The sequence below is a fragment of the Hypoxylon trugodes genome, assembly GCF_022578975.1.
Source record: "Hypoxylon trugodes strain CBS 135444 unplaced genomic scaffold F4822scaffold_2, whole genome shotgun sequence".
Lineage (NCBI taxonomy): Eukaryota > Fungi > Ascomycota > Sordariomycetes > Xylariales > Hypoxylaceae > Hypoxylon > Hypoxylon trugodes.
Window position 1 is genome coordinate 1,987,425 of NW_026250017.1, and position 264,365 is coordinate 2,251,789.

The 264,365-nt window shown below is 47.1% G+C and overlaps 72 protein-coding genes and 2 non-coding genes across 74 annotated transcripts in view; 40 read left to right on the forward strand and 34 right to left on the reverse strand.

Moving 5' to 3' along the window:
* Positions 1–2,541: 2,541 nt before the first annotated feature.
* F4822DRAFT_390586 (uncharacterized protein) lies at positions 2,542–2,849 on the forward strand. Its single transcript, XM_051457062.1, has one exon. It carries the CDS (start codon positions 2,567–2,569, stop codon positions 2,837–2,839), a length of 273 nt encoding a protein of 90 aa, XP_051318092.1. The 5' UTR covers positions 2,542–2,566; the 3' UTR covers positions 2,840–2,849.
* Positions 2,850–5,128: 2,279 nt separating this feature from the next.
* On the forward strand, positions 5,129–8,455 carry F4822DRAFT_125108 (uncharacterized protein). Its single transcript, XM_051452627.1, has 4 exons — positions 5,129–5,777; positions 5,841–6,929; positions 7,414–8,124; positions 8,189–8,455. The coding sequence occupies exons 1-4, from the start codon at positions 5,492–5,494 to the stop codon at positions 8,335–8,337; spliced, it is 2,235 nt and encodes a 744-aa protein (XP_051318093.1). The 5' UTR covers positions 5,129–5,491; the 3' UTR covers positions 8,338–8,455.
* A 2,327-nt stretch (positions 8,456–10,782) lies between these two features.
* Positions 10,783–14,298, reverse strand: F4822DRAFT_125220 (uncharacterized protein). The gene is made up of 2 exons (XM_051452628.1): positions 11,329–14,298; positions 10,783–11,272 (listed from the first exon to the last, which is right to left on the reverse strand). Exons 1-2 carry the CDS (start codon positions 13,916–13,918, stop codon positions 10,908–10,910), a joined length of 2,955 nt encoding a protein of 984 aa, XP_051318094.1. The 5' UTR covers positions 13,919–14,298; the 3' UTR covers positions 10,783–10,907.
* A 6,760-nt stretch (positions 14,299–21,058) lies between these two features.
* F4822DRAFT_425531 (peptidase C1B, bleomycin hydrolase) lies at positions 21,059–22,696 on the reverse strand (the record flags this gene model as incomplete). The annotated part of the gene is made up of 2 exons (XM_051460345.1): positions 21,059–22,358; positions 22,446–22,696. 2 exons carry the CDS (start codon positions 22,694–22,696, stop codon positions 21,059–21,061), a joined length of 1,551 nt encoding a protein of 516 aa, XP_051318095.1.
* Positions 22,697–23,409: 713 nt separating this feature from the next.
* F4822DRAFT_436208 (translation protein SH3-like protein) lies at positions 23,410–24,067 on the reverse strand (the record flags this gene model as incomplete). Its single annotated transcript, XM_051462288.1, has 2 exons — positions 23,410–23,984; positions 24,046–24,067. 2 exons carry the CDS (start codon positions 24,065–24,067, stop codon positions 23,410–23,412), a joined length of 597 nt encoding a protein of 198 aa, XP_051318096.1.
* Positions 24,068–29,404: 5,337 nt separating this feature from the next.
* Positions 29,405–31,871, forward strand: F4822DRAFT_125345 (carbohydrate-binding module family 35 protein). The gene is made up of 10 exons (XM_051452629.1): positions 29,405–30,133; positions 30,195–30,316; positions 30,384–30,525; positions 30,584–30,679; positions 30,738–31,044; positions 31,118–31,242; positions 31,293–31,340; positions 31,402–31,494; positions 31,556–31,708; positions 31,769–31,871. The coding sequence occupies exons 1-10, from the start codon at positions 29,962–29,964 to the stop codon at positions 31,816–31,818; spliced, it is 1,308 nt and encodes a 435-aa protein (XP_051318097.1). The 5' UTR covers positions 29,405–29,961; the 3' UTR covers positions 31,819–31,871.
* A 361-nt stretch (positions 31,872–32,232) lies between these two features.
* F4822DRAFT_390607 (fibronectin-binding protein A N-terminus-domain-containing protein) lies at positions 32,233–35,844 on the forward strand. The gene is made up of 2 exons (XM_051457063.1): positions 32,233–32,326; positions 32,382–35,844. Exons 1-2 carry the CDS (start codon positions 32,294–32,296, stop codon positions 35,568–35,570), a joined length of 3,222 nt encoding a protein of 1,073 aa, XP_051318098.1. The 5' UTR covers positions 32,233–32,293; the 3' UTR covers positions 35,571–35,844.
* A 4,566-nt stretch (positions 35,845–40,410) lies between these two features.
* On the forward strand, positions 40,411–43,325 carry F4822DRAFT_125540 (actin-like ATPase domain-containing protein). Its single transcript, XM_051452631.1, has 4 exons — positions 40,411–41,340; positions 41,415–41,519; positions 41,578–42,949; positions 43,014–43,325. The coding sequence occupies exons 1-4, from the start codon at positions 40,744–40,746 to the stop codon at positions 43,211–43,213; spliced, it is 2,274 nt and encodes a 757-aa protein (XP_051318099.1). The 5' UTR covers positions 40,411–40,743; the 3' UTR covers positions 43,214–43,325.
* A 764-nt stretch (positions 43,326–44,089) lies between these two features.
* Positions 44,090–46,081, forward strand: F4822DRAFT_125536 (thaumatin family protein). The gene is made up of 2 exons (XM_051452630.1): positions 44,090–44,976; positions 45,030–46,081. Exons 1-2 carry the CDS (start codon positions 44,530–44,532, stop codon positions 45,813–45,815), a joined length of 1,233 nt encoding a protein of 410 aa, XP_051318100.1. The 5' UTR covers positions 44,090–44,529; the 3' UTR covers positions 45,816–46,081.
* A 434-nt stretch (positions 46,082–46,515) lies between these two features.
* On the forward strand, positions 46,516–48,410 carry F4822DRAFT_125620 (zf-DHHC-domain-containing protein). Its single transcript, XM_051452632.1, has 3 exons — positions 46,516–46,731; positions 46,794–47,237; positions 47,289–48,410. Exons 1-3 carry the CDS (start codon positions 46,617–46,619, stop codon positions 47,999–48,001), a joined length of 1,272 nt encoding a protein of 423 aa, XP_051318101.1. The 5' UTR covers positions 46,516–46,616; the 3' UTR covers positions 48,002–48,410.
* Positions 48,411–52,819: 4,409 nt separating this feature from the next.
* On the forward strand, positions 52,820–55,875 carry F4822DRAFT_125871 (sister chromatid cohesion protein Eso1). The gene is made up of 2 exons (XM_051452633.1): positions 52,820–53,498; positions 53,555–55,875. Exons 1-2 carry the CDS (start codon positions 53,284–53,286, stop codon positions 55,317–55,319), a joined length of 1,980 nt encoding a protein of 659 aa, XP_051318102.1. The 5' UTR covers positions 52,820–53,283; the 3' UTR covers positions 55,320–55,875.
* A 3,075-nt stretch (positions 55,876–58,950) lies between these two features.
* On the forward strand, positions 58,951–60,915 carry F4822DRAFT_441351 (uncharacterized protein; the record flags this gene model as incomplete). The annotated part of the gene is made up of 4 exons (XM_051462853.1): positions 58,951–59,112; positions 59,193–59,255; positions 59,333–60,053; positions 60,129–60,915. 4 exons carry the CDS (start codon positions 58,951–58,953, stop codon positions 60,308–60,310), a joined length of 1,128 nt encoding a protein of 375 aa, XP_051318103.1. The 3' UTR covers positions 60,311–60,915.
* A 6,910-nt stretch (positions 60,916–67,825) lies between these two features.
* Positions 67,826–71,526, forward strand: F4822DRAFT_425540 (ARM repeat-containing protein; the record flags this gene model as incomplete). The annotated part of the gene is made up of 7 exons (XM_051460346.1): positions 67,826–67,915; positions 68,129–68,207; positions 68,273–68,739; positions 68,803–68,987; positions 69,047–70,236; positions 70,292–71,287; positions 71,339–71,526. The coding sequence occupies 7 exons, from the start codon at positions 67,826–67,828 to the stop codon at positions 71,524–71,526; spliced, it is 3,195 nt and encodes a 1,064-aa protein (XP_051318104.1).
* A 1,292-nt stretch (positions 71,527–72,818) lies between these two features.
* F4822DRAFT_425541 (uncharacterized protein) lies at positions 72,819–73,336 on the forward strand (the record flags this gene model as incomplete). Its single annotated transcript, XM_051460347.1, has 2 exons — positions 72,819–72,899; positions 72,965–73,336. 2 exons carry the CDS (start codon positions 72,819–72,821, stop codon positions 73,334–73,336), a joined length of 453 nt encoding a protein of 150 aa, XP_051318105.1.
* Positions 73,337–73,958: 622 nt separating this feature from the next.
* F4822DRAFT_425542 (SOH1-domain-containing protein) lies at positions 73,959–74,619 on the forward strand (the record flags this gene model as incomplete). Its single annotated transcript, XM_051460348.1, has 3 exons — positions 73,959–74,051; positions 74,113–74,361; positions 74,422–74,619. The coding sequence occupies 3 exons, from the start codon at positions 73,959–73,961 to the stop codon at positions 74,617–74,619; spliced, it is 540 nt and encodes a 179-aa protein (XP_051318106.1).
* Positions 74,620–74,888: 269 nt separating this feature from the next.
* Positions 74,889–75,346, reverse strand: F4822DRAFT_425543 (transcription factor S-II-domain-containing protein; the record flags this gene model as incomplete). The annotated part of the gene is made up of 3 exons (XM_051460349.1): positions 74,889–74,924; positions 74,988–75,268; positions 75,337–75,346. 3 exons carry the CDS (start codon positions 75,344–75,346, stop codon positions 74,889–74,891), a joined length of 327 nt encoding a protein of 108 aa, XP_051318107.1.
* A 355-nt stretch (positions 75,347–75,701) lies between these two features.
* On the forward strand, positions 75,702–76,982 carry F4822DRAFT_390642 (uncharacterized protein). The gene is made up of 3 exons (XM_051457064.1): positions 75,702–76,026; positions 76,078–76,249; positions 76,340–76,982. Exons 1-3 carry the CDS (start codon positions 76,009–76,011, stop codon positions 76,795–76,797), a joined length of 648 nt encoding a protein of 215 aa, XP_051318108.1. The 5' UTR covers positions 75,702–76,008; the 3' UTR covers positions 76,798–76,982.
* A 196-nt stretch (positions 76,983–77,178) lies between these two features.
* On the reverse strand, positions 77,179–80,457 carry F4822DRAFT_441355 (uncharacterized protein; the record flags this gene model as incomplete). Its single annotated transcript, XM_051462854.1, has 7 exons — positions 77,179–77,977; positions 78,038–78,250; positions 78,305–78,541; positions 78,597–78,640; positions 78,689–79,564; positions 79,615–79,745; positions 79,796–80,457. The coding sequence occupies 7 exons, from the start codon at positions 80,455–80,457 to the stop codon at positions 77,438–77,440; spliced, it is 2,703 nt and encodes a 900-aa protein (XP_051318109.1). The 3' UTR covers positions 77,179–77,437.
* Positions 80,458–82,723: 2,266 nt separating this feature from the next.
* On the forward strand, positions 82,724–83,896 carry F4822DRAFT_126056 (uncharacterized protein). Its single transcript, XM_051452635.1, has one exon. The coding sequence runs from the start codon at positions 82,848–82,850 to the stop codon at positions 83,535–83,537; it is 690 nt and encodes a 229-aa protein (XP_051318110.1). The 5' UTR covers positions 82,724–82,847; the 3' UTR covers positions 83,538–83,896.
* A 475-nt stretch (positions 83,897–84,371) lies between these two features.
* On the forward strand, positions 84,372–86,727 carry F4822DRAFT_126011 (acetyl-CoA synthetase-like protein). The gene is made up of 6 exons (XM_051452634.1): positions 84,372–84,560; positions 84,628–84,863; positions 84,927–85,292; positions 85,349–85,606; positions 85,663–86,160; positions 86,231–86,727. The coding sequence occupies exons 1-6, from the start codon at positions 84,518–84,520 to the stop codon at positions 86,561–86,563; spliced, it is 1,734 nt and encodes a 577-aa protein (XP_051318111.1). The 5' UTR covers positions 84,372–84,517; the 3' UTR covers positions 86,564–86,727.
* A 23-nt stretch (positions 86,728–86,750) lies between these two features.
* On the reverse strand, positions 86,751–87,213 carry F4822DRAFT_425548 (uncharacterized protein; the record flags this gene model as incomplete). Its single annotated transcript, XM_051460350.1, has 3 exons — positions 86,751–86,849; positions 86,907–87,016; positions 87,078–87,213. The coding sequence occupies 3 exons, from the start codon at positions 87,211–87,213 to the stop codon at positions 86,751–86,753; spliced, it is 345 nt and encodes a 114-aa protein (XP_051318112.1).
* A 501-nt stretch (positions 87,214–87,714) lies between these two features.
* F4822DRAFT_126120 (uncharacterized protein) lies at positions 87,715–88,566 on the forward strand. The gene is made up of 3 exons (XM_051452637.1): positions 87,715–87,894; positions 87,962–88,133; positions 88,194–88,566. The coding sequence occupies exons 1-3, from the start codon at positions 87,788–87,790 to the stop codon at positions 88,254–88,256; spliced, it is 342 nt and encodes a 113-aa protein (XP_051318113.1). The 5' UTR covers positions 87,715–87,787; the 3' UTR covers positions 88,257–88,566.
* Positions 88,522–90,606, forward strand: F4822DRAFT_126129 (Arb2 domain-containing protein). The gene is made up of 4 exons (XM_051452638.1): positions 88,522–88,943; positions 89,017–89,132; positions 89,189–89,871; positions 89,961–90,606. Exons 1-4 carry the CDS (start codon positions 88,876–88,878, stop codon positions 90,426–90,428), a joined length of 1,335 nt encoding a protein of 444 aa, XP_051318114.1. The 5' UTR covers positions 88,522–88,875; the 3' UTR covers positions 90,429–90,606.
* On the reverse strand, positions 90,607–92,743 carry F4822DRAFT_126099 (uncharacterized protein). The gene has a single exon (XM_051452636.1). The coding sequence runs from the start codon at positions 92,516–92,518 to the stop codon at positions 90,785–90,787; it is 1,734 nt and encodes a 577-aa protein (XP_051318115.1). The 5' UTR covers positions 92,519–92,743; the 3' UTR covers positions 90,607–90,784.
* A 559-nt stretch (positions 92,744–93,302) lies between these two features.
* F4822DRAFT_441357 (uncharacterized protein) lies at positions 93,303–95,666 on the forward strand (the record flags this gene model as incomplete). Its single annotated transcript, XM_051462855.1, has 7 exons — positions 93,303–93,950; positions 94,013–94,349; positions 94,406–94,467; positions 94,525–94,615; positions 94,704–95,037; positions 95,104–95,303; positions 95,413–95,666. The coding sequence occupies exons 1-7, from the start codon at positions 93,819–93,821 to the stop codon at positions 95,664–95,666; spliced, it is 1,410 nt and encodes a 469-aa protein (XP_051318116.1). The 5' UTR covers positions 93,303–93,818.
* Positions 95,667–96,754: 1,088 nt separating this feature from the next.
* F4822DRAFT_425553 (uncharacterized protein) lies at positions 96,755–97,197 on the forward strand (the record flags this gene model as incomplete). Its single annotated transcript, XM_051460351.1, has 3 exons — positions 96,755–96,955; positions 97,015–97,119; positions 97,177–97,197. The coding sequence occupies 3 exons, from the start codon at positions 96,755–96,757 to the stop codon at positions 97,195–97,197; spliced, it is 327 nt and encodes a 108-aa protein (XP_051318117.1).
* Positions 97,198–97,702: 505 nt separating this feature from the next.
* On the reverse strand, positions 97,703–102,303 carry F4822DRAFT_425554 (uncharacterized protein; the record flags this gene model as incomplete). The annotated part of the gene is made up of 5 exons (XM_051460352.1): positions 97,703–97,917; positions 97,970–99,826; positions 99,890–100,998; positions 101,066–102,116; positions 102,165–102,303. 5 exons carry the CDS (start codon positions 102,301–102,303, stop codon positions 97,703–97,705), a joined length of 4,371 nt encoding a protein of 1,456 aa, XP_051318118.1.
* Positions 102,304–102,993: 690 nt separating this feature from the next.
* F4822DRAFT_126303 (NAD(P)-binding protein) lies at positions 102,994–104,700 on the forward strand. The gene is made up of 4 exons (XM_051452639.1): positions 102,994–103,389; positions 103,442–103,693; positions 103,765–104,047; positions 104,107–104,700. Exons 1-4 carry the CDS (start codon positions 103,348–103,350, stop codon positions 104,361–104,363), a joined length of 834 nt encoding a protein of 277 aa, XP_051318119.1. The 5' UTR covers positions 102,994–103,347; the 3' UTR covers positions 104,364–104,700.
* F4822DRAFT_425556 (FMN-dependent dehydrogenase) lies at positions 104,619–106,134 on the reverse strand (the record flags this gene model as incomplete). The annotated part of the gene is made up of 4 exons (XM_051460353.1): positions 104,619–104,735; positions 104,804–105,177; positions 105,231–105,658; positions 105,713–106,134. 4 exons carry the CDS (start codon positions 106,132–106,134, stop codon positions 104,619–104,621), a joined length of 1,341 nt encoding a protein of 446 aa, XP_051318120.1.
* Positions 106,135–106,761: 627 nt separating this feature from the next.
* On the reverse strand, positions 106,762–108,940 carry F4822DRAFT_441363 (major facilitator superfamily protein). Its single transcript, XM_051462856.1, has 5 exons — positions 108,513–108,940; positions 108,022–108,435; positions 107,841–107,970; positions 107,498–107,773; positions 106,762–107,445 (listed from the first exon to the last, which is right to left on the reverse strand). Exons 1-5 carry the CDS (start codon positions 108,582–108,584, stop codon positions 106,925–106,927), a joined length of 1,413 nt encoding a protein of 470 aa, XP_051318121.1. The 5' UTR covers positions 108,585–108,940; the 3' UTR covers positions 106,762–106,924.
* A 173-nt stretch (positions 108,941–109,113) lies between these two features.
* On the reverse strand, positions 109,114–110,059 carry F4822DRAFT_425558 (S-adenosyl-L-methionine-dependent methyltransferase; the record flags this gene model as incomplete). The annotated part of the gene is made up of 3 exons (XM_051460354.1): positions 109,114–109,285; positions 109,346–109,883; positions 109,936–110,059. 3 exons carry the CDS (start codon positions 110,057–110,059, stop codon positions 109,114–109,116), a joined length of 834 nt encoding a protein of 277 aa, XP_051318122.1.
* Positions 110,060–110,522: 463 nt separating this feature from the next.
* On the forward strand, positions 110,523–111,944 carry F4822DRAFT_126330 (uncharacterized protein). Its single transcript, XM_051452640.1, has 4 exons — positions 110,523–110,809; positions 110,863–111,170; positions 111,254–111,469; positions 111,523–111,944. The coding sequence occupies exons 1-4, from the start codon at positions 110,560–110,562 to the stop codon at positions 111,856–111,858; spliced, it is 1,110 nt and encodes a 369-aa protein (XP_051318123.1). The 5' UTR covers positions 110,523–110,559; the 3' UTR covers positions 111,859–111,944.
* A 232-nt stretch (positions 111,945–112,176) lies between these two features.
* On the reverse strand, positions 112,177–115,177 carry F4822DRAFT_390713 (uncharacterized protein). Its single transcript, XM_051457065.1, has 6 exons — positions 114,814–115,177; positions 114,654–114,725; positions 113,960–114,541; positions 113,676–113,864; positions 113,332–113,615; positions 112,177–113,269 (listed from the first exon to the last, which is right to left on the reverse strand). Exons 1-6 carry the CDS (start codon positions 114,939–114,941, stop codon positions 112,455–112,457), a joined length of 2,070 nt encoding a protein of 689 aa, XP_051318124.1. The 5' UTR covers positions 114,942–115,177; the 3' UTR covers positions 112,177–112,454.
* Positions 115,178–115,447: 270 nt separating this feature from the next.
* Positions 115,448–117,264, reverse strand: F4822DRAFT_390717 (uncharacterized protein). The gene is made up of 2 exons (XM_051457066.1): positions 116,925–117,264; positions 115,448–116,858 (listed from the first exon to the last, which is right to left on the reverse strand). The coding sequence occupies exon 2, from the start codon at positions 116,800–116,802 to the stop codon at positions 115,816–115,818; it is 987 nt and encodes a 328-aa protein (XP_051318125.1). The 5' UTR covers positions 116,803–116,858; positions 116,925–117,264; the 3' UTR covers positions 115,448–115,815.
* A 2,098-nt stretch (positions 117,265–119,362) lies between these two features.
* On the reverse strand, positions 119,363–122,807 carry F4822DRAFT_126374 (uncharacterized protein). The gene is made up of 2 exons (XM_051452641.1): positions 120,886–122,807; positions 119,363–120,836 (listed from the first exon to the last, which is right to left on the reverse strand). The coding sequence occupies exons 1-2, from the start codon at positions 122,159–122,161 to the stop codon at positions 119,560–119,562; spliced, it is 2,553 nt and encodes an 850-aa protein (XP_051318126.1). The 5' UTR covers positions 122,162–122,807; the 3' UTR covers positions 119,363–119,559.
* Positions 122,808–126,063: 3,256 nt separating this feature from the next.
* Positions 126,064–129,216, reverse strand: F4822DRAFT_436211 (uncharacterized protein; the record flags this gene model as incomplete). The annotated part of the gene is made up of 5 exons (XM_051462289.1): positions 126,064–126,592; positions 126,623–127,311; positions 127,390–128,120; positions 128,390–128,564; positions 128,623–129,216. The coding sequence occupies 5 exons, from the start codon at positions 129,214–129,216 to the stop codon at positions 126,064–126,066; spliced, it is 2,718 nt and encodes a 905-aa protein (XP_051318127.1).
* Positions 129,217–129,592: 376 nt separating this feature from the next.
* On the reverse strand, positions 129,593–130,861 carry F4822DRAFT_126395 (alpha/beta-hydrolase). Its single transcript, XM_051452643.1, has one exon. The coding sequence runs from the start codon at positions 130,536–130,538 to the stop codon at positions 129,765–129,767; it is 774 nt and encodes a 257-aa protein (XP_051318128.1). The 5' UTR covers positions 130,539–130,861; the 3' UTR covers positions 129,593–129,764.
* F4822DRAFT_126394 (uncharacterized protein) lies at positions 130,862–132,513 on the reverse strand. Its single transcript, XM_051452642.1, has one exon. It carries the CDS (start codon positions 132,326–132,328, stop codon positions 131,186–131,188), a length of 1,143 nt encoding a protein of 380 aa, XP_051318129.1. The 5' UTR covers positions 132,329–132,513; the 3' UTR covers positions 130,862–131,185.
* Positions 132,514–133,189: 676 nt separating this feature from the next.
* F4822DRAFT_390725 (uncharacterized protein) lies at positions 133,190–134,467 on the forward strand. The gene has a single exon (XM_051457067.1). It carries the CDS (start codon positions 133,404–133,406, stop codon positions 134,388–134,390), a length of 987 nt encoding a protein of 328 aa, XP_051318130.1. The 5' UTR covers positions 133,190–133,403; the 3' UTR covers positions 134,391–134,467.
* Positions 134,468–135,433: 966 nt separating this feature from the next.
* Positions 135,434–137,106, reverse strand: F4822DRAFT_126467 (HET-domain-containing protein). Its single transcript, XM_051452644.1, has one exon. The coding sequence runs from the start codon at positions 136,676–136,678 to the stop codon at positions 135,479–135,481; it is 1,200 nt and encodes a 399-aa protein (XP_051318131.1). The 5' UTR covers positions 136,679–137,106; the 3' UTR covers positions 135,434–135,478.
* An 891-nt stretch (positions 137,107–137,997) lies between these two features.
* On the forward strand, positions 137,998–140,763 carry F4822DRAFT_441369 (uncharacterized protein; the record flags this gene model as incomplete). Its single annotated transcript, XM_051462857.1, has 3 exons — positions 137,998–139,056; positions 139,111–139,818; positions 139,878–140,763. Exons 1-3 carry the CDS (start codon positions 138,383–138,385, stop codon positions 140,761–140,763), a joined length of 2,268 nt encoding a protein of 755 aa, XP_051318132.1. The 5' UTR covers positions 137,998–138,382.
* Positions 140,764–140,804: 41 nt separating this feature from the next.
* F4822DRAFT_126577 (alpha/beta-hydrolase) lies at positions 140,805–142,582 on the reverse strand. The gene is made up of 7 exons (XM_051452645.1): positions 142,556–142,582; positions 142,460–142,495; positions 142,359–142,392; positions 142,031–142,298; positions 141,386–141,867; positions 140,958–141,327; positions 140,805–140,830 (listed from the first exon to the last, which is right to left on the reverse strand). Exons 4-6 carry the CDS (start codon positions 142,047–142,049, stop codon positions 140,974–140,976), a joined length of 855 nt encoding a protein of 284 aa, XP_051318133.1. The 5' UTR covers positions 142,050–142,298; positions 142,359–142,392; positions 142,460–142,495; positions 142,556–142,582; the 3' UTR covers positions 140,805–140,830; positions 140,958–140,973.
* Positions 142,583–144,066: 1,484 nt separating this feature from the next.
* On the reverse strand, positions 144,067–145,738 carry F4822DRAFT_126619 (uncharacterized protein). Its single transcript, XM_051452646.1, has 3 exons — positions 144,918–145,738; positions 144,708–144,850; positions 144,067–144,640 (listed from the first exon to the last, which is right to left on the reverse strand). The coding sequence occupies exons 1-3, from the start codon at positions 145,580–145,582 to the stop codon at positions 144,159–144,161; spliced, it is 1,290 nt and encodes a 429-aa protein (XP_051318134.1). The 5' UTR covers positions 145,583–145,738; the 3' UTR covers positions 144,067–144,158.
* A 461-nt stretch (positions 145,739–146,199) lies between these two features.
* F4822DRAFT_126633 (uncharacterized protein) lies at positions 146,200–147,420 on the reverse strand. Its single transcript, XM_051452647.1, has 3 exons — positions 147,216–147,420; positions 146,798–147,096; positions 146,200–146,701 (listed from the first exon to the last, which is right to left on the reverse strand). The coding sequence occupies exons 1-3, from the start codon at positions 147,243–147,245 to the stop codon at positions 146,251–146,253; spliced, it is 780 nt and encodes a 259-aa protein (XP_051318135.1). The 5' UTR covers positions 147,246–147,420; the 3' UTR covers positions 146,200–146,250.
* A 635-nt stretch (positions 147,421–148,055) lies between these two features.
* F4822DRAFT_126656 (uncharacterized protein) lies at positions 148,056–148,727 on the reverse strand. Its single transcript, XM_051452648.1, has one exon. It carries the CDS (start codon positions 148,482–148,484, stop codon positions 148,107–148,109), a length of 378 nt encoding a protein of 125 aa, XP_051318136.1. The 5' UTR covers positions 148,485–148,727; the 3' UTR covers positions 148,056–148,106.
* Positions 148,728–157,181: 8,454 nt separating this feature from the next.
* On the forward strand, positions 157,182–159,259 carry F4822DRAFT_126769 (uncharacterized protein). The gene is made up of 2 exons (XM_051452649.1): positions 157,182–157,360; positions 157,472–159,259. The coding sequence occupies exon 2, from the start codon at positions 157,500–157,502 to the stop codon at positions 159,231–159,233; it is 1,734 nt and encodes a 577-aa protein (XP_051318137.1). The 5' UTR covers positions 157,182–157,360; positions 157,472–157,499; the 3' UTR covers positions 159,234–159,259.
* An 8,498-nt stretch (positions 159,260–167,757) lies between these two features.
* On the forward strand, positions 167,758–169,786 carry F4822DRAFT_126842 (ras-domain-containing protein). Its single transcript, XM_051452650.1, has 8 exons — positions 167,758–168,347; positions 168,421–168,482; positions 168,628–168,654; positions 168,794–168,873; positions 168,948–168,970; positions 169,053–169,081; positions 169,140–169,397; positions 169,492–169,786. Exons 1-8 carry the CDS (start codon positions 168,316–168,318, stop codon positions 169,677–169,679), a joined length of 699 nt encoding a protein of 232 aa, XP_051318138.1. The 5' UTR covers positions 167,758–168,315; the 3' UTR covers positions 169,680–169,786.
* Positions 169,787–170,541: 755 nt separating this feature from the next.
* Positions 170,542–172,563, reverse strand: F4822DRAFT_126975 (WD40 repeat-like protein). Its single transcript, XM_051452651.1, has 2 exons — positions 172,060–172,563; positions 170,542–171,994 (listed from the first exon to the last, which is right to left on the reverse strand). The coding sequence occupies exons 1-2, from the start codon at positions 172,393–172,395 to the stop codon at positions 171,014–171,016; spliced, it is 1,317 nt and encodes a 438-aa protein (XP_051318139.1). The 5' UTR covers positions 172,396–172,563; the 3' UTR covers positions 170,542–171,013.
* A 2,600-nt stretch (positions 172,564–175,163) lies between these two features.
* Positions 175,164–177,658, forward strand: F4822DRAFT_127028 (uncharacterized protein). Its single transcript, XM_051452652.1, has one exon. The coding sequence runs from the start codon at positions 175,332–175,334 to the stop codon at positions 177,402–177,404; it is 2,073 nt and encodes a 690-aa protein (XP_051318140.1). The 5' UTR covers positions 175,164–175,331; the 3' UTR covers positions 177,405–177,658.
* A 1,735-nt stretch (positions 177,659–179,393) lies between these two features.
* On the reverse strand, positions 179,394–180,614 carry F4822DRAFT_425576 (uncharacterized protein; the record flags this gene model as incomplete). The annotated part of the gene is made up of 2 exons (XM_051460355.1): positions 179,394–180,533; positions 180,609–180,614. 2 exons carry the CDS (start codon positions 180,612–180,614, stop codon positions 179,394–179,396), a joined length of 1,146 nt encoding a protein of 381 aa, XP_051318141.1.
* A 1,169-nt stretch (positions 180,615–181,783) lies between these two features.
* Positions 181,784–183,312, forward strand: F4822DRAFT_425577 (uncharacterized protein; the record flags this gene model as incomplete). Its single annotated transcript, XM_051460356.1, has 5 exons — positions 181,784–181,867; positions 181,943–182,015; positions 182,087–182,096; positions 182,162–183,117; positions 183,173–183,312. The coding sequence occupies 5 exons, from the start codon at positions 181,784–181,786 to the stop codon at positions 183,310–183,312; spliced, it is 1,263 nt and encodes a 420-aa protein (XP_051318142.1).
* A 2,486-nt stretch (positions 183,313–185,798) lies between these two features.
* On the reverse strand, positions 185,799–186,519 carry F4822DRAFT_441371 (uncharacterized protein; the record flags this gene model as incomplete). Its single annotated transcript, XM_051462858.1, has 2 exons — positions 185,799–185,992; positions 186,069–186,519. The coding sequence occupies 2 exons, from the start codon at positions 186,517–186,519 to the stop codon at positions 185,961–185,963; spliced, it is 483 nt and encodes a 160-aa protein (XP_051318143.1). The 3' UTR covers positions 185,799–185,960.
* A 2,299-nt stretch (positions 186,520–188,818) lies between these two features.
* On the reverse strand, positions 188,819–191,233 carry F4822DRAFT_127118 (glycoside hydrolase family 76 protein). The gene is made up of 3 exons (XM_051452653.1): positions 190,957–191,233; positions 190,793–190,897; positions 188,819–190,736 (listed from the first exon to the last, which is right to left on the reverse strand). The coding sequence occupies exons 1-3, from the start codon at positions 191,057–191,059 to the stop codon at positions 189,154–189,156; spliced, it is 1,791 nt and encodes a 596-aa protein (XP_051318144.1). The 5' UTR covers positions 191,060–191,233; the 3' UTR covers positions 188,819–189,153.
* Positions 191,234–194,824: 3,591 nt separating this feature from the next.
* Positions 194,825–195,584, forward strand: F4822DRAFT_127185 (uncharacterized protein). The gene is made up of 2 exons (XM_051452654.1): positions 194,825–195,165; positions 195,271–195,584. Exons 1-2 carry the CDS (start codon positions 195,116–195,118, stop codon positions 195,554–195,556), a joined length of 336 nt encoding a protein of 111 aa, XP_051318145.1. The 5' UTR covers positions 194,825–195,115; the 3' UTR covers positions 195,557–195,584.
* Positions 195,585–196,083: 499 nt separating this feature from the next.
* F4822DRAFT_127235 (alcohol dehydrogenase GroES domain protein) lies at positions 196,084–198,187 on the forward strand. The gene has a single exon (XM_051452656.1). The coding sequence runs from the start codon at positions 196,784–196,786 to the stop codon at positions 197,846–197,848; it is 1,065 nt and encodes a 354-aa protein (XP_051318146.1). The 5' UTR covers positions 196,084–196,783; the 3' UTR covers positions 197,849–198,187.
* Positions 196,111–196,215, forward strand: F4822DRAFT_t25. The gene has a single exon. It is a non-coding gene; the product is annotated as a tRNA-Ser (tRNA).
* On the reverse strand, positions 198,065–199,931 carry F4822DRAFT_425582 (fungal trichothecene efflux pump; the record flags this gene model as incomplete). The annotated part of the gene is made up of 4 exons (XM_051460357.1): positions 198,065–198,469; positions 198,526–198,551; positions 198,608–199,108; positions 199,373–199,931. 4 exons carry the CDS (start codon positions 199,929–199,931, stop codon positions 198,065–198,067), a joined length of 1,491 nt encoding a protein of 496 aa, XP_051318147.1.
* Positions 199,932–201,797: 1,866 nt separating this feature from the next.
* Positions 201,798–203,331, forward strand: F4822DRAFT_127201 (synaptobrevin). The gene is made up of 3 exons (XM_051452655.1): positions 201,798–201,985; positions 202,432–202,663; positions 202,719–203,331. The coding sequence occupies exons 1-3, from the start codon at positions 201,890–201,892 to the stop codon at positions 202,748–202,750; spliced, it is 360 nt and encodes a 119-aa protein (XP_051318148.1). The 5' UTR covers positions 201,798–201,889; the 3' UTR covers positions 202,751–203,331.
* A 2,467-nt stretch (positions 203,332–205,798) lies between these two features.
* F4822DRAFT_390830 (Aspartate/glutamate/uridylate kinase) lies at positions 205,799–209,157 on the forward strand. Its single transcript, XM_051457068.1, has 3 exons — positions 205,799–205,922; positions 206,043–208,831; positions 208,885–209,157. Exons 2-3 carry the CDS (start codon positions 206,203–206,205, stop codon positions 208,941–208,943), a joined length of 2,688 nt encoding a protein of 895 aa, XP_051318149.1. The 5' UTR covers positions 205,799–205,922; positions 206,043–206,202; the 3' UTR covers positions 208,944–209,157.
* A 388-nt stretch (positions 209,158–209,545) lies between these two features.
* Positions 209,546–211,558, forward strand: F4822DRAFT_390832 (aspartate-semialdehyde dehydrogenase). The gene is made up of 4 exons (XM_051457069.1): positions 209,546–209,702; positions 209,767–210,021; positions 210,084–210,818; positions 210,877–211,558. The coding sequence occupies exons 1-4, from the start codon at positions 209,672–209,674 to the stop codon at positions 210,942–210,944; spliced, it is 1,089 nt and encodes a 362-aa protein (XP_051318150.1). The 5' UTR covers positions 209,546–209,671; the 3' UTR covers positions 210,945–211,558.
* Positions 211,559–211,575: 17 nt separating this feature from the next.
* F4822DRAFT_t26 lies at positions 211,576–211,669 on the forward strand. The gene has a single exon. It is a non-coding gene; the product is annotated as a tRNA-Pro (tRNA).
* Positions 211,670–212,380: 711 nt separating this feature from the next.
* On the reverse strand, positions 212,381–213,675 carry F4822DRAFT_425586 (Pkinase-domain-containing protein; the record flags this gene model as incomplete). Its single annotated transcript, XM_051460358.1, has 3 exons — positions 212,381–212,708; positions 212,763–213,396; positions 213,480–213,675. 3 exons carry the CDS (start codon positions 213,673–213,675, stop codon positions 212,381–212,383), a joined length of 1,158 nt encoding a protein of 385 aa, XP_051318151.1.
* Positions 213,676–215,166: 1,491 nt separating this feature from the next.
* On the forward strand, positions 215,167–219,072 carry F4822DRAFT_390836 (TBC-domain-containing protein). The gene is made up of 2 exons (XM_051457070.1): positions 215,167–215,865; positions 215,930–219,072. Exons 1-2 carry the CDS (start codon positions 215,431–215,433, stop codon positions 218,909–218,911), a joined length of 3,417 nt encoding a protein of 1,138 aa, XP_051318152.1. The 5' UTR covers positions 215,167–215,430; the 3' UTR covers positions 218,912–219,072.
* An 89-nt stretch (positions 219,073–219,161) lies between these two features.
* Positions 219,162–222,362, forward strand: F4822DRAFT_390838 (uncharacterized protein). The gene is made up of 3 exons (XM_051457071.1): positions 219,162–220,479; positions 220,532–221,271; positions 221,330–222,362. Exons 1-3 carry the CDS (start codon positions 219,776–219,778, stop codon positions 222,082–222,084), a joined length of 2,199 nt encoding a protein of 732 aa, XP_051318153.1. The 5' UTR covers positions 219,162–219,775; the 3' UTR covers positions 222,085–222,362.
* Positions 222,363–222,722: 360 nt separating this feature from the next.
* Positions 222,723–223,665, reverse strand: F4822DRAFT_390839 (uncharacterized protein). Its single transcript, XM_051457072.1, has one exon. It carries the CDS (start codon positions 223,317–223,319, stop codon positions 222,771–222,773), a length of 549 nt encoding a protein of 182 aa, XP_051318154.1. The 5' UTR covers positions 223,320–223,665; the 3' UTR covers positions 222,723–222,770.
* A 1,084-nt stretch (positions 223,666–224,749) lies between these two features.
* On the reverse strand, positions 224,750–225,418 carry F4822DRAFT_425590 (uncharacterized protein; the record flags this gene model as incomplete). The annotated part of the gene is made up of 1 exon (XM_051460359.1): positions 224,750–225,418. One exon carries the CDS (start codon positions 225,416–225,418, stop codon positions 224,750–224,752), a length of 669 nt encoding a protein of 222 aa, XP_051318155.1.
* Positions 225,419–225,475: 57 nt separating this feature from the next.
* On the reverse strand, positions 225,476–226,012 carry F4822DRAFT_425591 (uncharacterized protein; the record flags this gene model as incomplete). The annotated part of the gene is made up of 1 exon (XM_051460360.1): positions 225,476–226,012. The coding sequence occupies one exon, from the start codon at positions 226,010–226,012 to the stop codon at positions 225,476–225,478; it is 537 nt and encodes a 178-aa protein (XP_051318156.1).
* A 2,430-nt stretch (positions 226,013–228,442) lies between these two features.
* F4822DRAFT_425592 (uncharacterized protein) lies at positions 228,443–228,709 on the reverse strand (the record flags this gene model as incomplete). Its single annotated transcript, XM_051460361.1, has 2 exons — positions 228,443–228,541; positions 228,602–228,709. The coding sequence occupies 2 exons, from the start codon at positions 228,707–228,709 to the stop codon at positions 228,443–228,445; spliced, it is 207 nt and encodes a 68-aa protein (XP_051318157.1).
* Positions 228,710–238,501: 9,792 nt separating this feature from the next.
* Positions 238,502–241,724, reverse strand: F4822DRAFT_127506 (PLC-like phosphodiesterase). The gene is made up of 3 exons (XM_051452658.1): positions 241,356–241,724; positions 239,311–241,259; positions 238,502–238,864 (listed from the first exon to the last, which is right to left on the reverse strand). Exons 1-3 carry the CDS (start codon positions 241,365–241,367, stop codon positions 238,687–238,689), a joined length of 2,139 nt encoding a protein of 712 aa, XP_051318158.1. The 5' UTR covers positions 241,368–241,724; the 3' UTR covers positions 238,502–238,686.
* Positions 241,725–243,235: 1,511 nt separating this feature from the next.
* Positions 243,236–243,598, forward strand: F4822DRAFT_425594 (uncharacterized protein; the record flags this gene model as incomplete). The annotated part of the gene is made up of 2 exons (XM_051460362.1): positions 243,236–243,318; positions 243,397–243,598. The coding sequence occupies 2 exons, from the start codon at positions 243,236–243,238 to the stop codon at positions 243,596–243,598; spliced, it is 285 nt and encodes a 94-aa protein (XP_051318159.1).
* Positions 243,599–248,285: 4,687 nt separating this feature from the next.
* F4822DRAFT_425595 (uncharacterized protein) lies at positions 248,286–251,742 on the forward strand (the record flags this gene model as incomplete). Its single annotated transcript, XM_051460363.1, has 2 exons — positions 248,286–248,728; positions 248,787–251,742. 2 exons carry the CDS (start codon positions 248,286–248,288, stop codon positions 251,740–251,742), a joined length of 3,399 nt encoding a protein of 1,132 aa, XP_051318160.1.
* A 1,588-nt stretch (positions 251,743–253,330) lies between these two features.
* F4822DRAFT_127642 (RhoGAP-domain-containing protein) lies at positions 253,331–256,589 on the forward strand. Its single transcript, XM_051452659.1, has 6 exons — positions 253,331–254,102; positions 254,162–254,215; positions 254,282–254,894; positions 254,953–255,155; positions 255,205–255,928; positions 255,989–256,589. The coding sequence occupies exons 1-6, from the start codon at positions 253,881–253,883 to the stop codon at positions 256,414–256,416; spliced, it is 2,244 nt and encodes a 747-aa protein (XP_051318161.1). The 5' UTR covers positions 253,331–253,880; the 3' UTR covers positions 256,417–256,589.
* A 314-nt stretch (positions 256,590–256,903) lies between these two features.
* F4822DRAFT_390876 (uncharacterized protein) lies at positions 256,904–257,837 on the reverse strand. The gene is made up of 3 exons (XM_051457074.1): positions 257,808–257,837; positions 257,516–257,731; positions 256,904–257,460 (listed from the first exon to the last, which is right to left on the reverse strand). The coding sequence occupies exons 1-3, from the start codon at positions 257,824–257,826 to the stop codon at positions 257,357–257,359; spliced, it is 339 nt and encodes a 112-aa protein (XP_051318162.1). The 5' UTR covers positions 257,827–257,837; the 3' UTR covers positions 256,904–257,356.
* Positions 257,838–262,249: 4,412 nt separating this feature from the next.
* Positions 262,250–264,365, forward strand: part of F4822DRAFT_127718 (uncharacterized protein) — a 4,992-nt gene continuing 2,876 nt past the window's right edge. Inside the window, exons 1-3 of the mRNA XM_051452661.1 lie at positions 262,250–263,713; positions 263,767–263,971; positions 264,027–264,365. The exon at positions 264,027–264,365 is cut by the window's right edge and continues 2,876 nt beyond it. Coding sequence (XP_051318163.1) covers positions 262,476–263,713; positions 263,767–263,971; positions 264,027–264,365 — 1,782 coding nt within the window. The 5' untranslated portion in view covers positions 262,250–262,475. The remainder of the gene's footprint in view (positions 263,714–263,766; positions 263,972–264,026) is intronic.

Consider the following 264,365-nt stretch of genomic DNA (forward strand, 5'->3'; position numbering starts at 1 on the left):
ACTTCTTCCATGAGCTGCTGCTTCTATCAACTATCGAATCCTCCTGCGATCCAGACAATTGGGAAATGTGCTTCCTAGTGGATGCTGGCGGGTGTGCCGCCTACACGCGTGCAACGCCGCTTTCACGCCCCTGACCCTGCACCCTGTCCACTGTCAGCCACGAGATACCCTGCGAATGCGCGTGTCCTGCACGAGGTGGCATACATACCTAGACTGCTTTAAGCTTTCTAAAGTATCATACTACGTTTCTTCAAATCCACCTATTCTACTGGTACTTTTCAGATTAACGCGACTACTCATACGGCTTATTAACGATCTCTTGTTTTCTTATTTGTTACTATTCTTACTCCCTAGATTACTGACATAAAATTTCCATTTCTCTTTATGATACATTATTCCTTTTTTTTTCTTATATAATAATTCCTATTCTAGTGGGCGAATCCAATCATTGATCTGAATCAGGGTTCCCATAGCTGCGGTATCCCTGTTTGCTTCCCGTTCTTGAGGACCCCTGAGGGTTCGCTCACGATCCTGGGAACAAGACGCTACCGTTGAGAACGCTATATTGCAAAAACTGATCTAACATTTTGCTACCCAGCAGTAAAAGCATCTCGGTCTGCATTCTGCAGGCTTTTGTCAGTAATAATTTCCCACATACCTACGTTTCTACCAACGCCACCGAATTAAAAGTCGCCTGTTATTAGCAGTGCGGCACGACTACGCGCTTCTTTGAGAAAGAGGCCACATTAGTACAACGAACGCCGGGTCCAATCAAGTTTAGTGTCCATCCTGATATCTGTCGAAGCTCGTACCTCTTCACGATCTGTCAGCTTTCCACTTGATAGTAGAGCGGTGACCATTAGCTGAGTCAGAAATTGTTCTTTCAGTACTACCGGGTAATCCCAGATTAGCAAGCATCGTCAAAGAGGCTGAAGATTCACCCTGTCTGACGCATGTTTTGATCCCTGATCCTGGTCCATACACCTCAGAAGTCCCAGGCGACGGTCCGCTTGTTGACTACCGACTATCCATTTACTAGTCTATCCGATCTGGTCTATCTTTGGTAAGAATAACTCGGTTTTCATTTAGTTTATTCAACCAGTCGATGCAGCAATCCTTACAGCAAAGTTGCTGCCGACTACTCTTACGAGTTGCATTGTTATCCTAAGCTTGTGAAAAGCCCCCCTGTCTTTCAAGTTGATTACCCGCCAGTTTATCCCCAAACCAGATTTCGATAATTGCCTTATAAAAAAACCCTGGCTCGAAAGGCCTTATCGGCGCTACTTACCCATCAACTGCACTCTATGCGGAAACTCTTTGCGTACCGCTGGTCACTTGCTAGTCCTCGACCAATTATCTGTATATACTTGATTATATCCTAAATACGGCCACGTTCATTCCCTGCTTTCGTCATTTTCCTGTTCCATCACATACTGGCGTTAGAAGCGTTGCGACGCGTAGTTGGTCACCCCTCCTCCCCCCATAAAACTCCCGCGTGGAAAAATACCATTTTTCTCGAACCCCAGCAACGGTTGCTGGTCTCTACACCCCTCCACCATTCCCTTGTCCATCCCCCCATCCGACTTGGGGAACCATGCATTTGTTCCCTCGATTTCTTTTGACAGCATCTGACTAGACAAGGCTGGCATGCATGAACTAACATGGCAGCACAGATCGAATCCTGGGGTCCGGCCACGACAGATACCTTGCAGAAAAATTACGTCGGTTGACTGATTGATACGTACAGTTATCTGCAAGATTCTACAGGCATAGCAGAAGCCCGTACCTGAGACAATCGATTTCTGACCTCGCTGATACCAGTGGAAAGGTTCAACCTTGCAAACTACCACGAGGTAAACGCGGGACACTGATAAGAGCCGCAAACTAAGTAACGCGGCATTATTACGACAATTGCTTATCTGGATATTCGGCCAGATTCGTCGGTTTATATCGCAGCCCTAAGGTGTGTGCAATTAACTATTTAATTTCTTATTTTTGAACGAGAACCATCAAATATGTTGTTATGCCTACTACCTGACCTGCCTTTACCATTACGTTCACGTTCACGATCATGATTTTTTTTTTAATTACTATTTTTTCTTCTCTCGTATATACCAACCCCCCTTTTTTTTCTTGCTCTTATTTTCTTTTATTATGTATCGCCCCTAAGTGGTAGACCTCCGCGTCTCTACCCACATCTCATTTCCTCAACTGGGAACTTCAGCTGAAGGATTTGCATGAATTTGTCATTCGTTACCCTCTTTCCATAATTTTTCTCTCTTATCGATATGTGTTGCTATTTTTAATCAGGCGCTGTTGTTTGTTGATGGTCATCAATGTTGTATCCACTTCATTATAGGCCATAATATTATCGCTAACCCTATGATAGAAAAGAAGTCAGCCACCCATTGTCTCACAACCAAGTACCACAGGTTGTTATTGTTTCCTTCTCTCTTTCTGTTAGATATCCCGACGCTTGTCTGTAACCATTTAACAGACGTGGATAGCTATATTGTGTGAGTATTCCTGGTTTCATTATACGTTATTTATTCCTTAATTATAGTACATGTCCTTCCATGCGTGCGCGCGCTTGCTTAACAATGCGACGTGCATCCCTGGCTTGTCATGCGGGGAATTTTTTCCAGTGTATGGCATGGGTTTCTTCTACATACGATTGATCCACCAAACTCCCCATGTCTATTTCCAACGGCTGCACCAAGCTGGACTTTGTGGAGAAAGGCTAGCTTTGATGTCTGTAGGCTATTGTTTGTTGCTTTTACTAACTCGGGATATACATGGCAGGACCGACAAGACAACCACTACTCGCAGATTCTTTTAGGGATCATCCTCGTTCTACAATGATTATGAAGATGGGACAACATCGACAAGCTTCTAATACATACCTCAAAGAGGACCAGCATCCGGACCCGGTGAGTTTAGGTTTATCGATTTCCACCATAGTTTTACCTTAAAGCTCTGGAGCAAGTGCTACAATCGCCTGCGTAGATCTACGCGTTCGCATCCAAGGATATTCGATCAGTCCACCCGAGTCAGCGCAACTTGTGTGACGTCTTCGGATGCACCAGCGCAACATCTCATAATCGTCCCGCGCGCCGAACAAGCTGAAGCAGCAACCCGTGATTATCGAAATGCGCAAAGATCGAGCCCCTAAGTTAGGGTAGTCTGCTCTATGTCGAATTCATTCCATCTCCAGAAGATCGCGGGGCTTGTCGCAAGCCTTAGGTACCTCTTTTACTTGGCCAGGCTACCTTGAGATCAGTCCTAGGAATCAAGGGAATATTGCAGGGGAGCATCTTGTTTCACAAATGACCGGGGCTGTCTTCTGGAACAGGGCTTGTGCGGGTTACCTTAGCGTCCCCGGCTCGCGCTTCAAGGCCATGATTCCTTGCCCTATCAAGAACCCTTCAGAACTGACGTGCCCGTGATGCCCCAACTCAAGTGGATGCGGGGAGACAAAGGTGTATTTTCCCCCCTTCCTTAATTCGCGATTTACCATTTCATATACCGTGCCTCATTATGTTTCCCGCACTGTCATCATCCTGATCAGATTTTTTTGGCCCTTAATTTTTTTTCACCTTCCCTACACAATGCGCCCCCCGGATGTTTGATGGCGCAAGTGCCAAACAAGAATAGGAAAAAAACGGTCGCTGAGGGGCTAGAGTTGGGAGAGTATCCTTTCCATTTCAAGTTACGGCCCTAAGAGAAAAAAAGTTCAAGCGGCTTTAACGGGTTCGACGGAGTCGAGTCCCTTCGAGATGTGTTTTTTTCTTCTACCACATACGCTATTTCTTAGCGTTGTAGGGTTGAATTTTTTTCTGCTCCGGCTCAATTCCTACTTCCAACATAGGCCACAAGTTTGGTTAGTATGGTGGACATTTATCATTACCTTCGGGGCAGAAACAGGAAAAGGGAAAAATAATATTCGACCGAAGTCGTACACGGTACTTCTCCGTAAGCATGAGGGCTGTGGGCCTAAGAGAAAATGGGCGTTGGAACATCAAGTGGGCCCCAACAACAATTCTCCAATAGTGGATGGACTTCAGCAATCGGCTTGCTGTCACCACACCATCCCGATTCTGGTTCAGAATCCAGCAGTAATAATAGTGGAGGAGGGAGGAAGACGGAAAACTCTGGCGGCCTTAGTTGGGTTTCTTAGTCAAGCGATGGAAGACTTTAGCTGCTAAGAGAGTTTCAATGTGAGGATCTTCCAGTACATCGTTGTGCTGCTAGTCCGAACGCGTTTTCATGGGCCAGGGGTGACTCCCAATGCCTGAACGAAGAAGTTTCGTCTTGGGCGGTACTCTGGGTACTCTGGGTACTCTGGACTTGCTGTGGAACTATACTCAATGCTCGAGTACCTCGATCACGCCCCCCCGTACACACCGCCTTGCTCCCTGGGAAGCTCGCGAAAGGCACTCACCCCTGTCCTGTTGGCTAGCCCCGGGCATAGAATACCTCATCGGGTTAGGATGGAACTCTTGGCGCTCCCGCCATTGGCCACTTCATCTAAAAGCTGCAGCTGCCCCCTGCCCCCTGTCACGTTTCTTCCATGCGATGTTCCACATTTTCATCCATCCACCCCCTAACCATCCCCTAACACGAAATCTCCAACTTCCATTTCTCTTCTTCTACATTTCATGCTTTGCCGCAGGCATTGCACGTCCTTCCTCTACCAAACTAAGCAGTCATATCGTTCCTGTTAATTATCCCGGAGTGGGAGACCTTCTGGGACGTACATATTGATACACAATAAGCCCCATCCATACATATTCATAGATACATATTCATAAGTACCGCCGGTCCCCAGTTTTACACCTACTAGAGGGACAGGGACACGTCCCAGGAAGTACCTTTTACCTACCCTACCTACCTCGATATTTTCATACGGCTCGCGATCTCACCTTACCATAGCTCAAATATCGTTGGCCCTGCCAATTTTTCTTCGCCGTCGCATTTTTTGAGAATCCTCGCTCCGATCTCAAATCTGCTGTCGCTCTTTGTTTTTTTCCTTTTTATGCTCTAAAGTATAGTACACCCCCTTGTCGGCCGTGTATACCTCTCTCATAACTCTACCCGAACGTGTTCGAGGCATTGCTGCTACTGTCGCGTCCCAAATAGGCTTGAAGGAGAACCTAGTTGGTGAACTTTGAGACTTTCGGGTTCCGCTTCCGATTCCTATCCACTCCTCCCTTTTAGGAGCAAGCACCTGGTGGTGTCATTTCCTGGTACTGCAATTCTTTATCTCTTACGGTAGTATGCTTAGGCCCCCCTGGTCTTATAACCTATACCCTCCCCCCGTCGCTTAAGCAAGCCTCACCCGTTAAACCTCGTCATTAGGAGATGCTTAAGTTCCTTGGACCTTGACAGTATCAAGTAAAATAAAAATTGCCGACGCGTCCTGCTTTCACAACTTTTTCTTTTTCATGGTTGTCGTTACTATTTGGCTTTGACACACCAGAGTTCAGGACTAATGGTTGTCTCCTCTATGCAGCATCATCCCCACCACTCGCAGGGTCCGGCGCCTCCCCAGCACCTTCAGCATCCTCGACCCCCGAGTATCGTTCACCAGCAACACCACCAGGCACCGCAGCAGCAATCGCAACACCCTTCGGCCTACTCGTCGACCCATTCCATACAGCCCGCCTACCAACAAGCAACACACGCGCCCGCTGCCCAGCACGCGCAAGATTTGCCCTATTACGCTCACCAGAGCCCCTACAGCACTCCAGGGACGACAAGCGGATATACATCCGCAGGTGAGTACTCGTCGCGTCGCGCGCGTTGTTTGGGGTCGACCCATAAGCTTATACCTTCGCTAGACACCTCCGAAATGATGGCCGCAGCTCAAATGCCTCGACCGTATCCCCCGATATCATATCATGCATCAAATTCCAACTCTCCAGCGTCTGTCGCGTCGCCATCGGGGCACGACCAGCACCGAAGTCTTTACGGGCAGCCAGGACCGCAGCTTCAACCCCAATCCATGTATTATGGCACGCAACAACCGCAATACTCATCTCTGCCCCCGCAGGCGCCCTCGCCGTATCAGCAGCATGCTCAGCAACCGCATCAGTCTATGGCGTCGCAACCCAACATGATGATGTCTCACGCAGCACCACAACATCAAATGGCCCAACACACGAGTCAACACGCGCAGGGGGGAATGACGGGCAGCCCCCGACATACCAAGATGGAATCACAGATGCCCCCACAACTGCAGCGTCCTACTCCTGGGCCGCTGGGTACTTCGCAGCAACCTCAAAACGGCGGACAATTACCAACTCCTACTGGATCGACGACACCAGGGGTTAACAACAACGCGGCGCCGGGGCCGATCCCCGCAACTACCCCTCTAGTTGTGAGACAGGATAATAATGGTGTACAGTGGATCGCATTTGAATATTCTCGCGATCGGGTGAAGATGGAATACACAATTCGCTGTGACGTCGAATCCGTAAATACGGACGAACTTGGCAGTGATTTTAAGACAGAGAACTGCGTATACCCTAGGGCATGCTGTCCTAAAGACCAATATCGTGGTAATCGATTACAGTATGAGACCGAATGTAATACGGTGGGATGGGCATTGGCCCAGCTTAACGTATGCCTTCGTGGGAAGAGAGGACTTATTCAGAGAGCTGTCGACAGCTGGAGAAACAGTAACCAAGATCCTAGATTGCGAAGCCGACGTGTGCGACGAATGGCGAAGATGAACAATCGCAAGGCAGTTCAGACTCCACACTCAGCACATATGTCCGGTCCCAGTGGTCCGGCAGGGATGTCAACCCCTGGGGCCATTGGTCCCGGCGGCGGTACGCCCATGGGGAAACCTGGGATGAGCAACATGGGTCCTCAGATGCATCACCACCACGCCCACGAAGGAGGTCCTCAAGGCGGAGACGAAGTCGGTATGTTTCACCAGATGTGATTCATGCGTTGCTGTTGTTGTTGTCGTTGCTGTTGTCGTTGTCATTGTGCCATTACGTGATACCTCTTATCATTTATACCTCGTGTGCCTGTTCGGTTATTTTTTGGAATTCGGATGCCTCTTCATGTTTATATATCGGCGCAAAGCCGCGGGCGCTTATCTTTTCTTTTTTGGAACTTCAGGGGACTGGCACTATTCTGTACATTATCTAGTTGCCATGCACTTGGTAGTCCTTGCTGCTTCGGGGCGGTCTAGTCGTCTGTCTGGTAGCAAAAGTTGCATGGCCTTGCTTTGCATCCCACTGCACAAAAACACACCAAGCGCACATATCACAACCTCCTTGTATTGGAACCCTTCACAAAAATTGCAAATATTTTGCGTCGCTTCGAATTTTTTTGCTGCCTTTAGTTTGCTACATAGCATTTCGACCCTAGTCAAGTCCGCTAATTTAACTCTCTGAACAGGGGATGGAGAGTACGTGGATGGATCTCATCATCACCATCATCAAGTACCTACCGGGCCAGGATCTAGAAACGCGGACGACGCTCGTCCAGCTCAAGTCTTCACTGGTTATCCACAACAGTATCCTAGTCATGCTACATCAGGATCGTCCATGCCACCGATCCATGATGGCCTTGGCGCGTCCCATCACAACACTATCGTAGCTCGACGTATGAGCCGGGACGATGATGACAAGAATCCCGAAGGCCTATTTCCCGATATCCCGGATGCTAAGAAACGAAAATTCATATTGGTTGAAGATAACAAACGTAACTCACGCTTGCGCGTGCGCGTGACGCTGGAAGATGTTAACCCCAAGGAAATTCCTGATTCATTCCGTAAGAGCTCTGCTGTATTCCAGCGCAGTTACTTTCCGCGCGAAATGCAAAGTCCGCCTCCAAGCGCCACGGGTAGCCAATTCTTTCAGGATGACCTAAGTGACGATAATGTCGAAGTCGAGGGTGGTCGAACAGGGCGCGCTCGAAGGAGCAACATAAGGGGACGCACTATGGTCAAGGCTCCTATGTCAGATGGGAACGAAGCCGAGGTTGCTATCCCAAGGACCCGACGGGGCGCTCGCATAAAGGAAGTGCGACTTAATGACTTAGCGTACCGCATGGCATGGATGCATAGTCGTGTATTCGCTGGCAGGACCGTTTTCCTACAGCGAGCTCGTAAGTCAACCTAACGTTTTTAAGATACTGTCATGTTCTAGAATTTTGCTAACTTAATTGTCAGTCGACTGCTACCGTAATAAGACTTGCACCGCGATCGAAGGCGTCACACAAGACGTGAGAACCATGGTACCTCACTACGAAACCAGAGTAGGCAAACGAAGATGGAGTGAGCGAATGCGCCGCGGCGAAAAACGGGACGACGAGGCTTGAACCCGAAGCCCTGTTGCGTTTCTACCACATCATCTTAATGATACCCGACTGGCGACGTGCTACCGACGAACGCTGATTTCCTGGAGCTACTTTTTTTTCTTTCTATTCGTGCTGATAAGTTGCACCCTATTGTGGGATCTTTCCATTTCGTCACGGTGTGCGTAACACGATTGTTTTACATACGCTGCGCGCCGTGTCTGTATAATACTCGGGCTTGATAGATTCGCCAAAGGTCAATGACGATATACGACTGGTTTTTTTCTAGTAAAAAACGAAAAGCAAGCAAACAAACAAAAATCACCAAAATTGACTCACTTTCAAAAACAGTAGTTGAGTTCGTCGACTCCTTTTCTCTTTTAGTAGTCATTGTCACCCACCACTTTGGCTCGACCCCCGAACGTCTTCAGATCCATTCTCCGGATGAAACAGAAGACCCAATATCTCACTGTGGCGATTGCGTGTCACGGTTCGTCCGATATAGCTACATTTTTCCTTGTCAAATCCTCAATTCATGTAGAGTAATTTGTGTTTCGCATTCTTTTCAAGTACTCGCCGGGGGGGTAAAAAGGGGAGAGGGCGGGGAACGGAATTTCACCCTCAAAGTTTTCCGCAGTCAAAATGTTTATAGGGGAGATACCAGGAAGTGCTTATATTCTTTATCATAAAAGTGGTAAAAGGGGTTGAGTGGGGGGGATTTGCTGAGATGTCGCGGATGATGATAACATTTGAGCAAATGGTAGTAGATCTCATGATGAGGGAAGGAGATACGATTATGGAGTACTACGATAATACCAATAATGAATCACTTGTCTATTCTTTCTATCGTCTTAAAAATATAATAATAAGTTATAAGGCTATTACCAGTGTATTCCTACCTAAGTACCCGAGCAGGCAGTTGCCGCGTTAAAAGGGGTAAATACGCCTTTCACAAACATATCATGCTCCATTGTCGTTATCATAAGCATATAAGGTTAAACCGACGGTTGGAGGTGTCTATGACCCACGAGACCAAAGCGCCGTTGAGGTTATTAAGTTCTTTAACGGTCTTTATAGTTCAACCACATCGTGAGTCTTCCTCAACCACACTTATTTACTACTACCATGTCTTTCCATATACAAAAATATAGTATGTTTTATTAAGTAATATCACATTTAAATTTTGAAGTACGTACCTGCTTATAAATAGACCCTCGGGAGACTCAGGATAGACAGACCATCATCGGATACCCGGTCACGCGCATTTGGGTCCGGAAATAGTCATTTGACGGGATCGTCATTCCAAAATAAATTGCTCGCTCCCCTCCATTTTCTAACACCTCACCGGTAATATCAAGATTTGGGCGAAAAGCATCTGAAGACCAACTTTATTTTAATTATCTAGACGGAAAACGGGTGTACGCCTTTTTCTCTTCATCTCTATTTATTAGGTGCACATGTAAAAAAATATTGGCCCACGACTTCGGGTCTTGGTGACATGAGCACAATACGGTAGACACGAGGCGATCGGGAACGGCTACTTGCATGAAGGTACCCCTGAGTAGGCGGGCCGATGCGAGACGGGCGAACGGCTAACGGGCGGGTCGGGTACTCGCGTGTCGTATCGTGTTGTGTTATGTGACGGGCTGCCGGTGTAGGTGTGTGTATAGGTACTTGGGCATTTATGAAGACACGGGAGTGGCGTGACTTGGAAATACTCTCGAAAGTTCAGCTCATGTTCGTGATAGGGGTATTTGGTGGTATGTGCTATGGAAGCGTACTTGCTAGCAGGTGTATTTTCTCAAGCCACTAATTTCCTATTTCCTTCACAGGATTATTTATGAGCACGATCACGATGGCGGGCAGGTATTGGCAGTTGCATAACTCATCATATCCATAAAAAAGAGAAATCTACTGGGTATATCTAAGTGCGTACGTAAGTATCCATCTCTTTTTCATCTCTCTTCGTAAGTTATGGGTATCTGGCTTTTGAGTATGATGTTGAATGATCGTGACAAAAGAAATGAGCGAAAATCCAAAATAGAAAAGGCAAGAAAAGAAAAGAAAAACATGAATAGCGATGGACTGTACATAACATCTAAATATCCCAAATCCAACCGGTAATAATGATCAATTCCTTCCTTTCCAGCGAGAAAAACCCAAGTCCCGAAAACGTATTTTCCACGCGTGTCCAGCAGCGACTTGACTGTACGCCGAATGATGATGAATGGTATATACGCAGCAAGGAAACATTCTTCCCAACAACATACATCTCCACAAATGGTATTGCGTCGCCGCCTTTTCTCTTCTCTTTCTTCGCCATATACATATCATCGTAATCCATATACACGCACCCATCCTACACGCCTTAGTATACCAGGTCTTTTTTTTCCCAAATTAATAAACACCTTGTAAAGATCCGATCCCGGCAACTATATGTAGGGGTATGTTCAGAGCCGAGGGTGTATACACGGATATATAGAATAGATAGATAAATCAATGACGATACGCCAGGTCATATACATCGTATATAAGTAGATGGTGATGGCAGTGGATAGTGGCAGTAAAATGTTAGTTAGATTTGCCGAATGAGCTTATCGCCTGTCCTCCGAGGGAACGACAGCAGAGTCGTAGTCGCGGTCGCGGTAGGAACGGTGGTGGCGCGGGTCGTGGCGGGCACTGGTGCTGTTGCTGCCAGTATCATATTCGATAGCACGTCGGTCACGTCCATCCTCATCCTCATCTCTGTGTCGGCGGTGACGCTCACGGGCTCGATCTCCATCCCGATCGTCATCGCGGGGTCGACGGTAATCATACTCATCATCATAATCGCGGCGGTGGCGACGACTAGCGGTGTTGCTGGAATTGCCGTTGGTACCCCGTCTATCTTCGTCGGAGCGGTCGCGTTCGCGGTCACGACCACTTCCGTTTTCGTCCTCAAGTTCTTTTCTCTTGGCAGCTATTATCCGGTTAATAAACCATGCATCATCAATAATAAATGCATTTATAACATACCTCTGATCTGTGCAGTGCGAGTAGCAAACTCCTGAATCTCCTCCTTGCTCAAGACCCTGAGCACAATCACAAACTCATCGCGTACTTCGAAACGCTCCTTACCCTCCAGCGCCGCAGGGCTGATCAGCTTGCGGTTGACCTTAGTCCAGCGTGCTCCAGGTGGTACATTCTTCTTAGTCTTGTCATCCTTGTGCGGAGCTACGCCTTCCCGAATCGGGTTCTGGTCCTCCGGGAACTTGACACTTGGAGTCTTCAAGATACCCTTGATAGGCTTAGACTCGGACTTCTCACGCGGTGGCGAGACGACGCGGACTTGTTTCTCGCTGGTGGTAGTAACTTCGCGACCGCGGGACTCCTCGCGCGATTCGGCGGGTGTGTATTCTACAGAGGCAGAAACATCCTTCTCGGGGCTGCGCTCCTTGGAAGCTGGCTTGTCCTTGGACTTCTCTTGGTTGTCTTTGGCGGCTAGCTCGGCCTTGACATCCAACAGATCCTCAGGGTCTGTGGGGTCGAAAGTTGGAGGGTTGTTGCGCCGTCTTCGAGATGGGCCGGCGGATCCGTCGGAGCTAGGCGAGTTGTCTCTGTCATCGGCTGCAGATGAGCCGTTGATAACAGCTTCGGTGTCTCGCCTAGTGCGCTCACTAACACGGTCGCGTTCACGATCCTTGTCCCGCTCGCGAGAGTCTACATCACGGTCCCTATCACGCTCTCTTTCTCTGTCTTGGTTACGTTCCTTCTCAAGTTCTCGCTCTCTCTCACGTTCGCGCTCATAAGCACGCTCACGAATGCGTTCTCTCTCAGTTTCGCGGTCCTTAGAAGCCGGTGGTGACTCCGCACGTTCTCTACGGGCCTCACGGCGGGGCTCGACAGGAGCTTCATCTCTAGGGGAAGGCCTGCGCTCCGGGATATCCCGCTCTCTGGGCCTATATTTATCAGCAGCGCGGGAGCTGCCTACGTCCTTCTCATCATCGGTATCCCGTCGACGAGGGGATACCTTGCGGTCATCGTCCTTAGGCGTGTCCTTAGGAGGAGCAAGGCCGAAAGCAGCAGCGGCAGCACCAACACCTGCGACGATCTTATCACGGGTTCGGCCGCCGACACTGCTCTTTCGGGTAAGACTGTCGCTATCGTCACGGCGGCTACTGACGACATCATTAGGGATAGCGGCAGGCTTGCGGATATCATGGCTGCTGCCTGCATAGTCAATCGACTCATCTGAGCGACGACGCGGCTCACGCTCCACCGCAATATCGCGGCGCTGTCTACGCTGTTCATCAAGGTCCCGACGATCTACAGATCTCGCCGGACGGTCAACCGGTGGTGCCTCCAACGCCTCCGTACGAATACCGAAACCACGAGACGGCACATCTTCATCACGGTAAGAAGGCGCAGTAGGTCCATCACGCTCACGACGGCGATGCAGACGCTCATCATCGTGCGAACGGAATATTTCCTCAGGATGCGACATACGAGCGGGCGCATCCTGGTACAGTGAGACAGGGCGGGGTCTCGCAGCAGGTACAGCTCTGCGCTCAGGTGACGGGTCACGCGGGGCCTCAATCTGACGGAGACCACCACCACCACCACCAACAGGAGGCGGGGCTGGTGCCGGTGGAAGAGCAGGGAGGACGACCGAGGGACGATCGTATGTACCCTGGGCAGCAGCTCTGTTGTACCGATCAATTCCAGCGGATGTAGGTGGTGGGCCACGACTGCGTGCGTCGTAACGTCCCGCTTCGACGTTTACGGTCGGTCGTTTATATGCGCGATCAAGACTTTCGCGACGGCCACCGGTCCCAGCTGCGCGGGCTCGACGGTCGTGGTCGAGGTCGTATCTCGCGAGTTCGCCGGGCTTAGTATATTCATACCCTTCGTTTTCGTAGCCATCGTTCTTGTAGTCAATCACCGCAGTATTGCTTAAATCGTGCGCGGGTGCAGCGGTATAACCAGCGTGGGGTACGGCATAGCGGTAGAAATCCGTAGCGGTGTGTGTCGGAGCGCGAAGTCGATCGTCGCCGACTCGCTCCCTTAGGCGGTAGAGTTCGTCGTTGCTTAGCGTCGCGCTTTGACTTTGGCTGTAGCCGTGGCCATAGCGGTGTTGGCTGCGCCCTCGCATGGAATTAGCGGGTTGTGTGTAGTATGTCTCATCGCTCGAGCGGTAGGGGTCGCGTGACGGGCTCGGTGCGCGGGCGGCAGACGACGAGGTATGCGAAGTTGACCCGTGAGGACGGCTGGCGTGGTTGGTCGTGACTATGATCGGTTTTACAGCGCCTGAGTCGACTGTGGACGAGCGACGGCGTGCAGTATTGGAGGTGCGAGGCGCAGACTCCTTGGTGACTCCGCGCGCGGGGTCTGTGGTAACGTTGTAAGTGGTAATTGTAGTATGCGGGTTCGACGATGTCGTCGTTTTGTGGTCAGTAGCCGGTCGACGTGGGATGGCATCGTAACGAGCCGTCTGGACGGTATGGACGTCGCCATTATAGTGAGGATTGTAGCCAAGGTTGACGGGCATAGAGAGTCGCGCGGGGTTCGAGGTAGGCGACCTACGACCAGTGGTCGTACCCGAGTATCGGTATCGAGGCTCAGTCATGGCTGCTGACTGGCTCGTTGGCAGTAAGAAATGACGCAGTGTAGTGCCCCTCCGCTTGTCGGCAACAGTCACCCACGATTCAGGTAATAGTCTCTTAGTGTATGTAGTAGGATCAAATGAGAGAATATGTGTGTCTCGGTGAAAGTGAGTGAGGATGTGAGTCAGTAAGAGAAAGAGGGAAAATTGGTAAAAACGGTGTGAACTGGGTTGTCGGCAAGAATCAAAGTGGGACGGTGAGTAATTTTGTCCGGCTTATTATTAGATTTTTGTGGTGATGGGATTTTTTTAATATAATATGACCAGGTTTAAAAGGATTCCCCAAGTTGGGGGCGAAATATTGGGAAAAAAAGTCTTGTGGTCTCTTTCTTCTCTTCGTATGTTTTTTCTTCTAATCGAGTCATAAAAGATGGGTCTTTCTGCGACATATATGTAAGCCATTGGAATTCAATACGCCTTCGGAGCACATAACGAATTTTATATATTACATGGCGACAATAATGACGGAGAATGGGGAACCCGACGGGTGCCGCTTAAGAATACCAAGGCACGGAAAATGGAAGAACTTAGTAAAGTTGCGAATACGTACCAAGAAAACGATACTAAGACTTAACCCCGGCTTGGAAAAGAGCACAAAAAAACACGATAAGGGTCCTATCGTGGGGTAGAAGCCATAGAAGGGTAGTATCAAAACGGATTTGTGTCGTCGGGTTGGGCTGCAGCCAAGCAGGGAACCGGCGGTGAAATTGGGCCACTAAAGACGAAGGACCCTTGACGCCAGCCACGAGCCACGAGGCAATTCAGGTCCCCCTTTCCCCTTATTGACAGTTCTTGCCGGACGTCGCACTGCTGGTGAGTCCTTAAGCCGGTATGAGGCAAATTGTATGAGTTGTTCAGGACAAGATGGTCAAGTGACTCGGCGACAAATGCAAAAATGAATCCGGAGGAATCAGTCAGGGAGGGAAAGAGGAAAGGAGCAAACAGACCAGCAGCAGAGAGCGGTGATGATAATAGTCGGAGGGGGTTGCGTTCTCTACCGGTTTTTATTTGCCTGAAGAGGAGCTATGTTTTTTTCCCTACCCTCCAAGTCGCGTTAATAATACAGCCAATAATGAGCTGTTTCCTCGCTATGTGATCTGATATATCCAGTTGTGGTAGTAGTAACAGCGGGGTGGTGTCGCCGTTGTGTGCCTCGCAATCAGAGAGTGCACTAAACTCGACTCTCGCTCGACAACACTAATGGGACTGTGCTTTCTTCTGTACGCCCACTCTTGTTTCGGGACTCGACAGAGAAATACAGTATTCTATAGATAGCTCTTATTTTTGGCGTAGAATACTAAAACGGCCCTGAGGCTCTGTATGCGTATAAGCGACTGCTGACGAGAGCTTGTAACTATTCCTAGCGGGGTTGATTATTATTTTTTTCGCTCGTTTTTTTCTTCTTCCCCTCTCATGCAGCTGGGTGATCTTTAGGTAGGTTAAAAATTAAGGCAGGTCATGTAGGTGTGCTTTGCTATGCATTGCATGAGAGAAGTGGGGTTGGACTGGAGATGGTTGGCTGATGGAAGGGAGTAGAAGACAGGGCAGGATAGAGGAACCCGTTTTAGACACCTTCCCATACTATTGGAGAGTCTATGCCTGGAGGATTCCTTCGTTAAAGCAACGTAAACTGACTGACCTGATGATGAGAATAGCACACAGCCTCGGTTAGGCAGTGAATGAGGATTTGTTGTCAAAGAAACGCTAAGATGCAAGATATTGAGATGCGAAGAATCCAGGAAACTGGGGCAAACAGAGGAAAACCGCGGAGCAAACAACAGCAACAACCAGCAGTAACGTCGCGTTGGGTGAGGTATGATAAAAGATGACAATGACGGTAGTGGTGGAGGGGTGCCCACCCAGCGAATAGGATCGGGAATGGTCTGTGATGACGTCCCGTCTCGCAAAATAGAATTGCGTTGCGTCAATCGTAGAACCTGGGCTGGGCCGAGCTAGCGTAAAGTCGAGCAACGAGCGACGACAGGCACCCACCCAGCTGGAGGGGAGGGTTGTGTGCGCTGATCCGGAGACTAGGAGACCCCCCGTTCAAAGTACCAAGGAGAGACCAAGGTGTTCCCCAAAGAAGCTTAGGACTGGACCAAATACCTAACTAACACTAGGCAATCCCTCCGTATTGTTGTGTGTGTTAGGGCGCACGCTCTCGTCTCCTTCCGAGATTCGTATCCTCTAGGAACCTAGGAACACGAACCAAATGCCACCTGAATCAAGATCAGCAACCTGAGAAATTATGCCGTCCTTGTATCCGTCGTGCGTAGGATCGACTATGTAGTCGTAATGTTGTAGAGATGGATTAGAAATGCAACCGAATTCCAGCGTCGAGATATGTAATCCAGAAAGATTAAGTATGAAAAAATTGGAATAATAAGAATAATACCTAGGTATCTATAGGTACTAAGCCGGCGCGTGTAAGTGTTAGTGGTTAGTGGATATTACTGCTAATATTGGAAACTGATGTTAACTTATGTCGCTATTTGCCAACTTGAGGGGGGCTCAAGACAATCAGTCACTCAATCAACCTGCCTTTGCGCTTTTCTTCTCTCTTCTTTGTACTTTTCTCGGTTTCAAATAGGTCTGTTTCTGTTACGCCGATAGGTAAATAACTAATGTCCTTGGTCTGTCTCGTTTTCCTAATTACCAACCACATTTCCAAATTGGGTAACCAGCCCACGAGCCGAGCCTTGTTGATAGTTACATGTAACGAATAGGTTCATTCCCTTTAATTGTCAGCTTTCCGTAACACGTAAGTAGACCAGCGCATATTTCTTCCGTATAATCCCCAGTGGTCCAAAAGGTGAGAAAAAAGGATATCGTTCATTCGGCTGTGTCGCCCATCATCATCAATCACACTCTTTCGCTACGGCAACAGTTGCGACACCAATCATTAGAGGCATTGCGTCTCGTTTTTCTATATTCTCACCTTATTTCCCATCCATATTAATGCTCTTGTTGGGACGATGAAGTCTTGGTTGGCGTCTCTTATTGGTGCAGATTTTTGGTGATTCGGGCTTCAACGCTAACTGGATTGGAACCCAATGGATCCTCATTCCCCTCTCCAGCGATAGTATCTTCTTTGACTCACCATTATCGGTTTGAATTGGCTGAGAATATCTTGTAAATTTCTAATCCTCGTGGCCTCGTGGCCCGGCCCGCTCCTTTGGATCCGGCGTCTCGCCTGGTCTCACGTACGCAGGTACTTACTGTCGTAACGTGTAATTATCCTAAGAGGACCAGAAGGATTGTCCATAGGTTTCTTCTATCAGCCCAGGCGGGCTGGATTGTTGGCCCAGTCGAACGTCGCGTTTGTGTCGCCCGAAATAGCAAGTGGAATCAAAAGAATTACCTATTCATCCATGGTAGATAACTACATCAGATATTCAGGAACAATTTGCGGTCTATGTCTACCGTGGTGAGAATAACGAGGAAGGTCGCCCAAGTGGCGAATAATTCGACCGCCCCTGTATGATTGGGCTGCTATAGCATCAAGGGATGAATGGGTTTGCGACTCTTCGGAACTCCTCGCGGCACTTGACAAATTCTACCCTCGAATCACATGCTATTCTCGAGCCAAGGCTCTTGTCTGTAGTATGTTTCAAATTACCTTCCTTACATTCCTCTTTTGATGAATTCGGGACCGTCACGTCAAAGTTACCTTGGCTGCCTGGGTAACAACCGGGACGGTGGATTGTCTAAGCATCTACGACAGACCTCCTTCACAAGTGAGGGTTAGTAAGGATGAGTAAAGGCTATAAACAACGACGAAATACCTACGGGAGTTAGAGAGGAAGGTTAGGTAGATTTTTCACTTTCCCGTTCTCCTCAGTTAGACGCACCATACGTTGATACATGTGTAATTTGAAATATGAAAATCTCCGAAAGAATAGCGTAGCAACAGCTCCATCGGCGGTCGACTCCGGGGCTACGATTCGACATTGGGTACATCCATAGAACCTTCTCTGTCAACCTAGGCCTTTCTCTGTGTTGGGCGCGAATATGATGTCCCACGGACGTATGGCGCCTGGGATATTAGCAGTTTCAAGGTGAATCCTGGGTAATCACACAAAGAGAGTGTGGTCTCGCCTTCGGCCTTCCATCGTATTAAGTAATGCCCAATGCCGGAGTCGATGTTCTCAAGGCGCTGTTCTTCGAACCCTGCCCTGCTAGCTGAATACACGTGGTAGATGTTCTCTACAAGCGCATGATAAGTTTAAGCGCTGTGAAACTATGCTAACTTGTGCTGCTCTCAAGCCACCAGCCAGCCTAGAATGCTCCGTTAGGCCTTGTTTTTGATAGGAGTGTAGTCGACCAACCGAAGCACTCCCCTAAAAGCTGAGCCTTGCCTACCGGGCGACAGACGCCAGTAACAGGACCAACGAAATGAGGAATAAATATCGTCATAAATCTCATTGGACTTGAAATTTGCGGGATATAGCCGTGCTTAGTAGGTCATAGTCATTCCACTACATCCCATATCCCGAAGAGAAGATCTGCCTTGGACCTCACCGCTTGCCTCCCTTCAACATGGCTACAAATGCACATATAGGTACCCAGATTAACAACAAACAAATATATTTAGACATGGGATGATTAAGCCCCCTTTTAGCCGCAGACGCGTCATATATGAACAGATCAGCGGTTGACTGACGCTGCAGAAATGCTAATTTTCCGATTAGGCCTCGAGTTTCTACAGCGATCCTGAAGGGGTCAAGATGCTACAGGTGCTACAGTGCCAACTTAACATCTTGGAAACTTACAAATCCTGTGACCTTCTAACGATGGGGTAGCACAACGCCAGATCACCACTCGTAGCTACATGCTATTGATTATTACCGTATCATGACGAGACGAAAAGGGAAACAAGCATGATATCTGAGTAGCCTAAGGCGTACTATTTTGAAGACTACCTAGGTACCTAGGTAGCGAATAGCTAGCGAATAGGGTTTCTACAAGGGCTTCTACTAAGCATGACGACGAGCAGCACATTCGGGAAAAACATGAGCGAAAGTGCAATATGAAGCAGGCTCTGTCAAGAGCTTCTTACCAATTTCAGTAACTACCTCTACAATAGAAACACGTTACGAAAATGTTTCGTCATCTTCCCTAAGCAGTGTTCCCCTTTCCGACATCATGCCACACACACAGCGACGCTTCGGCTGCCCTATTTCCCACTATCTTAAGTCGTGAAACCCCATCCTTCGCCCCAAAGCATAACGCCGCTGACATATAGCATCCAATATAGCTCTAATAGCCGAAACGCTTAATCAAGCCATCAGGTTATCAAGTCTACTATCCGATGCCCTCGCCCTACTACTACCGACACACCCCTAACGCGACACAAATCCCAACATGTGAAGAAAAAGGAAATGTAAATTGAGAAAAAAAGCAAATGAATGCAGGAAATATTGGATGGCCGAGTCCGGCCTAGTTCAGCCACTCCCATCTCTTGTTTCTCCTAGGCCATACCATACCATGCCATGCGATGGCATGCTTATTATGCTTATGTCTATGCGGTATCACAGTGTCACTACCTTCCGCCTCGAAAGAAGCAAGAAGCACTCGTGGCGGGGCACCCGCGAACGCCGGTATCTTTCTGGATATAGCATTCGTACCACTAAAAGCTGCCTGGACATCCAGATCGGAAGACCCTTCGTGCATGCGTCTACATCGGGAGGTCCAACCCACAATTAACGACGCCGTGCTCTGACAAACGTGGACCCTTAGCATCGTAAAGATCTCGTTTTGCGAAACAGCAGGACATCGTTGGGGGTCCATTCGTATCACCTAGGATACGTACGTGGTCAGATTACCTACATATTAAGTAACCCAACTGCCTCTGACCGGATGCACAGAGAAAGTTTCCCTTTGCTGTTTCCCTTGTGGATGACGAGCCTTAGATTTCGTGATCGGTGATCTAAGGATGGAGAAGTGGATATAGAAAGATCCATTATGCCGTGACAGAGTAAACAGTGGTGTTGTCGCGTTGCGTTCATCTGTCCGCCTTAGCATGAGTAACTGGATCTACCTCGCTTCCCGGAGCCACTCCACCATCTCCGTTTGCCTCGATCAGCCGAGATGTCCCAGCCATTCCGTCGGATCGGCTTTCCGCATTTATCCCTATTTCGAGCCTCAGCGAGGAGCGCCGGTATACCAAATTTGGTCTTCCCTTGATCGCCTCGAAGCCCCCACAGAGCCTGGGTCTCAGGTGGTATACAGAAAAGAATGAACAGAATTTAATAGAGCAGGGAACAGAAAAATAAGGGTAGATTCTAGAGGGCCTCCTTGGCGATTTCGCAGCTGAGGCTTAGCTATGGCTGACGCTTCCTTGTCCTCTTATTTCCTCACTAGGCAAACAGTAAAGAGCACTCTGTATCCAATCAGCCTCCAAGGGGGGATGAACCCCATTAGCGAAAGAGTGCTACTAAGTTGGTGAGAAAATATTTACAGTAATCTAGACATACTTGGTAGCTAAGACAATAGAACCATAATCGGGATTAGGTACTCCAAAGTCCGAGCACATTAGGGGCAAGAGCGTCAACTAATTCCCTTAGAATTGTAGTTGTCTAAAGCTCAGATAGAAAATAATACCAATCAATAACATACTTACTCCAACCCCAGCATTGTGATTTCCCGGTTATTTTCTCGCGAGCCTGCCATCGATACCACCGTGGACACGTGAGATAATACCTAGGTTACCAGCTGGCCAAGCCTTCTCGTAGCAAACCGGGTCTCTGATAGAGTAAACACTCAGATTTTATTAGGCATGGTGGTAGCTTAAAGAAAGGGGAATACTTTTAACCGGAGATGGTCGCCTAAACTGAAAGAACTACGCCATTAATGGGACGCATAGTGTCATATCTGGTATTGGAATAACCGCGTGGAAGTACTGTAAATAAGCCATCGCAAGAACATATCAATAAACAATAAACCGAGTTGCCCTTATCCATCCATCGCACAAAACATGGAGCCGGCATGAGGACAATCAACATCGCCATGCCTACTAGATAGAAGGAAAACACTTAACATAAATCATTACAACCAAGGCCATCATAGCCATCATAAACGTCCTTGCGCTTCGGCCCAGATAGCTTAAGCCAAGCTACCCATAGGGTCCCAAAGAGGCAGAACAATAGGTTCCTGACCCAGAACGTCCCTAGCCTTACGTGGTAGGAACCTCGGGTCAACCACAGCCTGGTAGACAAACTCATCCATCCAGCGGTCCGTCATAACAAACCAACCCTTAGACCCAACATCCGTACCCCAGCTATTCTGCACACGCCAGCGCTCTGGGCGGCCCTCAGCATCGACGTGGACCGCTGTGAGCACCATAGCATGCGTCATAGCCGACTCGCCGACACGTAGACGTGCCGCCTTGTCTAGGCTCCTATACAAATCGACGTTGAAGCCGAGCGAGAAGTCGAACAAGTCTGTATCCATGATACCACCAGCTCTGTCGCTGTACTTGCCGACGTCAGAGCCGAAGAAGATCGGTAAGCCACTTCGAAGCATAGATATGCATGCTTGCTTCAACGTATCCATATCCACGTTGATATACGTGATGCCCCGACCGCCGACGATGTTGCCGAGTCGATCAACGGTCATGAGGCTTAGGGGTGGATGACGCGGGTCGTGTACTAAAGACACCATACTCGCGATGGTGGAGCTGCTAATGCGGAAATCTTGCGACGAGATATCTTTAGAGAAGCGGTGCGGGGTCGAAACCACCGTCCGCGCTCTGCCGTCTTTGTCCAAGAAGTTCCATTCAAACTCATCAGTTGTGCTAGGTGGTGGTCCCAAGGTTAAAGTCAGGATAAGATGGATCTCACGCAGCATCTTGTCCTTGGTAGCCGATAAGCTCGAAGCGGTTGTCGCTGAGCTATTAGCTAACTTGCGAAGTATCACTGCATATTCGCGCAGCTTGGCAATAATGATATAATTGATGGTACTGCTTGTCATAGCATTCCAGCTATCGGGATACAGCGTCTGCGGCAGAAGACCGTACTTCTCGACGAGGTTGTAGACCATGTCCCACTGCCCGCCATCGCTTATAGGATCCGCGAGTATTCTTTGAACCAATCTTTCGTCTAACGATTGATCGGCGGTCTCAATGATGTTCTCTAGGAAGAAATTGGATTTTTCCAGTTTATCATAGAAGAACAAGTAGGCTTGAGATAGTTCGAACTCTGCAAGATTGTACTTCTTCATAAGAGCGACGCGGAATACATTCGTGCTAGCAAAGAGCCAGCATCGCCCCGAGGATCGTTGGTTCGTTATAGGAGCACCTTCGAACGGGATGCGAATATTGAATACCTGCTGGTCCGCAATCTTAGCGGAGCGAGAAGCTAGTACATCTCGCGGATTCGCGGAACTGAGGGCCGAGAGAGCTAATCTAAGTGGTAGATATAATAAGCCATGTGTTAGGGATATTATTAGGAGAGGCAACGATTATAGTCCTTAGCAGTACGGGCCTACGAACCTGTTCTTGGGATCGGCAAGTAGCTTAGACTGCCAGTCCTCGGTACGTTCAACAGCCAGCTGTTCGGGCTGTCTAGTAATCTGACCGTTGGATAGTGTTCCCTTCTCGCTTTCAACATAGACAAATTCATTATCTGCATCTGACTTGAGAAACTCGTTACTTAGTTCCGATTTTAGGCTCTGCAGAACATCGAGGACAGCCTTCTTGTGAGCTGCTTCTTCAGGTGAAGTCTTGGACTGTTGCGCGCCCATGATGTTTCGATTTGGGGTTTACGAGGGATGCGACAACAGCAGGATAATGTACTTATAGGCAACTTAAAAGAAATTGGAGATCGCAAATAAGTGTAAAGGTTAAAGATTTAAGTTTCGTTTAACTTACTATGATTTTAATACTATAGTGACTTATCTAAAACATGATGCTGCAGGTTCCCGAACAAGAGGAGTAAAGAGGTATCAGCTTGACCAGGTTGAGAAGGTGGGTTGAATGATGTGATTGCACCTTATCTCGAGATTGGGGGGCATAGCTTCCCAATTGGTAAGCAGACCTGTCCAGGTGACGGATTTCGGAGCCTACAAAGGTGTAGAACAAGACACCTTGATGGCCAGGCACTAATAGAACATACTTTAGGTAGGTACTAACCTTAATGCATAGTTAATGCGATGAAGGGACAACACAATTCACATTATACACAAGATTCAGGGGACATCATAAAGTTGTACGCTAAGACTTGACATTGAATTACCAGCCATATACAGAACTATATATCAATTGATATATGCCAAAATCCGTAACGTCCATTTTTCCAATCCATAATAATTACGCGCGATAGATCTTTGAAACAATCTTGAGATCAACCGCGACTCCATCATAATCCATGTGCAAAAGAAATCTTCCCAGTTATGATGACACTAATTGACAACAGTTGATCCCATGAACCCCATGGCGACATTAAGGACACCCCACTCTACAAGTTAGAGGCGTGGATAACCTTCATGTCGACAACGAGCTCACGGCCGCCGTCGTTAATAACAAGTACACGAACACTGCCGTGTCCAGAGTTGAAGGCCTGGTTAAGGCGAGACCAGAGGTTGGATTGGTCAATGACGGGGACACCGGTCTTGACGTCACCAGTCTCAGTCATAGCGACGATGCTACCGTCCTGGATATCTAGGACACGGTACTGCTTGAAAACAGGACCAAGCATGGTCTGGACAACAACGCTGGGGGCAGGGTTGGAAACGAAAGAGGACTCCTCGTGGAGCTGCTTGGTGAAGAGATCAACACCAAGGTAGCGGTGCTGGCCAGTGGCAGAGGAGGTGGAGATGCGAATGACCTGGCAGGGACGGCCCTGGAGCATCAGGATATCACCCATGCGAACATGGTGACAGGGGATGGTAACGGTGTTAGGAACAGAAGGAGCTCCGCTAGAGCTAGGAGCAGAAGAGCGAGATTCGCGAACGATCTCTAGGCGTTCGCCCTCAGGGTGGAAGACGCGGTCGGCCATTTTGTGAAGTCCGTGACGAAAGGAGTGGTAGTGTCCTGCATCGACGGTTAGTGAGATTGACCAAGGTGAGTTAGGTTGACAGGTTGATTAACTTACCTGATTCGTCGTAATATCCCATTCTAGACTTCTGGTGAGCCGGGGAGTGTCGGTGTCGAGGGTACTCTACGGTCTCCTCGGCAACTTTGCTGTCCTTATGGTAGGAAGGACTAGCTCGGGGTGCGTCGACTGTAGATTCAGTGACGCGGACCTCTTCGTGGAATACGGGATGGGACCTGGGAGGGTCGATAGTAGATTCAGTTACGTGAACCTGTTCGTTGAATTGGGACCGGGGAGGTCGGGGAGGGTCGACAGTAGTGCCGACTGCGCTGCTTTCCTTGTGGTAAGACGGCTGGGCACGAGCGCGGTATTCGCGTTCGATACGATCAATAGAGCTAACGTGAGGTTTGTGGTGGCGGTCAACTTCAATAGAAGTCTCTGCGTAGGAGTAAGAAGATTGAGGGCGAGCAGGCTTGAAGTGAGATTCCTGGTAGGAAGAATGAGGTCTAGATGGAAGAAGATTTCATGTCAGTCGAAGATATTTTTGAAGAACTTGTTACTTGGTCAACAGAAATTGGTGATGGTCCGGGCACTGGACAGGGGCTGAGTAAAATAACAAGAGACCCGTCGCCCCATATTGGCCAATTTAATTCCAATTGGCGAAGCCAGTGCGAAAGCGACGTAATACTGGGGAGCCGAAATTGACCGACACTTCAATGCTCCAGAGCATAATATTCCACCCATCACGGGCCAATTGCCCATAGCTCTCTTAGGCTTTATTTTTCTCGCGTTTTTCTCTCGCAGAATAATTGTAGATTGTAGAATATTAAATAATAGAAATCGGGGAATTGTTAAAAACTCACCTGTGCTTGTGCTGCTCCTCGTAGTACTCGCGATGGGCACCGGGACGGCGGTAACGTTCTTCTTCACGTGTGATGCGGACCTCTTCTTCGCTAAAGCGTTGCTCTTGACGCGGAGGTAACTGAGCAGAAGCAGAGATAGAAGAGTATTGACCTTCCCGTCCGGCTTTTTCTGGTTTTCCGGGGAGATCGATCTGAACCTCTTCGTGGGTTTGGGTGGTCTCTACCTCAGCTTCCTTATAGGTCCTGGGGAAGATGCTGAAGGGGACGGGTACTCGGGCTTCAAAGTCCAGGTTGGCGACCTTATCGGCGCGAGAGTCCTCTCCTCGACAACCTTTCGACTCGTTGCGAAAGGAAGATCAAGAAGATTCCTCTTGCTCTTCTTTCTACAATCTGAAAGAAAAGAAGGGAGGAGAAGCAGGCGGGTTATGCTCGCTTCTTTACTCGATTCTCTCGTTCAGGTTCAGGCTGGAAGAGCGGGGAAATATTGACTTGTGTTGGGTGTGAAGAAAGTTGTTGGGTTTCTGATCAGGTCAAATGGGAGAAAAGGAGGTGAAGTGTCAGAAGAGTTCATTGGAAGAAAGAAATAGGAGAGCTGCAGGGAGAAGGGATGGGCGGTGCAGAAGTATTGTACTGTACTGGGGGGGACGCCGAGGAAGCGACGGAGTAATGGCGTGGCAGGGCGTTGGCCGCTGGTTGCCCTTGGTTGCTCCTGGCTTTCCTGCTGAAGGTGGTGCTGAAGCGCGCAGGAGCGACAACAATTACAGGGATTGAGTGGTCAGTACTTGTTTACTTGGGTGGAGCTACAGGGGTAATTATGGGTCTGGTGTGTTTATCCTACCCCCAATCGGGTTAGGCTTATGGAAACTGGGGACCTCTGGAAATTGAGACTGTTTTTCTCGCACGGGGGCCGCGAGTTACAATTCTGACACTGTCCTTAATACCAGGAAAGTACTAGGAACACTAAAAATTGCCTAGGTAAGGTAGTGCCGTCTCCATTTTCCGTAACCTTTCGAACCCACATGGGCCTAGCCTTTACAACCTTTGGTCAGTGACGAGTGATGGAACCCGGAGCAAAAAGAGAAAGAAAAAAAAAATTGTTCATCTCCTTCTTGATCTTTCCTCTCCCTTGCAACTTTTCTCGTTTCGGTTTTTAGGATCGTTGGTTCGCCTGGCTCGTTGGCCGGGGAAGTGGTTCCAGTGGTCTAGCCGACATTGGGTTGTTGTGATGATCAGATCGAATTCGATCCACTTCACTGGTCCAACCTCCTTTTTTGGATGGATGATCCAAACGAGACGAGAGAGGTCCGTTCGGTTCGGTCACCTACCAAGCTTACCAAGTCACCAGTCACTCAATTTGGTTGTCACGTCTCGTGTCCATTATTATTATTTGCTCGGCCAGAGTCGATAACCTAGGTGTATGTGCAGACACCTCCAGCAGACATACAGACCATACATACAGTTACTATATTTTTCGACCATTAGGAGACTTATTTTTCCTTTTGGTGGCGGCTGCATTGCTTCGTCCCGTTTCTAAGTAGCCATGGAACAGACATATGTATCAATCTCAAACAGTATTGCTTTTGCATAATAATACGATTCACCGCCGCTCTCAATTGCAGAACGTATTACACATATTACATCTACCGAAAATAAGAGCTTAATCAATTTGGATCCGGGTTATGCAGTCATCAGCCAGACGGAACAGATAGACAGCCTGCTGATTTTCCGTAGGAATCGGAGAGGTTGGTGTGTTCCCGAAGAAGACCTAAGCTCATCTACGATGGCTGGCAGGCTGGATGTACGAATGGCTGGGCGGCACAACCCAACCACCGATTTAATCAATTCATATCGTTCATCTTCAATGCAAGACGAATCAAAGCTTGGAAATGATATGATCTCCCGCCACCCTTTGCTGACCACTTGCAGCTGGGAGCAAGGCATCTCCCATTACGCGTAAAATCGTGGATGCTCTTCATTGGGTTATGCGGGTTATTGCTGTGGGTTGTGATGCACAACCAAGCTTAACTTATGCACGACCCAATGCAGCAGTGAGCTGAGCAAGCAAGTGAGCTTTGCTTTTGCGTAGTACAGCTACAAGATTATCCTGTGGGGCCCCCTACAGATTTCACCCCCTGTCCTTACTAGGTGGACCACTTTCACAAAATCTTATACAACTAGGATAAGAAGCCTAATGGACGTCTGGGTGTCTCAATAAAATGTGATTTTCGCCTACTGTTCAAAATAGATCGATTTCTTTTTCTCCTACTAGGAAATTAACCTCGGCATTCAACGACAACAACAACGTTTCGACTTCTCGAAAATATCTCTCGATTACCTTGTCTAGCTGACTCCAATTTACCCCTGATCGTCATAACTCCAACTCGTTGCTATGACAACCGGCAACCAAGACGCGCTACAGATCCTTACTTGGTTGTATTAAAGCGGGGAAGCGTGGAGACCAGGGCTTTTTACGAGATTCGCGCCTCGTAATTTGGTTGTTTGGAAGCTACTGTTTATCAACAAACCCATCGAATCGATTGTTCGTCACATGTCCGAGTTTCGAATATCCATTTTGCCTCGATTCCGATTAACTAAGCGGGTCAACATCACGCTAGGTCTTGACTAATTCGAATCGTCATATACACTATCGAGATCCAAAGAGCATTGGTAAGAAACCAAATAGACTCGACACTCGGTAGTTTTATGGCATCGACCCTTTTTGCAGTATCAAGGAATATCCACAATAGCTTCTCTCGGCTTGAATACCATCGACGGCAGTCATCAGTTATTGTATCATTATACGGTCACATTGGGGACACTCAATGGCCGATAAGTCAGTCTGGCCGCTAACACGTTGATCTACTGGTTAATAGGAATGACTATCAACAACGATAGTCACTTAGACTCGATTAATCTTCAAGTGCTATACAAAGTTGACATTGTTCTGTTATCAAGTAGAAAGAAGTAGTATCTCAATTGCTTTAAGATGATTCAATCCGTATGTCCATAGATTCGTGACGAGTAGTAGCTTGCGACCAGGAAGCCACAATCGATACTTCGTCGTAATTGGGACCAGCAGTAGTCATCGCCACCAGATCTAAAGGCTTACGGTGAATTATGTGAGAACTCCCAATGCATTACCTACCTGTAGGACTGCTTATCGAACCATTCCTTTTTCGCAATATGCTTCCTATACCAGGCAATTCACGAGTTATGCCTTCAATAGCGACCAGACATTACAGTCTTGTCGCTTGACATACTCGAAATGATAGACCATAAGCGAATAGGGGGTGTCGCGCTACTAAAGCAGGTATCGTATTGTCAACGCCAGAGCGATACGCCCGCGTAAGCTCTCACAGTTTCAGAAGCCTCTTTAGCAACTATATTACGAGCCTTGTCTTCCCAGAACTCAATGCGGCCAATTCAGGCTCCAATGCTCTCGCTCCACCATCTCCAATTAGTCGGGCATATTATCATATTCGTGGCTTGACCTCATGAGCCTATTCGGCAGCCAAGAACGCCTCAAGAGCCCATTTTACCACGCAGTTGTGTTTGTATGAGGCCACGCTGCGACACTGGCAGGGAAGGACTCCACGCTCAATGGGTCGAAACAAGATCTTGGCTGACACATAGTTGAACCTAAAGCAAGCAAACGAGCTAGAATTGACCTCATCGTCGCCACTTGTTGGATCCCTATGCCAATATGAGCTGTTCGGTCTGGTTTCGATATTGCTAGCCACGCAAGGAGATGCCGTATCAACCCGTTCTCCACGTGCTGTTTGCGTGGCGTCCGATAATCCCATTAAAACCAAAAATTCTCTCCCCGCCGTCCAGGAGGTGCCGCGAAATACCATCTCATTTTCCAGAACAGTTTCGATGCATATTTTTTTCCTCGGCTCCAACTCCACAATTGCAAATTGAACAAATAACCCAAGCAAAAGACAAATTGGAACTTTCCGTTCGTGGTAAAACGACACGAGTTCAGGCACGTCAAGCATATGCCACTTCAAGAGGCTCCATGACGCAAGGTGGGCGAAATATCTTGGATAGATATATATAGGTAGCGGAGCCGATATTCTCGTGGAAACTTGACGTTTTTTGCCCCGCAACGGGTCCGGCGGGCGGGTTCAAAATTCCCACGGTAAACCTCGTATTCCATAGCGTTGGAGTGGATGATGCTGCAGCTTCTCCACATACCTTGCATTTAGTTGGAGATGTGGATTTGAACAGTATCTTGAACTGTTCATGATAGAAATCATTAAGACTATTATCACGAGCAAATGCTGAAAGATGCTTGTTAATTGGCTTTAAAACTGTTGTAGGTTGGTTTTTGCCTCAAGAGCTCAGCTGTAACTAAGACACGTTGGCGAGAGTCGTCTGAGTGGTGGAAATTTGTCTCTATTATTAGAGATTGGTTCTGATATAGCTCCTAAAGAGGCTCCAATATCAATGCCCAATCGATCATCACGAGAGGGGTAGTCCAAGTGATTGTGTCATCGGTCATGACGAACTTGAATACTTTGCCCTACTCTCCCCACACAACTCTCATTGGCGCTTTTAACAATCACCTAAACCCAACTCATCACCTTAGGTTAACTGAGTTCCTGTATTGAATATAGTATAGCGTTTCATCAAATACCAGCTGGAAGCGTAGGCCGTCAAATCAGGCTGCTCTAGATCGCTGCTTGACCAACTTTAACCGCTCTTGGCAGCTCCCAACCCTAATACCCAACCCGAGAAGCAAGTCGTATACGCCTATAGACTATAATAATAGCATCCCACTGGTATAATATATCGAATTCCGGGAACAGATTGCCTCGCGATCTCTGTTACATCGTGTCTTCCCGCGTTTTTTGTGACACCCAGCTTCCTAGAATGGGTATACGGATGCATCCCCAAAGGACCGTCCCTCCGTTCCGGTAACATCGACCAAGGGAAAAATTGTACGAGCGACCAATTATCCGGCCAGGCTCGCCATGACATTATCCCGAGGATAGAATCACAGGGGCTGCTGTATATAATGCAAGAAAAGGGGAGGAAGATCGGCGTAGCTAGATACTGATAGTAGGCCTTAGCTGAACTGCTGCTCGAATAGATTAGTTACCACGCAAATATGAGGCTATCTTCGCTATTGTGGACATGTGCAGCGCCTGGCGTCCTAGGCGCGTCGTGGATTGCGCCAGGAGCTGTGTGGACTGATACCGATGGAAACAAGATTGATGCCCACGGCGGCGGCGTCGTCAAGCGCGGCGATACCTTCTATTGGATTGGTCATGCGGCTAGCAGTAAATCTTCTCCATTTCCTCTAGTCGCGTAAGCGAGCTGAATACTAACGATACCTTTGAGACCAAACACCGATGTTGTACTCGTCTACCGACCTCATCAACTGGAAGAATCTTGGAAAGCAGGCAAGCTCCATTACCGGGATGTGGAGGCCAAAGATAGCGAAGCCGAACGGATCGTTCTGGGTATGGTTTCCTCGATACGGAATTATCCCTTTTCTATGGGGTTTGCTGATTAGTTGTCTGGTAACAGCTGTTTGGACAGCAAGACCGTTATGTCCTTTCTCTCAAGTCTTCGGATTTCGTTGGTGGCTATGGCCAGTCAGCTAAGGTCCACATACCACCGAGCGACTACTCCTATTCGGATACTGGGATGTTCTATGATGATAGCTCTGGTGAGACTAGCATATCAAATATGGCTGGACTTTGTTTGCTAATAGAGCCAATGACCAGACACTTGGTATCTCCTGACTAGTGCGGACCACAATACCGTCCAAGTCAACCGTATCAACAAGGATGGTACATTGGGGGATAAGGTATCGTCTCTAAGTATGTTCTCCATTATAATTGAATGAATTTGTGGCAGCTGGTTAATGAAAACAAATAGCTGGTGGAGCGTATGAAGCCCCGGGAATAGTCAAGGCGGACGGCGTTTATTTCTTGATCGTGTCGGGGAAGACTGGGTGGCGTGCCAACCCCAATAAGGTCTTCTGGTCGACTTCGATCAACGGTCCATGGAGTGGCGGATCCGATATCGCACCGCAAGACCAAAAGACCTATGGCTCGCAGAACACCTTTGAGCTAACGGTACAGGGCTCGCAAAAGACGACGTACATCTACATGGGCGATGCTTGGGACTCAAAGGGAGGCGCCAGCTCGAACTATGTGTGGGCTCCCCTGAATATCAACGCTGGGTAAGTGGTCCGCGCATGTCGAATCCTGATAGAAGAAGCTCGGAGTTATTAATTCCAGCATTATGCCATATAGGTCGCACTCTGTTCAGATCGATTACCATTCGATGTGGAAGGTTGATGTCGGCACTGGTGTTGTCTCTTACCCAAGTACGCAGAAGCGTTACGAAGCTGAGCACGCGGCTCTGTCGGGGAGGGCAGGTAAGTTATCTCTGAGCTGCATTAACATTTAGACAACTAATATCTAGAAGTGGTGAAGGATTGCAACGAATGCCTGAGCAAACGTTCCGTATATAGAGGTAGGTGAAGGTCTTTTCTTCTAACGGAGTTCTGTCGCAGTTAATCTGATACCTCTTATAGTTGATCACAGCAGTGAAGTAACCTTCCACAACGTTACTGGTACTGGAGCTCGCCAATGGCTCTCCTTCCACTACCGAGTCAATAACCCCGAAGGTAAGTAATACCACACCAGTATATCTAAAATTGGATTGAAACTGACGACCTATTGCTATAGCTGGTGAGGCTCACATTTTCGTGAATAATGAACCAGCTGTCAATATCTCGAGCCTGAACTCTCGTGCTGGCTACCATGCTTCGACTCCTGTTCAGCTTACTTTGAAGCGTGGTGATGTGAATACTATCACTTTCGGAACCACAGGTAGCGATGGTATGTTACTGTTCACTAAACCTATGTTCTAGCCGTGCTTGCTAACGATAGTGATACTAGGATTCGAAGTCGCGGTGGATGGAATTGAGCTTTTTGAAGAGGATGAATAGTGTAGCTCTTCACTTCTGATGCGATGGTATATGTTCCAATTGAAAGAACAGGTCGAAGCTATTGAATTTACCTTTGTGTTCGTTTAATGATGTTGTAGGTGGTAAGTTAGCTCCGGATAAAGCACCTAGAATTGATGAGAGAATATACAAAAATAACCGATAAAGAAAATAATGACGTAATTAGACCTAAAACCCCAAATTTGAACGAAATTAACAGTATAATACGGCAATCATGTCTTTTCTTTTCACTTTCCAAGTTACTAGTTATGCACAGACTCTAACCTAAATCTAACGTTTATTGTAAATAGACGGAACCTTCAATCTTAAAACTGTATAGCATCACATACCGTTTTCGGTGTCAACCTTGCCCCGCGTGTCTTTTGAGTCACTCGCTTTCTTCCTTCTCACTTGCGAAATCAATACAAAACTCACTTAACCAGGCATACCGGCCGGTTGGAAGGGGGGAAAAGGAAAAATGAAGCAGCGTTTCTCTTCTCTCGATGTTAAAGTAAGGTCTCCCATAACTTCTTTGCTAGGCGCTGCTAATTCGCATCCTGTCTAAGGTTATCGCTCACGAGCTATCCACAAGCCTCGTGTCTCTTCGGGTTTCCAACATCTATGACTTATCCTCTAAGATCCTTCTTCTCAAGTTCGCAAAGCCTGAAGTCAAGAAACAGCTGCTTATAGATTCCGGTTTTCGATGCCACCTTACCGACTTTGAGCGAACCACAGCTCCCGCACCGTCCGTATTCGTACAAAAGCTGCGCAAGACCCTAAAAACCCGACGAGTCACGGCAGTGTCGCAGATCGGCACCGATCGTATCCTCGAGTTCCAATTCAGCGATGGCCAATACAGACTATACTTGGAATTCTTTGCGGGCGGCAACGTTATTTTAACCGACGGCGAGCTCAAGATCTTGACACTGTTGCGAAATGTTCCAGAGGGAGAAGGTCAGGAGCCACAACGCCAAGGTCTTGCATACTCCTTGGACAACAGACAGAATTATGGAGGTGTCCCACCGTTAACAAAAGAGCGTGTGCGAGATGCACTTCAGACCACTATTCAGAAAGCCGCCACCTCAGCTGCAGCGGGCAAAAAGATCAAGAAGAAGCCGGGCGACGAGCTACGGAGGGGGCTTGCTACAACTATCCTCGAATTTCCTCCGATATTAGTCGATCATGCGATGAAAGTAACTGGATTCGACTCGAGCGTGAGCCCGTCTACGGTACTCGAACACGAGGAACTCCTTGATAACCTATTGAAGTCGCTCGCGGAAGCGCAAAGGATTATCCAAGAAGTGACTAGCACCGATAAAAGTAAAGGATATATTCTAGCTAAGACCAGACCTGGCGCAGACTTTGTGCCCGCGGAGGGAGATCAACCAGAAAAGCGCAACCTCTTATACGAAGACTTCCATCCGTTTCTGCCTCGACAGTTCGAAGAAGATCCGGCTTACACTGTGCTTTCTTTCGATAGTTTCAATAAGATGGTAGATGAGTTCTTCTCTTCTGTAGAAGGTCAGAAATTAGTGTCAAAATTGAACGAAAAGGAAGCTGCCGCTAAGCGAAAGCTGGACGCTACCAAAGCCGACCATGCCAAACGGATCGAGGGTCTTCAAGCGGTCCAAACACTCAACATCCGCAAGGCTAATGCAATTGAAGCAAATGTTGAGAGGGTTCAAGAAGCGATCGATGCCGTGAACGGGCTGATACAACAAGGAATGGACTGGGAGGATATTGGTAAGCTCGTCGACAGAGAACGCCGACGGAACAATCCCGTAGCTTCCATCATAGTTCCCCCATTAAAGCTTGAAGAGAACACTATTACTGTGCTACTCGGCGAAGCTGAAGAAGAAGAGGACGATGACGACGACGCATCCGACACTGATTCAGTATCCTCGGATGATAGCGGCTACGCTGGGACGGAGGCATCTGCACGGAAAGCTCGAGAGAATCGACTCAAGGTTGACATTAACCTTGATCTTTCTCCATACGCCAACGCAAGAGAATATTACGGCGAGAGGAAAATTGCTGCTGTAAAGGAGCAGAAAACGGTTTTGCAGTCAGAAAACGCACTAAAGAATGCAGAACAGAAAATTGCAGCAGAATTGAAGAAAGGATTGAAGCAGGAGAAGCCAGTGCTACACCCGATCCGAAAACAGTCATGGTTTGAGAAATTTATATGGTTCATCTCCTCTGATGGATATCTGGTTCTTGGTGGCAAAGATGCCCAGCAAAACGAGATGCTCTATAGACGATATCTGAAGAAAGGGGATGTTTATGTGCATGCGGACCTTCATGGCGCCCCAAGTGTGGTGATCAAGAATACCCCGAGCACACCCGATGCTCCAATACCACCCTCAACCTTATCGCAAGCCGGATCTTTGGCGGTCTGCGCTTCATCCGCTTGGGACTCAAAAGCTGGTATGGGCGCATGGTGGGTGAATGCAGATCAAGTATCAAAATCAGCTCCGACCGGAGAATTCCTCGGTACGGGCAGTTTCATGGTACGAGGGAAAAAGAACTTCTTACCTCCTGCGCAATTATTGTTAGGTTTAGGTCTGATGTTCAAAATCAGCGAGGAAAGCAAGGCGAAGCATGTTAAACATCGTCTTTATGATCTTCCTGAATCTTTATCGGGTGGACAAGCTTCGACGGCTAATACTGGTAAAGCCCCAGATAACGCAGGGGAAGGGACCAGTGCGGACCACGACGAGAGTGACTCTGAGGATAGTGCTATAGACGTTGAAGAAGACGCCGATCCGAAAGAAAATCCACTTCAGTCTACAGACCAGTACGAAGATGAAGATGAATCTCCAGACCCAATTCAAGAGAACCCGCTGATCCAAGGAACTGAAGATTTCGCAAGATCTGGGGAACCCTCAACTTCGGCAGTTCCGGGGTCTGCATCTCACATTCAAGATAACGAATCTGATGACGAACAAAATGATAATACGGAGGTGGCAACGGAAGCTGATTATACAGCTGTGACCAAAGCGAATAGTCCGGTTCCCGGTTCTTCTGGCAAATCCACCCCTCAACCTCAAAAGAAGGGCCAACAACCTAAGCGAGGACAACGTGGCAAAGCCAAAAAGATCGCATCCAAGTATAAGGACCAAGACGACGAAGACCGTGCTGCTATCGAAGCATTAATAGGTGCGACAGCAGGGAAGCAAAAGGCCGAAGCCGAGGCGAAGGTGAAGGCAGAACGTGAGGCGCAAAAGGCGGCTACTCTCGAGCGTCGTCGGGCGCAACATCAACGGCAGCAACGTGAGACAGCTGAACACGAGGAAGTTCGCAAGATGATGCTCGAAGAGGGAATCGAGACTCTTGATATTGAGGAGGCGGCCAGTTTGACGCCCCTGGACGCCCTTGTCGGCACCCCGCTTCCTGGTGATGAGACCCTTGAGGTCATTGCTTTGTGCGCTCCCTACAGCGCGCTTGGGAAGTGCAAGTACAAAGTAAAGATGCAGCCCGGTGCGCAGAAAAAGGGTAAGGCGGTCAAGGAGATACTGGAAGCATGGAAGATGGCCTCCACGAAAAAGGGTGTTGTTGATGAGAAGAGCTTGGATAAAGAGAAGATGTGGCCCCGAGAGGTGGAACTTTTCAAGGCTCTCAAGCCTGAGGAGGTTATCAATGTCGTGCCTGTTGGCAAGCTGAGGGTGATGCTGAGTGGAGCGGGTGGAGGTGGAGGGGATGCAAAAGGGAAGGGGGGCAATAAAGGAAGTGCAAATCGTGGCAAGAAGAAATAGTTAACCATGTGGTATAAGTCTAATAGATGTGTAATGCCTATTAGCTCCTTGGATGACAGTGAGCTTTGATACCTCGTAAAAGTATTGATGAAGAAGGGCTTGGTAAATGCGTCTCGATAGCATACGACGTTTTTGTTACTTTCTGCAAAATTTGAACTAGCGAATTGCTATAAGTTATCACACATTACTAGTTGACGAGTTGTATACATGTATAGAAAGATTAGTTTATTTATATACTTTCATAAACAGCTACCATATGCCATGCAATGGCGGCCAATGGAAACAATAGCAACAGTAACTGAGTGGTAGTAGTTTCGTAGAGCCACATTGGCTATCTAGATGAATGTAGATAAAAGAAGTTGCACCCAACTCCCAAGAGAGTTGATTGGTGCCTAGCTCATCTTTGTCTTTCCAGATATTTTCAAGTCTTCGTAATTATCCATTCCTTTTGTAAGTACTGCTAAAGTTAAGGGCGGAGATAATGTGCCTAAACCGGTTCGTAATTAATACAGAGGACTTTACTATTGCAATGCGCAGTTAGAGTCGCTGTAGGCAATGACAACATGAGGGGACAGAGATGTTGTATCCATTCAATTGCTTTTTGTCTATGACAAGAATCACGCTCTTCGTCGCGATGAAAAGCTTAATATGCCATGTTAATTTGCTATTGTGACCAATTCTAGGGATAGTGGCCAGCAATCGAGAGTAGCCAGCCAATGAAATGGGCACCGTTCGGATTTCAACCATGGGCTAACGCCTCACATACACGCGAGGCTTAAGAACCACGAGGATTCTATTTCTTTCACCACGGAGGCCATGCATATAGTATATGACCGTACCGTATAGTATTTTCTTGGTCCTAGGTAGTGTCTTGCTCGAATAATTTCGACCTCAATCCTTGAAAGTACCTTGGAAAAGTGGCAATTGATGCCATAGCTACTAGATATGGGAGTCTTGTTGGAGCTGGCCGCCTAGCTTGCTATGGAGAGGGTAGCGACGAATACCTATCCTATTACGTAGCTATACTGTATATACCGGTTGCGGATGCTAGGCGACAGACTCAATAGCGTTAGCACTTCCGGTCCCGAAGCGGACGTCAGCCCTAGCCGAGCGGGCCACGGGTCGGATTAAATGCTATTTAGGGGTGTGCCGTCTGTGCCGTGCTTAGGGATGTTCTCAAGACTCTAGACGGTTGGCAGTGAGTACGTGCGTATGCGAGCCACCCATTCCATCACCGAACTAGATGATCTAGGCATGGAAACGTCAAGCACACGACAATTGTCGACGTGGTCCTTAAGAATGGAACCAACCTTGCTTCAATCATCGCCGTTCTTAGGCGTTTGCGCCGAATCCCGCCGGTCTTGATTTCCGGCATCCATACCGATTATTTCTAGACGCCGAAACCTATCAGCTTTTAGCTACGGGCATCTGTCTCCAGTTCGGATATGTCCGAACTGGATGATCCGTCGCATTTGTCGTCCAGTCAGGTTTGTTAATAAAGGTCCACAGAAGGCCGGGATAGTCTCGCAACGGACCTAAAATGGATCTAAACCCGAGAAAGCGTTGTTCATCGCTCCCGTCGCGGCTTCAATGGGCCAACCAATGGTCAATGCATAGATCTGGGGCGAGAGCGGTCAGTATCATGCTTGTAAACATGGGGTTAGATGATCTGTCGACATCTCCACTCGACAAAATAAGATAATCGGTGGAATTCTTGGTAGAATAAAGGTGGTAAAGACCGAGGAATCCTTGTTGAGCCGCCTAGGAATTACGAATTGGATACCTGTTCATTAGATCCATTTAATGGTCATTACTAGTATTGGTAATTAACTGGAAGCCATTATTTAGCGGAATGTTGATTTTTGGCTCCCAACGTCGGTGGGTTGTAAGGAAATGTGATTGCTGATTTTCAAGAGTCATCGGAGCATAGACTCGCCATCTTATTATTTTATTATCCGCCCACCTTCATCTTTTCCTCTTTCCTTTCTAGTCGTTGATGGGCTGGATCTTCTAGGAGTCTTAAGTTGCAAGTTTGAATCCTGATATCCATACAATGCGCGTGATGGATGCAAGGTACCCGGGGAGGAGCTGTACCCCTGGGAGAGTGCCAACTACCTAATAGACTGACGTGAGCGAGGGAAATTTGAATAAATACTACCTACCTACCATGGGAGCAAATGCGAATAGTCCGCCCCCGAGGACCGTTATGTAGTATTTAGTGAGATCATGAAACCGTAATTGTATGCAACTAGGGAATCCTTCGTAATGTCGACATGCTAAGGTCCGGTCGTGAGCACGTGTCTTCCATTTAGTAAGGATAAAAGGACTTGGGCAGATTACGACCATAACCAAAGGAGGTTAGGTACCGTGCGGCTGAGCCGATTGGATTTTCTTTTATTCGTGATTGGCAAACATAAGAAATTTCATAAAAAATTATTTAGTTGTAAATTGATTCTAGAGTTAGATTCTAATAACAAACTTGATTTTTGAAGTTGTTATTCTCTAGTGTTGTAATGATGAAAGAGAGGGAGAACAAGCTTGGGGGTTATTTGTTCCCGAAATGCTGGATCCCGCTTCATGTGTATCGAATGAGGCTGAGCTGGCTGAGTTTGGCTAAGCCCCATCTCGCATCAAACTCAATGTACCTTTGTTAAGAGCTTATGTAGATAAGAGCGGGGAGAGGACGATGGGAACGGCGGGGCTTGGAGGGGGATATTCTGTAGATAGGCTAAGCAAGTACATGCCAAGTACCATAGGTACCTGCTGTATTCATTGATGACCATGACATTAAAGCAACATTATAACCACCAACCAACTTTCAACTTTCAACCCTACATGCGTACCAATTGTTGTAATATGATGAAAGGGCCGAATTACCAAATCACGCATTTCTTATTAATTCCCCTTTCATCAAGATATGGTATCCTCATAAAGAACTTGAGGTAACTACCGCAATGGGGCGAATGAATGGAGGGAGATGATCTTTCTGTGTCTGGTATGGCTTTGAGAGCATGAATTACTCTCTTCATAGACCTTTCAGTGATATCTAAACTCTGATAGTCGCTATCGCCATTGTCTTTAAAGATACTATTCCTTTAATTTTATAACAGTCTGTTTATATAATGCAATTATTGTCAATTACATCCGAAGCGTCGCTTGTCTTGGACGTTCGTTCCGGCGCATATATATCGTAATTATCTACCTATCTAAGGAAACGCCAAACCGTTTCCATCATCTCGTATTATCTCTTTGCCTTACGAGTGTTCCTTTCGTCATTGGTAACTTCGTAAAATAAACGTTCGCTATCCATTCTTATTAGTTATCCCCTCCTGTTCATACGAATGCTTCACGTGGACTAGGGATTGCCACGACTGGGATCGCATCCTGGATACCTACTCCACGGTTATCTCTCTCCTCTCCTAGTACTTCCTAGATATCGACCAACTTAGCAAAGCGCTTACCGGTCTAAAACCATCTGGTAAGATACAGCTCTTATTGGGTATTCCATTGCGACCCTTCGTAACAAATGCCCTATCAACACACATAAAAATTTATGTTTGAACATGAGTCCTTGAAACAGTGACGACAAACCTGTGAGAAGAAGAAAAGAGAAAAAAAGTTGGAAATCATCGAATTAGAATATCTGGAGATTCTAATAGGATTATAGGCTACCTAGGTACTTAGTCCTACCAAGTACCAGGGTACTTAATGCGGTACATACATGTGCTGTGCCGGGTTGCCACAATCAAATCCTCGAAGAGTTTAAAGAGTTTATTGCCCCACACGTCGCATTGTCGCGCCGTCTCATCGTCTCATCTCTCATCTCTCTGGAGGACTGGCTCCTGCCTTACCCACTTAACCTGCATAACACTACTACTACGTACTGTACGTTTCCCCTCCTTTTTCGAGTCTAGGACTTTCCCGTCCTTTTTTATTTTGTTTTATTAGTTTTTTTTTTCTTCTTCGAGGGCGTTAACAAACTTCCCCTTCAGCCTTATTATTAACCCTGGAATTCCTATCAATGGGTACCTTACCGCATATTTCACTTACATTACATACATCATACACACAATCTCAAACTTGACCCATACATGTTTTGACTAACACTGCCCAGCTTGCATCTAGCGCGGTCAGCTCCCCATCAGCCACAGTGGAATCGAAGAGAACAAACTGCAAACTGGGAACTGGGTGTTTCACGGAACGAGCTGTGATTGATCGAATCCTAGCTCACTGTACCAAAAGTACGTACATTTTGTAATGTCCACAGCCTACTATTTTCTTACCTCCAGGGTTACTGGACTACTGGACCCCATTCACAAGCACGAGCCATTCAAGCCCGTCCCGCCCTCTCTTTATTAATCCAAGTCCTACATTGTATCTAAGTAGTCCGAAGGAACCTTTCTCGCGCAACGCTGCAGCAAAAGACACACAGACGATTGAACATCCAGGACTTAAGTTTTCTTTTCTGACAGGATTGTTACTTTGTACAGGTACATCCCATTTTTGAATCTAGAATACGACCTTACCCAGCTTGCTTCCCGATTACACTGCTTAGGATCGCATTGTATGTACACTACAATACATGCTACGGCATAGCGCGCGGTCAAACCCACGTTTTCTTCGGTTAGGCATTGCCTTAGCTCAGGCCAAGGGAATAGACCTAGACAAGGGACCACGCTATTCTGTTATCCTACGCCTCTACCTGGAAGACCTACGTGGGTAGCGGCGGTAGCGGTAGCAGCAGCAACAAGCAACAAGAACACACCGGTGGCCCCTCTTCTTGTTTCGCTTTTCTGACTTCGTGGGCAAACAAACCCGACCTGGCGCCTTCTATTTTTTTCCCGCTCTTGATTGCCTTCGTCGTTCCGTTTCTTTCTTTAGGGATTGTCAGAGCGGCAACCGTACCTTACCTAGTTCCCCTTGCCCAGCCCAGCTTGACCCAGCCCACCACACAGCCTGCCTTACCACTCACTACCTACCTGCCTAGTAACATAACCTAGTACCTGGGCATCAGCAGCCGTAGTAGGAGCAGCAAGTGCAGTGTGTGTGAATCCCACATCAATCAAATCCGCTGCAGCTGGAACAACAAAGTCCCTTCCCACCCTTCTTTGACCTTCCTTCTCTTTTCTCCTTTTCTTCTTCTTTTCTCCCCTCCCAATTCCTCGACTTCCTTATGAATTCATTGAATTCTCGGTTCAAGGGCCTAGGACTAGGTAAACGGAAATCTACCGCCAGCATTCCCTCTAGCTCGCCCGATCTTCAGCGGCCTTCTACCTCGACCCCGACTTCGACCCCTCCTACCCAGGTAGCGCAGCAGTTCCCACAGGCCCAGCCCCATCCTTATCCCGGCCATCCTTCCTCTATAACAGCCTCCTCGTCCCAGACGAGTCTCCCAATAATGAACCATCCCGGCGCTGGACCTCGTCCGCCTAGTTACACATCCAACTTTCAACCCGGACCACAACCACCCGTCGGCAGGACGAGTCCTTTAACTACAGGCCAAGCACGAACCCCGCCATCGCAAATGGTTGGCGGCCCTCCTCCCATCAACACCGGTGCTCCCGTCTCAGGATATCCTCCTCAAATGCACGTTCAGCCTGGTGCGCAACCTCCTCCGGGTGTTCCTGGTGGCCCGCCTGGATACGCTGGTTACCCACCGCCTGCTCCGGCTCCTCAACCAACCAACGCGATGCAGCCTTACGGCCGACCGGCTGCCGAAGTCGAAGGCAATAGCCGCAGTAAGGCGCAGCTTATTGTCGGAATCGATTTTGTATGTTACTATTTTCTTGACAATGAATTGACTTTTCTCCGCATTGGCGCACTCGACTAATTTACAAAATATAGGGTACCACCTTCTCCGGTGTCGCTTTCGCCTTTGCGACCAACAACGAAGCCAAGGAGGACATAATTACGGAATGGCCTGGTGCTGGATCGTACACGAAGCAAAAGGTAAGAAATAAGAAGGTTGCGATTTGATTGCAATATTACAGTTATTGATATTGAACAGATTCCTACTGTTCTGTACTATGATCAGTACCAAAAGGTTGTTGGATGGGGTCCCGATATTGCAGATGCGCTTGCGCCGACGGGATACCCGAAGCCAGGTGTACAAAAGGTTGAATGGTTTAAGCTCCAGCTTATGCTGTCCGGGAACACTTATATCGATCCCATCAACCTACCGCCCCTACCACCTGGAAAGTCGGAGATTGATGTAGCTGCAGACTACTTGTTCAAGCTGAGACAGGCCATGCGCACAGCTCTGCAAAAGACATTGGGCGAGGTATTCAACCGAGAGGAACGGAACATTCGGTATTACCTGACAGTACCGGCCATTTGGAACGATGCGGGCAAGGCTGCCACGAGAGCCGCTGCTATACAGGCTGGTTTCTTAAGAGATGAGAACGACAACAGATTGACTCTCGTCAGTGAGCCTGAGGCCGCGTCGCTTTTCTGTGCCAAGACTGGCCTACTTAACTTGAAGGTCCACGACGCCATCCTCATTGTTGACTGCGGTGGTGGTACCGTCGATTTGATCGCTTATGAGGTCGAAGACGAAAACCCATTCACCGTTGCGGAATGCACGGCCGGCTCTGGTGACTCTTGCGGTTCCACAGCTCTAAACAGGAATTTTAGTAATATCCTTCGAACAAAGATCCGCAAGATGAAGCTTCCCGATGGATCCAAGACCGCCGGCCGTGTATATGCCAAATGTATCATGGACTTTGAGAACCGAATCAAGGCCGATTTTAGGAATAACGGCCAGAAGTGGGCTGTCGACGTTGGTATTGAGGCTGAATTCCCCGAGGCTGGTATTGAGGAAGGTTACATGACTTTCACTAATGAGGAAATCTTGCAATGCTTCGAGCCCGTCGTGAACCGAATTCTGGAACTTGTGCGAAACCAGATTATCGCCATCCAAGCACAAAACCGAACGCTACAAAACATTTTGGTCGTCGGTGGTTTCGGTGCTTCAGAATACCTGTTCCAACAAATCAAGCTGCACGTCCCTCCTCAATTCCAGTCCAAGGTTGTCCGACCTATGGATTCCGTCGCCGCTATCGTGAAAGGTGCAGTCACCGCTGGTATTACCGAGAGAGTTATCACGCATCGTGTTGCCCGTCGCCACTACCTCATGGCAACTTTACAACCCTTTAAGGAAGGTTATCACCCTGAGGCATATCGCGTACCGTCGCTTGATGGCAAGGACCGATGCAAATTCACTCGGCAAATATTCGTGCAAAAGGGCCAGAAAGTCAAGATCGGCGAGCCTGTCAAGGTCTCATTTTTCAGACAGGTGGCTCCCGGTGCTACGCTCATGTACGAGGATATTCTCTACGCCTGCGATGACGATGTCTGTCCCGAGTATACCAAGGATCCACGTAAGTTGCCTAACCAAGAGATGAATTTATATCTAGGTCAACCCATAGCTAACAAATTTCACAGGTATAAAGGAGGTCGTCACCTTAACATCGGATCTCTCACGCAAGAACCTCGAGAAGGACTTCGAACGCATGGATACACCTCAAGGCACATTCTACAGGGTGTACTTCGATATCTACCTTACCCTCGACGGATCAGAATTTAGTGCTGAGCTGGTCTGCCAGGGTGAGGTTATGGGCCGTTGCCGATCGAGATTCAGATAAAGATTGGCAATGAAGGGAGCGAGATGGTTTATTTGCGGGTGGCGTCCTCTTTACTAACGTCTTTATCCGTTGTGTTGCTTTGCTTGACGTTTCGATGATACCTCTACTAAAAAAAAGAGCAACGACTTTTCGGACTAATAGACGATCTCACGATACCAGGAGGAAAGAAAGATACATATTTCTGCTAATTGGCTTTTTGGGCACTTGCAGAATTTGAAGAGATTTAATCAAAGCGATATGAATGGCATTTTTGAGTGGTTGATGGTGGATAGCCGGTTGCATGGATAGGGATTTTTTTTATATATCTTGCTATCCGCATACAGACAACTTGCAAATTCAGTAAAATATAGTTCTCGACTATGATGGTATCGTTCATTATGTTTGTGATGATGATTATATAGTAACAGCACTTGTGCATGTACCCAATCGACATCATAAACGCATCACGTGAAAAGAGGTTGTCAATCAGGAACAAGGTTGGAAGCTAAAATATACCAGTAGGAAGGGATGGACAAGGGGGGGGTTGATACCCCTGGTAGCCAGTCGCAACTGCGTCATCGCTCTTCCCCCCTCCAAACGATCAATTCAAGGTGCCCAGCGTCGATCCAGAGCAACCCTAATTGAGCGAAGGCTCTACCTTTTATCCTTTATATCACTTCTTACTCGCAGCAAGTAATAATTAAGTAGATAACAGACTTGCCCATCATGGCTTCAATCATCATCGGTAGACCTCCTTGAAGGCATCTATACCATTCCTATTACCACTCCACATCAAAATTCCAGGATACATTGACCTTTATTTCACATTAACATTATTAAATATTTATATACCTGACCTTGATCCCTCTTTGTGAATTTTGTTCCTGCTTGAACCCCGGATTCCTGTCCATTGAGAGCCTATATCAACACAGGGATCCTCGTGGGGTGTCCATTTCTTGTTTGGTGCTATACGTCACCAGCTACAAAACCTAGGTTCTACGCTGAATAAAGATACAAGTTGGTATTAAAGTCCTTCAGAAAAGGTGACTCCCTATTCATCTAAAGAGATTCACACCAACTGTTTATCAACCCGGATTTCAGAGAAGTAAATCAGAGTACAACCGCAATCATCCAACAGCGCCTAGCAATTATTTGAGACTATCAGATAACTTTTGACGGATGATGAGCTACTTGGGTACCCGTTAGAACTCACTCTCAGGATTCAACTTCTGTGGCGTGCCATTCCGTCTTTCTATTCCAGCATACCTAGGTACGAATCCACCGTATACACCCGAATTAGACGGAACCGTCGTACACAAGCGCGATATCGAGACACGATGCGTCGACGACTACGGCAATGCGACTATCGACCCATTCTTATGAGTAAGAAGACGTCATTTATATCAGCTCTTGCCGTAACATCGCAAATTCTACAGGCCAATGCCATCGTGTACCCTAGTAACCATGAGCTATACGCTTTTGACTACCTAGGTACCAACAAACAATATCAGGGGACGGGTCGTCCTCTAACAAAACGCGAAAATGCAATCCCGCTCATTATCACAAATAACTGCGGCGATACACTCTGGCCTGGAATCGGGACTCAACATGGAGATCCTCCTGATTCGCATGGATTTGAACTCGGGCCCGGCGAGACCAAATCCCAAACCGTCGGTCCAACTTGGCAGGGCAGAATCTGGGGTCGCACAAATTGCACTACCGACGGAGACACGGCGACGTGCTTGACTGGAGACTGCTTCGGAAAATTGGATTGCGAGTATGGTGTAAGTTCGACGCTCTGTAAAAGGCTATTATATCATCCCTAATAACAAAATAGGGTGCTGTGCCTGTTACTCTGGCTGAGTTTAATCTTGCTGGCGGCACAACGGGCAGGCAGACATTCTACGACATTTCGCTCGTTGATGGCTACAACCTACCTATAGGGGTAGTCTATCACCCAGCGGACAACACAACCTATATTCCACCGAACCTAGTCAATCCCTCATGTATCGGAACTACCGGGTATCTCGCTGCCTTCAGTAAGACTGGGCTGACTTACACCAACTCAACTTACCCCATGCCGTATGAGGATATTCAGTCCAACGGCGATCTAACCAACTGGTGTCCCTGGGATCTCCAGGCCTTCCCGCCGGAGAAGCCCGGAGACGGAGTATACCCGTATCCGGACGACACAATACAGCGACCAGTATTTGATCCGTGCAAGAGCGCGTGCGCGGCGAACAATGCACCGGAAGATTGCTGCACGGGCCAGTACGACGACCCATGGGTCTGCGAGCCGAGCCAGTACTCGTATAACGCTAAGGCTATGTGCCCCGACGCGTACAGCTACGCGTTTGACGACCAGACCTCCACGTTTATCATACCCAGCGGAGGTGGATGGGAAGTCGTGTTTTGCCCCGACGGTCGCAGTACTAATATCCTCGCTACGTTTACCGATCAGCTGCATCAGATTGCGAGTGGTGGGGTTACTCGGGATGTGCTGAGGGTTGCTATGAACAAGACTTATATTGAGTCGGTGCCCAGTGGAAGTCCGCGAGTTACTCCGGCGGGGTTGGGGATGGTGGTGGCGTTGGCATCGGTGGTTGGTGTTGCGCTATTTTGAGTGTGATGGAAAGTACTGAAAGCACTGTGTACGAATGTATATGAAAGACGATGAAGGGGGCACCTATGACCTGGCGTTTTGTGGAATGGTAAAGATGGTTTTCACTCGCGTATACCCAACAAGAAGGACGGATGGAAAGATAGGAATAGAGAATAGGGAAAATTGTTATTAGAATGGCTATGCTGTTTATCCGTTGATAGACTTCGGCCACTTACACAGGATCTAGATACCTTTAACATACATATACTCGTTTATGCCTACGTTCCTAGATTATCGATACCATTTTTTCCTGTTGGTTTTGAGGTGAATATTTTGGATCATGAAGAGGCTATCGTATGTACATGTTTATGTGACTAATTCTCTATACAAATGGATGTACCTCAGATTAACAAATAGAGATTCGTATATCGTAGCACAGACCACGTCATTGATTACTTAATATAGTAATAGTTGAGGGCTATTAATAGCAAGCATCACGCAAGTTAAGATTCCGATCTCCACAATTCAAATCCCCTTGTCCCTTGTTCCTTGACGCTTGACGTCGGTAATTATTATGTTCATTCCGTTCATTTTCAATTCTCCATTCTCCATTCCCCATTCAGATCCGCGACGCCAATCTTGATGCAACCCCGAACCAACTAACTACGAACACCTCCCCCCTTTATCCCGCGTCGACTCGGCCGCCCCGGCCCATGAACGCCTCTCTCTCTCTATTTAGCCCGGAACTACCGGTCACTGCCGCTTACACCATAGGGAGAGAAAGCAAGAGAGGGGGGGTTCTGTCAACAGGATGCGTAGGAGATGCCCGTCATTGAAAGCACTAGACCTGCGACGCGCTGGACTACACGCATCATACCCTTGATTCTCATCGCCTCTGTGAGCTATGCTACTTACGCTCTCGTCGGGCGAGCGTGCTGTAAGTTTTAGTCTTACATTCCAACCCAACTTACACAAACAATTAATAATCCGGTACTGTAGCGAGGTTTCTCATCAATCAGCGAGGCGAAGTTGGCACGGCCATAGCCATCCTAGTTCTATACTTCCTGTTTCTCCTGTTGATGGTATCGACCTATCTTAGAGCCGTCACGACCGTCCTACTCGATCCCGGTATTTCTCCTCTCGGACCACAAGCAATACAACGGAGGGAAAGGGCAAAAGAAAGGCGAAAGCAAGGGAATAGGGGTAGCGATATCGAGAGTCAACGTTACTATGGCAGTCCCGACCCCGATCCAGACAGTCCTGGTTTAGAGCAATTCTATACCAAGGATGTCTTCGTTTGTGAGAACGACGGTCGGCCGAAATGGTGTTCCGAATGTTCGAATTGGAAAGCGGACCGCGCCCATCACAGTAGCGAGATCGATCGCTGTGTGTATCGCATGGACCACTACTGTCCGTGGGTTGGCGGCATGATAGGGGAGAACTGTAAGACTTTGCCCTGTTCAGGAGTAGCTAGGATTTGCTAACAAATAACAGCTTTCAAGTTCTTCGTGCAGTTTACCACGTATACTGCTTGCTATTGCGCTCTTGTTCTGGGCGCCGTAGCTTCGAGTCTTCGCAAACAAGTTAATGAGGGATCATCCATTGACCCCCACTTTATACCTGCCATTGTCTTGGCTGCATTTTTCGGGCTCTTCACCTTTCTAATGACTGTAACGTCAATGCGATACATATCCCTCAACATGACTAATGTCGATATGCTGGGATCTCGGTCCAAGGTCTATCAATTAGCCGTTCGCGTACCTCGCGGTACCCAATCCACGGATAAGTTCAATGTGGTCACTTATCCTCTCTCCAAGCCAAATCCACTCCCAAATGGATGGTATAATGGAATGACGAGGACTATATCGATTAGGAGTAATGGCTCGGAACCACAACCGAACCCTCTTCCATTTGCTCGAGACGACTTGGCTACTCGTACTTTTGCTATCCTTAAGACGGCGCCTGGGGAGAATCCATGGGATCTCGGGATGTGGCGAAACTGGAAAACTGTGATGGGAACTAACGTTTTCGATTGGATCCTTCCGATTCGAAGGTCACCTTGTGTGAACCACGAGAGTTACGATGGTTTCTATCCCATGGGTTATGTGCTAGATAATATCCTAGCTCGTTACAACCTTACTGATATCGCGATGAAAGACAGCTCAGGAGTTGAGATGAAGGAGCTTGGGAGAGAAAATAGGTCTTAGACTCACGTGCGCAATACAATTGATACCCCTTTGCCCCCTTTTAGACATTAGAGTTCCGGGGGAAGCTCTTGCGATGGATTTCGGGATCCTGAGTTATGGTATTTTGTTATTCATAGTTTTAATAGTGATAGCATGCGTTATGAATTCTTCCTGTAATCGATAATACATGGTCCGAATAAGGAGACGGATACATAATGAATAAGCCTAATGTAATCGGTGTGCCAACTACTAAATAGATACGAGCACGGACCCTACAAACAAGTATGGATGACGAGGTGGCACTGCAATATATTCCCGATTAGATAACTCATGAAGGCATTGAGGACGCGGAGCTACCCCTTTTCGGCTTCGCGGCGGTGAGCTAAATGAGGTGTCAAATCTGGGGTTCAGATTTGATCATTTTTTCCCTCTTACATCTCCCATTGCCACGTCAACTCCAATATGCCTTACGCGGATAAAATATGAATTTTCTCCACATCTTGTTAGCCAACACATCTAATTGTAACAATATTTCAACCAATGATATTTCAAAGTTGGTGGTGATACAAAGTATAAGACATATGGAATACAACTTCCTTAGTCTTAGGTGTGGACGGCGAAATACAAATCCCCATGGGCAAATGTCTTAAATGGTAAGTAAGACATGGCCACCTACTATTTAGATATATCCTTTCTTTTTCCCTTTCGAACTTGACAAAAGTAATTTAAGAAAATAGTCGAACAGTGTTATAAATTGAAATTTCGATCCTCGAGGTCTACTATGAAAAGATTGTGTTCTCCATTACTTGGTCTCTGGGACGCAGTAATAGGAAGAGATGAATACAAAAATGGAAAGATAAAACAACATGAAGATAGGGCCCATATCAATAACAGTACAAACGAACGGTATCCTTTTATCCAACCCTACCCACCAACTCGTGTTTGCTGAGGCCATCCACTGCAGATACATGGAATGCCGTTATACAAGTTCTATTTTCATCAAGGCTTCTTGCACTCGCCGCACTTTATATGGCCGCAGTTCAAACAATTCGCGTCTGATTCGACGTTGACCCATATGAACTGATGCTCTCCTCCGCACTCACAGCAGATGAAAGGGCCTTCGTAGTGTACATCATTATCAGTACCCGCACCACAGCTACTGCCAGAAGATGGGGTGTTTTCTCCGTTACCCCTATATTGTCCATTAGGTAAGCTCCTCGATGTATGTAATGATTTAACTTACATTGTTATAAGGTATATAGTTAAACTTGTTGGAATTTGACCTAGTGGAAATACTCAAGAAAGACGACTTGAAGCTTGTTGAGAAGTCAAATAAAAGATTGGAAATCAATAGCAAGGTAAGTAGACTGATTGTGTCTGATTTTCCAGCCGAATTCAACTAAAATCTCCAGGAATCGACGTGCTCCTTATAGGAAAAGATGCCATGGCTGTGATACCATAAATTCTGTGGTATTGAGGCCCCAAAGTCGGATCGTGCCGAGTATTCACAAGCAATAATCGTTCGAAGCTGATTTCCGGAGTCCTAGCGAAGCAGCAGAGCCTCAGAAGTCGCATATAATTTCCTTCAATATTCGACATCTTCTGGAGAAATGCGTCCATTCGGTGACAACCGAGGTGATGATAGGATCGTTGTAGCACCTGACGTATGAAGAAGAGCTGCTGAAGAGATGATGAGGGCTGTGTTACGACTATAGACCCACAAAGGAGAAGAATATCATCGTTATACTATGGCCCTCTTTGGTCATCAGGAGCCAGCCGAAGAATGGACGAGGCCGGTCTGCGGCGCTGGATATTGCTAAGCACCAAGCTAAACAGGAAGCCAAGGATTTTGAGGCAAATCGTTCGCCAATGGGACTATAGACTAGGTCAGAATCAAGCACGTTCCCTGACGAAGGAATCCGAGGAAGAGGTACTGGGAGTGTAGGCGAAGCCGAAAGGCACTTTTGTCGGATAACTACCGTCCAGCAGGGTTGGCAGCACGCGAGAAACACGATCGATGAATGGATTACCGACAGCTTGGTTCATGATATCACTGCATGAGATAGGCACAGGCCGGTACCGCGTGAAAAGGGCAAGTACAAGGAGAGAGAACGTCGTTTTCATGCAGGCTGATCCTGGAATTATGGCGAGGCAACATAAGGCAATTGTCACATAACTCTCTCTCTCCTTCCTAGAGGAGCGTGGGATTCAAAGATACTTCGAAACCTCACCGCCATCGGACCCCCATTTACGGTTTATCAAAGCACGAAGTCGTGATAGCGTGGGTCAAGCCGCATGGGCGCGAGATCTCGTGAGCAGAAAGAAGTCGACCTAATCCGGATTTCCTTTCCTAGTATGGTCATCTTGTCAGAAATTTTGGGATATTTCCCGCTAATCGAGTACTAAATAGTGCACCTCCGGGCGAAAGGTGCTGGTATAATCGACCCTGCGCCTCCTGTACTGCCTGGATAGCTTCGGTCGTGGCAGAAGATCTTCTCAAGCTCTGTGATTAACAGCCGCTGGAAACCTACGATGGAAGGCAAGAATGCTACCGAAATCAGAGCTAAAATTTTCTTCTTCCAAAGTGCGCAATTTGGCAGAAATAACGGTTGCCCGAGCCTCGCAACAGGCAGGTATATCGACTCGTGGCCTGATATAAGATTACATTCGAGTAACATGAGCAGTACCAATGGGATGGGTTCGACTCGTTAAAGAAACTCACCATGTCGACCTGGTTCGACTTTCGACGTTGAGTAGCAATAGTGGGCTGCGCCATCGGAGACTCGGAGTCTCGATTTTGGCATGACTCCTTAAGTATGAACTTGGCCCCCAAAATTTCTATAGGCACGGCTGTATGTGCTTGTTATGTAACGCAGCTCGAGCCCTACGCGGTAGGATTGCAGCCCGTGGTTCCACATGGGAGGCTCTCTAACTAAAGTTGCCTATTGGGAAGAGATGATCTGCAAGGGACGGCTGCCAGTCATTGCGCGTTACCGGCTACCACGTTCGGGACATTCATTACTCACGAAAACCAGGGGGAAGGTAACGAATCGGTAGTACCATAAGTAAATGTGTCACATGGTGATCTTACGGGTAGCTTAGTAGGTAGCCACATGTTGTAGGGAAATCTCAGCGGCTATCGGCTAGAAATCTCAAGATGCGAGATTAGGACTCTCTCAAACCTCCATATCTCCTGACTTTCCCATGTAACCTTTTTGAATTCTTACGATCTGCCGTCGAACTCACTCGAGTTTCACTTCGTGATGAATGAATGCATCCCATTGTATGTCTACACCTACCTATTAAGGACTCACGGTGAACTAGGCTGGGATAATCGCTTCGGACGATGGTGAGCATGTTGACTTACTACAACTGTCAGTCTCCCAGGCAGCAACGGGTATCTCAAACGGGAGACGGCAGAGATCCTATCTGGGGGATCGTCAGCGAGATCTACTCCCGTAGCGAGAACGATTCTAGTGATTTGCAATCATCGCTCATTTACTGACGCCTAACTTCAATTACTAATTCCTAAGTCCGGAGAAACCATTTCGAAGTCAAGGTGGTATTACCGAACGCAATCTTATATCACCATGGCTCCGACCATTCACAATGCTGAAGTCCACCCTCCCTCAATATCACATACTCCTTTCTCATCAGCCATCGTGCAGATAGAGGGTTCATCGCATACCGCCTCATTACGTACGACCCTCCGAGAAGGATGTTGTTCGACTGTGTCGAGAAGTATCGAGAATTTCTTCTTTCAGTATCGGTGGACGTGAGTTAGCCACTCAGCTCGTTCGGCCCTAATATGTCTAGGATTCGGGCAAAACCGAGACCGCTTGCAGTGTTGCAACCCTACGCTATCTTGTTTTTTTGACGGAACACTGGCGCCTATTTCATCCAGCCATGTCTTGGAGAGTAAAACGGTTCGCGAACCACCTCCTCCCGCGTCAAAGGTTCGCGGTTAAGTATGACTGCAAGCTTAGTCATGTAATCTAGAACGCATCAATGTCAGACTTTCCGTCTTAGGAGGGGGAAAGTAAGCCCTTGATGATTAGTATTCCGTGATCTTCCGCATGAATCCTACATCGAGGGGACTGTTGGCATGGGGCAGGGGCCTTCTCCTCCAACAAGATGATGAGTGAAGTCGAACAGGACTTAGGGATGCGCACACTGTTATAAAGGATACCAGAGATATTTGAGACGTTACTGAGATTCAATGCGGGTTCCTGCACGAAGTATATAGCTGGCATGGTAACTGGATGGACAGCGCAGGGTGCGCAAGGTTAGCCCCCGGAAGAGGAGATGGGTAATCATATTATTCACTTTTGTCGACGAATGGACAGCGGGCATACACCATGACACAACAACGATGGCACGAGAAGTTCCGACAACAGATCGTATGAAGTTACATCGTGTTAGACATTCCGGGATCGGCTTTTCGGAAAGAGATGCTTGAACCGGGAATATTTATGGCATTTCTTCAACAGAAGAATGGGTGTTTTTTTGTGTATATATATCTAGGTACATACACGCACTCACATTTCATGAATTCAAAAAGTGATAGATCTGAAGGAGGGAATTGAGAATGGGTGTGCGATCTTACCGAATGGACCAATCAAGAGTTTCAATTCGCTCAAGAGTGTCTGAAAAATAAGGGACATTTGAGTCCTTATTCGCCCAATTGAATGTGATGATGAAAGGGATTGGGACATCAGCATCCAAGGAAGTGGAAAGGGGGGAACGGGAAGCCAAGGAAAGGGGAAAGAGCTGAAGATAGAGGAGGGGGAAGGCTTTAGGTACCTATAGGAAAGCGAGGGTAAGGGAAGGTAACGAGGGGGAATAAGAAAGTGCCATTTGTGTCACTCGACTGACGTAAGTTATATGCTTAGTGATGGGGTCACCGAACTCTAATATCCCCACTCTTATTATGCAGCTATGTCCTTTTCTATTATTTCTATTGGTGGAAACGCGCTCTTGGACCCACCACGATTCTCTATACGCGTCTTCTCTTCGGAGCAAATCCTTCCCATTTCATCAACTTCCAAGGTTACCATATCCGGTCTTTGAACCTCTTCCACACTCGTCCCCGGTTCCGGATATCCTTCTTATGAGACCGGGCCGGTTGAACTCCTTCTCGGTTGGGTATCATGATATCCCTGTCTTCCGATCATGAATTTGGATAGGACCCCGTCAATTCCCTGGTCGTACAGCTCCGCTGCTCCTCGGCACCATCCCCCGTCCCCGTTTCAATCCCCGATTTAATAAATACCGGGGTGGTCTGGCTATTCATACTGCCGAGAATGTCTTCGCCCCGTTTTCAGGCATCTTCGCCGGTTCACGGTACCGGTCGCCGGAAGTCTCAGTTCACATACAGGCAACTAGGCCTATTATCATCTTACTCTATCTCGTCTCCTCTACGTGTCATCGCACACATCGATTTAGACGCATTCTACGCACAATGTGAGATGGTACGCCTAGGTATCGCCGACGATCAACCTCTAGCTGTCCAACAATGGTATTTACTGCGACCCTTAGTGTACATCCTACCACTCTCGACTTACCATCTAATAGGCAAGGACTTATCGCTGTCAACTATCCCGCACGCAGTTTCGGCATAGGTCGACACTGCACTATTACTGACGCAAAGAAGCTCTGCCCAAAGCTCATCTCTCAGCATGTCGCTACCTGGAAGGAGGGTGACGAGAAATGGGCATACCATGACGACGCAGCATCTCATATTGGAACTCACAAGGTTTCTTTAGATCCCTACAGGCTTCAGTCACGAAAAATTCTCGCAATCATCAAGGAAAGTTTACCACCCAACATGCAGAAGGTCGAGAAAGCGAGTGTAGACGAGGTCTTTGTTGACCTATCCGAGCATGTGCACTCGATCCTCTTAGAAAGGTTTCCTGAACTCGCCAACCCTCCTCCTTATGACGACCCCACGGAGAAGCTGCCTCTTCCTCCGGTCACTGCCCTTGACTGGCAAGCCGATGCTCTCGTTGACCTGGAAGATGCAGAAGCCGAGGTAGATGACCCGGACTGGGACGACGTAGCTATCCTTATTGGGTCAGAGATCGTTCGAGATGTCCGCGCCCAGATTCGTCAAAAGTTGGGATACACATGTTCGGCGGGCATAGCTGGCAATAAAATGCTCAGTAAGTTGGGCTCCGGTCATAAGAAGCCCAACCAACAGACAGTCATACGGAATCGAGCCGTGCAGCGGTTCCTATCTGACATGAAATTTACTAAAATTCGTAATTTAGGGGGCAAGCTTGGCGACGAGGTCGTGTCCACCTTCCATACGGAAGCAATTAAAGATCTGCTGCTTGTTCCGGTGGAGCAGATGAAGCTCAAGTTAGGAGATGATACTGGAGTTTGGCTCTACAACACCATCCGTGGCATTGACTCGAGTGAGGTCAACTCCCGTACGCAGATCAAGTCTATGTTATCCGCCAAATCCTTCAGACCCAGCATCAATAATCAGGAGCAGGCCGTTAAATGGTTACGGATATTTGCCGCAGACATATTCTCGCGATTGGTCGAAGAAGGTGTTCTCGAGAACAAGAGGCGGCCAAAGACGATCAACCTACATCACCGTCAAGGGGGTCAGACCCGCTCACGACAGAGTAGCATTCCCCAAGGGCGGATCCTCGACGAGGCGACGTTGTTCGAACTCGCCAAGAACCTACTGAACCAGATTATCCAGGAAGGTAGGGTCTGGCCATGCGCCAATCTAAGCCTGAGCGTCGGTGGGTTTGAGGACGGGATCACCGGCAACAAAGGTATAGGCGCATTCCTGTTAAAGGGAGACGAAGCACGCGAATCAAGAGGGACCTATCGGGATAGTTCGGTAGGTGTATCTACGCATGAACGACCGGAGAAAAAACGACGGGTTGATAATCCTGGTATACAGCGATTCTTTCCTAAGAAGGAGAGTTCGTCGGGTGGAGACGCTGAGGCGGGTTTCGAGGAGTCGTCCAACGATGACAACGACGTAGCAGATACGGATAAAACCAAGATTCGGACAGTAGAGGCGTCGCCGAATCGAATTGAAAACCAGCCGAAGCCAATCACAGACTACATGGAGCTATGTACGCGCTGCGATGCAAGGCTTGAAGGTGCCGAGGCACTCCAGAGCCACCTTGATTGGCATCTCGCCAAAGACCTTCAGGATGAGGAACGTGGCAGGCACACATTTGCTCGCCACCACTCCACGGGGACACGCGGTCAAAAAACTGCAGCTGCATCGTCCTCCTCGTCTAAGAAGCCTGCAAGAGGGAATTCTTCTAGCAGTAAGCTCGAACATGGGCAAAGCAAATTGAAGTTTGGATGAATCAATAACCTAGCATGCCACTCGACTCGAAGCGAACGCTACATGTGCCCCTGGTCAACTCCATCTTATCCATTCGCCCAGATGAATTACTTATTTTCCCTTTTCATCTATGGTGTCCAACGGAGAAGTTATCCCCCCCAACCCCTAGCATTGAGTGCGCCTCGAAAGAGCAGGTCCACACCATTTCATGCACATCTCCCTATTTCGTAAGTTGGGTGATAATGGTCTGAAGCTGCCCATGGGGGTACCATCCTGCCATCCTAAGCATTGAGGGCTTATGCCGGCGATGTAGGTTGAGCCCAGGCTCCAGAAATGTTCGGGCACTGACTCGGCACGGAACCGAAAACAATCTGGTCCAACAGAAATGTCGGTCTGCATGACCCACCACCTAAGGCACAAACAAGCTATAGCGCGAAGGTGGTGCGAATAAACCTAGTGGATTGCTCGCGGTCCTGCACCGATAGCTTGTTCGAATATTCTTTCTTTTTTCGTTCTTCTTAAACCCGCCCAATCATTCGGATGCACAATTCCGTATAAGTTGTGTATAGATATTTGTGAACCGGCCTCGGCGGAACAGCCCGTCGGTCTTACGAGCATTACGGCGCACATATCTACCGGTAGTCCCTAAAAAAAGAATCACATGCAGCATAAGGGAACTACTTGGTACCTATATCATCTACGTAAGTAGGATCTCAAGATACTCTATAAGCAGATATGTACAACAGCGCGGGATGAGCAAAGCCGATGCTTGGGTACGAGAAAAAAGAGAAAGGGAATTTTTATGCTGCTACCCGCATTGCAGTTTGACAGGTACGTAGGTATTATGAAAAGGTGTCCGACTTTGAAGCAAGTAGTGTCGCAAGGCGGCCTAACAGTAAACAGCCTACCGGCCTATTTGTCTTGCTCATCTCACTAAACATGTATTTGCCATTGTCATCATGTCACAGGAATGGATCGAAGGTGGCGGAAAATAACAGTGATTGGCTGACTAGGCCTTAGGCTTAGGCACCTACGACGCAGCAACGACTACTCTTTAGGCTCGCGTGCATTGATACCCAACCGGCGAGAACCAGGCTTTTTTTTTTCTTCTTCCCCTTTCTTCTTCCTTACGCCAGCCTGCTTAGGTTGCCTTTTTTATTTTTATTTTTATTTTTTTTTTCACAGTGCCACGTCTTCATTTATTGCCCGTCATGGTTCAAGTGCCTAATCGCTTAATCGCCTGAAGCGGAATGGGACCATTCCTGAAGTGGCGGGACCCATCCTAATGTATTTGACCAGTAAGATCAAAGCCGCTCTTGATTATGTCCCGGCCTCAACAACGGTGCCGGCCCAGTCAACGAGATGATGCCAAATTCCGCCCAAAGCAAAAAACTCATCTCCTACATAATACGGTACCCTCTTTTCATTTGGGAAAGACCTTGATAGGTAGGGTGCCAACCCGAAGCCACAAAGGGATGCGAACGAAACAAGGCAGATGGAAACAAATTGCCCCTCGTATGGATAGGATTGTTTTATCTATCCCAATCCCAATCCCAATCCCGATCTCAATCTAGGAAGAGAGGGAGGGGGACGTGTGCGTGTATAATAGGGAGTGAAGAGACCTCATTCCCTGCCTGAGGAATATTTTCAAGAAGTCTCTTGGTTTTCTTTTGGGCGGATTTTCATAAGAGCTTTAACGAACCGGTGTGAGAGAAATAATAAGAGAGGAAGTCCTCGTTTTTTTATGAGCAACGCAGCCCAACCCAGAACGGGCCACCGACGAACAAATCAGATTTGCTCCACCGACGGCCTTAAGTAGTCAGGTCCGCAACAGAAAAAACGCCTCCTAGTTTTTCTTTTCCCCCCTTCAAGGACAATCTTCATTTCCCAAAGAGAAGAAAAATCCTCTGTCGGTCAGCATTAGCCTGGCCGCCACGACAGAAATCTACGATTATATGTACGGATTGACCGATCACAGCGAAGAGTTGCATCGAAGAAGAAGCGGTGCGTGTGTTTGTTGCCTCTTGATGCGCGACATACGGGCACAAGCCATCCACCCCTCTCACTTCCGGAAATCTTAGCGGGACTCCATAAGGAAATCTAGCTTGCCAATCTCTTCTTCATCAGCCACAAGTGGCCGGGCTACCCTTGGCTACCCTGGCACCTTATTAGTCTAGAATCCGATCAGGGAATTTGGATACGTTGATAGCGGACGGCCTTCTTCGATATCCCCATCCCCATCTCCCGCCCCAAAACCCCTCTTCTGCTGCAACGGGACAGATCATTCCCAGCTTTTTGGACCCATTGCTGCGCGTCACTTCGTCGCCGGGGGTTCGTTGTTGTCTCTTCCGCTCCCACCAAGAGTTCGTCGCTGTCGTCCAAGTCCGGGTGAGTTCCTATTGTCAAACTCACTCACTTGCTTGCATCTCGAACAAATCGCAGTAGGCTGGGGACCCGTAAGCTCTACTGCAACTACGTACATACATATACACATACTACATACATACGTTGCAACCTAAGGCAGGCCGCCTTCTTATTCTAGGTACTTATTCTACCTAGCTTTCTTATTATCTGTTATTATTATCGTCACTACTACTACCTTTACCATCATCATCGTTATTATTACCGGCAACTATTATTACTGCCTACTTATTATTATTACCATTATTGCCCTCACATAAGGCTCCGGTCTACTTGACGTTGGACCAACCATACGTCCCCACGCGCCGTCTACTGCTTAGCACAGTGACACCGCTCCACTGTGTGTGTCCGCGCACAAGACCAACTCATTGGTTTTGGTGCCTGTCTGGGAGAGACATTCACCTCTAGAGTCCCCAGCTGACAGATTGCCCATTCGCATCCCGTCATCCAGTCATCTAGTGGTTCCTAATTACAAAATTGGCTTATCTTCTCTCCATCCGTCCATCCACCCATCCTATCCATACAGCCATTCAGACCATAGATCCATACCATCTTTGAACGTTTTGTGTGCTTGTTATCCCAACAAGTCACAAGTCTTCGCCTCCCTCGAGTGCTACAGTACGGTTCCATCGCCAAGCACACGGTATTATTTTATTCATTTATTTAGTTATTATTCGTTTTATTCTTTAACCTACGCACACCCACAGCGGCAACCCATAGCGTACTGTACATCTTGGATCAGGTTCAGCTGTTTGTGACCACCCCTGCAAGCCCTGTAGGTCACTATCGCCACCTCGTTGAGGGATTGGACTGCACGCCACGCCACCATCCCTGCCTCCCTGTTCCCTCCCTGTCCGGGGACCAAGTTGGTGTCGCCATTGTGCCTTGTCACTTTCCCCTAATAGGTCCCCTTGGCCCCTTTGGCCCCTCCTTTCGCGCTGCAGCAGGACTTTTTTTGTGCCGCGGGTCCATCTCCATTCTATTCTGATTTTGACCCACTAAGCAAAACTGCCTGGCCGCCCTTTTCTCCCCCCCACCGCCCACCAACCCTCCGCTTCTTCTCACGCTCTCCTCTCTTCTCGACCGCTCGTCCTTCTTGTTGTTCAACAACATTCTGTCCTCTTCTTCCTCCCACCACCGTCGACCTTCCTCCTCTTCTTTCCTCCTTCCTTTCTTCCCACCTCAGCATTATCGACGTCGACGTGTACTATCCTCCTCATTCCGAAACAAAATGTCTAGAAGACCCGCACCTTCGAGTAGCAGCGCGCTGCCCCCTCAAAACCGCCAGAACGAGTACTTCGTCCCGAGAGATGGTATTGACCGTGAGGTAATCACGGCCGACATATGCCGTTATCTTGGAAACGATGCACTCGTTCGCCCCGGCACATATGAGGTACGAAATCCGGATTTCTCTTCGCAGTATCTGTCCTTTCTCTCGGAATCCTAACGCTGACAATGCTGTGTGCATTGTAGAACCCTGGAACCGGCCAGATCATACAAGGCTACTACATAAATGCCTATCGTAATTTGACTACAGTGAGTCCCTCTCGCCCAAGCGACGCCCGACGCCCACAGAAATGCCACAGTTGCTGACCAGGTTTCGCACCTCGTAGGCTATGATCGAAGATTTGAAAGCAGATTCCGCGCGATGGGATCAAGAAAGGCGGCAGCAATCGGCGAGCCGTAATAACGCTGCCGGAGGTACTATTGCCTCGAGAGACTCGAACGGCGTATATGTCAGACTCTCTAACTCCCCTATAGTCCAATACCGCAATTCGGACACGCATCAATCCCGACAGTACTACGGGCCAACCGAGGGTGGATTCGCGTCCTCAGACCCAAGCCGGGATCCGTACGGTGACGCTACTCCCAGATATCCAGGAACAGGTTCCGCAGGTTATACGGGAGCCGCTGGCTCTTACGCTTCCCAACAGTATCCTCAGGGTGGGTATAGCACTCAACAAGGGTACACTACCCAGGCGTCGCAATTCCAGAACCCAGGTGCAAGTGTGACTTATCCCATGTCCGCATCAGGATTTGGCCAGGCCGGCCAGGAACCCCCTTTCCAGCTGGTTGGAGCAGACTCGAGAGTGGCATCCAACCCTCAGTCCATGTATAATGACCCGTACTCAGGGTCAAGAGACCCCAGGGATCAGAGGACACCGTTCACCACAATGCCGCCCAGTAGGAGTACTTACGCAACCTCAGGGACACCCGCTCCGCAAGGCTACCCATCCTCGGGTCCTGGCGGCAGCTATTATCCTTCGAACCCATCGCCCTCCAACGCTGCCTACCCCGCAACTGCCCACCCTGGAGATCCGTTCCTTGGACGCGGTGCGTACACCACAGGTTTCTAATATTACCTTCTATTTTTTTAACCTCCTATTCCTTATTCTGATTATTTAGCAGCTCCTGCGGGCACATCGTACGGTTCAGCACAAGATCCACAGTATGAAAACACCCCTGCCCCCTCTCGCAGTTCAGCAGCAGCCAGCAGTACTCAACTACCAACTAGTGGACCATCGTCGCGACATGCCAGGGATAGCGTCGACCGCCATACCGGATCTAACCGTCGCTCAAATCGATCATAAAAAATTATTTTATACCACCGCTGGAGTGTGTGCGGCGGACTTCCGTCCTGCCTGTTGATACTTCATGAATTAATTGTTTCATTGCCGAGATTCCCAGGATTTGGAGTCCCAAACGCCGCATCATGGTCTTTTCCGGAATTTTGCCATGCAAAAAAACAAAAGGGATAGACCGGGATTTGAATTTTGCAGACCCTTTGTGTGTCATGCGCAGTTGCAAGTTTGCGACTTGCTGAATAATGTGTTACCCCCCGAACCTCACCGTGAGAGAGACCTCTGGACCAACCATCATTCTATTACCTTAAGGACGGCTTTTTTCCTTACGATTACTTCCGCACATGAATCATCTCTTTCTTGGGCCCAGAATGGATACGGCGTACTATGATCGGGGAACTTCGTTACGACTTTTGCATATGGGTGGGCCTCTATTGACTGACTGACGACGACCATTGTTTCTGCTATGCCTCTGTACGGAGTTGGCTTATGCCACACATTTTATACCAGGCTTTAGGCCGGCGGGGAAAAGAAGTTCTCTTTTTTTATTATCTACTTTGGTTAGTATTTTTATCTGCGGATCATCTCCTGCCAACTTGCTGTCCGGGTCCAGCCAATGGAGAGGCTATACTTTTTATTTTCCCTGGTTTTTACGAATTCCATGGCCGGTTTCGTGGATGTGCATTATGGTGAGACGCTGGAATGATTTTTACTAATAGATAGGGCTCGAGATCCGGACAGCAAGGTGAGCACTGGACGGATTGTATATATATGCCAACCACTCCTGCGAAGGATATCTCCCAAGATTTCAATAATCTCTCTTGCCTGGTATTTCTTATGGACTTTACCCCCTTTCACCGTGCATATGTTACTAACAAGCAGGTTTCCCGGAGAGGCTTCCAACAAATCCCATCTAGGTGCATTACAGGACAACCACTCCCGGGGAAATTCCATTGGAACACCTGGATTGACTATGGATTCATCGTCAACAAAACCTTGGACAACCTGTGGATTCCACTTGGACTACTTGGACTGGACACAACATCAAACCTGGATGGACTCTTACTAGTCTGAAAAGACTATTGGCACGCCAGCCAAGGATCAAAAGCCTGGTTAAGGCTACAAGCAATTCAAACCAAATGTCACTGAAATATCAGCTTGACATGTACAGGTGAGAGATCTCCCTCAGGACCTCCCAACTCCAACTATGTTTGCAGTGTGATATGATCTTACCTCAACTCCATTGAGAGAAGTGATTCTGATGTCCAACCTTCCCGGTACTTTACAACGGGTGAAGACGATGGCTCGATTCCACTGATCACAAATGGATGCCTCAGTTGATTCTACCAGGACTACTATGGATTATGGAATACGCCGGATTTCTCAATAGCCTGGTCATGACAGTACAGGCCCCAGTCGACTATGTTCACTGCTGCAATGACCTTATTTGGATATATGTCAACATCGATATAGGACATGCTTTCTCTTGCGTACCTTCCTCTGACCACAGAGGAAAGGCAATATTCCAAGGATCAATGAACTATGGGAGTGTGACTACCTGGACAATTGAGTGATGCTATCATCTCAGACTGGATTATACAACTCTGATACAATGTGCAACGACATGTCGACATCTTGATGAAAATCAACTTTGCAATCATGGATACCCGGACATCGAGGCTTTACTCATGGATCTTCTGGAGCTTGTGATGATACTACCGTCACCCAGGCCTTGTTCATCAGTCAACATTGCCAGGTTGTAGCCAGCCAACCAACCAACCTTGTGTTATCATTACCCTATCCTACCCTTTCCCTACACGTTTACTGTTCTTAGATCCCAATCTTGTGCTCTCGTGTTTCTTCTGCTTGCCCACTATCTGCTTTTCTTCTATGGCCGCTTCTGGATACCGGGACTTGCCTTTACCTTATGTTTCTGGATGATGGACTCCGGTTGAACCAGGATCTTATACGGGGATGAGGTTGTGCTTTAGGTGCCGTTGGGTGTGATGTGGTTATGGTGTGCGTGTGTGCTTATGAGTTGAGCGTGTTCATGTCCGAGCTGGCTGGTGTAGTTGTCATGGTCGCGTTTGTCTTCGGGAGCCCCGGGGTCTATATTCTCTTCAACCATGTATGATCACCTGTATCGGTTGGTGGGGATTAAGTCCGTTCGGAATTGTGTTTGGCAGTTGGGTGGGCAGGTGTGGACAGGCTTGTAGCTCAATGATGGGTTGGTGGATGGCAACCGGATGTGGTATATGGGGTGACAGTGACGATATACTAGGACGATATAAGGGTGGTGGTGGTATGAATATACGTGTTGAATTGGACCATCTATTTGTCCATCCACATGTTTATGTGTTCTAATGGTGCTATATCCCTCACTAGGTACCTAGGAGTATCTATAATGAGCCTTGAATATACTATCCTACATTCAATACTCTACATTAAACCCCATCTCCCTCCACAGACGCTATAAGACCCATGCTAGGTGTATACAACGAAAAACTAATGACATATAGTATCATGATTGCACATCGCTATCCTTACCATATGGGTATGTCAGATAGGTGTACAGTATCTTAAGTGATACTATTTCGTAAGCCTTCAATGAGCAAGACACACCCAAAGTGCAGCCGTGTCAAACCTGTAATCAAGCCACGTAAAGAGCTTCGTTAGCGAAGGACATGTCTTACTATCCATCCAGTGATAGTGATCCCCACTTTGAGTCCTCATCGTAACACAGGCATATAGAGCCTCTACGAATCGGCAAAAGCTAAGATAGGACGGGCTTTATCTAAGTAGGTACTTCGTTAAGCCATAGTGCGGATATTCTTAGTATCGGCTCTCAGAGTGTTGGTAGTACACACGAGCCGACTTGGGGGCCACGGACTCGAGGGTACGGACCGGAGTAAGTCATGCGCGTGAAGACTTTGAGTTGGCTGGCTGGTTGACGCAGGCGCAGAAAGGTGCCGGAGGCTCAGAGCCTCAGCGCCTTCCCTACTTTTGATATGTGCTGTCTTGCTTAACTATTATATTCGTCTATTACGTTACACATCTAATGCAGAAGATGCATTTACGCTCGTAGATATACGTGGGGGTTCATATGTACATCCAAGAGTTAAGTTAAGGAACAGTGATCTTTTCGCCTTGGATGATCTTGGACATATTGAAAAGGGGAATTGTTTCAGCCTGTTGATTGCCAAGGCCTGCCTCTAACTACCTCCCTATTTCGTACTTTGACGCCTGGATTTGCCTTCCAAGGCGTCGATTTGGCTTGTCTTTAGGTACATCTGTTTCGAAATCTTCCCTTTCCTGGCTCGGATCTCGCATCAGCGTCGGACATTAATCTAAATAGGCGATGAAGGGAAGATCGTAGGGGAGAAGATCGTTGAAGGCAACGAGATAAGTATATGATTCAACAACCCCAGTATCCTTGTAGTTGCCTGGTTCTACGAGGCTACCATTCATCCATGAGCCTCATCAGAGGAGTATGTAAGCATACCAACAGGCAACCAGGCAGTTAAAGCCTGACTCACCAACCCTGGCACAAGGAAACACATTGTCTTGGCTGCACTACTTGACTATATAATGTATATTATCTCACCGACTCTTAAATTGATGACGTGCAATCGACCAATAGGTGATGTTCTGCAAAAGAGCATTGCAGTTGTAAGAACCTTCTAGCTTACGATTCCGTAAGACGGCGGTGAGGCTAGCGGATCCTGACGACCTGGATATGTAATGTCGGCTGTGAGATCTTGAAATAGGAAATAAGGCTGAAACTTGGCTTGTTTTTCGTGCTCCCAGTTCTCGGGTGCTCGCAGCATAGCTACCTTGTTACTCAAAAGAGATGCCATATGACGACACATACTCTGCGACGATATGGTTTAGAGATACGCTTCGGATAAAATGCGACATCCGTGGGTGGTGTTCATGGGTCTTTGCCGAGACCCAATTGCCGAATTGCGTGTCTTGGTAGGTAGGCTCTCGCCAGGAACGCCTCGTGTATTTCCTCGGTATTGAAGTTTCGAAGAAACTTGACTTACCGTGTGGGCGCACTGGAAGGGAATATTGCCAACAGCTTGCTTACCTCAGCCGCAAGGTTGTGCTAGTAACTTAACTCCGCCTCGCGTATTTGCTCTCACATTATTCAGTTTCCTCTTGGCGAGGAATTGGCGTTTTCTATATTGTAGGTAAGCCTGTAGACTACTACTAACTGTCGCCTCTATAAAATAGGAGCTCAGTGCAGAGGAACACGTCTTTGAGTGTTCCGACTTGGAACATCTTGCTGATTAAGGATCGAATGGATGTGACCCCCAACTATGATAACCTACACAATATGTAGGCCCCTAGCCGCAATGCTATTTTGCGAGGAGGTAGGGTCTGTGCTACGTCAAAGGGTAGTTCTAGAGCCTCATCATTTCGTCCTGAGAGACTAACTCTAACAAATTGAACGAGTCGCACTTATCAGAGATTTCTCCTGCAGCCGTGGCTCCCTAGGTAGTCGCTGAGGCTGGTGTTGGCATAGGGCGTTTATTTCTCCTCCGAGGACTTCTTCAATCCGCTATGACGTGGATACGATTGCCAACTTGCATTTATCTTCACCTATCAGGGTGCTGATAGGCCATGGTCCGATCTAATAAGTAACCAGGCACGTGGACTTGTTGGTAACATTGTCCGATCCACTAACAATGCTTTCAGTTCTGGCCAAAGTGTAGTTAGAACTGTTGGTACGTAACCTGATATTGGGTTTTCGCGTCTATCGTGCCAGTCCGGACGAAGTCGGGTTGAGTGTATCAATAAAATCGCTTTTGTGATGTGACTGAGACGGACGGAGAATAGGAACCGAATAAAGGAGCGGACTTCATTCGCTTACTCGTTCTCTAAGATATCACATGGCAAAACTGGGATTGCCATATTGGTCATTGCGTTTTATTCCCGAATCAATGGTTTCATAAAAATTGATTAGTGCTCGGGTCCGAGTGGCATCCCATAAATCCGGCATGCCTTTCATATTAGTTTGCCAATGATGATGAATGCTGTTACCACGATTCGATCTGTGGCGATAAGTACTCGAATACGTCGATTTGACTCAAGATGTTTGTTGAAATTCCTTCCTGCTACCCCTGTGGAGAGGATTTGCTTGGATGTGATAATTTTATCGAAGAGGATGATCTCGTCAAACTACCATTGCCGTCGTTACAGCAAGCAGGAGGCAAAACGTGGTATGTTAGGATATTCAGAGGGGGAAGACGGGCGGTCTGTCATCCCATTGGTGAGATTCAAGATAAGAACCATGGTTTAGAATCCGGCAAAAAGTAGCTCATGATATCAACCCGCATGTGGATGGCAATTATGTTATATACGACGCGTGTAGAAGGAACGTGACGAGAAACGTGAGATTCATACATAGAAGAGATCTTCAGGGACGGGACTGGGGGACAGGGCGTCAATACTATATAATAATGGAATTACGACTCTTGCTTGACAGGGAAATGTCAGTGTTATATAGAAAAGGATCAGGCGATAATGATGAATGAACAGTGTATAGTTTGGATTTGATATAGATATATAGATGTAAGTTGATGTAACTATTCCTAGGTTGGCAGATTTGGGTGGATGTTCTTGTTCCGTTTGGAAAATTGTTGTAGGAGGAAGAGAAAATAATAATCTGTGCGGAGGTGGGGGTGTACCCACCAATCCTAGGCCAAGTGCCTTGTGTGTTCATAACCCTGGAATAATTCAATGGAGGGGATATGATAGGTACATATGTAGCACAAGGAGGGGAGGGGCGGCAAGTCGCGGTACTTTGTACATCATGTACCTAACCTTGGAAACTCTAATGTTCTCTCCAGGGCTAGTGGGCTAACTCAGGCCGCATAATAAATGTTGTTCAGTGGCTGATTAGGCTACGTAACTTGGAAAGTTTGCGCATGAAAATATAACCAAAGGCGGTGACGCCCTTCTCATCACCGCCCTCGGCTTTCCGCCTTCAGTGTATTTTTGGCTTTCCACTTGGACGGGTACAACTACGTCTATTTTCAATATCACACGAGCATGCCCTGGAGTATTTTAAATTTACACATGGCTCATTTTTATTTCTAAACCCAAATTTGTTTAATTGTCTAGTAGTATTTTTATTTATCTATTTTTAACAATTTTAAATATTTGTAAGTCAATGAATCCATCCAGTTGCTTGCCTGTCTCATCTGCTGCACATTCCAATTCCTTCGACTTCTACTATCCTTGCTGTCTGCCTGTAGGAGGCTTGCGGATCCACTATGGTTAATATATGGGTACATGGATGGGATGCAGTCATACATTTTCTATGTCAATGCCTTCGTCAAGTGGTATATACACATTAATTAGACGGGAGCACCATGCTCGCACAAGTGGTAAAAAGGGACGTAAAGTTGATGGAATATATATGTCATACCAAGCAGTTTGCTTCTTCCTTTACCTCGGAGGATATAAATTCATTTGCCATTCGATGTACCGTATGTCGGGTTGCCTTATCGAGAGAGGAAAAGCATTCCAAACACGTTTTCAGTTGACATTGAATGTTACCATAAACGGATGAGCGTGTATAGATGATTAATGCTAAAGGTACTAGCGTCGATAAATCTTCCACTTTTCAGCTTCCTTCTGTTTAAATATTAAACATTATTATATCCAAAAAAGGTACTCGGGTTCATGGCACGTTGGTAAGGTGTTTCAGGTACCTGGCGTCGGAAACTTTGATCGTGCATAGGTAGATACTGTAAGTATCCTGCTGATATAAACAAACTTTGAAGTCAATTCAATGTTCATTGCTTCGAAGCGCGTGCTGCTTGCACTGATCCTAGCACCTGGCACCTGGCGACACTGGTTGCAGTTACATAACGTGCTACGGTAGGTACCCAAAGTAGGTACCTATAATTATAACCCAGTAGGCCTGTGACACGCCCAACTACAGGACTCCATAACGTGGTTTTGCGTTACAGGGATAGGGCTAATTGTTAGCGTTAGATTTTCAATGTACTAATTCGTAGTGTTATTTGTAAGTAGGTACATATAAGTACCTAGACTAATTATCTACATAGGGCACCTAGGGGACTTTTGGGGGGTAGTTTTTAGACCCTTTCTATTTTTTTTTTCTTCTCTCCCACTTTCCACTTAGCACCTTGCACCCTTCTTTCAAAAAAGTGCCCCGCCATTTTCGGACGGCGCAAAAAATACAACGAGTAACCAAGCGGCAGTCCAACCTGACATAATTTTTTTCCACACCACAATTGGGTGCAGCGGCCGCAGCTGAACAATCATCATCACAAACTGCATTTCGGCGGACGACTGCCTTCCAAACAACCCTTTCCCTTGCCTTTTGCCCTCGTCGATTCCGACCCGGTCCAACGGGCACCAACCCGAATCCCTCGGCGAACTTTGCCTGAACGTCATTATATTTACTATTGCTCTGTTTATCAACAATAACCCCCCCCTCCTTTAACCCCGGTTTGATCGGTGAAATACGTCCAAAACGAATCCATCATGAATGCCGAAGCCGTTCGGGCTCGCGTCGTCGCCACCCTTTCTGCCGACGCCAATGTGCGAAGAGCCGCCGAGCTCGAGCTCAAACAGGTACCTCTACCTTGTTCATTGTTTGCATTTCACAATTTCGTGTCATTTTGTGCTTTGCCCTACCCTACCGTGCCCTGCCGCGTTGTCGCCTTATCATGCTACGCAATGCGATGCGATGCGCCATCCTTCACATCCCCATCCCTTTTGCTTGACGCGTCTACTCTTAGTAATTATTATTATTACATACCTACTAACAAACAACCATAACAATAGGCCGAGGTACACGCCGGCTTCACAGATGTTCTCTTAGATGTGTTGACTGCCGAACCTGACGATGCTGTCCGACTTTCATGTATGATCACGCTTTTCTCCTTATCTAAACCCCGAGTTGGTGTTGTTAACAATGTCGATCTGTAGCGGTCATCTATCTCAAGAACCGGACGAATAGAGCTTGGTCGAAAAGTGATCACTATCCCGAAGAGCCGCTCATAGCAGAAGATGAAAAACAACGCTTCCGCGATCGAATTCTTCCCATCCTTGCTGCCTCACATGGTCCCGTCCGTCAACAGTTGTTGCAGTTAATCCAGCGCATATTGCACTTTGACTTCCCTGGAAAATGGCCCAGTTTCATGGACGCCACCCTGCAATTATTGCACGCAAATGATGCTCCTTCAGTTCTTGCTGGCCTTCAGTGTCTCCTTGTCATATGTCGCGCTTACAGGTTTAAGGGTTCTCAGGATAGCAGCCGGGTCGAGTTCGACAAGATCGTCGAGGCTAGCTTCCCCAGACTCCAACAAGTTTGTAACGAATTGGTTAACCAAGAAAGCGATGAGGCTGGTGAGATGCTTCATATCGCCCTTAAGGCCTACAAACACGCAACATGGGTAAGTTGATCATTTGGATGATTAATGCCTCTTTTAAGATATCTTTCTGACTTTGAACTCCAGCTCGAACTTTCTAGCTTTCTCCGACGACACGACATCAACATTGGTTGGTGTACTATTTTCCTTCACACCGTGTCGAAGAAGATACCCGATTCTGCGATGCTCGAAGATATCGACGAGCGAGAACGTCATCACTGGTGGAAAGCTAAGAAATGGGCTTACTTCAATTTGAATAGGCTTTGGATTAGGTTGGTACTCCCTTTGGATCTTCGGTGACAATGCCATGTTGTTAACGAGCAACTCCTAGACACGGTAATTACGCGTCTATCACTACCAAGAGCGAAGAGTCAACAAGATATGCAAAAGAATTTGAAAGCACTATTGCCCCCGAGATTCTTAAGCATTACCTCCAGGAGATCGAGAAATGGGTTTCCAAGACGGCCTGGCTCAGCAAACCCTGCTTATCCTACACACTCGTTTTCCTGGATGAATGTTGCCGCCCTAAGTCCATGTGGAATTTGATGCAACCCCATCTCACTAACCTTGTTACACATTTGGTCTTCCCTGTTATGTGCCTAAGCGACGAGGACGTGGAAAAATTCGAGGACGAACCTGAAGAATACCTCCACCGTAAATTGAATTTCTATGAAGAGGTCTCGGCTCCTGACGTCGCCGCGACAAATTTCCTCGTCACCTTGACCAAGGCCCGCAGAAAGCAAACGTTCGAGATATTACAGTTTGTCAATGGAGTTGTCAACGATTATGAACAGGCACCTGAAGACAAGAAAAACCACATAGCGAAGGAGGGTGCGCTAAGGATGATCGGTACATTGGCACCAGTGCTCTTGGGTAAGAAGAGCCCTGTTGCTGATCAGATCGAATATTTCCTGGTCCGTTACGTCTTCCCAGACTTTAAGAGCCCCTTGGGTTACCTTCGCGCCCGAGCTTGTGACACGATCGAGAAATTCGAACAGCTCAATTTCAAGGACCAGAACAACCTGCTTATCATCTATCGACACATCTTGGACTGTATGGCCGATTCCGACTTACCTGTTAGAGTCACGGCAGCGCTGGCCCTACAACCCTTGATTCGTCATGATGCCATTCGTATCAGCATGCAGCAAAGCATTCCAACTATCATGCAACAGTTGCTCAAACTAGCTAACGAATGCGATATCGACGCATTGGCTAATGTTATGGAAGACTTTGTCGAAGTATTCGCCGCTGAACTTACTCCGTTTGCTGTAGCCCTGAGTGAGCAACTGAGAGACACATATTTGAGGATTATCCGCGAGCTTCTTGATAAGAACGATGCCCGCAACGGCAGTGATGACGATTATGGCGATTATTTAGATGATAAGAGTATCACTGCTCTGGGTGTCCTGCAGACCATTGGTACCCTAATCTTGACCTTGGAAAGCACCCCAGACGTGCTCCTGCATATCGAAGCTGTCCTTATGCCTGTCATTTCAGTCACTCTAGAGAACAAGTTGTACGGTAAGTAATTTTGGGCTTGCACCTATCGGTTTCCTAAACTAACATTTGCGCATAGATCTCTATAACGAAGTGTTCGAGATTATCGACAGTTGCACATTTGCTGCTAAGAGCATTTCGCCTACTATGTGGCAAGCTTTCGAACTCATCCACGCAACATTTAAGTCCGGTGCTGAGCTTTACCTTGAGGACATGCTTCCGGCCCTTGACAATTTTGTACAGTACGGCGCCGGCCATTTAACGCAGAAGCCCGAGTACGTCCAGGCCTTATACGGCATGGTTGAAGATATGTTCCAAGACCAGAAGGTCGGTGGTGTTGATCGTATCTGCGCGTGCAAACTTGCGGAGGCTATGATGTTAAGCCTGCGTGGTCACATCGACCAATCCGTTACCGGGTTCGTCACAATGGCTATGGTGGTACTTACCGGTCAAGAAATCAAAGTCAAGTCGTACAAGATCCACCTGATGGAGATGGTTATTAATGCCATCTACTACAACCCAGTCTTGACAATCGCTGTTCTTGAAAACAAAGGATGGACTAATAAGTTTTTCAGCCTTTGGTTCATGAATATGGAGGCTTTCAGCCGGGTTCACGACAAGAAGCTATGCATTGTGGCCATAGTTTCTCTGCTAAGTCTGAGTGCCGACCAGATCCCTGCCAGCGTTAGTACCGGGTGGCCGAGGCTCTTGCAAGGTATCACTGGTTTATTCAAGACCCTACCCAATGCCTTGAAGAACCGTGAAGAGGCATTGAAGGAGGACTTCACATACGACTCTAATAATTACGAGTACGAGGATGATGATGAATGGGCCGAGGAAGATACCAACTGGAACGCTGAGGAGGGTGTAGAAGGGGAGCCAACGGATGCTCGAGACGAGAGCACGGCCTATCTCGAATTCCTTAATGAAGAAGCGGCTAAGTTCAGCCAGATCGAGAACCAATACAAAGACCAAAGCGACGACTTCGAAGAAGAACTTGGCGAAGATAGCGTACTCCTCGAGTCCCCTCTCGATAAGATCGAGCCTTATCAACTATTCCGAACCGTATTAATGAGTGAGTCTCATCAACGATTCGTTCTGGTGTCACTAGCTAACTATAATACAGAAATGCAACAAGAAAACCCCCAGCTGTACACTAACCTTACATCGACTCTTTCAGCTGATGAGCAAGCTGTCATTCAAAATGCAGTGCACCAGGCCGAGGCTAATGCTCAAGCCGCTTTGCAAATGGCGGCTCAAGCAGCCCAGAACCCACAAGGGGTACCCGGAGCATCGAATGGCGGTGCCAGATAGGAACTGATCAGCCTTATCCGAAACGCGCGCCAGCGTTGATTTCGTGGCCTTGCGAAGCCCCCGGCACTACTGGCCCTTCAATTGTGGTGCCAAAGGCATAGTACTGGCTCTTTCACACTGTCAAGCTGGATATGCAAGGCGAAAGTCGCAATGGAAAGTTTGTCATAGGCTGGGATGTGATTAACCCTAAGCCATTACTATGAAGGGGGGTTGACCTCGTGGGTATACCCCGAGCAAAATAGCAATGGATGATATGCCTTCGTCGGAGGCAGATGGGTAGATAGGTAGGTAAAGACTTTTCGTCGGCAGTTAGTTATTAACAAACACCCCGGAGCATATGATGATGTTAAATGAGGAAAATGAAGCTAGGGAGGATATATCCGGAGGCATGCGACGACTATTTATTTATTTAACGACGGGCCTAGGATGGATGATATGATACGGCAGCGGGTGATAGTCTAAGGACAAGAAAAAAGATTTTAGATCGTGCAAACATAATATCCCCCCCATCATCACTGTCATCCCCTTTATCCACCCTTTCAACCCCCCCTATCTGGCCGCAGAGACAGACACCCAAATTTGATAGTGATTTTTTGGTCACCTCTTATGTGTTATGCGTTTGCGTGTGATCTATGGTGCGTGTTTTTTTTTAGCGAGCGGGTTTGTAGCAAATAAGATGCGTTGTTCGCCTGCTAAATTCATCGGATGTGTACCTTAGTCCACCATATCCTTGAGGAATTGATATTCGTGTCGATTAAACCTAGAGGACCCTGGATTATCTCTGTTGTGTAATGATAATCATCCAGCAGGGGTAGTAGTGATTCATCTAGTGTAACACAGTGTTTTTATAGTACCTACGTCATATCCTGCGACCCTATCTCAGTTTGGGGGATACCTAGGATATTGAAGGAAGCTGGTGTTTTAGCAAGTACCACTTTAACCCCCGCAATGAATGTAGATCAATACACCCAAAGATCGATACTGTGCAATAGCTGCAACGAAGCGTTCCTGAATGACAGCAACACCGCTGCAGCTAACCAGGAGAGCTTTCCCTTTTTCAAATTGGCCTTGCTGTCTACCTCGGTAACTAACCTATGAGTTTAGGGGATCACAGCAGGTTGTCATTTGTAGCACGGGACCTTGTCCCTTGCCCTTGAGCTTGTATTTTACCTGTCGTATCTCCGCTATTCTCGTGTTGGAATGTCTGCCTACTTTCCCCATCCTCTTACCTAGGTATTCATCTAGAATATAACAAATTCGATCACTATCACCGGTGCAGATTCATCGACATCATGAAGTCGATCTTACTACTAATGATGGCGGCAGCCGTTGCCGTCGCACAGACCGTACAAACCGTACCGACCGAAGGCACTGTAAGTTATCCACCCAAACCAGAATACGCAACTTACCTGGCTCTCATACGCTAACCTAAGCCTAGAGCGCAAGCATCAACACCCGCCCGATATCACTTACATCAGACGACACACCCACTCTAAGCTCGATCTCGTCAACCGTGTCAGATACCACAGCATCAACATCCTCGGAATCATCTACTAGCGCTACTAGCAGTGCGAGCGTCACAAGCACCACCAGCGACACTAGCGCGTCCACGGGATCAAGTTCGTCTCCGAGTATTACATCCGCTGGGACTGCGACGCAGACACTGGGCGGAGTTACGCCTTCGACGATAATCAGTGGTTCTTTGACGGAATCTCTTAGTGCGTCGTCGACGCCTAATGCTGCTGCGATGCCTACTGGGATTGGAGCTGGGGTGGTGGTTGGTATGCTTGGTGTTGTCGCTGCGTTATGAGGTGATAATATCATAGAGGGGGTAGTTTAGGTGTGGAGGTTATGCTAAAAAAAAATAATGGTCTGTCATTATTGCTGTTGGGGATGATTGTAATCGGAGTTTGCGCTCGTTCCTCGTTGGGGGTGTTTATTGTGTAGGTGATTTGGAGTGAGAGATCAGATGTTGATACCATAGCTAAATTGATAGGCGCGATTCCGTTAAAATGGGAATTTATATTTAATAAATGTGCGGAAAGTTCTCCGTCTAAGGATACCTGTATTATGGATTGAGAAGTTGATTCCAATCATACAATACCCAGGTAATTTAGACTGTTGTGAAGAAGCTAATATTGGGGTGGTCTGTTGTTGTAGCTGTGGAAGTGAAAATATAAGGGAACGCTTGGGGGACGAAATAGCTTGCGTTCAGCAAAAGTTTGGTTTAGTCATCCCCAATTGGAGTGCCTTGTTATCGCCTATACAAAATCCCCACACAGGCTTCCGGACCTAGCAACTTACCCTTTTCGACCACAGAACACAGTCGAGGACCGACTTCTACCAAGTTCATCATTGCCAATTCGTGTTCCATTCTAGTAATTACTAGTTTACCATCTTAATTTCATAACAACATCGACCTACGATCAACAATGGATGTCGAAATGCAACAATCCCCACCTGCCCCTCCAGCGGATGGTGAACCGAAGTATGGCGGTTTTAGCCGTTTTGAGATCGAGCTCGAGGTCTGTTATTCTTTCGCATCCGACAGACACGCTATATAATAGCTAATATTCATATTTGTAGTTCGTCCAATCCCTCGCGAACCCCTTCTACCTCAACCACCTCGCCTCCCAAAAGCTCCTGAACGAACCAGCCTTTATCGCCTACCTCTCCTACCTGCGCTACTGGACCCGACCGCCCTACATCAAGTACCTAAACTACCCCGGTCCAACCCTCAAGCACCTCGAGCTTCTCCAAGAAGAGCGTTTCCGCCAGGAAATCATCAGCCCCGAACTGGTACAAGCTCTAGCTGCGGAGGGAACCAAGGCTTCGGTGGATTGGCATAAGGTGGATTAGGAGAATGCTAAGTGGCCAGATTCACAAATATTGCAGACATTTTGTTCGTCGCGGTCTGCCCGCCAGGGTTCCGATGATTCTTTGGAGGCGAGGCAGGGTTCCCCGAGTGAAGCTACAACTGTGACACTTACTGCAGCTATGAGAGAAGCTTCTAAGACACCTTTGCCGGAGACGCCTCAGCAGAGTCCTACGAAAACTGATACGCGTGGGGAGGACGTTGCGACAGCGAAGTAGCTAGGGCTAGATTGATTTGGAGTGTTACAGCGTCGTAGAGGAACGATGCAAGAATTGCACGTCAGGGAGCATGGTTACTTTAATAGAGCGAAAACGTGTGATCAGAACTGGGTATCATGATTATTAGGTGGGAAGTCTTGCGAGGAACCAAGTATTTTAACGCCTAAGATGATAACTCCATAAACTTTTCCGGCGCCACCAAGTATTCCCAAACGCCGAGCGCAATGATTATTACCAATATGAATATACCACCGATCGCATCGTGATGTCTAGTTTTCTCTCCACTTATGACCACATGTCAAGCACTGTAAATCCAAATCAGCAACTCTTCTCCCCATAAATATGATTATTATAGTAGAAGGACATACCTTGTAGAATGTAGTCATAGGCTCATCAGCGCTACGAATTTGCACCTGGTAATACGCCGCTTCCTTGCCAGAGCAACTCGAGTTGTTGCACTGCGTGGCAGTGACATCGGAGAAGTTCTCACTGCCAAAGACATCCTCGCGTTCCTTCTTCTTGAAGCGCCATCGCGAGTAGATAGGTTTATCGATCGGGTGTTGGTACGGACAGGTGCGACACTCGAGTCGGTTGCGACCGGTCTCTGCGGCGGCAGAGATGGTAAGGATGTTGGCGCATTCGGGACAGACTAGTTTGTGGTGCTTGTTAGCATTTGTTTCCCTTATAATGTCGCCGTATGGGTAGTAATATACTTACAGAGCAACATCTTGGCAGGGTTGATGAACTCTACTGCCTAGAAATTGTGATCGTAGAGATGGAAAGTGTAGATGGATGGTACTGCAGGTAACCGTAAATGTTTGGCGATAAGAAGAATGACTATGAATTTTAGTGGATACTAGGCGGGACACTGCGCTAAATGGCTAGGTACGAATTCACTAAAGCTAAAACAGAACCATCCCGCCGGAATGCGCTGAAACAGTTGCTCCGCATAGGGTATCCTACCCGCCTACACACCCCGCAGCCCAATGGATTGTTGACGCATGGGTTTTGGTTGGTGGGGTTTAGCGCTTTGCTAGGCGTTAATTTAGGGGACTTGAGGGGACTTGGGTAGCACGTCACAGCAATACCACAGCCTCCTTTAGGCCCTGTCCTATTATTCCATAGCCCTGTTCCTTACTTCCTCAGTTCCATACATAGAAACAAAGCTGACTCTTCCTACGACGAGTACGTAACTTCGTGTGCTTATTAAATCCCGAACTACGAGTACTCTTTTTCTTGTTTTTGTTTACAAGAAATCTGAATAGTCAATTCAGCAGCATATCACCATATTTACTGCTCTCGCCCGACAACCCCACCCTACGTCAAAATACGGCGACCCAGTTGTGTTACTCGTGAAGTCAGGCCAAACAAAACAACAGAGAAGTGAATATGGCGGACGAACACGAAGTAAACCACCCCTATTCCACATACAGGCCCATATGCTAACAGTATGAATAGGGTGCTTCCGTCAAGGAGCAATTAGTCGAAGCCTGCCGGCGCAACAACGTCGACCTCCTTAACGAGATCATTTCCAACTGCAAGAATGACGACGAGATATCCGACCTGTTAAACAACACAACCACCATCATGGGGAACCATTTATACCACGAAGCGGCGCTTCAGGGGAACTGTACATATCCCTTCCTGTCCCCTTTTATATTCCCTATTTCCCTTCACGCCGTTCCACCTCCAGTCCACTAACTAACACGCCATCCCACAGACGAAATAATCGACACCCTCCTCGACCAACCAAACTTCGAATGCGACCCCCTAAACCGCATCGAAGGCGACACACCCCTCCACAGCGCCATCCGCTGGATTAACAGCGAACCGCCCGCCCAACGAGACTTCGGCTCAGCCCTCGTCCGCATGATGCTGGAAGCCGGCTCCGGCACGCGAGTACGCAACAAGGCAAAACTAACCCCGTACCAACTCGTCGACCCCTCGAACCAAGGTCTCCGCGACTTAATCCGCGAACACGAGTACGCCGAGTTAAACGCCGGTGATTTCGTAAACCAGGACGAGGCTCCCGCCGTTAAGAACAATAAACCCGTGAATAAGAATACATTTGTAGATGTACAACAAGATGACGACGATGATGATGATGCGGAATTCTCTGGGAGTGATGAGGAAGAGCGCGCCGAGTGGGAACGAAGACGTAAGACTAAGGGTCGGTGAACATAACGGCGATATTGTGAATATGTGAAAAGGGGGAGGGTGTTACGGCGAAAGACAAGTAGAGCGTTGATATAGACTTGCTTTGAAATAGAAGCTCAGCTCTACTTTTAAAGAAGCTATCAGGGGCCATGTAGGCGCCGTTTAACTAATACATAGAAGCAGATAACACATTACGTTATTCCATATTCTACGCCGAGGAACCATCCTCGTTCTATGTGAACTTGCACACAACATTACTAAGAGTTTGGGACGCCGAAACAGAGTGCAATTCATCGATAATGAACAAGCATTGGAGCTATTGATGAACTCCGGGTCTAAATCTAGATGAGAACCCCCTTGATCAATAGCAAATATGTACTAACCCACGCCAATAATAGTTTAGCATAAATGTTGACACCGGAGTAACCTTTATAACCACTCCCGAGCCCCTCCAAATCTAATCCTCGAAATCTAGCCACCGCCGTTTCCCGAAAATAACCTCTATGAAGAGGCCATTAAGTAGATTGCGGATATAAAAAGTAGCAACCGTAAATCGCCGATAAAAAACAGTTGCAATTTTGCGATCGCCGAGTTTAATGCTGAAGAAGAAAAAAAAAGATACGCCGATAACCACCGAGTGACCTAAAGCTCGTATTGTGGCTCAAGGCCCCTGGGCAGCAAAAGTCATTTTGCATAGATTCATGCCGAATTCATGTGCTTCTCGCATCTCGTTGGGCTGCAGTTGGGATATCAAAGTTGGATCCGAATTGATCTCGTTTTGGGTCCGCTGCATGAAAGCGAGGAACCTTTCTGTGGAGGGTTGAGGAGAGGTTGCGCCCAATCCGTCTTCCTCATTACTCAAGCCATCCTCCGCCGTTTGACCTTGGTCGGCCGAATCAGGGACAGCATTGTCGTTGGAAATCCCTTCATCCGGAACTGATTCGTTATAGTTACGTGCAGTACTGTCAGGCTCGCCTGAACGCCGACTCAGCTTCGGGGTGCCAGGTCGCTCAACGACCTCCCCAGTAGTACGTGACTGCAATTGGTCAATCTGACCGTTATATCGAATACCGTTCCAGTCATCCGGCATTTTTCCATTGACAGTGGCAAGCTCGCGCTGCTTCGCATCCGGGATTGTCTCCTCCTTTATCTTGCGACAAGTCAGGGCAAATCGACGTCCGCCGTAAGGATTCACCTCATGCTTTTACACGGCGTCAGTTACATGCTATGAAAAGACAAATGATGAAATAAAAGCACTCACCAGATATAGTTTTTGAATTATTTCCCCATGCATAACAAGCATGTCGCCGTGCTCAAGCAATAAAGAAAGAACCGGCTTTCTGTTCTTGTTCTCTATGTCCTTAGCGCTACCAATGTTCACACCTTTCTTCGGCGCAAACTTCATCACCGAAGGCGAACCAAGTGACAGTGATGCTACATTCGGCCCCAGTTCCTTCTCGCCGTCGTCGTGAGGCTATATGATATGTTAGCCCTTTCGAACTGAACCAGGGTGGACAGAGGACCGTACGCTTATCTTAGACTTCTCGAAATATCCCAAAGCCAGTAACTCATTATATGGTTCAAATTCTTTGGGGATTGCTCCTTCAACCACAGGGATATTTTCTTTCTCGATCAAATCTGTACCGACCTCTACTGCCGTCTTTCCCGCCCAAGTGATGCGAGAGACTATCTCGAGAATTGTGCTAGGGGCATCTATGAAGGCAATCGTGCCATCAACAACTACACCGAACTTGTACGGTGCGCCCTGGGATGTTGTTAGCTATGACCTTTTAATATTGCAATGAGCCTCGGAGACTCACAAAATTGGCCGAGAAATGCGATGTCATTTCTTCGACTCGAGCCCCTGCAGCGTGTTAGCATCCACCAACCCAGATAGCATTCCGTCACTAACCAGGATTCTTGGCGGGTCGCCTCTTGAGTCCCATGTCTAATTCTTGAAGGGCAAGAAATATGTCGTTCAGTCCGCCCTGTCTCTCTATAACATCCTGGTCGGGCCTAATCCGAGAAACAATACCTATGTTCTCGCCGTTCTCGTCCGGCATGAGATATATCGTTATCATGGCCTTTTCTAGTCTAAACTCTGCAACCCTAATGATCGGGTCGGCGAAATCCAGTTTCTCTGGGCGTTTCTGGCGTCTGAGGTTTTCATCCTCTAGCTTTATCTGCTCCGGGGTAATTATATTCAGGTCCACCCTGTACCTGAAGTCGCACTCTTTGTTTTCACAGTCCCAATAACTCCAGTGGATGCGTCTTGAACAGCACCTGCACTGAGGGCATACGATTCCTTGTTTGAATCTCTCCTCGCTACCGGACTCACTATCGTCACTGATGGGTAGCTCTGGTACCAGCGGGCCGTTTTCCTGCGTACCAGTATAGGCGGTTCGCTCCCGGAGAAAGGCATCGGCGTATGTCAGTTTATCTATATCGATGGAGTGATCAAACTCAAAGAACCGAGCACAGTCCTTGTTCATGCAGGCCCAGCCTTGCGTGAACATTTCCTTGCTTGATACTTGGCAGTCCTGGCATATTCTAGATGAGCAAGAATACTCGCCGATTTCGTATTCGTCCGCGTCGTGGCCATCACAACCATTAGGCGTCCACCAAGACTTGGAAGCCAAGTCGACCTTTTCTAACCGGATCATATAGGTTTTTACGGATTTCTTTTGACCTCCATCAGCCAGTTCACACCATATATCCGTGACGTGGAAGTAATCAAGCACGGTATAGTAATGCGGCGGTTTGACCGGCCAAAGTCTATTCCCTGCACCTAGAAGTTTGTCAGATTCTGTTCTACTAAACAAAGCATCAATTGCTTACCAGCAACGATAGGAAAACAAAGGTTCCCAGCTTTCGCATTCTCAAAGCACTGGAGGTATCTGCTTGCGCTGTTGTGGTCCTCTACCCTGACCATCTTCTTGGTTTCATTATCGCGGACACGGCCGCCGCCACTAGGTTCGCCGTTAGAGGAACGATTGTACAAATGAAATTATAAACTTACATCGACGTAATGATCACCTGGCTAGAAAAGGAATCACGAACGCCGACTTCACTGTCAATAAGTATTCCCTTAGCGACCTTCTTAGTGGAATACATTCCACCCTGGTGGGCTTTAAAGTATGGGAGGGCGTCATTCAGGGCAGCGCGCTTCTCGGACCAAACCGGCGGCGGGCCAGAAGGAGTCGGCTTATTGTCATGTAAGCCGACCGAGAAAGATGAAGGAGTAATGCTAGAGACATAGGCGGAAGGCACAGCGGGCACGACAGACGCCGCTTGGCTGCGGGTGTATGGCCTGGAACCCGATTGACGACGCTTAGCGGCGCTCGAAATTTTTGGACTGTAGTCGTCCGCATCTTCAAGCTTATGTTTGCTGGAGTGGCTAGCCATGGTGTGGTCATCTGGCGACTTGTGAGTTTTGGTGATAAGGTGGTGGCCGGCGATGTCTAAAGTGTCGGGGTTTGTGACGTGCGGCTGGGGTGCGACGACTAAAGTCGCCTCGGCGATTATCTGGTGCTCGACTTCCCAGTTGTTAGCGGTACCTTCCCTGTCGGCGCCCACCAAGGAGTCGCCGATTTCCTGGCAGCTTCCAATCTTACCGTTATCAACAATGTGAGAAGCAACGGCGACCGACATATCAGCAAACACCTGCCCGACCGCAGCCATGGTATCTACGATATCTATTATGTAAGTTTATGCACATATGATTTTTCACGCCCCAGAGTAGCCTATATATTGTGCGACACGGTTATGGGAGTATTTTTAAAGGATAGATGGGTAAATATCAATAGGTCAATAGGAAGTATTATGAAGTTTCAAATGCATAAGAAGTCACAGACTAGGAGTCTGCTTGAGATATCTGCGGTAAGTTTATGTGTAGGCCCCGGATGATCAAGCGTCAATGTAGTCAGGGGAGTAAGTAGTAGATTAACCCAGTCATAAATTACTTAGTACCTGGGTGGATGTGTTGTATATATGAAGCAGTGAATCACACGTCCTAGACGTAGTTGCTCTTGCAGGAGGGTCATTCGTAGTTGGAAGAATAGGAAAATAAAAGGAAAATAACACGACATATGAGTAAATGAAAAGAATATGACTTACTGTGCTGTACGTGACGAAAAGATAGGTGAAGAGGGTAAAGGACAGAGACAGTAGAGGGTAGAAGGTTTGGTAGGATAAATACTAGAAGTTTTATCTAACGAGACGAGTAAGGCAATGAGGTTCCTCGAACAAGACCGACATATGATGCGTTATTGGATAATCATTGATGGAAAGTTTATAAATCAAGGCTTCTACAGGCTGACGATAGATGAATACCTAGGTATGGTTGCTGAACAGTCGGATGAAAAAAGGTTGGAAGATGTGGGAGAAAAGAATTTAGGTTTGAGGGGTAAGATATATAGGATGAATATTACATCGTCAGTGAATAGCACGTTGGGGTATCTCCTTCCAAAATCAATTGATATCATATGGGGCCTTCCCTCAATAGATAGGTAAGATATTTAAGTTTGGCTATCCCTTTACGGGATGAGAATGCGGGTGACCCTCGATAGAATTAAGAGGAAGGGAAAGAACACCCAGCTACACTAAATTCATGGAGACTACTAGGGCGATGATATGCGGCGTGCGTAATGAAAGTGCGGTATCGTCACGTTGAGTGTTGGTAGCTATCGCTACAAAATCGGGCAGATGCGCTAAGGATTAATCTACATATATATATAATTGATACGCTCATTACAGGCGAAAGTCATTCAAAACCCGTGAGATATTATTCAAATGTAACATTTGGGGCTTATTGACTAGTATGGCTGAGGTTTATAGAAGCAGAGGCGTGTGTCATATATATTACCACGTACCCGGGTCGGCGGCTAGGTTCGATTTGGGTTGACAAAATTATCGTACAATGGTTCGAGTTTTAAGTGGTATATATAGGCCTATATACGCCGGGAGCTTGCAATTGTAGTCATGGTAATTGAAATCAATTGATTGTAGATGAATGTTGGATATATGTTTAGACATTTAACTATGCAGGCAGACAATCACCTGTCTGAGTATTTCTCGTGGACTATATAATGGCAACATTGGTGATGGGCGACACAATTTGGCTACAAGTAAGGACTCATACTTAGGTACATGTGCAGAGTTAGATTAGCGAGGGGGAGAAAGTGTCCAACAACAAAATGATGACCAATTATTAATTGATAAATAATAAAAATAAAAAGATGAAAAAAAAAAAAAATAGGTGGTGGGAGTTGAACCCACCGCTGCCGCATCTTCACAGTTGTGATTGCAACGGGCTCCGTTATTTGAACGGATAGTCATTATTATGACAGGTTACAGTATAGCTCGGAACAGTGTCAGGGTCCAACGTCGTCCCCCGCCGAAGCGCAGGGCGTAAACACCGTTCCGAGCCAGGACGAGCTATACTGTGATAGTATTATTCCCCGGGGCCCTCAGCTTAAAATCCTGTTAGTATTCGCCAACACCCGGAATCGAACCCAAGCGTGATACACGCTGGGAGGACTTCCCTACCAACTGAGCTAAGCAGTGGTTATTGAGTAAAGGTGACTGCCTTAGTTTTATCTACGTATATATGGCAACCAATGTGGAACGCTCAAATTGCCATGGTACCTGCCTCGTACCTGCCAGTTACTACCGCGCCTGCCCATTACCTTCATCGTACCTTCAAATTCGATCAATTCTCTCGCCCCTGCCAATTTCATCCGTACTCTGGTACATGTGGTTCGCACCTTCCCATGCAACATTTGCCTAGGGTTTTTCGCACAATTCAAATTCATTTCTGCTGAATTGAAATTTCCAATCTTTTCCACTTCTAATATAAGCTCGCACTCAATTGAATCCCACCAGAACTTGTGCATCTTCCCACTTCTTTTGCAGCCCGCATTCAATTCTCCCACGCCAGAGTTACTGTACCTATACATTCCTTCTATTACGCAATTCGCATTCAATTCTACAGCCTCCCACTTCTCACTTCTCCCTCCTCATTTCCTTCTTACGCATTTAGGTCCTCGTCAATTCAAAACCAACCACCCAATATGCCTCGAAGACGCCAGGACGGAAAGAAACCCCAGCGACACCAGGCCAAAGCAAAGCGCCTGCGAGAGCTCATCCCGAGGGTCGGCTTCGACCTGGCGGACAAGAAGTGCCGAGCGAAGCTCTCCGGCGTCGACTCGGCGAAAGTGAAAGAGCACATCCGTGCATTCACCAGGGACCTAAACAAGAGCCTAGTCGATCAGGCTCTAACCTCGATCTTCGAGCCGGCCATCGCGGCCATGAAGCAAGACCCGGAGAAGATCGCCGACACAACCCCCGGCGAGTACTGGGGACTGGTGCGAAGGGAAATCCCCTGGATCAGGGACAGTGACCTCACCAGTCACGCCATTTACGAGCTCGTGGTCGCCCTAATCATCGCCCACGAGAAGTACGACGAGGCCTACCCGTACGACAGGTACAAGCACCAGTACGGGGCCTTGGCCCGGGCCGTACACGAGTTCGCCCAGCTGCTCAAGCAGCACCACGAGTCCAACTTCCTCATCATGGGGACTTACTTCAACAGCGCGATGTCGCTGCCCTCGGACGATGAGGAAGAGGACGAAGAGGAGGAGGAGGAGGGAGGGGGAGAAGGGGGGGAAGAGGAGGAAGGAGACGAGGAGAGGTTAATGCGGAGAGTCCGGGGAATGGACATATCCGAGGCGTGCGGGTCCGGAGCAATGGACTTAGATTAGATCTCCTGTAACTTGCATGATGGATTGAGTTATGAATGCGAATGAATTACAAGCATACTCATGTTTTATGTTCTACTTAGAAGTGAGGCTCTGATCGGATGTAGTCGAATTCCAGATTAGGAATGTAGAGGCGGGTGGATATCGTGGCGGTGGTGGTGGCTCATAGATAGTGGCTGGTATCGCCAAGAACATCGTCCCTCCAATCCTAGCGGTTTGCGGGTTTTTCTGGGGCCATGGCCTTTTCGGTAAAGTGTGGGTACTTCTACCTAGGTATTCCCCCAACCGAATGAGCCCGAGGTCCTACATCGGGCCATTGTACAACGTATTGTGAAAGACGTGATCGTTATCTGCTCATAATGGATTACCTAGGTACGTACGTATTTGTAAGAGGGTCTCTTTAAATAGTCGATAGATCTGCAATGCGCGATGAGAAATCTAACAGAACCAGGCAAGCTGAAAGGATCTGATCGTATCTCCAATAGCCTACGAATCTGCTAACTGTATACTTAGATGTACATGATCGTATACCCACGGCATGGAGTCAGGGAACCTATTCTATCCCCGGCGAAACGAATCGATTATTTCCCCACTAGGAGATGCTTGAGTGGCATTGCAAGGGAGTTAGGAAGCAGGGGTTCTGCGGAGAGGTGGGGTCTAGGGCGGCCTAGCTCGATTACGACGAGGTGAGCTATACCTTAAAGGTCAATTGTTCGGCATCTAAGGTCGCACTCCTAGCCCGTTGTAACCGCCGCCGACATTGGCCGGGTTAGATAGAGACCGAGTTTCTTTTCTTTTTCGACGTCAGCTTCCTTTGTAAATACTCTTAACTGGAACCCTTTGTTCGTGACAGCTCGTGTTATAGTTGTGTCGTTTTTCCCTTCTTTCTCTCAGTTTGTTATTTGTAGACTTACCCAACCTGTCGGATACCATAGAAGCACTTGTACATTCCAGCTACCGACTAGGAGTAAATAATTGCGAAAATGGTGTTTACCCCGCCTGCTTGGGTGCCTGAGTTGCCTTTCGGTAAGTTTTACCATATCCTCTCTCCCATTGTAAGAAAGAGCAACAGTGCTTACGAGGGCATTCACAGACCCACCTGATTCTATCCCCATTCATGAATTTTGGAGCAATGAGAAATATGGCAGACAACCGCTCTCAAGGTCGCGGAATCCCTTCACATGCGGCGTTACGGGGAAGACGTACACGAGTACCGAGATGGCTGAGCGATTCCAGCTACTAGCTAGAGCATTAGCAAAGCGCATGGGTTGGAGGCCAAATGAGGAGACGCACTGGGATAAAGTGGTCGGAGTTTATTCCTTCAATTCAGTAAGACTTCCATGAGCTCTAGCGAAAATACTTGTGAAATTCTAATTCTTACTGACTTTTTAGATTGACTACTCTATGTCGACCTTCGCAGTACACCGATTGTCAGGCATTGTGACACCCGCCAACGCCATGTACTCAGCACAAGAGCTAGAACACCAACTTAGATCATCCGGTGCCAAGGCGTTATTCACGTGTATCCCGCTATTAGAGACAGCTCTGAAAGCAGCGAAAGCATGCAACATACCAGAGAACAAAATTTTCATACTGCGATTGCCCGGTCAATTTAACGCCGTTCCATTCAAGACACTCGACGATCTTATCGAGGAGGGCCGATCGCTACCGGAGTTAGAACCATTGGTTTGGTCGAAGGGACAAGGTGCGCGGCAGGTTGCATACTTGTGCTATTCCAGCGGCACTTCAGGTCTTCCGGTTAGTTCGCTCCGCTACGTTAATAAGGTGGAATAGATGCTAACTCAATTGATTAGAAAGCTGTTATGATCGCTCACCGAAATGTGATTGCGAACATGATGCAAATCCGATGGCACGAGGATCCAGGACGAAGAGCTAAAGGTGTCGAGACGCAGGTCCAACTTGGCCTGTTACCATTCAGTCATATCTATGGGCTGGTGGTAGTCGTACAAGCTGGTACATACCGAGGAGACGAAGTGATCGTTTTGCCTAAATTCGAGCTGAAGACTTTACTGGAAACCATCCAAAGGTTTAAGATCCAGGTTATGCATATTGTTCGTCTCCCATGGTTCCGATTAGTTCGCTATGTACTAATTGCATCCTTTTCTAGGTCCCTCCTATCGTCATACAGTTGTTGCGAAATCCGGATCTATGCGCAAAATACAACCTGAAAAGCCTCCGATACGTCTACACAGGAGCTGCACCACTCGGCGCCGAGACGCACGAGGATATGGTGAAAGCATTTCCATTCTTACAGGTCGGTCAGGGTTACGGCATGACGGAGACTAGCACAGTAGTCCTCAGCACAGGCGAGAACGATGTCCTAGTGGGCTCTTCAGGGTCTCTTGCACCTGGGTGCCGGGCCAAGCTGATAAACGAGGACGGGAAGGAAATCACTGGGTACGAAGAGCGTGGTGAACTTTGGGTCCAGTCTCCTTCTGTGACTCTTGGGTACCTGAACAACGAGAAGGCGACTTCTGAAGCTTATGTCTGGGACCACGATGGCCGCTGGATGCGAACTGGAGATGTTGCGGTGGTTCGGAAAGCTCCATCTGGGTATGAGCATTTCGCTGTTGTTGATCGCTTAAAAGAATTGATCAAAGTTAAGGTAAGGCATCTTCCATTTCATTTATGCTTTTCTACACACGTTACGCTAGAGATATTGACAAGGATCACAGGGTCACCAGGTTGCACCAGCCGAATTAGAAGCTCACCTCCTCAGCCACCCTCATGTCAACGACTGCACAGTCATCCCTGTGCCGGACGAGGGGTCGGGAGAGGTACCGAAGGCATTCGTCGTCAAGTCTGCTTCGGCAGCATCGAAATCAGACGAAGAAGTTTCGCGGGATATTTATAAGTGGGTTGAAGAGCACAAAGCTAGATATAAATGGCTGAAGGGTGGAATTGAATTTATCGACGCCGTACCCAAGAGTCCGAGCGGAAAGATTTTAAGGCGACTCTTGAAGGACAGGGAAAGGGAGAAGAGGAGAGCTAATGGGGCAAAGTTGTAAAGACTGTGCTGTGGGTTTACATTTAGCGGGCACATATTATTACCATTCTCACGATGGATCCTATATCATAGAGTAACTTAGAAATTTGTAGCCTTTTATTATTCATTCGTGGCCGCTATTGTTGCGAGCATCTTATGGCTAAACCCGTACTTAGCACCGAGAGGCTATAGATATAAATAGATGGTATTTATTTTTTGCCTTTTTGCTTCAAGAATTCTTCCTCTTCAGCTTGTAGATCTGCGTCAATCTTCGCGCCTTTCGATGGCTCATTGCCGTGTAGCTTTGCCTATGACGATGATGGTTAGCTGCTGAAATTGAATTGTAGCAGTCAACCTTGACTTACGGGTAATGTTGGGTCTTTCTTGGAAGCGCGAGTCTCCGGGTCGTCTTGTTCTTCTCGGTTTAGTTTGCGCTCCTCATTGGCTAGTCGGTTTGCGATGCTTCGTTCGTCCTCTGCGATTGGAGTTAGATCAAATTTCTCATTAGAATCATCTGGTATGATATAAATACTGACTGGAGTCGTTGGGTTGGTGTGAGTGCTCAACGCCTTCTTCATATCGGGGACGACCGGGAATTTCCGAGTCCTTGAGGTTTCTCTGGTCACCACTCTCGTACACGGAGCTCTGACCGACGCTAGAGTAACCAGACATGCTGAATAGATTTAGTATAAAATGTGCGAGATTGGAGTAAGAAAATGTTTAATAGGGGCGATTTAGAGTATTTCGTGGAATATGGGCGAATATGATTAAGAAAGTTAAGTAATTCGTAACTTGATTGAGCCTTTATAATAGATTTACATCTTCTACGTACATGTGTCTGTTTCTCTCACCTACGTCATTTGGCGTCTAAAACTTCCTTATCAAGATGGATCGGCTGGGTACATCACGATTTAAGGTAGTACAACATGCTGCTCTATGTAATTTTGCTCTTGAGAGCTGCTTTCAGTGAAGAAGTCGACGTCATAGATGATCCATAAGGTTTTTTGATTTTGAGGCTACGCGGCTGACGTGCTGGGTACAACGGTCCCCTGGAAATATGGGGCCCTCGGAGCTTTTGACCCGCTATTCCTATCTACGTAACCGCCAAGAAATCGACCACCTGAATAGATTCTTCTCAACTGTTTGCCAGCTGGCGCGCGAATTGCAGAAACTGCAGCAACTCCAAAACTTTCAATCTTGAATTAATTCACGACATCGACGACCAGATTCGACCAACACCGCCAAGATGTCGATGTTTCGGGCCAAAAAGCTAGATATTGGCTGTTATGTCAATATAAAGACAATCCGAGATCACTCCAAGCGAAAGGCCTTCGCTCAATTCGAGCCTGAAAGGTGTGCAGATAACCAAAATTGCTTTCCTCCGATGTATCATTTCTAACATCAATTGCGAACAACATAGACAAGCTCTCCGATATATCATCCGAAATACCACTCTTCCCCCGCGAACTCGAGCCGAAGCCCAGCTACAATTGACACAAATGCACTGCTATACCCGACCCACACAAATCCGAGGGCGATGTATTTTAGGTGGCAAGGGGAGAGGTATATTCCGTGATTTCAAGCTCTCAAGAGTAAGTTCTACTCTCGAAAAAGTTCTTATAGTTATAGATTAATATTAAGTATTGGTACAGTATAACTTCAGAATGCAAGCTCTAGCAGGTAACCTCCCAGGTGTGCGCAAAGCTAGCTGGTAGAATGAATATGGCAGCAAGAGGAGGTTGTATGATATACGGACACGCTATATCGAATCACGATAGATATTCGCGGCGCAATGGATGTATATTATTGTATTAGGACCTCACAACTTGAACGAGACCCCTATTTTATGATCGCGACTACTACACCGATTTCGGACTCGAGAGTCTTATCGTTATGTGAATAGCTCTTTCTGGTTTTATTTATTAGGGAATTATGGCGGGGCAGATTACTCCTCCTTTAAGCACAAGGAAGGGAAATTTAAGTTTTAGAATGCATGTCTTGAATTTCTGAGGTAGGTACGAACGGCGGTTGTCTGGTGTATGAGTTGGAAATCGGCGATTGAATGCGGTTTCCCTCACCATTTCTCACAAACGGCCACCTTCCATTATTCTGTTTGCTCGCCGTAATCTCTTCTTTCTCAACCCCAATTACTTTTTACTCAAAGATCGGCGAGTCTTGAGGCATTCAGACCTGACCAACTTTTAAGGATTCACATCATTGATCTTTGAGCCTGGGTCTAGTACGATCAATTGATTCTTGCCATCGCGCGACTCTACCTTTTTCCTCGCCAGGACAACCTTTCTACATACATCCTGTAACACGCCGTGTTCCAAGATGTTTCGCCGCAAGTGGTCGGGTCTGCCCGCTGATCCTCAGTTCCCGAGCGATTTGGAAGGCCTTGGGTAGGTCATATTATATCCTTTCTCCTTTCATTGCCCCGATACGAAGAGCTTCACTGATAGACTTCCTGTATAGCTACTTCGTTAACGACATTGACGAAATTCGATCCATCGAGAACCCGGAAAACTACTACAAGTACTTCCTAACTCGTAACATGCGATGGAACGACCGTCAGCGCTACGCTATGAACCGTGAGTAGACCAACACATCTATAGGGAAGGGGTAGAACTAATGCAAGTATCTATAGAGGCTGTTCAGAAAATCATCTTCGACCGTCTAGAAGCCCTAAGAATGCATAAGATTATTTTGCCTGTTGGCTCACAAGGGGACACAAGCAAGCCGCATGTCCCTATTTTTATCAGTCCCAACATTCTTAGCGCCTCGCGCGTTGTCGTCATCTTTGGCGAAACTGTTCAAGACCTGGGCGCGCTTGCGCATCGAACAATCGGCGGTCCCGGTGGCATAACTGTAGGATCTATCCTATCCGTTGTCCATGGCCTCCAGAAGCAGCGTGCTTCAGCGACAGACTCGCGTCCGCCCGGTATTATCCTCGCTAACATGGGCGAATTCATGTGGTCGCCCCAGGAGAAACGCACTCTCACTCGCAGCGCCTTTGATGCTGCGCCCATGCAAAGCGCTGTGCACAATGGTCACACTATTTCGTCTAAGAACAAGGTCCCTGGTAATGAGGACGCACATAAGCATGTACATTACATCTTTGACAAAATCATCCCGCATTTCGCGAGTGACAAAGCGGGTATTGATGTCTTGGGTGTGGGCGACGGTGCAGATATCGTCGAGCAGTACTTGGACCTGGCACCCGTGTGGAATATCTGGAAGAAGCGTATCAACTGTCTTGCGCTCGTTGGAGGCTTGCTACCACTCTGGGAGTTAGGCAATCAGGAGTTTATAAGCACATTCCTTAGAAACGTGAGTTTCTAGTCATTATCTTCCCCATTGCCTTTCCTCATCGCTGCCCGTTTTTTGCTACTTTGGCTAACATAATTCCTATTTTCTAGAAAACCCGCGCCTACGCAATCTCGGTTGAGCAAGTCGGTACGGTTCTCTCAGGTCCGGATGGTAACCCTAACACCCGAAGTTTCACACAAATGGGCTGTCCTATGTTTAGTAGTGGTGAGCCACACTACACCGAACGAACCCTCATCACCAGTCGTGATGTTGTCCTGGAATGGCTCCAAGAGGTTGCTCTAACGCCCGAGGGCCAAGACTACGTGAACCCGTCGTTCAACGTCGTCTTCGCTGACCCCCACTTTGATAATGATCAGGATTGGGGTCAGGAGCAGAACAACGAAAGTGGCGAAAAGAATGAGGTTGAGGACGCAGAGGCTAAGGACGAGCCCGAAGAGAAGGAGGAAGTTGGAGAGGCCAATGGAGAGAAACCTGGTTTAATTCTCGTGGAACGTCCTGGCTCATTGAATGGCAACACGAAGGATGGCGAGGATGAACAGGGTGATGAGAAGGACTAGGTTAAGCTGGATCTGTTGCGGTGTTTTCATTTGCGATTTGTTATCTTCATGATAGCCATTTGGCTTCCCTGATACCCATGCACAAAGGGCCACAGCTACACCTCAGGTAGAAATTAGCCGGTAGTGCAATTGACGTTGACTTTGAAATGTTCATGATATAATCTGCTAGTATAACGTCGTGATCACATTAATCGCATTCTGTGACTTAACATTTTACATATATCCTATTCTGCCGACAAGTGTTTAGATTGTCGAATAGCCTACTCTTCCATATTTTTCTGGAAGCAAGCCCGTTCTCCTTGAACGAGCGATATACATTAGCGGGGCGAGTATGATTTATATAATACACTCTCACCTTAAGCTTGGAACAACGACCCAAGCCCGGCCTTAGGTACCTCCATCTCTTCAATGATCTCCATCGCTCGTCTCGTCCTCTCCTTCACCACATTTTCTTCCGCAGTCCATCGTCCCCCGTTCGTAGCAGCCGTAATAGTAGTAGTACTCTCAGTCTTCCCATCTCCCCAGAATCCTCCAAACCAACTTCCCGTCGAAGCACTAGCGGATTCCTGCTTCTTCTCTCTTTCCTCCCGCGCGAGCCGCGCAACCATAGCGCGCCAGTTATCCAGGCCGCTGCTTAGACATTCTTTACACGTCTTCTTCGCAGCAGGTATGTTCGCAGCGGCGGTATCGCTGGTGGTTAGTTTATGTAATTGTTCTTCTGCTAAGTCGACGGCTTCGCGTGTCCATGCTAGACCGTCTTCGCGGGTGCTATGGCTATTATTGGTAGATGCGGAGGCGTAGATGATTTCTCCGATGTACAGGTTTAATCCGGCTTCTTCGCATAGTTCACCGGCGTCGCGGAGAGGTGGGGCGCTGCCATCGTCTGGGGGTGGGGGGTAGGCTGGTGGGGTGAGGAGTCGTTTTGTTACGCCCAAGATGTTTTGGAATGTCCATGGGGATGTGGATTGTGTTTCGTCGACTTCGGTGTAGAGGGGTTTTGTTGCGGATTGCGGTTGTGGGAGGGAGCGACGGGCGCGGAGGACGGATATTAGGATCGGGAGGGCGCTGGATATGTCGCTGGTGCGCGCTTTGTGTGTGGCGAGGGCGGTTAGGGCGTTGAGGATGTTTGTGGAGGGAGGAGATGCGGCGTCTTGGAGTATATAGGATTGCGGGTCGTATGGAGGGGGAGATGGTAGGGAGCTTTCGGTGGCTAAGGCGAGTGCCCATTCGTATGTGAGTTCGGCAGCATCGGTTTGGCCCTTGTAGTCGAGCCATGATGCGTATTCTAGCGCGGCGTCCATCTTCTGCTTCGGCGTGAAACCCGTTGTCGCTAGTATCTTTTGATAGAATGTTTCGGGAGCCTCATAGGCTCGCTCGCAGTCGTTCTCGTGGGGAGCGCTCGGTGAACCGTGGGATATGGGCTTCGGGTTGGGATTCGAGGGTCCTTGAACTTGGTCGGCTGGAAATACGACGTGCCGTACTTTTTCTACGACGTGGTCGTCGAGGTGTTCCGCTACTTTCGCGCATAACATCAGAGCCTCGTAATAACCCCTCCTCCATGGTTCACTCTTTGCTGTGATGTCGTACCCAGATATCTTGCCTCCTTCAGTTTTATCTTGCACTAGCCCAGCACCCTCAATTTTCTCATCCCCCAATCTTTCAAGAATATTCTTGGCATAGTTCCCGGCGAGGACCCAATCTGTTTGAGGTAGGTCTGTTCGATCGGGAGCCCATTTCGCAAGTCTAAAGCGTAACCGGGTTATGAACCCCCACTCGTGCGGCGTTGGATATTTCCTTTCAAGCCACTCTTGTTGTATACTCCAGTAGCCGGCTACAGAAAAGCCGACAATTGCCCAAACGTATACAGTGTACTTAAGTCCGAGGTAAAACTCATATGCCAACCATCGTTTCCTCTCGGTCGTTAAATATCGGAACTGGTGATTTCTCGCTAGCGGAACGGATAGGAATGGGATTTGGGGTCGTCCTCGAGATGCGAAGTTTGCATTCCTTGTGAATGGACGAGGTGCGGAAGGGGATTTCGAGGGACGAAGGAGAAGGATGCGGCGGAGTATAACGCGTGGTGACTGCATCTTGTCGATTTATTGATGCTATCCCGGATTGTCGGAGCTTCTTGGTCTTGTAGTGATGACCTTTAGAGTGGGTGTTTCACCATCGAAACATCTGCATATTGGTATGCATAATGCCTTGGTATTATAAGCTAAAGCAATAATAGCAAGTTGTTTCCTTTCTTGAAGTTATTAGAGTTTCATATTGTGAAGTATTTCGAAGCCGTTCCGTTCTTAGTAGAAATTAAAATTCGTAGCAGCCACTATCTAGAGCGGAAATGGTCCGTGCATAGCGGGAATATGCCCCGCCTTTGGGGGGTTCAATGACGATGGGAGCCAAGGATGTATCTTCTCACCAGAATTACTATGAGGTGATACATAATGTGATCATCTCAATAACCTCGATTCCTTTCTTTTTTCTTCCCTCCATTCTCTCTACTTTCACTTCTAACAACTAATTCTTCCCAATTGGCTCCAGCAAAATCAAAATCAAAATCAAAATGAGTTCGCAGGAGGAATTTAAATTGCCTGATTTATGCAGGGCTCCCGTGCGAAAGTCCATGGATGGTAAAGTCGTAGATTATCTTCGAAATTGTTCGAGAGCTCGCGGTTTGGGAGTATTAATCCCATTCTGCGTGACGGCTCGCGGCCAGCGATAAGAGCAAACGAAAAAGACTTGGATTGATACACAACCAGACCGAAGCCTTTGACCGGGTTTATACCGCTTACACGGCTCTCTCACTCCCGATAAAAGGACACTACGGGATCAACCCGAAATGGAGCTCTGTATATCCTGGTTGATATTGGTTAATCAATGATTCAGTGCTATTAATTCTTGCATTCTATAGGCCTTTTTGTGTCACCATGCAGCCCATGGTTACGCCGTAACTGTGGCCCACTATCCCCCCTGCACGTTGGACAAGCTGAAAATGATGTCCACACCAAGACTCTGAATCCATCGATTGCCCTAACTTCCATGTATCCTGCCAACTTGCTTCCCAGCTTACAAATCGTGTATGTGTATAAGGGATTAGTTGACTAGCACCTACAAGATGTCCTCTGACTTATCCGGGGCTATGGTCTGAAACCCAACAGAATCCTATTGCTAGTAGTTTACGACTATTGGCTTATACGCGGTGATCTATAGAGTTGAATCGGATTATGGCTAGGCGACGTACGTAATCGGGACAAGGAACCACAACCACTCAACGGTTGACTTTAAAAGGCCATGTATTTCTTGTAGAAGCCCCCCCAGTTTCCCTCCTAACCACCCGAGCAGGCACATCTTTCACAAACCAAAACGATTAACGGCAAGTTCTTTGTCATGTCTTCTGAACAAGATAGCAAGGCTCGTGCTACTGCGGTAGTTGACTTGCTCAAGTCTGCTTTCTCTGGGCGTGTTATAACCCCTGATAAGACATCGGAATACGAAACCCAAAGAGATTATCCATGGTACGTAAATAGTTTCGACGCGAGGACGTGGGCTATCTAATACTGTGTACTAATTCCCTACTCAAGGTCCAAACGTGTTGGGCTCCCGCCGCGGCCTATATCCAGCCAAGCAGTGCCCAAGAGGTTGCCGAAATACTCGCCGTCATTGTCAAGACGGGGTCGAAGTTTGCCATACGCACCGGCGGACATAACCCTAACTCCGGCTTTAGTAGTGTTGACGGCGCCGGCATCGTGATTGATCTGCGACAGCTAAACTCGCTGTCACTTGACAAGGAGAAAGGCGCCTTGCATGTAGGAGCAGGATCTTCTTGGGGCGATGTTTACTCCTACTTGGAGGACAATGGGCTCTCAGCAATTGGAGGGCGGGACACGCTTGTCGGCCTAGCTGGATTCTTATTGGGAGGTAATCGAAGAACTCCTAGGTGTCTTGATCTTTACCCGGGCACTAACATATTCAAGGTGGCCTTCCAGCCTTCCCTAACATCCATGGCACAGGAGCAGACGGTGTCAGAGGCCTCGAGGTAAACTTCCCGTAAGAACGTCAAGGATAGTTAGTTCTAATCGTTCTCATGATGAAGGTCGTACTAGCAGATTCTTCTATCATCACTGCTAATGTACAGGATAACAAGGAGTTGTATCGCGCTCTCAAGGGCGGTGGTTCAAATTTCGGTACGAATCAACTTTTTCCATTCCCTAACTCCGTCTCCGCGTAGAAGCTGCTTCCAGCTAACTGAATCCATTGCTGATTATTGAATAGGAATTGTCACGAAGTTCGATCTTGCAGTGCACCCCTTAATCAAGGTTCAATCTACAATCAACCTGTATAACCCATCCGACTACCCGAATATCATCCGCGCAACTGTCAAGGTACAAGAGGCTATGGAGGCGGACCCGAAAATAGGCCTTTTTACCAACTTCAACGCTGGATTCGTCGCGGTCGGGATGCTATACGCAGACTCTCCGGATGAAAAACCCAAGGTCTTTGACCCCTTTTTCGATCTGACAAGTCTAATCACTGCCGTCGCACCAACAACGAATGGGACACTCTTGTCCCTCGCGAAGGCTATGGCACACTCGACAGAACCGCAAAAGTAAGGAGTCAATTCATAGAGTCCCCGAACTAGGCAGTATATGCTTACATAATACGTGTAACACAGACGAAAAATCGGCACCGTCACCACTAAGGTCTCATATGATCTTTATCTTGGAGTCTATGAAGCTTGGCTCGATGTAACAAACAAGTTGTCAAAGAATATCACATTACACTTCACTGTCCAGCCTGTTTCAAAGGCTGGCGCTCAAGCGGGCGAGGCCCAAGGAGGAAACACGATGGGGGTGGAAAAAGTTGCTCAATGTTGTAAGTAACCTCAGCCACTACCATATTCCTCCCTATCATACCTGTAACGTTTTTGGGAGGACTTTACTCATGATTATAGGGTGAATATTTACCACCGAGTGGCCTCAAGACAGTAACGATGCAGCCGCCTCCCAGGCGATTAATACTATGACTCAAAGAGTAGAGAAGCTCGCGCGTGAGAAAGACCTATACCTCGACTTCCTTGCGATGAATTTTGCGAACTCATCTCAGGACGTGTTGCGCAGCTATGGCGCGGCGAATGTTCGAAAATTGCAGGAGACGGCAGCCAAGTATGATCCTAATGGAGTCTTTCAGAAATTGCAGAATGATGGATTCTTATTGCGAAAGACATCAAAGGAATAATTGACCCGTGTAGCGCAGAAACGAGGTGCTGGTCACAAAATCATACCTACCTGAGAATAGCTTTGACCACCAATACGCATTTGAGCTTGTTAACGGACTTATCTATACCCAGGTAGTCAATCATGATGTTGGGGCCTACCTATCTGGCGGCTATGTCTGGTTGTAAGTAGTCCTCATGCGTATTATCTGAGAGTGATTATTCTCACTTGCGGACGTGGTATCTTAATGCTTGCGATGCCCCTATTCTTAGTGGATTACCTAATACATTACCCCTGTGTGTTGATTATATAAGCAGGGTTATATCTTTATTGTACTCAACGACCCCAACATAACCTCTTTTCGGGTCGGCACGCAGGGTTATCTCTTTGAGGTAACATACCATCTTCAAATCCCCCAAAAGCATATGAGTCGTATTTCTCTTGCCAAGAGTCTGTCAGCTCCAAGCAGGGGTGCCGTGCAAGGATATTCGAAAATTTCCTATACTTGCGCGTAAAAAGGCAACATGATTACTATAAACTCTAGTATACAAAAATGATCGTCGCATTCGATTCTACTTATAGAGTCTGTTGAGAGAAATCTTGCCTTGTCTTTTCTAAGGCTGGATATCAAGGTTAGCGGACCGCGAAGATAAACATCAGATAAGTCCTCGGAAACGGCTGCGCCACTGTTCTGGGCGCATCGTAGGACTTTGAGGTAACATTGTGCATGATGGTAACGATATTTGTCGGTCTAGTTTAGGCAGCCGTTAAGCTCAAATGTCTAGCCTTACAGGCACTCAGCTATCTGCGATATGGTGCTTACACGCCGCGGCTAAATGTAACAATGTGGCACGGACGCCGAAGCCTGGGCATACGAGACTAATTTCCGACTTCCGCAGAGACTTCATTCGGTGGTATTCCGAATAAGAAATTGCATACAACACGTGGGCATGTAACCAACAGCTGATGCTTCACTGATATGACTGCCTAGTAAGGCATATATAAATAAAGCCTAGGAACCACCTCATCCCAAGTTTCCTGTGAGTTTTCCCCCTTCTCGCATCGGCCATCGTACATATCAAGATAAAAATTAGTTAACTATCATTCAAGATGTATGCACGATCCATATTCACCGTCTTGGCATTAGCCACAAGCGCCCTCTCCAGCCCCGTTACTCCATCTCAAGAGCTACAGATCGAAGCAGCTAGGAATACTACATGCGTTCTGATCGGTGGTGACGACCCATATATCATCGATCCCTTCAACCGGCCCCAGTGTGCTTGCAAGTGCATAATACAGTCTTGCCAACAAGTGAGTTGCCGAGTATATATAACCATCTTCGACCTATACTTATCAAATTGATATCATAGCCCGACCCAGCTCAAACTGAGGAATGCCTCCGTACTCCTTGGCCCTATGCGAACGGCACTACACCCTTTCCTGACACCATAGCACGCTATGGTGCTTGCGTTGGCGTGAGTGAACCTACGAACTTGACTCCGTATCAAGTCATGCTAACTTAGTATTTCCAGTCCACACATTGCGTTGGATAATTATATCAACTAAGGGATGGCAAGCTGTGGTATTACATAATAATATCCATACTTATGTAATTTTGTATTATGTAATATACTACCAAGTTGATATTATGTAATGGGAGTAATTATGTAATGAACGTGACAGAAAATGAAGATTATGTAAAGAGACTGCTAGAAGAAGTTTATGTAATGAAGACATTACGTGAGAATATATTACCTAAACGTGTTCAATATGTAATACTCATTAGTCATCTAGTGTCCCTAGATGATTCCGGCAGATTGCCAAATTTCATAGCTTTATAAGAAGCGAGAATATGCTATTGGGTCCTAAGTAGCTAAAGGGCCTCGAAAGAGCCTCGATCGGTTTACATTGTGGCCTCTTTATCAGTATATTAGGGTGGCCCTGTGAATCAGGAAGTGAGCTTGGAAACTAGGCATGGTATGATAGGAGCTGGGGGCACTTGGTGAGTGCCCCTATAACTAAATCCACGTCAAATTTTAGTTAATATGGAATTAATGCTCAAACACGGTTTTCACAGCCTCTTCCCTCGGTTACATCCTTAACTCGGTTCTCGTGTTTGGAACTTACCCGATCCGAAAGAGTTGTCAATGGTCGGGCGACTTCAAGACGGGATCTGTACCGTTTTAATAACATACTTTCATCTTCATCTTGCAGGCCGATGGTAGAACAATCCGACTTAACATACGAGCGTTTTGGCAGTGATGCAATAAACCCTATAATGTGTAAGCAATACTGCGATGCATGCTGTGAGGGGGGGACACGAACCTCTGCACAAGTGAAACAAATCAGCTAAGTTATAGTAGATAAACCGAACACTCCAAGAGAGAGCGAAAAGAGGTAGGAATACTACCGCCCCTGAGACCTGGACGATGGCCTTTGGCGTAACCACCCCCCATCTCAGGGCGCCAAATCCATAAAGAACTCGTCGCATAGGTAATTCAATGAAGAGGTACTCAATCCAAAACATAAACAGTGAGTCTCCAATATTTGGTGTACCCCGGAGAACAGCTGGTAAATCGACCTTCTCCCGTCCAACACAGAGCTCCGCATCCGGATCATTACGAAAATCGGGGTCTTTCCTAATCTGGGAGGAAAAAGGATGCTTCTGCACCTCCGAGCGACAATAACTCTCCACGTTATGAAGTTTTGAGCGAACAGCCCTGAGTGCCGCGGCCAATCCCGAGGCATTGAAGAGCGCAATTAAAGTGACGACAAAAGCTACCGCGGCACATTTGGCCATGTTGCTGATTAAAGTACTATCGGGACTCTGGCTCATGCTGAAGAGACTTGTCGCGAAATTGAGTGGTAGGAATACCGCGCTGATGTAGGTAAGGTAGAGGACATTCTGTGATTCCTTGGCTTCCCTTCGCCCCAACTCGTGGCTGAGTTGCTCTTGATGTGATTTCAATAAGCCCCTTAGTGAGACGATACTTGTGTGAGTTTGCCTGAGTTCTCTTATTTTCCTATTTGTTGTGCCGGCCAACTTATTGATAATGGTACCGTACTTCCTCTCGGCATTGCGTGTCCACCGGGGTTTCTCTGTGCCACGATCTTCCTCCCTTCTATCCCAATCAGAGATAGCGCGTAGAGCATGATCAAGGTCCTCTTGCATGAGATGCAAGACGCGTTGGTATCGTTGCCACTTGATACTTTTACTCATGTATTCTTGAGACGAGGGTTCTCCTTCGTCGATGTCCAATTTAGTCGAAATCGTTGCAAAGGCCCTCTTCGTACTTCCTGTGAGCAATGTTAACATGTGATCCACCAACCGTAGCTCCAGTACTTTGCGCTGTCTCTGGGACCCATCACTTGGCGATATATTCTTCAAGCTGTCATCGGAGATCAGGGGAGTTCCTCCGGGGGCATGATTGATGACGTAGCAGGTCCAATACTGGTCGAAAAATTCCCCGTTGAATAAGAAGCTCATGGAGACACGTGTCAGAACTTTGTCGTGGAAGCCTGGAAGGACTTCGGTTGTATAGGTCGGCAAGTTGTGGTCATAAGGAATATCAGAATCCACAAGCATGTAGAAACTGAGATGAAGTTCAGTTTCCCATGTATTCAGGAGTCTGTTGGCGTCGTCGAAAAAGTACGTCTCGTAACCCGCATGCCTATCAAAGAATAACGAAATCCCTACTCTTTCGGGTTCAGGAGTAGCTATGTAACACAACATCGCCCCATACGCATCCATTTTATTAACACATATTCTTCTTTTCTTAGCCTTTGCCGTTCGCGGTTTGCGAAGTTCGTTCCATAACATAACGTGACTATCGCAGAAGCTCACATTGCTTTCCTTTCTCTTCGTCCGCCCCGATAAATCGATGACGGCGCAATCGAGGTTAATCGCCCGAGAATGTTCGTTGAAGGCACCTTTGGCTACGGTTTTCCCATGCGACTCGCCATCTATTCGAATCCGCTCTTGTAACTCTTGAAGCTCCTCTAGTCCAATGGTCTGGTCTCGTAAGCAGCATGGAGGGATGTTGTATAACCACTCGTCGTCAAGTTCTGATATGTTTTTGGAATCTATTCCGCTGCTGAAAAGTGCAGTCCTTTTTAATCTTTTTTCGGCACTCTCGTCTATTTCCTCTTCAGCATGATTGGTGTTATGGAATCCGTGTGGACCTGCATCTAGATTAGTTTTTTCTTCGTTTTTTTTTTATTTTTTTAATTCCTTTTCAATCTTACCAATTTCTGCATGCCGTTTTGTGATAATATTCGGCTCAAAGTGGTTGGACTGATCGGAATATATCTTGCGAAGTTCGCGACCATGCGACAAGAGAATGTGGGGAATCTCGAAACTGGCATGGAAATATGACTCTATCTCACCTCGAGTAGAGAATAGGACTTGCATTCTAGTGTCTTTATCCAATTGCCCGGCGATGCACCCATTAGGTCGGATAGCTTTAATCAAAATCTCGACCGAGTTTTTGACCATGTCAATTGGAGCGCGTTCATCAAGACTATACCCATGAGACCCCATGACTATAGCCAAACCGTAGCGAAGAGATTTATCCCAATCGCTAGGTTTATTTTTGATTCGGATCTGCGCCTGAATGGTATTCTGCCATAGTTCGTGAAATGACGTGTTTTCACAATCAATGCCCATGCTAGAGAAAAGGTTGGTGTCTCTCGAATGAAACAAGAATCGCGATTCACGCACTGATCGAGTCACAGCTAACATCCTCTTGTCCGACAGATTATTCTGGGTTTCGGTCGTAAAGCGGCGAAGGAACTCTTTTTGGACATTTTTGGACGAGAACTTTTTTGCCGCCTTGTCGATATGCCTCTCGTTGACACCATCACGACTGCATATTCGGTCCCACACTCTCAGAGTCTCGAGTCGTTTGAGAGCCTCATAGATCCAGACGTGGTCACTGAGCCGAAATATATTGAAACCTTCTTCTTCAGCATGGGGCCATGCGAACTTTTCTCTCTTGTCCAATTTCTGAAGGTGGGCGACCCATGGCAGGGCTAACTGGTCTGCTAATTCATGTGCTAACTCTTGATCTTCGCTTAATTTATATGCAGCTGCAAAATCTGCTGCCTTAAGAACTTGGAAAGGAGTATCAGTCGGCAAATTGTGTCTTGCGTACGTCGATTGAGACTTGTCTTTAGTCCCATTCACGAAACACTCTCCTTCCAAGAGGCTGCAATAAGGAATAGCAACCGACTTGAGCCACAATAGATGGCCTGTGCAGACATATTTGATCCTAGCACTAAGAGACTGAAGATATGGGTGATTTGATTTATTCGAGAGATGCTCAGCGATTTGGAGGAGAAATCGAAATGCGAAACTGCGGGCCGAGTCAGCATCGCGTATATTCACGAACTATCAGCATTAAGGAGTGCTGGATGACTCACAAGCTGGCTGATGTGAAAATGCGATGTGCCGATATATCCCCACACGTTAACGCTACAGCACGAACATCTTTCCCCTGGACCCGCACTGTTGGGATAGCACAGACAGAGAGAATATGCTCTAAGTTGCGTTGGAAGATGCCGTTAAGAGATCCGGACAATTGAATAGGAAAAATATCAAGCTCTAAGGGGCAGAATTGCTCTGCCTGAAGCATGCTATCAACGTCGATCTTATCTGCTGGAATCAGAAACTCCCGCCAATCCGTATTGAAGCCGTTGAGAGGTATCATTTTATACGCAGTCGTTATCTCTATTGTATCAAATCCTTTGAGAACGTGGTGCCACGTAAATGAATCGTCCCACAGGCAAGGAATACCGTCAACAGATATAGACACAACAACCCCAACCGCGTCAGTGTCGAATGCGTGTGTGCAGGTCCAACTATAGCCATTGGGGCCTTTAGAAGAGACATTCACTTTGTCACTAGGCTGTTCTTTATACTCGTTATACCTATAGTGAACGTCTAAGTGATCGAGATCTCGAATCCGCATTTTTTTATCGAATGCGAATTTTAATAGTTCGTCATCCTTGCATCGATTGGTCACGACACATTGTTGTAAGATAATTCCTTCGGAGACCATCCATTGCACGGCCATACCAAACTGTTCATTCTCGAATTCGTATCGAGGCCATCGAGAATGGACGTACTTCCGTTCCGGCTGAGCAGCAAAATTCAGGTTATCGAATCGCAATCCGTAGCTGAATCCCTCCGAGTCACGCGATAGCGTCAAAGCTTCAAGAGTTTTGGCCCTTGCCCAAGGATCACATGGCTCTTCTGTACGTTCTTGGTCAGCGGCAAACATCCCTGTATGACCAATATTCATAAAACTGCTGAATTGCATAAGTCGCCCGAAAGCGTTGACGGTCGCTGTTGTCCCATTGTCGCCAAATGAGAAAGAACATTGAGGTTCTAGACAATCATGCCAAGCACTACTCTCCTCGTCTAGAGCTTGGCATGGTTTGGCGCTCCGGATATTGTGGTCGCTTCTGGTCCCTTAACCTTTTGTTAGTAAATCCAACTGTAGTCCTAGTTGTTGCGTACATCTGAAGGTTTTGAAAATTTCGTCGTCTTCGTGTGGAACTTGACTGTCGTCCCAAAACCGGTGGCTGGAGAGTAGGTCTTCAGCTTTAGGGTTCCCAGGATTCCGAATCGGACTCGAGTTTTCTCCAGGTATATTCATGATTCGGAGTTGATTGGCATATTGTATATCAAGTTCAACTGGCCTTCAATGAAGCCCATTTTTTTATGTTTTAAATCCCTGAGAAGGTCGGACGCTACAGTGAGGCTGAGGTATGTCCTAGTGAGTCGTAGGGTATAATGTCCTGAAATCAGCCAAATAGCGGTCGGATTGTCTATTGGCTCGGTGGTCATCGTGGTAAGCACTGACGTCCGCATATGCATCGAATATTGATGCAGGCTGCGTGCAAAAAACCCGTTTCGGCCATAATCTTCGTGAGGCTGAGGACGACAAAAGGGCGATAGTGTCATTGGCGGAACGCACGGCCACGTAAGAGTGACACACAGATCAATGCAACCATAGAAACGGATTAAAGCGTGATGAGATGAGTAGGAAATGTATAGACACCGAGCTGCCTAAATTGATGATTGTATTGCCATGTTCTGCCTTTCCTTGCTCATAGATGGTTCAAGCTGTGGTTATGAGGTCGAAACACTCAACTTCATGAGAGGCTGGGAGCGTCCACAGAGTCCTTACTCAGCAGAGGCAGGGATGGACAATTAGAAAGTCCACTATCGGAGAAACGAAACTCCTTACTTGTATTACACAGACCACTTATAGACTCGTTCTTTTCGGATGACTAATGAGTATAGAAAGGAATCTTGGCGATTAACGATAGTCAATCTGACCTAGAAAAAACATTAATTATTTCCAGTACTGCTCCTCTTTTTAATGCATGAAAATACCTAGGTAATCACTTATTTGATTCATGTTATGGTAGTGCAAAAGGCACATTACTGGCTATCTGTGCTTTATAGGTAGGACTGCCGTAAAACATTTGATGTTGGTTATAGTGAATAAACTTAACTGGAGATTTCGGTCGCAAGCGGCACAGTCAGGTTTCTATATCTGTCGTAACCTCACCGCAGTTTCTTTCGAGTTTCCATCCTATCAATCTCACTATCAAACTAGCTATTTCCTCGCTTCCTGCCACAACAATTCGTCGTTTATATACACACTCGACCCCTGGCTAGTAATTTATTGACTATGGCACAATTCCAGATTAGTGGTTTTGCTATTGTGGTTGGGGTACGCCTCCGAAACCTCCCCCTAAAGAAGCACTCCGATTAACCCTACCTAGGCCGCCGGTGGAATCGGCAAGGAGGTCGGTTTGACCTTTGCCGAAGCTGGCGCAAAGGGCGTCCTATTCGCCGACATCAATTATGAAGGCGTCACTGAGGCCGCCGAGGCAAGCAAAGCCATAGCGACATCTCCTAACTATCGGGCGCTGTCCGTAAAAGTAGATGTGGTAGATGTCAATTCAGTACAAGAAATGATTGACCTAGCAGCCAAGGAGTTTGGCCGGATTGATTACTGCATCAACGCTGCGGGGGTGAGAGCCCAAACTCATGATCTTCACGGGGAAGCGTACCTAGGTATACATGTTGACAGATGTTATGTTAGGTTGATGTCGCCGAATACGTTCCATTCGACGAGACTACCCCTGAAGACTACGACCGGGTTCTCGACATAAACACCAAAAACATTTTTCTGGTGACAAAAGCAGTAGTCAAGGTCATGCAAAACCAACAACCAACCCAGAACAATCTCGGACGACATGGCATTCGAGATCTCGGACGCGGATCGATTGTCAATATTTCTTCAGTCATGGCGTTTGGCGCTGTACCCCATAAGCTGCCTTACACAACGTCTAAACATGCCATTACTGGCATCACCCGGGCTTGTGGTACGTATAACATCCTCAACTGCTTCTAGCATATAATACTAACTCGAGAAATTCAACAGCATTGGACTACAAGTTGGCGGGCATTCGATGTAACCAAGTATGCCCGATCTGGGTCAAGACCCCCATGCTGGTAGAGGAATCAAAGAGGCTTCCAGGTGTGCCTGGACTCATCGAAAAGCTTACTCCTTTTAAGAGGCCAATTGAGCCGGACGAGGTGGCATCGGCATGTGTTTATCTATGCAGCCCCAGTGCAGTTAATATCAGTGGATCTAGCGTGATCCTAGATTCAGGTCTCATGTCTGGATTCTCTCTGTGAAGAAGTTCGCGGGGTGCATTTAGCATGGAGTATGGTATTATATCATGGCGGTGTTCTTGGAGCTGTGGATACTCTAGAATATGGCGTGAAAATGGATTCAGTAACTCTGCCAAAGATGTTTCTGTGATAGGATTTTGCCAGATACTTTTTAGTGCTGACAACCTTTCCCCGCTTGAAGCTACTCAGTGCGTTTCTGAAATAGGAAGATTCGCCTATATAGGACTCAAGATCGGCCAATTGTCCGATACAATACAATCATAGCTTCGATCCCCGCTGTTGCTGCGCCTCACCCGCATCATTCTTGCGTAGAATATTTGGCCGAAGATCCGACACATCGCGTACCCCGGTTATCGCAAGGTTTATCTCGAGATCCTTTTAGAGGCAGCTGGTCAGGCCCACCGTTCTTACGTAAATAGAGGTTAGTTATAGATACAACTTACAGCAAGTAAGCAACGCAACACATGCAAGACGCCTTGCTCACCCATAGCCCCTAGTCCGTAGACAACCGGTCGACCGATAAACACGGCCTTTGCTCCCAGCGCCAACGCCTTGGTAATACCCGCACCAGTCCGAATCCCGCTATCAAACAATACGTCAACTCGGTCTCCAACTAGAGCCGCAATCTCATGTAAGGCCTCTAGGGAGCCTTGTGCACCGTCGTACTGCCTACCACCATGGTTAGAGACGATAATACCGTCAGCGCCTGCTTGTACGGCGAACTCGGCATCAGTCGCGTGTTGGATGCCTTTCACCAATATCTTCCCGTCCCATTCTTTCCGAAGCCATTCCAATTCACGCCAAGAATGTGCCATGTCTGCTTCCCGAGTAAGCGATGATCGGACGATAAATCAGAGTTAAAAAGCTAACCTGGGAAAATAGTGTTCTCCCACTCTAACGCACCCTTCAACATATCCTCGTCGACTTCATGTCCAAACTTCTCACGGAACTTTCGACGGAACACGGGGTCCGTAAAGCCTAGTGCTGTGCTAGCTCCTTTATATAGGGGTAAGTACGCATTATCCAAATCTAGGGGTCTCCAGCTCATCGAGAAGATGTCCAGTGTAATAACGAGTGCAGTATAGCCAGTCTCCTTCGCACGTCTTAAGATCGAGCGTGTGACGTCTTGGTCAACGGCTTGCGGCCAGTAAAGTTGAAGCCAGCGGATGGCCGGTCTGTCCTCGGAAGTAGAGTCTTGGGCCGCAGCGACCGCTTCAGGGCTCTCGGAGGCAAAAGTTGACAGCACGTAAGGGACGCCTAGTGTTCCCGCGGCTCGAGCGACGCCGGACTCTCCATCCCTATTTGTAAAATGTAAGTATTTCAAACAGCGTTCTCACATTGCTTTAAAATACCTGTGGAATATCTTGTTTACACCAACCGGAGCGATGGCTACAGGCGAAGGCCATTCCTCCCCAAGTATTGTCACTTTCAAGGATATATCTACGTTTCCCCTCACCATACGAGGGACAATGCTCCATTTTCGGAATGCCTCTAGATTCCTTTTGACTGTCTCACCGGCGCCGGCGCCTCCTTTCGCATACTCAAAGTCTCTAGGTTCCATAACAGCTTTAGCCGCGGCTTCCCAGCCAAAGGGGTTAGTAGTTATGGGAGGGACTATGTTTTTAGTTCCATTCATATAAATGGTATGTTGATAGGACGAGAATGTTTTCTTCTGGCCCCTAGGGATAGCTTTGGAGGTGATAGGGGTAGAGGCGCCAATCTCGTCCCCCTTCAAGGGATCGCGCACGTGTGGGGGGTCATTTTTAGGGACCATCCTTAGGGTGTGCTTTTTAGATACCGATCCAAGACTAAACGCGGATGAGGGCCTAGACTAGAGAAATGAACATATATCAGCCGCTTTTCAGTGGACGAGGTAGGGTGTTAGGCATACGATCACTATGACTACGACGAGGTCTAGTACAGGTTTTTGGCGAGCGATTGTTGGCCAAATAAGAGGCTGAGTACCTACCTAGGTAGGTATTATTGATTAGTTAAAATCCCGCATCGCGCAAAATACCGAAATGTAAATATTGTGGGCCTGTACGTTGAAGATAATGTCTCACAAATGCAGCGCCTATTCTACCATGCAATGTATGTATCTCGCTCTCGGCATCCATCGCTACTATTAGACTGCCGGTTGTTCAACCTGCTTCCGGGCATGTATGTCTTATGCTACCTACATATTCGAGGTAAATGTATATCGGATGTAACGTGAAACCCTGATATGCCCGGTTTGACGCGCATAGCCCATGCATAACATGCAGGCAAGGACTCATCCGACAGTCTACGACGAATCGGGATAATTGCCTTTAGATCTGTGACTTATGACCGTCTGTTGCTTGTGGACTGGTAAAGAAAAAGGACTTACATCGCCTTGATCGCATAATACTTCATGTGTTACTCGAAAAGGGAGTTCGGTGTCAAGGCTTTTCAGCCCCGCGGCCCAGAATCTTCTCAGACTTAGGGCATGAAAATTACTATCTATGCTAAATTTATTCTACCAGTGTTCTAAATATAATGCCGCGAAGCCTTGCGATTTGTGACAGTAAGCACCAGAACCAACTCTATCCTGATTGTGGCGTCTTTAGCGACTGGCTAAACTTGCTATTCTCCCTCAAATGGCGGCCGAATCTTATAAAGGCGAACGGAATGACGGCCATCGCGAAACTCAAGAAACCGAGTAGACTAGTGGCCCAGTTCACACCAAGATGTCGGTACATAGGATCGGTAGCCAGAGGCAACAATGCCGATACAAGACTCCTCGAGCAGCTTGAAGCGGCTAGAGCACTTGCAGCAAATATTCTGTATGCATCAGCAAGGTAATTAATCAATGCCATAAATATTAAGAGCAGCGCAATGCCAAACGGAACACCTGCGATCGCAGGAACAATACAATGTACGGAAGGCCTCGCCGTCCAGGCAAGCCAAAATATAGTCGCCGATAGTAACGGCCCGCCGATGCAGGCAAGGGGCAGGCAGCGGTACTCCTCTACTTTGACCCAATGCTTGTCTCGCATCTGAGCACGTTGGTAAATACGGTCGTAAGTTAGGTAAATTATAAAAGAAAGAAGGGCGCCGACGGCAACTGCAGCGTATAATTAGGGGGGTTTGTCATTGAGCGTTGCTAATAGGCTTACTGGGGATAAACATCAAGCCACGTTCTCCAGCCGTCATACCATATATACCTTCGAAGACAATTGGGTATGCTTCGAAGAACAAGTAGAATATGGCGTAGATGAACGACAGGTGGAGACAGGAGAAAAATACGATGCTTTCGGTGCAGAACATTTTAATGGGTCTGGATAATACTTTGGTGAAGAGATGGTGCCAATTCTCTCGCGTGAGTTGCGCCAAAACACTGACGTCGGTATCCGCCATACCTTGTTTACGTCGTAACACAGGCCCAAATGTTTCTATAATTGATTAGGAGGCCTCCACGAAAGTACTAGCGATCGACTTATGAATAGGAGCTTGACGAACCAGGCAAGAGAAGCAAAAAGGGCCATGATGCCCCGACGACTATCAATGCAACCCAGAATGTCCATCTCCATCCCTTTTCAGAGAGATATCCCGACATCAATGGGCCCATCGTAGGTCCTAAAGTTGTAGCCTATTATTGGTTGGTCAGATAATGCTAACAACTAGGGGATTCGTCATTTACAGCCATATAACCTGCCATAGCCCGTCCCCGGATCTTCGGATCGGAGTAAATATCGGCATAGATACCGCCTGTAACGGAGGGGGGTGAAGAAGCAAAAATTCCTGCGAGCAGCCGGAAGACGACTAGGGCGGCAAATGTAGGCGCTAATGCGCAAGCTAGAGTGAAGACTGTGTAGAAAGCAAAAGTTATGAGGGTGACAGGGCGGCGGCCGTAGGTCTCGGATAGTGGCCCAAATGCGATGGGCCCTACAATGTAGCCAATGAGGTAACAAGTGACGGGCAATGTGAGCAGTTGCGGGTTGCTAACGCCGAAGTCCGCAGCGACGAAATTCACGGCGCCGCTCGGAAGAGCCGAGCCCAAAGTGCTATTAGCAACGGCGATCATGCCAATAACAAATACGAACGCTTTTCGTTTCTTGTACCCTCATTAGTCCATAACACAGCAGAGATCCCGTTTATTCCGTCCTTAATCGTTTCTGTGAATTTACATACCGTTGACCATGAATATGGATCAGCTGATACAACAACTGGGGGGGACTGAGATTCAGCTGAACTAACCAACATCCTTCTCTCTGTTGAAACGAAGACTACGATAAGTTGATTGGCATGGGAAACTGAAAACAAAAAAATTGTGTAAACTCCCCACAGATCTCTTTGTATATTTACTCGTTAGTACGTTACACAAGAAGGGTCCGAATACGACTAAAGTATCGAATACAAACCGATGAAAGGCAAAAAAACCAAACATACAGCGAGACAAGTTTTACTAGCGGCCCTTCTGGGATGCGTCATTATTCATTGCTATCTCGGGTTCCAAAACTCTGGAGTTACCCAACTTTAGGACGGGGTACAAACATTTGGACTTCCCTATTAAGACGAATCATTAACACCCCGAGAAGTTTGCGGCCTAAGAATGGATCCCAGGGCGTGGGTTAAGCAATCGTTTTCTTCCATAGGAAACCACCAGATCATCTTTTTTGATTCATATACGAAGATCTCGATTATATCATGACACCTAGTTCCTAGTGCAGAATATTAGTGTAGTCAACCTAGAGAAAGTCACCTACCCCTATCCGAACTGCTTAGTTACATATTAGGGGCTTTTCTGAGCGACAAAACGGAGTCGGATGTAGTTAACCGTAAAGGCTCCGTCGTGTTGGCGCCGACCAACTCCTTCTAACACTTGAACGACCTCTCTAACCGCCACTTCACGTTGACCTTCGGTAGCTAAGAGCGAGAGAAAATCTGCTCCGAAAAGGCGAACCCTGGTAAATGCCCTAGGTTAGCTATACGTCTTTAGGGTTATGTGTAGGACAAAGACTCACCATCCTTCGATGCCACCGCCTTCATTATTCGTAAGCTCCGTCTGTCTCAGTTCGACTTCACCCTTAAGCCACTTAAATCCTTGGCTCTCGACTAGATTTTTCATGGCGTCAAGGCTTGGGAACCACCAAGGGGACGCGTTTCTAGCCGCTTCAACCGGGATACCCTGATGTACAAGAGCTCCGATAATAGCTGCATGGACCTCGGCAACATTGCCTAGAGCACCTGACTCGCTTACCAAAAGGCCACCAGGCTTAAGGGCGTCAAAGCAACCCTTAATGGCGTTCGTGCGTGTGTTTTCATCACGGAGAATCCAGTGTAGAGCTGCATTGGAGAAAACCTTGTTGAAAGAGGCGTTGCAGAGGCTTTGATCCTTGTCCAGGTGCCGACAGTCAACCACACGAGCATCGACTCCCGGGAATGTCTTGTTGAAAGATTCGATCATATTGGGTGAGGCGTCTACGCCAACAATACGCTTTACATGTGGCGCAATCTTTGCAGTTAAGACGCCTTCTCCGCAGCCGACATCAAGAATTTCATCTGCAAAGCATCAATGATTAACGTTGCATGAGGTTGTACTTGGGAGTGTTACCTTGTGGTTGAGGTTCCAGCCATGCGACAATCTTGTTAGTTAAAGCAGCTACGAAGGGCGCAACAGTAGTCCCATACGCATCTGCAGACCAGATGTCAGTCTTGTTGGAGGGTGTCGAAGTCATTTTGCCAGCATGTAAGATGGTATCTCGATGGAATGAGGCAGTTTACTAAATCGCCGTAAGACCTAGAACAGGTTTCCAAGCTGTCTCGCTTTAATAATAAATCACTAGGTCCGAAAAAAGGGGGGTATGGTTACACCAATGAGGGGTTTCGTCATACTACCTAGATCCTAGTTCCTTGTAGTCGATGGGGAAGTTTTCATTCACCTACTTAGGTACATACGATTAGATAGATGCTCTCGAATCCTCTCAACGCTTTGAATGCGACCTCCGCGGATATGGTTAATCGGATAATGTAAGGGATGCTTTCTGCTACCTAGGAATTCGTTACTACGGTAATATGGTATTGGTAGCTTAAGTTAAGCGATTGTTATATATGCAGTAAAGGGGTATCAAGTATCTAAAATGTTCCACTTATGAGAGGTACATATTATAGGTCGTAGATATAGATGTCCCTAGGCAGTCGCTTTAATCGCCATCATGTACGAAAGTTTCACCCAAACATGCTTCATATTGTATTCAAATATACCTTTACTTTAGGGGTGTTCCGGGTTGTTCCACTAGGCCTCCTATTCCTAGCGCTTATTCGTGTCCTGGGGGCTGCTGGACGCCTCTGGAGACCATCCTATACCGGAAAATCAAACCGGAAACAACACTCAGATCAAAAAATTGAACCTTTATGGGACTTTGATTTCCGGAAAGTAGACCCCATCAAATACCAACCATATAAGACACAAGGTCATGTCACCATGGGTAATGAATATCTTAGATTTCTTCTTAGGGCCTATGGATTAATTTTATAGTAGGAATCCAAAAACGTACCCGTTCAGAATGGATTCGAATCGACCGCGGCTATGTAAATCGCATTGAGGAACGATTACCTCTAATTAGAGACAAGCACGAGTTTACCATTGGGACAGGACCGAAGGTCAACGCCGCCATCGCAGAATTATATGAGGAAATCATGATTAAATATTTGCCCGTTAGGTTCCCGACTATTTTCAAGAGATACAAAGAATTGGTGAAGAACTTGGCCACAGGAACTGCCTATCCCCTTACCACGTCGGGATTAACACCCGATCAAATGCTGGCATATATGGGCGAAAACGTCGAGGCAAGTGTCGGCATTTCTCATTATCATCAAGGTATACTAATTAGACATCGAAGAGTAAATGCTGACTTTGGGATATGAAATAGGAAGATTTCTATTTCATGTGCCTGGATTCGGACGGGCAGTATCGTTTACAGGGCTATATCGCCTGTTTCCCCGGCGGGTTTCTAAGCCCCGCGCGAGTTGGGGAATCTGTGCGAGAAATTCACCAGCCAGTCCCAGGATATGAAAGTAAACTCGGGCTCAGCGTAGATCGGTATTTTTCCCGGATGCGACCAGGAGACTTCATAGGGCGCATGAACGTAAGCAATACACCAGGAAATATGTAATATGTCGAATGCTGATTGAATAGAAGTGGTCTCTGCAAGTTGATGGTGTTGACTTGTTTCGTACCGATGGTAATAATTACTATCCGGAAACCGAACAAGCCATCCTAGAAGACAAAGCAGATCCTTCCCTTGATGATTGCTATTTGCGTGTAGAGCACCAAACACTAACTAAACTCCCACGTACAAATGCTATAATCTTTACGGTGCGGTCATATATGACATTGCTCCATCAAGTAAAAGCTGAGGGGGATGGGAAGGCTTTGGCACAAGCTATTAAGTCCATGCCTGGAGGACTTGGTCATTACAAGATGGGTCAGTACTGGGGCAAGAAACTACTCCCATGGCTAATGGAAGACGCCTAATACCACTAGGAGTAGGCACCTATATAATCAGACTGAGACCTAAAATTGCCCCCAAATATTATAAATATAAGGCTCTTTTATTCGCGGTTTTTGAGCGCCCAACGCACTATAATTATAAGGGATTAGCTTCCAAAGCTCGCTATAATTCCAGTACCACTTGTCTTATCTCCACAATAATTAAGCGGATGGCATCAAGGTTAGGACTGTATTTCTACCCCGCTATAGATGTAGGGCATGAAGCACTATCTCAGTGAGTTTTAGCGGATTATTCCCTGTAACTATAGCGGGTAAACATTCTTTCCGTAAACGGTAGGTGGCATGAAATTCATCAACTCTGATTGGCTAGCTCTTGAAAGTGATCGCTATGCGCCGTTTAAGGAAGTATAGGGTGATTTTTCACTGTATATCTAATATGAAGATCCATAAAGTTCCCATATAGGATGTTCATGGGTATTTGTAAAGAAGATGCTGAAATAAGGTGCGTAGAGAATTAGGATTTCACAGCTGCATGAGTGAATAGAATCCTTTTAAAGCCATAACCCATATATACACGCCCGAGTGCCATGCTACGCAGGAAACTTGTACTCACATCCTACCTAGGTAGGGTTAGCGAGCCCTTCCGTATTTTCCATATCTGCCATATCAACTTCTTGCTGCACGCCTGCATTCGCATCCTCTATCCAACTCATTGTCATAGTCGCCCACAGATCATGAAATAACATTGGCTTGGAACCCTCATCCGTTACTCCCGCCCCAGCCCCAGGCGGCAATGTAGAGTCCCCGGCAAGTGTAGGCGTCGCATATGAGGCGTTCGTAAAATTGCCCTGCTGCCCCTCCCACAATGGTAGGTATTGGTCCAAGCTCCCATCGAACATGGGGCATTGACGAGCCCTCTTGTCCGCTTCCTCAGCTGCCGCCGCCTCTAGATCCGCGCTTTTTTTATCATACTTAGCTTTGAGTGACCTGAGGACTACCTTCATAGCCGCGGCAACGTCAACTCGCTTAGCGCTGGATCCTTTATTAGCACTATTAGGTTCGTCACTTCCAGCGTTATCCCCACCCTCATCCTCAACAGTAGATAACTTCGTAAGAACTGTACCAAAATCCAAGACTCTCCTGCCTTGAGCATAGTCGTAGGTTGGGCAGGCTGGTACAGGGAACGATAGACGATACCCTAGGATAACAACGACAATGAAACGCCCAATATCGGCACCGCAAAAGTGACCCATATTCTCTGGTGGGAGGCTCAGAACGTAGTCGAAGAAGGCTCGGATCGTGTACGTAGCTGCTTGAAGCTTGACCGGGTCAAATAGGGGATTTTCAATATCTTCAGGACGTGGACGGAGGTTCTGCATTAACGGGGCAGCCAAAAGATAGGCGTCTACTATGAGCGAAGCTATTAAGATATTCGCTATTTCATGTTTTCGTCAGCGCTGGCGACTTAAGTAGGGTATTATAAATAAGGGGACTCACGCGTAATTGAGAGATGGCCAGGAATTTTAGTCTGAAATTCTCGTAATTGTGTCTCCAGCCCCATGCGAACGAGACTGTGGTGGTGCTCGCTCTGGCCACTAAAGTTCATCTTCTTATAGTTCCTATCCAATTCGAAGAACTCGTTTAAGATGTACTGCAATCGCACAAGCCAGACGAGTATATGATCTTGCTCGAGGTCACTATACTGCTCTAGTGTATCACAGCATTTCGCCATCCACATAGTGTATCTTAAGCTAGAAGGCTTGGACCATGCCCATGAGTGTCTATATAGGCGTTAGACTAATTGGAATTGCGGGGGAGGGGGAAATTTCTGTGTAACTAACGTCGAAACGTTGTAAAAGCAGGAGATATATGCTCGGATAGTCTGGAATCTGATTTCTCTCCTTTCGGGTGACAGGGCTGCAAGATCCAAATTTGTCTCCTCGTCTAATTCTAGGTCGTGGACGATGTCTACGGCCATGCGCATATATTGCCTTGATTGCCTATTCTTTGGACGCAAGTGAAAAGGGTACCTAGCACAAAAGTTTTATAACATTAGGCTGTTTTCGTCGCATGTGTAACGTCGCATAATTACTAGCCGATTTGAGGTCAGAAGAAAATGACTTACCAAGAGCAATAGACAATCAGCCCCTGTAGCAACTCAAGTGACCGTTCACCTCCAGTTACGAATTTCAAACCCAGAATCTTCCGGAACTCTTCATCATAAAGGCTATGGCCTTGCAGACTTGTGGAACAGCTCGCTACTGCAAGGATAGCCAAAAGGACGAATGGCATATCACGAGCCAAGGATGGGACATCAGCGTTAGCGGGCAGCATGATACATGGACAATACGGCAACATCGAACGGAACGTGTCGAGTAGCTTAGCTGCAGAGTCTAGATTAAACCGTGGCTGAATGCCTAAGCTACTCATAGGTCTTGAGCTTGACGAGACAGTACTCGCCGCCGTTAATGATGGAGTGCGCATCGAGAGATCGTTGAAACTGAAAGTCTGCCCAGCTGGCTGTGAGGCTATTGCTGAGTCTTCGTCTAGTTCTTCCTCGCAAGACGGAACGAGTTCTTCGATGAAGCGTTCGTGTTTTTCCCTCAGATCGTCGAAGTTATCACGTAAGGCATCATCGGTTGGCATGGCGAAGTCGATGCTGAAGGTCTGGCTAGGACCAGGGGGAGGGGGTAAAGCCTCTGCGTCACTGTGGTAGAAAGGGCATTTCTAAGCCGATTTGATATATATGGCGAATAGAAAGGGGGTATTGTAATACACTTCTAGAACTAAATTGTGGGGAAAGAAAAGGTAATACTTACGGCCGAGTGACTTTAGGTCGCCGGATTCTTGGGCCAGTGCGAAAGATACATTCCCGCTTGAACTCGGAGCAACTACATCACGCAAGGGCACATATAAGTCTTAGCTCCCAAGTAGTGTTTATGAAATTGGGGCCCTAGGTTAATAGATATGGTACCATACCGCTTGCAAATCCCTGGTTGGGGCCCTGACTGGCACTTGACTTTGGAAATCCGACATGCCTCGCAGGCATAATTCATTTTGGTTGGCTTTGGCTGCGATCGCGCCTGGGTTTCGCTTGGCTGATCCATTAGGATAGTGGCTAGAAGACTGAGAGACCTGTGAATTCGATTTTAAGTAAGCTAACAAGGCAGAATTAGCGCTACTATGATTAATAAATACCGAAAGGTCTTCCAATCGATTAGTAATTAATATGTACGGATATTGAATATATTCAACATAATTTACTTAATTGATTGATTACCTGAGGTCTCAATTGAAGCTGGATGAGTTGTAATGGACATGATGGAGATGGTCAGCATTACTGTGTCATGGAAGGAAGGAGAATTCACCGGCAGTTAAGGTCCGGACTGGGTCGGTGTTATAAATGACTAGCAGACCCGCCCGGAGTTAGATCATCCCGAGTATGGCAATTGCGGATCGGGCCTCATCGATAGCGCCTACCTCGCCTAATAAGTAGCCTCACAGGCCTAGCTTATAGGTCGTACTAGTCCCCCATAGGTATCGCCAATAGTGTTTATAGACACCTAACGCAGGTCTCCAACCGCTAATCCCAACTCAACTATCTTTGGTCGATCATGGTTGTTACCCCTCATCGGCGTTTATATATAGAAGCCAGATCTTAATCTCACATACAAACCATCATAAAATCATTATTTTAGGTGAGGGTGTATATTTTGAGGTATATAACTTACATCAGCTCGTCACGAGACGAGGAAAAAACGGTGTGCGCGTAAGCGCTTTTGTCTATCTGGGGTGGCTCTAGGTTGCGCGCGCAGCCCAGTCAAGTCTACATACGTAAACGTACATTACATACATACATGCATCATTACACACACCTACCTCACTCAATCTACCTTCCTCACCTTCCATTGCCTCGGCAGGTGTATGACAATGGAACCTCCTATATTTTCTGATAGTAGTATAAGAGGCCAGGCACCTGGCCTATATTGTGTGGGCACCAGACACTGCGATGTAGATGCCCACGGCAACCCCGGCAATGACCATCAATAGGGCTACCGTTGCCGCTCCCACGGCGGCCACCATCATCTTCCTCCTTCTCCCCTTTGGTCCTGTCCGCCATTGCCGAATGCGCGCTGCAATCCCACCCTCCTCCGCATCACCGCTCTTTGTCCTTCCGCGCTCGGCTGCAGGGGTACCCTGGGGAGTTGCATCTTCAATTTCAACTGGCGGCTGATATGTCAGCGGCGTTGTAGAGTCGACGCGAGTACTTGGCACGCTGGTATTGCTATATCGCTGCGGGGTGCAGTAACCTGGCGAATATGGAGGTGGTAGTGATGACCGTGGCGGTGGTGAGAGTGGTGCATCTGGATCGATTATTGATTCCCGAATACCTTGGGTATCTACGTTGTAGTTTGTAGGCCGCCGAGGTGGAGTGCTGGGAGGCTCTGGTGAACATGTCAAACTGACATCTGGTATCGCGGAAAGAGGTGTCTTGACCACGGCAGTGGGCGGTACTTGAAGGCTTTCAAGGCCATTTGTGGCGGCAATGAGACTGGCTAACCTCTTCTGGACAGGTGTTGGCGGTAGAGGTGAAGAGGGAGGCGGTGACGGGGGAGAAAACCACGAACTTATGGATGTCTGCGACCGCGCGGTCGTAGGTGGCGAGTCAAAAGTTGTAGAGTGGGAAGTGGTCGGCGGTGAGGCGGCGGTTGGCGGTAACGGAAAAAGTGATGGCGAAAGGGACACAACACTACATCGGGACGACAGTGAGATGTCCGAGCACGGCGATATGGCTTCACCCTTGACGCACTGAAAATCGACACTGAGGGCATGAGGTTGGGCGGAAAGATGGCTACCCGATGAAGTAATGCTATTGTTCTCGGTCGGGGCGGGTACCACCAATTTTGGGAGGGCCGACAACTCGAGGCTCTTTCGCTTCCCTTGCGTCGCCTCGTTGCCCGCCATCATCGTGAATATTGAATAATTCTATGTAATAGTAGTTCGCCGGAAACAACGTAACGATTGTATGTTCGTTGGTCCGGAGAATATGTTTTGCACCGATCTTGCTAATTCGATGGGCGCATATACAGATAGCACAGCTACAGGTCGATTCCGTAATGAATGACAGGACTTCGGCTGACAAGCAGGCGGTGCGTAGGTATACGGAGTTCTAGACGGAGGATTTCGGAGATTTGTATATTTGGACCAGCTAAAGCGAAGGACGGATCCAAGAAAGAAGCGTAACTCATTCAAATGAAGGGCAGTATGACCATATTCATCATTATATCATAATCATAAAAAATAAAATCGTAGAACATCAAAAGAACGTAAATGGTTAGGTGTGTTAGTTAGTCGGTTAAGCGGTGGAGGAAGAGTTTGGCATAACTCGGATTCTGCTGTATTTGGTTAATTTTTCTTCTGACTCTTCCTCGAAACCCCTCAACTACAGACTGGTGCCAAATTCCCGGGAAATCTAAAGATATAAAAGGCATTGGAATTCAAGAGCCTTAGCAGATCGACCCGTGCGACCGCAACTCAATCATGCAAGGCACAGGGGGGGAAAGCGGATCGTACAGAAGAGAAAAGAAAAGGCTAAAGGTACGGTGAGGTATCTTTGCTCGGAATCCTCCATTCCTACCACCTCCTAGTGCACATACATTATTCTCTCACATCATCAATACTACGACTTATTACGCACAGTACGATAAAAGGGAATAACGGAGAGCATAAGAAAAAAAAAAAAGAAAGACATGTGGTCATCAATACGTACCCAAGTACCGCGCAAGACCCGGTAGTTGTCGATCCCTCAGCGCAGGCTGCTGCCCAGCCCACGCGGACCACGCCCTGCCCCTGCCTTCAGCCCAGAACCCAGGCCGGACCCAGAGTTCCCAGCCCAGATCAGTCAATAAAAAAATCGTAAAAATACCCCCAGTACGGCTTCCAGACCTCCCAGTCTTCCGGGGCACCATAGAACACACCGCATCTTACTCTCATCTCTTCAGCCCTCCACTCCTCCACTCTGCCCTCCGCGATATTTTTTTTTTCTCGTTTCGTTTCTCTTTCGTCTGTGTCTCGCTTCACGATTCACACCGAAAGACGCCACCCGATTGGATCTTGTAAGCCTCGTAAGCAAGCAAAATTCCCCAACCCCAAAGCTCTAATTAGTAACCACCTCGGTCTGTATCAGAACGAAAATAAAAATGAAAAAAATTTGCATCTTTACCCCCCGGGGTAATGCACAATCCGGCATACTGTATGAGACCTACCTACATTGTCTTCGCACATAGACATACATACATATAATGGATGCATCCTAAGACCTCAACTTACTATAACGCATGCACAATACCGTGCCTTGCGTCTCGTACCTTACATAACAAATCCACCAGCCCACTAACCCACCTAAGATAGACAACCCAGCCAGCCATAGGTAGCTACAGCCCTGGGAGAGACCCTACTACATACGCACCTTGCATTTCAGGCGCAGGTACCTAACCGACTAACCCATTCAGCAGCATCCTACCAGCCTACCCACCCATCGGACCCAGAATTCGCGCAGGGCAGTCCCCGTTCCGGTGCAGTTAGTCAGTGCATCGCAGGGCCGTACCTGCGTCAAGACAAAGGGAGTCCTACATATAGTCTAGCTAACCTAGCGCAATATGCAAAAAGTACCCAAATTAATATAGGGCAGGCTCCCGCCCCAACCTCCGCGAATCGTCGTCGCCATCACTTGTCCCATACCCTACATACGTACTTTTTTGGAAGCAAGCAAGATACGAATTGCATACTAGTATCTAGCGCATCGTATCTACCTACATACATATATTCATCGACATATCCATATGTTGATGTTCATATGATGTATGTATGTACGCGTGAGTATATATTAAGTATGTACGTACGCCCCAAAACGTGTGACAATGCAACCAACTGCGTCATTGCTATTGAATTAAAAAAAGGACAGATTGAATTTGGGACGGCACGGGACGCTACGGCAAGCTCGCGAAGGTAACGCCGCTACGCTGCCCAAGCCGACAAGTAAGAACATTTCCAACCCTCGCCGATACTTAGGTACATACATGAGGCAGGCTGGCAGGTACGTACGTATTTAGGTATATAAGAGAAAAAAACCACCCACACTGTATAAACGCCAAGTTGATCGCACGGGGTGGTATGTGGTTCCTCGTATCTGATCTTCTTGCGGAGCCATTGGTCCACAAGCTTGCGCGGCGGAGCTGAGCACAGAGACGTGCTGCGAGATTTTTCATCAGAGTGGAAACTCAACACGGACAAGTATGCATACTGTGCTGCTCTGCAACCTGCCAAGTACATAATCAGGGCGAGCACAAAAACCAACCCCTCTAAAATACTGCAGCTGATCCCCGGAGTTCTCAAATCATTTTTCTGAATTCATTTTTATTAAACATTTGCCTCGAAATATTGCTCGAGCTATGTACGAATTTTCCCCTTATCTACGCCGGCGCTAAAAACGTCATCCATACACAATGCGAGTAGTCTCTCCGGTGCTCATGCGTGAAAATCAATAAGTTATTTTGTACAGGAAAGCGGAACCCTTTATTTGGGTTATCTTCGGGTTTAGAGAGTATTGAAATAGTAATTCGTTCGGTGTTGATGACCCTAATAGGTCCATAACCGTAAGCGACTCTCCGGTCGCTTCGGGATGTTTGAAATGTATAATGTGCCGAGTTCAATAGCGAAACGCCCCTAGCCAGCACGACCCCCAACTTTTTGTCCGGTACCCATGTCTACGAAAAGATTCACGAAATCAATCGTATTCTTTCCCCCAACGGTAACATTACTTGCTTGCTCCATTGTCGTAGATGTGGTATTTTGACCAGACTCCACGCCGGCGAAAAATTTCTGAACCGATGTTTGAGCGGTAGATGCATCGGCGAGTGTCTCTTGCTGAAAGATGAATAAGACTGCTGCACGCGCGAAGTCGACTACTTCTTCGGTCACCGTGAAAGTTGCTGTCGGCGTGGGTGCCGCGCTAGTACTGCTCAGAGTACTGGTTGTTGATGCTGATGTCACCGCAGGGGCTGATGTTGGATACTGAGTAGGCGACGATCGTTTCGAGTTACTATCTGTAATAGTTGTCGCAAATATCGTAGAGCCAGAAAATGTAGTTGGAGTAGTCAATGTTGTTACCAAGAAACTACCGGAAAATCCGCCGGTTCCTGCTGGATTCTCTATCGTCAATGTTATGTCGACATCTGGAAGAACGCTCAGAGTAATCGGTACATTGGCCGCGGCTACGGCGGCCTGCGCGAGATCTGAGTCTGAGCCTACATCCAAGACCTGGGCCGAAGCATCTTGCGTTCCCAGAGACTGTCCATCGAAAGTAACCAAGGCATTTTCTGTATTGCAAGAAAGGCTTTCCTTATTGAATTTCGACTGTATCACGGTAGCAATGAGAGGAATTGAGAAATTAGCTTGAGCATCTCGTATGATGCGGGGTATCGCCTGGCCGATGGTGACGTTATTAATATTGGAATCGGCTGTGTTGATCGACGTCGTCGTGCAACCTTGACTGGTGGGGACCGTACAGTCCGCACCAGTGAATCCGTTGGAGCAGATGCACGAACAAGTGCCCTGCAGGACAATGTTTGTGCCCCCATTCGCACAATTCAACTGTGCCTCACAAGTTGAAGTGTCTGGCTGTGCTTCTGCGTTCTTCTGAGCGGATTTATCGATCACGAGGAACTTGATAGGAACCACAATCGCAGCGGCTATAATACAAAGCAAAATAATAAGTAACGCGAGGCAAGTCCATATGGGCAAACCGCAGCAACGACGGCCTTTCCTCTGGGGCTCCGGTTCTGAGTCGACAGCTCGATCCGTTGCAACTGGAGGTCCACGGAAAGATCTCCGTCCCAATGGCCAAGCAGTTGATGCTCTGCTTTGTCGCAGACCATTCCGGCTCGCCGGGGGTGGGAACGCTGCTAGCATATCAGATAATCCCGACTGGTGCTTCGTATCATCTGCAAAATAGTTAGTACTTGAAAGTTACCAAAGAGGAGCACAACGCACAGTAGTCCTTCTCAAGATCCCTGCCGTAGACGTCCTCCGGGAAATCAAGTTCGTCAAAACGACTCGCTGGTCTACGCCCTCTCTCCATCAACGCTGCTAATCTTGTTGCACGCCGAATCAAGTCTGGTAAGCTTGTCAAACTTCCTCTAGCTTCCGCCGTTCTCACTGCGTCCATATCCAATCGCGGCGGTCGTCGAATAGCGGAAAATCTGTTCGGCCTCGGAGAGGGCGTAGCTTTTCGTATTGACGAAGGATCCATAGCACTAGCACTCTCAAATGCGTTCAACATATTGTCGGCAGTTAATGCGGTACCAACGGCTTCTCTCGAAAGGTTACCAGATGAACTCGATGAAGCATCAAGGTACCCAGTGCCTTCGCGAAACGGACCATCTTGGACGGGCCTTGGCCCTGGCCGCAACATCGCATCGCTCCTTTCTGAGCTTCCCGTAGTAACTAGTGCTGGCTTCCCTCTCTTCCCGACACTTGCGTCTCTGACAAGACGGCTCTCGTCCGCGTCGTCGCTAATAACGGATTCCTCTGCTATTGTATCGTCAACAGAGGCTGCATGAGGACTATAACCCGGCGATAAACTGCCAAAGCTTTCGGGTATAGCTGCGCTTGATGCGTAGGAAGTATGTGAGCGTGTTCTAGGGCTTTCTTCGGGTATCGGTGAGACGAATGATGCTGTGGAGTAAAATGACGAGGCACCCCTTCTAGAAGAGGGGGGCGGGCCCAAATTCACACTTCTCCTAGCTGCCGGTAACGGAGGGGCGGCCACAGGTAACGGGAAGTCTGGTATTGATCCAACTGAAGAATTAGTTGATTGTCTCGATGATGTACTTTGAATAGTTTCAGGTGCCGAGAGCTCGGATACTCTAGCATTTTGAGGCGTATATTGGAATACCGGTGTATGCTCCTGGATGCGAGAGCCATCTAATATCGACGGTACTCTACTAGGACGAGGAGGGCGCTGAGGTGGTTGTGACTTTCCGGGTGGCGGTCGGTATGGTTCCGAATCGGTGGATGGGGTCGAGATAGGCCCGGCAAGGGGCCACTGTAGTGGTGTCGGCCTCGATATTGCCATTCCTATTTGACCTTGTCCATCCCTGAATTGCATTCCCGGCGGCGCCTGAGGTCGTCTTATTGAAGGAGGTTCCGGAAAAGCTGATATAGCCCCTCTTGGTGCACCCCCCTCGGCCCTTTCCCTTGCTCTTCTAACGGATCCCCCCATGCCGGATGATTGACCGGTATTCCGCCCATTTTGGGATTGACTCATTTAAGCAAACACTATAGGATGCGTAGGATTCGAATCAGTTCACTGCATTCCACTCGTCCACCTTGTTACCAATTCCTTCACGGCCGTTCGCGTTTAGATGAACTGCATACGCGAGTCTTGGGTCCCACGCCACAAGCCTGGGTCGATGCAATGCTGGTAGCCGAAGTAGACCAAGAGAATCGAACGGAAACGCGGTCGAGGATTATGGGCCTCGTGTTTAATCTTTAGCAACACGGGTGCCTACTTCGACGCCAATAAATGGGAGGTATCACAAAGTATTCAGCTCAGCAGTCGTAGAACCAATCGTCATCCACACTATCCAGAACAACCAATTGTAACCCGATCCTAGCTTCGACCAAAACGAATAGTAAGAATGGAAGCGCCAATAGTACTAGACCCGCGGCAATATACAATTAAAAAGTAATCCAGTCACTTTTAGCGAAAGGTATTGTTGGGCGAAGCTAAGGTTGCAAGTTAGCCTATACTAAACAGATAACAAATAGTGAATCTGAGTAATTAGGGTTGTAGGGTGATTGTGCAACAATGAATAATAGAGAACGATAATTCGACAGCCTCTGTAATTTAGCAAGGCCAAGACGATGTCACGAGTGCCGACTAGAAGCTATCCAAAACTCGGGCTCGATGCGCGAAATTCCGGTGTCTAGTGGCAGCAACAATAACCGGCGAGGCATCCTGACGGGGTGATCAAAGATACAGTATACAATGGGAGATCACGTACGCTTGATGTTTCGAAAGGTGCTGGACCTTCCCTTGTACCAACCCAATACGGATTGGAATAATTCAGTAATGAGTTAACTTGACCCAGAAAAAGAGAGGCAACCCTCAAGATTGATGATAATATTCAAACGAAGGGATTCCTATGGCTCGACCCGAGGATTTCCAAACAAGCCAAGAACCAAAGACACGGTTAGACGCGAGATAATTGCCGTCGGGTTGCTAAATGCAATGACGAAGCTGCCGTGGTCGTCATACAGCGTCGCTCCTAGTCAGACGGGAGTGGGGTGGTACAGCGAACCAGGTGATGCGACTCTACCGTCTCGGATACTGTTCGCGTTTCAGATGCGTGGACGCAACAGGGTCGTGAGGACGAAAAGATAGCAAAGGCTGTAAGGCGAGAGAACGTGCGAGGTGTCTGGAGAATGGCGATCAGGAGACAATCAAGCAAAGGCCTATCATACACACTTGTTGAAAAGGCTAAATTGGAAATCCAGCTTTTGTCGGCGCGGATGGCGACGGTAAGATCGGAGATTCTGTTGAAAAAAACGAAAGGCGCACAGGAAATCTAGTGTCGTCAAGACAGGATAGAATATCCTGCAAGAGAATGAAAAATGAGAAAAAAACGAGAGTAGAGAAACCGAAGTAAGAGAAAGAGCGGTAATGAGGCAATTACAAGAATTGCGGCACTATGAGACCAGACGACACTTGGTCGTGAAATTGTGATATCGTGAAGGTGGCCGAACAAAAAAGTTGAAGTTGGCAAGTAGTCAAACCAGTCGAGGCGGACGAAAGATTCCGAGTACCTAGGTAGGCAAGCAAGTTGCACAGCAGGACAGGAACAAACTCAAGGGAAGGAACAACAGCAACGATGAAGGATGGCGGCAGCGACACAGCAGCGGCAGCATTACATAGAGAGAACCTTGGAAGGAAGAAACCGAGCCGATGGTCAGTCACGACCTGTTTGATTCAAGGTACTTCGGAAGGTAGTTTGTGCTTCGCATTAGCCCATTATCCCATGTCGTTTATACAGAATTATGGAGAAAAAGGGGCCAGGCTTAGACTGGGAGAGCTTCAAAATGGTACCGGAAGGTCAGTGCATTATACCGTCGACGAGACTCCGGCCCCACGTTCTACCATGGGAACCCCGGTAACCACGGCCAAATCTGAAAACCCTCATTCTAAATCCTTACCGTCAAAATCGATCTACATGCAGCTTATTCTCTAAAAGACATACAAACTCATTTAAATATTTGACACTTGGACCTTTAGAATTTAGAATAGTTATGCGCAATCCTCGAGGATGGAATAGTCTAATAGTACACCATATACATAAATTGTATAAGTCGTAGTTATACGTAGTAAGCTAGAATATAGCTATAAGGTTGGACTTTATCCAGAGCATAATTCAAAGGAGTTTGAAGTGATTAGATTCAAACAGAGGCGACGGGCTGGGAACCCCTGTAAGTGTCTAAAACCCCTGCCACTACGTAAAATTTCTAGCGAATCAGCAGATAAAGATGATGAGCTTCACCAATTGGAAACACTAGCGTCCTTGCTTGCAGACACTTAAAAGTTCGTCATCCTAGATTCAATTAGTTATGTAGTAACCTAAGTACTACATATAGAGATTCAAAACAACCTATCAATTTAGAAAATGAAGATATCTAAATTGACCTAATAAGACAAAAAGTGAATAAAGATATTTATGTAACTATAGATGAAGAGGGAATTAAAATAGTATAGAATTGTGTACGTGTTTAGTATAAGATGAAAGAGGCGACTTCAATGTTCTGATGATACGTACCTAAGTATGTACCAGCGGCGCGTACTGCCTGCCACTCTCCTTTCATCTCGATAAAGTAGCACATTAGGTCATACGAGCATACAAGCTGACACATTAGGTAGGTGGCGCTTTTCTTTTCCTCGTCGTTTGCAAAGCAAACCATCTTAGAAAAAAAAATCAAAATCAAGCATTACATCTCGGTCAAGAATTGCGACAAATAGATGTATGTATCGCAAATATCGGGCCATAATAATGGATATCCCGATGTACCCCCCATTAATTGGAAGATTAAGGTGATACAGATTACTCGGATAATTTTAGCCTTTTCCACGATGCCATGAGCTCGGATACTTGGGGGATATTAGTTATCCGTCCGGAGAGTTACAGTGGTAAACTTGACCACGGCCCGTCCTCTTCCATTAATATTGCTACCTACGATTGTGTCATCCCGATAAAACGACGATATGGTACATCGTAATAATATCCCCATTTCATCATAGCGAGCGCGATCGTCACACTAACCTGTTCAGGGGTTATGAAATCGCCTATTGGCGTACGACTCCCGAATACATACCCAAATAGGTATGTACAAATGTACATATTCCTACGCGGACTCTGATTAGGTAGCAAAAGCGCTTGCTTGGCCACTGATTCTTTCTCCTCAGATCACAAAGAGACAGCTTGCGCGTAAATTTCCAAGTCGATCCTCTTGGATGAGGAAAAGCATGATGAAAGATGATCTTCACCAGCCTTTTTTTAATATTCTCCAATAATCGGTCGCAGTTCACATCATACGTAAGCTCTAGTCTGCAACATTTCGCACATCTTGCAGAGGATAGTCCTGAGGCGATGGACTCCACACAGGTAGCTGCAGGGACGGGAGGATTGGTTCTGGATAGGATTAGTTTCAGATTAAAATCGTTCCAGCCCCTTGCTGAATTCCAATCTATCCAATTAACATATCATACTCATTTTCATTTTAGACCAAATTGATGAAAGATGGCTGTCATTTTTCGTATCCCTATGCATCACATTAAGCAAATGGCAATTGGGACCTTTTTGAACTCGCATTTAGGGCTCGGGTGATGCATACTGAAATAATCACATGACCCTTTCTCAAGTCAACCCCCGAAGTTCTACCTAGGTGGTTGATTAGAATAATAGGAATAACCATTCCTATCAACTCAAAACCATTAGTTACACACCATCGATACGCCCCTTTATTGGAAGGACCTCGCGTCTTTATCGCACTTATGAGTACCTAATCTGGGGAATGAAATCGTTCTTCATACATTTCTCAATGTCAATAATACCCGATATTAGTCCTTAGACTACAGATAGGTATCTCATATATCTAGCTTCTCTCATAGTATATTTCCTTCTATTTCTTTGCCTCCATCGCCATAACATAATCTAAGAGTTCAAAGCCCTTCGTAGCCATCCCGCACTTTATATATGCGTTCCCCAAGATCTTCTCTGCTATAAGTCGGCGAGGGTAATCCTCTGGTTGAGTTCTCTTATACACATCTATGACATGCTCTAGCATCTCGACGGCCTTCTCAACCCGGCCATTATTGATATAAATATCAGATAGGTATGTCGCCGTGTATAGTCGCGTCATGTCTTCTTCTGGTAGTGTTGTCTCAGCTATAAGTTCGACGTGGTCTAGTAGCTGAGTCGGTTTCCTAACATATCCGCGGTCAAGGTATGCAACTGCTAGCTCTAACTCTGGGTCGAATCTGGAGACGCTGTCTGGTGGAAATGTTTTCCGCATAGCCACTGTACGTTCCAGAATATTCATTGCTTCCCTAATATGTCCGCGAAATCGATATGCCCGCGCCACAAACTCGACATTGAACAATCGATCATGGCTATCCTCAGGAAACATAGCCCTTTGTATACTCTTAACCCTCTTCAATAAAACCATACCCTTAATGAACCCTCCCTCCATCACGTATGCCCATCCTAACAAAAACCCTAAATATAATAGTTCCCGGCTCTTTTTCGTTCGTCCTATCTGATCTATAGCCACGACGTCCTTTAATATTTCGATCACATTTTTGCTCAGTCCCAGTGACGTATACGTGATTGCCAGTTGAACCTCCACCTCAAGCCGGAAGCTATCATTGTCCAGAAGATGATATTTGTTCCATTTATAACTCTTTTCCATTGCCTTCATAGCTTCTTTACACCTGGATTCTAGGAACAGGCAGACCCCAAGCTTGTAGAATAAGTCAAATCGCTCCTGTAGTAGTTGATCCTTGCTTTCATCAAGGATACGAAACACATGTGGAAAATATCGCTTATATTCTCTTCGCTTCATTTTACGTGAGAATAGTTTTTCGATGTGGCAAAGTGATGTAATAGTGACTTCTTTTTCGCGCCGGGACTGTCGAATCCAAATTCTTGTTGCGATATGTACCAAGTTGTGCATGTCAAATACGTTGTTTTCACCTCGTCGTACTAGAAACGTGTACCCACATAACGTCCCAATAGCATATTCCGTTTCTTCAGACTGTGCGCCGGGGAGGATAGACTGGGGTATAGCCTTTGGCTCGATGCAAGAAAGGAACGCGAGTAGGTCCGCAGCTACCCCATCAGACTTGCGGATCTGTTCGAAAGACAAGATCTAGGTAGATGCAATAGCATTTTGTGAATTCAGATATCGTGTATCGTCACAAAACTCCCGAGTCATCAAACTGATTACATCCTTTTCTGTCCCTCGTAGAAACTCTAGATACTTCTTGACTGGCATTTTGTTCCGATTTAGATATGCAGCAGCCTGTGAAATCGCTAATGGAAGACAAGTTAGCTCATGAAGAAGCTCGGATATTTCGTTCTCGTCTGGGCGAACTCCCCCACGGACTAAGCACCTCTCAAACAAAGATCTTGCCTCTTGCAAATCCATTTCCTGTAGGTTGACCACATCATTCCCGGCGACAGATATGGCAACTTCTGTCGATCGCGTAGTAAACAGGATGATGCCATTCTCGCTTTGGGGTAAGTATTTACACAGGCCACTTAGCTTGCCAGAGGATCCCAAAACTAGCTCGATATCATCTGCGTTATCCAGAATTAGAAGCCACTTCCCAGCTTCATCCGAGCTGAAGTATTGTTGCACTGATTCTTTCAAGTCCTGTTCATTTGGGCCAACCTGTATGTCAAGCCGCTTGGCTACTTCTGCGTAAGCTTGCTCAAACGTCTCGCTGCTGAGGGCAGGCACCCAGAGGATAGAGTGTTCGGAATGCTTGGCTTTCACCCAATATGCAAATCGGAGGGCAACTTGAGTCTTGCCTATACCTCCCAAACCAACAATAGACAGCTTCCGATATTTATCTCGACAGAGGAACATTTCTTCTATTCTGTACAAGATGCCTTCTCGTCCAGTGAATCGTTTGTTCTCGGCGAGAGGGGTGTAATGACAAGGCAGATGACTATCTACCATATCAATGAATTAGTCTTTCAAGCCTGATTGACTCTTCTAGGAGACTCACTAGGAACCCTGCTTCGTTCGTCGTTGGAAGTTGGTCTACCTGACAGTAACCGTAAGCATAGTCCATCAATGGTCAATATTAAGCTTTTGTGAAATATACATATAATTTCTATTACGTGCCTTGGGGTTAAGCCTTATCTTGCAGAGTTAGACTCTGACATGGCCGCCCGTAATGCTCCATGACTGTTAACATAAGATAGAGCACTAGACTTACGTTTCTTAAGTACCTCCTTGTACATGTCCCGAAGATTGGCACGCACAAGTTTGAGGTTATCCAGATCGGTTTGGCTTGTTCCGAATTTACACACACCGATGTGGTCTGCGTCAAGTTTGATGATATTCTCCCGATCGCCAGGTAAACCCAGTCGAGCACTCTCCCTTGGAACGGCCTACAGGTTAGGATACATGTCAGACTAGACTCGAAACCTCATTTATTGTATCACTTACGTCGTCCAACGAACCCCAGAAAGAAAGGATGCTGTAGTCTAATAGACGGTGTCGCCAATGCTCTTGCATGATATCCGAAAACATACTACCGGTTTTCAGTACCTCAATAATGTTGTCGCCCTTCCGGAAACCCAATGCTCCAGCAATCTTAGTAGCTATGCCCCCCAGGCTCACCAACTTCCAATCCCCACCATTATGGGGTGTAGCAAAGAAAGCTAGGCCCCATGTAGCATCTTTAAGAGTCATGTACTTTGGGTTATTATGAGCGTTAATCAAGGCCTGCTTAATCAATAATCCGCCCATGCTATGGCCTAGGAATATGATGGGCCTTGATTCAATCTCCTCCCTTTCAATTCGGACTGCTTCAAGTAACTCGTTCGCTTTGTCGATGAATGTATCTCGATCTTGGCTATAAACTGCCGTAGCATTGTATTGGTATAGGAAGATTCGTGAGTCGGGGAGAGATTGGGGAAGGACATCTCGAAGCCATAGGTGCCCTATTGGACCATAAGGTGTACGCCATGTATCCCAGGCATGTTCGGATGCATTCTTGTTTCGAGGATTCAGACCATGTACAGCGATGATGCTATACATTATTTGTATCAGCATGGTGTTCTTCAACTGAAAACGGTGGATCGTCCTCTTACTCGACTCTCGCAGTATTTTCGCCCTCAGCCGTAGCTGGACCGGGGAATAGTTGTCGTAGTGGCTATCGTCTCGAGTAAGCGGACGCCTGCTCAAAGAGCTTGGATCATACCATCGTATTAAACCCCCTTCCCGTAACGATGTCGAGTCCCTACAACATTATTTACGTGACCGAAAAACCCATCAAGCATGTCGAAACGCGTCGGAACCGGGAGTCTAATGGGCTGTGTTGAATATTGTGGCTTGACCCCGCTCATTTCTTCCCCAATAAGCATCGACACAATCATCCCAGGACGTACAGGTCAGTATTATGACGCCGGTGTTGTCCAGACGATTTTGTCAGCTTTTACCTTAGTTATCAAAATGTAGCCAGTATATTCATATATGCCCCCACAGTCCGCACCATTGGTGACAATCTTCTGTATGATAGGTTGATGTTCTAGACTTCGGCTCTTCTACAGCGGGTGTGAGTCGCTAATTACACACAGGATAACTCTTCAGCCACCCAGCGTCTTGTTAATCGTTTCCACCAAATCCCGCGTAGCCGTAACATTCGGACAATGCCCCGTCGCAATCTCCCAAGTCCTTACCTCCACACCCGCCTTCTCAAGCTCACCAACCATAGCCTTCTGGTAATCAATCGGCACCGTCATATCAGCCGTAGTATAAACATAAGTCACGGGGATCTCGCGCCAAGCCGAGTGTTCAAGCGGCTCATACATAGCCCTCCCATTCCAGCGACTGAGCGTCTTAACATAAGCCTCGGTATCCGCCTCATCGCGGCCGGGCCCCACAACCAAGCCCTTGAAATCCCGGGATAGCGCGGTGCCGTCGTCGGCGAAGTCAAAGGCTATCGGCACTAAGTGCATGTGGCCGAACTCCTCTACTTTATCCATCATACGACTGCCCTCGATGCCGGCGTACGCGGTTACGTATATGAGATGGGAGACCCCGCCTTTGAGACCTTTGGCGGATCGCACTTCGAGACCTAGGCCGTGTAATGCGTTGGTGCCGACTTGCCCTCCGTATGAGTGCATAATGGCCGCGACGTGACATCCGGCTCGCACTAGGCTACTGACGTAATCGCGGATGAGTGTTGTATCTTCCACGAGGCCGGCGTTCGGTGGGCGCACTTGGTTCATTGACGGCATGCGCGGGACGTGCACCTCATAGCCAGATGACTCTAAAGAGGTGACGAGGTCCTCGTAGCTCTCGGGAGTGTGCCAACCGCCATGGATGATGACAATCGTTGGCTTGATAGTGGTTGCCATAGCTGTCAACGTTAATTTTGAATACTTAGATGAACCAATTCAAGATTTGGTTTTATTTCATGAAAGCATGTATAGCGGCGAGGGATCTAATAGTTGTGGATTGCTGCAATTGTGCGTAGTGTTGGTAATCCCATAACTTGAAGGTTAGGTCTCCCTACCACTCAATTCCGCAGTAATTTGCAGCCGGAGTTAGCGGGGTTGTCGTAATAGGTATTTGGGCTTATGGTGGAACCGTTGGTGTCCTTGATGAGAATGATTGGTTCAAGTGCTACATAATTCCTTCCTCACTCAGAGTAAGAAAAGAGTGTGTTTAGATTTCATTGGTTGAAGGATCCCCGTTATGATGGTTCTAAAGAGGCTTGAATGTTTCATGGATGAAGCTGCGTTGAAGGGAAGTTGATGGCGAGTAAGGGCGGAGCGCTTGTATAGTTCAGCTGGTGAATAGGGAATTCGCTGGGTTGATGCCTGTATAGTTTTCATCGAGGCGTCGGACATTGAGAGATCTAACGGGATAAATACAATAAATATTTATATACTCGGTAACCTCGACCGTAAAAAAGCATCCGGTCTCATGGTATTATATATAAGAAATTCGGCTGGCGATATCGAAGGTCACATCCAATAAGAAAAAGACTTGATGGCTCATCTCAGCGAATAGTTCGCCAACTAGACTCTCGCTTCTTCTTCTCTTTCATTGCCTGCTTCTCAGCCTTTGACGCCTCCCACTCATCTAAATTTTGAATCAGAATCCAATCAAGCGACTTAATTCGATTCTTTTCAAGACTATTTTCCTTAAGCTGTTTGCCCTTAAGGTGCTTCTTCCAAGCACGCTTCCTAGAGCTCTTGGCTTTCTTGTCGGCTTCCGAAATTTTACGCCTGACTTCCCAGGCGGCCATCCTCCTAAGCATATTCGTCTGCGGGCTTGGGGCGGGTATATCGTCGAACGACAAATCACACGACCATTGAGAAAGGTACTTGAGGCACCTCTCCTGGGAGCTTAAGTCAAGAGTGTCTTGACTAAGGGGAATCACGAGAGGGTTCTTCTTTTCGAGATTGAACATCTGCATCATCCGCTTGGATTTGATAATTTTAACATGTAGTTTACGTGGATGAAAGTAGTTCTCGTTCATCAACTCAAGGTACTTCTTACAACGTTTATACGTTGTAGCGAACGTGGCGATGACAGCTAAGAGCCCTAAACCGGCTGCGACCCCGTCGGCTCCCTGAAAAGGAATGCAGCCGATGATGAGTGCAGTAATTTCAACAACATGAATTGCAGGATGTGGGCTTATCACGATGTTGAGATTGTCGATGAAAGTTATGAAATCCTCTTGAGTGATGGCATGATTGGCTAGTTCGGGGACCCGCGCTCGTGCGAACGGGATTTGAGGGCCTGGGTTAACACGAGGGATCAAAACCGGCTTTGGCAATGGCGGGAAGACGGTATCGGATGGTATAGGAGGAAAATATGATGCGGCAAGGTTGAGAATACGAGTCTCAGTGGATTCGAGTTCTTGGTCAGGGTGTATGTTGGAATCAGGCTGCCCATTTGATTTTAACGCGAGAGCTTCATCCTCCCTAACAACTGTCGTATACGATGGAGGTCGCGAGAGTGGAGATATGGCATCTTCCGTATATTGGTTGGAGTGGATATTGTAATCTTGATTTGTGCCATTTGGTGAACTTGTTTGTGAGGTTGATGGTGATTGTTCTAATTTCTCGTGGCTGAAATTAGTACTCTTCTTCCTCAGAGCGACCATAATATCACCAAATCCCCTTTTTGATGACATGATCAAATGGACAGAATATACAAGAACTTAACAATAGAGTTGTTAATTATCGCATATAATCATCGTGTACCTTGAGTACCAATTGATTGATCAATTGACTACTTTGTAGCTCAATTGAAAAAAAGTGAAGAATTCATTCGGAAGAAAATGAAGACTCGAAATCTACGGCAATTACCTCTAGTCTTGGCATTCTGAGCTGAAGCTTAGCGTCTCGTGATAATGAAAACTAACCTATTCAGGAAGCCATAATGATTCTCATATTATACGGCGTATTCTCTCAGAACAAGAATATTTGAAGCTGGTGGTTGAATTTGAGATTCAACTCTGGCCATATTGAATGCATCGTGTGTTATGTTGTAAGGAAAAGAATTCAGTTGATGGGAGGAGTGGGTAAGGTAAAACCCACGTACCCGTGGGCGCTAACAAAGGATATAATTATACCTTCTAAATAGAGCTTTGTTAGTACTATATGCGGAATACAGTAAGGTTTGGAAGGCAGGACGCGTTTTAATGTTCCTATTGGATCCACCAGGAATATGTCCGTAATAACATTGTGCATAATGAATTATGTTAGGTCTTGATTCAGAAATAAGAGGGCATAAATCAACATTAAATTCATCCCGCTGAGTCATGTGACATGACGTTAGCCGCCTAGGGGAGGTTGGTTGGTTCTCCGGCAAGCTCGGCCTGTGAGTGTAGATTCTAGAATCCACTTTATCCCTTTTAGGCCTTGTGCTACGCTTTGTGTACGTGACACAGGCTGTTATTACTCCCTCATCCCCACCTGTCAACAGCTGGGAAACGCCAGATAACAACTGACTTAGGTACCTAGATATCCCCGTAACTTATGCCCACTAAGGTCGTCATCAGGTTCCGCAGGGTCCGCAACAACATCCATCGACCTTTCAACAAACTCCGTCAACACGCCACGCACCCCGTCATTCCTTTCTTTACATCTACATATCTTTCTTTTTTCATCAACACCAATCAATTCCTATTTCTCTTCACAACCTGCGCTTCCATGAAGCAATAAATATTTTCATTTTGTCTACTGCGCTATCGCGACATCATCAAAATGCAGTTGACTTCTCTCTTTGCCGCCGCGGGTCTGGCGGCCTTCACTACCAACGCCTTTCTTCTCCCTCCTGACGTCTCCGATGTTGGAGACCACCCTCTTAGCATCCTCCCTGTTCCCGTCCCTGCTCCCGAGACCCTCCCCATCTACGCTGGCACTACTAGCTCGTTGATGGTCAAATGCCCGGGATGCCCCGTCCGTATCCCTCACCACAAAGAAGCCAAGATCGTCCACGATATCCCGAGCCATCTCGAATTGAACTTCCACGTCAAAACTGGCTCCGGTGAAGAGGCCGACAGCTTAACCTTGAACGGTTTCGAAATTTACCCCAACCCTGAATTCACACGAGGTGGCCTCGTCGCCGGTGTGCATGCCGACATTCCGCGCCGACAGATGAAGAAGTTCCCATGGGCTAAGGGACCGATGCCAGTCACTGTCCAGAAACTTGGTTTCGGCATGCAAACGAGCCGCGTTACCGAAGAATCCACCGAACTTATCTCGATTGAACTCGATGTCATTGAAGTTGGTGATGCCTTTGTCGATGGCATTCCCAATGTTCAAGTCAAGCTTTTGAAGACCCCTGAGAACAAATTAATGATTGCCGATGTTAAGGTAGTCGAGTCTGAGGCGAAGCAGAACAACCCGATGGATAAGCAGGAAGAATGCGCTACCATGATCTGCAAGTGGAAGGCAGTCATGATGCAGAAGCTTGCCGCGTTCCGTGCCCACAAGGGCTGCGGTGGTCGCCCCCGCCCTGCTCACGTCGAAAGCAATGAAACAGGACAAAGCGATGAGCAAGTTAAGGACCAAGACAAGCCCCAAGATTTCCAAGGCAAGCCACTTTGGAACCCTTACTGGGACGGTGAGCGCGGTGAGCACCATGGCCACCGCCACAGAAACTGGGGGTTATTGTTCAAGAACATTGGTTCGCACATCCTGCTGCCTGTCGCTATTGGCATCTTGGCCGGTGTCTTTGCCAGCATGTAAGTTTCAACACTGCGATTTCTTTGTTAATTGAATGGTTTACTAATTTTATAATAGCCTCGGTATGCTAGTTGGCACTTTTATCGTCTTCCTCTGGCGAACCGTTACCGGCCGTAGCAGCTCCCGTCGACACCACAGACACGGTCACCATCACAAGGCTTCCCGCGCTGAGGCGGCCGCGCACGATGAAAAGTCCGGTCTCATGACTCACCAAGAACAAGAAGTTGATGCCGCGCCGCCCGCCTATGTTGAGGAGGGTCTAGTTGTCCTCGATGACAAGAAGAACGAGAATGTGGCCTAAACAATGATACCCCCACCATCTACCAACAATTCCTAATCTGAATTCGATACCGGAGTTTTTCGATAAGGACCGATGAACAAGATTGTGGTAGCTAGCTAGCTGGCTTGAGATGATTGCAAAGAGGTGTATGGCGTTGAGATAATGGTTCCGAGACCGTTACTTAGGTACATGAGGACAAGAAAATTCTGGACCTGGAAAATTGGCCAGCTTGGGATCACTCTCCTTTTAACCCCTTCTTTTCCTTTCTGGTTGTAGTGTAACAAGTACTCGGCGGGTAAAATACCCCAACGTTCCTTTGAATTGACAATTGTATCGGGGATTCCATAGTTTATTATGTTCTTACTATCATGCAATGTACCCGTGATCTGCCTCTTCATCTTGACTAATGATACAGCTCCGAAGAATAAACGATTTAGAGTTGCGGTTAACAGACACTACCTATCGCTCGAGACGGAACTTGAAGACTAGTTTAAATCGTACTGATTGCCAGTGGAATATCAGTCACAGTGGTTTAGTGATAGACGCTGCTGTGTTACCCAAATGCAGCCACCTGATCATCAAACATACTCCGGATAACCCCACACGAACGCCCGTAATAATTCAAGTAGCATTGAAAAATAGTGTAGAATATCAAGTTCTCCCCATTTATTTATATTCCTTCGGCCTTGAAATTACATTAGGTATGACCGTACCAAGATAGTTACCACTAACATATAGAACCAGTGATAGTAGCTCGAGATCGCGAACGGGTAGCTAGCTACACTACTAGGTACTTAGGGCACTATGCCTGTCAATACACCGAGGACAAGAAAACATCCCGCAAAGGCGCATCAATTGCCATCTTTCGAGGGAATTTAGCTAATGTTGCAAACTCACGCTTATATACGTGAACACCAACCGGCATTCCCTCGACTCTATCATACTCATGGAGGAAGAAGCCGACGACACGGTCTGGATCATGCAGAAGTTCGCATTCCAGAAAAGCGATGTGTGACTCTCGCATGTCGGGCCTCGCCGTATTCTCCGCAACTCTCAACCTGATGCGCAAATACCCATCATTTGGGAGAGAAAACTCAGACGACCACGCCAATCCACCGTCGTTGCGCCGGAGGGGTATGATATCCCCGCTAAACGAGAAGCGAGATGGATGCTGTGCATATAGGGAGCCTCCCACAATAAGCGCGTCCTCAGATATGTCGTTCGCCGACAGTGGCCATCGACCCCAAGCGAAAAGGGACTGATCATTTGCCAACTTCGCGATCTCACTTTGAAGCCGGAGGAATGCGTTTGTCTCGCCCTCGCCATATAACAGGGGCATATGGATATTAAACAGGCCTATCAAAGAATACGCCAAATCCTCCGGTCGTGTGGTTCGTCTATTCGCCGCCCACGACATGCGCTGGGCGACGCTATACTGACGCTGGCGCTTCAAACCAGAGAAATACGGCTCCTTGAGAACAGAACGATGGATTCCCGTGATCTTCTCGATGGTCGCAGCGTACTCCCACTTAGAGCCTATGCGCACCCAATTCGTGCTATAGAACTCGACGGTCCGGGGCGCAATTAGCTCTTGCAACGTCCAGCCCCGGGTAAACCAGATACTTCTAGCAAAACTAGAGTCCTCATCGACCGGATCGTCTTTATCCGACACGTCGCGCATGTACGCGAAGCATACCTCAGCAGCCTCGTACCAAGCGTACATAGAATTGATAGCTTCGGTTAGCTCGGCACTGCTAGATTTATCGATACAGCACGTATCAATCCATATCCAATCGAGACCACTATCCCGTGCCAACTTGCAACTCCAAAATATCTTAGCATATTTCCTCTTTTTTCTCATACGGGATATGTATGCCGAAAAATGCTTCCGCGGCGCGAAGGCCTCGAAGGGAGGTTCATGGCGGGTCCAAGTATGCGATAAGATCGCGTAAGGGGGTCTGTCCTGGCCAAATGTCCTCAATTCCAGCGTGCTGGTGTTGAGAAGTCGCATTGCTATGTACCCATGATTCTTTGCCGCACGAATTGCCTCGACGCAACAATTGTGGAAATTGATGAGATGATGCTGAATTATGTGACGCGTTCAGCCGCAATCGAGGTACTTCTAGGTATGGAGACTAGCACGATACCACAAGCCGGCGCTAACCCCACACGGCGATGATCGCCATCACCGGTCCGAGCCTAGCCGCCTTTTCAGGCTCCTATGCACGATAAAGGGGCGTTTTGTTCCTTGAATAGGGGTTAAGTTCAATATCTACTATACGGCACACACAAATAGCATCTCTTTTGCTGCAACTGTGCGTACTTCTTCGAATATATCATAATAGGAAAAAAGGAGACAAGAAGAATTAAAAAGGAAAACGTACAACATCGAGGATTCGCTGGTCGTCACCGACCCAACTACTGATTCGACGGTATCCGGCTTATCTAAGGGGGGAGCGGACGGGACCCCGAGTTCTCCAGATCCTATGGTCGTACGTGATAGATTGCTGTGGTGTCTTAATTTATATGTTTGGTCTCCTTGAGTTTACCTAGGGTCCCACAGTATTCTAAGCCCATCTAGTCTAGTTCTTAGATCTAGAGCGCTTTGATCAGAATCCATATTTTAGACTGGAATACTCCGAAGATACATGTTATTATGCTGTTGTCCTAGTTCGGAAACTAACATCTCGTGTAGGCAACGGTCGACATACAACCTACAGTGCGCTAGAACAAGGCAAGGTAGTTTTTCCGGGCGAAATTCGCCGACCTACTCCGTAGCTACTTCGATGAGTCTTCGGCGGTAATGATAGCAAGCTGCTCATGGAGAGTCCGGGCCTGTTCTCGCCTTTTCGTACAGATAAGACTGAATGCTAAACGTGTATGCGGAAAGTGACGAAAAGAACATGCCTTTGTTAAATAACATATTCTCATTCAGAGCGTTTGCCGTACCCCTCTTCCAGTTTGTAGAGGCTTTATTTCTCATTGACAGCTACGAAGTGGTGGTTTTTCGAGTTATGATAGTTGACCTGAAATGTCTCAGAACTAACACAACGAGCATACTTAAGTGATGTTACACAAAACACATTAGGCTGGGGGAAAAGAACCTTATAAATACGTAAATATATCATATTTACCCATTAAATAAGTGATAATAGGCTACAGGTGTTGTCTTTATATGGGACATATATCTACGCAGCGGGAACCACCAAACATCGAAAGAAACACCACGGGCAGTATCTTCAGTTCAAGCTTGGGCGTTATCCAGACTACCAACCCAACCTTAGTAGCTTCTTAAACGAGCTGAGATCCTAAAGTTAAAATGTTGGCAATGGCACGTAGGTATCACGCCGTGGTTAACTCGGGAGGTGGCCGAGGTAGCCCGCGCCGACGAGGTTCTGGACGACGGCATAACTTGGCCCAATTAGGCTGCCCCAAAAAAACCCTAAAGCACACGATGTTAGAAGCCACTTTACTACTTCTTCCAGTAAAAGGTTAATTAGGCCCACGAAAAACACGTCAACAAAAACATTTGTTCGTGGGCTATGAGGAAAGGCAACAACCCAGTGATTCCATACTTTCACTTTCATCATTTTTTCTTCCCACACCTTTCTCGATTCTAACCACTTTTCTTTTCGAGATCTCAATCCCAATTACACTCAATCCTACTTGATTAATTTTAGGGATCCTCTAGTAGTTCTAGAGGAACCATACGACCATGGATACCAGAGATGTATCTGTTGTGGAAGGCTACATCGAACTTCTTGACCGGCTAAAGCAGGATGCCGAGAAAGCAATGCTTCGAAAGGGAGAGATACCCCAAGACCACACTCATCCTTTCTCTCTGGTCTCCAAGTTCATGACAAGGCTAGTTGCTCCGTCTAGAATTCCCACAGGCGAACACATACTTCACACATTGCAAGTGCCTCAGTATTATCATCCTTGTGTCCTCCCTCTAGATCAACTCAAGCCTCTAATGATATCGCAAATGATGCTTGAGACCCATCATCGAGGAACCCAGACCATGGTTCGCCTCCTGACACCGGCCGACCGAGTGACTGCTGTCATGGCTATCGCTGAAGATGAAGAGGGCACCGCAGTTCTACTCCAGCTATACAGCCAACCTGATGAGTCCAAAGTCAGTAAGGATCTTATTCTCCGAGATGGAGACGTCTATATCATCAAGGAAGCATTCCTTAAGGCCAATATCGATGGAACATATTCCCTGCGAATCGATCATGTTAGCGATATCGTATGGTTGGAGGAAACCGACAACCGCATCCCATTGAACTGGCGAAAGAAGATCCTGGATCTCAACGGCAATTCCAACGACTTTCGCGCGCAAGGAAACGAGGCAATCAAGGTACGAGATTGGGCCAAAGCAGAGCGTCTGTAAGCAAATATGTCCGTGTTCATAGACCTAATTAGGTACTAACCAAATCACAGCTACACCGACGCCATTCGTTCTGCTGAGGGCCCTTATGAGAGATTTCTGGCTTATCTGGACCGTTCTTTCTGTAACTTCCAGCTCGAACGTCCGGAGAAGGCACTCGGCGATGCACTTAAGGGGAGTCCTAGCGGAATCCCAAGCGAGAAGTCACTCTTCCGACAGGCCAAGGCCCTTTACGCACTCAGGAAGTTCAAACTCTGCCAAGAGACACTTCTCACCCTCCTCCGTTCCAACCCGAAGAACTCAGGCGCGTGGGCCGAGATCAAGAAAGTCAGACAACGTCTCAACGAGGAAGAAAATGGAGCGTATCAATTCAACGATATGTACACACAATCCGAAGCTACCCTGCCGTTGATCGATTGCGCGACGTACATCGGACCGGTCGCCGTTCGCGATTCACCTAGTCGAGGCAAGGGTCTCTTCACCACCAAGCCTGTCAAAGTTGGCGAGCTTCTATTTTGCGAAAAAGCTTTTGCTTACGCATACGCGGGTGATGACACTCCTGCGGGTCTAGCCAACGTAACCCTGTTGGTGAACATCAACAATGGATATATGACCATTGGTGGACAGTCAGATCTGATTAGGCAGATCATTCAGAAGATTCTCCACAACCCTTCCGAAGCAAAGCAAGTCACCGACTTGCACCACGGCGATTACGACGCCGTTACGACATCCGAGGCAGACGGATCTCCAGTTGTTGATACGTAAGTCATCCTTTAGATATAACTATAAAATTACAGGCAAGCTAACGAGCAAATTATAGGTTCCTGATCACGGAAATCATTCAGCAGAATGCTTTCGGTTGTGGCAGATCGAGCTTGAAGACCAAGATGATCCCCATGACGGGCACTCGTGGTGAGATACTTGGACCATCCGAGACCCACACCACCTGCGGTATCTGGCCCCTAGCATCGCGCATCAACCATTCATGCGTACCCAACTGCCACCGTTCCTTCATCGGCGACATGCAAATCGTCCGAGCAAGCGAGGACATCGAGGCAGACACAGAGTTGCATTTTGCGTACCACATCCCACCTTTCAACGAGAAGTACGAGGTGATTCAGAAGAAGTTTGCACACTGGGATTTCGTCTGCGAGTGTGCGCTTTGCCTTGACAAGAAGTCCACACCTCGAAAGGTTTTGAAGGAGCGCAAGGCTTTGTTCGAGAGCATCGAGCCGCTGTTGAAGCGAGATTCGCCTATGGCTGCTCTGGCGCGAGTAGGGAAGATTCTCGAGAAGATGGAGAAGACGTACATGGCCGGACAGAACGGAGCACCGCCGCAGCGCCATGAGATGGTGGAGCCGAGCTTCGCGTTAGGAGCCTCACTTGCGGATAAGGACATGTTCCCGGCTGGGTTGGACATGCTTCTCAAGGGTCTCGAGGCACTTGGGTTCGTCATCGCCGCTTGTCCCCCGAGAGACCTTGGGGATGGCAAGAAGAAGAGGAAGAAGGGAAAGGCAATCCTGGAGATCAAGCGCTGGGGTTACGCCACTGAACTTAACGTGATAGCTTTCCTGCGCATGATGACAATTTACGAGAAGCTGGCTCCTGAGCTTTGCAATGTCGCCAAGGAGTATGCCAGAATTGCATACTGCATTTGTGCTGGGGAGAGAGACACCGCTGGTACTTGCTTCCCGGAGCTTGCGTAGGTGTGAAGTGAGGTACTCATCCTTTACGTGGAATTAGGGGACAAACGGCGTTAGTACTGGTAGCTACCTAGGTAGTTTATGTTAGTAGAAATGATCAAAAAAGAGAAGGTGGTATTTCAGTGCTTCTGTAAATTTTACGACGCAAGTCATCCACAACTAGTCGGTATCCCGTAAACACTTGACCCACTACTTACAACAACATGTTGAGAACTAAATGCCCAAGAACCCATTAACAAGCTTCGCAATTTGCGCAGCTAACTTTTCCGGCTGGCTGACGAACGGCATATGCCCCGTTTTAAAGTCGACCACATCCCATTTGACCTTCGACTTCTCCAGCCATAAATTCTGGACAAATGTAGGATTGCAACTATCATCTACGGTGCGGATATACGCCCTCTTCCCATCAAATGCTTTATCCGCCCAAGCAGGCGCCGTAGCTTTCGTCTCAAACGCCAAACAAGCATGCGGCGTCATCTCTTTCTCCAGTTTCGCAGCTAGCGCAGGGTCGCAGTCGTTATATAGGACCTCCGTTGCTGGCTCAATCAGAGAAAGCCCTTTAGATGGCTAAAACCCGACGTATCAATATTTTGCTCTACCCAAGAGGAACCTGGGTTGAATATACCTTGTCCACTTTGATAAACGGGGGATAATTACCGCCGATCGCATCGAACAGGGATTCGTTTTCAAGTGTGATGTTGCCCGCAGCGTAAATAAGCCCAACAACCCCGCCGGTCTTCCCTTCCTTACTGCGGGTCTCTTTGTCTAGGTTCTTCGCTGCGCCGCCGTAAGAATGGGCGAGGATGACAACATCTCTATTCTCTAGAAGAGGGAGGAGAACATTGTCGCGCAATGAAGCAATATCCTCTGCGCAAGTTGCTGTAGTCGGATCTGAAGGGTTATTGCTGGGGTACGGTCCTGGGTGAGTTGAGAGCCCAGCTTCTTTCAAGTGAGGGACTATCGGGTCGAAGCCTTCAGCCGTGCCAAATGCACCCGGGACGAGGAGAATAACTGGTAAGTTTGCAGAAGACATGACAGCGATATGAGAAGTAATTTCAAAGAACGGATTGTCGTGACCAGAAAATGCGTCAATTAAGAATAGAATGCCTTTTAAGGGTGAGAATCCCGGGTTACACATCTCAGGTAAGGGATAACATCTCTTGCAAAAATGCCATGCCCCATCCTATGCTGACCGCAGCAGCAATTTAGAGATGTTGAGATGTCTGACCAACGTTGAAAAGCGCAACTAGAAATATGTAAGGTTAATTACCTATATTTGCGCAAGCCATATCCCTTCGCTTTTCTTTTTCTACCTGAACCTTTGGTTCGAGTTCGAGCTGCCGATACACCTAATATTTTTCGCTATCCGGGCGTAATCTCATCGCATCTCGTGGATCTCATAGAAACTTGCCAGTGTAGTCTTTATGCTTATGAGGCTATTCCTTACTTTTCCCCCGTCGTTTCGTTACACTTCAGTTCTGATGCCGCTGGGCAAAAGGAGTAGGTGTCCGGCTAGATGATTGGGTTGTCCTTGTCGCCTTCACCAGTGAGCTCTCCGCACTTTGAGCCGAGGATTACTGGCTTGCCACCTAACTTACCTAGGTCTATGCCATCCAACTTGCAACCAACATGCTGTGATGTAGGACGACACACCATCAACTCGTGTTCTGAGCGAACCGACATATCTAGGTAGAAATACCGAGCTTCCGTACTCTCCGGATAAGGCGACGCGTGTCTACGAAATCGTATTATCAGAATTGGAAGCCGCACGAGATAATCGGAAATGCACTAGTACCTAGGTAACATGCCAACCTCAAGATAGTTATAATCATAAATGATTATAGGAAATTTTAGATATCTTGTGAAAAGTTGCTCTTGGCGAGGCCCTGGACGGAGATGGATTACCGCGTGGCCAACAGCCACTTACATCACTCACCTAACCATCTAGCCGAGACACAATCCGCTACCCGAACCCCCAGACCGATTTTCTTTTTGCACCTTTAGCTAGCTAATGGCGTACATTAGAGGATGGCGATAGTCAAGACACTACGACCCGCTAAAGAATTTCTCTTTGCCTAGAATCATAATCTCCATCGGGCTGTGTTGAACTACAAGATTTCCCCCAATTAAGACCTCCTAAATGGACAGCTATGCATTGAGAGACGTACCTCAGTACCTAGGTACATCAGTATAAGTATCTATTGAATGTTGGTGAGATGCGCCACCTCCTATTGACGTCGCGTAATACAGGGCTGGGCTTACATGCTTTATAATCTCTTTTCTCATACTGTACACATGATGTATACAAGAAGTACCGAACGCCAGAGCGATAAGGTGAGAGGCAAATAATACAAACGGGAGGAAATATTCTCCTTTTCTTTCCCCCATACATCCCTAGAGTAGGAATCTAATCAATTATCGAGCCATAATATCCTCCCATACGTACGAACAACCTACTGTCCAGCCATCCCGAAGAAATCAATACATCACCAATATAAAAAAAGAGTCCCGATTAAGTAACAAAAAAAATCGCCACGATACGATAACACGCATACACCAATCTACCTCACCGAGAACGCCCGAAGCAACGGGTTCCTGCAACCCGACTCCCCTCGCCAATCGGAAACCCAGCCCACCACCAACCAAGCCACCACCACCCTATCGTCTAGAACGGTCCAATTCATAGGCTACATCCGTGCTACCCTACGCATGCATCTAATATGGAGCCCACCAGGCCGGAGAGCTTACACCGCGGCCTTGCGCCATGCATGTATGCACATGTACGTACATCAGGTGGTATATACAACATGCATGGCTAGCTCCCTTGCCTATAGTATCTATTAGTATTAGATACGTTAGGTAGGCATTAAGAACCCTCAAAAAAAGAGAGACAATGCAGCCCATATCACGGAACGGCACGGCAAACGCGCCTCGCCTCCCTCGCAGAGGTGTATTTGTCACCTTATGCGGAGAGCTCTCCTAGCAGAGCGATTGGATGGTCCCCTTGCATGAACTGTACGTGTACCGCGCACCGTGCTTAAATAGCTGTGATATATCTCTATTAGTTCTCTTGCACCGGGGGTGTTCCATATCGAACATAGAATTTCTATACATGGGTTTGGGTAGGTAGGTATAGTAGTGGAACTTCGACGGATTGCTAACTCCCTACATATAGATACATATGCGCTAAGAAATACGGACGTGCGTGCATGCATTTGAGGGTACTTCGTTGAGAACGCAGAATATCTCTACACACCCCTTCCTACCCGATCCCTATCGTCAAATCCTCCTCAAGCACCTAATACGAAGGGTCTAGTCGTTCGATATATCTATTCGATCCCTTGCCGATTAGGTGGGGGACACGAACCATAGATGGAGATCTATGGCACGGCTCCTCCTCACGCCTCTAATAGGTTGAGCCAGTTCAACACCATCATAGCTTTTAACAGGTTCCCACGCATGTCCATATGCACTCCGTCGTACATGGTCGCTTGAATGCTCATGTTCCACGTCCCCAGATGGTCAACTCTCCTCTTGGCCGCCTGGACCGCCATCGCGTGCTCGAACTGGACCAGGGCTTTATTACCCTGGCTGACGATCCACTCATCCGGCTTCTTGTCTCCCGCTGCGTTGGGTGTCATCAGAAGGATCGGCAAGTTTTTTCTAGGGCTGCGTCCTCGTAGTCGCGTACGCGCTCCCGTCTTAGAATCGATCGTGTCTAGCACCGTGTCCAGCCAATTTACAGCCTGGTCTACCTCGAGATTGTTCCAGAGTCCGTGCCCAAGGATAAAGGCCTTCTGCTGGGAAGGATTGGGATCGATTGCCTTCTCAAGCCGGCGGCGCTCATCCTCCGGTATAGGGTACCGAACTATCTGCTCAACTGCCGTCATACGTCAACCTGACAAGTTCCTGATTCCATATTTTCAGGGCCTGCCGTGATGACCTACTCCGCAACTCCGTAGCCCACTCTGGGATCACTTTCGGGCATATGAAACTCAGTGGGTCATGTTCTATAACGTCCGCCGTACTAAAAATACCCTGAACTGAACAATCACGAACGTCGAACTGGTTGTTACAGAAGCACTTGCGTCTGTGGGCTTCGTGTTAGTAACGAGGTAGCTGGATTTCGAGAAAGGGTGCTTGTTTCCACATCGTACTTTTCTTGTTCGTTGAAGTTCCAGTCAGTGACTCCACCATATCCCAAATCCTCACGAACCAGGATGTTCAACGCTCCGATAACGTGTCTAAGCATAGAGTCGCCCACAAGAATGACTTGGGAATATTTGCTTAGTATCCTACACACGTCCCATGTGTCGAACCACTGCATGTCACATCCACGAGGTACGTATGGTGCATCCTTCCCAATCCGACCGCCGGTGGACATAGCCGTTAGCATCGAGTTCTTGTCCACGCAGACATGTCCGAAAGGCACGTGAAGGTCCAAGGAAGAGACATTACACGCTTTTCCCCGATGCTTATATCCAGCGAGTGTGTCTCTCAATTCTGCAGACCGTGACTCCGGTAGGTAACCAAGTGGAAACCCACACCCTTGGGGCGTATTAAAACTGGGGATAGGGTGCCAATAGGAGATGACCGTAATCGCAGCCACGAAAACCAGAAGGTATCTACTAAACCTCCTAGCTAATCTCGGTGATGCTGTTATATACGTGCTAGGAGGATTTGTTGGTGGTGGAAAAGACGAGGAGCGATTGTCAAAACTTGAAAGCCTAGACATCGTTCGTCCGCGACGGTGGCTTTTATCCGTGGACCCCCTAGAGGACTCCCCCTGAAATGCAGGGTCGTGAAGATTATCGCCGAACATTATGTCAGCAACTTTTCGTTTCTTCACCGCCGGACTTTTACATTGATCAAAGCATGCATAGTTGTGCTCTTCTGGCAGGCAGCGGAAAAAGACGATGTACGATGGAAAATGGGAACGTGTTTTAAGGTTTAAGGCGAAATCATATTGGTCCAGGTAAGCAACCTCCAGTAGTTGACATTCTGATAAAAAGTGCGGTTACACGATAGCAACTTCTTCGGCGGGCATAGGAACTCGTTATGCTTTCGATCTAAGTCAGATCTAGCTACAAGGGAAGTAGTAGACTTTACCACTGCATACTAGGTATCTAGGCGCATGCCCTTCGAACTCAGTCCCTTCATATTACGTAATGCATCGTTAAAGGAGATCACCGAGTCACTATATCTAAGCAAGTCACAGTTTCAAACGGAAATAAGGCATCACAGTCGATATTTTCCCATTTCCTGCCCACTACTACTCCAGCAATGCTTATGGGTAAGCCGAAATCACGTTTATCAAATCAACGCCGGCGTACCGATTAGAACCTTAGGAACAGTATTCCCATGTACCGTTTCCCTTTTTTCCGTTTGAAAACCTTTCCATTTCATTTTCTCAGCCGCCATCACCTTGGCCTCGAGACTTTTTTGCGAAACTAAAACATCACATCACTTCACCTCCCACTCCGACTTCTCCTAGAGGTAGTCCTCTAACTCTTCATCCGACTCAAAGACCCAAGGGGGCAGGAACTGGTCGCGCTTGACCCTGCGCTCCTCATTGATCGCCTCACGTTCGTGTCGGTAAACGATGAAGGGCCTGACGATGTTGCAGCACTTATGGCGAATGCTCCTGATGAACTTGTCTACCGCCTTCGCCAACTCGTCGGTGTCCTCAGCTAGCAGGTCCTCTAAAGCATCTTCGTAATCACTTTCGCTATCGCTATCCTCGTCGTTGTGGTCGATATAGCGAAGGAGCTTCCTCATGCTCTCAGCCGTCTTCGCGGGCTGCTCGTCGATGAATTGCTGTCGCGCTGCCATGGCCTTGATTGAGAAGTTGAACAGGGTCTCTTCGTGAATGTCGCGCAGCCAATACCAACCTCCCATGTGTTGGGCAACCTCTTTCCAGAACTGGCGGGGGTTAAAGTCACTATAATGAAGAATGTTAGTGATAGTCACATCGGGCGACTGTCAAACACGTGAGTTCCACCAGGTTGGAAAGGGTAATAAATGATTGTTTACGTACCTGATTCGAAGATGTTTGGCCAAATAGGCACCTGTCTTGAAGAAACCCACGAGCCAGGAGAGTGGAGCGTGTTCGTCGCCCCAGAACTCAACAAGTCCCTCGAATACTTTGACGAAGTCATCGCACTCTGAAGTTGTCAAGAGGTAAGTACGCGCGGGGTTCAGCTCCGACTTCCATACAAAACCTTCGACGGGTAGGTACTTCTCGAGAGATTTGTTGTTATGAGGTTCGCGTTTTCGCATCTCCTCTGCCATCTCACCAGTTGGCAGGTGCTGCTTGATTGTTTGAGGTTCTGCCATCTAAAATCTTGTTAGAAGAAAATAGATATGCCAATAATTTACATCGCAAAAAACGCATCAAAATACAAGGGGAGAAGGTGAAATAAAATCAAATAAAGACCAAGAAATAATAGACCTACTGTGGAAGATTCTGCTTCAGGAGAAGCCATGCTTGGATGTGGTTATCCCCGGTGGGGGAAGAGGAAAACAAATTTTGAGCAGTGAAAGTATTGTGTTTGGTAGAGTAGAAAGAGTGACGAAGAACTCACTTCGAAGGGCTAGGTGAGAAATGAAGGAATATGGTGAATCATTTTAGCAATGTACATGATCGTTGCGGTAACTAGGTCCACGATAGCACGGTTTGGTTCAAACACCAGGACGTGGTAGACCAATGAAGTACGTGTAGCTCTCGCCCCTCGTAAACTTAACTAGGCGACTACACGCAGAACATTGAAGCATCCACACACGTATGGCAGCTACACGCGCAGCTCCAGGTCAGGTCTATTCTTTCCCATACTACCAAAGCAAATTTTTTGTTCCTGAGTACGGTCACGTCCTGACTATCAAGCTCCTAAGAGCTTTCTATTACACAACTGAATAGGATGTAGACGTGTCAATAACAACCGCAGGTGCGACGTCTGGAACAATTACCAACTTGTGTAGACACTCAGACGGCGCTAAGTAGATGACTCTTGGTGGTTACGGGTAGTAACTGCCACATTCGTGTTGTGTCTTCTGGCTTAACTCGCCGTTCCTAACTATTCCTGGCTTAAGATCCGTCTCATTGTTAACACCGCTTGTGAATGATGACTTAAGTAGGAAAGCTGTATCAAGTATGTATTGGCTCTTATTCATATCTCCTTACGAGGACATAAGTCAGTGGACGAGGGTCTATCAAAAGTGAAGTTGAAGATATTCAACACTCTATAAACAATAGATAACTAGTCATTGACGACATGTAGACAGACTAAACTATAAGAGCCTCGATCTGCGCTCTCTTGGCACAGCAGGACCCTTTCAAATGAAAATAGTCAGCGGAGCGGATTCCGTCTTGGCAGGGGCCCCGTCGAACAAGTCCAGGCCACCGAACTTGCTGCTGTATTACATAACGATCTCTGCGATCGTCCTTCCCCATCATCGGAGAATAAAAATCGAGTGGCCAAAGTGGGCGCATGAGCACACACAGAGTGGGGAAATGGGATGATCGTTGTGATTTCATTATAGGAAAAAGATTTGAGTGGGTTTCGTGGGGTTTTTGAAAAAAAGGAGGCAAAGAGTAGCTGAGGTAATATTTTCGCCACTCCCTTTTTACTTCCGAATGGATGTGCACATGTATGAAAGGGGCGAACTGGCGAGACGTTAGTAAGAAAAATAATACTGGGAAAAGAAAAAGCGGTAAGGATATTCATCTTATTAAGCTGGTTTTGATCATTCTCGGTTAAGTCTAAGTAATATGTACGGAGGGCCGATTCGTCGGGGAAAGGCGGGGCTCATCTACGGAGGAAACAAGGCGCCAGACGTTAGACCCGGGGCCGCCTGCCCTCCGAGACTGGTGGGGGTGGAGCGGGAGACGATGAAGTTAGTGCAGTGCCATGTGTCGCTTCTCGAGGCTTGGCGGAGTATATTGAGATCTGGTCTGGGCCAAGGGATCTACGTAGCCATGTTAACAATGCTTAGATCACTACCACCCTTTTTTTAAAAAAAATCTTAGTAGATCCGATCTGAAGAGTGCATTAACATGAGTAAATCACCTTGGGTAAAAGACCTATAGGCTATCATAGGGATGCGTGATTTCTTGATCCGTGAATTCCGGGTCTCATGCTGTTAAGAAGATTCGGTACGGAAATGAATAATGCCCTGTCTGTATATTTGTAGAACTTTGGTTTATCCTTAACGTCATGTGATTTTGGGAAGAGACCAGTGTCGAGCAACGCATGCAAGTGCAGCACGTAGGGAGCATGTGACTTCAGCAGTACGCGGGTCACCGCTATTCCCATTTACCATCGATGCGTCTTTGCCGGTTGGTAAGGTGCTCACCTTGCAGCCTTGTTGGGCCACAATCGCCCTACAGCAAACCGTGCACCAAACCAATGTCCACAGTTTATTAAAACATTCTCGCCACGGTGGACGACGGGCATGAAGTACACGTGTACGAACACCTTGTACCCCCAGAAACAAGGACCCACGACAATCGCACGGACGATTTTGACTACCGTGCATATCCAAAGGCATCTGTATAACTGGTCAGCCCATTCGAGAATCATTTCCTTTTAAACCCGAGGTGCATACCAAGCGATGTATAAATCGAGTATTCGTTAGCACAAGACGGGTATAGATACCTCCTTGCCAACCTGTCACCTATTTATCTACCTACTAGACATGGGCCGTAAGCAAGGGAATTGATACGGCACCCTACGACTTGCCATATTTGAAAGCGACGATCCTACACCGGGACTTTCGACTTTCTCCCGAGAATATGGTATCATGTCTGCGACTTTTACTACCCTCTACAAGCCGGTTTGAGCAAGCAGCGCCGCTTGTGGTCATGCATTTCGGAATCATGGAAAGCTGTCTGAAGTAAAACGTAAGTCAATCACCATTTGATGAGGCTGTCTGTCGGTGAGCGCAAAGCACGGGGCCTTATTGAACCAATGGTTTTCTTGCTGGTGATAAGCTACACTTAAGTGGCGCTTCGTCACATTGTGGAAGTCCCTGATTGGAACAGGGCTGGCTGGGTAAGACGTCGATCTGGAAAAATTCTAGACACTTCAAGTCTCATGGAAGACTCATTTGGTAGTGAAACATCGTGGGGGTCGTTGGGCAGTGCATACGATACTAGGCAGTGCGTCGGTAACGATTGATAATCGCGTTTCAATGTCAATTAAACTTCGTTTCTCAGACGAAAGGGTCAGTAACCTTGGATGTATCTTCATTCCTTCGTAAACCAGGCCTTGTTCGTAAGGAGAAATATTGTTTTCGACCAACAGGCAGTCTTGCCGGGAGGAGCTTGGACCGCGTGTAAGCACGTAAAAAGTCGAACTCGCAAGGCCTCAAATGTACCATGAGAGTTGAAGTGCGTTTTCTCTGTATGCGGTCATCATGGCTAGGCGACGGACAGCACCAGCGAGCTGGTTGCAATCCTTTATCAAGATGGATGTGTTTGACGTTTGCATGTCTTGGAAGATTAGTTGGAAAACCCATTTCTTTTTCACACTCGGCTAGGATTTCAACAAGGGTAATCCTGCGGTCAGCAGCAAGTATCCAAGTAACTGGAAAGGCTCTTCTAGATATCCAATACAAGTAAATTAGAATTACCTAGGTTACCATCTAGTTCCAAGATTCTCACATCAATCCACGATAACACTTGTTCTCAGCTATTCCGTGAATGTTGGCAAGGTGGGTATGCAAACTCGCGAAAAGTGTCCTCGGGAAGCCCCTTGTTCGGTTTCAGGGCACCCTACGAGACGTGTGTGCCTCTGAAGCCGATTGTAATAGGTAGACGGGTTTTAGCCCACCATGTTGCTCTCAATGGCGCAATGCAGCATCAGGCTTAGGGGGGGCGTTTGCCATTCTGACGAATGAGATAATCCCCGCAGAATGCATAAATCTATTGGTCCAAATGATTAATGAATGCGACTAAGTTGCCTCGATAGATTAAACCCCATCGAGGACCCGTACTGCTTACTCGAGCAGTCGAGATGCATCTGCTTGGGTGTAGATGCGTGCGTATTGCCTACATATTTGCGTTGCATCTCTCCTGCATAGGGGCATATAGGCGTGCCATGTCGGGGGGCTGTGAACAGGTATTAAGGGCAAGTTAGTTTACATCTATACAGTATTAACTGTGGTGTAATACACCTAGAATTGTCGAAGGCCAAGCTTTAGTCCAGGTACGATGGTTGCTCTTATAAAAGCACGAATCGGGATCCGTTCCATGTATTGTCTCAACGCCGGCCAACCACCCAGTTGTGTTGTTTTCTAGCAAGCCGAAATGTCGAGAAATGTCGACCATTTTCTTATAATGGACAACAATATGTGATGTAACCCATCCTGCAGTTTTGCGATAAAGCCGCCTTACCCAGCGAGTGATGAACGCCGAGAGAAAAAATCGTCAAAGGTAGGCAAGATATGCGCTGCGTGTCCATTCGAATTTGAGGCTGATATCTCTCTACCCACCATCATGGATTGCAAGATCCAGTGGTTGACATGAGTTTGTAGTAGTCTTTGATAGAATGCCAACGAAGCTTCGATGAATAAGTTATCATAAGAGATCGGAGAACCTATGATAAGTACCTACCCAGGTAGGACTTATTGTATACCTAAGTCTTCGAGTATTTGCTCATTCCATAAGTGATCACGGCCACGTCCGAGAAAACTTTTCGTCGCTGGTGACGGGAATGACCATGTTCCTAACCGAAGCGAAATGGTTCAAAAGCAATGCCACAGACGGGGTAAGTACAACCTAGCCAGCCGATGAAGACAATGGACGAAAATATTTCAAGCTACCTAGGTACCTTGTTAAATATTCCTTATCCTTGATTAGTCTCTTCGAGTTGGTCCGGGGTGAGGACAACACGTGGTCTAGAAAATAGCTGCCAATTCTGGAATGCCTATATACATGTAAGACGAAGACTTACAGCCATATACTTTCTGTGTGCCCCCATACAAGGAAGGGAAGACCTATTCTAGGTGATCTCGTGCTATTCGTGAAAGAGGGGAATAGGCGAAGAACAGTTCGAGAAGCCCAGCAGGCACCCGAAAAAAAAAGGAAGCCAAAACGCTATGTACTTCATATTCGCTTCAACATGGATCATCGAGATATTTCTATCCATTTGTTGTTATTTTAGTGCATCAATACGGCTAGCCATAGTGTTGCTACCTAGGACATGGTAGCTAATGATAAGAAGAAAATAAAAAGCAATACCCTTAGATGTAGAAGAATGTACATATATGATGTATGGTGTATGATGTATATTGTTGTTGGGTTAGGTAGGTGAAATAGACGAAGTACCTCTCTATTTGTTAGGACGCTAATAAGTTCGCGTTCGTTCCAAATGATGAGAAAGTAGAATGGCGGAATGGAGGGGATGGAGGGGCCATCATGCCCCATGTCCACGCAATTGCCCTTTTTTGCAAGGCCAGATAGTGGGTTCTGGGTTGTGTTAAGGAACGGTGTTTCTGAGAAAAGCCGCTAAGGCTGAAAAGCGTCTAGATTCGCGGCATGAGCAGCTAGCACGAGGTGGGCTGCTGGGATCGAGCTTTTTTAAGTGGGGATTATGATATGCCCCACTAGGTACATATGCATCTTAAATAGGTACATTTGTACGTTTCTCATGTAGCTTGAACACCTTAACACCCATACGCCTATACGTAAGTACCTACAATAGATATATACCTAGGTAGATAAACATAGATAGTTATATAGAGAAAATATTATGGATGGATAATGGTGTTCATTTTGGTTGAAATGAGAGTTGAGACTAAATAGAATCTATAAGACTTATTATCGATATCTAAACATATTTAAGGATTATAAAGCTATCTGAAAAAAGATACTCTTAACTTTCTATTAATTAGAAAAGAAATGCGTGCGGGCTACCTAGGTACGTATACATAATCTGGCGTATCACATTAGAATACGTAACGTGGCTTAGGAAGTACATTATTTGGGTATGCGGTGTAGTACTACTACCAAGTATTTGCACATTGATATTCAGTTAGATACCTCCATTTCATATACTCAATTTGTTTGTACAAAAGAAAACACAAAGATCCCATCTCCCTTTGCCCTAGCCGTTTTAACTTTAAACCGGCAGCATGGTTCAAATGTTGAGCATGAATAAAGGATACTCCGTTACGCGTTCTTTGAAGAGAAATGGGTGAGATTCTGCTGGAGTAAGCCTTCACTCCCACCAAAGCGAAACCTTCTTTAACGACCCCCCGACCCGCGCCATAGGAACAACTCTAGATCCATCCATCTAAATGCTTGCTGATATATCGATAGAGAGAGGTCCACTCTTAAGTGGTACCTAGGTAGTGCCATCGTATCGAACAATCCACCTTCGTGGAGATACCTTATTTGGTAGCTGGTTGGATATGTCCTTAACGACCCACACAGACCAGACAGACTGAATAGAGAGCTCTTTGGAAAGAGCCAAGACTTGTCAGAAGTGAGCCTAAAAGAAGATAGTGGGGATAAGTAAAGTACTTACGTAGGGGGAGGAAAGGGATGTCGACGTAGCATCGGGCTACATTTCAGCTATCTGCATTGCTTGGCGCTGTTGCTGCTGGGGGCCCCCCGGTACTCTTCGCCCAGTTCCAGCCAATCATCTCACCCTCCGGCGTCCGAACCCTCCATCTCGATGTAGATGCCTTGTTGCCTGATCTTCACCGGTCGGTCTGGCACATGCACTAGGGGGAAATCTGATAATGGACGAATGCATCCTCCTTGACATAATTGGAATGCCCTCTTGGTATTTACCTATCTAGATGTAGCACAAAAGAAGCTCTTGGATGCCGGATTTAATACTCAAAGTAAAGCCTTCTCTAGCCGGATAGATCTACCATTCGAAAGCCGGCAAACCTCAGGGTTAATGAAGCCTTTCCTTGATTAGAACATATTTCGCTTTCCGAGTCGAGGTTCGGAGTTGCAACCCGAGTCCTCGATGCTGGGTCAGTAACACGCCAGCCACAACATCCAACCCTTGGGGGTGGACAGCATCGGCCCCTTTGTTTAGGGCAGATAGTTGGTAGCCTATCTCATGGCGGGGTCTTCTGGGTAAAGGGAAAAGATGTATTGTATGTATCTCCTTACTAACAGAGACTAATACACTAGAAGGAGATCACGGAAACATTAGATTCTTGCACTTTGATCGGATTTGAGCGTTTTTAGTCCACCATCTCCACACAACCCTCCCTCCTTCGAGTTACCACGCGACATATTGAGACGTTTTGAGAAATTGTGCAAACAAATGTCGAAGGCGATCCCCCGAGGCTACTACTACGCCTGGGCAAGCAGCATGACGTTCCTGCGATCCTATCGCTTAAACACCTATACCAACAAACAAGCGACAACTGCCGTAGTTTGTCCCCGTATATCTTCGTACATCTCGATCATCACTCAGGACTTAGTCGGCCATTCATAATCTTATTAATTCATCGATCTGATTAAACTATGCCAATCTGTCTTAACCGATCTTGGTCCTTAAAAAAGAAAAGCTCGGTACTGTATCGAATCTTCATGTCCTGAATTCTCTAGACCTCGGTATCACCACCCCAGTCTATCCCCATCACACCGGTCACTTTACACTCCAGGGTCCTGATTGGTACGATACCCATGTGCATCGTGGTACAGAAGAAATCAGGTCCATGAGGTCCGGGGTCCTTTTGTGTGGGTCGCAAAAAGAACGAGACCTACCTCTTAAAACGTTCTAGACAACCCATCAGACCTAACATTAGGAACTTCGCAGCTTCGTTTGCTTTGCTTTGCTTACATAGCAGCATGAATTGATTCAAGCACGTTTTTTTTATGTCTACAATACCTAATTATATGAAGTCCTATATCATATCATTATTCTGTTCCATATATAAATAATCAACATCGTAAACATTTTCATGCCTGAATCATTACTGGTTCTTTATCTATGACTTGATTTTCATCTTCTGTAATATATATCATAAGAGAATTCTTAGAAAACACATGTTTGCCTTGGCTTACTTAAACCCTCTATTCTATCTGAACTTGATATTTTAATATCATCACTAAGAAATGAACACGCCTTTCTTAAAGGGTGTGTCTCTATTCCTATCCGCCTAGTTCAAAATAAGTAAACAAAATAAAGTAGGGGTGCTTTATAGCAACTTACTTACTATACCAACACATAACATCTCGATCGTGCCATATCTTCCACGCTTAATAGGCAACCCTCTTCATTTTTTTCCCCTGCCCCCCCTCCCCTTCACCTTCGCATGCATCTTGCACTAGCTAGCGTAAAAAACCATACAAAACGTCTTCCCCATCTAATCGTCCCATGTTTCGTTGTTTAATATTAGCGAATGGGAACGAATGGGAGCATGTGGGGAATAAGGCAGGGTCAAGGAACTGTAATAATTTAGGTGGAATACGTACTCTATCCGTATAAGTGCTAAGGTCGGAATGGTGCCTGTCATCAATTTTTTAGAGAAGAAACATTTCAACTAACACTAACGCAACACCCCAGTCGTCACCCGCATCCCATGGATCTTTTTTTTTTCTCTGGTGCTCCTTTCCTGTTGCTGCTGCTGCTGCTTTGCAAGTCCCAAATCTGCAAGAAGGCACTGCCACACCCACAATATCCACACCCTTAACTCTCATCCCCCGGCAATTAGCTACTTCTAGCGGCGCATCGGCGTGCGTACGCTACAACCGCGCTCCGGGACTATACCTAGATACATATATAGTATAGACTACCAGACTACCAGACTTAGGTACATATGTATGTACTAGCAGCTAGCTTCATGCTAAAGTTTAGTGCGTGCACATGTCCCGGGTTCCATAGTGGAGGGTCTGGGTCGTCCAGTTGCCTTGTCATTGATTAATCTGGGTTTGGAACCAAAGATAAAAAATATGTACGAAGACCAACGCAGCTATTTCCTCTTTTTTAGTGTTCCTGGAGGGAATGCTCTCCATTTTACCGTGCGTATATGTATAATCCTATTTCATACTTATAACCACACAAATATATACCCAGGTGATCAATCGTGATTCTGGCCTAAGTTTAAAAAGAAGGGGAAATCTTACAACCCTGCGCACCATTTTCTTTATACGTTGGTCAATGTCTTAGCACGTATCTAGATACTTAGGTACCCTGCTCGGATAGATACTCAGGTACCTACATGCACACACGTATGTATTTTACGCTCCTTTAACGTTCTAAAGGACGAACAACCCTAAACCCTACATCTGAGTACCTAGCCTGAAAGAATCGAAAGCTCGGCCGGTAGATCTTATAAAGTTACAGTACCCACATACAGACGTACAGGTACCTGACGCATCGATCCTACCTACCCGCAAGGGAGTACCTAATGTAGGTACCTTAACTTAGATATGTACGTGTACAAATTGTACATATAGGTGGATGTAAGTACGAGTACTAACAGAAGATAAGTACAAAGTTTCCTAAGTTCCCAGACATTCGTTCGAATTTTAGGAAAGGACCATTTGGAACACTGACCATTGGGACCATTGACCATTCACAGACTCCAAAGTGATCAGTCAATCGACCCTTCCCAATTCTCTTCCCATCGAGGGACCTAAAAGGCTAGACAAACTTAGGCACACCATCTCATCCTCGCAGCTCTTCTCGTCCACCTCGTCCACCTTTTTTTTTTTTCCAAGTCTACCCTGTCTACCCACGTCCCCCCCATCCACATAATTCTACATTCTGCATCCATCCATTTACTGGCCAGATCAGGAACAGCCCTTTCTCATCTATTCTCTACTACTCTACTTCACTACATACTCTTCTCCCATTTTTTGTTTTTCGTTCCCCCCTACTACTCCCCTACCCCCCCCCCCCCCCGGCCTGCAACACAAGACAACCCATTTTACATACATAGTACTGCTAAATACTACCTACTTTACTACTTACTACTTTCAAACTACATACCCAGACCAGACACTATACTGTATAGCGACACAAAGCCCAAAGAGATTTGAAAGGACTGGGACCTTTTTTTTTCTTTTCCTTTTCCCACACCCCCCCATCCCACCATTATCTGCGCCCAGACGGTTGTCTTCTTTCTCCAAACCCCCAACTCGTCGTTATTATTATTCCCAAATACTTTTCCTATCTACCTACTATTACCTACCTACCTTTTACTTACATACATTTACCTGCCTTACCCGCCAACCCTTCTAACTACTTACATCTTACCTGACAATTCTTTTTTTATTTTTTATTTTTTTATGTGTCTCCTTGAGGCGACCTGCAATCTGCACTCCTCTGTCTTGCCTGGTCAGGCCTTATCGCGTCGCCCGTTTTTAAAGAATCGCCATTCTCCATATTTCCCCTCGGTCGCGTCGTCGTCGTCACCCCAAGCCCGAGATTGGACAATTCGCGGGTGTCCAGTAAACCGTCAATCGCGTCGACTAGTAATACACAACTAATATTTCTACTCATCCATCCCGCGCGCGCGCCGCAGCTCGGGGGGCGCAACCCACATTTTGACACTGCTAAGCCTACTCATCGCATCGCGACTAAGCCCAAAATAATTAAAAACAAAAAAGAAAAAAAAAAGTTTAAGAGTCAGCTCGCCTCAACTCTACGATATCTTATCCTACCCATCCCACGATCAGCGCGATCGTCATTTTGAGTGTATTATCGTAGGGTTACTAAATCTCAGGCACCTCTTGTAGGGCAGCCTGATTGCATGCATCTCTTAGCATGAACGTGGACCTGAGTACCCCCGGTGTGGTTTCAAATACAGCTACTAAATCCACTTTCTCTCCTCCCCCTTTGTCCTCGAACCGCACGAGTCCTTTTCCTCCCACCACGGCTGCTGCCACCAAGATTATCATGGCTGCGCCTGGCTTTCTTCCACAATCGCAACCTTTTAGGTCCGCCGCGCCTGTTCAGCCGCCGTATCCCCTATCTATGGCCAACATTCATCCCTTCGACCGCGATGCGACCGCTAAACCTGTCGGCACGCCCTTTGCGACAACACCCTCCCCCGTCTCGGCTGCCTTGATCCGCCGTCTACCCGTCGATACCACCGAAGACAAACTCCGCCTGATGCTTCTTTTTTCACAGGAGCTGGTTGACATCGAAATGATCTCCATAGAACAGTCAGAAGATCCAGGGTTCCGGTCCGCGATCGTCAGGTTCAAGACTCCTACCGGGGCACAGCAAGCCAAAGACATGCTTCATGGCAAGTCAATCAGTTCAAGCGACGTCGAGTTGATTGTTGAGATTGTATCTGGCAGTCCTACTGCATCCAGAAGACACCCGATCGAAGCTGCGACATCGGCTCCATCCAGTGGTCCCTCTTCGACGACTTCGTCGGGGCCAGCCTCGCGCCAATCGTCTCGATTTAACGGAGGTTTCCAGTCCTTGGAAAACATTTCACCGCCTATGAATGGTATATACGGGAGCAATGAGTTGCCGAACCCTGAATCCAGCGCGCATTACCAAAGCCTCTTCTCTCCGCAATCGCCAATCGGTAATCACCTCACCGAGCGCACGCGCATTTCCGGCAAGACACTCATAAACCACGATGTTGCGGAGGACGACGAGACACGCGAGCTTCTAAAAGATCCAGTCGCATACGCCGAAAACGGTGCGACACAGCAGCGAAGAGCTACTGCGCCTCAACTACCAATCAGTCGTATGGCCAGCTTATCGCTGAATACTGCAACCAATGGGCCAGCTTCTCTACCGCAGTACGGACATCCCAGCATGACTCCTATATCCGCGCATGGCAACACTATATCCCCAACTGTAATAAACAGTGCGAGTCACTCAATCAACTACCAGATGGGCGGCCAGCACTACCAGAGGCATAGTAACTTCCCGCCGGTTAACCCCGCCGACCAGAATCCGCCATGCAATACGTTGTATGTTGGTAACCTACCGATCGATACTTCAGAAGAGGAATTGAAGGCCATGTTTTCGAAGCAACGGGGCTACAAGCGCCTATGCTTTCGAACCAAGCAAAATGGCCCCATGTGCTTCGTTGAGTTTGAAGATGTATCGTTCGCTACGAAAGCTCTACATGAACTATACGGTACTCCCCTCCATAATAGTATCAAGGGAGGAATTCGCCTTAGTTTCTCCAAGAATCCCTTGGGAGTTCGCTCGGGTCAGACTCCGGGGCAGTCTGGTCCCGGGTCTATGGCAGGCATAAACGGGATGATGAGTGGGCCTGGTAACGGTTTTACAAGCGCAAACGGCCCTCCGCCGGGTCTTGCAGCACCCCCTGGCCTCACTCGCATAAACTACAATGGCGGGTCAACAGCACCCAACAGCGCGAGTACTCCATACTCTTCGGCGAGTTTCGCAAATACCAACAGTAACGTATGGAGCAGTTCTTTGTACAGTGGGCCGCTCTCCGCTGGTGGCTCTTCCCCAGCGACGAACGGTTCCACATCAGCATTTCCACCTTATATGATGGGGCGATAGATGATCACCAAATTGACCATAGATGCATGCATTGTGTGTTTTAGGAATGGGTCACGGGCGTTTTGGAAGATATTCGGAACGGCAATGTCGAGTAAGCTGGATTCCCGATTTACGAAGCGTTGTCCAATCGATAGGCAGCGGGCCGAAAACCGTCGCATTTACTTTTAATCCTCGAGCGTGGGACTGCTTGGCTAATGGCTGCATATGTACTGGCATTTGCAAATGGGGATGGTGGTCGTGCATGGTTTTTTTAGCGTTGGCGTCGATATTTTCACTACAATGATTCCCCCCTAGCGAACCACCGCGTGGTTCCTAATTGCCTAGGAGTTTAGAGTCATCTCGGTGTTCTATTCAAGACTTGGTCACAGGAGGCATCTATTGGTGTTTGTTTCACTTTACTTTTTCTAGCGGGTCATCAGCATTTGCATTTCTCTATTGCGACCGTTACTTAACGATGTCGTTCCTCTTATTTCCGAACTCGAACGCCGAACAGCCTCCCACTGGATATAATACGAACTATATCCATATTCTCTGGGTCTGCGTTTGCCCAGTTTAGGTCCGGAGGAGCATATAAGGCCAAGGCGACTCGGCTGATGTATTATCTATTTGGTCCCTGTTCTATATCCGCAGCATGGTGAAAAGAAAGAAAAAAAAGACGAATATGTGACACCCGATCTACGACCCAAAAATACACCAAAAATTCAAAATGCGATACCATTCTTTTACGTGCGGCATTGTCCAAAACATACCTTGGCGAAAAAAAGGGGGCAAGGACTGGTGTCAGACGGAGGGAAGGGCATTTTATACACATGGGGTCCTTCATTTCTTTAGGAGCTAGGCCGGCTGGCATTGGTACATTTTGGACGGATACTAGGGCAACTAGCGGTGTCACAAAGCATCTAGCATCTGTAGAGAGGCCGGCATTTGATCTCGGGGGAAAAAAAGGAATGGCCTCTCTGGCACATCGGCATCCCTGATATTTATTAGCATTGATCAGCGTTCTTCCATTCGATCGGCGCATCATCATCTCAAAGAGGTCTCTTCATTTTTTTTCGATGGATTTATCCTCCTTTTTATTAACGCGGGCCGATGGGTTGAGGGAAAATTAGCGAAGGAGTCTCTGAGAACGGGTTTTCATTGAATATTCGTAGGGAACTGAGGCAAAGGCAAGGCAAGGAAAGGTTGGAGACTGGCATAAGGGACAGAGAGCGAGGTCCAACAAGCAAACGAGCGCAAATAAGAGGAAGGGAAAGGGGGGAGTTACGTTTTGCGGGTTTGGGCCATATCCCAATACGCCACGGCCGCCATTGTCTTATTTTCTTTTCTTGCCTCTTGTGTTCCTTTCATATTCTGGCTGACGGAACCCATCAACCACGTTTGGTGTTCACTTATGTGTCTAGGCGAGAAGGGGAGGGGCGCGTGGCGGACTCCTATATCTTTTTTATTTCCTTTTTCCTTGATTCGAATTTTCTGTGTCTGTCACGTAATATAGCTAGCGATTCTTTTAGACGGCCACCTCGATTCACATCCATCGATCTATTATCCATTTATTCGGAAAGGAAGCATCTATCATATCTATTTATATCAATACTTATTCCTATTTGTTCATGAAAATTTTCCTCCCTTGGTCTTCTTGTCTTGCTTGAATAAGTCATCGTTGTCAGCATTTTTGTTGCATATTATATCTCTTCTTTTACTTGACTAAAAAAAATCATCACTATTATTATTACCGAATATTCTAGTTAAGATTTCATGTGTAACAGGCTGGAGACGAGATAAGAGCTATTGGCTGGTTGGTTGGGGTTGGGCTATCCTATCAGGTGTCTAGGGAGTCAGCATAATGGCCGACTGCTCTACATATAAGGAGTTCTTAGCGAGGTTTGGGGGGCGCTGGGCTTGAGCGATGTGTGGGTAGTATTGTTGCATGTACGAACGGGCCGGTATTATTCACTAATTCAGCAGTCACTAGGCGATGGCTTACTTGTTCCTGTATCGACTATGCGGTTGACTATGTATAGTCATAGGTACATACTTAGGTTCTCACGTATTTACTGAATGTCCATGAGATTATACGTCTGGGTACTCATTATACGCTATATGAAATACGCCATCTACTACTCATAGATAGAGTGTGCCTATAATGTTATGCCGCTGACAAGGGGTAGACGGGTCGGGTACCGTCGGGATAGACTTTACCGCGCTGATCTTAATGCCTACGGGAATTCATAAAAGAAAAAAGACACAAGCCCATGTAGTTGAAGTCGTGATAGAGGGGACATGCACAGGGCCGCTTGCGGCGGCGTGGCGGAAATAATGCGATGATCTGATCTTGCTGGCGATGGCGTAGTATCTAGATCTCGCATTGGTTATCTGACCCTAATGTAGGTACTTGATCCGATCGTGGCTTGCTTCTCTGCTTAAAGGTAGTATTGCTTTACTGGGTTATGTTTGGGACCTTTATTACGTTTCGGAGGTTTATACATAGACAGTAATTATGATGGAAGTACGGCATACGCTTTGGTGTTTATGTTGGCGCTGTGTTTTTGCCGTCTACGCTCGGGGTATGGGATAGAAGACAAAAGCCACAGATTGGAGCTATATAGGGTAATGGCTTTCTTTTTCTAGAGATATTATGTTCTCTTATTCTGACCAATACGCCTTTCACTTCCCCACGCGCCTGGCTTCGGGGCGGAGAGACATGCAGCATGTGTTGTCTTTCTACGTCCTCCTAATTCTAATGATGGTGTAGGTCTCCGTCTTAGAGACTGTATTCCCCCAAATATCTACGGTATTGCTTTTCAGTCACATATAAAGAGTATCATTGCTTTTGAATATGTTATCTTCGCTTTGATGGATGGTTGGAATTGATTCGTAATAGAGGTCCGCTGGAAGGGCAGAAGGGTAGACAAAAAGCAATCACAGCTTCATTCGACGTCTCGTGTATCGGCATCGCCCGTGATAGTCGGTCGGCACGCGTCCGCTCGCTCGTAGGTATGTCTCGGCTAGCCTGTATGTCCGATGCAAGATTACTCTTCGTATACCTGATAACGTCGGTGTAATACTCGTTCGTATCGACCCAATACCAAGCTACCTAGGTAGGTATAAGGTGCTGGAAGCGATGCTAGCAAGGTACTGCGAGTTGGGTTTGCTTCGTATCGTTGGTTTCCCCTATGCTAAACTTGGCAAGCTACTCGCTCTGCCTTCGAGGGATTCTTTGGTTAGTCGGACTTGTTTGAAGCTCCGTTCCGAAGCTGTTAGGCTGCAATGTATAGGCTTGCGGAGGATTAGAGCCTTTGGCGGCACAGGTAGGTAGATACTTAGGTACCCAAGGCCTCTAGGCACATCCCCAGAAGAGTGAGCCTCTTCCTACGACTGAATAGAAAATTTTACAGGTGAAGACCCCGACGTATGAAGGATCAGGTAAGAATCAATAATCGCTCCATTAGAAACATAGGCTATGATCGGCTCTGTTGGTAGACAGAGTTGAAGACAAGCCAACGAGTTAGCTGAGGTTAGAAATTTACAGGCAACACAATAGGCATTGAAGGACTTGTGCGAGCTTGCCGCGTGCCTCTTGTGAAACAGCAATGCCCTATTTGGGTCAAATCACACAGCGTAACTGAATGGCCTTGTACGATCTAGGCCACTAACACCTAGTTAAAGTAGGTGATTTAGTAGGTACCTTATAGTGCTACTGGACCCGACGGCTTATAATAGCACAGTTAGTTTGGCAGAGTTTTCAACATTGTCTACGATCTTATACCAAGGAATCAAGCGTCGTCACCAACAACAATTAGGTGATATACTTTCAGGGATCCGCCGATTACAAAATTCAATTCCAAGCTCACCTGCTCTAACATATGGTATTGCCGCCAAGTCGGTAGCGCATTAGATCAATTCATGAAACCAAAGGCAACCCCTGGTATAACGTCGCTCGACTATGAGATCAAAGAAGGTGTCTTAAACCTTATAGACCTTATAGAGTCAGTGCTCTCCGCCACCATGGTGTGATATATCAAGAACAGGGCAAAGTAGTCACGAATCCCTGTTCTAGACCAGGCGATCGGCGACGGCGCAAAAACGTGGATAAGGAAAACGACGACGATTACAACAAGTACGTAAACACCCCACGGAACCATCTAATAGACATAACTACTAAGTAATCACCATTCAAAAGCCAGACGTATCATCCATGGGCGAGCCTGCCAGACTTGCCTTACTCGGCACGAACCGTGATAACCTCTTGGCACGCTGGCACGCAATAGGTTGACTCGCGTGGGGTACTTAAGACAAATGCGAACAAATATAGATCTCTACCATGTATTCGATATAGGACCCTCGGACTTAGAGATCGACGCAAAAAATAGACCTTTCTCCGCGAACAAGGTTGCAACGCGCAACCGGAAGGCTACTGTGTTAGGTAGAGGATCGTACCTCGGTCAAGCAAAACGGTCTAGTACCCCGTGGTTTTGGGGGCTGGGTTTACGTCTACTTGACACGCGGACGGTTGGGATATTCCGCCTATGGAAGGAAAATGCGAACGCGGTATGCGACGTTATCGAAGTTTTTCCGATGTTCGAGAAGGAAACGGTGTCGATGTTGTTGGCATGTGCCCAGCCTTGCGGGAATCTTGCCATATATGGTGCCAACAACAACATCAGCTCGAGTGAGAAAAGAGTCTTCCGCGTGCTTGTATCCTCAAATACCCAAGTAGGAAATATTGAAGTTGGTAGGCAATAATGAGGCAAGGCCTAGTGAGAGGTCTTTAAATGGTAAGTGTTCCTCATTCCCACATCCTACATGAATTATTGGGTGGTGCATATGCCAAAAGGACGCAAATATCTGTGCGTCGTAAACAATGCGGCTTAGGAAGAAGGACGATAGTGTTGCTCTCAGCTATATTGGATTGCTCGCCTCGTCCTACCTCAGCTAGCGAATATCGATAAATTTTCGTAGGATATATGCAGGCTTTGAAGGCTTTCAATCAGGTTAGTTTTCGTCCACGGCGAGGTTCACGAAGTTCCACCGCCGCATTCTTAGTCCTATGGATTGCGCGCTACATGATATGATAGGTAATAGCGGAGCGGATGTGGGACATTGATAGGCGCCGGTCTCTCGAGTCTAGTTCAATCGGAATCCGACCCGTTTGACGGTTCGGAAGCGGGTTCAAAACAGAACACAACTAAACAAGCCATATCCTCGTTCGTGTATGTATACCAAGAATACGAGATTAACGGAATACCTCCGCGCCGAATCTTAGGAGCTAGGGTAAGTTGGGTCGTAGTGTCCATTGGGTTGAGGTTTACTTCTCTAGAATGGGGATTGAATCCAAGATGTGACAACGAATAAAACCTGATGAGACCTTATAAGTATAATAGTTACACTTATTGAGCTGGGTTTTCATTAGTAGCTTCGGGGGGTTGTCAAGTTTCACCTAGCTTGAACGTGGGTAGAGTGGGGGACTTACTATGGCACTAACAAGACTCCGGGGAGCTGGATCGTCTACTTCCGAAGGGGTCGTTTGACAAGGATCTTTCTTGACCTGGCGGTGGAATCCATACCGAGATGTCATAACGCACGTTTGTATGGTATATCTTCCAACAATTGTCGAAGCCGCGGAAGAACTTGAAACGCATGGGCTGCAAGTCGCGCAGCTGGTATCTGTCAGGTGATAACGGTAATGCACAATGCATAGGACCGTTTGTACGTAGGACTAGGACTAGGAGCTCGTAAAAGTGATGGTGGTGTCTTCATCTATTTCTAAGCATCCGATGAAGAAAATGTAGATTGCCCTTTCGGAGGTTAGCCTCGTTTTTCTTGGTCTCGGGGGGACCGTTGAAGCGGGATGGATCACGCAGCTAAGACGCTGGTCCATTTGCTAGATCGGGAAGCCTCGGGATTGGACAGGCAGCTGGACTGCCAAATATTTTCACCGACATACGTATTCGATGATAATGTATTAGCAAATGCGATTTGCACCTTCTAGCCCAACCAGGACGTTGTGCAAGGCTTCGCCGCATTAAGACTCAACCATCGCATCCTCCAGGCATTGGCGGACTTGTACCCGGCGATTTTTCGAATTTCGACTGCCCAATACTACCAGCAGGCTAGCAGAGCTGCAACAACACGGACAGCTGGGCCGTTATAAGGAAACGAGAAACAGAGGAAGAGCAATAGCATCAAAGCACTAAGCGCAAACATCGGCTTGTTCATGCAAGGCCGACCCGTTCATGTTCCTCTACTGGTTCCCCTACTTGGTTAAGCGGTCCAATGATTCACTTGCGACTTTGAGTTGGAGCCCTGCACGAGATCAGATCAAACACAGATGCATACATATTGGCATGTACAATGCAATATGTATGAACTGATAGCATCGGCATCGCGAACGCTTTCATCCCTAGCATCAGTACAGTTTGTTGGTAGGTGGTTTGAAAATAAGAGCGAAGGAAACCCCAGGAAGATTGAGTATCGTATTGTTTTACGTATTGATTTGCAGGTGATTCGAAAGCAACGCCAGAGTTCTTGGAAGGATCTGAGGAAGAATCAATAAGTTGGATGGAAAGGAAGTGGTACTACAGATGAGGATGGGAAGGATAGGATAGGAAAGGAAAGGAATGGAATGAAAGAAACAAAACGTATTAATGCGGCAACGAACTTAAGTCCCTACCTGCGTAACCTTAGATAGGCTCGATCGCCCATCTACATAATGCGACTACCTACCTAGGTAGGTATCTAGGGAAGTAGGGAAGGAAAGGAGGGGGAGGGGCACGATTTAACGTTAGGGACTACATATGTACCTACATGTAGGTATTTACTTGTATGGAAGCGTGCACATGTGTACATATGCGGATACTAATGGGATATGGAGTCGGGAAGAAAAAAGAAAAAAGGCGGGAGGATTCGAAAGAGCCACGAAGAGAAAAAAAAAAAACATCGAAAAAAAGTCGAGAGGAATTCAATTATGGCTTCATCTCTTAACCTATTAGGTCGTCGCGGGGGTTGTACAACAAGCACATGCACTCCAAATCCACGGAGTACTACAGTGATGTACTCATTCATAGTACATTGCACTTGCAGCATGTAGGGTCTGGTCTGCCATGCCATTGCTCATTGCCCATCGGGCAGCGCCTGCGTCTATGTACGGGCTATACGCCCGCCTAAGCATGTCTATCTGCAGGCGCAGGAGAAAGCTAGAAGCTGCATCTGCCGCCATTGCTACCCTACTACGTTATACTAACTGACATGGATAGTGCGCATGTGGATATAGTGGACAAAGTGGATAATGTATACATATTATAGTGGGAGGGATACCTAAGGTTAGGTAGTACTGGCAGTACTAGTAGTACTAGCAGTTAGTACGGTAGTACGACTTACCTAGGAGAGCCTAGGAAGGAAACATCTGAAAGCCTAAACAGCCCAAGGCTCCCTCCCTTCAACCACGATACAACATCAATAGGGTAAACGCGACCGCCCACACTTTCCCATATGTCGCCCACACATGCAAAAGGCGGGCCGACCGTTCGAATCTATCTGTATGATGATACATGTCATATAGAGAGATTATTCACTAAAGAACATGTACCAACAGACCTCCATCGTTCTTGACATAAGAAAACCTTCGCCTCAGAGCTACATGTACATATACATACACATACATACATACATACTACTTGCATCTTGAAGAAGGGAAGGGGGGAACGAACACCAAGACATATAATAATTCCTCGGCTCTCCGTTCCGACATCTCTTATCAAAGATCTCTTCTTCTTTTTTTCCTTTTCCTCTTTTCTATTGGCAGCCTACTGACTACTTTGCTCGATGGCTTCTTGTTTTCAAGCTGTGTTATCTTCCTCGGCTCTTTAAAGATTTAGCCTTCTTTCTATTAATGAATATTTGGTCGTCTAAATTTGAGATCTGTCTATTTACCCATTTATTCTTCCCCCACCAACGAACAAACATCTAGATACAAATCTAAAAAATCAATTGGAACAAATTCAATTCCCACTTACACATTATTTATACCTAGCCTTCCTAGCCTTAGCCTTAAAGACCCAGGTTTAGAGGTCTAGAAAGGTAGCCAGCCTGACCGATCAAATCAATCAGGGTTGCATAAACTTTTTTTTCTTTCCTCATTTTCTCTTCTTGGTTGCGTTGTTGTGCTGGCTGCATACATATGACATCGTTATATACATATGTACATGTATATATATATGTATATTTTGTATGTATAACCCGCATCCGTGCTTTGCTTTGCTTTCCTTAGCTTAGCTGTGTTATGTATGCTGCTGGCTTGTCGCATTTCATCCGCATCTAATTCATATTTATTCCATTATACCCCTCTTTTTTGGCCCCCTAATTCATCGTCAATTCCGAGTTCTACCTACCTTTTTTTACTTGCCTACTTTGCCTACCTAACCTACCTAACTCTATTCAGTACCAGTACCAGTCGACTTACGTAGCTTTGCATAGCTACGTAGCTGATTTCTTGTCCCGCTCTTTCTTCTCACGGGCGTACCGAAGAAAATCGCTGCCTCCGGTTTCCCTTCCCTGGCTCATTCTGGCTCTCGTCTAGTTCCTCACTACAATAGGAAAGGGGCCAGCCGCGTTTTTATTTTTTTCATCGACCCCTCCGCCCCAAACTTCCACCAACGCGGCTCTTTTTTATCGGATAACTATTTCCCCCCCTTGACTTGGCTACCTACCTATACCCATTGGACCTAACCTACCTAGCTAAGCTACCGACGTCAGCTCTCTTGTCTGACGTTATCCCCCGGCCACCCCCTGGGAAGGAAAAAAATACATAAAATAACATTGAAATCCCACCTAGTTGGATGACGATACCTTCGCACAACACGACTAGCTAAAAGAACCACATCCCAGCCGCCACCACCGTTTCGTTATTTGTCGCATCAGTGGCAGATAAACAGATACGGGCTGACGGGCTGTTGGACTTCGCATTCGCATTGTTGGTTAATTCTTTACTTCGGCGCCTCTGATGCGCCTTCGTGAGATTCGGAGCTCCTCGAAGCTAGCTTGGAGCTTTATAAGCTGAAGCTGGAATCAAAAGCTCAAATTCAGAACCATGCCTCCAAGACAGGGTCGTTTTCAACCCGCGTTCGTCTCCCTTCTACCAATTTAACTATTCTTAATTATATTCTTATGTGTTACTATCGTTACTATCATTCAGAGCAGCTGACATTGTCACTTCTTTGTGTAGCCGGGAATTTCATGTTGTTGTGCTGGGTGCAGGTCAGTTTCATCACCACCGCCAGCCCCGGCGTAGTTTCAACTTTTTTTTTTTTCAGGGTCCCCTCGTCTATATCGAGACCTGGTTTTTCCCGATCATTTTTTTTTCTTCCTTCGCTTATGCCTAACCGCCGCTAACAGTGACTAGGCGGTGTCGGGAAGAGTTGTCTTACAGGTAACGTTCCTCCAGAACTCCAAAAATGATTCCGATTGGATTATATCGAAATGGGACAAACCGCGATCTATCCAAATAGCATGCGTCACTATCAATTTAAGGCGCATAATTGCTGATGGGTGTTTTTGATTTGTGATAGCTCAGTTTGTTCATAACGAATGGATTGAGAGTTATGACCCAACCATCGAAGACTCTTACCGGACCCAAGTGGCTGTTGATGTAAGTGCGCTGAGCTTGCCCGTCTATCCGATTGGTTTAGCGACAAAAAATGGCTGCTGACATATCCGGACCAGGGTCGCCAAGTAGTTCTGGAGATGTAAGATTTCACCAACCGCAAATCCGATTCGACTTGTTAATATCAACTTCCCCTCCGGCGCTAGTGCTAATACTTGAGACAGTCTGGATACCGCTGGAACAGAGCAGTTCGGTTGGTCAACTTAGAAAATACGTAACCTATCTGTCTGACCATGCTAACTCGGCTTCAGTTGCCATGCGGGACCTGTACATGAAAACTGGTCAAGGCTTTCTTCTAGTTTTTAGTATTACCTCAGCTTCGTCATTATCCGAGCTAGCGGGGCTCCGCGATGAGATCATCCGCATAAAGGACGACGAGACTGTTCCGATTGTCATATGTGGAAACAAGGCAGATCTAGAAGACCAACGGTCCGTGCCACGTACCAAAGGTTTTCAAATCTCTCAGAGATGGGGCGCGCCGTACTATGAAGCTAGTGCTAGGACGAAGAGTAAGTTTGCATTTACCCACTCACCATCTTTCTCATATATTTTCTCCCTTGTTCTTTATCCATTATTTTTATATTACAAGCTAACATTTCAAAGCAAACGTCGACGAAGTATTTGTCGATTTGTGTAGACAAATGCTCCGAAAAGACGATGCTGGGGAGAATTACCTCGAGGAGCAGGACGACAAATTTGATCCCTATTCCATATCCTACTACAAAAAGCGAAGGAGGAGAAAGGATAAGGACCGAGATTCAAGCCACCGACCTAGATGCGTTATCCTATGATGATTTCTACAGCGTTTGCTCGGGACATATTTTGGGGGGATGCATGCAAAAGCTCATAGGTTTCGATACCATGAAGCGCGCGGTGGCTGAATCCTTTTGAAGCATCTCGACATCATTGAATGCCTATTGGCTAGACGCTCAAGCGCTCATACATCTTTGTACCGGATTTAAGCAGCGTCTTCATTTCAAGCTTCGCTATTCCCGAATAGCTTTTATGTTGGGATTTTTCTTTTTTCAGCAAATAATGGGCGAAAACATTTTCGTATTACTAGAGCGAGCGTTTAGGGATATGGAAGATTTGCATGTTGATCGTATCGCATCGCATCGAAGGCACAGCATTATTAAGCACGGATCGCCGGCGAACTTATCAACTCAAAGTATTATGTTATAGTGGTCTCATAATCTCTGGTACGGGGGACTAGGGTTACTTTGAGTATCTCATGTCGACACTTATGTTTATGTTTTTTTCTTGGGGGTGTTGGTCAAATATTTGAATAAGTGTATTAAGACGGAGCTTCGAAGATCCGAATCGCGCAGGGCAACCTAACCTCAACTTTTTTTACGTTTTCCTGTTTATACTAAGATGCTATTCGCGGGAGACAATCAATGGAAAAAGAGGTGGGAAAAATAGGCAACAGGCATTTTCAACCCGAGATTCTTTCCTATTAGGAATATATATAGGTATATACCCCTCTGACGTCAAAATACTGCTTAACCCTCTTTTGAAATTTTGATCCGACTTAAGAACTTTGAAATCCAAAAAGGGTAACCTGGCACTTAGCTATGATAATTCTAATGCCTCCTAACTTATAACAGTATATTTATTTAGGTCGAGCTAAACCCCAGTTTCTATTTTTATAACGCCAAGAATTTGTTGCTTCGTGCACGTTTGATCGAGACACGGTGAATAAATATCCAGCAAAAAATTAGATCGCGGCTAATGTAGATGTGTGGCGGGTAAAAGTTTATATTTTCTGCCTCGCAGACCGCCAGAGGTCCCTATAAACTGGATAGTGGGGCCAGATGGGTGTAAGGGGGTTGGTTGATGCGGTGAGGCTGGCGATAAGCCTAACGAAAGGCATCGTCTCCTAGACCGCTTGGTGGAGTATGGCCTGACGGACAATTGAGTTGTTCATACTATTGAAGCCTAACGATAGCTCTTGGGTAGCCGCGGTTGGTGTTATCTGGGAACTAGCGATTCCCGTGGGACAGATGGTTACCAAGCGGCAAAGCATTTCGGTAGAATGATTAAGTTAGGTTTACGGGTGCCACTCGTGGCATAAGAATAGCGCGGCAGTACTGTGTAACCAGGAAGGGACGGTGAACTAGATATTTCAAGCATTGACGGATTTAGCTTCGAGATACCGCTGCATTGTCTTCTTTTGAAGAGCACGTTGTTCGTTCACGACCTCCCATAGCTCCTCATTTTCTTTCTTTAGTTCCTGATCCCCTACGGCGTCCTCCGCTGGGGCTTGGAAGGCGAGGATGGCTTGTTCCAACACATCGGGTGGAAGTCCGTTGGATTTCAACATCTTGCTAAACCTGGTCTCCTCTGCCATGTCAGAATCTAGCTGGGAAGTGAAATTATAGCTCCGACTTCCTAAAAATGGCTTCACGACTACGACGGGTTTGGTAGGTCGTGGAGATGGGAGTGGCGAGATGAAGACAATGTTTGTAACCGAAGCATTGAGATTCGCCAACTCGGTAGAGTCGGCGCGGCTACTCAAATCCCATCGGAGGATCTGACCTTGTGGATGGCCCGATATCAAAACTGTGCCATCGTAACTTACGGCCATGCACGCTGCGGGTCCTGCTTCCTGAGGCGCGGCGCCGAAAGCGGAGGACACCTGAATAGCCGTCGAGCTCTCCGCGCTCTGTGGGCCAACCAACGCTTTATCGGCGAATAAGTCGACTGCATACAATGAACCATCATCAGATGAAACGTAGATCGCCCGTGCACAAGGATCGAGTGATAGACACAAGGGTGCGCTCGGAAACAGCAAAGTCCGAAGTGCTACGCCGAGTTGGTAGTTCCAGATGATACATGATTTGTCCTTGCTTGCGGAGACGCATATGTTGGTGTCCGGATTCACACTTTGGCCCACGGCAAGGGACGTAATAGCGGCTCTGTGATTCGATAACGTCTCCTGTGGCTCGTGCTCGATAGTTGTGTCGAGCTCCAACAGGTGGGGGATGGACCAGACGTGAAGATTGGAGTCGTCGGATCCTGTGATCAGGTGGTAGGGTGTGGCTGCGATGCAGGTCACGGCTTGGACGTGACATGCAGGAGTAGTCACTTGCCTACCAGTGCAGACCTATTGGAGAATTAATAAGCTGTAGCGGGGAGAAAAATTGTGTTTCTTATATCGGATAAACTAACCTCCCATATAATGAGTCTCCCCTCTTGAGTACCTAGAAACAAAACATCATCTTGTAAAGTGACGCTTTGTATCCGTTCTGGAAACGTGACTAGGGCTTCCTGATTCCCCTTGGCTCTTGAATAGACATGCACCGTTGATTTCTCATCCTGTGCCGCAAACACATGTGTCTCACTCACAGCTAAACAACTTTGAGGAGCGGAGCTCTTCTTGAAAGTGTTTGTAGTGGAATGACTAGGATGAAGCGTATGTTCGTAGATTCCAGCATCCTTTGAGATGGCTGTATTGTTGGCCAAAGGCAGCCCAGCCACGGAAACAAAGTAAGTTTCGGTCAACATCGTGGCTTATTCATCAACTACCAACCCCCTATACTCGACTATTGGTATGGAGTATTGAGCGCCTCTTTAAGATGCTAGTTGACAAGGTACATAGCCTATTAATAGGCGAATTACCATAGGCTCTTCAGGATTGGTTAGATCTTGTATACCGTTCTGGGTATCTGGTCTGGGAATAGTGGATTCGACGATTTGGTTCACCGTAGCTTCATATGATGCTGTATACTTTTTTTCGATGCTTGTATGTTTTGTCATTTGTTTTATTTTTTCTCTTGCTATCCCCACAAAATCCTATTTGTAGAGCAGAGCTTTTTTTCTTTGGTTTGACAGATCCACTAACATGCAGGTCGTGCGTGGCTTTCGGGTGGGGCCGGCTATGCGGCGTAGCCTCACGAGCTTGGCGTTAGAGGCTCAGCAGGGGTTTGCGGGGTTGACTTGGTTGACTTGCCCAGCAGCTCAAGTGTTTCTGCTAGGTACCTTTGTTAGAGAGCACCTTCTATTCTTGAGTCTAGAATTCTGGAGTTACACACCGCGGTTCCTGCCTTTTGTTTTACCTGGAAGCAACCCTTCCTAGGTAAGGTTCGCCCATACATGTGTAGGCAAGGAAGCGGATCTCCACGATGTATGCAGATTGATACTTCCACCCTAAGAGGTATGTTATGTACTGTACATGCAGACATGTACGTAGTAGATTCATCTGCAGGTGCGACAAGAAGTAAGTGCGATACCACGAGATTATACTATTAACATTAAGTTTGTTAAGTTTCTTGCTAAATCGGATAGTCAAGTAATTTATTCCAACTTCATCATTTCTCACCTTTGCCACCATCTCATCATGAATATCAATTTAGCTAATTGAGGCAAGTCTACCGTGAGAACTTCAAATAGCTCCCTCGACTATCTACATTATGTTCCAGATTTACATAACCCCTCCTCAGTTTACACAATCCACACCTACATAACCTTGGAACTCCAAACATTCATCATGTACGGCACACCGACCGGGTCACTGCATGTCTTGGACTTGTCGAGATGCAAGGCGGGAACTCGTAAATCGGGAGCTAGAGAGCTCCAATTTTATCCCCTCTTTGGTGATCAGTCGAAAAAAAACTGCTGTTATCCTGCCGTTCATATATCCTTATTGGATATTGTTTATTCCTCTTCCCGACAACGGTTTTGTTTCTCGGAGGCGGTAACACCTTAGCTCTACCCTGGCTATCTTAACGTAGCCAAGCTGCATCACGCTAAATCCTTCAACTGGCGATAGTCGCTTGCAAGTACGCCTGGGTGCCCCGGGCGTCCAATCCGACTCAACGCCCCTTCAGCCTCGAAAACGGGGTGGAACCTGAACTGCACAATGATGCATACATTGTGCGATACCGTGCCCGTCATTTACAGTATACAATGCATCATGAGCATGCAGAATACCAGATTCGGGTGCGACGTGGTCACCCGTCTATCGTGTCGCCTATCAGGAGCAGCATCGGACATCGTAGTTCTGCAGAACGGAGTTTCTGTTGTGATGCAGGGGAAGACGAACTTAGACAATGCGATCGCTATGGCTTAAGCAATAATTCATTGTCTGCCTCTCCGAGTGCTACGTATTGGACAAGCAAGGAAGGGTGGGCGTACACTATTCAAGTCCATGCAAGGCCCACTGACTGATCTTCTCGCTACCTGCCTTGCCTGCCTATGCGCGGACTCTGGAGGAGCGCGTCGCCTAGACCCCCGGACCTTTTCTTCTCGATCGCCCGCAATTGTCTCTCTCCCCCATCCATCATTGAAAGGTAGTTAATCTTGCGACATGATCACCCTTCGCCAACCAAGTTCTCTTAACGACGATTAGCTCGTCAGAAAACTCTCCGCATAATAAACACTAAAAATATGGTATGGTACAGAGAAAATGGTTTAATCAATTGGTTCGTTAGACTTGGATAATTTCCATAATGGAAAACAGCGTTGCATCGTTTTCACTTGGCATATGGATTTCTGGATACCTCAATTAAAATGGTTGATTGGTTCCTGATAGGACGTGGTATGGCCAATCCAACCCTGGAAGCGATCCCTTGGCGAGAAGATCGGATGGTCATGTCACAAACGTCAAGGGGTCAGCGATGTCAACGCCTCGCTGCCATGTGAGAAAAAGCAAGGGGGTTCCAAGGTTGCTAAGGTGCTAACGTTCCTTTCGCAGTGGACGGGAACGCTGTGTTAGGTATAATTTACAGGCACTGACACAGGTACAAGTACAGGAGGTAAGCAATGTCTCAAGTCCAATGTCTGTCATACTTGGCTTGCCGTGACTCGGGGATGAAAGGGTGGGCGCCTGTGTAAGGACATCCCGTCACAGTATCGGCATCGTGAGAAAGGATGAAATGATTCTTTCTCCTTCTCTTTCTCTCTTTATTTCGTTCCATTATAATTAACTGTGACTTGGAGAATGAACTGAGGTCCCATAAGTTTTTTCCGCATTTCTTTAGCTTCTGCGACCCTCTGCGACCCTTCGCCTTCGCAGAGACCCCCTGGTTGTCAAGGGTCCCCGTGGGATTTTCATCTCTTTGTAGAATTACGAAAAGCACCCACGTACGAATACAGCTCCATCCCATGCTCAGACCCCTGCCCAACACTCAACCTTTTCTCTGGGTCTTCGAATCCAGTTGGATTTCTGAGCCAGTAGCTCTAGCATTTTTTCGCACGTCTGTTTTCTTGTTGCTTTTAGTCACTTAAAATTCATTTTCGACGTTATTGCGAATAATTAGTGCCTCTTCCTTTTGCGGCCCTACTAAGGACTAAAAATAATCGGATTGATTGAAAGTGGAAAACATCAACGTTGGAAAATTCGCATAAAGAAAGAAGTTCATGTAGGAGATTCCCATTTTCCCGACCTCACACTCCCCTGCAACGCCACCTCGATCAATTTGGATTACGGAACGAATAGCACGATGGGCGACTTCGAGCCCCTTATGAACTTCAACTTGCCGGAGCTTCTAGCTGGTGACCTAGAAGAGTCGGAGCAAGTCTTCAAGTCGAGACAATTAACTGCTGGTGCTCCAGCGCCTATGTTGGCTGATGATGGGAGTAAGAGGCGATACTCGCTACAGGATAGTTCGCTGAGCGCCGCCCCTACGGCTTATGCCCTGGATGTTATGTCGAGGGCTAGATCGCTACAAAACGTCCACGAAAAGCGTGCACAATTCCTAAACATCTGTTGCGAACCACAACCAAACAATAGCGATTCTGATACGGCCAGCAGTGAATCTTCCGGTGGCTTGGTGCCCCCATCAATCGACACGCGGGACGCATCGGTTACCACAACAGCTACTTCGGTCACATCAGAGAGAATGGAACCTAGTAAATTAAAGCTTGTCATACAGGATAAGAAGCAAGTCGGTCAGAGTTGGATGGACTTGGATGATGCGACATCACCGGATCGAAGGCATAATAGCATGGTCAATTTTCCATCGCCGGCGCAATTACTATCACTACAACATGATCTGGACGAATCGAGGAGTATGTCCCTAAATTCAGCGGTTCCACGCCCCAAAGTTGTGGGTGCCTCCGCCCCATCGCCTACTATTCTGAGAAGTCCGGGTGCTGAAGAACGACGAAAGCCAGCCAAGAAGCCTCTGGTGTGTCCCACAACATTTCCGAAGCGACATTCGTCTTTATTATACCAAAATTATCCCGTGCTACCTGAGATTAATGTGTCTCCATTAATACATACTCCGTCGACTCAGCACTTCCCGATTCAAACCAACGGCATGCCGTCATCCCCAGGTATCAAAACGCCGACTTCCGCTCCTCCTAGAACTCCTAGGACATTTAGGGCGGAAGCGAACCCGAATGATAATAGGGTCGATGATGACATCAGGATGAGCTTCCCTTCCCCGGCACCTTCAAGACACGAGCACAAGCGATTTTCACGGACAGAAGGGTCTCGATTTCCGGAAATCGCACCGCTCGGAATTGATGTTGAGTCTTGGCTGGAGTCAAGCGTCGATAATTTCCCTTACCATGCTCAGACCAAGGCCGATGGCGGCCACACACCTTTACCGCTTCCGCCAGATGTCATTGATACACTTCGAGTGTCCATTACGTGTTTCCCTGAAACGATGCTGCAGTGTTCCAGTCTCTCGATCGAGACCATACGCAGTCACTCTAGAAAGCTCAGATACAAGGCTACCAGTCCTGCGAGTCTCTACTCAGAGTCGCCTGTATCAGCAGACTCATCGGAGCCATCGAAGCAGTCTAAGTGGAAATGGTTACCATTAAAAAAGCAAACATCATATCCCACCCAAATGCCACCTAGTCCACAACGAAGCGGCTTCTTTGAGAGCATGGATGGAAAATATAGCCCAACTTGGCCTAGGAGGCCAGATTGGACAGCCATCCAAAATCTCTTCCCCTCTGGAACGGATTACCTTTGCGATGCTCTTTATGCTCACCTAGTTGCTTACAACTACATAACTTCCCTATGTCCCCGATCAGCGCTTGTTAATACCCCAGCTTCGAGGCCTAGCTCCAAATCGTCGGCGGCATCAAATATGAGTCTTGGCCTATCCATCGATCTCCGTACTTCAGTTGATATACGTTCATCCACTTCAGACGGTACGGCGATTCCGTTGAAGGCGGCTAGCTTGCTTGGTCTACAGGATGACCCGAACTCACCTATCCCCGAGCCCCCTTCATCGCGATGCAATACACTACGCAGCAAGCGGTCATTCTTCGCGATCCCTAGATCAGCTTCATTCTACGAGGTTAACCGACCGACGACATCTACAGGCGGCTTTGGCCGTCGTCCGCCACCGTCCGATCAGAACGAGCAAATACTGAAGGACTTACGACTGGGCCTTGCGAGGTGCGTCTCAAGGCTTGTCGCAACATTACGGATGACTAACGGTGGAGGTCTTGCTCCGAGTCCCGATGGTGTGGCATCGCTAAAGCGCGAAGAAGATCCGGATTTCATGCGAGCGCTTTGCGAAATCGTGCGCCTCTCCGAAGAGAGGTACATGTAATAAGTGTGGTTCATGCTTATACCATCGCGATATCAGGAGTTACTACAACTACACCCAGTACATTATGGGATGGGATTAATTCCCATACCCTTAAACAGATTTTTACGGTTTTGACGAAAGATAGGTGGCATTGTGGCGCTGGCGATTTGCCCACCCTTCGACTATACGGTGTCTTACGAGAGACCGCCAGACTTGGCGTCTACGAAGGATTTTTTACTGCGTATTCCTCCTATACTTCCGACCATCTTGCGAATCCCACCCGAAGAAACTTAATATCAGTGTCGTGCGATTTTACTATTCGATTTCCGCTACTTCGTATGTACAACATATAATGCATTTCGCTTCGTTTCCACTCTCGTCATCAAAAGGGAAAAAGACGCTCAGGAAGACGGAAATAAGGGCTTTTAGGCCTCCGACATATTGAGCGGCCTCTACCGTCAGACAAGAGCAGGAAAACATTTAATAATCTTGGACGTTGAGAAGTCGTTTACAGAAGGCGTGTATAGCATGCTATGCGCAACAGGAACATGGTTCAGGGGTGGTCACGCTCATAGATTTCATTTTCCGGCGCAGGCGTATTCAAGGGATGGGAAAATGCAATCACTGGAGTTGACGAATATGGATTACTATGTACAATATACCCCCAAATACTGTCTTTCGTTTTTGAAGGACCGGCCTCAAACATTGGAATGGAATTAAGGGATTGAGGTTAGGAGATTATTCATTTGCCGACGATTTACTTACGGACACTGAATTTTCGGTGATACCTATTTCTCCTACCTAAGTAGGTACCTACTATCTCAAGATCATGGATGCTACGGAATTTGCCAGAGCAGCAGCTAGGCAAGGGACAAAAGTCACCATAGACAACCAATTATATCTTAATAATCAATATTTATTGATTTTATCCTTGTTTAATGATGTTTCGAGCGTGAATAACTGGGCAACATACCTAGGAGATATGAAATCCTACGAAGTTCATGGGGGGCATGAGGGATAGGGCTATAATAGGGGATATTATACATATACACTTAGCGCCGTACCGGCGTCTCGGGGCGGTGTTTAGGGGGTACATTGATGGTATGGAGGTATGCAGTCAGAGTAACATACGGAATCTTACGCGTCTGACAGTTCGCACTCCTGGAGAAAAAAAAGACACGTCGGTTACCTTACCTTGCCAGTTGCTAGGAGGGACCTGGTGCGGTCAATTAAGTCCCAGGGAGGGTATAATCAATTATCAGTTGTCACCTTGAACCCCCTAATCTGTCACCTGCATGTACATGTACCAACGCCACGGTACGCGCAGAGAAACAGAATAATATTCCGTAGAGCAAAACAAGACGTAAGCGCTAAACAAAACGTCTAGAAACAAATTGTATATGTAAAACACCATAAAACAGATATCACGAACCATCACAGCTGATAACACTGCCACGAATTAGTGGTTTGAACTCAAGACTTTTACCTGCTCATTCGTTGCTAGAATGAAACGGAAACGTGTTACGGGAATATCCGAGCGTGCGTAGCACGCGGCGCGCCGGGAGTTTCTTGCCCCTGGTTTCTTTAATTGCTTCGTAGCACATAATAATAATACAGACCAGACCGGGTAATGGTGGTAAATTGTGTAAGTGTAGGGGTTGCATTGTATATCCTACCTAACTTCGGTATGTATCTTCATATACCTATTGTGTTATCATACAGCAGCATCTGGGAAGGCATTTTAATTAGACAAGACGGCAGGTAATATCGCTAATAACTAGATGGATTTTATTATGATATGATCTGATATGATGATATGATATGGCATCCAGAATATTCCAAACCCCATAATCCATACATGTACCGCTTAACACATGACGCCCTTAACCACCCACCGTAAATGCAACATGCCTCGCGACGACGTTCCCATACGTATACAATAGGTAACTACATGTATCCCAAAGCGTGCATCTCGGCCGGCATACCCGGCGTCGGTACCGAGATTCTTCGTCACCTATAATCGAGCCCGTCGAATGGATACCGATCCCTCAATACGCCGCCGATCTGTCCCTTCTCCGCGAAGTCCGACATACCCGTGAACCCACTCGATGTTCTTGTTGTCGTGGCCGGCCATGAGACACTTCCTCCCTTACTATCCGAACCGAATGACTCGCTAGGTGGATACGGCGGTGCGCCCTTAGTGCCACGAGGCAGGTTGTCGACGGTCGGAGTGGCTAGGCGACCGTGCATGCGGAAAGTTTTCGCGTGCGCGTTGCTCAATCCCAGAAGCCCGGCTGTCACGAGTAACAAGAGCATGAAGATAATGGAACCAGCCTGCGTAAAGTTACCGCTGAATGCAGCGACTACGAAAACAATTAGCTTAGCGGCAGCCTCGAGGTAGCCATCTAGGTGTGTCTTGGCGCGCAACCAACTTGTCGTAGTGATAGCCTGCAGGTCTTCCGCGACGCCGCGCAAGCAGATATTACGGCCTTCACCTAGGTCAACAAGGTACTCGGTTAGCATACTGCTGACGTCAGGTTTCGGTGGTGGAGCCTCTGGCGGCTTCGAGCGTTGTTTAATGACCCAGATATTAAGAACCCGGGAGAGCATAAGGGCTAATAGGGAGGCGACGCCCCACCACTCTTGAAGCAATATCATAAAGACAAAAGCGGTGACCGTGAGTACGGGGCTCGCAAGGTACAAGACATGCGAGAACCACCCTAAGTCAGCGCCCTGGTCGCGCCAGATTGTAGCGCGCTGTCCCCGCCGACCGCTCCCCCGGAAGTTGTAATTACGGTCCGGCATCATGCCAACGTCGACGGTGACGGTTTGGCCGGCCATGCCGACTCGCTCGAGGTAGCGGCGGGTGGCGGAATTGGTGATATTATAGGCCGAGCTACGGCCCTCATACATCTCAATGGCGCTGTAAGAGGTCTCAGTCTCTCCGGCGACCGCATCGGCGGCCTGCTGATAGTGCAGACCAGGCGCTAAGAGCAGAGCGTCGAGCCATGATGAACCTCCTACAATTCGAGTACGCTGGGCGATAGTACCAAGGTCAGCAAGAGCGATGACGCCCGATGCCGAAAGCTTAAAATCGGGAATGGGGTTCTGAGACCAATTCGGAAATGAGGCCGCACGTTTCAGTAGAGCCTATGTAGATTAAGTAGTTTGTTAATAAATAATTCTATATCGCGTGAGGGTCTGCTTGGAGCTGTCTTGGCATACCTCCATTTCTAGTGGTCCGTTAAGCTAATGAATAACCCTCCAATGGAGCCCCTAAATCGAACTCGCAGTGAGTTTTAGTTGAAAAGATGGAATTCGATCTGATGCATTAAGGGAGAAATATCACACCAAGTAAGGCTGAAGCGTGTTCGAGATTAAGAGGTCCATTCCGAAGCAGCTCAATCGGAGATTAAATAGAATCAGCAGCCTTTTGCCCCTTTCAATAATGAATCACAGCTAGCCATAAAAGCAGCACATCTTTGGTCGAAAGGGTTGCAATAAAGGCGCGAGGCTTTTGGTTACCCCTCGCTGATCAGTGGGCTAGCTCGTTGTCGAAGCAACCATAAGCCTAGCTACAAGCCCGTAAGCAGCCCGACATGTGAAGGATCTGAAAGATTGACCAATGGCATTGCGAGTATAGGATCACGAGCACCAACCATCGTAACGCAGGGAGGCTTAATAGATGATTACACCCTCCCTAAAGCGGTATATAGCTAGACGTCCCGCAACACCCGCGGCATCTTACGGTCGATAAGACTAAGACAGGACTCTTGGCATCACAATTCGGAGGGGGCGGCAATACAGAATCCATGGATAATGCTTGTGGGCTGTGTAAAGTGTGTCAGTTATAATGATTGGAATTATGAAAGGTGGTAGATGTAGATGGATAAGTTCCAAAGTTGGAGAAGAGAAGAGAAAGAGAGGAGATAAAGCTCTATTGTAAAGCCCTTAAGCCCTAGTGAAAGATAGCTAGAGTGGTAAAGACACTATAATTTAGCTGCATATTCCCCGTGGCACCTGACCTATAACCATTAAGCTTGTTCTGTTCTACACATTGGATTAAACCACTAATTATGCACAATTCATTAGCTATCTGTTTTGAGTTGGACCTATGGAAACCTTCGGGACCACTGACAGCACCTAGCTGGGTCCGCTAAGTAGCACCGGAAGAAGACGGACCGCCTGAAACATGCCCTACGTTATCGATAAAAGCTCCTAATCCGATAAGTGCCGTCGATCTCCGTTTCCAGTTCCTACCTAGCCTACCTAGCAGTTCCCAACTCTCTCTCTCGTAAGCTTCTCTATCTTCTCTTTTTCTTCCTATCATCAACCAGTATCCCTTCAAGGCCTGCAGATCTCCCACGGGATTAGGCCTTAGTTAACATGACTTGACCGACATGGCCCATCCACAACCAGAACCGACCTTTACGGTCTTTGTCCGACTTCCTTTTCCGAGAGGTGACTTCATCGATCCTCCACCTGTACGTACCAATCTACCTAGGTAGTTTAGGTATCTACCTTCCTCTTCAGCCTAGCTAATTATCATATAAATCAAGTCAAACTGGGACTCGTCGAAAGATGAAGCTCTCTGGAGTATCATATCCCGTCTTTCCGGCACTGAAGTAGATTGTAAGTTAGTCTATCAATATATCTACCTAATAATAGTCGCTTGTAACGAATAAGCAGCTAACAAGTACTAGGGAATGAAATGTAAGTATTACCAGTAACTGTCCCCTTATCGTAGAACATCCACCAACTCATCTACCTCGATACAGTGCAAATAGGTTCGAAGTTACCGTCGACTTCCTACTCCAGCAGATCGCTTGGCTCACCGAGCGCCATGCCTCTCAAGTTCGAGCACATGTGCGCAAGGCTGTCGCTGCCGCTAGAGGCTCATCAGCTCCGTCGCCCCAACCTGGCGCCGAAGGCACATTCTCTTCGGAACCCATGCGACGAGCCGGATCTGGTGATAAACCAACCAGAGCACCATCGGCATTATCCATCCGTAAAGACTCTCCGCTGCCCCGGAATGATGGCAGCCTACCTGGTACGCCCATGAGAAGCACTCCACGACCAACAGCCACACGCACATCCTCATCGAATACCGCCGTCTACACGACTCGCAACCTAGGTGGTAGCAGCAAGGCTCCGGTCAAACCCGGCGTTGACGCACAACGACGTCGTTTATCATCACTTCCCATTACTACCACCGTCAACGATGACGACGACGAAAACATCGACCAAGCCTCGTCCAGTCCACCCGAGTTAAGCGAGTCGGAAGCCTCATCATCTGACTCAAGTCCTGCGCAATCACGAATCATCCGACGTCCGCCGCGCTTCCAAGGCAACGACGCCGCATACTCCGCTGATGAGGAAGATGCCGAGCCGGCTTTCTTGCCCTACAAGCCAGAAGGAGGATCGTCAACCAGTAGCGGGCCGCATGACCTTAGCGCTACTCTCCGTGGTAACCTCCCGCGAGATTACGCGAAACGACATTCGAAGGGCAGAGCGGAGCGTATTCATCAATCCCACACTTCCGACTCGTCTGCTAGTTCCGCCACTCCATCCGGGGTGAAGAGTTATTCGGACCAGAGCCGATCAGGTGGTGGTCCGCTCTCGCCTCGTCGCACTATGGAGCTTATGAAAGGCAGTCCCAGCGGCAAAGGGAAGAGTTATTCGCGCGACAGTGACGGGACACCTAGTATGAGCAGTAGCTACAGCGATCTTGACGGTACGTTATTTATTCCCACGCTTATCCAGTATACAGAGTTGCTAACGAGATCCAGATGCATCTGTAACAAAATCTGCCCTGGAAGAAGCGCTAGCTAGCCAGATGCAAGACGGCACTATTGGTAGTCTTAGAGGGACTATCAGTGCCGCCTTCAGCAGAAGCAGATACCATCTTTCGGGCAAGGGTAATCCCTAATATCGACACATTCCGACTCTGTACTTTATCATGGTTTGGATTCACTTCTTTTCGTATCAATGTTTTTCTCCGACGTTTGTTTATTACGGACTGTAACGAACGGGTTATGGCGGGCCGGCTTCATGGTTAGGTAGGCGGGATTCTACGGTGTTTAGGTGTTTTCTCTCTATCTTGGCTAGGTTATGTCAGGTAGGTAGGCAGGCAGGTATACTGGTAGTTTGGAACACGGTCTGTCTACGTTTTGCTAACGGTCATTTGTATACGCGATATTGATCAGTATGCTTTGGAACCAGGTGATTATATTCATTTTATTGTGGCTCCAGTGTCCTATAACTCATGCCACTACAGTCTCTAACAGAATCATCTTTCACACGCCCCGGCGTTCCCATCCTGAAAAGCTTCTTCCCATATCCCCATGATTTATCTAGCAAAGCATCTAACTAAGCGGAAGTTCGAATCGGAAGTGCGAGTGTAACTCCGATCCCATTCCTTCTCGGCCATGTCACTGGCCACTTTTGCAAGTCTATCCCGCCATCCAGGGCCAAGCATTAGATATATCAATTGGCGCAAAGACACCGCCAATTACTAGCATAGGCGGGGGTGGTGGGATGCACGAACAACCGTAATTTGTGGTCGACAAGCCGAACAACAATCTACTCCATAATTATGATGGTCAACTTCCTGTCCGTCTAACGCCTCGAACGGCTGTCCAGGTGTGGTAATTTTCCCTTGACGTCTTAACTATATCGTAGGTTTCTCATCTGCGACTTCCTTTTTGGGTGACGTACGTTGCTGGGTTGAGCATCTTCATCTTGCTTCTGATCGTCGTGTTCGCTTCTGGGTCGCCGGTTCTTCACTTTCGTCGTCGGCTCCGTTGTCTGGTTCCGAGTCCGAATCCCAGTTATTTGGTACAACAGTCGATTTATCGTGATAATGTGGTTTTGCCGATGTAATGAGTGTTGAGGAAATGTCTAGAAGAATTGAAGAACAAAAGTACCTTTAGCGAGGCTCGTGCTATCCACCATCGCTGCGAAAACGATCGAGATCGTGATGATCAAATGCTCAGTACTGCAGAAGGTGTTCATGGTGTTCTGCAGAATACTGTTATCGAAATTCGTCTTCTTCGCAAAGTATGTATCTTCCTATTTATATATATTCTCTCGATAATGTTTATATTTTTTTTTTTTTTCATTTAGGATCCCATTAATGTTGTTATTCCTCCACGTCAATCTCCTAGTCTCCGTCGACAATTGAACTATCTAATTCCGAACCTCCCGCGCCTTTTGCTTGCGCATATGCATCAATATCCTTATTTCGTGTCGTTTCGGGTTCTGAGATTGTCCTTCGTATTTCATGGTTGGCTATTGTCGCGGTACGTTCATCCATGTGGGTGCTGGTGACCCATCCCCATCCTACTCGCCGCTCGCTTCGGCCCGCTGTGTTGGGTCGATAAGGTCTACTAATTACCCAACTAAGTCCTGCTGTTTTGCTGCACAGCAGTATATGGCTAAGGAGGGTAGTAGTCCGCAGGCATGTTTGTAGTTGTCGGACATGATTGGGAAGCCAGGTCCCCTCATTATCGAGGTGGTTCTTGATTTTGTTTATTAAATAAATAGAAAAATATGATAGAAAGAAGTGGCTATGCTTATGGTGTTTAGATATATAGACATCATGTCTAGAAGTTCACGAAGAAATTAGATTAAGGATGAGGTCGATGATGAAAACAAATCCCAGGATCAAGGCTGAGGACGCAGTGATTAAATATTATTCTCGTGAAGCTTGTCTGTACTGAATATCGACGGGGTTAGATATATTCTACCATGAAGTTGGGACTACCAACGCGTCCAAATACCTGGGGATTGCTGTTGGGCAACATGCAGAGTTTGGTAAGGAAACAAGTTCTAATAGACATTGGCAAGCGAGTGTATTTTGTATTTGTTGACATGGCGATGTATGATTATTTATTTAGATCACGTACAAAGCATAACAATCTTGTTCTGTATATTGACAGTCGCGTAGCAAGCATAACATGCGAGTCACAACAAATAAGATCACAGTCATAGTGGTAAACAAGAAGACGTTATGTGTGAAGTGCCAACGACGTTGCGATTCTATCTGATTGGGAACTAGAGCAATAGGTAATGAACAGAATTAAACCCTTCAAAATACATCAATTTGACCAGACTCGTAGCCATTGAGAATATGCATTCAAACTTCGACCAAATCCCTAGAGTAAGGCGATATTGGGAGAGCTTTGCTGCGTTAGTCGGCGGTACAATGGGCAAGAAGATTGTTACCAAATTTCCTTTTGCTTCATGCCTCAAAGATGCCTTCGGTTCCTCCTACGTCGCGTCTCTGTAACGGGAAAAAAAGAATTGAACAGCCCCTCTCGATTACTTCGTTAAAACAGGTGAATGATAAAATAATGCTCGTCAACGTGATGGGGGCCAAAAAGAGACTGGATCCGTGACCGTTTGTTTTAATATCCTCCTCTTCCAACATGGCCGTGCTCATTAAATCGGATCAGTCGTATGATGTGCCGTTGTAGCAAATCGAAAATAGCAATGTGAAATCACAAATGTCCGCCGAAAGTTGCTAGTGGATGTAAAATGCGATAATGCAATTGGGTATCCAGGGTGAACAAATGCTTAGACACGATCTGCTATCTCGTGTTCCTCGACTGTTAAGAAGGCAGTTAGTAAATTGAAGTAAAAAAAATAATCAATAGGAAGTTAGTAGATTCAATTATAACTTACCATTCTCGCGGCTACCGTTGCGGCGCGTAGTGTTCCAGGAGTTCCACTTCGCCTGAGGGACGACAGGAGCGGGATGCTCGATGGAAGACAGGTCGTCGTTCTTGATAGTAGCACCGGCGGCGTCGTCCTTAGGAGGAGGCATAGGCTCGAAGTGCTCACGGTGGCTGTCGGTAAGGGGGGAGGCGCCTTCAGGGATGGTAGTGGCAATGGCAGAAGAACCGGAGTCAATGTTCTTAACATCGCGGTTCTTGCGGGATCGCCAGACGAAAATACCGACTACGGTGAGGACGACAAGGAGAACAACGCCAGTAATGACACCGATCTCCAGACCAGAGGGGGCAAAATGCTTAGAACTACCACCCAGCTCGGCCGGGCTTGCGCCGCCGTCAAGAGGCGGGGCGGCGTCATAGTGGTCGTTGGGGTTGGCAGTGTCATCAGGAATAGGCGCCATTGCGTCGGGTAGGTGTGTTTAGAACAGACCGAAAGAAGATGAATACAGGAAAATTAGGAATGTGATTAGCACGATGACTAGATTATTAGTCAACGCGCTGTTGAAGGACAAGATGGATCTTTGTTTGACGTGATATATATCTCGTGTGTTTGTGTCTTGGTGTTGGTGAGATATGTGAGAAAGAGAGGGTGGTGGTATTTGGGCAATTGGGAGAGAGACGCGGCGAAAAGTAGAAATTGTTTGGGGGATGAAGGAGAGAGGGTGAGAGACACGACGAAAAAAAATCAAAAATAAACAAGTAGACGCCGAAATTGGTCAAGGCAAAGTAGAAAGTAGGTAGAAAGAGAAGGACCTCTGAGGAAAGAACGAAAAAAGTTTAACGGCGACTGGTTACCCTAGGTAGACTCTGTGAGATTTAGGAAGGCATGATCTGGATACAGATGCACTGACGTAGGTACACTAGTACACCAGTTGGACCAGTGGTACTAGGCAACGACGACCTGTACCTGTACCTGTATCTGTATCTGTATCTAGGGAAAGAACGAGGGAAGGAACGTATGGACGCGTCGACGAATGGTTGACTCACAGGAAGGTACCTGCTTTAGGGTTGTGGGAGGTTACTGGGTATTCCCTTGGTGAATTTTTATGGTTTCTTTGGTTACTCCAGTTGTTGCGCCGATTGCCATGTCCAACAATCCCATCCCATTGTATTATTGTATTATTCCAATCCCCAATCTTGAACATTTAAACCACCATCCTGACCTATGTAGCAATCCACGGAATTGATTCCTGGGGGGGTGTTTAAGGTTATAATCCCATCCAAACTTCCATCCACCTTTAAAACAAAACACATTGAAGATAATTGGTTGTTCCATGAATAAATATTCTCAATTGGGAAAACACTCCTAATTAATTTGCTCGAGTTCTAGACGTTTCATCGTTCGTAAAACGCTCTAAATGCTGTATCCAAAGGACGTACAGAGCGTATGGTTTCCTTCCACCGGCAATGTGCGTAGCCGTCCGAGCACCGAAGCATTTAACGGTTGCGTTACCATTGCCAGATTAAGCCCGCTAACATTAGAAAAGTAATAGGTTTGTAGAAGATGGGGTAGGTAACCGGCACCTGATTTGACTTGACCACCTCGATTCAGCCAGCGGCATCAGTAGTACCTGTGCCAGGTTGGTATAAAAAGGGTGTTGTCCTCGTGAACACCAGTCCCTGTGTCTCCCTCGAGGCCTTCCTTTTCCATATTATCTTGCTTCAAAGATAGAGTACATAACTCGATGGTCATACCCATCAAATTTCCCTTACCATTTTCTTGAGATATCAATTACTCAATTATGGAATTTCCTCGCCCCTCGTCTCTCATCTTGCCCCTTAGCAAAGCCAGTTTGTTGATGTCTCGGACACTAACAAGTATTTAAACACAAGAAACTAATAATATCCGCGTCGTCGTCATGAAGTCGATGTGGAGGGGCTAGCTTACAATCAATTGCAAATTCCAGGAGGAGAAAGTGAAGGTGGCCAGAGAACGAGGTCTAACTAACATAGCTGAGACGACCAACATCTTCACAAAAAAAAAGGACCACATCGAATATGCTAAATGTCCACATAGGTACGTAACACGAGCAGCTGTTTCGGCAGCCGAACTATAGTGAGCTTTGGTACCTATGGATCGTTACATCAGGTGTCGTGATCTGTTTCAGGACAAACTGACCTAAAGCCGTTGAATATTCCACATAGCTTCCAAGTCTATTGTTTGCTTAACTGAGCTTATTTTATCTCAAGCCTGAATAGGTACTTTCCATCCCATTATGTTTGCATCTTTAAACATGTTGTTAGAAAGAGCACCAGTGGGATGGTCAGCCGGTTCCCAATTCCTGGATCCCGTCGCTTCTAGTACTACGGTGAGTTGATGGATGACACCCGGATTCTGAGGAGATATTCATTAATATGGCCCGACTCAATAGTCGTTTGCTTGTTTGCGAATACCTGATCTCCATTTGCTTCCGAAGAAGCAGCGATAACTAGCATATGCAAGCGTAGGCGGCGATGCAAAGATCAGTAGGGCGCGTAGAAGATATGGTGGTACAAGATCGACAGAAAAATAATTGAGGCGCACTCAGAAATTGGCGATAATGGATGATATAAAGTAAGGGATATGAGGTAGTATTAGTAATCTGTGAACATAAATTAGACCTCACGATAATGGTAGGCGGGGAGGTTCACTACTTACTTCGCGCGGGAAAGGGACGCCTAATAACATGGCTGCTGGACAATAGTAGGTCGCCCCAAGAGAATAAAAACATTTACGAAGGAAGGCAAATATGTAGCTATTTGTGGTATCTTATGGCTTTTTACATGTAAATTCCTCCACCCATCTGTCTGTGCGTTCATTCGTGTATTCTATCCCATCCTAATGCATGTCTATGCCTAGACCGATCGATCGTGCTATCGTAATGACGTTGAAAGCCAGAAAAGTAATTCCCATGGAGTTTAGCCAGTCCCTCCATACAAATGCGAAAAAAGCCCCTTTGATAAACGCCGTTCCTAATGCAAAAGCCATATGTTTTCTGTATCCGTATGTACAATCGAATCCAATTATTCTTCCATCATTACGATTAATCAGATTATTACTGCCTCTGTTTCCGCAGCACCGATGATCGCTGTCCGACACTATTCGAAGATAAGCGACGGTCGGTATTAGTCGCCGATGTTGTCGTAGGGTCGGTGGCGGGTGCGAATATGCCGGGTGCTGACATGCGATTTCTAGTCTCTCGTCGTGACATACTTTCCGGACGTTTCTGTAACCTCCCGGCCGAATAAACGGTTGGAATCTTTTCGCCTGTGTCGGTACTCGAGCTCCTATCCATTGCAACTGCTTTACCCTTCTCTTCCACGCTAGGCTTCTTAGCGCCCGGTGTAAGGGCGGCCAGGACCGCAGCACCGGAAGCGGCCGAGAAGGTCGAACGAAAGCTAGCCCAGTTATCGGCCGCCGATTTCGTCTCGTCCGTCATCATGAAGGCCAATCCGCTCAGCAGGGAGAATAGAACAATAATGGTTAAAATAGTTGCACCTGCTCGGTCGCCGGTAGATACCGTCTTATAGTATCTTCCGGTGGGATCGACTCGTCCTTCGTCTGAACCGCCGGCCGCTGGATTGCCAATACTAGTTCCACCAGTGCTATTGGTAACTGGGGCTTTTGATTGCTCGATCATGTTAGCAAGCACCACCTCCATTGCCGACATTTGCTGTCCAACACCCGACGTGCCATCCCATTGCCCGCTATTGTTAGCCCATTTTTGTCCGCACATGCGATGATTATCGCCACCCGTACATTGCTTCGCAGCTGCAACGGCAGAATTCGACAAGAGGGTTTTGATGCGATTGAATGTCCAGGGCGCCCACTTCGTCGTTGCTGCCATCCACCTACTAAGATATGCCTTGAAGCTAAGTGCATCGGTATCGCATAGACTAACAGGTTCGCAGGCGATCTCGATCATGACCTTATCCTCGGTGGTGTTGCCGAAGAAGAATATATTCTCCGTGCTGTTGAGAAGCCCATCGACCCGTTCATGCCACATCTCGACATCGCCCGAGTTCTTCGTCGTATTAGAGTATTCCACCATAGCTGCGGCACCAAGGAGGAACGCGCCGACGTTGTACGAGAATTCGTATGGGGTTAAAGTAGTGCAATTGTCCTCAATATGCGTTCCGTCATAAACCCTGTAGTTGTCGTCCATTAACTTGACACCAACCATCCAGTCCCAGGTCTTGACTGCCCAGTCCGCGTAGGAGCTATTTCCAGTGTAAAGGGCTAACCGGGCTGCGATATTGAAGAAACAGGCCTGCGAAATTGAATTCTTGTAATCGAAACCATTATTCCAAGTGAAGATCTGCCATCGCAAACCACCCTTGCAATTTTCCGGGTCCCATCGGGCAGCTTGTGTGTTGAAGACAGCCTCGGCAAGAGCTAGCCATCCCGGTTGGTCTGATGGCGGGTTTTGAAATCCATACTCGGCGGCTGTCATAACTGACATTCCCCAAAATCCTTGGTCATCGTTGCCCTCGGTTAATGTCTGATTGGGCGGCATATAATCGTTATAAGGTCCAACTTGGTGAAGTAAGCCTTGCTCTACGATGTGGTTGTAAGTAGTGTCCCCGGTGTAATACCAGTAATCGATCAACGAGCCCATCATAGCACCGGCCTCCCACCCTGACATAATCAATTAATACCAACTGGACTAAAATCAGTTTGCACGTTTGACTTACAGTAATATGGTTGTGGGAGAAGACCAGGGGTCTGCCCAGGTTCGTCGCCATGGTAAAACGATACCAAGTCTTGAGCCATCTGCTTGGCGGTGTTCTTGATGGAATCTAATATGACGTATGAGAAGGCTGCGAGCGGACGATCCAATTGGCACTGTCAAACTTACCTGTTGAACCAACATCAAGGTCATATGAAGCTACAAGACCAGTGGCCATTAGGATCGAGAATGCCGTGAATATGGCATCTCGACATGAGTACCGTAGCCACATGACGGGTGACAGGCGGGAGTTGAGGTCAGACCGAGACCGACTAAGCAGGCACAGTAGGAATCTAGTCGAACATAGAACTTCGAAAGAGGTAATAAATTTCTACTGAGTGTGTAACATCGCTTAAACTGCCAAAATTGTGAAATTCTCCAGCGGATAGGTTCGTCGTTGGGAACACAAAGCGTGTCGTGTGTGTATGTGTTTGTAGTCCTAGGTAGCTTGGCCAGATTCTTTATGTGTTGGAAGAGGGTACGAACAAGTGAATTAATGAGTGAGATTGAGAGTGTGTGCTGTGTTATGCCCAAAAAATCCAAACACCAACAATGTAGCACCAAAGAATGATGACAAAGTATGATGATCCGGGTGACGATGACGGGAACACAACACAGCCCCGGCGAATCAAGACGGAAACATAGGATACATAAGATACATTTAGGTAGTAAGAGTGGGAAGAAAAAATGGATGAGGCGTTGGTTAGGATGGACTGGATGTGTTAGGAAATCCAGAAGAGGAAGGAAGCTACATTCCTAATGACGCATACCCCCATATCCTATCATCTTCGCTAGGATACATTGGTACGAAGCAGTAATCCTGAAAATACGAGGAATGGGCCCCGCGTATTATTTTTTTTTTTTCTCCAACACGGGCGGAGCAGGGGTTTGCAGATCGTTCGATCTTTCCCTCGTGGTAAGCCAAGAAAGTAGTAGGCTAGCCTAGAAATATTAGAGTATAGGGAAAGAACAATAGGGAATTATTAATAAAGTACTATACTAAACCTGCAGAGTAAAAGTATCAGGAATTAGTAGTTACATATACATGTGTACATGTGAAAAGGGTGCTTTAGTCGGCGCATATATTGAAAAAGTCTCATTCTCTTATTCGTTTTTCTGGATAGGAATGATCTACTTTCTCTCCGGCAGTCTCGGATCTGACACTGCGGCCGCTATCCGTTGCCGCTAATATACATAATAATATTGCTACGTCGAAAGGTCGTAATTGACAGTTGAATGGACAGGGTCTACTCCAGCTGGTCGGTAGGTTTTTATTTTCCATCCTGTCATGGTTGTAGCACTAGCTGAGGAAGGTCAATCATGATGACGCCGAATAGCCTATCATTTGAGATTTCGGCGACCCTTAATGCGGTTCTCGAAGGCTATAAAGACTATGAGGATGCGGGGAAAGGCCGAATGAAGCAAAAAGTTACAAACTAGCATCGCTTCATCGCTCTTATTAAGTACCTAGATGAAGACTTACATGAAATTCGCTAAACCATATCACGTATAATGTGGTACTACAGACTAGGATAGCCTGTCAGAGGAGAGACAGTGGGACCCCTAAGTGAAGCTGAACGGAGAGCCGACCGAGCCTCGCTTATTAGACTCTTTAATTGTCGAAGTAGTAGCATATTGGCGCGGTTGATGGGACCATATTCACCATTGTTCAGTTCGTAATGCGAAAATATCACCTCTTATTAGGTAACATCGGCCTTATTGTTTAGCTATGGTTGGATTGTTTTATTGATTTCAATGCCTAACAGCCGTGCTCGGATCTATGCCAGTGTACCGAAAGAGACGCTTATCTGTCACGCGATTGACGCTTGCAACACCATCTCATGGTTAAAAGCCGAAAGAGCGGCAAGAATAAATAGAAGAACGAACATGATATGCTCGGAATATTCAGATATTATAGGTTATTATAAGCTTAATATCAACCTGCAGACCTGCATATACGCGTAGGCTCTGAGTTAGCTTTGCTTCGATGCGTGCAACGATGATGCTGAAACGATTTCCATAAATTCATTGGATCCCGCAGTCGAAACGTAGCGCTAAGTAAAAGTTCCAATTAAGGACCCTTGCAAAATGCTAGAATTTGACATCGAAACAATAAAGAATTGGTTGCTAAAGAATTCAAGTCGAGCGCGTTACCAACTGCATGTTGGAAGAAAATATACATATGCAAGGTCCAAATGATGGAGAGTGGAATGTTTGATGGTAGATCACTTATGGATGGATGACGCCAACCTTCCGTAGCTATGGAGGCGGAATCGCTCTAATGCTCTAGGCAGCAGAATTATCGTGCCGCGAGAGCTCGGAGATCTGCCAACCATGGATGTAAGATTGATGGAAGTAAAATCAAGCTCCCCAATAACTATTATTAGGGAGGATAGGCGATCGATGATTACTATGTCGGTACATGATCAACGTACTACTGCATATCCAGAGTCAAATCGGACTGTGAGAAGACCGATGAATATATATCACGTGATGCTATTAAGATTATCTAAGCATTTGCTGAGTAATAAGAGCAAAGTCTCCAAGTTTATCCTTTTTCCCCCTTCCATCCTTCTTATCCTCCCTTGAACATAAACAAAAGCATACGCACTTGTAGGCCTCGAATGTTGACCTAGCTATGGTGACGTCTCAAAACATAACATCGACAGTTGAGCTGGAGATGCTAATGAATAACACAAAAGATTCTGACTATACTGTCTACTCCGCGAATGGTTTGAGCCTTCGGAGCAGCGGAGTCTCCCAGATCGCGGTGAGCACCTACGCCACCCAAGATTTTAATGAAGTCACTTCCCTAGGTAGATACATATGTAGACGGTAGGTGCTCATACCGGAACCTTTAGCTTTGACATTGGTCAACACACTTCTCAGCTGCCTCCTAATCCCTTTTTGTCTTCTCTCATCTAACGCGGAGGGAAATCATTTATGCCAACAAGTTTGTTGGGATGTCTCCTGTTAGACATACCATCTACTCGTTCTAATATCAACTTGACCACGTATGCTCCGAATCTTGCTGACACCATCATTCACCTATCGATATATTAAGGTGGAAAACAATATTCAACAGATTGCGAAATCTCGTGGCATGAATCGATTTCCAATTTCAAGATAGCGCCGGGATCGGAAGAACCCATGAGAGCCCCGTGTCTACCCTTAGTTATCGAGCATTTTGTCTATACTAGTGATGCAGTATGAAACGGTCTCTTCTATTATTATACCCATATAGATTGCAAATACCACGCTGATATCATCGGGTCATCCAAACCCGGTGGGCCTTCCGTTACGAACCGAAAATCAGCGATAACAAGACCCGTAAGATCATCGAATGAAATCAAGCAACATCTACGTCTCATCGAACCCACGTGGAATATCTGTGATACCCCAGATCTCAGCTGATATTACATGGGACGGCAAATTCGCAACTTGCTACTTTTCCCGGCTGGGAGCAACACCGTATAATATAGCGGCCCGATTTCACCGTATGTACTAGTTAAGCTTTTGCGCTTTGAGCCGCTTTTTCCTAAATCGGGCATAAAAAGTTGGTTCTCACATCGGTTAGAGTTATAGGGCTGAATGGTTGGCGATGATGCTTATGGCTGACTTCAGCTCCCGGAACCATTCCGATTGATTGGTTCGTGAGCACAAGCTGAACGCCTCGCCTCATCGGAACCAGCATCCGCACCGACATTGGACTGAACTTCCATGGTCAATAACCTTTCTTCTAGCGGTGACTAGAGTTCTGAGGCTTCAAGACACCATTCACGCTACAATGGTCCTACTCGTAACCTGACCCTTCATAAACAAATTTTTAACATCACAACGAAGAAGGATGATGGATCTCACCTAATCCGCCCGGTCGTTAGATCGATTTAGGTTGATGATATGGTCGATGCCGGCTAATATGGCAACCTTTCCGCTAAATCGAGACTTCATGTGGTACGGATCCTCCGCAATTTCCACCATAAGCTCACGGGCCCATCACGAGATTTGGTACCAATTTACCGTTCTTTCACCCTAGACAAAAAAAGCAAGAAAGATACGGTGAACTGTAACCGATTGGTGCATTCAAGGAAGAGCCCATCAATAACGGCTGGTTGACTTCGTCTTACTCGAAAAGGGGTATACGCCAAGAAAGTATATAAACCTCAAGCACCTCATCACTAGATTTGAAGATGCAATACAACACAAGCCAAGACTTCAGACAATAACCGACATCTTCACCTTGACCCCAGATTCAGCTGTCAAACTATTACCCACACAAGCCGTCATCATGCAGTCCTTTACCTACCTTACCATCGCCGCCGCAGCTCTGCTGCAAGGGTAAGCCACCTCCACCCTCTTACCCATCCCATTCTACATATCCATATATACACATCTTCAACTTCCAAGACCGAAGATCGATACAGGTATACTAATATCCTACAGTGCCGTCGCCATCCCCGCGATCACCACCGCACCTACTTCTCTTCCAGGCCACTACGCGTGCCCGACTCTCGCGACGGTAGTCACGACATCGCACCTCCCATACAAGTGCGAATACCAGTGCCCAATCATAACCAGCACCTGCAAGCCAGGCGAGCCGTCTGAGTCTCCCCTATACACCGAGACCACGACTCCACTACCTGGCTGCACTGTCTCGGAGATCGTACACGAGCGCTGCGAGTGCCCTACTTGCTTCTCCGCCGCGCCGACACCTACGCCTACCGCTTAGGTTCGAGATGGATTTCTGCTAGACGAGGATCCGTAGAACAAGGGGTGGTTTTGCGATTAAGCAAGGTTTGGGTTCCTGGGTTTGGATTGGATAAAAATGGATGGTACAATAAAAGGCTTATATATTATGCATTTAATCCATTTATTTGAATAGATGATTGTTCGGACATAAAAGATCATTTTCTTGATATAAATTAGCCTATCTGTCTAAGAGTGACGTGATTTGCAGCACAACTGAGTATTGCTACCTACATCTTGGATGTCTACTATGCTAACAGGACGGTAGTTCACAGACGCTGAGAGGTAGTCTAGAAGAGCCACTTAGGTAAAACTTAAGGCTCAATAGGCAAACCCTAAAGCGTTGCTTGTGATCTTAGTTTGTATGTTGCGCATAGTAGTAAGAGGCGCTATGACTAAGATATTACGTGAGGTAGTTTTGTCCTAAAACGACCTAGCGGGTGTCACGTAGGCCTCGCAAGATTTGAAGGTTATAGGTATGCTTTAGCAGCATTAGTTACTAAGTCAAAGCATCAATCAGAAAAATCAGGAAACTGGGGCACTTTGGCGGAGTGGTTAACGCGATGCCCTGCTATATCCTAGTATTAGGAATCAGCTTAGGCATTCCCTTCGGGGGCGTGTGTTCGAATCACACAGGTGTCGATACTTTTACATTTTTCTTCTACTAAAAAGATATATTCCTTTTTCCTCGTACCATTTATTTTAATAGCTTTTTATTCCTCTTTTTGAGGTAGCTACATACCCTATTCTATTAGTATCAATTTGTCGTCAATTATCTAATGTTATAAAAGAGAGACAGCTATGACTTCGTGCAGATAGAAATATAATATCAAGAAGGAAAAAAGCCCACGGCCACATCTTTAATAAATTATGTCAAATTATAATTTTGTATTATTTGAATTATTACATCCCTTATAGCCTGTTGCATGCGACAAAAGATGAGTTACCTAGGTATTAAGTCCTGTTGGTCATCAGTAACTCCTATAACGTATCACAAATCACGGCGACAGCCAACATACATTCGATCAGCCAATCCAAAAGGGCGCGGGTCTGTAGAAATATTTTATTTCTTAGGCAGCATAGCTATAAACATTGATTCTATCATTGCCTAGATACCAGCAGGTGTTATAAAATGGTATCAATTTACTACGACATCAAATAATCTAACCTATCGATTTAAGTAACTCTGTATATTCGCAAATCTTTCATAATGAAAGCCTTCAAATTAGCCCAATGGGGCCAACCCGGCCAATACGTCGAAGTCCCCAAACCCGAACCTGGACCCGCGGACGTCCTAATCCGCGTGAAAGCCGCGGGTCTCTGCCGGTCTGATTTGGATATGGTCGACAACCTCCCCGGCGATCCACCATACGCCAATTCCCTCGAACCGGGCTACATCCTAGGCCACGAGAACGCGGGATATGTAGTGAAAGTCGGCAGCGCAGTCACAGATCTGAAACCCGGGGATCCGGTTGTTGTGCATCATATGCGACATTGTGGGAATTGCGAACACTGTACCGATGGCGCGGAACAGCATTGCGATGCTTTTAAACGCGGGGCTATTGGTATGACGAGGGGGTGTGGTATGGATGGCGGGCTGGCGGAGTTTATGGTTGCGCCGCGGTCGGAAGTTATATTTCTGGGTGAGGGCGTGGATCCGATTCAATACGCACCGCTTACTGATGCTGGGGTTACTGCGTATCATGCTATACGTATGGTTGCGGATCGGCTGAAGCCTGGGAATAGTATTGCGATTATTGGCGTTGGGGGACTTGGGAGTTATGCTGTGCAATTTGCGAAATTGCTCTCGGCGGCGCATGTTATCGCTATAGATATTAAGATACCTAGACTAACTAAGGCGACTGAGTTAGGTGCTGATGAAGTGGCGCATTTTTTTGATCGCTCTGGTGAGGGGACTGCGCAGATGATCATGGATCGGACTAAGGGGCGTGGAATCGATGTTATTGTGGATTTCGTGGGCAGTGCTGATACGCTTAAGCTTGCGGCCAAGGTCTCACGACCAAGAGGACGTATTGTGCTTGTTGGTATGCAAGGAGGTACGCTGGAGGTTGGTTGGGGATTACTGGCTACGAGTTGTGAATTCATGATTAGTTTGGGGAGTACGAGACAGGATTTACGGGAGGTGTGTGAGTTGACGAAGGCCGGGAAGTTGACAATTGATATTGAGAGGTTTGCGTTTGAGGAACTGGATAAGGCTTATGAAGCGTTGAGATTTGGGACTTTATGGGGAAGGGCAGTTGTGGTATTCCCATGAATATACCTTTCGTTTATTTCTAATGCCTTGTATTTTTGCGCCAGGTGAAATAGAAATTCCAGGCGAAAAAGAAATGAAGTATTTGGTGCGACATGCTAAATTACTATTCTCAAGAGCACTGTTTTCAATTGTCTCGGTGTATATACAATGCTATTGACAGGGTCGAATCAATCTTGTGGAATTATAGGGCTTTGCACAACCCCTAGTCTTTCGTTTCTAAACTACTTCATCGGATTTCTCGCAGGTTTGTTTCGGCTGGTTAGTATCCTGCAGCGGCGTGGGACGGTCGACCAGTTGCAGTATGTCCTTGCCTGTGTCACGCTTCTTGTAAACTTGTCTGCTAACGTGATCATTTAAGTGATGGCCAAAGTCACGAATGAAAATCGCTGCGATAATTGAAACAATGCCTAACGCCAATGCGGTATAATAAGGATAAACGTATGCAGCGGCATAAGCTTCCGAAATCCTCACTGATGCTAGAGTGAAAATGTCATCGTTCATTCCTGGCACAGTTCTGAGGGCGTCTTCAGTTCCGACGGTGATTGCTTGAAGAAGGGCAGGGACTGAACTCGTCGGTAGACCGGCAGAGGTGATCGCCGGGATGACGATCTTGTTCAGCTTCTTGGGCAGTTTATTCGCTATTTCGGCCGTAAAAATTGCGGTGAATATGAACCAACGATGCTACGCATCGCGGAGACTACGGCTACTTCAGTGTTAGTATAATGCTTTCGACTATAGTCTGGAAAGAATGAATCATACCAAAGGCGACACCAAGATCCGGATCTGAAGCCACGTATTGTACCATAAGCATGGTGACCACTTCACCCCATCCTACGGGAATGGTAGCAAGAAAGGAGAACGCTGCAGCCTGGCTACGTTCAGTCGGGTCGATCGAAGCCATGGCACCCACGAATGCGGACATCCAGATACATCCCACAATAAGCTGCCAACGAATGTGCTTGATAATATGGAATAGAGATCCGACAAAGACAATCCCGGCCCAGGCCCCGAAAGCAACTGTTGTCGTAAGCCATGCTGTCGTCTCCCAATCGCTCGTGCCAAAAACCCTCGTAACTTGTGAAGGCCAAGTGATTTGAAGCGCCACGTTGAGGCAACCAGTGACGGCTGAGATAACCACGATCGGTGTGAATCCGGTGAAATCTTTGAAGAAGTGCATAGGGATGATAGGACGCTCGGGTCCTCCGAACACTTCATATAAAACGAATGCAACAAGGCATACAGCTCCAGAAATGAGAAGGCCTAGTATTGTCGCGGAGTTCTAGGCTAGAGGTTGACCTCCCCATGAGACCCCTAGGAGAAATAGCGCCAGCCCAGCAACTAGCAAGAAAACCCCTATGAAATCTATCTTCTTGATTTCATCAATCGTTTTCACCGATTTCCCATGCATTTGCGTAAAGGATGGCGGAAAATAGAATAAGTAGAATAGTATTGTCCCAGGAACCATAAAGATAATATAGATAATGAATATCCATCTCCAAGTGGTTTGTAATACGATTCTCTGACCCAAGTATGCGCCAAACCCTGTCGCAATAACATTCGGCACCGCCACGAGAACTGTAGCGAGATATTTCGTCTTGTTGGTCGCAAGTTCACCTGTGAGCAAGGGATATGACGCCGGGGGTCCAGAGGCAAGGCCGAGCAATACGTTAGCCCCTATCAAAACATCCATATCCCTCGCTGTACACGCAACGATACCTCCGATTATCCCAAGGATATTCGCCCCAATAGCTAAACCGCGGCGGCCAAATCGATCCGAAAGCCGACCAAAAAGAAGAATACTGATACAATCGCAGACTGTCCACACAATAGAGAACAAACTCGTATTCGCACTAGGGCCGATATCTCGATTGATCGCTGTGATTACGGCAGCACCAACGGAGAACGCCCAGTATGTGCCCAAGAGACTGAACCCAATCCCACCAAAAGTTCCAATGACTCTGATGCTGAAATAATAACCAGATAGTAGCTGTTTCGAATCAGCGGCTAGAGCCTGGGAGCGAAGCTGGTCCCCATCTTCCTTAGCCCCTGAGGACACTACTGTCGGTTCTGTAGTCTCTGACATGGCGAAGGTCGACTATGAGGAGAAACGGTAGTCGGGAAAGTGATCAGGAGGACGAGGCATGCTGGTTATATATATACCAATACAAAACTTTTCCTGATATTTTCGACCCTTGAAGTCCAACCCTGGATTTCTTTCATGGTGGATCTAAGCAGTGTTGATATCGACAAATAAGACTTTTGGACTGATTATACCCATCAGTAATTATTATATGCGGCTTACCAACAGGTTGTGGTAGATACCACTCTGGCATGGGGTATCCACCTCAATTCTGGAGATCAATCTGATCGCATGGCTTCATGTTTGAAAATTGTAAGTAATATTGAAATGAGATGACGACTTAGATTGAGAAATTTTTACCAACACATCTATAACATCTCCTATAGAAATGTATGATCTTCATAGGTAGACATATTATCGGCTTTTTTAGGCGATGAATTGCAACCCTTCTTACCTCTCACACTGGCGGTTCTCTTGTAGCACAGGATACCGTATCGGAGTTTTATTTTCTTATAAGACGTGATATCGGAGATACTATTTCGTGAGAAATTTGATAATCAATGGAATGCGAATTTAGTGGATCGATAAGTATAATCCATCGCTGTCGATCGTATCGTAGAGCGTGTGTCGTGTTTACTAATTAGCTACAGTTCAACATGATATTCTGATACTAGTGATTCGGGACTTCTTCATTTGTGGAGTATTGGTGTAACTGCCTCAGTAGCTATAGGCTCGATAATTAGCGATCTATGGATATCTACTATGCCTAGATAGTCAGCAAATACCAACTAAATACACTTAGAATTGTAGTCGAGGGTACGAAACGAAATGTTTGCGATGTGTGCTGGGTACCCCTCGCACGATGGAAACTCGTTGATGAACCTATGCGCCTATTGTTTCAGCCTTACAATCAACGAGAATTTCAGGGTCCAGTAGATGTAAGGGAGATTCCTTTCCTATCGTGGATATTAATTGTTTGATTGCTGATACTATTACCTAATATGGCATTGTCGCAGACAAGCGAGCAATTCGCATGGAGGGAACTTTATATATCTTCTAGCAACAGGAGGTATAATATTGACGACCCTGTGATGCTCAATCTGGTATTTCGTGATGGTGCATCACGCGCAACACTGCTAGAGTGGGGAAGGGTCAGTACATGTTAAAAATGGTCATCGCAGTACAGTGTTCGATGTAATGACGTAAGTGTATCTTAGCCACACATGACAACCTGAATTATGAAGGTCGCAGTGGGGTATCCGTGTATTTAATTCAATAGATTCAGCGTTGTGAACTCGTAAATGTGGTTGCCTAATACTTGGATATGTGGCGTTGTTCAAGATTGCGTGTTTCTTTGGTGAAGCTAAGAAGATGATGGGCGGTTAATGAAGAGAGTAAGGGGCTGATGCTGACGCGCATAGCCTCGATATAATTATTGTTGAGTGAGTATATGAATTTATCAAGGCTTACTAAGGCAGTTATCATCACATGATGGCCAGCGCCTTCTTTCCCTTTGTTAGAGCCATTTGCTGATTGTTGCTGAGTGTACAAGGATACTTTAGGATAGTTTACGTAGGTGACACAGACGAAACGGCACTAGCGCCCCTTTAGGCCTTTAGGTGCTAGAAATGAACCAAAACTTCCGGCGTTGCCAGACAACCAAGCGTCTCGGATACGACTTTAGCCTTCGCAACCTTTCCTGACCTGATTCCGACCTCCCTCCAACCTCTCTAACCTCTCTAACTCTCAATCTTCCCTGCTTCATCATCATCCACATTCTTCATCCATTTTTTCTTCGCCACACGTAGATACCATCAATCAAACCCAAAATCCCAATCTCTCAATCTTCGCGACGAAATTGCTGCTTCTACTGCATTTAATCTGCGACGTGTTCTACGACTTACGACTCATTTACTGAAACGTTTAACCCGACCGTTCAATCACAACCCCAACTCGCCAAAATGTCCAACCAAGAAGCTCCCTACGATCCCTACATCCCCAGCGGCCAGGCCGCAGGTCAACAGGGCGGAAATGCTCGAACGCAAGCATTACAAGCTGTAAGTTTATTATTATTGAAAAGCCCTCAATTTTGATGCTTTTATTCCCGGATCACGAGATACCGATGGCCTTCCAAGAACCGACCGCGCTCCTTACCTGTGACGACATTACCTAAACGCCCAACAACGCCTATCGCATGCCTATACTGCGACGAAACCCAATATTTGTATGTCTTTGATTGAAAAACAATAGCAAGGAATTAAATAAGGATACGAATAAACATTCAGTTGATGGAATTTACTCGGACCAGTATCCCTTTTTCGAGGCCTCTTATCGACCACAGTATCATCATTTAACTATCGCACTAGCTTCTTATCTATCCATGCGATACTTTCAGCAGTTGCGACATAATTGGAGCCTCAAACTTCCATATCTCATGATCCAGGGGAACATCGTAATCTACAATTAATAAACAAAGAAATGGAACTAACAATTGGCCTTTTAGCAAATTGACGACACTGTGGGTGTAATGCGAGAGAACATCAACAAGGTTTCCCAACGTGGTGAGCGTCTTGATGCTCTACAAGATAAGACAGACAACCTCGCCGTCTCCGCTCAGGGCTTCCGCCGTGGTGCCAACAGAGTGCGCAAGCAGATGTGGTGGAAGGACATGAAGATGAGGATGTGCTTGATTGCCGGTATCATTCTCTTGATCGTAGTTATCGTCGTCCCTTCGGGTAAGCTATTATCACCGCAGTTCGAGCTAAATATATTCTAACCTATCTACTGCAGTTCTCGCTAGCCAAGGCAAGATTTCCAAGTAATTTCGACCTGTACACTTAACCGGGTACATCAAGTTATGAATCTACCTAATGGATGGACTTGGTGGCATGACGAACGAGGGAAAGAAAGAAAGAGCAAGCAGTGAAAAATCTCGCTGGCTACGAGCAAAACGCATTGTGGCGATTCCCGATTTGTATCAAAAAGGAAATTCGGAAGTCGCAGCAAATTAGCAGCAGCACAGAGGAGTTTTAGTCTTTGATTTGACCGGGTTCTTTCTTTTTGGCTCGCAAATGGAATGAATCTTTTTTCGGAAGGGCTTGGGATACCGCCGAACGACACCACCCCGATTCCCCCCAAAGCACTGTGGACGGAGCGGTGGATGGTCCGATTTGTATGTATGATGGCGAGGCGTTTTTTTCGACTAATGCAAGATATCTTATGACCCCTGAATACCAATAATTGACGTGGAGATCCCTAATATTTCTGTTTGTTTGATGTGAACCGATGTCACGGGATTGCGAATGAATATGTGATGACTAGGTGATTGTAGTGTTAGATTTGATGTGACTCGCAATTCCTATTCTTCTTGCCCTTCCCGTCCTTTCTTTATTATCGATGGTTTTGTTTGTATTCCTTTTATCCTAAGAATTTACATGGTGATGCCAGCCGGAAAGTCGATGCGCTACCCATGAAGTAGGGGGTAGGCATCATTACCTCGGACACGAACAGACGTCATGCTAATGCTCTTATCTCGCTATCTAAAGAAAACTAGGCGAATGAGACCATGAGTTCGAAACACGATGTAAGGGAGAGACGTTGAAGATGACTAAATGTTTTATAGATTTGTTTCGTTCCTGAGACAGGCTGGGCATGCATAGAGGCTGAAAATGATACTACAGTGACGTCGTTCTCTTAGGTAAGAGATACGCAATGTTTTCTTCCTGCCGGTGGTTTTATTTGGACATATATCAAATACGGGCTTAAGGATTGGTAGATTACTTGATATGCGGAGTTTGTTGCTATCTACGTTGGTGCACGACTTAAGGGTGTTTAGCTTGCGCATATATCGACGGCTGGATATTTGAAGGCTCGTCCGAAATTGGACCAAGAAAGCTAGAGGAGTAGGGCCGAGCCGCTATTATTTTGGATGATCAATGGAAGACGTTTGAGACGCTATTAAGCTCCCAACAGCGGCCTTGCCCTTAGGAATGGCGAAACCTTCAGAAAGATAAGGGCTATGAAATTTATAATGCGAGACCATAAATCGCAAAAGCAGAGAAGGCACTTAGTCCGTCCATGCTAGTGTGTGATTCAAAAATCAAGGTCTTTTATATAATTTAAGTTAGCATATGTGAAAGGGAGGAATGCTACACCTTGATCTTTTGCCGTTTAAATGTCAACTATGCATACGCAAGATAAAAGTTGCATGTTCTCGCTACTAGAATCTGGCGTTCCCAACGGAAATAAATGAATATCATAGCGATTGTGATGGACTTTTCAGTCCATTAAAGGGTATATCAAGAAGCAGGAATTGGAAATGGATGGACACGTGATGGCCTGATATCTTTATTTTCAGAATTGATATTCAGGGGTAAGTGGTAAGTGTCTGATAGCCGACATCTCATGATATTGGCATATAGGCAGAATGTCCGCCGCACACCTCACAGCAAACCTCGATCGAAAATAGTAAGTCGAGAAGACGAAGCCGGACTAGAAGTCTCAAAATAGAAGCTCAACATATTGATCCTATGACCGTAGAAAAAAATGAGCTTGCTTGTAGAGCTGCATACGGTAGGTAATAGCCAAATTTTCGGCCATGCAACATTTGGAGAAAGTTGGAGATTCTGGCGCTCCAGTCGGTATATCTAAGTCGTCTCCGCCCTAACGTATATCATAGTAGCCGGAGGTTGGATTTTTCACACGCTCAACATCAGGTAGTACAGAGGTCAATGTCAGGCGTGTAACTTCGGCTCACGCTGTGCCGGAGCAATCCAATCCGCTCTGCATGAAGCATTGCCTTTCGTGTACAGTCGGCAAGTGGATAGATTTAGAGTAGAAAGGAGGCCTCAAGAATATCCATAGCTAGCGGGATTTTGAACAACTCACTTGTCTAGAGGAAGTCTCCATATTATCATCATCTACGTTGAGCACGTTGAAAACCTGGTCTGCTAGCTTCGAGCACAGCCTCGACTACGAAGGTGAGGGGTGTTGCTACCGGATTACTGGATTGGGAAACTCTTCTAAGAGAATGAATGTTTTCGATGTCGCGTCAATTTATGATGAATGCTGGATTTCTGAATTTGCTCGGCATCTCAGGGACTGGCGGTGATCTTGCGCATGAAAGGGGCCGCGCAGAATCAGCAGGTCTCGATGTCGCTACGACTTTGATATTCAACTTCGGATCCATGATAGGGCAAGCTGATTAGACGTAATGTTGATATCCTTGGCTGCGTAAGGCACGGTAACGAAGCTTTTTGGATCTGCAGCAGCTCAAAGCTTGAAGCCGTGAGTAAAATGCGCCAAGCTAGGCGATGGTGTATTGATGTGACGATTTGATCCGGTCAAGGGGTCCAGATGAGAGTACAATGAAGCTGGTCGACAAGTACATTGTTTTAACTGACCGGAAACGGTGGTCATGTTTTGTACTACTCGTATTCATATTTCTTCATTTTTCAAAGTAGATAAACCGTGTAGACTATTGCTCGGCCTCTTTGATACGAGAAAGGAGATAAGATGAATAAGAAGAGAGAATCATGGAATGTATGTTGTTCCTGTGAACGTTCACTAAAGTTCGCCATATGCCATTAGCATGTACACTATTTTAATGTGACATGTACCTATCGGTATGCAAATACGAAGCCCATATACGCCTTAAAGATGAAGTAGCTTTCCAAGTAGGGTAGGTTGTACCACGATGAGTCCCACCTTTTGCTTTCTTTTACGTATAAATCAATAAAATGACAGATTATTATGTATTTAACAAGGATTAAACCGTTCGCTTCTCCAAATCTCAATGGGTACCTACAGGGTAGTTGCGATGTTCGGCGTACTAGTACTAGGAATAATTTTTTTTTTCCCTCTCCTCGGTCATTGTACATGTTCTCACCGCGGATAACACTATCGCGGCGAATTGACCTGCCCCTCCTCATAACATCCTAACAATGTGAACTTGACAACATCTACATTGTAGTTATTTTTTCTTAATCAATTCAGGTAATTAATTTCTTTTATGCTCAATTGGTTCGCCTATTGCGCCCTGTACATCCCTCCTTCGAGCGTTTTTATGGTCTAGGGTATTTATTTTAAACTGACTCACTGTAATTTTTGACTTAGATTCTCTCCCCTCTTCCCTCTCTCTTCTCTCCCTTCCCAGGATCTTCCCAAGCTTCGCCGGCGGCAGCTTGATCCTCGTCGCGATACCACGGCTGTATAAGCCGTGGAGGTATCAGTTGAACAAATATACCTCTAGTCTTTCGCTATTCCAACATAGACTATGCTTTCCGCGCGCGCAGTACGAGTAGCCGTCCGGGCTGGCTCTCGCCGAGTCTCTCCTCGAGTGACACGTTTGTCCCCAGCGGTCGCCACAAACTCTGCCTTACGAACCTCGCGAGCCTCATACTCTTCCGCTCGATCGAACGATTCGACGACTCGTGCCGCTGTTATACAGGTCCTCAATAATGTTGGCTCTAAGCGAGAGGTTCAGCAGTACCTGTCTCATTTCTCCTCAGTTTCCTCCCAGCAATTCGCCGTTATTAAGGTCGGCGGCGCTATCTTAACCGACTACCTTGACGAACTCTGCTCGTCACTGTCCTTCCTATACCATGTCGGACTTTTCCCCATCATCGTCCACGGTGCTGGTCCCCAGCTTAACAAGCTCCTCGAAGATGCGGGTGTCGAGCCCCAGTTTGAGGAGGGGATTCGTATTACCGACGGTAAGACGTTAGGTATTGCGAGACGGCTTTTCTTGGCCGAGAATTTGAAGCTGGTTCAACGTCTGGAGGAAATGGGTGTCCGCGCTCGACCTATCACCTCCAGTGTCTTCACCGCCGACTACCTAGATAAGGAGAAGTGGAAATTCGTCGGAAAAATCACCGAAGTCAATAAGGAGCCAATCCAAACTGCCATAGAGAATGGATACTTACCCATTCTCACGTCTATGGCGGAGACGAGGGAAGGCCAAGTGTTGAATGTCAATGCCGATGTCGCAGCAGGCGAGCTAGCGCGCGAACTTGAGCCATTGAAGGTGGTTTACCTAAGCGAGAAGGGTGGTCTATTCGATGGTAACGTACAAAAGATCTCGGCTATCAACCTTGATGAAGAGTACGATCACCTCATGTCCCAACCCTGGTGCAAGTTTGGAACCCGATTGAAGATTCGGGAGATCAAAGAGCTTCTAGATACTCTACCGCGCTCATCTAGCGTCGCCATCATACATCCTGCCGACCTTCAGAAGGAATTGTTCACGGATTCTGGAGCCGGTACTCTCATCCGCCGGGGAGACAAATTAATGACGGCAGAGAGTGTGGCAGACTTCAGCGATCTTGGAAAGCTGAAGGACGTGCTTGTTAGGGACCGTGAGGTCCGGGATGCTAGGGCCACTGTGGATCGATACCTTGACTTCTTACAGGGACGTAAATTCAAGGCCTACTTTGACGAGCCAATGAAGGCTCTCGCTGTCGTTCTTGACCCCGCCGCAGACCAATCCTATTCAACACTGGCTACCTTGACAATAACGAAATCAGGTTGGCTCACCAATGTTGCCGACAACCTTTTTGCTGCGATCAAGAAGGAATACCCTAGCTTGGTCTGGACCGTCAAATCAGATGATGAGAATCTTACCTGGTTCTTCGACAAGTCGGACGGTAGCATCGTTAGAGGCAACGATGTCATGTTCTGGTATGGAATTGAGCCAGGCGACGAGCTCAACAAACTAATGCGAGAATTCACTCTTCATGGCCGAGCGATGCTTGGTGACTCCAACTTGGAGTCTCGACTCCACCGGGCAGCTCAGGTTGCTTCTGAAAATCTACGAGCACATTTCGCCTCTGGTTCTGTTGCCAACCAGGCACGTGGTTACTCGACTCTTGCCCGTCGTCCCGTGCTAGGAAATGCCGCTACGAGCACCTTCTCGCGGGGATCGCGCAGGGGTTTTGCGACCGAAACCAACCCCAACCCGCCATATGGTAAAAAGCATGCCTCTAACACACAACCATCCAGAGTTGCTCTGATTGGCGCTAGGGGCTACACCGGACAGAATCTCATCAGTCTAATTAACACCCATCCCAATTTCGAACTGAAGCACGTATCATCCCGAGAACTAGCAGGTAAGAAGCTAGAGGGCTACACCAAGAAAGAGATCATTTACGAAAACTTGAGCTTCGACGACGTTCATGAGATGGAGAAGAAGGGCAAGATAGATGTGTGGGTTATGGCTTTACCTAACGGTGTTTGCAAGCCATACGTCGACGCTATCAACAAGGCCAAGGAATCCTCTACAAGGGAAGACAACAGCATTATTGTGGACCTCTCCGCCGATTACAGATTCGATAAATCGTGGACGTATGGTCTTCCCGAGTTGGTGAAGCGATCACAAATCGCTCAAGCCACTCACATTTCAAATCCTGGTTGTTACGCAACAGCGGCCCAACTCGGCATTTCACCGCTAGTGGAATTCCTTGGTGGCCAGCCTACTGTATTCGGTGTTTCTGGTTACTCGGGAGCTGGCACTAAGCCCTCTGCGAAGAACAATGTGGAACTCTTAACCAATAACCTCATTCCTTATAGTTTAACAGATCACATCCACGAAAAGGAAATAAGCAACCAATTAGGTGTTGACGTTGGATTTATTCCCCACGTCGCAGTATGGTTCCAGGGTATCCATCACACAATTAATATCCCTCTCAACAAGACGATGACGTCGCGAGATATCAGACAGATGTACCAAGATAGGTATGCGGGTGAGAAGTTAGTCAAGGTGGTGGGAGAAGCCCCGTTAGTAAAAGCCATTAGCGGGAAGCACGGTGTTGAGATTGGTGGATTTGCCGTCCACAGTTCAGGAAAGCGGGTGGTTATCTGTGTGACGATTGATAACCTATTGAAGGGTGCAGCGACACAATGTCTACGTGAGTATTTCCTCTTCACTTGAAATTGCAATTGATTCTAATATGACTTATAGAAAATATGAACTTGGCTCGCGGATATGCGGAGTTTGAGGGTATACCCCCTATGGATTAGAAAGGGGCTTATTCAATGTTTCTTACTTAAGGAAGGCCAAGGTGGTAGGCATTTCTTTCAGGGTTTGAATGCTTAGGGGTTTAGAAGACACTTGTATATACCTAGTACTGAAAAAAGCTAAGCGGAGCCTTCACGATGTTAGAAATAAAGATGTTTATGAAACCCACAAAACTAGAAGTCATATTAGATGCGAATGATCATATGATAATTGTCATCTCCGCGGTATGTCATATTGGCATTGGTTTTGTACCTGTCTCGCTTATATGGGGAATAGTCATTATAATTTTAGGGGGTTTGCTTGGTGGCGTGATTCAAATAGCTCTATAAATCCCCATATCTCGGGCTCTGTAGAATGAAAACAGATGGCGGACTCCGCCCTAAAGATGCCGTTTGATAGCCCTAAAGGGCGCAGATCCAGACGCCGATGTACCTGAATTAGGTGCGTTTTTATAGTATGGTGGGGTAATGGAAATTCAATCGAACCCCCCTGAACAAGTGTTCCGATGGCGGATGGCGGGGTCCAATGGCGGGGCAAATTTTTGGCACCAAGCACCCGAGCAACGGGGGACCAGAACCTTGGAAGCTCACTATAAATCTATCAGCGCCTGTAAATCTTTACGGGGGCAAATTGACACACATTTAAGGGGACCTTAAAAAATAAATATTCGCGACACAGTACTTGCGCAGGAATTTAATATTTTGAGGAGGCAATTAGCTATAAGACAATCATGGCTTCCCAATTCCCTACTAAGAAATGCGGTATGAACCCCTCCTCACGATCAATGGCAAACCTACGTTTACTAACCTGGTTCTTCATGCTTAGGTGTCCTAGGCTGCACAGGTTCCGTAGGCCAGCGATTCATCCTCCTCCTGTCGCAACATCCACACTTTGTCCTTCACGCCGTAGGAGCCTCATCTAGATCAGCCGGCAAAAAGTATAAGGATGCTGTCCGGTGGAAGCAAGCCTCTCCCATGGGCGCCGTTGGCGAATTAGTTGTGCGCGAGTGCAAAGCTAGCGAGTTTGCAGATTGCGATGTAGTCTTCAGCGGTTTGGACTCAGACGTTGCTGGTGAAATCGGTACGTTTAACCCCATCAAGCGCCTTCTTCCCACACAGCTAGCTAATATGTACGGTCACTAGAAATGGAATTCCTCAAAGCCAACCTCGCCGTATTCTCCAACGCCAAAAACTACCGCCGCGACCCTCTCGTTCCCCTCGTCGTACCCACGGTTAACTTACCACACCTGGACCTAATCCTACACCAACGCCAACACCATGGCCTCGAGAAGGGATTTCTTGTTTGCAACTCGAACTGCGCAGTCATCGGTCTCGTAATCCCCTTCGCAGCACTCCAAGCCCGCTTCGGCCCCGTCGACGCCGTCAGCGTCGTAACCATGCAAGCCGTCTCCGGCGCAGGGTACCCGGGCGTGAGTAGTATGGATATAATGGACAACGTAGTCCCCTTCATCTCCGGCGAAGAAGACAAACTCGAGACCGAGGCGCGTAAGATCCTAGGCGGTGTTAACGACGGGAAAACCGCGTTCGTCGAACAAGAAGGGCTGAAAGTGTCCGCAGCTTGTAACCGAGTACCGGTACTTGATGGACACACAGCTTGTGTTTCGCTGAGATTCGCGAAGAGACCGTCGCCTCCGGCGGAGGAGGTTAGGAAGGCGCTTAGGGAGTATGTTAGTGAGGCGGAGAAACTGGGGTGTCCGAGTGCGCCGAGGCCGAGTATTCAGGTTTTTGATGAGCCGGATCGTCCGCAGCCTAGGTTGGATCGTGATTTGGGAAGGGGTTATACGGTTAGTGTGGGACGTGTGCGGGAGGATGAGAGTGGGATTTTTGATATTAAGTTTGTTGCGCTGAGCCATAACAGTAAGTTATCCAATTTCCTGTATACTTGATTGAGAGGGAGGTTGCTAATGATATATAGCTGTTATTGGAGCTGCTGGCTCGTCGATATTGAACGCTGAGGCGGCGGTGCTTAAGGGGTTTATCTGAGAAAGAGTAGGTAGGGAGCAAGCTTGCATCTTGCATCTACAGGCGTTTGGTGGACTAGTTCATTTGCATGGGAAGACAAAAAGGAGACAAGCATTTGTAGATATCGTGGTAAAGATGATAACCGTGGAAATGAAAAGTGATTTATTCTTCGACGAGAAAGTGTAGTTGTGCGATGGTGATATGTGTTAAAAGATATTCCCTACGAGCCAGAGTTTCAGGGCTATAATAGTCTTCCTAGGTGCAAAAACTGGTAAAACCTATTGCTTGATTCTGAATGGAGGCAATATGTTTTGCAACTAAAATTATTCTGATGTATTTGCAAGGAATTGATTATTTTATGTTATTAGAGATAGTCCTTTGTTCCTTTGTTCGAATAGGTATAATTTAACAAAATGCAGAAGCGACGTCCGTATATAAACTGAGGAGCTATTATTCGAACTTTATTCTCACCAAATCATCTTCACTATAGCTTTAGTGGATGGCGCACTAAATTTTGGCGTTGTTCGAATTCGGCGGGGCAGTGTATAGTATATAGAGCCCTATAAGCAGCCAACTTTTCATCACCTCGTCAGCCAATGACAAGCCATCATCCACTTAGCTGAGCACAGCTAACTCCCCCCTCTCGTAGAGCGGCTTCGTGGTCTAGTGGTAGGATACTCGCTTAGGGAGAACCCTAAAGCAAACAAAATTGCGAGTGGTCCCGGGTTCGATCCCCGGCGAAGCCCTTCTTTTTGCTGATTTCTCTTTGAAATTGGTGTAAGATTTGGTGTTATTTTTCCCTTAAAGTTTGGGGGTTGATATAGGTGTTGGTGAAGAGCTGAGGAAGGTGGTAGGCGGTTTATAATTGGTTTCGGTTCTATGGTACACTAGCGAGTTAGTTTATGTGATAAATTTTTGTATTCGCGATCGTTGGCATCACTTACCTAGTGACGTCCTCTAGTCTTTTAGTAGTTCCCCTATCACCAAAGCTTGGTATGATACATATGTCGTCACACATAGATCTTTATTTGGAGTCAAGTTAACTAGCACATACATATGCAATGTTGAACATCACTAAGCTTTAACCGAACCTGATCTATTATATGTGGGTAGGTACGGCAACCAAATGACTATGGCGAGTCCGTAATATACAAGTACAAGAGAGCCTGTCGAGAAATCATGCAGTGGTACCTCGACAGGCTAACTGTATTTTTAAGGTCATAAAAAACCTACCCCCTTTGTAGTGTAGTATAATATAAAGCAAAACGCTCCTGGGACTCCGTGAAATCGTGCGGACGTAAGCTCCTTAGATAAATACAACGCGGTTAAAACCGCTAGAAAACCTGACTACTTGCAGGAAATCCATTACAGCATAGAATCATGCCTCATCTTCTCGTACGCCGCTGACTGTCTAGATGATAAATAAGAGATAGATCGTTTAAGGTTAAATCATTCCTCTAGAATCCCTCGAAATAACGGTCATATTGACGGGACATATCTTCGGTATACGCGTCTCGCTTGCCGTCGTCCTCCGGGTAGACATCAAAGCATTGCGCGTCACCCGGGAACCGTACGTTGGGTTGGATCGGCGGTCTCAGCTCTCGGCGGAAGAGGGCGTCCCAATTTATGCCCTCAAAGAAGGGATGCTTCTTGACCTGCTGAGTACCACCGATTAGGTTCCCTAGTCGCCGGGAACGGTCTACCGTACAAAATGAACGGATGATGTTCTGCGCATTAGGCGAAATGGGAGGATCGGCGGGGAAGAGCACCGGTTTCTCGATAATCCTAACATCTTGTTAGACTCCTGAACTTGTGAAATAAAATATTAGAAGTACTGACTGTTTGTAGATCTCGATGGGATTCTGGTGCCAAAACGGGGGATATCCTGTGAGAAATTCGTATATCAAAATACCCAATGCCCACCAATCAACAGCTATGGTGTGCCCCTTGTTCTGAATTACCTCTGGTGCCAAATATTCGGGCGTGCCACAAAGAGTGTATGTCTCAACAGGTCTACTATCCCTGCTGCCAAGTCTCTTCGCGAACCCAAAGTCCACCAGCTTCACATGACCCTCACCATCCAATAGGAGATTCTCGGGTTTCAGATCGCGATACGCCACGCCACCTTGGTCATCGTGAAGGTACTCGAGTACTAAGACAATCTCAGCCGCGTAAAACTGCGCCCATTCCTCCGGAAATCGTCGATGTCTTCGCAAATAACTAAACAACTCGCCGCCGGGGATGTAGTCGAGAAGCATGTACAAGGAGTCGTGGTCGGAGAAGGTGGTAATTAGTTCAGTAATGAAGGGGTGGCCGGCGACGTCGCTTAGGATACGGCGCTCGTCTCGAACATGGTCGATTTGCTTTAGCTTGATAACCTCGGTTTTGCGCAAAATCTTAAGTGCGAAAACCTTCTCGCGTTCTTCGTCGGTACCGGCAGCAGGTCGGACTAGACATACTCTAGCGAAGGTACCTGCGACGAACGTACATTTAGCATGGCAAAAACTCAGGCGCATATCATAATTGATAATATTTTGGTAGGTAGGTAAATATTACCCGTTCCTAGAGTCCTCACGAGAGCAAAGTCTCCCAGCTTCAATCGTTGGTGCTGCGGGGGCACTTTGGGGTCCGTATCGGTCTCTACCGGGGAGACGGCAGCGGCGGTGGTAGAGTCGGGGTTTGCGACGGCCCGCAAGCTGTGTTCTTGTATGACTCGCGGGATAAGGCCGGGTTTGGCAACCGTCGCGGCCATCTTTTTAAGATTCATCCGAAGTTGTAGGGTGTACCGAACGAGTGGGTAGGATGTAGGTATATAAATCTCCGGGTTGGGTCTGTATTCTTTCTCTTTCTGCCTTTCGCAATTGGCAATTATAAATTAGGCGAAACCCATCTCTCGACGCTAGATTAGTATCTGCGAGAATGGGTCGTTTTTCTCGACTAGAGACCGTTGGGAGGGAATTAAATAGCTTGATGCGAATTGGTTGGGCACTCTAGAGGATACCCATCATGGACGTTTCCGAATATGTAAGTGGGTTCCCGAGTAGAATAGAATAGAGAGTATAGAACGGATGGAATAGCGCAGGAAAAAAACAACGAATTAGATTAGCAATCCGGACTAATAGAGCAGAAGGAGGACGCAATGGATTGCTGTCGCTCCTTTAGCGCATGGCAAAGATTAGAAACGAAGAACGGACGGGACAGGGCAGGGCTGGCAGCTGGGTCAGGTAGTAATAAGCGGCGCGGTGCGGTGGTGCACACAGTGGGTGGGTGCTGCGGTGCAGTGCGGTACGGCACGATCAAATAACCTGGGAACACAGGAGGGTGCTGGGTGATAAATGCTAGGTATGCACTGTATGTAGGGCATTAGGATCCTCCCAGCCTTGTTAGCGATGACGTTTGCTGCAGAACGAAGCCAAGCGGGGAGATGATTTCAATTGTCGCAGGTCATAGAAAGTGGATTTCTGGTTTTCTTCCAATAGGATTCCTCTGATCTAGACCGGAAAGGCAAAGTACGTTCGATATGTACCTCCCTGTAATCTCTCATCCAGTCTCCAGTCTCCAGGGCTTTCAATGCTGGTACCTGATTTCCCAAACGTATCGCGCGCGTGACGAGCTGAATTGATGGAACATAGGCCGGGTAGCCGCAGGAGGTCGCATTTCATATTCCGCATTGATGTTCCTGCTCCTCTTCCTCGAACCAACGGCTTTGCTTCTCTTTTTAGGAGAACCACGAAGAAATAAGTAGGCATGCATTTATAATAAAATATATTTTTAGTGGTAAATTAAATTCAGTATCTGAGTAAATTCACTGTTCTAACTGTCATATAGTTTGATTTAATGGCGCAAATGACGAAATGGAAATGATAAGTGAGTGTGGAATAACCTATGAGATAATTATTCGTGATGGAAGGGAAGAAAAGATTTGGGGATTGTTGAACTAACTTGGATTGGTTTTTGCTCCATGCGACGGGCAGAACGGGATGCCTAGATGGGGTAATCTAGTGGGGTCCAGTGTCAAGCTGGGGTGTAAACGTTAAACTTAGTCATCTTAGGTAATCCTCACTACTTACATTTTATTCTTAAAACAGATATACTTAGTAAGGGTACTTTAGTTATTACATAAGCGCACGTTTCAAGACAGAGCTTCAGCCACATGCGAGGGTCCACGGTTCCTTCCCCCCCTATCAGAGGCTAGAGTCAGAAGACTAGGCCAGGTGCTGTGCTGCTGCTGCTACCGCTGCTACTCTATTACTACACTTTCTTAACAAATATTAACCCCACGGATGAACGAACGAACACAACTCTCCCTCTCCTTTTCAACTACGACAATTACCCTGACACGATATCGATCCTACCACCACCACCAAGACCTTACCGACAAACTTATCACTGATTCAGACACATTCCGCATCCGTCGCTGACTAAGCACTTCGCTCCACCGCCCATCTCTAGAAATGAATTGAGCTTACAAGTTCATGGACTCGACTCTGCTGGAAAGTCTTGAACCATGTTTAACCTCAGCAACTTCGTGCAGAAGGCTCAGTCCGCTGCCCAGCAGCTGATTGATCCTATGCAAGGGTTGAACTTGACAAACTCCGACCGACATCCCTCCAAGGCTTCTCTCTTCCAGCAACAGTTCCGACTCCCTAGCTCCCAAACACCTCTAATCGAAGTACCCGCCGAGCTTACGATACCTCCTTCAAACGTAACTCAAGGGGACAAAGAACGTGATCGAGGATGGCATTATGCTGGAAAATTACATCTATCTGAGGCATTCATCTGTTTCTCTACAACACCTACTAGTTTCTCCCAAGGGTCTAGTCCGTCAAGCTCCGCTGCATTTACTGGTCAGACACATGGCGCCGGGCCTAGTGGGAATGGCTTTACTTTTCCTCTGTGCGCCATCAGACGTGTTGAACGGCTTAACAGTCAGAACTCACAGGTACGGGATACCATTGTGCCTGATTGCAATCATGACAAATAAGGCTAACGTTAGGGATTTCTAGTTTGCTCTTGCTATAACGACTTGGAATGGCATCACACAAGAACAGGCCAAGGACAAAGATGTGCAAAAAGACAAAAAAGAGTTAAGAGAACAGAGGATCACCGTGCATCTTGCTGCACCCCGCCCAGTCTGCGAGAGATTTTGCGATGTCCTCAAAAAAGGCCTGAGGGGTGCGGTCGGTCATGTTGGGAAATACAAAAAGGTGGTAAATGAATGCTACTCCGAATATCTCCTCCGACCAGAAGACAAGAAGAATGCGAATCCCCCCGATGCCGGTTTGGGTATGGTTTTCCGTTATCCTGGCGACCCGAAGAAACTTAGAGATCGAGCGAAGATGAGGCTATGGGCTGAATATCTCCGCGATAATGGCCGAAATGCCACACTAATCCGTCAACCCACATTTCACAAATTAATCCGAGTCGGTCTTCCAAACCGCCTTCGAGGAGAGATCTGGGAATTAACTTCCGGATCTTTGTTTCTGCGACTTGAAAATCCTACCTTATACACAGATACACTCGCCAAATTTGAAGGAAAAGAATCTTTGGCTATAGATGAAATAGAAAAAGACCTAAACAGAAGTCTTCCAGAATACCCCGGCTTTCAAAGCGAAGATGGAATTAACCGATTACGACGAGTTCTCACGGCCTACAGTTGGGTAAATCCCGAAGTCGGTTATTGTCAGGCTATGAACATTGTCGTCGCTGCCCTGCTAATATACATGTCGGAAGCTCAAGCGTTCTTCCTCCTTTCGGCCCTGTGCGATAGACTAGTCCCCGGTTATTATTCGTCCACCATGTATGGTACGCTCTTGGATCAGAAGGTGTTTGAATCCCTCGTCGAAAAGACCATGCCGATATTGTGGGAACATCTCGTTAAGAGCGATGTACAACTTTCCGTGGTGTCTCTCCCTTGGTTCCTGTCTTTGTATATCAATTCAATGCCCCTAGTGTTTGCATTCAGGGTTCTAGATGTCTTTTTCGTCGAAGGTCCTAAAGTTCTCTTCCAGGTCGGACTAGCCATTCTCCGGATCAACGGCGAAGAGTTGCTGGATGCTACGGATGATGGTGCTTTTATTTCCGTGTTAAAATCGTATTTCTCACGCCTTGATGAGTCCGCACATCCGAAATCCGAGAACCCGAAGTTGCGAGCCATTAACAGGTTCCAAGAACTCATGGTCGTCGCCTTCAAGGAATTTTCGGGTGTCACGCACAGTACTATTGATGATCTACGTTTGAAGAATAAAGATGCTGTTCTCAATAACATTGAGAACTTTGCTAAGCGTACAGCTATTCGGAATCTCGGGCCTGATAGCAAATTGCTAGGTCAGGAAGAGCTTGGAGCTCTATACGATAGATTTTACAGAATTCTGTATGAACGACAGCAGCGAGATCACATTATTCAAGAGCAGTTACGCCGAGCCAAGGCCAACAAGACCAGAGCGGCCGATGCATTCTCAGAGCATCATGACCATGGTGTAGAGAAGGGTCGGGTCGGCCTTGGCCCTAGTACTAGTTTGATGGATTACGACGCATTCCGAGAGTTCCTGGCTAGTGTATCTAAATGGGCCATCTCAGATGCGCCGCCTTCACCAAGGCGCGATACATATTCAGACAAAGACCGCAATTCTTATTTTAGTAGTTTTAGACGTTCTGATGCTAATTTGTTATCACCGTGGGGCGGAAATCCGGAGCCAGCAGACCACGAATTCATGCAGAGACTATTCCGGAGATGGGACGTGGATTCTAGCTCGACGTTAACGTTACAAAATGTTGTGACAGGCTTTGCGCATATCAAGGGAAAGCGTGATATTATGGGTACGATTACATATTTCTTCGAACTTTACGACGATGATGGCGATGGAAAAGTTGATCGTGAGGGTATTTTACGGATATCCGAAGCCCTCTTATTCCTTTCGCGTCGTGGCCTCGAGGGAACGTTAAGTAACTCCGGTTCGAATACGGCGAGCAACGTATTAAGCGATTCTACCAACGGTTCGATGAGCCCTCCTATCGGAGGTACTATAAATGAGCGGTTCTTGGGGAGTGTGAGCGCCTTCATTAGACGTTGTTTCGAATATGCCGACCCGGACCATCCTAGCAACCAAAACGCAAGTAGTGGAGCAGTAACATCCAACACCAATGAGACGGCAGAAGACAACAGTAATGCATTTGCTATCGGCGATGATGAGGACGAAGAGGAAGATGAAGATGAAGAGGATTTACTTGCCTTTGAAGGTCCAGCGGAAAGTCCCAAGCCGGCAAAAAAGAAACCGGACTTTGGAGAATCAATTCCTACAGCGTTGGGTAAACCTGATACCGGCAATGAGGCCAGGCGTGCAGTATCAAAAGCGCAATCTGAGAAAGCCAACGCCGCGCTGGATCCGTCAAACCCGTTACATATCACTTTACCCACGTTTCGTATGGTTGTACTCGCGGATGAACTACTGGAGCAATTCTTTGAGTCGTCATTCCCCACCTCGCTACATCTCATTGATGGGTTGGCAACCTCTGCTAGCCAATCGACGTCATCGCTTACTACATTTTCCAATATGAGTTTCGGACGTTCACCTGCTGCGCCCATTCCTGTTCCACAAGCTGGCGTTGCGGGAGCTGGACGCAGCCTACGCGGTGTTCTCGATAATATTGTTACAGATGCGTCACGTGTAGCAGCCGAGGTTCGACGACGAATGGAAGAAGCACAACGTGAACTAGAAAAGAATGCAGTGCCTGGACAAAGGGATGAAGAGGAAGAGGAGGAAGAAGATATTCAGGGTCTCCGTCCGACTGGATACGGTGGGGACCCTGAGCGAAGAAGTGTTCGGTCTTCGGATAGAGACCTATTGGATGGTGCCGATGCGGAAGCAGGAGCGGCAAAGGGCCAAGAAGGGCAAAGCCAATCAATTGTTAGCACAAATGTTGTAGAAGAAGGGAGACCAAGAACAGCAAGTTCTACGACGCAGAGGATAGTGGAGTTTGAGGGTTGAATTGCATGTAGAGGATAGCACCGGACATCAAGGGAGTTTAGGTATCGGGTTGGAACATGATTGGAGGTCTTGGTGTTATTTTTTCATTGCCTCGTTCGCAGGGTGTATGTATGTACGACTTAATGCCACGGGCAGCAAGAACCATGTGCAATTCAAATTCTGTGAATCAACCCCCTGGTGGCGCTGAGACATGTTGCGCCTATCACTTATCCGGGTATCCCCTCCGGACTGGACTTCGGACACATTTATCTCCAAGGTTCGTCAATATCCCACAGGAGAGAATTGGTATCCAGGCTAACCTAGGACATTGATAAATCTGTCGTAACGAGTCGCAGTTAAGACAGGAGTTAGAATACGAAGTTATTTCTCTTGGGTATTGTATAGGAACTCCCAAACGACTTTCAGCTATATGTGTTTTATCCCGATATGCCTCCAAGGGGGCATGTCTTAGAAGCACCATTTCTTAGTATCGCTTCTTCAATTATCCCTAGCTCGAGGAGCTAGATTAACTTAACTATGTTTTCTGGTATCATTTCAAGGGGAGGCAAGAGATTTACGAGTCAAATAGTTACTGATCGACGAGACTTTATTGTCGTTGTAGTTCACTCCCTAACCATGGGCATTCCAACCCCAGCCATACTATCTACATTGACATCGGAGGCTGAAAATAGCTCCTTTCCCTTTCCTTACGAAATATTGAATTCAAATATCCCAGGAATACGCCTTCCTTTCCTTTTTAATTGATCACACTTTCTACGCTCCTTCATATCCTTTCTTTACACAACTTTATCATACATTTCACTTGAGATACTTCACTTATATTGATGCTTATGAATAAGGCAACCAACCGAATGCCAATTCAGTATGGCGCCGTCATATCAATCTAGAATCAAAGCTGCGGCTTGTCTATTAGCCTCATCTACCCTCACCAACGCCCAAGCCTTTTACTACGAAGATATCTTACAATCCTGCAAGCCCGAATACGCATTCCAAGAACTCGGCTGCTACACCTCTTCCTCACCACCGTTTCCTTTCGCCCCGCAAGCCTGGGTCCCGAACCAAGACCTGTCGTTCGCATATATCCAATACAATAGGGGCGACCACATCAATACTACTGTAACACCCGCTCACTGTTCTAATGCGTGCCGAGTGCATGGCTACAAGTACGCGGGACTATGGAATCAACAATGCTTTTGCGGAAGCACATTAGCATTTACGAAGACGGACGGAAAGGCGGTCGCGCTGGGAACGACGAGTGCGTCAGCCTGTGCGAACACTGCTGATCCGTGTCCTGGGGATAGGAGGGAGAGTTGCGGTACCAATGCCGCAGCACGAATCTTCGTTGATCCTTCATTTAGTGATGTATTAAGCACCACACCCGCAGCCTCGCTTGTAAGCGGGTATGGGCTATTGGGATGTTTCCAAGGCCTTAGTCTCCCATCTGGGGATTCATTCATTACTTCTCCAAGCATGGTCTTTACGAGTAGCAATGGGTGCCTGTCCTACTGCGCCGACTTGGGATTACCGTATGCATACATGAGTTCGGATTCTATTAGTGGTACTCCGAGGTAAGGCTTTCAACCCAAGCAATGAGAATTCCGTTACTAACAATTACTCTAGTATCCAATGTTTCTGTGGCGCAGCTTTCGGTAACAACGCTCAATCCATCGCCGTCACAACCAGCGATATCAGTTGCTATAAATCCTGTGGCAACATCGACCAAGCCTGTTCAGCGCAAGATTGCTGCGGAAGCAGGGGCGGGCCGTTCCCGGTATACGCAAACCCGAATTTGATGGGCTGTTACATCCCCCGGATTCCCGAATCCCTAGACTCTTCTATCGCCGCTCCAGTGAGCGCGGAATACAGCTGCTTCGCGACACTCTCGAGCATCGCAAACCGTCCCACGGCCGCATGGTCAAGCTACGGCCCACCGATTTCCCGCACCGCAACTTTCGTCGCGACCGCCCAACCTGCGGCGACTCCGTATGTCCTATACGGATGTTTCTCGCGGTCCAGTCTCGCGGAGGTACTCCCCTCCGCACAACAGGTCGAGAGTTTTTCCTCTACCGAAGTCTCAGTTGACTCATGCATTGCATACTGTGACATCAATAGCTTCCGCTGGGCGGCGCTTGTTGGTTTGCCCACGGTTGCATGTCACTGCTCGAATGGAGATATTGTATCCCCCACGGGTGAGATTGAGAATATGCAAGATTGTAACCAGCCATGCCCCGGATCTGATACGCAGAATTGCGGTGGTGCGGGGCCGCTTGTGTATGGTGTTGCGAAGGGGACGGGACCTTGGGAGAAGTCTTGGAGTCAGGCGTATGCTGTTACGCCGACGTATTCCTGCTGCGATGAATGTGAGTATTTACAATCCAGTCAAATCAATTAATACGCCGAAAACTGACATCTTTCCAGCCACCACGAGTTACACAACAACCGGGACCTCTAGCTCAATTCCAATAGCTGAAACCACTACATCAACCATCGCAACATCTAGTAGCTCCACGATATCAAGTACTTTAACATCAACAGTCTCCTTAACAACAACGACAACCTCGCCCCAAACAACGACAACCGCCGCCACCACATCAACACCTACCCCCATTTCACCCACTACTTCCACATCCCCGTCAGGCATCCCAGGTATCATCGACATACCGGGTACATCCATAATCCTCTCCATCATCCCCACCCCCAACTCCGCCAACACCAAATCCAGCATATTCATCGGCCCCGGAAATCCCAACACCTGCACGCGCGCCACACCCTTCCACCTAAAATCCGGTCAACTATCCAACAGCGCCGACGGACAATTCATCTCCACCAAAAAAGACATATCATTCCAACCTTTCTCCGCATCATCACGTCAAGGTCCCATCGCGACAACCTTTAGTGTAGTCAATGGCCGATTACACTGGTATGATAGCGCGTTTTACCAGGGTCGGGCGCGGTACTGTCGTGTCGCGTCTTCGGGACAGGTTTATATCGTATTTCATATTGATAAGACTTGGCCTGATAGATGCGAGGAGGTTGATATTGCCGTGCATCTCGCTTCGCGATGTCAAGGTGGTGAGATTGTGCCTGGTGAGTTCGTGTTACCTAGCGCTGAGGCCGGTGCGACGGGCACTGCGAGCAGTGGTAGCGGTGGTGTTTCGAGGGAGGAGTTGTGAAGAAATCGATATGCAAGTATACTTGTATGGATGATATCTCGCTGCGCAGACTGTCAGAGGAAGTATGACTGGTTGGGCGGGCTCCAGCCATTGCATAGATTCATACCCGACAGATTGACGGATGCACAGAAATAAGGGAGTGACGGGAGGCATCAACAGCATCATGAGATACCACGCATAATTATAAATTTATATTTCATTCGCCCCGTTCCTTGCATCTTTACGTATCATGCATCTTCCTTTTTGCTGTTGTCTGACTTTCTACGGTATGTTTAAGCAATATAGATGTATTTTCAAGTGAATATTCGTGGATTTTCCTCTATCTAAAAGACTAATTATACCAATGATAGTGGCATGTTATGGTCCACCGTTAATTCCAGTATATTAATTTCCATCCAGAAAATATATTAATGCATGCAGAAGAAAGAGGCGCCCAAGCGATACCCGCGGAATCCGCCTAACAACCGCCGCAATATGGATATCGGAAATATATGTTATCAACGATATTATTTCCCCACCATCTATCCAAATCAGGACAAATGGAACTTTCAATAGGATCTTGGTGTCACAGTTTTAGTTGATTCTTGCCCTGGGTTGGGCGGTTGTTTCCTTCCTCCTCCCCCCTCCCCCTCCTCCCACCTGATGGTTGTGGCTGGTGCTGTTCCGCACCTAGCCATTGCATCTGATCACCTCCGTAGATGAGCTTCCCCTGGAGCCTGCACCTGCACAGGGGGAGGAAATTCCTCATCAAGGCCGGCCTGGACAGAGCGCGCCCGCTTTGCTCGCCTGCGGTCCCTGATGCCCATCTTTAAATACGTTAGTTCGTCCACAAGCCCCAAAATTAGAGGAATATCAGAAGCGTTGCAATTTACTATGAGGAGAACCACTGCCAAGAGGACCATGGCAATATGCAGGCTCAGGAAGAATATGGCGAGACCGGTGAGCCATTTCTCGTCGGGATAGAAGTCGTAAATGACATAGCATGTCACCGAGGCCGCCGTGAAGAGAACAATGAGGCAGAAGGTTATTTTTCGTGCCATCTTGGTCCTCTTCTCACCAGGATAGATTGCAGGCAGAGCAGCCGGGGCAGTGGCGGAGTTGTCACGCATCATGCTCTGCGACGCACCCCTTGATGAGGCTTGGAATGCGTCCAGAAGTTCTCGGTCCTCTAGTTCAATCCAAGAGCTGACGTCTCCTCGATGGTGGGCCGGCCAATGTGCTGAGAAGGACGCCATTTTATTCGAATGGTGATGTTGGTGGTGGTGTTTTTGTGGTTGATGATGGTTATGTCCTTGTACTATTATTTAGTGTATATAATTAAGATCTGAGAGATGATTGAGGATATCAGTGTGAAATTGTCAGAGGTGAAATTGTCAAGTCGAAGGGGGTGAGAAAAGAGGAGGGGAAAAGGGGTATTTATACGCCAGGTATGAGAAGATGAGAAGTCTGGAAGGTTTGCTGAGGAAATAAGATTAGTCCTGGCGTTATATATACTTCGATGGCTTTGAGTCATCTGAACCTTCAGAACGTCTTACCCCACGAGGTTATTCCAAAGATTATTCCAAGCTAGCAATAAGAGTTGTTAGCTTAGACTTAATATCTCTGCCACGATATATCAAACTTAACATTCAAGTCAAGGCTCAACTATTCAATAGGATACTGTTCACACTGGGCCATAGTATCATACTCTAAGGGGAGACTATCAGAACCAAAATTACCAACTAAGCAAATAGCCCCAGGGGATATTAACTGTAACTAGATCACGAGTATTGAATTGAATATAAGGGGGTAACGTAAAAGCGCTATTAGCGAAAAGAAGGCGAGAGAGTCAAGGTCGAGATCAGACTATAAGCTCCCATCTAGGTAGTTAAGGACCGTGTACGCATGTATCATCCTTCGAGACAAAATCAGAGGACTTGCTATGAAGCACTTGTACGTGGCCATAGGTCCAAAGTGTTCAACACCGAGTCTGTGTATATAAGCCGCCCATCCAATATATAAGTATCCTGACGAAGCAAAGCCACTTATTTCACCTCAACCATATTTATATACTTTTCGAACGCGATAGCATACGAACCCATCCTCATCACATCCGATTCTAGACCACATATTCATAACTACTTCTACATAATGGACAGCAGCCTCTTCATCGCCCACCTAGGCGCCATCGCCGCATCGCTATCATGCATATTATTCAACACTTTACCGCTCCGACTATTCATCATGTTCATACTCGGCTGCAGACTCGTGTCGATGACAGTATCCGGAATATATAACTATCTAAGTAATCTAGGCTACCCCCATCTGTTTTGTTTATTTTACTCCTATCCCTTATTCCTCTTCTTAATGTTTGAAATATACGCATCACAGCTTCGGTCCAACTACCCACCAATACAGAGAAAAGTGGACATAAAATCGTATATGAGACGCTTCCACGCGAAAGCATGGGAGACATGGCGATTCACTGCCCCCTTACACTTGCCGAACATCAAGTGAGCGACTTATAATATTCGATTACCAATACGCTTATTTCTGAACCTATGCACCACCCTTTCCCCCTTTCCGTGTCTTGTCTCATCCCATCCCCATTTATACAACACCAGACAACAGAACCTAACCGCTAGAAAGGAAAATTGAAACGGGAATTTTTCCACCTCTAATCGACCTAACCCCGAGCGAACCAGGGGAAATGTGGAATATACAAATTCTCAATCCCAAACGTCTCCTTCATTTCCTTCACAACCGTCACCAGCCCAGCGAGATAATACCGGCCCTGCATCTGCATCTTGCCGATGCGCATCCATTCCTCTTCACTTCCCGCTATCGCGCTCGTGGCCGCCTTCTGCTGCGCGATCAATACGCCCACCAAGTCGAATATCAAGGTTAACACCCATCGTAACTCCGGCTCCAAGTGAGTAAACCCCTGCGCCCAACAGCACCACCAACGCGCCTCAAGTAGGAGCCAGTCAACCTTTGCTCTCCCACCGCTGTTCGGCAACATTCCTCCTTCATCGTTGGTGAGCGGTTGGAAATACGTCTTAATGCGCCATTCGCTAGCAGCCGGTTGCACAGCAGGCCAACCGCGGAAATCCGTGTACCGGAACAAATACACGCCCTGGTGTATGCGATGCCACTGTGTGGGTTCCACGCTAAACACGACTGGATTATCGCGCGGCACAAAATCTGAGAAATTGTAAAACGACTCCTCGCGCCGGCAGATAGGGACGTGCACAACGGTGGTGCCGTTGGGTTTAACGGAAGGAGGGGTAGTAGTAGGTGAGGGAAACCAGGTGTGAGGCGCCGCGGGAGGGAGGACTGGTGAAATATCTCGCATCACGATGTCGCCGTCGCCATTAATTACGATTCGCGAGCCGTTCTCGGATCCGGAGTACTACTCCCGGCGACGCGAGGCTCGTTGGGTAGTGCCAGCGCTGTCACGAGTGGAGCTCCGACGGTTACGTTTCCGACTGTAGTTTTGCGATACCATGCCCATATTTCCATTTCGAAAGCGATCATCGAAGAGTGTAAGTGCTTCCTCGATAGTGCGTGGCGGATGTGCGTGCCCGGCTAGAATTCCGGCGCTAGTCACGTCACCACCGTGGCCGAAGGGGTGGCGATGATCGTCTCCGAAGATCGGAAGATCTGTGTTTAAGCACCAGACGTCGTCGGGCCCGGCGGTGGCGACGAGGTCCGACTCCGGGTACCTTACGGCCTCCACAGGGAAGCGGAAGAAGAGCCAAGCGCACTCGCCGCAGAGGGGTTGAGGAAGACGGCGGTGGGGTTGGGGGACTACACAATGGTAGACGCTATGGATGGAGCAGTAATAAAAGGCGGTACCGGGGTTCGTGTTCTTGTCATGGTCGAGCTTGGATTTCCATCCGCCGGTACCAGGCTGGATGTAATGACATCCGGGCATGCGACAAGACATTTTGGTTATTTGTACCTAGCTTATGATTTTTATTAATTTTTTGTTTGTTCTTGTTAATTGAGTATGAGATTTGCTGGGGTAACGAATGCGTCTAAACGGAAGTAGTTGTTTGGGGAGTCGGTACAGAACACCTATGTCCGTGTCATCAAGAAAGATGATAAAGAAAGATGATATGTGACGAAAGTACGGAAGCATGTAAGAGAAATGAAGATTATGAAGTAAGCAAAGAAAAGACTACCTATTCTGGAGGGGGTTAGGGATGTGATTGGAATAAGCTGAAAATGCCCGATTAGGTAAGTTCTGTTGATCTTAAAAGTGAAAAGGCGAGAAGGAAATAGGAAAATAGGAAATGGCAACTTGCTTATAATTCGCAAGGCAACTAGAAGCGATCAAGGGGGATGGATGCTGCATAGTAGGTCTTACCTAACGAAGTTACTCCATAGAGGTATATATACCTAGGTATGTAGGTACTTCTTCATGTATCGGCTCATATTCGCCCGTTCTCATTGAAACGACATTACGTACCTAGGCTTAAGTACCTAAGTAGGTAAAAAGGTAAATTAAGTTAAGCTCGAGAAAGTCGTAAGAGGTAAGAGTTTATTACTAATGTTAATTTCCAAATCAGGTATTTCCCTTTCAATAAGGTTGGGCAACGCACGTGTTTCGAGAGTATTTTAACTCCCTCTTTCCCTCATTCCCTCTCCCGTTGGAGTCCCGGTTCGAAGTCGGAAGCTGCTATGAGTGGCAGCGGGCAGCATGTGATCGTACGGGGTACGGGGAACCCCTGAATACTTTTCCCTACATATGTACCTAAACCAACCCATTTCCCAACCTTACACCTTTTCAATAGTTCGATGTGATGAGTTTTTCGGGAAGAAAATAAAGTTCCATGTAACCCCTTATCTTCAATGCAAGGGACAAGTGTTATTATCCTATCTTGACGTCAAATCAACCTCTAAGCAACTTTGAGCCATTCCCCCGAGGAAAGAGACTTACCCGACGCTGGTCTACCGCTTATAGCAGGTTTATCCTTCAACCCAACCCAACCCAGCTAGTTCTTACATACGCACACTTAGGCCCTAGCATCACGGATGATGTCTCATTTTTTCGCATCCTACGGCTCGGGGATCCGATGAAGGTTTGGTTCCAAAGGAAGGGATCAAACCCTGGAAAAGTAGGGTGAGCGTTGTGGCACAAGCACGCGGTCCGGCCAATGGCGAGGAGATCGGGACCAAGGATGAAGGAGGGAAGAAAAGCTTGTTCTGTTCCCGGTCTATTGGAAAGTCAGGTACCGAGGGGGAAGCGCCCGCAGTTCTGTTGTGTAACGTCGGAACTTCCAAGCACAGAAATCCGAACCAAGATTGGACGCCGGAGCCTCATAAGTAGCTGCATGTACTCTTTGACCGGCCTTATGACTAACCTATATTACTTCCCCCCGTGTTCGGTCATCTCTGGGGTGTGGTGTTACCTACCGGTGACTTCCTTGGCTGTCTGTTCGAAACGTGCATCTCCGTCATCAAGGTGAAGACCCTCGTCGGGAAAAACACTGTGTTCACCAGGTGTAACCCCTTGAGCCTCACCTTCAAGCCTCACAGGGCTGACAGGGACCGAGGACGAATGGTGCCCAGGTATTTAGGCCCCTACGAGCCCACTTACGTTTAAGATTTAGCGACTCCCGACGAATCATATTAAATCTTTCAAACCGGTCATTCTCCGGTTGTCGACCCAGCACCCTTAATTCATCTACAGCAGCTATGATTCGCTAGAACTCAAAGGGCTGGTAAGGGTTAGCGTACCACCTGACTCATAATTATGAAGATTGGTCGCTGACACCGTAATGGATTTCTTGTCTTGTCTCGTCTTTGATAGACCACGTGAAGGCTACACCTCTCACGCTTTTCTGGGTATTGCCCGCTCTACATGCTCGCCTAACGTCTAACCAGCCGATCTTATAATCTATTGGGACGCCCCCGTACCCCCATATCCCCAGGAAAGGAAAAAAAAAAACAAAAAAAAACAAAACAATCCACAAGACCGAAAATATATCAAGTTGCATGTTTGAGATCCCCATGGTAGACACCGACTTTTCGAACCCAACAAGCCAATGACTATAAAATGACGTGTACTCCTGGAGTGTACCACTCCGACTGATTTTCTTTTGCAGTAGACGCTAGGTCTTAGTGAATTCGATAGACCATGCGGTCGACCGGGACAAGGGCAAGATCGATGCATGGAAGACCTTCGAACCTGCAGACAAGGGAATTGAGAAATGACAGTGGCATTCTGATGGCTGTTTCGAAGCGCATGGGCGCTCATCTTTCAAACCACACCTAGATTTCTAACGTCAGCTGATGGCTTCTTTTATTTCAAGTATGATTATCGTTATACGATTGGCAACTGACTTCGAATGTTCGACTTTAGCAACGTGATTCAGGCAACGTATGTTCCGCAATACGGACAGTCTCGTCCAGGCAAGACCCAGACTTCTGTGCCCTTGCTCTGACAGGTGGGACATCGTTTTCCTGGGGCCTTTCAGGGGAAAGTTAGAGACACGTTCTATTCCTGTAGATGGGCAATGTTACAACATACTGTTCCAGACGTGTCAACCAAGGGGGAAGCATGGCCAGCAGCTGGGCGAGAGCAGTGGTTGATGAGGTGCTCTTGGTGATGGGAGCAGTGAACGTGGGAGCAAGCCATCGTATAGATAGATATAAAGTTGTTAAGTGTCAAGTGTCAAGTCAAGTGACGAAGTCAGTTGAGGGGAAGAAGACAATGAACGTATGGATGGTGGGTGGGCGGATGTATATGTACGTGTGTGTGTGTGTGTGTGTGTGTGTATCAAAAAGGAACGATGATATGATTGATAGTAAATTGATGAGGAGAGCGACGAGACAATTGTGAATACTGATGGATGGTATGTTCGATCAGGTCCGGTACTACGGCCGTACTTATATAGTCAACACCGAAACAAGGGCCAGCCTAAGAATAATGTATCGCAGGGGCGGACACAAAATAGGTGGATTTCAAATGGACCACGATTTGCCGCGTCGTTTGCGGCTGGCGTACTTTAGTCCCTGTGTGGAAAAAAAAGAGATGGGGCATCTGATAGTAGTACTAGCAAAGTAGCAAAGTAGCAAAGTAGCGGTAGCAACAGGAGGAACCTGTATCTATCCGATGAGGGAGCACGAAATCACGTTGAAAGGGGCGGGAGGCTCGCGGCAGAGGGGGGTGTGCCCTTTCTCTATTCGCTAGTAACACGGGTTCTAAGGAGACGTAATAATATTGAGAGCGAAGTCCTGAGCAATATCCCGGTAAAAAGCACCATTATGGCGACTGAGCCCGATGCGTCCAGCCATTGCTTTCGATAGGGGGGCAGAAAGCACGGTGATCTGAATTATTTCTGACAGGACACAACTCATTAAGGTGGGGTTTGATATCGAAGGGAAACGTGGGACATAGTAGAGAAGGTGGACTCTCTTGGCATTTTTGGATGGCATGTGTTTCGTTGTTGCGGATATGGCGTCAGAAGACTCTATTGGGCTGGTGTCAAAGAAAGAAAACGATCGTGACAAGTCCGGTCACTATGTGTATGTTGTATGCGGGTTCAAGCGTGCGTGTATGCGAGTTATGAAGTGTGTGTGGGCCACCGTCTGCTAGGAAAGTCTCGACGACACTTCAGGATCAGACAGGGCGAGTTAAAAAACGAAAAAAAGAAAATCGAAAAAAAACAGGGATTGTTTCTCTGTACTGCCAACTACGATAGTCATCGACCGGGTTGGCGGGTACTCGGGCTCGTCGGGGGGTACGTTTTTTTCATTTTATTTTTATTATGAGATCGGGAGAGTGGGGAGATACAAAAGGAAGAGAATGACAGAAATAAGGAAACAAAACAGAAACATAAGCGAGAGCGTTGCTGTTTTAGAAGGGCAGAAAAAAAAGTAGGGATTAATTACTTAGCAGACAAAAAATGAAGAAATATAGGTAGGGAATAGGAAGAATTAAGGTGCATGTTGTATGGAAGGGGAATTATTTTGGAAGGTTTATTGGCTTATACTTGGTGGAGAACTATAGGTAAGGTTAGAAGGTACTGTACCCCCCCAGCTTATTCGTACCTACCTCTTCCCACCCAGCTTCCCCTACCTGAGCCCTCTACCTAAATCTAGCAACACCGCGCTTTTAGGGTGCATACCTGTAGGTATGATGTAGGTACGCATGAGATATACATGAGATATATGCATGTATGTGGTACCTTACGCAGGAGAAAAATATGCACGTATGTATGCACGAAGTATGCATGTATTGCACACACATACATTGACATGTAACTTTTCCAACCTCTTAGAGGGATGAAAATCCATCCCAATATCCGGGTTTACCAAGTTTTGCCTTGTTCCAAACGATCGGATCCCCCGCGTAAAAAAACAGAGTTAAAGTTGCATGATTGTGGGCAGACCAAGCAATGGAATTGAACGGTCAGGACGAGGGAAGTTTCAGATATCAAATGGGGAGAGCTACATATACTTAAATACTTATATACCAGCTTACCCAGGTATATAGGTATGTATGTATCTAAGAGGCTTATTGTTCTTCGAGGGGAACTTCCCCCCCTTTTAGCGCGGCCCCTGTCAGACTTTGACTTGTGCTACCTGTACGACCTTAATGTACATTACCTACATTACCTCTGTGCAACCTACATATGTACTTTCGGTATGATGCGTCTTCTCCGAGAAGGTGCTTCTGTTCGTTCTTTTTTTAATTTTCTCTCTCTAACCACATTCCAAACTTACATGTCCAGCTAACCTAACCTAGTTCGCCGTATATTAATGATGGAAGTGGGCAGGTGCACCTATGTATGCTTGATAGGCGGGCAATTGCAATTGACAAGATTGAATTGACAATTGCGTATCTATTATGTATGTATAATCTAACTAAACCTTAGCTACATATCCTTAGCTAACTTTTTAACTTTTTACTAACCTTACTGAGGTAGTTTACTGCGTCTCCCGTGTTTTTTTCTCCCTTTCCACGACTTCTTCGACTTTGTCTAGCCTTCAACACAAAATGTTGTCATCTTAACACCTTCTACTTCGCACCTAGTCTAGGACATACATACTACATACTCAAATGCCCAACGCTGCGTCACTCGTTTTCCCCATGAGAATACGTAAGTTGTGATCGTTGGGCTCCCCAAATGCTAATCCCATCTAAGGGGTCCGACTTAGAGCGTTGGAACCTTGATTCGATCCCATGCGCGTCACGACGCACGTTTTCTCTCTCTGCACCCTGTCTCTCCTTGGATGCAAAACTAGCGTAACATGGAAGAGTCAAATGCCGATTCGTCAACTACCCTGTCAGTATCCCGTGCCACCACCGCAAAAAACCTACGCGACCTCGATGCTGTTGAGCTTTTTTGATATCGTTACCACCTCAAACCGAGTCACTTGGCCAGCCCAGGGGGGGCATGAGAGCTCGTCCTGACTTTTAAACCCCGTCCCGCAGCTAGATCCCCCCCGTTGCAACCAACCGAGTTAACCTCGCAGAGTAGCAGATAAATGGACTACTTTTATTTTTCGTCCTTTTTTATTTGATTATTATTTTTGTGATGATTTTACTCTCTCATAAAGCAATTGGACCTGGTGTCTCGGGACCGCATTCCTTTTGTGGAGATCCGGGTTGAGCTGTCTACAAGGAAGATCTCATACGTGTTCGGCAAGAGAGATTGCAGAGGGTACTGAAGGTTCAGGTAGGTAGGTTTTGATATCTGACGCGAAATAACCCGATCGAAAAAGCTCAAAATTTCATTACTTCGGTAGGTACCTGGGAGCACTCGGTAAGTAAGATTCCCTCTCGTTGCCTAAAGGAGAAAGTCGATTAATGGCTGTCAAATCCCAGGTTTGGTTTCCCTGCCCGCTGCGCTAGGTACACTAAGGTACACCACGTTAAGGACCCCTTCGAACTTATCCGTTCAACACCTCTCTGGCTCAGCCAGCCGTCCAGTATGATCGAACGATGTTCCTGCTGACTTATAAACGCGCCCTCGCCCGAACAAGGGGGTCTATCATATGTCGCGGAGACTGCTCCTTTCTGGCAGCTTCGACTCTGCACCTGTCACCTCAGGGCCTCCTCACGAAATGCAAAATGGATTTAAGAGCCCCACAAAGTAACCACATGAGCTGGCATACATGAAGCCTTTCCCGGTGGATACTAGCCCATTCAACCGAGCGAGTCCCGCAAATGGTTTCTGAGGAGGTAGTATCCTTGGGTCCGGCGTATCAATATTCAGTTCCTCACCCATTGGTCCTCATTCTTGTCAGCCCACCGAGTCGCGATTTTTCTAACTCCTCAGATCGTCCGCTTAGCCGACGATCCACCCATATTCCTATTTCTTAGATCGCTTGGGAGAGGCGTTGGGCAAGGACAAGAACAAGACAAGACAAGGTAAAATGCATAGACCTATCTAGATTGACTTACCAACTAAACAAGCACCTGGAAAAAGACGCCTTCGGCCAAGTAAAGAACGTCCTAGCCAAGTTTTAAACGATCGTCGACTCGAGCTGGAGCTAGCCCAGCAAGAATTGGGGGGGTTTAATCTTCGGGAGTCGTTTTGTCAGAATTGCAGCGCCTATTTCCTTCGCGACGCGGACCCTTCAATTCGGAGTGAAAACGTCCGATTCTAAAATAGCAGGGTCGATAACCGATGCGCTACTTGATGAAAATTGAATTTGTAACAAATTTGGCTCATGGCGACTCCAAGAGCCGCAAAGCGCATTCTACTAAATGTTCACCTTCGACACAGTCATCAATGGTGGTCTCGCGATTCTGCATGGCCGACCCGTTATTCAACATAACGGAATTTATGCTAGCGGGGGGTCCTTGCAGGTTTCATCATACCGGATGCATCTTTAACCCGGTATTGTGCATTCGTCTAGTCGCGGTCAAAAAAGTGACAGGTCACAATATGCTTCTCCTTTACCTGCTATAGTTAGGCTTGACAAGCAATTAGTCGTGCAATTCGGCTATCGCGATATTCAGGATGGTATGCAGCAAGTCTTGCGGATCCCCCAGTCCCACACCGGCAACGACTAAGGTCATTGGACTTGGACGACGTGCATCGACATCTACGTCGAATTTCAACTTTCCAAGCCCAAAAGACATGTCACCTTTGTCAGCTCTGACCGCATAAGTACTCCGCTGTCGATCAACGAGCAGTAATAATTTTCCATGAAGAAGAATAAAACGCCATCTGTAAAGTACACGCGTTTTTTGTTATGTCCGCTTATCCGTCTGTCCAGCTCGAAACTATTCGTCCGTTTTGAGTTCCGCTCTATCATTTCTCACGCGCAGCCAGCCTCGCAATGCAAACCGGAAATGCACAGGTGTAAGCGTTCGCCTACCTGCACCGGATGCCGAACATGCTATAATGAATAGAACAGGAAAAAAAAAAATCAAAAAAAAAAAAAAATCGAATACTTATGTACATGTCTGTCTTTCTTCGACAACTAACCGGAAACAGGTAATTTAAGGGCGTGTTGATACCGGCGTGATACATCCTTGACGACGCCACTTTGATCTGTTCGCCGTCCGTGGGTTTGGGCCTTATCCCTGTTTCGATTACAAAGGTTCGGCGACACGAGAGGGAACTCGCAGGAGACTACGGTGTACGGTACCATTACGCCGGGACGAATGAGAGAGGCAACGTGTTTCCTAGTCTTGAGCGTCGTACCCCACTACCGACCTCAAGATAACAGCTGCCGTGCTATGGAGTCGCTTTCTCGAGGAAACATCCTCGACCACATGAGACGCGCAAAATTCCCCGATTGATGCCATCCGTATTTGTCATCTCCGAGGTCATCACTACTTGTTTCGTATAGCAAAGGCACAAGCTGCATGCAGTCTAACGAGCCTAGTAGCCCGTGGCTTCAATTTCTCAAGGGAGTCCAATCCACTCAGCCTCGGGCTCTTAGATACCGGGTTTGTTTTAACGATAGTATTTTGTCATTATATCTTAGGCCACCAGCGATGTCGACTTGGCTCGGTACCTAGCACGTACGGCCTAGTTTCGACTAGTAAAACATTTCTCGATGGAACCCTAATTAACGAGCCACGACAATGAGGTCATAAGATCCAAGTAACTAATGCGAAGGATGTTTCTTCATCTTAGCTCCGTCTTTAACCATTGGCAGATTTCCTGCATAGTACATATGATACCTATGACACCCGGGTTGCGGCAATGCGTCGAAGACGACATCTTACCTTAGAAAGACTCGCTGTCAAGCGGCAACCAACTTATCCTTCGTTGCACAACAGAGAGAGAATTAAAATAACAATAATAAAAAAAAGAAGCGCTGAGTTTCTGTGCCTTAACGGAAAGCTACATGCTTCAATGTGGCACGACGTTCGGTCCGTTATTGACAACAGTCTACTACGTTGGGTAGTGTTTTTCCTTTGGGAGGATTTTCCCTTTTGCAGATCTCGAGAGAGAAGAGTCCGTCGCTATGGAGGGCTGCCGCGAATCAAGTCGTTGCGGGCAGTACTAGTTCGCTGGATTGCACGGGGTTGGGTAGTTTAGTGTAGAAAGAGGCGTACTCGCTGCAACACGTCAGTTTGTTGTCGCCAACTAATAAGCTGTACTGTATCTGTACAGTTCATAGCGAGCACCCCTGCCCACCTTTTCACCAATTGTGGCGGGATTACCCCCTAAAACCCGCCACGGTACATACCTCAATAGGTACGGTTGGTACGGTTACGGTACCTATGTACGGGTAGGTGGCTACCTAAGCTACCTAAGCTACCTACCTAAGCTACAGCTAAGCGGCCAGCAGCCAGCAGCCCTCCCGTCGATATCCTTTCGGGCTTGTGCTTGTGTGAGTGTGTCTCAGCTGGTACGTGCCAAGACATGGGGATTTACGAAATATAAGGTCGCTTTGACATGAGGCACCGGCCAGTGCTAAGCCGACAAGTTCAAAAGCAACCCATTTTGTCGTTGATCAGGTCCGCGACAGGAACGCGAATGCCACGCACCGACGCCGGGGCACCCCCCTTCTTGAGTTTTGTTCGTCTCGCTCGTCTCGCTCGCCTCTGCCGAAGTAGGCGTCGAAAAATTAAAAATAACAAATAAATACAAGAATACATACATACATGAATACAAGGTCCCCTACTCGGAAGAGGAAGGGGGAAAAAAAGGTAGGTAACTATCAGCTGCTACCTAGTATGGTATTATGACGGGACCGTGGTCCAGTAGCAATGCTAAAATAATTAACCTTAAGGCTGGCCCATCCCACCCTCCAGCTCGGTTATTCGGTTGTGGTAGCAATTGATCTACCCTGGGAAAGTCTTTAGGGTTCCCCTGGTTTCTAGAAGACGAAGTCCGCTACGCCCACCATGTCCACCACATGTCCAACTATAGAACAAGAACCAGCTATTGGTTACACCAACCTGCTTACTGGTTGATTCACGAGCCGACTGACGTCTATTCTACCGCCTAGATCCCTCGAGATCTGTCATCGTAACGTTGCCGCATAGGCCAGCACAATCCTCGAAAGTGCTATATGCCAGGGGTAGTGATAGTTCACATCCAGGGTCAATATGAGAGCGGCTAAGGGTCCGAAAAATACGACAAATCAAGTATTCTTATATACCGAAGCCAGAAGATGCAAATATCGAGATAATATACTTAAGCAGGTCTACACATATTTGTACCTGTTTATGACAGCCCTTATGAGTCCCGTCTATACAAACGACCATGGATATTCATCTATCGGAGAATAAATTCAAGGCTAATCTTGCCGGTTTCAAGGTGCATACGCCTACACCTACGCCTCCGCCTCTTAATCTCAGCATCAGAAACAAACGGGGCTGGCTGGCTGGCTAGGCGAAAATAAAATAGCGCTGATTACGCATAAGCAGTAGAACAGTAGGACCGCACGTGCTAAATTTGCACACCGGATTTTGAAGTTTCTCGCTCACCGGGAAAAAGAGGGATGAAATAGATACCTAGGGTAAGTCAATTACTTCCTTTGAAAAAGAAAAAGGAAAACAAAAGCATACGTCGTCGAGTCTAAAGATGCGTATGTAATATAGAGCCTCATGACGTGGTAGCTACGTATCCGCTACGGGAAATCCCACCGCTAAACGCCCCCCTCACACACCGAGAAAAGGGACAGGCTGACACAGAAGGGGTCCCCCTTGCAATCGCGTGCTTCTATATTTGTATGCAAGGAGGACCCTTGATGCACGAGATAGAGATGCATTAGAGGTACAGATATGACAAGATATGACAATGAGTTAAGAATGCCAACAAGGTCCCTGCCTAGGTGGTCCGAGGGGTTAGTTACCGTATTAACGGAACTAGCTCGTCTCCAGAATCTGGACTATAGACTAACTTAGTGGTGACAGCGCAGCAACGAATGCCGTGTCTCTTTCCGGACTTTTAGACAGTTTGCTTGTCTCAACGGCACTTCGGAGATCCGTAGAACAGGCGGTCACGTTGCGGCGCGGAGTCGTTGCCGAGTCCGACTCCCGGGAGAGTAAGGGGTAAGGAGGAAAAAACAGACGGGAGAATGAGGAAATGAGAAACCAAGAAAGGGAGAAGAGAGGAATCACAGATGACCACGGATTACCTCACCCAAGTCTCATCCCTCTCTGTTTCTTCTTCGCGTTCTTCTCCCATCCCTTTTCTCACCGCCCTCTCACGAGGGCCAAGAATCTAACGGCTAACGGGTGTACCCGTTGACAGACGTGTTGTCTCAGCCACCTCTTAAGGGGACGCTGCCTTACCTATGCTAAGATCTAGATGCGGGATGCGAATGAAATGAGAAATGATTACTGAGCACATGGTGTAAGACATGAAACTCAACGAACACTACACGAGACGCCTAGACATGAGATAGCCACCTGTTTTATTTGGGTAGTTATTTAACACTAGGTACTCTATAAGACATACACCTTTAGTGCGGCTCCAATTTCTTATGTATGTCTATAACTCGGACTGCATTACGTACCTTAGACAAACAGCCACGTAGATATAATTGCCGAAATCAACTACTTACGTACATTTACGTTGCTAACGTCGAATTATTACTGCACGTGCTTCAATACATCGCGTCTCTCGGGTCTATCTCTACTCAAATTGCAGCCCAGGTGTCGGGACGGGGAGTCGTCGTCATAGCAGACTAAAATGATCGTCTGAACATGAGAAAGGGGGCATATGATATGAGTCTAGACGCGAGATATAACCGAACTTGCCGTGGCATGGGGGCACCTGTACGTAATATAATATAGCGCTCGACCTAGTCGAAGCTAAGCACTAAGCTATCACATATAATACATCTCTTATGAATCAACCATATAATGAAAACATCGATATAGCATTAGGTAGCCACAGCATAGTCCCAAGCACGAGTCTCTATCCTAGACAATGTTTCTGATTTAACCCCGTCAATTTTTCGTCTAGGCTCATCCCTGTGTGTGCCCCCATTCGAAAATCCGTTCGTCCCAGTCAGGAAGTTACACATAAACGAATGTCTCGACCTAGATGTCTTTCGCTTAAGGTACCTGGAATGGCTTCCTACATCTACCCCTTGGGTGGGTAACAACTAGTTACCACATTCTGAAGATACGGTCAGTCTGTGTGCACATCGTGAACCCGAGGGTCCAGACTGTTACCCATCACATGTACTCAACTCAACTATAGCAAGCCATCTCTGCATCTAGCCAACTTTTCGAGTACACAATAGCCGAGCCAATGTACAAAACTAAGGATCAAGCGGTCTAGCCACCGTGTCGAAGCCGACAACCGGCAGATACAGGACTGGGTAGACAGGTAAGAAGACTAAAGCAGATAGCCGTAGAGTTCGATTCGATTCGCGCTTTCTATTCTGTTTTAACGCATCAATGGAAATTATTTTGGAAGAGGCTCCGTATTTTCGTTTTTTTCGTCTATCTGCCAAACCAACTCCTTGATGCTATTCGCCCCTTAACCCCTTATCTTTTTTTCTCTCATCCCGTCCCGTGGACGGGGGCCTAGGCTCAGCATCCATGCTAGGAGGACTAAACCAACCCGATGAACACATTGCATTTAATAAGGAACATGCTCATCGCCCTGGGTATCTATCCAAAAGATGCAGCAAAAAGTATGTCCAAGAAAAAAAAGATAGAAAATCAAACGCTCCCGATGCGGATTCCCAGATAAGTGAAACCAAAAAGCCCGTAGGATACTCATGGTCGTACATGGATATCCCCATCTGATAACGCGCCGTGGCCCTATTCCTAGCAGCGTCCAGACCGCCGCTGCTGTGCGCCTCATGTACTCCTAGCCCAGTTACACCCGAATTCAAAGACAAAGGAAATTCGCCGATCCAAAAGTTGGTAATGATGATGCCCAACCTGTACTTTCCCAACACAATTTACCAAAAATGCTCGGTCGCCCGCCTTATTTTCTTGATTTAGTACACGGTGTGTCAGATTGTTGATATGGTGAAATGATTCGTGGCTTTTGGTCCCGGAAATGGGGGACAGAAAGGGAAAGATAAGACTCGTGGCTTTTGATATATGCGGTCCTACACGGCAAGTAGACATGGATCCCCCTTGTTATGATGTGCAAACGGCAATGGGCAGAGTCGTGGCTTTTCCAATTAGCTCCGACTTCGCACCTTCACGTGAAACCCCATCGATGACTATCGGTAATTTTTGTCGATACGAACTAGGAGACGTCCCTGGGTCTCGTTGCCGTTGGCGTCCAAAAGATGAATGAGGCGGTAACCCGTTGCCAAGCGGTCAAGACGGATGCATGCCCAGCCGAGTGAGGAATCACGATTTAGTGAGCGGAGGCGCGTCGCGTCGTCGACTTTGAATCTAGAGCTATTTGTCAGCTGGGGCTCATGTGCGACTCGGAATGCAGAAAATGCCCAATGATATCATATTAAGAAAGCGCTCGTGTCGCATAACTAACAAATGAGATGGTTTGACATGTAGCGGGCATGATCAGTCAGGAAGGGGATGGCCAAAGCTAGGGAAATTGGTTGCTCCAATACCCGCTTCGTTTTCGCGAACCATTGGAAGGTGGTGGCAGATTATCATATATCATCTCTCTCCCGTCACTCGACGGGTTGCTGCGCATGTAAGCTCAGCCGCCGGCTTCCTCCCGGCTCGGAACACGTGGCTCACCGTCCATGTATCCTACCTACATGAAGACCCGACCGTTCGGATCCGGCTATGTAGGCATCCGGTAGGCAGCCGTAATGAGAGTTTTTGTGAAATAAAAATACGACGTAGATGAAAAGGGAAGCGAATGCACTTACTTCACAAAGCTTAGCTGTTCCATGACACCCCGGACACTTAGAAAATGAATGTCGTTTTTGGTGTTGCCGAAGTCCGGGTGATCCGTCTTCCCAGCCCTCGTCTTCTGCTTGTATTCACATTCGTGTACCCTCCCGCCTCCTTCTATCAAGTCCTTGAAACGCTCTTCTGCCTTCTCGATGTGCAGTTCACACCTCACCACGGGCCTCAAGGATTTCAAATGGGTGTTGTGACCGTCTTCAGGTGGTGAAAGGTGTTGGCCCGCGAGTACTATGATGATCAAATCGATAGTGCGGGTCGGGATGACATCAAATGGTCCCGCTGGGTCATCGCTGCGGTAGCCTGGGGGCTTTAGCACCCAGCCTTGCTCGCCTGAGAACATCGCTTCATTAAGCATCATGCCTTCATCCCAGGATTGCCAATTCATGGCCACCATTTGTACACCTTTACGCCAGAATGGGGAAGGGTCAAGGTTTGATGAATCGACACGAAGACCCTTTGGGTAAGCTCGCATGAAGAAGTGTCGGTTATGGGAAAATAACTCTTGATGTTTAGAGGTTATGAGTTCCAATATTTTCACCTCGTTTATCGAGAATATATGCGAAGGGATTTTGGCGGCTGGGGACTCGAAGTGCGTAAAATGTTCGCTGTGGGTGTAAATAGCAAGAGCACTTAGGCTTTCGCATATAGGCACCTTTGGTTTCTTCGGTCTGTCATCTTCTGATGCATCTCCATCATCGTCTATTGTTGGATTAGGAGACAGTGTCGACATGGTGGCCGCATTCTCCAATGATGGCGAAGCCCTTTTGACTTTGACAAGTATCTTGTTGAGCATATCTCCTAGTTTTGGCATTTGGCCATTAGGACAGGTTTCATGTGGCTTCTCGACTAATAGGCCAGCCCATTCTTCCTTCATAATCTGAACCATAGTCTCCTGTTGCTCTGGGTCGGCATGGACCTCTAAGCTAATAATGATGGGTAAATTGGTCGTCTCAAAGCCAACCTCGCGGACTGCTCTACAAACTTCACGGAATCCGACGGGCGAGGTAAACGTATAGCCATGCATCACAATGGGTTCGTCGGGGGGTATTGATGGTCTGGATCGTAGAGAAGAACGTTCCGTGTCGATGTCGCCAAGGAGAGACGCCGGGTCGAGATTTGCGCCGAATTCGCGGCCAAAGGGCGGCGGTGATAGCTCGTGTTTGTTGCATTTTGGGCTACGGCTATGAACTTTCTCAACGCCTAGCCGCTGTCGAGTTTTCTCGATCTTATCTTCCACTGTGTCCTTAATATGGGCAGCAACGGTATGTAAGCTTCCGCCGGAGAGGCCACGAACGTGCTGGAACCTAGAGGCTGGCTTCGCTGAAGGGTCCCTTGATTGCTCCGAGGTGTTGTTGGGAGAGTCCTTGTTCCAGACATCTATTTCCACGCACCTGCATCCCCTTCTTAGGACACGCTTATAAGCATCCGCCGTGCTTCGGCCGGTCCATTGACTACCAGATAGGTATGTGTTGTGGCTGCTGCTAATGAAGTAGTTGCTAAGAGGCTTCGAAAGATCTTTGTCTGAAGTAGGAGCAGGTAACTGCGCTTGAAGGCCAAAATGAAGCAACCAGACTTCGAGAAATTGTTGGAAATTATATCCTTCCTCTGTCAGGTCTGGTGATACTTCGCCTTGTTCCGTCTCAAGGAAGTTTGCGAAAGTTGTGCGGGATAGGATGGGGTCTCTTTTACGGAGAACATCGTAGACTCTCCGCAAATGGCGCTGGATAGAAGCATTTAGGTAAATCTCTTCCCCGTCCTGGTGTATGACCGCTGGTGTAATAAATGAAGCTAAAGCGATCGCTCGTTTAAGTCCCCTCATCGAATTGGGGCCGAGTTCGGGATTGAAAGAGAGATGGCGTCGCATAGTGGCCGTACGCGTCGGCGTCGCGCTATTCGTTCGCTTCCGCATCTAGCAAGAAACGAGCATTAGATCGGTGTCCAAGCCTGTATTTAAAGTGTACTTAAAAGGGGGTAATCCCCTATGAAAACATTCCAGCTCACATACAATGAAGCACATCGGGGACGCGGTCAAATAGGTCGGTTTATTCTTTAATTCGCTGCTTCGGTTAAGCTCTAACAGAGCAGAAGAAGTTGTGTTTTAGAACATCAGGATTGGGGATTTGCTGCCCGTTTGAAAGGGTCTCGAGGGACCGCTTCAAGGTGCAACCAGGATACGCGAAAATGGGCAATCGATGGTCAAGGATTCATGATTATGAGCTTGTTGAGTGGAATTGACCTTGGCAAATGCTGACTGAGTTGAATGGGTTGGTAGATAGGTGACTCGAGTAAGTGAGGAGTAGGAGGCGTACAAGTAGATAGGTGTGTAGGTAATTGAGACAATGGAGAGATTAGAGATTGTGATGCGAGATGACGAGAAATGCAAGAAATAAAAGGGATCTGGTTCGAGGTCTTGTTGTCTAAGATTCAGCTGCTGGCAGGGTGCAGCCTCATCCCAGCACCAGCAGAAATAAGGCCCCGCTACCACTGGTAAAGAACTAGAACAGGGCCAATCCAACCGTCGCAGGCGAGCCGATCCCTGAATTAAGCTACCACTCGTAGGGCTGTACCGTCCAACCGGGCCCTGCGTGTCTTGGGTTCCCCTCCACTACACCAAGGGGTCGGGTCGTATGTGAGAGTAATAAATGCTGCACTTTGTAAGGAGGGGGAATTTCGTGCCTTAATATGTAGGTTGTGAGAGTTTCAGGCGAAAATATGTATCCGCAACGAAGAAAATGTCAGGGCGAAGCAGGGGAATTATCAGACGAAAGCAGGCGGATCGATCAACCTTAGAACCAGACCGCTATTGTCGAGAATGGTTAGGTCAGACGTACCGTGGCCCGCGGACGATGGGTCCATTATGGAGGCGGAGCTTGCCAAAGTCGTTATCCAATATACAGATTGATTATCTTAGGTGCCATTGGACCCCGTTGGATGACTGACAGCTGGAGGGGGTAGAGTGGTAGAGATGGGCATGTAAGTCAAGGGACAAGTCGATATGTTCACTAATGATGGTTTTGGCTCTCCACTCATTGGCGCAATACTATTTGCCTATTTGATGCCTGAAAGGAGCTGAAAAGGTTGGATACCACTCCAGCATGCACACCCAGGTAATATCAATGGGTTCAGGTCAGACGAAATCCGGAGAGAACGGCCAAAACGGGATGTGATGCTTAGCCCAGCGACAAAAACAAAGTGAATAAGATCGAAGTGTAAATCCCGAATCTCCAATTGGAACCCGATCTACACAAAGTGGAAAAGGAAAGATAAGATGACGGAATAGGATTAGGAATGACTTCACTGTAACCCCAGTCGATTATTGCTTGTTGCGCTGCGCCACCCAAAAAAATACCCCAGCATACAACTAATTGATGTGTTGTAAATGGTTGTAGATGGAAGAAAGTGGAGGAGGGGTTGTGAGCACAGGGGGCACTGCTCGTTTTAGAATGCGTTGTGCTTGCAGATGGAAGTCGCAGTGCGGTAAGCTCAATTCGATAGTCGCTACCTAGATAGTATAGAAGCACCTGATGTAGGTGCGATACAATGAGTTATAGTGTGTGAAGCATGTGAAGTTGGGGTAATTTGATGTACCTATCTTCACTGGTCTAGCTGCAATAAACACAAGGCTGCCGACCGAAACAACGTCATTTACTGGACCACTAAAGGCAAAACCATATCGCCTAATTCCACAGCCACGCCCCTAAGCACGCCATCTAGTCGTACCTCCTGTACCTACATTCACTACATACACCCATTATTCATACATTCAAATACTACTCTCTTTAGGGCTGTGCTTATACTCATTCTCGTTCTTTATCCCATCTCCAGACCGAGAAAATCTGTACTACAGAGCCGCAAGCGGCGCAGCCAATTCCCGGAAAACCGGTTATGTCGCAGAAAACCCGAAAGGATTATGAGGCAGAGGTGCGATCGTGGGGTTTCTCCCACGTTTTCACCTGGACTGACGGCCCGTACGTTACGATAATGCAAAAGAAAAGCCGGGGGTAATCACAGGTAGAGATATGACTAACCACCCTCATAATCTGCAGAAACGCGCACTACAGACCGCATTCTCATCAGGGCTTGACAACGCATCTTATCCTTGATGGCCAGTTGACGATCACTTACCCGAAGGACCCTAAACCTGAGAAAAAGACTTACGGTGTCGGCGACCGCATCGACGTTGATGCTGGCCGCGTCCATGAGGTCTGGATGGGCAATCAGGGCTGTACATACGTCATCGGAGAATGATTTCTCGTATTGTTAATTGCTAGCTTAGGTGGAATGAAATGCCTAGTCAGTATGAAGAGTCATTACAGGTATTCGTAGCTGTGATTCAGGTGTTAGTCGGAGTATACGCCACCACCATATTGTGTTCAGGTACTGATATTGGGCCCCTAGGTGGATAAGCAGGCTGATTGTGGTGGCAACATATAGCGTTTCGCCGGCAATCTTGTTTCGGATATTCGAGACAGAGGCTGGTCTTCTAGTCAATCTAGGAAACAAAAATACCTGCTTTTTACGCCGCTCCCAGGGCGCGGGCTTGGAATTGCTTGGTGAACGGAACAAGGTAATTCAATATTAAGTCTGTATTCGGTTCTAGCAAGAAGATCCGGCCGCCACTTATGTCAGACTCGGCTCCAGGCGTATTCGAACACGGGCTGTTTTGGATACCGCAATTGAGTGTGTAAGAAGCATTCGCCCTACACATACTTGTTCAAGTATTGATTAAGAAATAGCCCCTGAAGATTTTTTTTTCTGGGAGTTTACTGTCTGGTGCTTTATGGTCATTCCATTCAACTTTATAAGTTGTCCTTATCAGATTTATACGGAATTTATAATACTCGTCATAAATGATGGTACCTGTAAAATTGAGCTGACATCGCTAATGCCTATCTCGGTAGTTCATCGAAATCGTCTGCAGATTGTACGTTCACGAAATATGCGCTCGCTTGACCAGCGACCCATACGTACATACATGATGCACGCACGGCTCGGCTTTAGAGCAGTTCAAAGAGAAAAGACCATGGAATAAACCGTCGAATATTGCAAAAATAAGGTTCCGACAGCTTGGCTAACTTAAGTTGACAGTGGAATAATCTCCCGCGATTTGCGAAGAGAAGGTCGATTCGAATGGTTCGAAACTTCCCGCGAATGTGTGGGTTCTAAGGAATGGTGGTGATCCACGAATATTAACGGATCGGGTCGTGCCGATAAGTCGCTGCTAAGGAATTCCCCAAAGTCCTTTGGACTGAACTTTCAATTGGCGATTCAATGCAGCCAAGACTCCAGATTGTGCGTAAGCAGCTGAACTCGTCATTATAAAGGTGTGCGCAATGTTCGCTAAAAGGCTTCTGCTTGATGCGGGATGTGGTGTAACTTGGATCTTGTGGAAGCTTTGTACCACGACGTTATCGAAAGCTGACGAGGCCTTTTAAGAGCTATGAGATGCACACGGGGTGAAGATTAATTATTATATTGGGCGGTGTGAAAAAGCATGCGTAAAGCCATCGGGAACTATCGTTTGACGGTGTCTGTTGAGTAACTGGAGATCAGTTGAGTTAGCCAAAATCCGGGGATAGTTGGGATGATCGTCTTAGCTTATTGTATGTATGAGTGAATATATGAGGGGGTTGGTAATGGAGGATATATGAGGTATTATCAAATAAGAGCCAAATATACGTATTATCACTGACAGATAATATCCTCATTCCTAAGATACTGTTTCAGCTCAGCTATCACTAATAGAGTGAGACTTCATGGGTTTAAAGTGGGTGTTTCCCCGCGTATGTATGTTTCTGCACTTCTGTTAGCTCGCTCATCATCAAATAACCTCAACTAAATTCGATCAGCCGCATGCTCGTGCCGCGGGGTTTCATCAAGAGCTTGCGTAAGTCCTTGCATTAGACATGCGGTGGCACGATGGTCAGAACGAATGAAGGTTGGCGATAGTGAATAGTCGCGTTGCAATCTGATGGAACTTGAGATGTCTTAGTGGCCGGTTGATCAGCGATCCGGATCAAGGGTATTTAGAGGTCTAATCGTACATTATCAACAATTATGTGGCTTCAAATACCTAGGTAGCTATCTTAAAAGGGAACCCCGAATATTCTAATGTCTGAATATTATGAAGCTGTATAGATGATTTCGCCCTCACATAGGATTCGACATTAGGTCCCGGTACTTGGGTTAGAAGTTTGTTGACCGCCCTCAACGAATATCAGAGACAAGCATCCGAACTACCTAGGAACTACCTAAGGGCACGTTCATTCTTGCGTCAGCTTTAGCAAACGACAACAACATGCATTGGACAACTGGCACTTGCAAGATAGGGCGGTGAATAGTACTAGCTATCATCGGACCTCTCGCATATGTATCATGTAGGCCGTCGGCAAGAATAGAAGCTTCGGGAGGTCAAGGCCGAATCATGGGTTCGTGATATCTCTTGAATTCTTGGATTCATGGTTAGGATCAAAGTGGGGTGGAATTTCCAAGTACAATACACATCCCCATCCCATACGATTACGACGTTACGGGATCGAGCTCTCCTATCATCTTATTTGCTGAACACATAATCCTGGATTCCCGATCTGATTGATCGAGGCTTCAATGAAAGAAAGCCACCTAAGACATGGGTTTGTTTGTAAACGCGCGGCATGTAGTAGATCCGAAATTGAAAATTGCCTAGATATCCATCAACAAAAGTGACGTCCTTCATGTCATCAGCGGCTTTAAAGAACAAGATTAAAATGGTATGGGGAGTAATATCGGGAAAAGACCAGAAACAGGAGGTTGTTCCTTTGGTCAAGAGAAATTGGATGGTTGGATGAGAATGTTAAGACATCAAGACGCATCAAGACTTGGGTGCCGAATTCAGTGGATAAGAAAGCAAGGCCGGAGTATTTAGAGCGGTAATCCCTGGCATAACCCCTGTAAGATACCTAGGTAGTGTCCCCCGGCTTCAGGATGTAGCTGTTCTTGGTCGAAAATGTAACAACAATCGAAGTTGTGTTATCGGAGCTTGAAATTGTCCAACGGAATACAATTAGACTAGGCAATTCTAGTATTGTTATGATAAGGTAGACACTAATAATTATTCAAGTGAGCTCTAAACTCGGCGTGTAGTAGATTGAGTGTGGTTTGCGTACCTACATGTAGGTGCACACTATAAATGTTACAGGCGATCTTTCAAATCATTGTCTGGGCGCAATGGGAACAGCTGCCGAAGTACCAAGCTATCGTCATGAAAGTCGAAGGATGTCCAATAGATAATGGAATAACTTCCAAATCTAGCAATACGTGGATACCAAGAACGTATGTATGTTGTAGTTATAATAGCTTGTTAAGAATGTTAGCATTGTCGGAGAATATTCCTTTTTATTTCATACGATACCATATCTGAGGAGGTATTCGGTTCCCCTCCTGTATGAACAAGGATTAAGCTTAATATCCATGTGGAATCTTCGGGGAGATACCTCGATTTTAATTAGGAGAACGAACTGCCAGTATTACAAAACACAAAAGGTTGTAGCCTCATTGTGATAGCTTGCGTCTTCTGTTATTAAAATCCCGAATCTTTTACTAAAATGATTCTAGCGTTGACTACCGGACTTCCTTGGAATATGTACCTAAGAAATATAGAAGTTACAGCTGGCCGCGACGCGCCTAGACTAAAAGATTAGTTCGTCTTTTAGCTTTCGCGAAGCTGCGAGTTTAGGTCTGTTCCGGTGGAGGAATGGAGATTACAGGGGTATGAAGATCAGACAGGAGCGAGTTGGCGGGGCTGTGAGTGGCCTTGCACAGGTACATGATTTTAGTCCATAGAAGGAGCCATACAGAGGTACAATATTTAATGTGTACTTTGATAAATGCCTGATAATCCCCTACAAAATAAGTACATTTTGCTTTAAATCTAGGATGCCAATTTCCGTGCTTTCCATGGTTCGCAGCATGGGAAAGCTACGCGTCTCAGTTGCCGCGCAGAAGTAACCTTGAAGTAGCATCCAAGTCTCGTCTTAATTCTTTCCTTAATTCCCCAGCCTGCCGGCTTGCCTAGCTGCTCCAAGATCTCGATGTCCCATGTCCCGTTTAAACTCCTTCAAGATCAAATCCTAAATTCAGGTTTTCTTCTGCGTCAAGACTTTTCTAAGACCCGCATCTGCTACTTCAGCTCGCGGGCTAAATAGTTTTCCAGTAATGGACCACGGTGTTTCTCTCACCTACTCCTTCACCTCTTATCCACATATTTACGAATATATGTAGCTGTACACGACTTCGACAAAGAGCTTGCCAATACACATTATCTTTTCTCTTCCTTGTATCTTCTATCCATTCTATTTGTCTTACCTCTTCTACACCTTTTCTGTGGTTATGGATGTAGATCTATCTCTTATGGGATATATGTGAATAAAGCAAGCATTCTTTTTTTTTCAACTAATGCTACTGCATTCGTTTCGCTTGGATGTGTAAGTACTCGGTCAGTTACCCGTAACCACCACACCCCCCTTGTCCCTTGTCTTCCTCGAAAAAGGTACCTACCTACATACCACAACTACCTAGCAGACGGACCGAGATAGATGGACTGGGGGTTAATGCACTCGTCCTATTAGTCCTATTAGTTCACCCATCCCGCACCTCTTTCCTTACATGTATCTCCCAACCTCCAGTTCACGAATTAAGCCAATAACCAACTTATTCGCCCACATATGTAGCTTTGGATCCTTGAGCATAGTTTATGCTACCTTATTGCCAATGCCAAATCCCCCAACCTAAAATATTGCCTGCCCACCACCGAGCTGCCCTTACCCGTCCCTCTATATGAAATCTGGAGAAAATCGTTGGTTGCTAACGCTTCGTTGAAGCATCCGGCATGGAACCGTCAATGCTCGCATAGTAGTAAGGTAGTGCCGGTCCTTCGGCCTCGTGCTCTCTTAATATCATGGGGAACTCGCACTCCGCCGAGGCACCATGGAGGGGTCAACGAACGACTCAGAAGCTTTCAAAACCCAAGACGGGCAACCCTACCGCAGCTGGCCTGTTAAGCCCTCTTGGTCCCTCGAACTCGGCGCGTCCTTCTCCCGTAGCGAGACGTCTCTCACTTCCGCATACTTCCTCCTCACCTACCATTTCGCCAATTCTTCCTGAGACGAATCCCACCGCGACAGCGAACGTACCGGGCGACAAAAAGAGTTCGGGGCTTGGAAGCCGTCTATCGAGGGGGCTCTTCCGTTCCAATACCTCCAAGGAATTTCGGATCCGCCGTCATACGAGCAGTAGTGTAGAAGTGCCAGTTCCTCAGCAAGAACTCTGGTCGAGCGGGGCGGATTCGTTTAGAAATGGGCCCGGGGACGGCTACAACCATAGCCAGGCTCATATTCAAGGGTAAATGAATGGTTTCGAGTTTGCCCCTAAATTCTATGAGCTAATGAAATATTCTTAGGAGTTTGTCGATGAACGTATCACGATCCTCGTTTAGTAACTATGAGCCTGGCACATATGAAGCGCAGAGATTGCTGAATCTTGTGGAAGTACCGTCTCATGAAGACCAGTCGGTAGTTTCGGAGAATCAAATGCACATTTCTGAGGCGGTGCAAGCAGAATTTAGGGGCCGACGACCCTCCATCCCTGAGGTAACGACTACAATAACTCGAAATGGTTCCGAGGTGTCTTTATATACTCCGATGCGAAGACGGTCTTTGATGACTCCGGGTGTTGCTACCCGCGAAGTACGAGCAGATCCAGGCCCTTCAAAACCGAGAGTGAGACATAGCCTTCCCTCTACTCCATCACGCCGAGAGTCTATGGAATCGATGGCCATTGGATCGAGCGGCTTTCTCTTACTAGAAAACCCGGAATTAATACCCCGTGCTCTTACACCCTGTGAGGCAGAGTATAAGCAAACAGGTGCTTTCAGACTTGGCACTCTTCGAATCACGAATGGTAGCCCTGCTCGGAGCCCAGTCCGTGACCCTAAGAGCGATATCAAACGCGATGGTCATAGCGAATTGTCAAATAATGAGCTGAAAGAGGATTATTTTGGAACGGAAAAATCGCCTTCAAATGGCAATACCAAGATGGACTTGAATGCTATTCAGGAAAAAACTGAACTCCTAACAACCGAACAATTAGACAGCACAGTTGTCCCGTCTCTTCCCAGCATAGCACATTCTACAACCGCTACTCAGCCTCAAGTTTCTTCCCAGATTGTATCTGAACGTCAGATGGGCCCGCCATTGTCTAATGACGAGACGTTGAAAATTCCGCAGATACAAGTGACTAGCAAGCATACTGCCGCCGAAGATAGGTTGTTTGACGACGACCAGAATGAATTTTCTTCGGTTGAGGTTCTAGACGTGCGAATTGACCCGAATGCAAAACCTGCACCCCCACGTCCGAAACCGATGCCGGAAAGGAAGGAAATCAATAGATCGGATAGCGGCATTGCGAGTCCAGGCTCGGAGTACTCGGCTGCACCTTTATCGAAAGCGGACTCAGGCTATAGCTCAAATGTTTCCCTCCGCTCATTTTCTACGAGACCGTCAGCTGCCGAGAAAGATCGTAATTCAGATATTGAGGTTGACGTACTGAATAATGGTACGAGGTCAACTGTACATATTAGGGAGCCTGAACTCAGAAGTCCAACCACTGCGGTGAATAATGCCGTTTCTCCGTCACCTCTTGACGGGATATCCCCTCCACCAGTCCCGGAAAAAGATCCGCATCTCATGGCCCTTGCCAGTCCAAAAACACTAAACGAACGATCCCCGTCTTCTCCACAAAGTCCTAGGTTCATGAATAACACCAAATACAACCAACTGCCAGAGAGAACCCTATCGCCAAGTAGCGCCCGTGGCCAGGTTAGTCGTAGTATCGGAAGCCGACAATTCGTTTCGATGAACCCAATCACCTCTAACTCTCCCCTCAGCATTAGCACCGGTTTTCGAAAGCCTGGAAAACTCCAGAGATTCCTGAGTGGAAATCGAACTTCTCTAGTTGTTCACAATACACACTCTAGCGATTACGCAAGTGTACCTGTTGTCCCAGGAGATTTGCAGGAGAAACTCCAAACACATGCGGGGATGATGCCAATTTCGTTTAGGAGATTAGCTCTAAAATCTGCTGCTAGCAAAGAGACTCTTGGGACCATCCTTAGTGTTGGAAGCGCAGAGCTGCTTCAGGATGACGATGTATCCCCAACTAATCGAAGTCAAGGAACTTCAATTCCGCTTGGGTCAACAATTGCAAACCCTCGTCCAACCTCCGTCAAGAAGCCGATTCCTCGAAAACCTGTGCCTATGCGTGTCAGGGATGTTAATACGGTAGAGGTCTCTGCCAAAGCTTCAGACGTAAGCTCACAAGCTTTGTCGCCCCGTGGTAACGCGGGAGAAGCTTATAGTTTACCTGGTATTTCCGCGACAGGCAGAAGATCGAGATATTCCGCACCTATTCCTAGGCTCAATAAAGCGAATACCATGACAAGTGGGATAGAGGAAGACTTGGGAATGTTGTATGCTGATATGGGGCATGATAATGGATTTACACAAGGAAAATCTTACTCAACGACGTCCCTTGCGCTTCCATCAGCGCCCAACGTGAAATTGGCAAAAAGTCCACCCCCAGTAAGCATGAGAACTCGGAACATGGGACCTCTAAGAGTTGCTCCGCCTGCAAGATCCCAATCTACCCCTCCCGAGAACATGATAAGGCTGGGGCGGTCTCAGTCTTCTCGTAGAGGAAGCCGGGATGGGAGTTTTAAGGGACCTGGATTTGACGGTGGTTTCGCGCCGAATCACTCTTTAGGGCCCAGATCTAGCCGTGAGAGTTTTCGCAATCCACCCTCTGTGCAGGCTTATCCACATGCTGATAAGCCTTCCACTGGGCATATGAGCCTTGGAGCAGAACCAACGCAGGCCCGAGCTCCAAATTGGGACGTTCGGGTAGATCATGGCCCTTCGCTATCTCGACAACCTTCAACTGATTCTAGCCGTCGAAGTTCCTTGGTCAGTCAATCAAGTCAAAGAACATCAGCAAGCATAGGACCAGGCTTCTTCCAGCACCAGCATCACTCACAGCCCAATCTTTCAGCACTTCATCGTAGGTCGAGCTATGACGAATACAATATCGTGCCGCAAGATAGCTGTATTCGGGACAACGGTCCCTACCCATCGATTTCCCGCAATGGACAATCATACGTGTCAGATCCTTGGAGTGGACGTTCAATGTCGATGCCACAGCAATGGGATCAACAGTGGGACCAACCACATCGAGAGCCTCAGTATACACCTCGACCTCACTATCGACGTCGAAGTGTGGATCAGTACGGGAACCCCACCCCTTACCGAATCCTTCACTCCTATAATTCCCCTGCATATCGCCATGTTCCTATTTGGAGATGAACAACCTGTTAGTCGAAAGGTGTCGATTTACACCTTATCAAATTTGCATGAGACATCTGTCTCGTAATATTTTCTAACTCTATCCTTGATATCCTGCATGTCCGGCGTTTTTGTTTGTGGCCACATATACGGATTCATCCTACGACAAATGAAGTCCTCTACATTTTGCGTTCATTACTACGAAACATTCATCCAATACTTTCCTTAATTAGGCGAGGCGACTTGGGGAGGATTTGGAAGCATTTTACAAGACGAAGCTACCTACGAAGGTACAGGCCGAGGGAAGATTCTTGATTCTGGATGATAACGGGCAACAATTTACGACACCAGGCAACGGTCATGACTAAAGGTAAAGGGGAATCTTGATTTGATTTGGCCCCTTTTTTCTTTCTTTCTTTCTACAAATGGGAGAAAATGATACCACGTATACATGTTTGATGGAAGCACATTCTATACCCATTCGCAAACGGGCTGCGATTTTTCTTCTTTTTGCTGTTGATGCCCAGAAGGACATGGTTGGTAAACATACGAATAGCCATTGTTGGCGCCATTGCGGTGACCTTGTACATATAACATTGCATCGGTGAAGATGTTGGAATGCAAGGTGATTTTACTTATAATGAGGTTGTTCGAGTGTCATTCCTCCCTTTGGTGTGACGAGTGGCTTGCGACATAGGGGATTAAGTATTGCTAGAGCTATGTCCTTCTGCCTCTGTATGTGCCTTTATGCACCTTGGTGTGGATGTCTCAGATGGCTCGACTTTCACTGCTTACAATAACTAAGCGTGTTTTTCTTCCCTTAGATGGATTGGTGCTGGATTCTAACCCCTCTTGTGTAAGGGTGTGTGGGATTAGTGGTACCGAGATTTATTCGTCTGACGCAACGAGATAGCATCATGATCAAATGGTACGGAAGCACGAGCCGACTAGATGTAGGCACAATCGTTGAACATTGCCAAAATTGGAGAAGTCCCGATTTCGAGCTGGTTACTCGGTAAGTAAAGGCATTGTCAAGATGATAAACAGGGGTTTCTCGGTATGACGTTGTGACATCCGAATTTCCCCATTGTATCAGAAGAGGCCCCCCTATCGACGTGAAGTTACGATACAACCTCACTACTAATTTAAGATCAAATGATTGTAAACTGTTTCGAAGGACTTGGTGGGTATCCTCTTATACAAGTAGAAAATGAGCTTAAATATTCTAATATGTAAGGCATATCTTAAAATCAAGACTAATAATCGCTTGAAGGTGAAATCGTAAGTGTTATAAGAGTTGGGGTGGTACAAATCCCGACTATGCGGTTATAGTTGTCTCACTAAGCTCCTAGTAAGAATACCTTAATTACCCCTCGCACGGATTAGAATTTAGTGCTTGAAGGCGGGATAGGTTAGGCGACCAATTAGAGACTTAGCAGGCCGAATCTTCGCTTGTTGGATCCCGCACGCTAAGTCAATTGAGCGCTACCTAGGTGCAACTTTTAAAAAAAAAATTAGCACTGTGTTGATACGGGCTACTTTTGGGTAGGTTTAGGTACCCTGAATACTAGTTAAAGAATTACGTAGCTTGAACTGCTAAGCCACAAAAGTTTGTGTTGCCCGCCTTCTGATTGATTCTACTCTATTTGCTTGCACTTACACTTACACAATTACATAAAACTCATAAACTATCGTGTTAATAGACTTCACACTTTTAACGCGATTCCTTGTTTAGCCGCATGATCCCAGGACACGGAAAGAAAAATAAGCGAATCCACGAACAGGTGCATACGGGAACGGTCCACTATTGGATCACGGACTGGACTGGACTGGATTTGAGAAAGACAAGGCCAGACAAGACAAATTTATTGATGAATGCCTGACGCTGGCAACGCTCGCATAAACCTTTCGAACGACGAACCCGGGAATCCACGTTTCACAACCCTACCTAAACCTACCTAACCTTACCTTGCCTTACCCCGTCTAAGGACCAAGCTTTTCCCATGACAAGGTCCATTAGCTGTATACCCCGGATCTGTATCTTAAAAAGTGACACCGAACTTAATCGATCCCACGCGACCCGCGCGACCTGTAACCCGAAACTCAGAACGTATAGTGCAAAGTCAAAAGCATCTATCTAGCCTTTGCTCCCGCCCAAAATGGCAGACTACACTCGCCAATCTCTCGACCTCACCTCCCCCCAAACCTTAGACCACGAACGCGAACGGACCGGCAGTATGTCACTAGGAAACAGCGCTAGCCCCGCGCCTGAAGATGGCCCTGTTTCGCCGAACGGTACCGGAACCGAAGCTATCACCATGATACCTAGTTCAGTCGAGCCCGAACAACCCAAAGAAGTACAGGAAGTACTAGCTTCAGATGTAGAGACCCCCAAACAACCAACCTCCGTATTAAGAGATAGTAGGGCTAATTTATATAGATTGGTGTTTCCACCATGTTAAATAGACTTAAGCAAAGCGTTACAGCAGCTAGGGTAAGGAATCCCCACGACCTTACCTTCCCTCCGTTACCTCGTTACTGACTACCACTCTGCCTACAGGAGTTTGCCACCTTCCTAAAGAAACGATCCGACCTCGAAGACCAACATGCCAAGGGCCTGAAGAAGCTATGTAGGTCGACACAAGATAGCATTCACCACTCCGACCATAGACAAGGAACGTTCGCCCAGTCATACGAAGAGATGCTTATGATCCACGACCGAATGGCCGAAAATGGAATACAATTTGCGCTTTCTCTACATCAGATGCATGAAGACCTACTTGAAGTAGCTGCAGTAGCCGAAAAACATCGCAAGGGATGGAAACAGAATGGCTTAGCGGCTGAACAGCGCTTAGCTGACTTGGAGAATGCCATGCGCAAGTCTAAGACAAAGTACGATTCGCTGGCCGAGGAGTACGATCGAGTGAGGACGGGTGAAGCAAAACAGGGACCCAGGGTTTTTGGCATCAAGGGTCCCAAATCAGCAGCACAGCATGAAGAGGACCTCTTGCGCAAAGTCCAGGCAGCCGATACGGACTACATGGGGAAGGTCCAGACATACCAGTCCGAGAAGGCAACTATGGAGTCTACAACACGTCCGGAGACTGTGAAGGCGCTGCAGGATCTTATACGAGAATGCGATTCAGGCACTACTTTACAAATGCAAAAGTTTGGTAAGCAGCTGCGAGCCTAGCGAAAACCGACTTAATGACGATACTAACTGTATTGCAGCCTCATTTAATGAGAAGCTATTGCTTAGCAATGGTTTAGTAATAAGTCCACTGAAGAGTGCTACGCAACCGGGTCAGCATTCTCGGAGTCTAAAGGAAGTTGTTCAAGCCATCGATAACAAGAAAGATCTTGAAAACTATCTTATCAGCTTCCATAGCAAGGTCCCGATCAGATCATCGGAGCCTAAATACGAGAGAAATCCAGTATGTATCACATCTGCCTTCCAGAATGATCGATGCTAATATAAATTAGGTCCTCAACCCTCAACAAAATATGTCAGTGAATCAAATTTCCCAATTCAACCAGCAACAGCAAAGACCTGAATCTCAACGGCAAGGATCCCCTCTCCAATCTCAGATGCCACCGCCAGGATCCATGGGCTCTCGAACCGGAGGTTATGATACGATATCGTCCCCGTCGGGGTTTCAAGGTCCGGCTCGGACTTTCACTCCTCCACCTGGCATCACACCGCCTACGCAACGACCGTCTTCGGGTCCGGGACATGAGAGAAGTTTTAGTCACGGTGCCATGCTGAATCAAGGCAATACCCAACCCCAACCCCAGTATAACGCACGAAACTCGATACAAGCTCCCCCACCCCAATCACGGTTTAATGGTGGCATGGGTGGCCCACCACAACTAGGTGCTTTGCCTTTCCAGAACCAGCCATCTCGAAATCAGAGTCCCCAACAAGGTGGAGTGATGGGCTTCCAACCGCCTCGAAACGAACAGTCACCAGTGCGCTCAGCGTCGCCGTCTAACGCTCTCGTGCCTAAAGGAGATGCGTCAATCTCGAGAGGGCCAGTTTTTGGTGTTTCTCTCGAACGGCTTTACGAGAACAGCAAGGGCCCTGTCCCGATGGTAGTCTACCAATGTATCCAAGCCGTCGACTTGTACGGTCTTGCCGTTGAGGGTATCTACAGATTGTCTGGTTCAGCAAATCATGTGAATAAGCTAAAGCATTTGTTCGATACTAGTAAGTTACTCCCACTTCACTACTCATAAAAGTTGATGGTAGTTAACCTGAGCAAAATAGACGAAGACGCACCCATCCTCGACTTCCGCAACCCGGAGAACTTCTTCCACGACGTGAACAGCGTCGCAGGTCTCCTAAAACAATTCCTACGGGACCTACCCGACCCCTTACTCACATCAGAGCACTACGCGGGATTCATCGAGGCGGCGCGTAGCGACGACGATGTTGTGCGTAGGGATAGCCTGCACGCCATTATTAACGCGCTGCCGGATCCCAACTACGCGACGCTCAGAGCGCTGGCGCTGCATTTGCATAGGGTCATTGAGCACAGCGCTGTGAACCGTATGAACTCGCAGAATTTGGCGATTGTGTTTGGTCCTACATTGATGGGGACTGCGCCTGGTGCTAATATTGCAGATGCGGGGTGGCAGGTTAGGGTCGTGGATACGATATTGCAGAACACGTATCAAATATTTGATGAGGATTAAAAATGTGGCGTATTGGCTTAGACTAATAGAGGGAATGAGGAGCATGTGCGCGGAAGGAGGCCCATTCGACGAGGCTACTGCGCGTTGTTCGTTACGTATTCAGGGGAATGGCTATAGCATAGCATGACAGACAAGCAAGCAGGCGAGCAAGCATGGTATAAGGGCGGTGTAGGTAACATGTACACCACGGGTAATTTATTGTCTAACAGTAATTTCTTGTTTTCTAATGAGGAGGTTCGGCGGTAGGGGATAGGAAAGGATAGGAAGGCACCGGGAGGGTTGGCACGGCATGCGCTGAGTTGTGCATTGGCTGGCTGGCTTGCATATATTCGATGCTTTATTTAGTTTATTTAATTTTTGAAATGCCTTCCTCTTTCTTTGGCCGTTGACTGGATGGTGAGTTTGCGATGATAAAAATAACGACTTTATGTCTCTTGGATATCGTGGTAAGTACTATGGTACTCTTATCGGGTTTAATAAGAGTTAGTTCCTATTTAGTATCATTTGTATCTTTTGATTAAAGCTCGGTCTTCACGACGGTTTTGAGCTAGTTGTATTGGAAGCACATAATTTGCGAAATCGAGGCGGTCGTTGTCGAAACTCGTCCCTCGATTCAGATCTATAATTAATGTTCAATATCCAATTTTGTCAGATTTATTTGTACAAGACTTGAGCTTCTGAGTGATCATCAGAAGATTACAAGTCCATAGCTTCTCTTTCCGATATACACTTCATCCTTCATCAAACGAATTGGTGGTATACGCTTATAAGCATCTAGTTTATTAATGTCCTTCCTCTTGTCTGTATAGTCTTACAATTGCGCTTTCTCGCCGTTTAGCTCTTTTCTACCTCGACTAAGATTGCTCCTTTTCAGGCATGTAGGAAGGAACACGGTCGATTTATCGTCGTAGCTCGTGCACTAATATTGTAAAGCGGGTGTTTATGCGGCGGCAGGCATGGGGGCGGGAGCTCCAGTACCAGTGGCGCCTCGGTTAAGCTGCGGTGGCATGAACATGGGAAGGTAGGTCACGGCGAGGGCCATTACTATTAATTCGTTAGAGCTGCTCCGAACATACTGCGGAGAAATAAGTAGGCTTACAAGACATGCCAATGGTAAAGTACCCGGGCGTGCTGTTGCTACTCTTACTGGCCTCCTCACTCTCACCAAGCCAACTTTGAATGCTGATCACGACGGAGGCCCAGCCGATATATCGGTTTCGAGTGAATATAGCAGCCATAGGTAACGTCGAGGATAGGGTGGAGGAAAACTCGGCGCTGTCGCCGGAGTTGGCGGCCGGTTCTTGGTACGGAACGACTGTACGCGCGTATTTTATCAGTAATGCGACGCGACGCAATGCGATCCTCATGCAAGTGAGAGGAGAGAGGCTTACCTAGGTCCGGCCGGCGCATATCCTTCTTCGATGAGGTTGCCATATTTTCGGTAATTGTATGTACTTCGGATTACTCGGCTCCGTTGATAGTAACCCTCCGTGTAGAAAACGTAGATCTTTTTTTTTTTTTCACTGATGTAGGAGGTCGGAGCTTTCACCACCAAAAAAGAGACACATAGGTATGTAAAGTTTTAGACGGAGATTGGACAAGATTGGGATGCGATGTCGTTGAGATCCGTCCTGCAGGGTTGGACTGGGGTCAACCAACGCTAAACCCTCTTTAGATTCAATTTTTCCCCACTCGGTGTGTAGTACATAAAGCCACACGGGCGGGGTCGGGGGTCGGTCAACTGCAGTGACAGATCTACAGTACCACAATACAGTGTTTATGGAATGTCTTAACTTTCGACCTAAACTTGCCTTAGCTTAGTTATGAGCAATACTATGTAACTATACCTCACCTACCTCAACTAACCTAAGACCCTTACTCCTATACCCAGGTATTACCTACATGCATGTGCTAAATCGACTAGCACTATTAGCTTCGCATCACATCCCCAAGATGTGCAAGGCAAAGAGTAGTCAAGAACAAAACAGAATAAAACAGGAAGAGGCGAATGATCTCAAGTTAGCGTCGTCTCATTCCGTCTCGTCTCATTATAGGTATCGCATCGCATCGTATCGTATCGTATCGTATCGTGTGTTACTCGTGTGTTACCCCATCGCGCATACATGAGCAAAATACCGAAAAAAGATGAGAGGCGGAAAATTGGCGGAGTAGATTTCTTACATGCCTATTCGACCCGGCACTTTTTGTGCGCAAGTATATGGTTATTCCCTATCAACAAGGTATCAACGATGTACTAAGCGGCTTATACTATTTATTGGTTCAACAATACGACCCCGATATCCATTGCCTTATGATAAAATGGTAAGCCTATTTCGGCCAGATGCCCGGTCCCCGGAGGCCGATTCGTGCGGTGTACGGATACATATTCCATTATTACCGGAGTCTCCCTACCGTCGCGTAGGAAAGTGTCCGATGATGTGTGAGAAGGAAAACAGCAGCTAGAACAAATCCCGGAGGATGTGCCGTGTTGCCAGTCGAGTGAGACAAAAATGCAAAGACGCGAGAATCCCCGGCATCTTACCGTCATATCATTGAAATCTCGGCCTTAATAGGAGAAACATCAACCGTGAGGGGATAATGATCATTGCTCATCCACAATTTCGGAGTCTTCTTGGCCTTCATTAGTTAAATTTGGCCGATATGGCTACATACCTTACAACACTCAATACCTCAGCACGCACCAACGTCATAAAGTCAGCTTGGCTATTAGGCTATCCTCCTATCTCCGCAAGTGCGTAGACCTATCCAACCACATCTCGATGTTGTGACAAATTAGGTGAAGACAATCATGACCACCATCATTGGACAAGATCATATTCCCCTTACAGGATACCGACCAACAAAATCGAATCATGTCCAATTCCAGCTGGCTAAGCTAGCTTATACGCGCCGGGAACATCCGAATAAGGAAGGACCCGAGTATGCTTACCTATTCTGTCATATGGAACTCGGCCTCTATTCAATCTAAATCAACGACACGGTTGCATTACTGTTCGCCGTCGATTCCATCTAGATAATGTAAGATAGGGAATCGCCGTGCTGAGATGCTACACGTTCCGGGGAATCGATCCTGCAAATAATATGTGTGTAAGTGTGTGTGTAAGTAGGCTTTGACACACGACAGTTATTCACGGCCGAGTGGGAACCCCCGGCGGACTTAGAGATCCCATTGATATCCACTCCGTTTACGGCAATTGGTTGCGGGGGTCCCTTTTTTGTCTGGGAAGGGCGGACAAGATTAAGTCCATCATTTGTCAGAGATATAATGTTGGATGCGGGTTATTGATGACCTGCGTTTGGGGGCTGGCTGTTTTGTCTTTCTAGCTGACTGATTAGAGCCAATAACCCCTGATGATAATGATAGATAGAGAGGCACAGTTGGTTTTATTTCGTAAGCCACATATGTATGATATGGGGCATCGAGTGAGTAAGGTGGTCTTTGGTGACACAAGGATTTTTTTTTTTTCTCTTTTTCTTTTTTGATCGGAACAATCCATCCCCCCTAATTAATAATAACTTGCGTGTTTACCTATGAAGAAGTCTTAGCCATCTGGTTGCTTGTCTCATCTTATGATTTTTATTTGCTTGTTTGTGTGTTGTAATTTTCGGGCATCATGACAGATGATGGCCCGGGTAAGTTAATCACACTCGCCTTGGTGGCGGTACAACGTGCCATCATCTCGTGATAGTTTTCTTTTCTATAATGTGATTGTCATCATTGATTACCTGATTTAAAATTTGAATTTGAATTTTTGTTCTCCCCTGATTCTTCTAATTACTTATCTCGTTCTTTTGCTTGCGGACTTAGAGGAGTGACTAACCTCGATGCGTATTAGACGAACTATAATTACCAAGAGAGAGGATCACAAATTCCGGGCCCGCCCAACCCGGCGGATTAGTGTACGTATATGCACAATGCAGTACGTGTTAGCGCGTACGTAGCGAGGTAGATTTAGGAGATTTAGGTTTGTTCAGGGGGGGTTATCCTCTCTTACCGACTCCCTACCCCCCCTACCTCCTACCTAATCACTAACCTAGGTGCCCTACATGAGTGGATATCTAGGCGGCTTTCTCTAAACTCCGCGGCGTCTATCGCAAAATCTCGCGAATTTGGCGAAAGTCCTTTTTTCCGTATACTAGGTAGGAAATGCGAATATGTAATCTACACTTAAGCTGCTTGCCTAATATGTCAAACGGTCCTTGCTATCTTACGTATCTATCAGCTGCCGAAATCCCCCGAAATGGGTCCTGTTATAATAATCAAAAAAGTCCTAGAGGCTTGTTGTTGCGACGCGGAAGGAAGCCGAGAAGGAAGCTGAAAAATATTACTGTATGGAATTATGGATATTTTATGTATTATGTGTAACGTGAATTTCACGATAGCCGCAGAATACATACTATGTAGGGGATTTTAGAGGTAGGTATGTTACCTGTCGCCTGTTTACGACGATACCGTATCACTGCGTCACTGCATTGCCTCACGGCCCAGCCTAAGCTACCTAGGTACCCAGCTAAGGTTAAAACTATATATGTATGTATGTGTCTACTAAGCCATGCCTAGATGTCCGATGTCCTCGTTTAGAAAAGACAAGCTTAGAAAGCCTAGAACAACGGACTACCCTACTGTAGTGGAAGGTTGACAAGTCATGTTGCGGAGATGCCTAGCAAAGCTGAATTAGTAGTATAGTGCCAAGTGGTCAAGTCGCACATGTGAGTGGATGAGTGAAATATGGATGATGTATTTCCTCGGTTTTTATTCTTTCTCATAATTGTCCTTTTTTTATGTTGTCACTCCGGTTAGGAATTAGGTACGACCTACATTGTTGGCCTCTCTCTTTTTCTTGTAATACCCTAATTTATCATTGAGGACTCCGCCGTATCTAGCGAATCTGCACTAGTACTGTGCCACTAGTAGGTATAAGTAGACTTTATACGATGGGATAATGGATGGGTGTAACTTACGTTATACAACTATAATGCAAATTGTACCTTCCCAGTATAGAATAGGTAGGTCAGGTACACACGAAGTTTATGAACAGATGATGGTTTACGATAGGCGGGAAAGTAGGCAGGATGGGATTATCAAGGTATGAATATGGAACAGTAGGTACGATGGTGTCAGTTCGCATATTTTCCCGCGCTTCCGATCCCACCCAATGGATCCACCCATGCCACGCAGATCATGCCAAACCAGAACCCAACCCAACCCGTCGCCCATCCCCCATCCTGGTAAAAGCCGCCCACATGCTTGCTCCAAAATAATCACTTGGTTCAAGTGGCCCACTGGCCCTTAGATGCGGTCAATGGGTCTCAATGGGTCCCCCAACTTCTTAGGTAGGTCACTGGTTACTGGTTACTGGACCATTGGCAGATTGGTCCAGCGCACTTTACCGCATCCCCCGATTCCCTTTTTTGCCGCTACCGCTTACCACTACCACCGTATCGCCGCTACGGGATGTTTGGGATGTGTTTATTCTCTTACTATTGCACTTTATTGCACTCTATTACACTCTACAATATACCTAATACCCCCCGTACTCACAACTCACACTACCCATACTCGAATATACATCCCTCCCCTTTAGTTTGTCTACCAATCTACCTAGTCAAGTTAAGTTATGTGTAATCATAACTATCATAACTGGGAAACACTTCTCTTACCTACATATCGTCTACCTACTACATACATTCTACATATTCTACATGCCTGCTACTTCTTACCAAGCTAAACAACATCTTATGTACACACGACGTACATATTGAAATCTACATACTAACTAACTACTACAATAATTATACACTCTTTTTCACTCTTTCTTAATCTTCGCTTCGTTTCGCTTTTACTACCAACCCCTGCTCGTTTGTTGGCTTACTATCCGAGTCGTCGATTTCGTGCGTTCGCCGAACCTCGCGATAATCGCATCCCTGGACTCGACTTCGCCTCCCACATCCTACCCTTCTTCTACCTCCAACCATCTAACGTAACATCCATCTCGACTACATGAAGATATGGCGCATCAACAGATCGTTCGCCCGCGATGACCTCTAGGCCCCCTATGGCCGTCCCTCAGCGACAGCCTCAGAGAACTTTAAGCGGCTCGGGGTTGTCGCAGTCCCCTACCCACCAGCGAACACTCTCCCAACAATACCTACCTCAATCCCCTATACGAAAGTCGGAGAGCTTCAGCGAACAGTCTTCAGATGTCGGCGATGTATCACAGAGTCGGTATAACACCGTCCCTAGGAGGGGAGGTTCGAGGCTTAAGCTCGAGTTGGCCAATGATGGTATTGAGCATCCCGGTTTTAGTGAATCCCCGCAGAACTTGGACGCCCTATCCGCCAACAAGGCCTTTACTCCATCACGAATAATGTCGATGAATGATGTATCTGATGCTGGCGATACCACTCCTCGTACTTCGAGATGTCAGACCGCAGACGATGACTCGGTTCCGTTACCCATGCCTCCTCGTCGAATCCGATTGGTCGTGCCCGCTAAACGACCAGCGGAATCATCAACAACAACGAATACACCTAAAAAGGACGCTCGTCCCAAGCCATTTGTCCTCGAGACGCCTTCGATCGCTCCTCGCTACCCGAATACGGGCAAGGCAGAGCCCTCCGGTAAAACACGAAATAAGGATGTCGCCCCTCGTGCGTGTACTAACCTATGCGTAGGGATTGCCGATTTCTATCCCTGGACCGGGAATCATCCAGAGGACCAATTCTCCGATAGCATTATTAGGCATGGGTTTTTTGATAAGGCGCCGGCGCAATCCACGCAAGAACCTGCGTCTGCAAAGGCTCCGTTATTTCCCGCCTTAAAGCACAAGAGCGGACTTCACACACTATCAACTATATTCACCAGCATACTAAATCAGAGGAGGCATAGTGGCCAAATTAACTCAGCTTCTACCTTCAAACCTCCACCTCGAGTTACCCTAACCGACACGAAAAGGGAGATCTGGCTCAAGGATCTTGCTAACCCTGCCATATCTCTCAGGCGCCTTAGTCGAACGATCCCTCATGGTATTCGTGGCAAGGTCCTACTCGAACAATGTCTGAACAAGAACGTCCCCACGGATCGTGCTGTTTGGTTAGCAAAATGTGTCGGTGCCAATGAAATTCGAGCATTTAAAAGGAAAGGGGTTAATGGTATATTCGTTATGGGCGGAGAAGCCAAATGGATTAGAGACTGGACTGTATTTGTCGAACAATTTGTTGAGGCCGTCACCAACGCATTTAACGATAGTAACTGGAAGACCAAGGTGACTTATGCGTAAGTATCATCTCTACCTTCGAGTCGATGGACGATGCCCTGACTGTTTATAGTATCCGCCTTGCTACTCACCTTTACGCCGAACACCTCTTAGACCGCGATCATTACATGGAGTGGCTAGTTTCTGGGTTGGAAAACAGCAATCAAGCGAAGCTTCCCATGTGGCTTTTAATCATCCAGATATACTGGAAAGATTTACTTAAATTGAGGAGGCATGGACGCCGATTGGTCCACGCCGTCCTCTCCCATCACTCTTCTGTATGTTCCCTTGGTGATTCTTCGCTGCTACTACACCTGCTAACTCGGCGATTAGATATTATACCATCCCGATCGCGAGATTTTACTACCCCTTTCTACACGCTTACAATCCCTAGTAGAGTCCTTACTTCTCGCTAGTCCCGAGAACTTCGTCAACCCCGCGACTTGGTTGAAATTCCGCGATTCTCTACTCGAACATACCAGATCGAGCAATACCGAATGCAGGTCACGAGCCTTCAAGTCGATCGATTTACGCAATGACTACTTGACGAGTTCTAATGCAAAGTCGCAACCCGCCCTTCGAAGCATTGTGGTGCAGATGCTTGACAACATACAAAGGGCCCCTCTTAATACTACGATTCCGAAACAACTTTGGAAAACAAGCGAAAATAAA

What these genes read in the sequence shown, in the direction of transcription:
- F4822DRAFT_390607 (XM_051457063.1), top strand. Translation starts at nt 32,294, where the DNA reads ATGAAGCAGCGTTTCTCTTCTCTCGATGTTAAA. An exon ending in TCTCTTCTCTCGATGTTAAA is followed by an intron (nt 32,327 to 32,381) that starts GTAAGGTCTCCC and finishes ATCCTGTCTAAG; the next exon opens with GTTATCGCTCACGAGCTATC.
- F4822DRAFT_126303 (XM_051452639.1), top strand. Translation starts at nt 103,348, where the DNA reads ATGGCACAATTCCAGATTAGTGGTTTTGCTATTGTGGTTGGG. An exon ending in ACTGCATCAACGCTGCGGGG is followed by an intron (nt 103,694 to 103,764) that starts GTGAGAGCCCAA and finishes ATGTTATGTTAG; the next exon opens with GTTGATGTCGCCGAATACGT. An exon ending in TGGCATCACCCGGGCTTGTG is followed by an intron (nt 104,048 to 104,106) that starts GTACGTATAACA and finishes GAAATTCAACAG; the next exon opens with CATTGGACTACAAGTTGGCG.
- F4822DRAFT_126129 (XM_051452638.1), top strand. Translation starts at nt 88,876, where the DNA reads ATGTTTCGCCGCAAGTGGTCGGGTCTGCCCGCTGATCCTCAGTTCCCG. An exon ending in TCAGCGCTACGCTATGAACC is followed by an intron (nt 89,133 to 89,188) that starts GTGAGTAGACCA and finishes AAGTATCTATAG; the next exon opens with AGGCTGTTCAGAAAATCATC. An exon ending in TAAGCACATTCCTTAGAAAC is followed by an intron (nt 89,872 to 89,960) that starts GTGAGTTTCTAG and finishes CCTATTTTCTAG; the next exon opens with AAAACCCGCGCCTACGCAAT.
- F4822DRAFT_126120 (XM_051452637.1), top strand. Translation starts at nt 87,788, where the DNA reads ATGTCGATGTTTCGGGCCAAAAAGCTAGATATTGGCTGTTATGTCAAT. An exon ending in GCTCAATTCGAGCCTGAAAG is followed by an intron (nt 87,895 to 87,961) that starts GTGTGCAGATAA and finishes CGAACAACATAG; the next exon opens with ACAAGCTCTCCGATATATCA. An exon ending in GTGATTTCAAGCTCTCAAGA is followed by an intron (nt 88,134 to 88,193) that starts GTAAGTTCTACT and finishes GTATTGGTACAG; the next exon opens with TATAACTTCAGAATGCAAGC.
- F4822DRAFT_126011 (XM_051452634.1), top strand. Translation starts at nt 84,518, where the DNA reads ATGGTGTTTACCCCGCCTGCTTGGGTGCCTGAGTTGCCTTTCG. An exon ending in GAGTTTATTCCTTCAATTCA is followed by an intron (nt 84,864 to 84,926) that starts GTAAGACTTCCA and finishes CTGACTTTTTAG; the next exon opens with ATTGACTACTCTATGTCGAC. An exon ending in AGATCCAGGTTATGCATATT is followed by an intron (nt 85,607 to 85,662) that starts GTTCGTCTCCCA and finishes ATCCTTTTCTAG; the next exon opens with GTCCCTCCTATCGTCATACA.
- F4822DRAFT_126842 (XM_051452650.1), top strand. Translation starts at nt 168,316, where the DNA reads ATGCCTCCAAGACAGGGTCGTTTTCAACCCGC. An exon ending in CAGGGTCGTTTTCAACCCGC is followed by an intron (nt 168,348 to 168,420) that starts GTTCGTCTCCCT and finishes ACTATCATTCAG; the next exon opens with AGCAGCTGACATTGTCACTT. An exon ending in CGCCAAGTAGTTCTGGAGAT is followed by an intron (nt 168,971 to 169,052) that starts GTAAGATTTCAC and finishes TACTTGAGACAG; the next exon opens with TCTGGATACCGCTGGAACAG.
- F4822DRAFT_125220 (XM_051452628.1), bottom strand. Translation starts at nt 13,918, where the DNA reads ATGACTGAGCCTCGATACCGATACTCGGGTACGACCACTGGTCGTAGG. An exon ending in TCGCACTGCACAGATCAGAG is followed by an intron (nt 11,273 to 11,328) that starts GTATGTTATAAA and finishes ACCGGATAATAG; the next exon opens with CTGCCAAGAGAAAAGAACTT.
- F4822DRAFT_127185 (XM_051452654.1), top strand. Translation starts at nt 195,116, where the DNA reads ATGCAGTCCTTTACCTACCTTACCATCGCCGCCGCAGCTCTGCTGCAA. An exon ending in GCCGCAGCTCTGCTGCAAGG is followed by an intron (nt 195,166 to 195,270) that starts GTAAGCCACCTC and finishes AATATCCTACAG; the next exon opens with TGCCGTCGCCATCCCCGCGA.
- F4822DRAFT_390839 (XM_051457072.1), bottom strand. Translation starts at nt 223,319, where the DNA reads ATGGCGTCCTTCTCAGCACATTGGCCGGCCCACCATCGAGGAGACGTC.
- F4822DRAFT_125620 (XM_051452632.1), top strand. Translation starts at nt 46,617, where the DNA reads ATGCCCGTCATTGAAAGCACTAGACCTGCGACGCGCTGGACTACACGC. An exon ending in TCTCGTCGGGCGAGCGTGCT is followed by an intron (nt 46,732 to 46,793) that starts GTAAGTTTTAGT and finishes CCGGTACTGTAG; the next exon opens with CGAGGTTTCTCATCAATCAG. An exon ending in CGGCATGATAGGGGAGAACT is followed by an intron (nt 47,238 to 47,288) that starts GTAAGACTTTGC and finishes AACAAATAACAG; the next exon opens with CTTTCAAGTTCTTCGTGCAG.
- F4822DRAFT_126633 (XM_051452647.1), bottom strand. Translation starts at nt 147,245, where the DNA reads ATGGCTTCTCCTGAAGCAGAATCTTCCACA. An exon ending in CTGAAGCAGAATCTTCCACA is followed by an intron (nt 147,097 to 147,215) that starts GTAGGTCTATTA and finishes ACAAGATTTTAG; the next exon opens with ATGGCAGAACCTCAAACAAT. An exon ending in GCCAAACATCTTCGAATCAG is followed by an intron (nt 146,702 to 146,797) that starts GTACGTAAACAA and finishes TCTTCATTATAG; the next exon opens with TGACTTTAACCCCCGCCAGT.
- F4822DRAFT_127028 (XM_051452652.1), top strand. Translation starts at nt 175,332, where the DNA reads ATGGGCGACTTCGAGCCCCTTATGAACTTCAACTTGCCGGAGCTTCTA.
- F4822DRAFT_126656 (XM_051452648.1), bottom strand. Translation starts at nt 148,484, where the DNA reads ATGAATATCCTTACCGCTTTTTCTTTTCCCAGTATTATTTTTCTTACT.
- F4822DRAFT_126577 (XM_051452645.1), bottom strand. An exon ending in CGTTTATCAAAGTGGACAAG is followed by an intron (nt 141,328 to 141,385) that starts GTATATTCAACC and finishes GTCGGGTTTTAG; the next exon opens with CCATCTAAAGGGCTTTCTCT.
- F4822DRAFT_126467 (XM_051452644.1), bottom strand. Translation starts at nt 136,678, where the DNA reads ATGCGACTTCTCAACACCAGCACGCTGGAATTGAGGACATTTGGCCAG.
- F4822DRAFT_390586 (XM_051457062.1), top strand. Translation starts at nt 2,567, where the DNA reads ATGTCCTTCCATGCGTGCGCGCGCTTGCTTAACAATGCGACGTGCATC.
- F4822DRAFT_390642 (XM_051457064.1), top strand. An exon ending in AGCGGCGCTTCAGGGGAACT is followed by an intron (nt 76,250 to 76,339) that starts GTACATATCCCT and finishes GCCATCCCACAG; the next exon opens with ACGAAATAATCGACACCCTC.
- F4822DRAFT_125536 (XM_051452630.1), top strand. Translation starts at nt 44,530, where the DNA reads ATGCGTCGACGACTACGGCAATGCGACTATCGACCCATTCTTATGAGT. An exon ending in AATTGGATTGCGAGTATGGT is followed by an intron (nt 44,977 to 45,029) that starts GTAAGTTCGACG and finishes ATAACAAAATAG; the next exon opens with GGTGCTGTGCCTGTTACTCT.
- F4822DRAFT_126330 (XM_051452640.1), top strand. Translation starts at nt 110,560, where the DNA reads ATGCTTCATATTGTATTCAAATATACCTTTACTTTAGGGGTGTTCCGG. An exon ending in ATATGGGCGAAAACGTCGAG is followed by an intron (nt 111,171 to 111,253) that starts GCAAGTGTCGGC and finishes GATATGAAATAG; the next exon opens with GAAGATTTCTATTTCATGTG. An exon ending in ACTTCATAGGGCGCATGAAC is followed by an intron (nt 111,470 to 111,522) that starts GTAAGCAATACA and finishes ATTGAATAGAAG; the next exon opens with TGGTCTCTGCAAGTTGATGG.
- F4822DRAFT_127118 (XM_051452653.1), bottom strand. Translation starts at nt 191,059, where the DNA reads ATGTGGCTACGGTACTCATGTCGAGATGCCATATTCACGGCATTCTCG. An exon ending in CCTTGATGTTGGTTCAACAG is followed by an intron (nt 190,898 to 190,956) that starts GTAAGTTTGACA and finishes ACGTCATATTAG; the next exon opens with ATTCCATCAAGAACACCGCC. An exon ending in TCTCCCACAACCATATTACT is followed by an intron (nt 190,737 to 190,792) that starts GTAAGTCAAACG and finishes TGATTATGTCAG; the next exon opens with GGTGGGAGGCCGGTGCTATG.
- F4822DRAFT_127506 (XM_051452658.1), bottom strand. An exon ending in GAACAGCTAAGCTTTGTGAA is followed by an intron (nt 238,865 to 239,310) that starts GTAAGTGCATTC and finishes AAATAGCTCTAG; the next exon opens with ATTCAAAGTCGACGACGCGA.
- F4822DRAFT_126056 (XM_051452635.1), top strand. Translation starts at nt 82,848, where the DNA reads ATGCCTCGAAGACGCCAGGACGGAAAGAAACCCCAGCGACACCAGGCC.
- F4822DRAFT_126394 (XM_051452642.1), bottom strand. Translation starts at nt 132,328, where the DNA reads ATGTCATCAAAAAGGGGATTTGGTGATATTATGGTCGCTCTGAGGAAG.
- F4822DRAFT_127235 (XM_051452656.1), top strand. Translation starts at nt 196,784, where the DNA reads ATGAAAGCCTTCAAATTAGCCCAATGGGGCCAACCCGGCCAATACGTC.
- F4822DRAFT_126975 (XM_051452651.1), bottom strand. Translation starts at nt 172,395, where the DNA reads ATGTTGACCGAAACTTACTTTGTTTCCGTGGCTGGGCTGCCTTTGGCC. An exon ending in GGAGACTCATTATATGGGAG is followed by an intron (nt 171,995 to 172,059) that starts GTTAGTTTATCC and finishes ATTCTCCAATAG; the next exon opens with GTCTGCACTGGTAGGCAAGT.
- F4822DRAFT_390836 (XM_051457070.1), top strand. Translation starts at nt 215,431, where the DNA reads ATGTTTAACCTCAGCAACTTCGTGCAGAAGGCTCAGTCCGCTGCCCAG. An exon ending in TTAACAGTCAGAACTCACAG is followed by an intron (nt 215,866 to 215,929) that starts GTACGGGATACC and finishes AGGGATTTCTAG; the next exon opens with TTTGCTCTTGCTATAACGAC.
- F4822DRAFT_125108 (XM_051452627.1), top strand. Translation starts at nt 5,492, where the DNA reads ATGGTTGTCTCCTCTATGCAGCATCATCCCCACCACTCGCAGGGTCCG. An exon ending in TCAAGGCGGAGACGAAGTCG is followed by an intron (nt 6,930 to 7,413) that starts GTATGTTTCACC and finishes CTCTCTGAACAG; the next exon opens with GGGATGGAGAGTACGTGGAT. An exon ending in CGTTTTCCTACAGCGAGCTC is followed by an intron (nt 8,125 to 8,188) that starts GTAAGTCAACCT and finishes CTTAATTGTCAG; the next exon opens with TCGACTGCTACCGTAATAAG.
- F4822DRAFT_126395 (XM_051452643.1), bottom strand. Translation starts at nt 130,538, where the DNA reads ATGGCAACCACTATCAAGCCAACGATTGTCATCATCCATGGCGGTTGG.
- F4822DRAFT_390830 (XM_051457068.1), top strand. Translation starts at nt 206,203, where the DNA reads ATGCTTTCCGCGCGCGCAGTACGAGTAGCCGTCCGGGCTGGCTCTCGC. An exon ending in TGCAGCGACACAATGTCTAC is followed by an intron (nt 208,832 to 208,884) that starts GTGAGTATTTCC and finishes TATGACTTATAG; the next exon opens with AAAATATGAACTTGGCTCGC.
- F4822DRAFT_126769 (XM_051452649.1), top strand. Translation starts at nt 157,500, where the DNA reads ATGAACGTGGACCTGAGTACCCCCGGTGTGGTTTCAAATACAGCTACT.
- F4822DRAFT_125871 (XM_051452633.1), top strand. Translation starts at nt 53,284, where the DNA reads ATGTCTTCGCCCCGTTTTCAGGCATCTTCGCCGGTTCACGGTACCGGT. An exon ending in CCTCTAGCTGTCCAACAATG is followed by an intron (nt 53,499 to 53,554) that starts GTATTTACTGCG and finishes ACCATCTAATAG; the next exon opens with GCAAGGACTTATCGCTGTCA.
- F4822DRAFT_441363 (XM_051462856.1), bottom strand. Translation starts at nt 108,584, where the DNA reads ATGTTGGTTAGTTCAGCTGAATCTCAGTCCCCCCCAGTTGTTGTATCA. An exon ending in ATCCATATTCATGGTCAACG is followed by an intron (nt 108,436 to 108,512) that starts GTATGTAAATTC and finishes TGAGGGTACAAG; the next exon opens with AAACGAAAAGCGTTCGTATT. An exon ending in CTATGGCAGGTTATATGGCT is followed by an intron (nt 107,971 to 108,021) that starts GTAAATGACGAA and finishes AACCAATAATAG; the next exon opens with GCTACAACTTTAGGACCTAC.
- F4822DRAFT_127201 (XM_051452655.1), top strand. Translation starts at nt 201,890, where the DNA reads ATGTCCAACCAAGAAGCTCCCTACGATCCCTACATCCCCAGCGGCCAG. An exon ending in GAACGCAAGCATTACAAGCT is followed by an intron (nt 201,986 to 202,431) that starts GTAAGTTTATTA and finishes TTGGCCTTTTAG; the next exon opens with CAAATTGACGACACTGTGGG. An exon ending in AGTTATCGTCGTCCCTTCGG is followed by an intron (nt 202,664 to 202,718) that starts GTAAGCTATTAT and finishes TATCTACTGCAG; the next exon opens with TTCTCGCTAGCCAAGGCAAG.
- F4822DRAFT_127642 (XM_051452659.1), top strand. Translation starts at nt 253,881, where the DNA reads ATGGCAGACTACACTCGCCAATCTCTCGACCTCACCTCCCCCCAAACC. An exon ending in AAAGCGTTACAGCAGCTAGG is followed by an intron (nt 254,216 to 254,281) that starts GTAAGGAATCCC and finishes CTCTGCCTACAG; the next exon opens with GAGTTTGCCACCTTCCTAAA. An exon ending in TTTACAAATGCAAAAGTTTG is followed by an intron (nt 254,895 to 254,952) that starts GTAAGCAGCTGC and finishes ACTGTATTGCAG; the next exon opens with CCTCATTTAATGAGAAGCTA.
- F4822DRAFT_390876 (XM_051457074.1), bottom strand. An exon ending in CTTTACCATTGGCATGTCTT is followed by an intron (nt 257,461 to 257,515) that starts GTAAGCCTACTT and finishes ACGAATTAATAG; the next exon opens with TAATGGCCCTCGCCGTGACC.
- F4822DRAFT_126374 (XM_051452641.1), bottom strand. Translation starts at nt 122,161, where the DNA reads ATGAGTCAATCCCAAAATGGGCGGAATACCGGTCAATCATCCGGCATG. An exon ending in GGATCTTGAGAAGGACTACT is followed by an intron (nt 120,837 to 120,885) that starts GTGCGTTGTGCT and finishes ACTATTTTGCAG; the next exon opens with ATGATACGAAGCACCAGTCG.
- F4822DRAFT_126619 (XM_051452646.1), bottom strand. Translation starts at nt 145,582, where the DNA reads ATGTTCGGCGATAATCTTCACGACCCTGCATTTCAGGGGGAGTCCTCT. An exon ending in AACTTCAACGAACAAGAAAA is followed by an intron (nt 144,851 to 144,917) that starts GTACGATGTGGA and finishes CGAAGCCCACAG; the next exon opens with ACGCAAGTGCTTCTGTAACA. An exon ending in GTGGGCTACGGAGTTGCGGA is followed by an intron (nt 144,641 to 144,707) that starts GTAGGTCATCAC and finishes GTATGACGGCAG; the next exon opens with TTGAGCAGATAGTTCGGTAC.
- F4822DRAFT_125540 (XM_051452631.1), top strand. Translation starts at nt 40,744, where the DNA reads ATGAATTCATTGAATTCTCGGTTCAAGGGCCTAGGACTAGGTAAACGG. An exon ending in TTATTGTCGGAATCGATTTT is followed by an intron (nt 41,341 to 41,414) that starts GTATGTTACTAT and finishes TACAAAATATAG; the next exon opens with GGTACCACCTTCTCCGGTGT. An exon ending in CGAGTATACCAAGGATCCAC is followed by an intron (nt 42,950 to 43,013) that starts GTAAGTTGCCTA and finishes CAAATTTCACAG; the next exon opens with GTATAAAGGAGGTCGTCACC.
- F4822DRAFT_390713 (XM_051457065.1), bottom strand. Translation starts at nt 114,941, where the DNA reads ATGGATCAGCCAAGCGAAACCCAGGCGCGATCGCAGCCAAAGCCAACC. An exon ending in CAACCAGGGATTTGCAAGCG is followed by an intron (nt 114,726 to 114,813) that starts GTATGGTACCAT and finishes TGCGTGATGTAG; the next exon opens with TTGCTCCGAGTTCAAGCGGG. An exon ending in CTGATTGTCTATTGCTCTTG is followed by an intron (nt 113,865 to 113,959) that starts GTAAGTCATTTT and finishes CTTTTGTGCTAG; the next exon opens with GTACCCTTTTCACTTGCGTC.
- F4822DRAFT_125345 (XM_051452629.1), top strand. Translation starts at nt 29,962, where the DNA reads ATGAGGCTATCTTCGCTATTGTGGACATGTGCAGCGCCTGGCGTCCTA. An exon ending in AGCCGAACGGATCGTTCTGG is followed by an intron (nt 30,317 to 30,383) that starts GTATGGTTTCCT and finishes GTCTGGTAACAG; the next exon opens with CTGTTTGGACAGCAAGACCG. An exon ending in CCGAGTCAATAACCCCGAAG is followed by an intron (nt 31,495 to 31,555) that starts GTAAGTAATACC and finishes CTATTGCTATAG; the next exon opens with CTGGTGAGGCTCACATTTTC.
- F4822DRAFT_390832 (XM_051457069.1), top strand. Translation starts at nt 209,672, where the DNA reads ATGGCTTCCCAATTCCCTACTAAGAAATGCG. An exon ending in ATTCCCTACTAAGAAATGCG is followed by an intron (nt 209,703 to 209,766) that starts GTATGAACCCCT and finishes CTTCATGCTTAG; the next exon opens with GTGTCCTAGGCTGCACAGGT. An exon ending in AGACGTTGCTGGTGAAATCG is followed by an intron (nt 210,022 to 210,083) that starts GTACGTTTAACC and finishes TACGGTCACTAG; the next exon opens with AAATGGAATTCCTCAAAGCC.
- F4822DRAFT_390838 (XM_051457071.1), top strand. Translation starts at nt 219,776, where the DNA reads ATGGCGCCGTCATATCAATCTAGAATCAAAGCTGCGGCTTGTCTATTA. An exon ending in TCTATTAGTGGTACTCCGAG is followed by an intron (nt 220,480 to 220,531) that starts GTAAGGCTTTCA and finishes CAATTACTCTAG; the next exon opens with TATCCAATGTTTCTGTGGCG. An exon ending in GTATTCCTGCTGCGATGAAT is followed by an intron (nt 221,272 to 221,329) that starts GTGAGTATTTAC and finishes ACATCTTTCCAG; the next exon opens with CCACCACGAGTTACACAACA.
- F4822DRAFT_390725 (XM_051457067.1), top strand. Translation starts at nt 133,404, where the DNA reads ATGCAGTTGACTTCTCTCTTTGCCGCCGCGGGTCTGGCGGCCTTCACT.
- F4822DRAFT_126099 (XM_051452636.1), bottom strand. Translation starts at nt 92,518, where the DNA reads ATGCAGTCACCACGCGTTATACTCCGCCGCATCCTTCTCCTTCGTCCC.
- F4822DRAFT_390717 (XM_051457066.1), bottom strand. Translation starts at nt 116,802, where the DNA reads ATGATGGCGGGCAACGAGGCGACGCAAGGGAAGCGAAAGAGCCTCGAG.